Here is a 288,358-nt window from a genome sequence, read left to right as displayed (position 1 = left end):
TTGGGGGAGTGGATTGTTGGGGCGGGGTGGATTGTTGGGGGGAGTGGATTGTTGGGGGGGGAATGGATTGTTTTTTTGGGGGGGGAGTGGATTGTTGGTGGGGGAGTGGATTGTTGGGGGTGGAGTGGATTGTTGGGGGGGGGGAGTGGATTGTTGGAGGGGGAGTGGATTGTTGGGGGGGAGTGGATTGGTGGGGGGAGTGGATTGTTGGGGGGGGAGAGGATTGTTGGGGGGGGAGTGGATTGGTGGGGGGGGGAGAGGATTGTTGGGGGGGAGTGGATTGTTGGGGGGGTGAGTGGATTGTTGGGGGGGTGGATTGTTGCGGGGGAGTGGATTGTTGGGGCGGGGAGTGGATCGGTGGGGTGGGGGGGAGTGGATTGGTGGGGGGGGAGAGGATTGTTGGGGGGGAGTGGATTGTTGGGGGGGTGAGTGGATTGTTGGGGGGGTGGATTGTTGCGGGGGAGTGGATTGTTGGGGGGGGGGAGTGGATTGTTGGGGGGGGTGGATTGTTGGGGGGGAGTGGATTGTTGGGGGGGAGTGGATTGTTGCGGGGGAGTGGATTGTTGGGGCGGGGTGGATTGTTGGGGGGTATTGGTGGGGGTGGGAGGGGATTGTTGGGGGGAGGATTGTTGGGGGGGAGTGGATTGTTGGGGGGGAGTGGATTGTTGGGCGGGGAGGAGTGGATTGTTGGGGGGAGGGAGTGGATTGTTGGGGGGGGATTGGTGGGGGGGAGGGGTTGTTGCGGGGGAGAGAGGACTGTTGGGGGGTGTGGATTGTTGCGGGGGGAGGGAGTGGATTGTTGGGGGGATTGTTGGAGGGGGAGTGGATTGTTGGGGGGTGTGGATTGTTGCGGGGGGAGGGAGTGGATTGTTGGGGGGGTGGGGATTGTTGGGGGAGATTGTTGGTGGGGAGTGGATTGTTGGGGGGGGAGTGGATTGTTGGGGGGGAGTGGATTGTTGGGGGGGGAGTGGATTGTTGGGGGGTGGGGATTGTTGGGGGGGGGAATGGATTGTTGGGGGGGGAGGAGTGGATTGTCCCCCTGCGGGGGACAGAATCGCTCGTCCCCGTGCCCGTTTTGCGCCGTCGCGTTTCACACCCTGGGCGGGATTCTCCGAACCCCCCCGCCGGGTCAGAGAATCGCCGGGGGCTGGCGTGAATCCCGCCCCCGCCGGTTGCCGAATTCTCCGGCACCGGATATTCGGCGGGGGTTGGAATCGCGCCGTGCCGGTTGGCGGGCCCCCACCCCCGGCGATTCTCCGGCCCGCGATGGGCCGAAGTCCCGCTGCTGGAATGCCTGTCCCGCCGGCATGGATTGAACCACCTCTCTTACCGGCGGGACAAGGCGACGCGGGCGGGCTCCGGGGTCCTGAGGGGGGGGGCGCGGGGCGATCTGGCCCCGGGGGGTGCCCCCACGGTGGCCTGGCCCGCGATCGGGGCCCACCGATCCGCGGGCGGGCCTGTGCCGTGGGGGCACTCTTTTCCTTCCGCCTTCGCCACGGTCTCCACTATGGCGGAGGCGGAAGAGACCCCCTCCACAGCGAATACGCGGGGGTGCCGTGAGCGGCCGCTAACGCTCCCGCGCATGCGCCACCCAGAGATGTCATTTCCGCGCTAGCTGGCGGGGCACCAAAGGCCTTTCCCGCCAGCTGGCGGGGCGGAAATCAGTCCGGCGCGGGCCTAGCCCCTCAGGGTTAGGGCTCGTCCGCTCAAGATGCGGAGGATTCTGCACCTTTGGGGCGGCGCGATGCCGGACTGATTTGCGCCGATTTTGGCGCCGGTCGGTGGACATCGTGCCGATATCGGAGAATCCCGCCCACCCTGTCTCCATTTCGGAGAATCGCGCCCCCAGTGTGAACCAGTTTGTGTGGACTTGCCGTGATTCCCTCATCCTTTCCCAATTGGGACAACTGCGCTTAATTATAAATTTAAAACATGTATATTGCAACACAAATTGACAGCATAAAATTAGGGGTAAAATTCTTCAAGGGGTTGAAGATCAGAGGGACCTGGACGTAAATGGGTACAGACCATTGAAGGTGGCAGAACAGCTGGGGAGAGTAATTAATAAAGCAGAGAGTATTCTGGGATTTATTAACAGGGAGTACAAGAGCAAGGAGGTGGCGCTGAACTTATACAAGACACTAGTTAGACCTCGGCTGGAATATTGTGCACAGCTCTGGGCGTCACACTAAGGGAAGGATGTGAACACATTGGAGAGAGGGCAGAAGAGGTTCACAAGAATGTTTCCAGGGATTGGAAACGTCAGTTATGAGGATAGATTGGAGAGGTTGGGACTGGTCTCCTTGAAGAGACGAAGGCTGAGTGGAGATTTGATGGAGATGGTCAAAATCAGGAGGGGCTGGACAGAGTAGACAGGCAGAAACTGTTCCCGCTTGTTAAAGGATCAAGAACGAGAATGACCACAGATTTAAGGTGATTTGCAAAAGAAGCAAATGTGATGTGAGAGAATCATTGTCACCCAGCGAGTGGCTGGGGTCAGGAAGGGGCTGACTGGGAGTGTGGTGGAAGCATGTTCAATGGAGGCATTCGAGAGGGCGTTAATGTGCGGGGTTACAGGGGGAATGTCAGGGGAACGGCACTAAGTCACAATGCAGATTGTTGGGGGGAGGGAGGGCCGGTGCAGCCTACTGCCCCGTAACGAGTCTGTGATTCTGTGAACAGTTAACCAGATGGACACAGATTGCAAGCGATTGCCAAAACATCGAAACATAGAAAATAGGAGCAGGAGCAGGCCATTCGGCCCATCGAGCCTGCTCCGCCATTCATTATGATCATGGCTGATCATCAAGTTCAATACCCTGATCCTGCCCTAACCACAAAGAACAAAGAAAATTGCAGCACAGGAACAGGCCCTTCGGCCCTCTCAGCCTGTGCCAATCCAGATCCTTTATTGGATTGGGTTTGTTTATTGTCACGTGTACCGAGCTACAGTGAAAAGTATTTTTCTGCGAGCAACTCAACAGATCATTAAGTACATGGGAAGAAAAGGGAAGAAAAGAAAATACATAATAGGGCAACACAACATATACAATGTAACTACATAAGCACTGGCATCGGGTGAAGCATACAGGGTGTAGTGTTAATGAAATCAGTCCATAAGAGGGTCATTTAGGAGTCTGGTGACAGTGGGGAAGAAGCTGTTTTTGAGTCTGTTCGTGCGTGTTCTCAGAGTTCTGCATCTCCTGCCCGATGGAAGAAGTTGGAAGAGTGAGTAAGCCGGGTGGGAGGGGTCTTTGATTATGCTGCCCGCTTTCCCCAGGCAGCGGGAGGTGTAGATGGAGTCAATGGGTGGGAGGCAGGTTCGTGTGATGGACTGGGCGGAGTTCACGACTCTCTGAAGTTTCTTGCGGTCCTAGGCCCAGCATCTAAACCTGTTGCCTATTTTCCAAGGATTTACTTCCCTCTGTTCCCCGCCCGTTCATATATCTGTCTGGATACATCTTAAATGACGCTATCGTGCCCGCCTCTACCACCTCCGCTGGCACTGCGTTCCAGCCACCCACCACCCTCTGCATAACGAACTTTCCACGCATGTCTCCTTTAAACTTTCCCCCTCTCACCTTGAACTCGTGACCCCTTGTAATTGACACCCCCACTCTGGGAAAAAGCTTCTTGCTATCCACCCTGTCCATACCTCTCATAATTTTGTAGACCTCAATCAGGTCCCCCCATAACCTCCGTCTTTCCAACGAGAACAATCCTAATCTATTCAACCTTTCTTCATAGCTAGCACCCTCCATACCAGGCAACATCCTGGTGAACCTCCTCTGCGTGGTGATCACTGTAAGTACACAAAGGATTAATGTACATACACTACAGCTAGCTAGACACTAGAGGGAACACCAGAGACCTGACACACAGACAGTCAACCAATAGGCCAGTCAGATAGGACACGACGAATGGGCAGTCACGATACACACAGAGGTGACACTACCACAGGGGGGCATTACACTAACTCATATATAAGGACACAGCACACATGATCTTCCTCTTTCCAGTGGAGACACTCAGTGAGTACAGACACAGGGTTGATTGAACATCACACCCACCACGTGGATTGTAGCAGACTGGTTAGTCAGTCTGAGTCGCTATAGCAGGATTAACAGTAGCGTCAAATCCAAGTAGGAGAATTGTTAATAGTTCAATAAACGTGTTGAAGCTATCTCCAAGTCTGAACCTTCCTTTGTCAGAGCGCACATCAATGACGCAGCTAATGCTACGACAAGAGCTACAACAAAAGACTCTGCACCCTCTCTAAAGCATCCACATCCTTCTGGTAATGTGGCGACCAGAACGGCACAATACCCCGTCTGATGAAGGCAAGCATGCTGTATGCCTTCTTGACCACTCTACCGACCTGCGTTGCCACCTTCAGGGTACAATGGACCTGAACTCCCAGATCTCTCTGTACATCAATTTTCCCCAAGAGCTGTATCGAATTCCTTCTTGAAATTACACAACGTTTTTGCCTCAGCTATTTTGTGTGATAGCGAATTCCACCATCGGGAACATTCTTTCTGAATCTACCCTGTCTAATCAGGGCAGCACGGTAGCACGGTGGTTAGCACTGTGGCTTCACAGCGCCAGGGTCCCAGGTTCGATTCCCTGCTGGGTCACTGTCTGTGCGGAGTCTGCACATCCTCCCCGTGTCTGCGAGGGTTTCCTCCGGGTGCTCCGGTTTCCTCCCACAGTCCAAAGACGTGCAGGTTAGGTGGATTGGCCATGATAAATTGCCCTTAGTGACCAAAAAGGTTAGGAGGGGTTATTGGGCCTCTCACACACATACACACACAGCCCCTCACACACATACACACACAGCCTCTCACACACAAACACACACAGCCTCTCACACACAAACACACACAGCCTCTCACACACATACACACACAGCCTCTCACACACATACATACACAGCCTCTCACACACAAACACACACAGCTTCTCACACACAAACACACACAGCCTCTCACACACAAACACACACAGCCTCTCATGGACATACACACACAGCCTCTCACACACAAACACTCACAGCCTCTCACACACAAACACACACAGCCTCTCACACACAAACATACACAGCCTCTCACACACAAACACACACAGCTTCTCACACACAAACACACACAGCCTCTCACACACAAACACACACAGCCATTCACACACAAACATACACAGCCTCTCACACACAAACACACACAGCTTCTCACACACAAACACACACAGCCTCTCACACACAAACACACACAGCCTCTCATGTACATACACACACAGCCTCTCACACACAAACACACACAGCCTCTCACACACAAACACACACAGCCTCTCACACACAAACACGCACAGCCTCTCACACACAAACACGCACAGCCTCTCACACACAAACACACACAGCCTCTCACACACATAAACACACAGCCTCTCACACGCAAACACACACAGCCTCTCACACACAAACACACACAGCCTCTCACACACAAACACGCACAGCCTCTCACACGCAAGCACACACAGCCTCTCACACACAAACACACACAGCCTCTCACACACAAACACACACAGCCTCTCATGTACATACACACACAGCCTCTCACACACAAACACACACAGCCTCTCACACACAAACACACACAGCCTCTCACACACAAACACACACAGCCTCTCAGGCACAAACACACACAGCCTCTCACACACAAACACACACAGCCTCTCACACACAAACACACACAGCCTCTCATGTACATACACACACTACCTCTCACACACAAACACACACAGCCTCACACACACAAACACACACAGCCTCTCACACACAAACACACACAGCCTCTCACACACAAACACACACAGCCTCTCATGTACATACACACACAGCCTCTCACACACAAACACACACAGCCTCTCACACACACTTACACACAGCCTCTCACACACAAACACACACGGCCTCTCACACGCAAACACACACAGCCTCTCACACACAAACACACACACAGCCTCTCACACACAAACACACACAGCCTCTCATGTACATACACACACAACCTCTCACACACAAACACACACAGCCTCTCACACACACTTACACACAGCCTCTCACACACAAACACACACACGGCCTCTCACACGCAAACACACACAGCCTCTCACACACAAACACACACACAGCCTCTCACACACAAACACACACAGCCTCTCATGTACATACACACACAGCCTCTCACACACAAACACACACAGCCTCTCACACACACTTACACACAGCCTCTCACACACAAACACACACACAGTCTCGCACGCACAAACACACACAGCCTCTCACACACACTTACACACAGCCTCTCACACACAAACACACACACAGCCTCTCACACACACTTACACACAGCCTCTCACACACAAACACACACACAGCCTCGCACGCACAAACACACACAGCCTCTCACACACACTTACACACAGCTTCTCACACACAAACACACACACAGCCTCTCACACGCAAACACACACACAGCCTCTCACACGCAAACACACACACGGCCTCTCACACACAAACACACACAGCCTCTCACACACAAACACACACGGCCTCTCACACGCAAACACACACACAGCCTCTCACACGCAAACACACACACAGCCTCTCACACGCAAACACGCACAGCCTCTCACACGCAAACACACACACAGCCTCTCACACGCAAACACACACACGGCCTCTCACACACAAACACACACAGCCTCTCACACACAAACACACACGGCCTCTCACACACAAATGCACACACGGCCTCTCATGTACATACACACACAGCCTCTCACACACAAACACACACAGCCTCTCATGTACATACACACACAGCCTCTCACACACAAACACTCACAGCCTCTCACACACAAACACACACAGCCTCTCACACACAAACATACACAGCCTCTCACACACAAACACACACAGCTTCTCACACACAAACACACACAGCCTCTCACACACAAACACACACAGCCATTCACACACAAACATACACAGCCTCTCACACACAAACACACACAGCTTCTCACACACAAACACACACAGCCTCTCACACACAAACACACACAGCCTCTCATGTACATACACACACAGCCTCTCACACACAAACACTCACAGCCTCTCACACACAAACACACACAGCCTAGCACACACATACACACACAGCCTCTCACACACATGCACACACAGCCTCTCACACACAAACACACACAGCCTCTCATGTACATACACACACAGCCTCTCACACACAAACACACACAGCCTCTCACACACATACACACACAGCCTCTCACACACAAACACACACAGCCTCTCACACACAAACACACACAGCCTCTCACACACAAACACACACAGCCTCTCAGGCACAAACACACACAGCCTCTCACACACAAACACACAAAGCCTCTCACACACAAACACACACAGCCTCTCACACACAAACACGCACAGCCTCTCAGGCACAAACACACACAGCCTCTCACACACATACGCACCCTGCCTCTCACACACAAACACACACAGCCTCTCACACACATACACACACAGCCTCTCACACACAAACACACACAGCCTCTCACACACAAACACACACAGCCTCTCACACACAAACACGCACAGCCTCTCACACACAAACACGCACAGCCTCTCACACACAAAAACACACAGCCTCTCACACACATACACACACAGCCTCTCACACGCAAACACACACAGCCTCTCACACACAAACACACACAGCCTCTCACACACAAACACGCACAGCCTCTCACACGCAAACACACACAGCCTCTCACACACAAACACACACAGCCTCTCACACACAAACACACACAGCCTCTCATGTACATACACACACAGCCTCTCACACACAAACACACACAGCCTCTCACACACAAACACACACAGCCTCTCACACACAAACACACACAGCCTCTCAGGCACAAATACACACAGCCTCTCACACACAAACACACACAGCCTCTCACACACAAACACACACAGCCTCTCATGTACATACACACACTACATCTCACACACAAACACACACAGCCTCACACACACAAACACACACAGCCTCTCACACACAAACACACACAGCCTCTCACACACAAACACACACAGCCTCTCATGTACATACACACACAGCCTCTCACACACAAACACACACAGCCTCTCACACACACTTACACACAGCCTCTCACACACAAACACACACGGCCTCTCACACGCAAACACACACAGCCTCTCACACACAAACACACACACAGCCTCTCACACACAAACACACACAGCCTCTCATGTACATACACACACAACCTCTCACACACAAACACACACAGCCTCTCACACACACTTACACACAGCCTCTCACACACAAACACACACACTGCCTCTCACACGCAAACACACACAGCCTCTCACACACAAACACACACACAGCCTCTCACACACAAACACACACAGCCTCTCATGTACATACACACACAGCCTCTCACACACAAACACACACAGCCTCTCACACACACTTACACACAGCCTCTCACACACAAACACACACACAGCCTCGCACGCACAAACACACACAGCCTCTCACACACACTTACACACAGCCTCTCACACACAAACACACACACAGCCTCTCACACACACTTACACACAGCCTCTCACACACAAACACACACACAGCCTCGCACGCACAAACACACACAGCCTCTCACACACACTTACACACAGCTTCTCACACACAAACACACACACAGCCTCTCACACGCAAACTCACACACAGCCTCTCACACGCAAACACACACACGTCCTCTCACACACAAACACACACAGCCTCTCACACACAAACACACACGGCCTCTCACACGCAAACACACACAGCCTCTCACACGCAAACACACACACAGCCCTCACACGCAAACACACACACGGCCTCTCACACACAAACACACACAGCCTCTCACACACAAACACATACGGCCTCTCACACACAAATGCACACACGGCCTCTCATGTACATACACACACAGCCTCTCATGTACATACACACACAGCCTCTCACACACACTTACACACACAACCTCTCACACGCAAACACACACTCGGCCTCTCACATGCAAACACACACATGGCCTCTCACACACAAACACACCCAGCATCTCACACACAAACACACACAGCCTCTCATGTACATACACACACAGCCTCTCACACACAAACACACAGAGCCTCTCACACACAAACACACACAGCCTCTCACACACAAACACACACAGCCTCTCACACACAAACACACACAGCCTCTCAGGCACAAACACACACAGCCTCTCACACACAAACACACACAGCCATTCACACACAAACATACACAGCCTCTCACACACAAACACACACAGCTTCTCACACACAAACACACACAGCCTCTCACACACAAACACACACAGCCTCTCATGTACATACACACACAGCCTATCACACACAAACACTCACAGCCTCTCACACACAAACACACACAGCCTCTCACACACATACACACACAGCCTCTCACACACATGCACACACAGCCTCTCAGACACAAACACACACAGCCTCTCATGTACATACACACACAGCCTCTCACACACAAACACACACAGCCTCTCACACACATACACACACAGCCTCTCACACACAAACACACACAGCCTCTCACACACAAACACACACAGCCTCTCACACACAAACACACACAGCCTCTCAGGCACAAACACACACAGCCTCTCACACACAAACACACAAAGCCTCTCACACACAAACACACACAGCCTCTCACACACAAACACACACAGCCTCTCAGGCACAAACACACACAGCCTCTCACACACATACGCACCCTGCCTCTCACACACAAACACACACAGCCTCTCACACACATACACACACAGCCTCTCACACACAAACACACACAGCCTCTCACACACAAACACACACAGCCTCTCACACACAAACACGCACAGCCTCTCACACACAAACACGCACAGCCTCTCACACACAAACACACACAGCCTCTCACACACATACACACACAGCCTCTCACACGCAAACACACAGAGCCTCTCACACACAAACACACACAGCCTCTCACACACAAACACGCACAGCCTCTCACACGCAAACACACACAGCCTCTCACACACAAACACACACAGCCTCTCACACACAAACACACACAGCCTCTCATGTACATACACACACTACCTCTCACACACAAACACACACAGCCTCACACACACAAACACACACAGCCTCTCACACACAAACACACACAGCCTCTCACACACAAACACACACAGCCTCTCATGTACATACACACACAGCCTCTCACACACAAACACACACAGCCTCTCACACACACTTACACACAGCCTCTCACACACAAACACACACGGCCTCTCACACGCAAACACACACAGCCTCTCACACACAAACACACACACAGCCTCTCACACACAAACACACACAGCCTCTCATGTACATACACACACAACCTCTCACACACAAACACACACAGCCTCTCACACACACTTACACACAGCCTCTCACACACAAACACACACACGGCCTCTCACACGCAAACACACACAGCCTCTCACACACAAACACACACACAGCCTCTCACACACAAACACACACAGCCTCTCATGTACATACACACACAGCCTCTCACACACAAACACACACAGCCTCTCACACACACTTACACACAGCCTCTCACACACAAACACACACACAGCCTCGCACGCACAAACACACACAGCCTCTCACACACACTTACACACAGCTTCTCACACACAAACACACACACAGCCTCTCACACGCAAACACACACACAGCCTCTCACACGCAAACACACACACGGCCTCTCACACACAAACACACACAGCCTCTCACACACAAACACACACGGCCTCTCACACGCAAACACACACACAGCCTCTCACACGCAAACACACACACAGCCTCTCACACGCAAACACACACAGCCTCTCACACGCAAACACACACACAGCCTCTCACACGCAAACACACACACGGCCTCTCACACACAAACACACACAGCCTCTCACACACAAACACACACGGCCTCTCACACACAAATGCACACACGGCCTCTCATGTACATACACACACAGCCTCTCACACACAAACACACACAGCCTCTCATGTACATACACACACAGCCTTACACACAAACACTCACAGCCTCTCACACACAAACACACACAGCCTCTCACACACAAACGTACACAGCCTCTCACACACAAACACACACAGCTTCTCACACACAAACACACACAGCCTCTCACACACAAACACACACAGCCATTCACACACAAACATACACAGCCTCTCACACACAAACACACACAGCTTCTCACACACAAACACACACAGCCTCTCACACACAAACACACACAGCCTCTCATGTACATACACACACAGCCTCTCACACACAAACACTCACAGCCTCTCACACACAAACACACACAGCCTCTCACACACATACACACACAGCCTCTCACACACATGCACACACAGCCTCTCACACACAAACACACACAGCCTCTCATGTACATACACACACAGCCTCTCACACACAAACACACACAGCCTCTCACACACATACACACACAGCCTCTCACACACAAACACACACAGCCTCTCACACACAAACACACACAGCCGCTCACACACAAACACACACAGCCTCTCAGGCACAAACACACACAGCCTCTCACACACAAACACACAAAGCCTCTCACACACAAACACACACAGCCTCTCACACACAAACACACACAGCCTCTCAGGCACAAACACACACAGCCTCTCACACACATACGCACCCTGCCTCTCACACACAAACACACACAGCCTCTCACACACATACACACACAGCCTCTCACACACAAACACACACAGCCTCTCACACACAAACACTCACAGCCTCTCACACACAAACACGCACAGCCTCTCACACACAAACACGCACAGCCTCTCACACACAAACACACACAGCCTCTCACACACATACACACACAGCCTCTCACACACATACGCACCCTGCCTCTCACACACAAACACACACAGCCTCTCACACACATACACACACAGACTCTCACACACAAACACACACAGCCTCTCACACACAAACACACACAGCCTCTCACACACAAACACGCACAGCCTCTCACACACAAACACGCACAGCCTCTCACACACAAACACACACAGCCTCTCACACACATACACACACAGCCTCTCACACGCAAACACACACAGCCTCTCACACACAAACACACACAGCCACTCACACACAAACACGCACAGCCTCTCACACGCAAACACACACAGCCTCTCACACACAAACACACACAGCCTCTCACACACAAACACACACAGCCTCTCATGTACATACACACACTACCTCTCACACACAAACACACACAGCCTCACACACACAAACACACACAGCCTCCCACACACAAACACACACAGCCTCTCACACACAAACACACACAGCCTCTCATGTACATACACACACAGCCTCTCACACACAAACACACACAGCCTCTCACACACACTTACACACAGCCTCTCACACACAAACACACACGGCCTCTCACACGCAAACACACACAGCCTCTCACACACAAACACACACACAGCCTCTCACACACAAACACACACAGCCTCTCATGTACATACACACACAACCTCTCACACACAAACACACACAGCCTCTCACACACACTTACACACAGCCTCTCACACACAAACACACACACGGCCTCTCACACGCAAACACACACAGCCTCTCACACACAAACACACACACAGCCTCTCACACACAAACACACACAGCCTCTCATGTACATACACACACAGCCTCTCACACACAAACACACACAGCCTCTCACACACACTTACACACAGCCTCTCACACACAAACACACACACAGCCTCGCACGCACAAACACACACAGCCTCTCACACACACTTACACACAGCTTCTCACACACAAACACACACACAGCCTCTCACACGCAAACACACACACAGCCTCTCACACGCAAACACACACACGGCCTCTCAGACACAAACACACACAGCCTCTCACACACAAACACACACGGCCTCTCACACGCAAACACACACACAGCCTCTCACACGCAAACACACACACAGCCTCTCACACGCAAACACACACAGCCTCTCACACGCAAACACACACACAGCCTCTCACACGCAAACACACACACGGCCTCTCACACACAAACACACACAGCCTCTCACACACAAACACACACGGCCTCTCACACACAAATGCACACACGGCCTCTCATGTACATACACACACAGCCTCTCACACACAAACACACACAGCCTCTCATGTACATACACACACAGCCTCTCACACACAAACACTCACAGCCTCTCACACACAAACACACACAGCCTCTCACACACAAACATACACAGCCTCTCACACACAAACACACACAGCTTCTCACACACAAACACACACAGCCTCTCACACACAAACACACACAGCCATTCACACACAAACATACACAGCCTCTCACACACAAACACACACAGCTTCTCACACACAAACACACACAGCCTCTCACACACAAACACACACAGCCTCTCATGTACATACACACACAGCCTCTCACACACAAACACTCACAGCCTCTCACACACAAACACACACAGCCTCTCACACACATACACACACAGCCTCTCACACACATGCACACACAGCCTCTCACACACAAACACACACAGCCTCTCATGTACATACACACACAGCCTCTCACACACAAACACACACAGCCTCTCACACACATACACACACAGCCTCTCACACACAAACACACACAGCCTCTCACACACAAACACACACAGCCTCTCACACACAAACACACACAGCCTCTCAGGCACAAACACACACAGCCTCTCACACACAAACACACAAAGCCTCTCACACACAAACACACACAGCCTCTCACACACAAACACACACAGCCTCTCAGGCACAAACACACTCAGCCTCTCACACACATACGCACCCTGCCACTCACACACAAACACACACAGCCTCTCACACACATACACACACAGCCTCTCACACACAAACACACACAGCCTCTCACACACAAACACACACAGCCTCTCACACACAAACACGCACAGCCTCTCACACACAAACACGCACAGCCTCTCACACACAAACACACACAGCCTCTCACACACATACACACACAGCCTCTCACACGCAAACACACACAGCCTCTCACACACAAACACACACAGCCTCTCACACACAAACACGCACAGCCTCTCACACGCAAACACACACAGCCACTCACACACAAACACACACAGCCTCTCACACACAAACACACACAGCCTCTCATGTACATACACACACAGCCTCTCACACACAAACACACACAGCCTCTCACACACAAACACACACAGCCTCTCACACACAAACACACACAGCCTCTCACACACAAACACGCACAGCCTCTCACACGCAAACACACACAGCCTCTCACACACAAACACACACAGCCTCTCACACACAAACACAAACAGCCTCTCATGTACATACACACACAGCCTCTCACACACAAACACACACAGCCTCTCACACACAAACACACACGGCCTCTCACACGCAAACACACACAGCCTCTCACACGCAAACACACACACAGCCCTCACACGCAAACACACACACGGCCTCTCACACACAAACACACACAGCCTCTCACACACAAACACACACGGCCTCTCACACACAAATGCACACACGGCCTCTCATGTACATACACACACAGCCTCTCATGTACATACACACACAGCCTCTCACACACACTTACACACACAACCTCTCACACGCAAACACACACTCGGCCTCTCACATGCAAACACACACATGGCCTCTCACACACAAACACACCCAGCATCTCACACACAAACACACACAGCCTCTCATGTACATACACACACAGCCTCTCACACACAAACACACACAGCCTCTCACACACATACACACACAGCATCTCACACACAAACACACACAGCCTGTCACACACAAACACACACAGCCTCTCACACACAAACACACACAGCCTCTCAGGCACAAACACACACAGCCTCTCACACACAAACACACACAGCCATTCACACACAAACATACACAGCCTCTCACACACAAACACACACAGCTTCTCACACACAAACACACACAGCCTCTCACACACAAACACACACAGCCTCTCATGTACATACACACACAGCCTATCACACACAAACACTCACAGCCTCTCACACACAAACACACACAGCCTCTCACACACATACACACACAGCCTCTCACACACATGCACACACAGCCTCTCACACACAAACACACACAGCCTCTCATGTACATACACACACAGCCTCTCACACACAAACACACACAGCCTCTCACACACATACACACACAGCCTCTCACACACAAACACACACAGCCTCTCACACACAAACACACACAGCCTCTCACACACAAACACACACAGCCTCTCAGGCACAAACACACACAGCCTCTCACACACAAACACACAAAGCCTCTCAGGCACAAACACACACAGCCTCTCACACACATACGCACCCTGCCTCTCACACACAAACACAAACAGCCTCTCACACACATACACACACAGCCTCTCACACACAAACACACACAGCCTCTCACACACAAACACACACAGCCTCTCACACACAAACACGCACAGCCTCTCATGTACATACACACACAGCCTATCACACACAAACACACACAGCCTCTCATGTACATACACACACAGCCTCTCACACACAAACACACACAGCCTCTCACACACATACACACACAGCCTCTCACACACAAACACACACAGCCTCTCACACACAAACACACACAGCCTCTCACACACAAACACACACAGCCTCTCAGGCACAAACACACACAGCCTCTCCCACACAAACACACAAAGCCTCTCACACACAAACACACACAGCCTCTCAGGCACAAACACACACAGCCTCTCACACACAAACACACAAAGCCTCTCACACACAAACACACACAGCCTCTCACACACAAACACACAAAGCCTCTCACACACAAACACACACAGCCTCTCACACACAAACACACCCAGCCTCTCAGGCACAAACACACACAGCCTCTCACACACATACGCACCCTGCCTCTCACACACAAACACACACAGCCTCTCACACACATACACACACAGCCTCTCACACACAAACACACACAGCCTCTCACACACAAACACACACAGCCTCTCACACACAAACACACACAGCCTCTCAGGCACAAACACACACAGCCATTCACACACAAACATACACAGCCTCTCACACACAAACACACACAGCTTCTCACACACAAACACACACAGCCTCTCACACACAAACACACACAGCCTCTCATGTACATACACACACAGCCTATCACACACAAACACTCACAGCCTCTCACACACAAACACACACAGCCTCTCACACACATACACACACAGCCTCTCACACACATGCACACACAGCCTCTCACACACAAACACACACAGCCTCTCATGTACATACACACACAGCCTCCAACACACAAACACACACAGCCTCTCACACACATACACACACAGCCTCTCACACACAAACACACACAGCCTCTCACACACAAACACACACAGCCTCTCACACACAAACACACAGAGCCTCTCAGGCACAAACACACACAGCCTCTCACACACAAACACACAAAGCCTCTCACACACAAACACACACAGCCTCTCACACACAAACACACACAGCCTCTCAGGCACAAACACACACAGCCTCTCACACACATACGCACCCTGCCTCTCACACACAAACACACACAGACTCTCACACACATACACACACAGCGTCTCACACACAAACACACACAGCCTCTCACACACAAACACACACAGCCTCTCACACACAAACACGCACAGCCTCTCACACACAAACACGCACAGCCTCTCACACACAAACACACACAGCCTCTCACACACATACACACACTGCCTCTCACACGCAAACACACACAGCCTCTCACACACAAACACACACAGCCTCTCACACACAAACACGCACAGCCTCTCACACGCAAACACACACAGCCTCTCACACACAAACACACACAGCCTCTCACACGCAAACACACACAGCCTCTCATGTACATACACACACTACCTCTCACACACAAACACACACAGCCTCACACGCACAAACACACACAGCCTCTCACACACAAACACACACAGCCTCTCACACACAAACACACACAGCCTCTCATGTACATACACACACAGCCTCTCACACACAAACACACACAGCCTCTCACACACACTTACACACAGCCTCTCACACACAAACACACACGGCCTCTCACACGCAAACACACACAGCCTCTCACACACAAACACACACACAGCCTCTCACACACAAACACACACAGCCTCTCATGTACATACACACACAACCTCTCACACACAAACACACACAGCCTCTCACACACACTTACACACAGCCTCTCACACACAAACACACACACGGCCTCTCACACGCAAACACACACAGCCTCTCACACACAAACACACACACAGCCTCTCACACACAAACACACACAGCCTCTCATGTACATACACACACAGCCTCTCACACACAAACAGACACAGCCTCTCACACACACTTACACACAGCCTCTCACACACAAACACACACACAGCCTCGCACGCACAAACACACACAGCCTCTCACACACACTTACACACAGCTTCTCACACACAAACACACACACAGCCTCTCACACGCAAACACACACACAGCCTCTCACACGCAAACACACACACGGCCTCTCACACACAAACACACACAGCCTCTCACACACAAACACACACGGCCTCTCACACGCAAACACACACAGCCTCTCACACGCAAACACACACACAGCCTCTCACACGCAAACACACACAGCCTCTCACACGCAAACACACACACAGCCTCTCACACGCAAACACACACACGGCCTCTCACACACAAACACACACAGCCTCTCACACACAAACACACACGGCCTCTCACACACAAATGCACACACGGCCTCTCATGTACATACACACACAGCCTCTCACACACAAACACACACAGCCTCTCATGTACATACACACACAGCCTCTCACACACAAACACTCACAGCCCCTCACACACAAACACACACAGCCTCTCACACACAAACATACACAGCCTCTCACACACAAACACACACAGCTTCTCACACACAAACACACACAGCCTCTCACACACAAACACACACAGCCATTCACACACAAACATACACAGCCTCTCACACACAAACACACACAGCTTCTCACACACAAACACACACAGCCTCTCACACACAAACACACACAGCCTCTCATGTACATACACACACAGCCTCTCACACACAAACACTCACAGCCTCTCACACACAAACACACACAGCCTCTCACACACATACACACACAGCCTCTCACACACATGCACACACAGCCTCTCACACACAAACACACACAGCCTCTCATGTACATACACACACAGCCTCTCACACACAAACACACACAGCCTCTCACACACATACACACACAGCCTCTCACACACAAACACACACAGCCTCTCACACACAAACCCACACAGCCTCTCACACACAAACACACACAGCCTCTCAGGCACAAACACACACAGCCTCTCACACACAAACACACAAAGCCTCTCACACACAAACACACACAGCCTCTCATGTACATACACACACAGCCTATCACACACAAACACTCACAGCCTCTCACACACAAACACACACAGCCTCTCACACACATACACACACAGCCTCTCACACACATGCACACACAGCCTCTCACACACAAACACACACAGCCTCTCATGTACATACACACACAGCCTCTCACACACAAACACACACAGCCTCTCACACACATACACACACAGCCTCTCACACACAAACACACACAGCCTCTCACACACAAACACACACAGCCTCTCACACACAAACACACAGAGCCTCTCAGGCACAAACACACACAGCCTCTCACACACAAACACACAAAGCCTCTCACACACAAACACACACAGCCTCTCACACACAAACACACACAGCCTCTCAGGCACAAACACACACAGCCTCTCACACACATACGCACCCTGCCTCTCACACACAAACACACACAGCCTCTCACACACAAACACACACAGCCTCTCACACACATACACACACAGCCTCTCACACACAAACACACACAGCCTCTCACACACAAACACACACAGCCTCTCACACACAAACACGCACAGCCTCTCACACACAAACACGCACAGCCTCTCACACACAAACACACACAGCCTCTCACACACATACACACACAGCCTCTCACACGCAAACACACACAGCCTCTCACACACAAACACACACAGCCTCTCACACACAAACACGCACAGCCTCTCACACGCAAACACACACAGCCTCTCACACACAAACACACACAGCCTCTCACACGCAAACACACACAGCCTCTCATGTACATACACACACTACCTCTCACACACAAACACACACAGCCTCACACACACAAACACACAGAGCCTCTCACACACAAACACACACAGCCTCTCACACACAAACACACACAGCCTCTCATGTACATACACACACAGCCTCTCACACACAAACACACACAGCCTCTCACACACACTTACACACAGCCTCTCACACACAAACACACACGGCCTCTCACACGCAAACACACACAGCCTCTCACACACAAACACACACACAGCCTCTCACACACAAACACACACAGCCTCTCATGTACATACACACACAACCTCTCACACACAAACACACACAGCCTCTCACACACACTTACACACAGCCTCTCACACACAAACACACACACGGCCTCTCACACGCAAACACACACAGCCTCTCACACACAAACACACACACAGCCTCTCACACACAAACACACACAGCCTCTCATGTACATACACACACAGCCTCTCACACACAAACACACACAGCCTCTCACACACACTTACACACAGCCTCTCACACACAAACACACACACAGCCTCGCACGCACAAACACACACAGCCTCTCACACACACTTACACACAGCTTCTCGCACACAAACACACACACAGCCTCTCACACGCAAACACACACACAGCCTCTCACACGCAAACACACACACGGCCTCTCACACACAAACACACACAGCCTCTCACACACAAACACACACGGCCTCTCACACGCAAACACACACAGCCTCTCACACGCAAACACACACACAGCCTCTCACACGCAAACACACACAGCCTCTCACACGCAAACACACACACAGCCTCTCACACGCAAACACACACACGGCCTCTCACACACAAACACACACAGCCTCTCACACACAAACACACACGGCCTCTCACACACAAATGCACACACGGCCTCTCATGTACATACACACACAGCCTCTCACACACAAACACACACAGCCTCTCATGTACATACACACACAGCCTCTCACACACAAACACTCACAGCCTCTCACACACAAACACACACAGCCTCTCACACACAAACATACACAGCCTCTCACACACAAACACACACAGCTTCTCACACACAAACACACACAGCCTCTCACACACAAACACACACAGCCATTCACACACAAACATACACAGCCTCTCACACACAAACACACACAGCTTCTCACACACAAACACACACAGCCTCTCACACACAAACACACACAGCCTCTCATGTACATACACACACAGCCTCTCACACACAAACACTCACAGCCTCTCACACACAAACACACACAGCCTCTCACACACATACACACACAGCCTCTCACACACATGCACACACAGCCTCTCACACACAAACACACACAGCCTCTCATGTACATACACACACAGCCTCTCACACACAAACACACACAGCCTCTCACACACATACACACACAGCCTCTCACACACAAACACACACAGCCTCTCACACACAAACCCACACAGCCTCTCACACACAAACACACACAGCCTCTCAGGCACAAACACACACAGCCTCTCACACACAAACACACAAAGCCTCTCACACACAAACACACACAGCCTCTCACACACAAACACACACAGCCTCTCAGGCACAAACACACACAGCCTCTCACACACATACGCACCCTGCCTCTCACACACAAACACACACAGCCTCTCACACACATACACACACAGCCTCTCACACACAAACACACACAGCCTCTCACACACAAACACACACAGCCTCTCACACACAAACACGCACAGCCTCTCACACACAAACACGCACAGCCTCTCACACACAAACACACACTCGGCCTCTCACATGCAAACACACACATGGCCTCTCACACACAAACACACCCAGCATCTCACACACAAACACACACAGCCTCTCATGTACATACACACACAGCCTCTCACACACAAACACACACAGCCTCTCACACACATACACACACAGCCTCTCACACACAAACACACACAGCCTCTCACACACAAACACACACAGCCTCTCACACACAAACACACACAGCCTCTCAGGCACAAACACACACAGCCTCTCACACACAAACACACACAGCCTCTCAGTCACAAACACACACAGCCTCTCACACACAAACACGCACAGCCTCTCACACACAAACACGCACAGCCTCTCACACACAAACACACACTCGGCCTCTCACATGCAAACACACACATGGCCTCTCACACACAAACACACCCAGCATCTCACACACAAACACACACAGCCTCTCATGTACATACACACACAGCCTCTCACACACAAACACACACAGCCTCTCACACACATACACACACAGCCTCTCACACACAAACACACACAGCCTCTCACACACAAACACACACAGCCTCTCACACACAAACACACACAGCCTCTCACACACATACACACACAGCCTCTCACACACAAACACACACAGCCATTCACACACAAACATACACAGCCTCTCACACACAAACACACACAGCTTCTCACACACAAACACACACAGCCTCTCACACACAAACACACACAGCCTCTCACACACATGCACACACAGCCTCTCACACACAAACACACACAGCCTCTCATGTACATACACACACAGCCTCTCACACACAAACACACACAGCCTCTCACACACATACACACACAGCCTCTCACACACAAACACACACAGCCTCTCACACACAAACACACACAGCCTCTCACACACAAACACACACAGCCTCTCAGGCACAAACACACACAGCCTCTCACACACAAACACACAAAGCCTCTCACACACAAACACACACAGCCTCTCACACACAAACACACACAGCCTCTCAGGCACAAACACACACAGCCTCTCACACACATACGCACCCTGCCTCTCACACACAAACACACACAGCCTCTCACACACATACACACACAGCCTCTCACACACAAACACACACAGCCTCTCACACACAAACACACACAGCCTCTCACACACAAACACGCACAGCCTCTCATGTACATACACACACAGCCTATCACACACAAACACACACAGCCTCTCATGTACATACACACACAGCCTCTCACACACAAACACACACAGCCTCTCACACACACTTACACACAGCCTCTCACACACAAACACACACGGCCTCTCACACGCAAACACACACAGCCTCTCACACACAAACACACACACAGCCTCTCACACACAAACACACACAGCCTCTCATGTACATACACACACAACCTCTCACACACAAACACACACAGCCTCTCACACACACTTACACACAGCCTCTCACACACAAACACACACACGGCCTCTCACACGCAAACACACACAGCCTCTCACACACAAACACACACACAGCCTCTCACACACAAACACACACAGCCTCTCATGTACATACACACACAGCCTCTCACACACAAACACACACAGCCTCTCACACACATACACACACAGCCTCTCACACACAAACACACACAGCCTCTCACACACAAACACACACAGCCTCTCACACACAAACACACACAGCCTCTCAGGCACAAACACACACAGCCTCTCACACACAAACACACACAGCCTCTCAGTCACAAACACACACAGCCTCTCACACACAAACACGCACAGCCTCTCACACACAAACACGCACAGCCTCTCACACACAAACACACACTCGGCCTCTCACATGCAAACACACACATGGCCTCTCACACACAAACACACCCAGCATCTCACACACAAACACACACAGCCTCTCATGTACATACACACACAGCCTCTCACACACAAACACACACAGCCTCTCACACACATACACACACAGCCTCTCACACACAAACACACACAGCCTCTCACACACAAACACACACAGCCTCTCACACACAAACACACACAGCCTCTCACACACATACACACACAGCCTCTCACACACAAACACACACAGCCATTCACACACAAACATACACAGCCTCTCACACACAAACACACACAGCTTCTCACACACAAACACACACAGCCTCTCACACACAAACACACACAGCCTCTCACACACATGCACACACAGCCTCTCACACACAAACACACACAGCCTCTCATGTACATACACACACAGCCTCTCACACACAAACACACACAGCCTCTCACACACATACACACACAGCCTCTCACACACAAACACACACAGCCTCTCACACACAAACACACACAGCCTCTCACACACAAACACACACAGCCTCTCAGGCACAAACACACACAGCCTCTCACACACAAACACACAAAGCCTCTCACACACAAACACACACAGCCTCTCACACACAAACACACACAGCCTCTCAGGCACAAACACACACAGCCTCTCACACACATACGCACCCTGCCTCTCACACACAAACACACACAGCCTCTCACACACATACACACACAGCCTCTCACACACAAACACACACAGCCTCTCACACACAAACACACACAGCCTCTCACACACAAACACGCACAGCCTCTCATGTACATACACACACAGCCTATCACACACAAACACACACAGCCTCTCATGTACATACACACACAGCCTCTCACACACAAACACACACAGCCTCTCACACACATACACACACAGCCTCTCACACACAAACACACACAGCCTCTCACACACAAACACGCACAGCCTCTCACACACAAACACACACAGCCTCTCAGGCACAAACATACACAGCCTCTCACACACAAACACACAAAGCCTCTCACACACAAACACACACAGCCTCTCAGGCACAAACACACACAGCCTCTCACACACATACGCACCCTGCCTCTCACACACAAACACACACAGCCTCTCACACACAAACACACACAGCCTCTCACACACAAACACACACAGCCTCTCACACACAAACACACACAGCCTCTCAGGCACAAACACACACAGCCATTCACACACAAACATACACAGCCTCTCACACACAAACACACACAGCTTCTCACACACAAACACACACAGCCTCTCACACACAAACACACACAGCCTCTCATGTACATACACACACAGCCTATCACACACAAACACTCACAGCCTCTCACACACAAACACACACAGCCTCTCACACATATACACACACAGCCTCTCACACACATGCACACACAGCCTCTCACACACAAACACACACAGCCTCTCATGTACATACACACACAGCCTCTCACACACAAACACACACAGCCTCTCACACACATACACACACAGCCTCTCACACACAAACACACACAGCCTCTCACACACAAACACACACAGCCTCTCACACACAAACACACAGAGCCTCTCAGGCACAAACACACACAGCCTCTCACACACAAACACACAAAGCCTCTCACACACAAACACACACAGCCTCTCACACACATACGCACCCTGCCTCTCACACACAAACACACACAGCCTCTCACACACATACACACACAGCCTCTCACACACAAACACACACAGCCTCTCACACACAAACACACACAGCCTCTCACACACAAACACGCACAGCCTCTCACACACAAACACGCACAGCCTCTCACACACAAACACACACAGCCTCTCACACACATACACACACAGCCTCTCACACGCAAACACACACAGCCTCTCACACACAAACACACACAGCCTCTCACACACAAACACGCACAGCCTCTCACACGCAAACACACACAGCCTCTCACACACAAACACACACAGCCTCTCACACGCAAACACACACAGCCTCTCATGTACATACACACACTACCTCTCACACACAAACACACACAGCCTCACACACACAAACACACACAGCCTCTCACACACAAACACACACAGCCTCTCACACACAAACACACACAGCCTCTCATGTACATACACACACAGCCTCTCACACACAAACACACACAGCCTCTCACACACACTTACACACAGCCTCTCACACACAAACACACACGGCCTCTCACACGCAAACACACACAGCCTCTCACACACAAACACACACACAGCCTCTCACACACAAACACACACAGCCTCTCATGTACATACACACACAACCTCTCACACACAAACACACACAGCCTCTCACACACACTTACACACAGCCTCTCACACACAAACACACACACGGCCTCTCACACGCAAACACACACAGCCTCTCACACACAAACACACACACAGCCTCTCACACACAAACACACACAGCCTCTCATGTACATACACACACAGCCTCTCACACACAAACACACACAGCCTCTCACACACACTTACACACAGCCTCTCACACACAAACACACACACAGCCTCGCACGCACAAACACACACAGCCTCTCACACACACTTACACACAGCTTCTCACACACAAACACACACACAGCCTCTCACACGCAAACACACACACAGCCTCTCACACGCAAACACACACACGGCCTCTCACACACAAACACACACAGCCTCTCACACACAAACACACACGGCCTCTCACACGCAAACACACACAGCCTCTCACACGCAAACACACACACAGCCTCTCACACGCAAACACACACAGCCTCTCACACGCAAACACACACACAGCCTCTCACACGCAAACACACACACGGCCTCTCACACACAAACACACACAGCCTCTCACACACAAACACACACGGCCTCTCACACACAAATGCACACACGGCCTCTCATGTACATACACACACAGCCTCTCACACACAAACACACACAGCCTCTCATGTACATACACACACAGCCTCTCACACACAAACACTCACAGCCTCTCACACACAAACACACACAGCCTCTCACACACAAACATACACAGCCTCTCACACACAAACACACACAGCTTCTCACACACAAACACACACAGCCTCTCACACACAAACACACACAGCCATTCACACACAAACATACACAGCCTCTCACACACAAACACACACAGCTTCTCACACACAAACACACACAGCCTCTCACACACAAACACACACAGCCTCTCATGTACATACACACACAGCCTCTCACACACAAACACTCACAGCCTCTCACACACAAACACACACAGCCTCTCACACACATACACACACAGCCTCTCACACACATGCACACACAGCCTCTCACACACAAACACACACAGCCTCTCATGTACATACACACACAGCCTCTCACACACAAACACACACAGCCTCTCACACACATACACACACAGCCTCTCACACACAAACACACACAGCCTCTCACACACAAACCCACACAGCCTCTCACACACAAACACACACAGCCTCTCAGGCACAAACACACACAGCCTCTCACACACAAACACACAAAGCCTCTCACACACAAACACACACAGCCTCTCACACACAAACACACACAGCCTCTCAGGCACAAACACACACAGCCTCTCACACACATACGCACCCTGCCTCTCACACACAAACACACACAGCCTCTCACACACATACACACACAGCCTCTCACACACAAACACACACAGCCTCTCACACACAAACACACACAGCCTCTCACACACAAACACGCACAGCCTCTCACACACAAACACGCACAGCCTCTCACACACAAACACACACAGCCTCTCACACACATACACACACAGCCTCTCACACACATACGCACCCTGCCTCTCACACACAAACACACACAGCCTCTCACACACATACACACACAGCCTCTCACACACAAACACACACAGCCTCTCACACACAAACACACACAGCCTCTCACACACAAACACGCACAGCCTCTCACACACAAACACGCACAGCCTCTCACACACAAACACACACAGCCTCTCACACACATACACACACAGCCTCTCACACGCAAACACACACAGCCTCTCACACACAAACACACACAGCCTCTCACACACAAACACGCACAGCCTCTCACACGCAAACACACACAGCCTCTCACACACAAACACACACAGCCTCTCACACACAAACACACACAGCCTCTCATGTACATACACACACTACCTCTCACACACAAACACACACAGCCTCACACACACAAACACACACAGCCTCTCACACACAAACACACACAGCCTCTCACACACAAACACACACAGCCTCTCATGTACATACACACACAGCCTCTCACACACAAACACACACAGCCTCTCACACACACTTACACACAGCCTCTCACACACAAACACACACGGCCTCTCACACGCAAACACACACAGCCTCTCACACACAAACACACACACAGCCTCTCACACACAAACACACACAGCCTCTCATGTACATACACACACAACCTCTCACACACAAACACACACAGCCTCTCACACACACTTACACACAGCCTCTCACACACAAACACACACACGGCCTCTCACACGCAAACACACACAGCCTCTCACACACAAACACACACACAGCCTCTCACACACAAACACACACAGCCTCTCATGTACATACACACACAGCCTCTCACACACAAACACACACAGCCTCTCACACACACTTACACACAGCCTCTCACACACAAACACACACACAGCCTCGCACGCACAAACACACGCAGCCTCTCACACACACTTACACACAGCTTCTCACACACAAACACACACACAGCCTCTCACACGCAAACACACACACAGCCTCTCACACGCAAACACACACACGGCCTCTCACACACAAACACACACAGCCTCTCACACACAAACACACACGGCCTCTCACACGCAAACACACACACAGCCTCTCACACGCAAACACACACACAGCCTCTCACACGCAAACACACACAGCCTCTCACACGCAAACACACACACAGCCTGTCACACGCAAACACACACACGGCCTCTCACACACAAACACACACAGCCTCTCACACACAAACACACACGGCCTCTCACACACAAATGCACACACGGCCTCTCATGTACATACACACACAGCCTCTCACACACAAACACACACAGCCTCTCATGTACATACACACACAGCCTCTCACACACAAACACTCACAGCCTCTCACACACAAACACACACAGCCTCTCACACACAAACATACACAGCCTCTCACACACAAACACACACAGCTTCTCACACACAAACACACACAGCCTCTCACACACAAACACACACAGCCATTCACACACAAACATACACAGCCTCTCACACACAAACACACACAGCTTCTCACACACAAACACACACAGCCTCTCACACACAAACACACACAGCCTCTCATGTACATACACACACAGCCTCTGACACACAAACACTCACAGCCTCTCACACACAAACACACACAGCCTCTCACACACATACACACACAGCCTCTCACACACATGCACACACAGCCTCTCACACACAAACACACACAGCCTCTCATGTACATACACACACAGCCTCTCACACACAAACACACACAGCCTCTCACACACATACACACACAGCCTCTCACACACAAACACACACAGCCTCTCACACACAAACACACACAGCCTCTCACACACAAACACACACAACCTCTCAGGCACAAACACACACAGCCTCTCACACACAAACACACAAAGCCTCTCACACACAAACACACACAGCCTCTCACACACAAACACACACAGCCTCTCAGGCACAAACACACACAGCCTCTCACACACATACGCACCCTGCCTCTCACACACAAACACACACAGCCTCTCACACACATACACACACAGCCTCTCACACACAAACACACACAGCCTCTCACACACAAACACACACAGCCTCTCACACACAAACACGCACAGCCTCTCACACACAAACACGCACAGCCTCTCACACACAAACACACACAGCCTCTCACACACATACACACACAGCCTCTCACACGCAAACACACACAGCCTCTCACACACAAACACACACAGCCTCTCACACACAAACACGCACAGCCTCTCACACGCAAACACACACAGCCACTCACACACAAACACACACAGCCTCTCACACACAAACACACACAGCCTCTCATGTACATACACACACAGCCTCTCACATACAAACACACACAGCCTCTCACACACAAACACACACAGCCTCTCACACACAAACACACACAGCCTCTCACACACAAACACGCACAGCCTCTCACACGCAAACACACACAGCCTCTCACACACAAACACACACAGCCTCTCACACACAAACACACACAGCCTCTCATGTACATACACACACAGCCTCTCACACACAAACACACACAGCCTCTCACACACAAACACACACGGCCTCTCACACGCAAACACACACAGCCACTCACACGCAAACACACACACAGCCCTCACACGCAAACACACACACGGCCTCTCACACACAAACACACACAGCCTCTCACACACAAACACACACGGCCTCTCACACACAAATGCACACACGGCCTCTCATGTACATACACACACAGCCTCTCATGTACATACACACACAGCCTCTCACACACACTTACACACACAACCTCTCACACGCAAACACACACTCGTACTCTCACATGCAAACACACACATGGCCTCTCACACACAAACACACCCAGCATCTCACACACAAACACACACAGCCTCTCATGTACATACACACACAGCCTCTCACACACAAACACACACAGCCTCTCACACACATACACACACAGCCTCTCACACACAAACACACACAGCCTCTCACACACAAACACACACAGCCTCTCACACACAAACACACACAGCCTCTCAGGCACAAACACACACAGCCTCTCACACACAAACACACACAGCCATTCACACACAAACATACACAGCCTCTCACACACAAACACACACAGCTTCTCACACACAAACACACACAGCCTCTCACACACAAACACACACAGCCTCTCATGTACATACACACACAGCCTATCACACACAAACACTCACAGCCTCTCACACACAAACACACACAGCCTCTCACACACATACACACACAGCCTCTCACACACATGCACACACAGCCTCTCACACACAAACACACACAGCCTCTCATGTACATACACACACAGCCTCTCACACACAAACACACACAGCCTCTCACACACATACACACACAGCCTCTCACACACAAACACACACAGCCTCTCACACACAAACACACACAGCCTCTCACACACAAACACACACAGCCTCTCAGGCACAAACACACACAGCCTCTCACACACAAACACACAAAGCCTCTCACACACAAACACACACAGCCTCTCACACACAAACACACACAGCCTCTCAGGCACAAACACACACAGCCTCTCACACACATACGCACCCTGCCTCTCACACACAAACACACACAGCCTCTCACACACATACACACACAGCCTCTCACTCACAAACACACACAGCCTCTCACACACAAACACACACAGCCTCTCACACACAAACACGCACAGCCTCTCACACACAAACACGCACAGCCTCTCACACACAAACACACACAGCCTCTCACACACATACACACACAGCCTCTCACACGCAAACACACACAGCCTCTCACACACAAACACACACAGCCTCTCACACACAAACACGCACAGCCTCTCACACGCAAACACACTGCCTCTCACACACAAACACACACAGCCTCTCACACACAAACACACACAGCCTCTCATGTACATACACACACTACCTCTCACACACAAACACACACAGCCTCACACACACAAACACACACAGCCTCTCACACACAAACACACACAGCCTCTCACACACAAACACACACAGCCTCTCATGTACATACACACACAACCTCTCACACACAAACACACACAGCCTCTCACACACACTTACACACAGCCTCTCACACACAAACTCACACACGGCCTCTCACACGCAAACACACACAGCCTCTCACACACAAACACACACACAGCCTCTCACACACAAACACACACAGCCTCTCATGTACTTACACACACAGCCTCTCACACACAAACACACACAGCCTCTCACACACACTTACACACAGCCTCTCACACACAAACACACACACAGCCTCGCACGCACAAACACACACAGCCTCTCACACACACTTACACACAGCCTCTCACACACAAACACACACACAGCCTCGCACGCACAAACACACACAGCCTCTCACACACACTTACACACAGCTTCTCACACACAAACACACACACAGCCTTTCACACGCAAACACACACACAGCCTCTCACACGCAAACACACACACGGCCTCTCACACACAAACACACACAGCCTCTCACACACAAACACACACGGCCTCTCACACGCAAACACACACACAGCCTCTCACACGCAAACACACACACAGCCTCTCACACGCAAACACACACAGCCTCTCACACGCAAACACACACACAGCCTCTCACACGCAAACACACACACGGCCTCTCACACACAAACACACACAGCCTCTCACACACAAACACACACGGCCTCTCACACACAAATGCACACACGGCCTCTCATGTACATACACACACAGCCTCTCACACACAAACACACACAGCCTCTCATGTACATACACACACAGCCTCTCACACACAAACACTCACAGCCTCTCACACACAAACACACACAGCCTCTCACACACAAACATACACAGCCTCTCACACACAAACACACACAGCTTCTCACACACAAACACACACAGCCTCTCACACACAAACACACACAGCCATTCACACACAAACATACACAGCCTCTCACACACAAACACACACAGCTTCTCACACACAAACACACACAGCCTCTCACACACAAACACACACAGCCTCTCATGTACATACACACACAGCCTCTCACACACAAACACTCACAGCCTCTCACACACAAACACACACAGCCTCTCACACACATACACACACAGCCTCTCACACACATGCACACACAGCCTCTCACACACAAACACACACAGCCTCTCACACACACTTACACACAGCCTCTCACACACAAACACACACACAGCCTCGCACGCACAAACACACACAGCCTCTCACACACACTTACACACAGCTTCTCGCACACAAACACACACACAGCCTCTCACACGCAAACACACACACAGCCTCTCACACGCAAACACACACACGGCCTCTCACACACAAACACACACAGCCTCTCACACACAAACACACACGGCCTCTCACACGCAAACACACACAGCCTCTCACACGCAAACACACACACAGCCTCTCACACGCAAACACACACAGCCTCTCACACGCAAACACACACACAGCCTCTCACACGCAAACACACACACGGCCTCTCACACACAAACACACACAGCCTCTCACACACAAACACACACGGCCTCTCACACACAAATGCACACACGGCCTCTCATGTACATACACACACAGCCTCTCACACACAAACACACACAGCCTCTCATGTACATACACACACAGCCTCTCACACACAAACACTCACAGCCTCTCACACACAAACACACACAGCCTCTCACACACAAACATACACAGCCTCTCACACACAAACACACACAGCTTCTCACACACAAACACACACAGCCTCTCACACACAAACACACACAGCCATTCACACACAAACATACACAGCCTCTCACACACAAACACACACAGCTTCTCACACACAAACACACACAGCCTCTCACACACAAACACACACAGCCTCTCATGTACATACACACACAGCCTCTCACACACAAACACTCACAGCCTCTCACACACAAACACACACAGCCTCTCACACACATACACACACAGCCTCTCACACACATGCACACACAGCCTCTCACACACAAACACACACAGCCTCTCATGTACATACACACACAGCCTCTCACACACAAACACACACAGCCTCTCACACACATACACACACAGCCTCTCACACACAAACACACACAGCCTCTCACACACAAACCCACACAGCCTCTCACACACAAACACACACAGCCTCTCAGGCACAAACACACACAGCCTCTCACACACAAACACACAAAGCCTCTCACACACAAACACACACAGCCTCTCACACACAAACACACACAGCCTCTCAGGCACAAACACACACAGCCTCTCACACACATACGCACCCTGCCTCTCACACACAAACACACACAGCCTCTCACACACATACACACACAGCCTCTCACACACAAACACACACAGCCTCTCACACACAAACACACACAGCCTTTCACACACAAACACGCACAGCCTCTCACACACAAACACGCACAGCCTCTCACACACAAACACACACTCGGCCTCTCACATGCAAACACACACATGGCCTCTCACACACAAACACACCCAGCATCTCACACACAAACACACACAGCCTCTCATGTACATACACACACAGCCTCTCACACACAAACACACACAGCCTCTCACACACATACACACACAGCCTCTCACACACAAACACACACAGCCTCTCACACACAAACACACACAGCCTCTCACACACAAACACACACAGCCTCTCAGGCACAAACACACACAGCCTCTCACACACAAACACACACAGCCTCTCAGTCACAAACACACACAGCCTCTCACACACAAACACGCACAGCCTCTCACACACAAACACGCACAGCCTCTCACACACAAACACACACTCGGCCTCTCACATGCAAACACACACATGGCCTCTCACACACAAACACACCCAGCATCTCACACACAAACACACACAGCCTCTCATGTACATACACACACAGCCTCTCACACACAAACACACACAGCCTCTCACACACATACACACACAGCCTCTCACACACAAACACACACAGCCTCTCACACACAAACACACACAGCCTCTCACACACAAACACACACAGCCTCTCACACACATACACACACAGCCTCTCACACACAAACACACACAGCCATTCACACACAAACATACACAGCCTCTCACACACAAACACACACAGCTTCTCACACACAAACACACACAGCCTCTCACACACAAACACACACAGCCTCTCACACACATGCACACACAGCCTCTCACACACAAACACACACAGCCTCTCATGTACATACACACACAGCCTCTCACACACAAACACACACAGCCTCTCACACACATACACACACAGCCTCTCACACACAAACACACACAGCCTCTCACACACAAACACACACAGCCTCTCACACACAAACACACACAGCCTCTCAGGCACAAACACACACAGCCTCTCACACACAAACACACAAAGCCTCTCACACACAAACACACACAGCCTCTCACACACAAACACACACAGCCTCTCAGGCACAAACACACACAGCCTCTCACACACATACGCACCCTGCCTCTCACACACAAACACACACAGCCTCTCACACACATACACACACAGCCTCTCACACACAAACACACACAGCCTCTCACACACAAACACACACAGCCTCTCACACACAAACACGCACAGCCTCTCATGTACATACACACACAGCCTATCACACACAAACACACACAGCCTCTCATGTACATACACACACAGCCTCTCACACACAAACACACACAGCCTCTCACACACACTTACACACAGCCTCTCACACACAAACACACACGGCCTCTCACACGCAAACACACACAGCCTCTCACACACAAACACACACACAGCCTCTCACACACAAACACACACAGCCTCTCATGTACATACACACACAACCTCTCACACACAAACACACACAGCCTCTCACACACACTTACACACAGCCTCTCACACACAAACACACACACGGCCTCTCACACGCAAACACACACAGCCTCTCACACACAAACACACACACAGCCTCTCACACACAAACACACACAGCCTCTCATGTACATACACACACAGCCTCTCACACACAAACACACACAGCCTCTCACACACATACACACACAGCCTCTCACACACAAACACACACAGCCTCTCACACACAAACACACACAGCCTCTCACACACAAACACACACAGCCTCTCAGGCACAAACACACACAGCCTCTCACACACAAACACACACAGCCTCTCAGTCACAAACACACACAGCCTCTCACACACAAACACGCACAGCCTCTCACACACAAACACGCACAGCCTCTCACACACAAACACACACTCGGCCTCTCACATGCAAACACACACATGGCCTCTCACACACAAACACACCCAGCATCTCACACACAAACACACACAGCCTCTCATGTACATACACACACAGCCTCTCACACACAAACACACACAGCCTCTCACACACATACACACACAGCCTCTCACACACAAACACACACAGCCTCTCACACACAAACACACACAGCCTCTCACACACAAACACACACAGCCTCTCACACACATACACACACAGCCTCTCACACACAAACACACACAGCCATTCACACACAAACATACACAGCCTCTCACACACAAACACACACAGCTTCTCACACACAAACACACACAGCCTCTCACACACAAACACACACAGCCTCTCACACACATGCACACACAGCCTCTCACACACAAACACACACAGCCTCTCATGTACATACACACACAGCCTCTCACACACAAACACACACAGCCTCTCACACACATACACACACAGCCTCTCACACACAAACACACACAGCCTCTCACACACAAACACACACAGCCTCTCACACACAAACACACACAGCCTCTCAGGCACAAACACACACAGCCTCTCACACACAAACACACAAAGCCTCTCACACACAAACACACACAGCCTCTCACACACAAACACACACAGCCTCTCAGGCACAAACACACACAGCCTCTCACACACATACGCACCCTGCCTCTCACACACAAACACACACAGCCTCTCACACACATACACACACAGCCTCTCACACACAAACACACACAGCCTCTCACACACAAACACACACAGCCTCTCACACACAAACACGCACAGCCTCTCATGTACATACACACACAGCCTATCACACACAAACACACACAGCCTCTCATGTACATACACACACAGCCTCTCACACACAAACACACACAGCCTCTCACACACATACACACACAGCCTCTCACACACAAACACACACAGCCTCTCACACACAAACACGCACAGCCTCTCACACACAAACACACACAGCCTCTCAGGCACAAATATACACAGCCTCTCACACACAAACACACAAAGCCTCTCACACACAAACACACACAGCCTCTCAGGCACAAACACACACAGCCTCTCACACACATACGCACCCTGCCTCTCACACACAAACACACACAGCCTCTCACACACAAACACACACAGCCTCTCACACACAAACACACACAGCCTCTCACACACAAACACACACAGCCTCTCAGGCACAAACACACACAGCCATTCACACACAAACATACACAGCCTCTCACACACAAACACACACAGCTTCTCACACACAAACACACACAGCCTCTCACACACAAACACACACAGCCTCTCATGTACATACACACACAGCCTATCACACACAAACACTCACAGCCTCTCACACACAAACACACACAGCCTCTCACACATATACACACACAGCCTCTCACACACATGCACACACAGCCTCTCACACACAAACACACACAGCCTCTCATGTACATACACACACAGCCTCTCACACACAAACACACACAGCCTCTCACACACATACACACACAGCATCTCACACACAAACACACACAGCCTCTCACACACAAACACACACAGCCTCTCACACACAAACACACAGAGCCTCTCAGGCACAAACACACACAGCCTCTCACACACAAACACACAAAGCCTCTCACACACAAACACACACAGCCTCTCACACACATACGCACCCTGCCTCTCACACACAAACACACACAGCCTCTCACACACATACACACACAGCCTCTCACACACAAACACACACAGCCTCTCACACACAAACACACACAGCCTCTCACACACAAACACGCACAGCCTCTCACACACAAACACGCACAGCCTCTCACACACAAACACACACAGCCTCTCACACACATACACACACAGCCTCTCACACGCAAACACACACAGCCTCTCACACACAAACACACACAGCCTCTCACACACAAACACGCACAGCCTCTCACACGCAAACACACACAGCCTCTCACACACAAACACACACAGCCTCTCACACGCAAACACACACAGCCTCTCATGTACATACACACACTACCTCTCACACACAAACACACACAGCCTCACACACACAAACACACACAGCCTCTCACACACAAACACACACAGCCTCTCACACACAAACACACACAGCCTCTCATGTACATACACACACAGCCTCTCACACACAAACACACACAGCCTCTCACACACACTTACACACAGCCTCTCACACACAAACACACACGGCCTCTCACACGCAAACACACACAGCCTCTCACACACAAACACACACACAGCCTCTCACACACAAACACACACAGCCTCTCATGTACATACACACACAACCTCTCACACACAAACACACACAGCCTCTCACACACACTTACACACAGCCTCACACACACAAACACACACACGGCCTCTCACACGCAAACACACACAGCCTCTCACACACAAACACACACACAGCCTCTCACACACAAACACACACAGCCTCTCATGTACATACACACACAGCCTCTCACACACAAACACACACAGCCTCTCACACACACTTACACACAGCCTCTCACACACAAACACACACACAGCCTCGCACGCACAAACACACACAGCCTCTCACACACACTTACACACAGCTTCTCACACACAAACACACACACAGCCTCTCACACGCAAACACACACACAGCCTCTCACACGCAAACACACACACGGCCTCTCACACACAAACACACACAGCCTCTCACACACAAACACACACGGCCTCTCACACGCAAACACACACAGCCTCTCACACGCAAACACACACACAGCCTCTCACACGCAAACACACACAGCCTCTCACACGCAAACACACACACAGCCTCTCACACGCAAACACACACATGGCCTCTCACACACAAACACACACAGCCTCTCACACACAAACACACACGGCCTCTCACACACAAATGCACACACGGCCTCTCATGTACATACACACACAGCCTCTCACACACAAACACACACAGCCTCTCATGTACATACACACACAGCCTCTCACACACAAACACTCACAGCCTCTCACACACAAACACACACAGCCTCTCACACACAAACATACACAGCCTCTCACACACAAACACACACAGCTTCTCACACACAAACACACACAGCCTCTCACACACAAACACACACAGCCATTCACACACAAACATACACAGCCTCTCACACACAAACACACACAGCTTCTCACACACAAACACACACAGCCTCTCACACACAAACACACACAGCCTCTCATGTACATACACACACAGCCTCTCACACACAAACACTCACAGCCTCTCACACACAAACACACACAGCCTCTCACACACATACACACACAGCCTCTCACACACATGCACACACAGCCTCTCACACACAAACACACACAGCCTCTCATGTACATACACACACAGCCTCTCACACACAAACACACACAGCCTCTCACACACATACACACACAGCCTCTCACACACAAACACACACAGCCTCTCACACACAAACCCACACAGCCTCTCACACACAAACACACACAGCCTCTCAGGCACAAACACACACAGCCTCTCACACACAAACACACAAAGCCTCTCACACACAAACACACACAGCCTCTCACACACAAACACACACAGCCTCTCAGGCACAAACACACACAGCCTCTCACACACATACGCACCCTGCCTCTCACACACAAACACACACAGCCTCTCACACACATACACACACAGCCTCTCACACACAAACACACACAGCCTCTCACACACAAACACACACAGCCTCTCACACACAAACACGCACAGCCTCTCACACACAAACACGCACAGCCTCTCACACACAAACACACACAGCCTCTCACACACATACACACACAGCCTCTCACACACATACGCACCCTGCCTCTCACACACAAACACACACAGCCTCTCACACACATACACACACAGCCTCTCACACACAAACACACACAGCCTCTCACACACAAACACACACAGCCTCTCACACACAAACACGCACAGCCTCTCACACACAAACACGCACAGCCTCTCACACACAAACACACACAGCCTCTCACACACATACACACACAGCCTCTCACACGCAAACACACACAGCCTCTCACACACAAACACACACAGCCTCTCACACACAAACACGCACAGCCTCTCACACGCAAACACACACAGCCTCTCACACACAAACACACACAGCCTCTCACACACAAACACACACAGCCTCTCATGTACATACACACACTACCTCTCACACACAAACACACACAGCCTCACACACACAAACACACACAGCCTCTCACACACAAACACACACAGCCTCTCACACACAAACACACACAGCCTCTCATGTACATACACACACAGCCTCTCACACACAAACACACACAGCCTCTCACACACACTTACACACAGCCTCTCACACACAAACACACACGGCCTCTCACACGCAAACACACACAGCCTCTCACACACAAACACACACACAGCCTCTCACACACAAACACACACAGCCTCTCATGTACATACACACACAACCTCTCACACACAAACACACACAGCCTCTCACACACACTTACACACAGCCTCTCACACACAAACACACACACGGCCTCTCACACGCAAACACACACAGCCTCTCACACACAAACACACACACAGCCTCTCACACACAAACACACACAGCCTCTCATGTACATACACACACAGCCTCTCACACACAAACACACACAGCCTCTCACACACACTTACACACAGCCTCTCACACACAAACACACACACAGCCTCGCACGCACAAACACACGCAGCCTCTCACACACACTTACACACAGCTTCTCACACACAAACACACACACAGCCTCTCACACGCAAACACACACACAGCCTCTCACACGCAAACACACACACGGCCTCTCACACACAAACACACACAGCCTCTCACACACAAACACACACGGCCTCTCACACGCAAACACACACACAGCCTCTCACACGCAAACACACACACAGCCTCTCACACGCAAACACACACAGCCTCTCACACGCAAACACACACACAGCCTGTCACACGCAAACACACACACGGCCTCTCACACACAAACACACACAGCCTCTCACACACAAACACACACGGCCTCTCACACACAAATGCACACACGGCCTCTCATGTACATACACACACAGCCTCTCACACACAAACACACACAGCCTCTCATGTACATACACACACAGCCTCTCACACACAAACACTCACAGCCTCTCACACACAAACACACACAGCCTCTCACACACAAACATACACAGCCTCTCACACACAAACACACACAGCTTCTCACACACAAACACACACAGCCTCTCACACACAAACACACACAGCCATTCACACACAAACATACACAGCCTCTCACACACAAACACACACAGCTTCTCACACACAAACACACACAGCCTCTCACACACAAACACACACAGCCTCTCATGTACATACACACACAGCCTCTCACACACAAACACTCACAGCCTCTCACACACAAACACACACAGCCTCTCACACACATACACACACAGCCTCTCACACACATGCACACACAGCCTCTCACACACAAACACACACAGCCTCTCATGTACATACACACACAGCCTCTCACACACAAACACACACAGCCTCTCACACACATACACACACAGCCTCTCACACACAAACACACACAGCCTCTCACACACAAACACACACAGCCTCTCACACACAAACACACACAGCCTCTCAGGCACAAACACACACAGCCTCTCACACACAAACACACAAAGCCTCTCACACACAAACACACACAGCCTCTCACACACAAACACACACAGCCTCTCAGGCACAAACACACACAGCCTCTCACACACATACGCACCCTGCCTCTCACACACAAACACACACAGCCTCTCACACACATACACACACAGCCTCTCACACACAAACACACACAGCCTCTCACACACAAACACACACAGCCTCTCACACACAAACACGCACAGCCTCTCACACACAAACACGCACAGCCTCTCACACACAAACACACACAGCCTCTCACACACATACACACACAGCCTCTCACACGCAAACACACACAGCCTCTCACACACAAACACACACAGCCTCTCACACACAAACACGCACAGCCTCTCACACGCAAACACACACAGCCACTCACACACAAACACACACAGCCTCTCACACACAAACACACACAGCCTCTCATGTACATACACACACAGCCTCTCACATACAAACACACACAGCCTCTCACACACAAACACACACAGCCTCTCACACACAAACACACACAGCCTCTCACACACAAACACGCACAGCCTCTCACACGCAAACACACACAGCCTCTCACACACAAACACACACAGCCTCTCACACACAAACACACACAGCCTCTCATGTACATACACACACAGCCTCTCACACACAAACACACACAGCCTCTCACACACAAACACACACGGCCTCTCACACGCAAACACACACAGCCACTCACACGCAAACACACACACAGCCCTCACACGCAAACACACACACGGCCTCTCACACACAAACACACACAGCCTCTCACACACAAACACACACGGCCTCTCACACACAAATGCACACACGGCCTCTCATGTACATACACACACAGCCTCTCATGTACATACACACACAGCCTCTCACACACACTTACACACACAACCTCTCACACGCAAACACACACTCGTACTCTCACATGCAAACACACACATGGCCTCTCACACACAAACACACCCAGCATCTCACACACAAACACACACAGCCTCTCATGTACATACACACACAGCCTCTCACACACAAACACACACAGCCTCTCACACACATACACACACAGCCTCTCACACACAAACACACACAGCCTCTCACACACAAACACACACAGCCTCTCACACACAAACACACACAGCCTCTCAGGCACAAACACACACAGCCTCTCACACACAAACACACACAGCCATTCACACACAAACATACACAGCCTCTCACACACAAACACACACAGCTTCTCACACACAAACACACACAGCCTCTCACACACAAACACACACAGCCTCTCATGTACATACACACACAGCCTATCACACACAAACACTCACAGCCTCTCACACACAAACACACACAGCCTCTCACACACATACACACACAGCCTCTCACACACATGCACACACAGCCTCTCACACACAAACACACACAGCCTCTCATGTACATACACACACAGCCTCTCACACACAAACACACACAGCCTCTCACACACATACACACACAGCCTCTCACACACAAACACACACAGCCTCTCACACACAAACACACACAGCCTCTCACACACAAACACACACAGCCTCTCAGGCACAAACACACACAGCCTCTCACACACAAACACACAAAGCCTCTCACACACAAACACACACAGCCTCTCACACACAAACACACACAGCCTCTCAGGCACAAACACACACAGCCTCTCACACACATACGCACCCTGCCTCTCACACACAAACACACACAGCCTCTCACACACATACACACACAGCCTCTCACTCACAAACACACACAGCCTCTCACACACAAACACACACAGCCTCTCACACACAAACACGCACAGCCTCTCACACACAAACACGCACAGCCTCTCACACACAAACACACACAGCCTCTCACACACATACACACACAGCCTCTCACACGCAAACACACACAGCCTCTCACACACAAACACACACAGCCTCTCACACACAAACACGCACAGCCTCTCACACGCAAACACACTGCCTCTCACACACAAACACACACAGCCTCTCACACACAAACACACACAGCCTCTCATGTACATACACACACTACCTCTCACACACAAACACACACAGCCTCACACACACAAACACACACAGCCTCTCACACACAAACACACACAGCCTCTCACACACAAACACACACAGCCTCTCATGTACATACACACACAACCTCTCACACACAAACACACACAGCCTCTCACACACACTTACACACAGCCTCTCACACACAAACTCACACACGGCCTCTCACACGCAAACACACACAGCCTCTCACACACAAACACACACACAGCCTCTCACACACAAACACACACAGCCTCTCATGTACTTACACACACAGCCTCTCACACACAAACACACACAGCCTCTCACACACACTTACACACAGCCTCTCACACACAAACACACACACAGCCTCGCACGCACAAACACACACAGCCTCTCACACACACTTACACACAGCCTCTCACACACAAACACACACACAGCCTCGCACGCACAAACACACACAGCCTCTCACACACACTTACACACAGCTTCTCACACACAAACACACACACAGCCTTTCACACGCAAACACACACACAGCCTCTCACACGCAAACACACACACGGCCTCTCACACACAAACACACACAGCCTCTCACACACAAACACACACGGCCTCTCACACGCAAACACACACACAGCCTCTCACACGCAAACACACACACAGCCTCTCACACGCAAACACACACAGCCTCTCACACGCAAACACACACACAGCCTCTCACACGCAAACACACACACGGCCTCTCACACACAAACACACACAGCCTCTCACACACAAACACACACGGCCTCTCACACACAAATGCACACACGGCCTCTCATGTACATACACACACAGCCTCTCACACACAAACACACACAGCCTCTCATGTACATACACACACAGCCTCTCACACACAAACACTCACAGCCTCTCACACACAAACACACACAGCCTCTCACACACAAACATACACAGCCTCTCACACACAAACACACACAGCTTCTCACACACAAACACACACAGCCTCTCACACACAAACACACACAGCCATTCACACACAAACATACACAGCCTCTCACACACAAACACACACAGCTTCTCACACACAAACACACACAGCCTCTCACACACAAACACACACAGCCTCTCATGTACATACACACACAGCCTCTCACACACAAACACTCACAGCCTCTCACACACAAACACACACAGCCTCTCACACACATACACACACAGCCTCTCACACACATGCACACACAGCCTCTCACACACAAACACACACAGCCTCTCATGTACATACACACACAGCCTCTCACACACAAACACACACAGCCTCTCACACACATACACACACAGCCTCTCACACACAAACACACACAGCCTCTCACACACAAACACACACAGCCTCTCACACACAAACACACACAGCCTCTCAGGCACAAACACACACAGCCTCTCACACACAAACACACAAAGCCTCTCACACACAAACACACACAGCCTCTCACACACAAACACACACAGCCTCTCAGGCACAAACACACACAGCCTCTCACACACATACGCACCCTGCCTCTCACACACAAACACACACAGCCTCTCACACACATACACACACAGCCTCTCACACACAAACACACACAGCCTCTCACACACAAACACACACAGCCTCTCAGGCACAAACACACACCGCCTCTCACACACAAACACACACAGCCTCTCACACACAAACACACACAGCCTCTCATGTACATACACACACTACCTCTCACACACAAACACACACAGCCTCACACACACAAACACACACAGCCTCTCACACACAAACACACACAGCCTCTCACACACAAACACACACAGCCTGTCATGTACATACACACACAGCCTCTCACACACAAACACACACAGCCTCTCACACACACAGCCTCTCACACACAAACACACACGGCCTCTCACACGCAAACACACACAGCCTCTCACACACAAACACACACACAGCCTCTCACACTCAAACACACACAGCCTCTCATGTACATACACACACAACCTCTCACACACAAACACACACAGCCTCTCACACACACTTACACACAGCCTCTCACACACAAACACACACACGGCCTCTCACACGCAAACACACACAGCCTCTCACACACAAACACACACACAGCCTCTCACACACAAACACACACAGCCTCTCACGTACATACACACACAGCCTCTCACACACAAACACACACAGCCTCTCACACACACTTACACACAGCCTCTCACACACAAACACACACACAGCCTCGCACGCACAAACATACACAGCCTCTCACACACACTTACACACAGCCTCTCACACACAAACACACACACAGCCTCTCACACACACTTACACACAGCCTCTCACACACAAACATGCACACAGCCTCGCACGCACAAACACACACAGCCTCTCACACACACTTACACACAGCTTCTCACACACAAACACACACACAGCCTCTCACACGCAAACACACACACAGCCTCTCACACGCAAACACACACACGGCCTCTCACACACAAACACACACAGCCTCTCACACACAAACACACACGGCCTCTCACACGCAAACACACACACAGCCTCTCACACGCAAACACACACACAGCCTCTCACACGCAAACAAACACAGCCTCTCACACGCAAACACACACACAGCCCTCACACGCAAACACACACACGGCCTCTCACACACAAACACACACAGCCTCTCACACACAAACACACACGGCCTCTCACACACAAATGCACACACGGCCTCTCATGTACATACACACACAGCCTCTCATGTACATACACACACAGCCTCTCACACACACTTACACACACAACCTCTCACACACAAACACACACTCGGCCTCTCACATGCAAACACACACATGGCCTCTCACACACAAACACACCCAGCATCTCACACACAAACACACACAGCCTCTCATGTACATACACACACAGCCTCTCACACACAAACACACACAGCCTCTCACACACATACACACACAGCCTCTCACACACAAACACACACAGCCTCTCACACACAAACACACACAGCCTCTCACACACAAACACACACAGCCTCTCAGGCACAAACACACACAGCCTCTCACACACATACGCACCCTGCCTCTCACACACAAACACACACAGCCTCTCACACACATACACACACAGCCTCTCACACACAAACACACACAGCCTCTCACACACAAACACACACAGCCTCTCACACACAAACACGCACAGCCTCTCACACACAAACACGCACAGCCTCTCACACACAAACACACACAGCCTCTCACACACATACACACACAGCCTCTCACACGCAAACACACACAGCCTCTCACACACAAACACACACAGCCTCTCACACACAAACACGCACAGCCTCTCACACGCAAACACACACAGCCTCTCACACACAAACACGCACAGCCTCTCACACACAAACACACACAGCGTCTCATGTACATACACACACAGCCTCTCACACACAAACACACACAGCCTCTCACACACAAACACACACAGCCTCTCACACACAAACACACACAGCCTCTCAGGCACAAACACACACAGCCTCTCACACACAAACACACACAGCCTCTCACACACAAACACACACAGCCTCTCATGTACATACACACACTACCTCTCACACACAAACACACACAGCCTCACACACACAAACACACACAGCCTCTCACACACAAACACACACAGCCTCTCACACACAAACACACACAGCCTCTCATGTACATACACACACAGCCTCTCACACACAAACACACACAGCCTCTCACACACACTTACACACAGCCTCTCACACACGGCCTCTCACACGCAAACACACACAGCCTCTCACACACAAACACACACACAGCCTCTCACACACAAACACACACAGCCTCTCATGTACATACACACACAACCTCTCACACACAAACACACACAGCCTCTCACACACACTTACACACAGCCTCTCACACACAAACACACACACGGCCTCTCACACGCAAACACACACAGCCTCTCACACACAAACACACACACAGCCTCTCACACACAAACACACATAGCCTCTCATGTACATACACACACAGCCTCTCACACACAAACACACACAGCCTCTCACACACACTTACACACAGCCTCTCACACACAAACACACACAGCCTCTCACACACAAACACACACAGCCTCTCACACACAAACACGCACAGCCTCTCACACACAAACACGCACAGCCTCTCACACACAAACACACACAGCCTCTCACACACATACACACACAGCCTCTCACACGCAAACACACACAGCCTCTCACACACAAACACACACAGCCTCTCACACACAAACACGCACAGCCTCTCACACGCAAACACACACAGCCTCTCACACACAAACACACACAGCCTCTCACACACAAACACACACAGCCTCTCATGTACATACACACACAGCCTCTCACACACAAACACACACAGCCTCTCACACACAAACACACACAGCCTCTCAGGCACAAACACACACAGCCTCTCACACACAAACACACACAGCCTCTCACACACAAACACACACAGCCTCTCATGTACATACACACACTACCTCTCACACACAAACACACACAGCCTCACACACACAAACACACACAGCCTCTCACACACAAACACACACAGCCTCTCACACACAAACACACACAGCCTCTCATGTACATACACACACAGCCTCTCACACACAAACACACACAGCCTCACACACACTTACACACAGCCTCTCACACACAAACACACACGGCCTCTCACACGCAAACACACACAGCCTCTCACACACAAACACACACACAGCCTCTCACACACAAACACACACAGCCTCTCATGTACATACACACACAACCTCTCACACACAAACACACACAGCCTCTCACACACACTTACACACAGCCTCTCACACACAAACACACACACGGCCTCTCACACGCAAACACACACAGCCTCTCACACACAAACACACACACAGCCTCTCACACACAAACACTCACAGCCTCTCATGTACATACACACACAGCCTCTCACACACAAACACACACAGCCTCTCACACACACTTACACACAGCCTCTCACACACAAACACACACACAGCCTCGCACGCACAAACACACACAGCCTCTCACACACACTTACACACAGCCTCTCACACACAAACACACACACAGCCTCTCACACACACTTACACACAGCCTCTCACACACAAACACACACACAGCCTCGCACGCACAAACACACACAGCCTCTCACACACACTTACACACAGCTTCTCACACACAAACACACACACAGCCTCTCACACGCAAACACACACACGGTCTCTCACACGCAACACACACACGGCCTCTCACACACAAACACACACAGCCTCTCACACACAAACACACACGGCCTCTCACACGCAAACACACACACAGCCTCTCACACGCAAACACACACACAGCCTCTCACACGCAAACACACACAGCCTCTCACACGCAAACACACACACAGCCTCTCACACGCAAACACACACACGGCCTCTCACACACAAACACACACAGCTTCTCACACACAAACACACACGGCCTCTCACACACAAATGCACACACGGCCTCTCATGTACATACACACACAGCCTCTCATGTACATACACACACAGCCTCTCACACACACTTACACACACAACCTCTCACACGCAAACACACACTCGGCCTCTCACATGCAAACACACACATGGCCTCTCACACACAAACACACCCAGCATCTCACAGACAAACACACACGGCCTCTCACACACAAACGCACACAGCCTCTCACACACAAACACACACACAGCCTCTCAGGCACAAACACACACAGCCTCTCACACACAAACACACACAGCCTCTCACACACAAACACACACAGCCTCTCATGTACATACACACACAGCCTCTCACACACAAACACACACAGCCTCTCACACACACTTACACACAGCCTCTCACACACAAACACACACGGCCTCTCACACGCAAACACACACAGCCTCTCACACACAAACACACACACAGCCTCTCACACACAAACACACACAGCCTCTCATGTACATACACACACAACCTCTCACACACAAACACACACAGCCTCTCACACACACTTACACACAGCCTCTCACACACAAACACACACACGGCCTCTCACACGCAAACACACACAGCCTCTCACACACAAACACACACACAGCCTCTCACACACAAACACACACAGCCTCTCATGTACATACACACACAGCCTCTCACACACAAACACACACAGCCTCTCACACACACTTACACACAGCCTCTCACACACAAACACACACACAGCCTCGCACGCACAAACACACACAGCCTCTCACACACACTTACACACAGCCTCTCACACACAAACACACACACAGCCTCTCACACACACTTACACACAGCCTCTCACACACAAACACGCACACAGCCTCGCACGCACAAACACACACAGCCTCTCACACACACTTACACACAGCTTCTCACACACAAACACACACACAGCCTCTCACACGCAAACACACACACAGCCTCTCACACGCAAACACACACACGGCCTCTCACACACAAACACACACAGCCTCTCACACACAAACACACACGGCCTCTCACACGCAAACACACACACAGCCTCTCACACGCAAACACACACACAGCCTCTCACACGCAAACACACACAGCCTCTCACACGCAAACACACACACAGCCCTCACACGCAAACACACACACGGCCTCTCACACACAAACACACACAGCCTCTCACACACAAACACACACGGCCTCTCACACACAAATGCACACACGGCCTCTCATGTACATACACACACAGCCTCTCATGTACATACACACACAGCCTCTCACACACACTTACACACACAACCTCTCACACACAAACACACACTCGGCCTCTCACATGCAAACACACACATGGCCTCTCACACACAAACACACCCAGCATCTCACACACAAACACACACAGCCTCTCATGTACATACACACACAGCCTCTCACACACAAACACACACAGCCTCTCACACACATACACACACAGCCTCTCACACACAAACACACACAGCCTCTCACACACAAACACACACAGCCTCTCACACACAAACACACACAGCCTCTCAGGCACAAACACACACAGCCTCTCACACACAAACACACAAAGCCTCTCACACACAAATACACACAGCCTCTCACACACAAACACACACAGCCTCTCAGGCACAAACACACACAGCCTCTCACACACATACGCACCCTGCCTCTCACACACAAACACACACAGCCTCTCACACACATACACACACAGCCTCTCACACACAAACACACACAGCCTCTCACACACAAACACACACAGCCTCTCACGCACAAACACGCACAGCCTCTCACACACGAACACGCACAGCCTCTCACACACAAACACACACAGCCTCTCACACACATACACACACAGCCTCTCACACGCAAACACACACAGCCTCTCACACACATACACACACAGCCTCTCACACACAAACACACACAGCCTCTCACACACAAACACACACAGCCTCTCACACACAAACACACACAGCCTCTCAGGCACAAACACACACAGCCTCTCACACACAAACACACAAAGCCTCTCACACACAAACACACACAGCCTCTCACACACAAACACACACAGCCTCTCAGGCACAAACACACACAGCCTCTCACACACATACGCACCCTGCCTCTCACACACAAACACACACAGCCTCTCACACACATACACACACAGCCTCTCACACACAAACACACACAGCCTCTCACACACAAACACACACAGCCTCTCACACACAAACACGCACAGCCTCTCACACACAAACACGCACAGCCTCTCACACACAAACACACACAGCCTCTCACACACATACACACACAGCCTCTCACACGCAAACACACACAGCCTCTCACACACAAACACACACAGCCTCTCACACACAAACACGCACAGCCTCTCACACGCAAACACACACAGCCTCTCACACACAAACACACACAGCCTCTCACACACAAACACACACAGCGTCTCATGTACATACACACACAGCCTCTCACACACAAACACACACAGCCTCTCACACACAAACACACACAGCCTCTCACACACAAACACACACAGCCTCTCAGGCACAAACACACACAGCCTCTCACACACAAACACACACAGCCTCTCACACACAAACACACACAGCCTCTCATGTACATACACACACTACCTCTCACACACAAACACACACAGCCTCACACACACAAACACACACAGCCTCTCACACACAAACACACACAGCCTCTCACACACAAACACACACAGCCTCTCATGTACATACACACACAGCCTCTCACACACAAACACACACAGCCTCTCACACACACTTACACACAGCCTCTCACACACGGCCTCTCACACGCAAACACACACAGCCTCTGACACACAAACACACACACAGCCTCTCACACACAAACACACACAGCCTCTCATGTACATACACACACAACCTCTCACACACAAACACACACAGCCTCTCACACACACTTACACACAGCCTCTCACACACAAACACACACACGGCCTCTCACACGCAAACACACACAGCCTCTCACACACAAACACACACACAGCCTCTCACACACAAACACACACAGCCTCTCATGTACATACACACACAGCCTCTCACACACAAACACACACAGCCTCTCACACACACTTACACACAGCCTCTCACACACAAACACACACAGCCTCTCACACACAAACACACACAGCCTCTCACACACAAACACGCACAGCCTCTCACACACAAACACGCACAGCCTCTCACACACAAACACACACAGCCTCTCACACACATACACACACAGCCTCTCACACGCAAACACACACAGCCTCTCACACACAAACACACACAGCCTCTCACACACAAACACGCACAGCCTCTCACACGCAAACACACACAGCCTCTCACACACAAACACACACAGCCTCTCACACACAAACACACACAGCCTCTCATGTACATACACACACAGCCTCTCACACACAAACACACACAGCCTCTCACACACAAACACACACAGCCTCTCAGGCACAAACACACACAGCCTCTCACACACAAACACACACAGCCTCTCACACACAAACACACACAGCCTCTCATGTACATACACACACTACCTCTCACACACAAACACACACAGCCTCACACACACAAACACACACAGCCTCTCACACACAAACACACACAGCCTCTCACACACAAACACACACAGCCTCTCATGTACATACACACACAGCCTCTCACACACAAACACACACAGCCTCTCACACACACTTACACACAGCCTCTCACACACAAACACACACGGCCTCTCACACGCAAACACACACAGCCTCTCACACACAAACACACACACAGCCTCTCACACACAAACACACACAGCCTCTCATGTACATACACACACAGCCTCTCACACACAAACACACACAGCCTCTCACACACACTTACACACAGCCTCTCACACACAAACACACACACAGCCTCGCACGCACAAACACACACAGCCTCTCACACACACTTACACACAGCCTCTCACACACAAACACACACACAGCCTCTCACACACACTTACACACAGCCTCTCACACACAAACACACACACAGCCTCGCACGCACAAACACACACAGCCTCTCACACACACTTACACACAGCTTCTCACACACAAACACACACACAGCCTCTCACACGCAAACACACACACGGCCTCTCACACGCAACACACACACGGCCTCTCACACACAAACACACACAGCCTCTCACACACAAACACACACGGCCTCTCACACGCAAACACACACACAGCCTCTCACACGCAAACACACACACAGCCTCTCACACGCAAACACACACAGCCTCTCACACGCAAACACACACACAGCCTCTCACACGCAAACACACACACGGCCTCTCACACACAAACACACACAGCTTCTCACACACAAACACACACGGCCTCTCACACACAAATGCACACACGGCCTCTCATGTACATACACACACAGCCTCTCATGTACATACACACACAGCCTCTCACACACACTTACACACACAACCTCTCACACGCAAACACACACTCGGCCTCTCACATGCAAACACACACATGGCCTCTCACACACAAACACACCCAGCATCTCACAGACAAACACACACGGCCTCTCACACACAAACGCACACAGCCTCTCACACACAAACACACACACAGCCTCTCAGGCACAAACACACACAGCCTCTCACACGCAAACACACACAGCCTCTCACACGCAAGCACACGCACAGCGTCTCACACACAAACGCACACACAGCCTCTCATGTACATACACACACAGCCTCTCACACACACTTACACACACAGCCTCTCACACGCAAACACACACACGGCCTCTCACACACAAACACACACAGCCTCTCACTCACAAACACACACAGCCTCTCACATGCAAACACACACACGGCCTCTCACACACAAACACACACAGCCTCTCACACGCAAACACACACAGCCTCTCACATGCAAACACACACACGGCCGCTCACACACAAACACACACAGCCTCTCATGTACAAACACACACAGACTCTAACACGCAAACCCACTGTTAGTATACCGGACCAGACCTAAATTCTTGTTCGGATAGTTGTTATGGTCCAGGGTTTGGAGAACTCCAAAGTGTATCATGGAGTTCACCTTACCCTTAACTTTGAATTAATTGTGGTTATAGGGAGCCCACGGGCCTGGCTTTCAGGGTTATTCAACAGAAAGTTACAGTACTTTTAAATTAAAACAATGTTTATTTATGAAACCAGTAAACACTTTATAAACCCACAGTAAACATCTTTACAACTATCAACACCAATAAATACCCAAAGAATACAGTACTCTATAGATAACCCTTAATAAATTCCCAAACAACATCCAGAAGACAAAAGACCCTTTTAACACAGAGCTCAGGTTTAAATTCTCCAATGAGAGCAGTTATGAAATCACCCAAATGAACACCCTTTAGCTTGTAGAGCGCTCCATGCACATCTGCCGGCTTTCACTGCAGCTCTTCTCTCTGAAAACAAAACTAAAAACTCACCCTGTAGCAGCCTGCTCAAAAACGGAAGTAAAGCAGACAGAGAGCCCAGCTCCACCCACTCTCTGACATCACTGCAGCTCTCGAATAAACGCCCATTTCTTAAAGACCCATTTCTTAAAGATACTCTCTCATGACATAGTGGACGAGAAACCGAAAATAATTTGCAATGTGAGGAAAGGATGGTTGAGCCCAGGACTGGTGACTCTGACCAATAGGCATCTTTTATGTTCAAACAAACTTTAATTTAAACACAGAATTAATCACATTAATGTTAAAGAAATAGCTTCACAATTAACAGTTAAACAGTCCTTAAATAAAAGGAAAAACTTAAACTTACGGCCTATACCTACTACTAACTCCAATTAAGCAACCTAATACAGTCCAAATGCCACTTATAACTAAAGTTAACAAAACGGGTTTACTCGCTGACCTGTGCAGATCTTTAGTGAAATTGACCCTTTCAGAAACAACCTGAAAGGCCTTCTGTCTTGTCAGACACTTCTGCTCAACCTGGCAACATTCGGCAAAACTGCAAACTACAGATGACCTGGATCCTCCTGTTAATTACATAATCTCTATTCCACTAAGATACCCCATCACCTGCTTAGTTAGGACTAAGTACAATCCATCATAAATTCTCTACTCTCCAGGGAGTCTCAAGCAATCAAAACAATATGTCATTCGCCATCTCTCTGTAGACACGTAAATGGTGAAAATGATCTTTTACGACTCTTTAATTACACTCAAGTAAACGCTGCCTATGTGTATTTTAACAGCAAGGTTTTTAATAACATTACTGCCACAAATATGAAGAATAATATATATCAATTTCTACATCCATCGCGCACATACACAAACAGGGCAGAATTCAACCAAAACATTTCTAAGTGCTGATTGGAATAGAGTGCATCTGAGTTTAGGTGAGCGACTGAGTGCTGATTGGAACAGAGTGCATCTGAGTTTAGGTGAGTGACTGAGTTCGGGTGAGTGGCGAGAGAGGGCTGTGTTTTTGTTGGTGTTCGGGTTTATCCTTGAGGTTCTATAAAAATAAAAATAAAAATTATTTAAATTAATTAACTAGTTGAATATGGCTGGACAGGTGATGTGCTGTTGCTGTATGATGATGGAACTGGTGGATCCCATTGAGACCGTCAGTGACCACATCTGCAGCAAGTGTTGGCTGCTCGAGGAACTTCGGCTCAGAATTGATGAGCTGGAGACCGAGCTGCACACACTGCAGCACATCAGGGAGGGGGAACATTACCTGGACACTTTGTTTCAGGAGGCAGTCACACCCGGTAGAATAAGTGTTGAGGATTGTCAGAAGATACAGCGGGACATAGATAGGTTGGAGACTTGGTCAGAGACATGGCAAATGGAGTTTAATCCAGACAAATGTGAGGTGATGCATTTTGGGGGGTCTAACATAGAGGGGAAATATACCGTAAATGGTAAAACTCTCAGGAATATAGAAAGTCAGAGAGATCTGGGCGTGCAGGTCCACTGATCTTTGAAGGTGGCAACACAAGTGGACAAGGTAGTCAAGAAAGCATACGGAATAGAACATAGAACATAGAACAGTACAGCACAGAACAGGCCCTTCGGCCCTCGATGTTGTGCCGAGCATTGTCCGAAATTAAGCTATCCCACTCCCTGTCATTCTGGTGTGCTCCATGTGCCTATCCAATAACCGCTTGAAAGTTCCTAAAGTGTCCGACTCCACTATCACAGCAGGCAGTCCATTCCATACCCTAATCACTCTCTGAGTAAAGAACCTACCTCGGACATCCCTCCTATATCTCCCACCCCGAACCTTATAGTTATGCCCCCTTGTAACAGCTACATCCACCCGAGGAAATAGTCTCTGAACGTCCACTCTATCTATCCCCCTCATTATCTTATAAACCTCTATTAAGTCGCCTCTCATCCTCCTTCGCTCCAAAGAGAAAAGCCCTAGCTCCCTCAACCTTTCCTCATAAGACCTACCCTCCAAACCAGGCAGCATCCTGGAAAATCTCCTTTGCCCCCTTTCCAATGCTTCCACATCCTTCCTATAATGAGGTGACCAGAACTGCACACAATACTCCAAATGTGGTCTCACCAGGGTCATGTATAGTTGCAGCATAACCTCACAGCTCTTAAACTCAAGCCCCCTGTTAATAAACGCTCAGAATGCTTGCCTTCATTGGACAAGTCACGCTGCAGTTGTGTAGAACCTTGGTAAGGCTGCATTTGGAATATTGCGCACAATTCTGGTCGCCACACTACCAGAAGGATGTGGAGACTTTGGAGAGGGTGCAGAAGAGATTTACCAGGATGTTTCCCGGTCTGGAGGGTGTTAGCTCTGCGGAGAGGCTGAATAGGCTCGGACTGTTTTCATTAGAACGACGGAGGTTGAGGGGTGACCTGATCGAGCTCTACAAGATTATGAGGGGCATGGATAGAGTGGATGGGCAGGCACTCGTTCCCAGGGTGGAGGGGTCAGGCACCAGGGGACATAGGTTTAAAGTCCGTGGGGCAAAGTTTAGAGGAGATGTGCGAGGCAGGTTTTTTACACAGAGGGTGGTGAGTGTCTGGAACGCGTTGCCAGGGGAGGTTGTGGAAGCAGATACATTAACGGCGTTCAAAAGGCATCTCGACAAATACATGGATAGGACGGGTATCGAGGGATACGGTACAAGGAAGTGCTGAGGGTTTTGGCCAAGGGTGGTCTCATGACCGGTACAGGTTTGGAGGGGCCGAAGGGCCTGTTCCTGTGCTGTATTGGTCTTTGTTCACATACACAACACTCATATACCCAGCCCTCATATACCCAGCCCACATTTACCCAGCCCTCATGTACCCAGCCCTCATATACCCAGCCCTCATGTACCCAGCCCTCATGTACCCAGCCCTCATATACCCAGCCCACATATACCCAGCCCTCATATACCCAGCCCTCATGTACCCAGCCCTCATATACCCAGCCCACATATACCCAGCCCTCATATACCCAGCCCTCATATACCCAGCCCACATATACCCAGCCCTCATATACCCAGCCCTCATGTACCCAGCCCTCATATACCCAGCCCACATATACCCAGCCCACATATACCCAGCCCTCATATACCCAGCCCTCATATACCCAGCCCTCATATACCCAGCCCTCATGTACCCAGCCCTCATATACCCAGCCCACATATACCCAGCCCACATATACCCAGCCCTCATATACCCAGCCCTCATATACCCAGCCCTCATATACCCAGCCCTCATATACCCAGCCCACATATACCCAGCCCACATATACCCAGCCCTCATATACCCAGCCCTCATATACCCAGCCCTCATATACCCAGCCCTCATATACCCAGCCCACATATACCCAGCCCTCATATACCCAGCCCTCATATACCCAGCCCACATATACCCAGCCCTCATATACCCAGCCCACATATACCCAGCCCTCATATACCCAGCCCTCATATACCCAGCCCTCATATACCCAGCCCTCATATACCCAGCCCTCATATACCCAGCCCACATATACCCAGCCCTCATATACCCAGCCCTCATATACCCAGCCCACATATACCCAGCCCTCATATACCCAGCCCACATATACCCAGCCCTCATATACCCAGCCCTCATATACCCAGCCCTCATATACCCAGCCCTCATATACCCAGCCCACATATACCCAGCCCTCATATACCCAGCCCTCATATACCCAGCCCACATATACCCAGCCCTCATATACCCAGCCCTCATATACCCAGCCCACATATACCCAGCCCACATATACCCAGCCCTCATATACCCAGCCCACATATACCCAGCCCACATATACCCAGCCCACATATACCCAGCCCTCATATACCCAGCCCACATATACCCAGCCCACATATACCCAGCCCACATATACCCAGCCCACATATACCCAGCCCACATATACCCAGCCCTCATGTACCCAGCCCTCATGTACCCAGCCCTCATGTACCCAGCCCACATTTACCCAGCCCACATTTACCTAGCCCACATTTACCCAGCCCTCATGTACCCAGCCCTCATGTACCCAGCCCTCATGTACCCAGCCCACATTTACCCAGCCCTCATATACCCAGCCCTCATTTACCCAGCCCTCATGTACCCAGCCCACATTTACCCAGCCCACATTTACCCAGCCCACATTTACCCAGCCCACATTTACCCAGCCCTCATGTACCCAGCCCTCATGTACCCAGCCCTCATGTACCCAGCCCACATTTACCCAGCCCTCATGTACCCAGCCCACATTTACCCAGCCCACATTTACCCAGCCCACATTTACCCAGCCCTCAAAAACCCAGCCCACATTTACCCAGCCCTCATATACCCAGCCCATATTTACCCAGTCCTCATGTACCCAGTCCTCATGTACCCAGTCCTCATGTACCCAGCCCTCATATACCCAGCCCACATATACCCAGCCCACATATACCCAGCCCACATTTACCCAGCCCACATTTACCCAGCCCTCATGTACCCAGCCCTCATGTACCCAGCCCTCATGTACCCAGCCCACATTTACCCAGCCCTCATGTACCCAGCCCACATTTACCCAGCCCACATTTACCCAGCCCACATTTACCCAGCCCACATTTACCCAGCCCTCATGTACCCAGCCCTCATGTACCCAGCCCTCATGTACCCAGCCCACATTTACCCAGCCCTCATGTACCCAGCCCACATTTACCCAGCCCACATTTACCCAGCCCACATTTACCCAGCCCTCATATACCCAGCCCACATTTACCCAGCCCTCATATACCCAGCCCATATTTACCCAGTCCTCATGTACCCAGTCCTCATGTACCCAGTCCTCATGTACCCAGCCCTCATATACCCAGCCCACATTTACCCAGTCCTCATGCACCCAGTCCTCATGTACGTAGCCCTCATATACCAAGCCCTCATATCCACACCACTCATGTAGACATCTCAAATGTACACAATAATAATAATCTTTATTCGTGTCACAAGTAGGCTTACATTAACACTGCAATGAAGTTACTGTGAAAATCCCTTAGTCGCCACATTCCGGCGCCTGTTCGGGTACACAGAGGGAGAATTCAGAATGTCCAATTCACCTAACACGCACGTCTTAGGGGACAACACCATACTCATATACCCAGCCCTTATATACACCACACTCATACACACCACACTCATGTACACAGCACTCATGTACAACGCACCCATGTACACAGCACTCATATGCACAGCCTCATTTACACAGAACTCATATACACAGGACTCAAATACACAGCCCTCATATTCACAGCCCTCATATACACAGCCCTCATATACACAGCCCTCATATACACAGCCCTCATATACACAGCACTCATATTCACAGCTCTCATATACACAGAACTCATATACACAGCCCTCATATACACAACACTCATATACACAACACTCATATACACAACACTCATATACACAGCACTCATATTCACAGCACTCATATTCACAGCCCTCATATTCACAGAACTCATATACACAGCCCTCATATACACAGCCCTCATATACACAGCCCTCATATACACAGCACTCATATTCACAGCTCTCATATACACAGAACTCATATACACAGCTCTCATATACACAACACTCATATACACAACACTCATATTCACAGCCCTCATATACACAGCTCTCATATACACAACACTCATATACACAACACTCATATTCACAGCCCTCATATACACAGCACTCATGAGCAGAATCCTGTATACAGCCTTCATGTGCATAGTCCTAAGTTACATAGCCATCATATACACAGCTTTCATGTATACAGCATTCATATAGAGTCCTTACATACACAGTCATCATATACACAGTTCTCATATATACAGTCCTCATATGCACAGCTCATATATATGTACAGCCCTGATAAACACAGCTCTCATATATACAGTCCTCATATACACATGTCTCATATTCACAGCCTTCTTCTATTCAGCCCTTAAATACACAGCTCTCATAGAACATAGAACATTACAGCGCAGTACAGGCCCTTCGGCCCTCGATGTTGCGCCGACCTGTGAAACCACTCTAAAGCCCATCTACACTATTCCCTTATCATCCATATGTCTATCCAATGACCATTTGAATGCCCTTAGTGTTGGCGAGTCCACTACTGTTGCAGGCAGGGCATTCCACACCCTTACTACTCTCTGAGTAAAGAACCTACCTCTGACATCTGACTTATATCTATCTCCCCTCAATTTAAAGCTATGTCCCCTCGTGCTGGACATCACCATCCGAGGAAAAAGGCTCACTGTCCACACTATCCAATCCTCTGATCATCTTGTATGCCTCTATTAAGTCACCTCTTAACCTTCTTCTCTCTAACGAAAACAGCCTCAAGTCCCTCAGCCTTCCCTCATAAGATCTTCCCTCCATACCAGGCATCATTCTGGTAAATTTCCTCTGCACCCTTTCCAATGCTTCCACAGGGCAGCATGGTAGCATTGTGGATAGCACAATTACTTCACAGCTCCAGGGTCTCAGGTTCGATTCCGGCTTGCGTCACTGTCTGTGTGGGGTCTGCACATCCTCCCCGTGTGTGCGTGAGTTTCCTCCGGGTGCTCCGGTTCCTCCGACAGTCCAATGATGTGCAGGTTAGGTGGATTGGCCATGATGAATTGCCCTTAGTGTCCGAAATTGCCCTTAGTGTTGGGTGGGGCTACTGGGTTATGGGGATAGGGTGGAGGTGTTGACCTTGGGTAGGGTGCTCTTTCCAAGAGCCGGTGCAAGCTCGATGGGCCAAATGGCCTCCTTCTGCACTGTAAATTCCATGATCCTTGCTATAATGCGGCGGCCAGAATTGCACGCAATGATAATCTATGATTAATCTAGGACAAAGGTTCGGCACAACATCGTGGGCCGAAGGGCCTGTTCTGTGCTGTATTTTCTATGTACTCTATGTACTATGTACTCTATGTAAATGTGGCCGCACCAGAGTTTTGTACAGCTGCAAAATGACCTCATGGCTCCGAAACTCAATCCCTCTACCAATAAAAGCTAACACACCGTACGCCTTCTTAACAACCCTCTCAACATGGGTGGCAACTTTCAGGGATCTATGTACATGGACACCGAGATCTCTCTGCTCATCCACATTGCCAAGAATCTTACCATTAGCCCAGTACTCTGTCTTCCTGTTATTCCTTCCAAAATGAATCACCTCACACTTTTCTGCATTAAACTCCATTTGCTACCTCTCAGCCCAGCGCTGCAGCTTATCTACGTCCCTCTGTAACTTGTAACATCCTTCCGCACTGTCCACAACTCCACCGACTTTAGTGTCATCTGCAAATTTACTCACCCATCCTTCTACGCCCTCCTCCAGGTCATTTATAAAAATGACAAACAGCAGTGGCCCCAAAACAGATCCTTGTGGTACACCACTAGTAACTGGACTCCAGTCTGAACATTTCCCATCAACCACCATCCTTTGTCTTCTTCCAGCTAGCCAATTTCTGATCCAAACTACTAAATCATCCTGAATCCCATGCCTCCATATTTTCTGCAGTAGCCTACCATGGGGAACCTTATCAAACGCTTTACTGAAATCCATACACACCACATCAACTGCTTTACCCTCATCCACCTGTTTGGTCACCTTCTCAAACAATTCAATAAGGTTTGTGAGGCACGACCTACCCTTCACAAAACCGTGTTGACTATCTCTAATCAAATTATTCCTTTCCAGATGATTATCCATCCTATCTCTTATAAACCTTTCCCAGACCTTTGCCCTCAACAGAAGTAAGGCTCACTGGTCTATAGTTACCGGGGTTGTCTCTACTCCCCTTATTGAACAAGGGGACAACATTTGTTATCCTCCAGCCTTCTGGCACTATTCCTGTAGACAAAGATGACTTAAAGATCAAAGCCAAATGCTCAGCAATCTCCTGCCTAGCTTGCCCGAGAATCCTAGGATAAATCCCATCCGGCCCAGGAGACTTATCTATTTTCACACTTTCCAGAATTGCTAACACCTCCTCCTTATGAACCTCAAGCCCTTCTAGTCTAGTAGCCTGAATCTCAGTATTCTCCTCAACAACATTGTCTTTTTCCTGTGTGAATACTGACGAAAAATATTCATTTAGCATCTCTCCTATCTCCTCGGACTCCACGCACAACTTCCCACTACTGTCCTTGACTGGCCCTACTCTACCCTAGTCATCCTTTTATTCCTGACCTATCTATAGAAAGCTTTAGGGTTATCCTTGATCCTACCTGCCAAAGACTTCTTATGTCCCCTCCTGGCTCTTCTTAACTCTCTCTTTAGGTCCTTCCTGGCTAACTTGTAACTCTCGAGCGCCCTAACTGAACCTTCATGTCTCATCTTTACATAAGCCTCCTTCTTCCTCTTGACAAGTGTTTTGACTGCTTTAGTAAACCACGGTTCCCTCTCTCGACCACTTCCTCCCTGCCTGACAGGTACATACTTATCAAGGACACGCAGTAGCTGTTCCTTGAGCAAGCTCCACATTTTCCTCTCCATCCGATGCATCCTAAGTCTTGCTTCATCGCATCATAATTGCCTTTCCCCCAGATATAACTCTTGCCCTGCGGTATATACCTATCCCTTTCCATCACTAAAGTAAACGTAATCCAATTGTGGTCACTATCACCAAAGTGCTCACCTACCTCCAAATCTAACACCTGTCCTGGTTCATTACCCAGTACCAAATCCAATATGGCCTCGCCTCTCGTTGGCCTATCTACAGACTGTGTCAGGAAACCCTCCTGCACACATTGGACAAAAACGGACCCATCTAAAGTACTCGAACTATAGCGTTTCCAGTCAATATTTGGGAAGTTAAAGTCCCCCATAACAACTACCCTGTTGCTTTCGCTCCGATCCAGAATCATCTTTGCAATCCTTTCCTTTACATCTCTGGAATTTTTCGGAGGCCTATAGAAAACCCCTAACAGGGTGACCTCTCCTTTCCTGTTTCTAACCTCAGCCCATACTCCTCAGTAGACGAGTCCTCATCAAACGTCCTTTCTGCCACCGTAATACTGTCCTTGACTAACAATGCCACCCCTCCCCCCCTTTTACCACCTTCCCTGAGCTTACTGAAATATCTAAACCCCGGCACCTGCAACAACCATTCCTGTCCCTGCTCTATCCATGTCTCTGAAATGGCCACAACATCGAAGTCCCAGGTACCAACCCATGCCGCAAGTTCACCCACCTTATTCCGGATGCTCTTGGCATTGAAGAAGACACACTTTAAACCACCTTCCTGCCTGCCAGTACACTCCTGTAACTTTGAAACCTTACTCATGACCTCACTACTCTCAACCTCCTGTATACTGGAGCTACAATTCATGTTCCCAATCCCCTGCTGAACTAGTTTAAACCCTCCCGAAGAGCATTGAGCAAATTTCTCCCCCAGGATATTGGAACCCCTCTGGTCCAGGTGTAGACCATCCCGTTTGTAGAGGTCCCACCGACCCCAGAATGAGCCCCAATTATCCAGAAATCTGAAACCCTCCCTCCTGCACCATCCCTGTAGCCACGTGTTCAACTCCTCTCTCTCCATATTCATCGTCTCGCTATCACGTGGCACGGGTAACAACCCAGAGATAATAACTCTGTTTGCCTTGATCTAAGTTTCCACCCTAGCTCCCTGAATTCCTGCCTTACATCCCTATCCCTTTTCCAACCTATGTCTTTGGTACCTATGTGGACCACGACTTGGGGCTGCTCCCCCTCCCCCTTAAGGATCCCGAAAACTCGATCCGAGACATCACGCACCCTGGCACCTGGGAGGCAACACACCAACCGCAAGTCTCTCTCGTTCCCACAGAATCTCCTATCTATCCCCCTAACTATGGAGTCTCCAATGACTAATGCTCTACTCCTCTACCCCTTTCCCTTCTGAGCAACAGGGACAGACTCTGTGCCAGAGACCTGTACCCCCCCCAACGGTATCCAAAGCGGTATACTTGTTACTAAGGGGAACGACCACAGGGGATCCCTGTACTGACTGCTTCCTCCCAGCCCCTCTCACCATCACCCATCTATTTTTATTCTTCGGAGTTACTACATCCCTGAAGCTTCTATCTATAACCACCTCTGCCTCCCGAATGATTCGAAATTCATCCAGCTCCAGTTCCCTAACGCGGTTTCTGAGGAGCTGGAGATGGGTGCACTTCCCACAGATGAAATCAGCAAGGACACTGACGGCGTCCCTCACCTCAAACATTCTGCAGGAGGAACATTGCACTGCCTTCCCTGCCATCCCCTCTAGATAAAACAAGAAAAAGAAAGAAAGAGCGTACCTGTTATTCACTCTACCCCTTAGGTTAAAGGAGGTGGAAGGGTGGGGGACAATACAAGTGTAGTGTCTAGGGTTTAGAAACTGCCCAACTTAAATACAGGTAAAAATAAAACACTTGAGTCTGGAGAAGGGTGTGTAGATAGCCTGGGTCACATTGAGATCCAAAAAGACGAGGTGTTGGGTGTCTTAAAAAATATTAATGTAGATAAGTCCCCAGGGCCTGATGGGATCTACCCCAGAATACTGAAGGAGGCTGGAGAGGAAATTGCTGAGGCCTTGACAGAAATCTTTTAATCCTCACTGTCTTCAGGTGATGTCCCAGAGGATTGGAGAATAGCCAATGTTGTTCCTCTGTTTAAGAAGGGTAGCAAGGATAATCCTGGGAACTACAGGCCGGTGAGCCTTACTTCAGCGGTAGGGAAATTACTGGAGAGAATTCTTCGAGACAGGATCTACTCCCATTTGGAAGCAAATGGACGTATTAGTGAGAGGCAGCATTTGTGGAGGTTTTGTGAAGGGGAGGTCGTGTCTCACTAACTTGGCAGAGTTTTTCGAGGAGGTCACAAAGATGATTGATGCAGGTAGGGCAGTGGATGTTGTCTATATGGACTTCAGTAAGGCCTTTGACAAGGTCCCTCATGGTAGACTAGTACAAAAGGTGAAGTCACACGGGATCAGGGGTGAGCTGGCAAGGTGGATACAGAACTGGCTAGGTCATAGAAGGCAGAAAGTAGCAATGGAAATATGCTTTTCTAATTGGAGGGCTGTGACCAGTGGTGTTCCACAGGGATCAGTGCTGGGACCTTTGCTGTTTGTAGTATATATAAATGATTTGGAGGAAAATGTAACTGGTCTGATTAGTAAGTTTGCAGACGACACAAAGGTTGGTGGAATTGCGGATAGCGATGAGGACTGTCAGAGGATACAGCAGGATTTAGATTGTTTGGAGACTTGGGCGGAGAGATGGCAGATGGAGTTTAATCCGGACAAATGTGAGGTCATGCATTTTGGAAGGTCTAATGCAGGTAGGGAATATACAGTGAATGGTAGAAACCTCAAGAGTATTGAAAGTCAGAGAGATCTAGGAGTACAGGTCCACAGGTCACTGAAAGGGGCAACACAGGTGGAGAAGGTAGTCAAGAAGGCATACGGCATACTTGCCTTCATTGGCCAGGGCATTGAGTATAAGAATTGGCAAGTCATGTTGCAACTGTATAGAACCTTCGTTTGGCCACACTTGGAGTATAGTGTTCAATTCTGGTCGCCAGACTACCAGAAGGATGTGGAGGCTTTAGAGAGGGTGCAGAAGAGATTTACCAGAATGTTGCCTGGTATGGAGGGCATTAGCTATGAGGAGCGGTTGAATAAACTCGGTTTGTTCTCACTGGAACGAAGGAGGTTGAGGGGCGACCTGATAGAGGTCTACAAAATTATGAGTGGCATAGACAGAGTGGATAGTCAGAGGCTTTTCCCCGGGGTAGAGGGGTCAATTACTAGGGGGCATAGGTTTAAGGTGAGAGGGGCAAGGTTTAGAGTAGATGTACGAGGCAAGTTTTTAACGCAGAGGGTAGTGGGTGCCTGGAACTCGCTGCCGGAGGAGGTGGTGGAAACAGGGACGATAGTGACATTTAAGGGGCATCTTGACAAATACATGAATAGGATGGGAATAGAGGGATACGGACCCAGGAAGTGTAGAAGATTGTAGTTTAGTCGGGCAGCATGGTCGGCACGGGCTTGGAGGGCCTAAGGGCCTGTTCCTGTGCTGTACATTTCTTTGATGTGGAGATGCCGGCGTTGGACTGGGGTGAGCACAGTACGAAGTCTTACAACACCAGGTTAAAGTCCAACAGGTTTGTTTCGATGTCACTAGCTTTCGGAGCGCTGCTCCTTCCTCAGGTGAATGAAGAGGTCTGTTCCAGAAACACATATATAGACAAATTCAAAGATGCCAAACAATGCTAGGAATGCGAGCATTAGCAGGTGCTAAAATCTTTACAGATCCAGAGATGGGGTAACCCCAGGTTAAAGAGGGGTTAAAGAGGGCTAGGAGTACAGGTCCACAGGTCACTGAAAGGGGCAACACAGGTGGAGAAGGTAGTCAAGAAGGCATATGTGTCACATGACAACAGCTCCTCCACAAACCACCTTCAAGTTACTGTGACCACAATGCACATATGCAGATTTCCCCCGCAACAGCCAATCAGCAGCTCCGCTCTACTGCAATCTGCTGGATGTTTGCCTTCACTTGAACAGCTAGGGTCTCTTGCACAGGTACACCTTCAAGTTACGGTGACCACAATGCACGTATGCAAATTCCCTCCGCAACAGCCAATCAGCAGCTCTGCTCTACTGCCCTCTGCTGGATGGATCTCATATATACAGCCTTCTTCAAACAGCTCTCATATACGCAGCCCTCTTATATACAGCCCTCATATACACAGCTCTCATATATATATAGCTCATGTACACAACTTTTATCTGCAGCTTTACATGCACAGCCTTCATGTACACAGTGCTCATATACACAGACTTCATATACAGTCCTTCTATGCACAGCTCTCATATACAGAGCTCTTATATACACAACAGTCACATACACAGCCAAGTACACAACCTTCATGTACACAGCCTTCATATACACAGCCCTATGGTCCATAGCCCTCAGAAATATGTCTTTCATGTAAAGAGCCCTTAGATGCCTAGTCATCATGTATACTGCTTTCATGTACACAATTTTAATTTACACAGTTGCCATGTGCAATCCTCATGTACACAGTCTTCATATACACAGCACTGATTTACCCAGCCCACATTCACACAGCTCTCATTTACACAGCCCTCATTTACACGGCCCTCATTTACACAGCTCTCATGTACCCAGCTCTCATTTACATAGTTCTCATGTACACAGCTCTCATGTACACAGCTCTCATGTACACAGCTCTCATGTACACAACCCTCATGTACACCACCCTCATTTACACCATCCTCATTTACACCACCCTCATTTACACCACCCTCATTTACACCACCCTCTTTTACATAACATTCATGTACACAGCTCTCATGTACACCACCCTCATTTACACAGCTCTCATGTACACAGCTCTCATGTACACCACCCTCATTTACACAGCTTTCATGTACACCACCCTCATTTACACAGTTCTCATGTACACAGCCCTCATGTACACCACCCTTATTTACACAGTCCTCATTTACACTGCCCTCATTTACACCACCCTCATGTACACATCTCTCATGAACACAGCTCTCATGTACACATCTCTCATGTATACACTGCCCTCATTTACACAGGTGTCCTGTGCACAGCTCTCATATACATAGCTCTTATGTACACCACCCTCATTTACACAGCTCTCATGTACACAGCTCTCATGTACACCACCCTCATTTACACAGCTTTCATGTACACCACCCTCATTTACACAGTTCTCATGTACACAGCCCTCATGTACACCACCCTTATTTACACAGTCCTCATTTACACTGCCCTCATTTACACCACCCTCATGTACACATCTCTCATGAACACAGCTCTCATGTACACATCTCTCATGTATACCACCCTCATTTACACCACTGTCATTTACACAGCTCTCGTGGACACAGTCCTCATGAGCACAGTTCTCATGTACACCACCCTCATTTACACAGCCCTCATTTCCACAGGTCTCATCTGCACAGCTCTCATGTACACAGCTCTTATGTACACCACCCTAATTTACACTGCCCTCATTTATACAACCCTATTTACACTGCCCTCATTTACACGGCTCTCATTTACACAGCCCTCATTTACACAGCTCTCATTTACACAGCTCTCATGTACACAGCTCTCATGTACACAGCTCTCATGTAAACCACTCTCATGTACACAGCACTCAAATACACCACCCTCATTTACACAGTCCTCATTTACACAGCTCTAATTTACACAGCTCTCATGTACACAGCTCTCATGTACACAGTTCTCATGTACGCAGCTCTTATATAAACCACTCTCATGTACACAGCACTCAAATACACCACCCACATTTACACAGCCCTCATTTACACAGCCCTCATTTACACAGCTCTCATTTACACAGCTCTCATGTACACAGCTCTCATGTACACTGCCCTCATGTACACAGCTCTCATGTACACAGCTCTCATGTACACAGCTCTCATGTACACCACCCTCATTTACAATGCCCTCATTTACATTCCTCTCATTTACACATCTCTCAAGAACACTGCTCTCGTGTACATTTATACCGCTCTTATTTACATAGCCCTCATTTACACAGCTCTCATGGACACTGCTCTCATGTAAACCACCCTCATTTATACAGCTCTCATGTACATAGCACTCAAATACACCACCCTAATTTACACAGTCCTCATTTACACCACCCTCATGTACACAGCTCTCATGTACACAGCTCTCATGTACACAGCTCCCATGTACACCACCCTCATTTACACTGCCCTAATTTACACATCTCTCATGAACATTGCTTTTGTGTACACAGCTCTCATGTACACCGTCCTCATATACCCAGCCCTTATTTACACAGCTCTCATGCACACAGCTCTTATGTACACTGCCCTCATTTATACCACTCTTATTTACATAGCCCTCATTTATACAGCTCTCATGTACACAGCCCTGATTTACACACCTCTCTTTTACACAGCTCTCATTTACACGTCTCTGATGTACACAGCTCTCAACACACAATGTACCGATCTCCTATGTTGCCTGAAGGAGGGTTTCAGAGATAAGGAGGAGGGAGATTAATGAGAAATTTCAAACACTTACTACCCAAGACAACTGGTCAAATGCAATTCTTAACCTTTTTTAAAGTAATCTTTTAAACACCTAGTTTAAATTGATTAGGATTTCAGTCTAATTGGTCGTTGATCTTCAGCTAGTTCTATCCAAGATATAACGAATCCTACATTCCCAATTAAATTCGCCGCCCACTCCAAAAGCAATTTTAAGCCTCTCCTGTTTCTAATTATATTTTTATTTCCCAGGCACAGGTTTAAGCAGAGGGGAGCTTTTCTAATGGAGCTCAGAGCGGACGTTAAGGCGGGGGCGAGGTCCAATTCAATGCTCTGTTTTGCAATCTCACCCTTTCGGCCAAATCTGCTGACGTCAGTCAGTTCCCAGCACCACGAACAGGGCAACACAGGTGCCTGTTCCCCGGGCCTGAGCTGCAGGCGTTGAGTGTGACTCGGCTACTTGGGGTTGTCGCAAACACAAGGTTATAGTCATAGAGTCATACAGCACAGACACAGGCCCTTTGGCCCACCATGTCTCTGCTGACCATCAGATACCAATCTGTACTAATCTACACTACAGTGTGCAAGAGTCCAAAATATGAACAGTCACCTGGCAACTTGAATATTGCAGAAAATAGAAGCGCAAATCTGGTGAGTATGTGATATGGGCAACACTTGCTGAACAACCTTGAGTGTGCTAATGGCTGCACTAACAACCAGTTTAAGATAATCAGTCAAACTCATAACATGGCTCATTTGCATTTGCTCAAAGTATCATACATTCATGAGCAGGGGCTGGTTCTTGGCAAACAAAAGGAATATGTCCAAGCCTTGTGACTTTTCTGAATTACCCGGGAGCTTGGGGGGCCGACAGTTTCCCCGTTGCTTTCTCCGTGGCAAAGCCTCTGCCAATCTGAGTGGACAATCTGACCAATCAGCACCCTTTTCTCCTGTAGTATAAAGTGCTTTGAAATTTGGTATTCTTGTGTTTGTCCTGATGTGTGCGCGTCGAAAAGCTTCGACATCTCGTCGCCCTTCTCGTCACGATTCAAGACTGGGTAATTTTTAACTGACTTCATTGTACTTTTGATCACAATTTGCGGTTGAGATTTTCAGAAGCTATTCACCCTAGGGAAGCGTCAGCAGTTTAAATCCAGAGTGTGGTGGGTTCCAACATCTGCAAACGGGGTTTATTTTTCATGATTGACTGATGAAGCCACTGGCAGAGCTCGCCGACACAAAATCTAGAAGAATGGGTTGAAACAAATCGCTAAACACATTTTCAAGGAAATGTTTGATTTCCCACTTGGAGGCCCCCACCCCGCCAGTACTGGTATCCACCCAGCGGAGGGCATTGCAGTCACCGCACGGGGACACCGAAAGCCAAACCCTGTTGTGTTTGTTTACTAATTCCTGGGGAGTGGAGTGAGGGTGAGGGGGGTAGGCTTCCCTCGCTGTCAGGAACTCAGTGCCTTATCGAGTGACTCGACATTGGGCAATGGAGGGGCACAGAGAGCCACGCCTTCCCTTTGTTCTGACCAGTCCCAGGGACCCACCCCCACCCCGTGACCCTCATCCCGCCCTCGCTCACCTATAGCCTGGGGTCCCTCGCTAACCTGGGCATCCCCCTTGATGCGTTACTGGCAGCTACTCCCCTTGGCGCTGATGGCAATGATGAACCGCCGGACTCTGACTGGCTGGTGTCCCTCAGGGGGTGGGATCTTCACCCCAGAAACCTTGAGTCTGGGGAAGACCTGCTTGCTGGGCCCCACTGACACCTGATTCAGAGCTCCTTCTCCAACGGAGGCCATACCCAGCCAGTGGGTGAGACCCCATCACCCACACTAAACCATGTCTCAGAACACAACTGCGGAGGGATCAGCATGTTTTAGAAAATGCCAATTCGCTTGCTCTAAATGGTCTTAGGTGTTCACATTATTTTAAAATTTCCAAACAGAGTTTGTAGAGGTCTGCACCTCAAAAGAGATTTGAATTGTTGTCTTGTCCTCTGTCTTGGAAATAAGTACGAAGTTTTACAACACCAGGTTAAAGTCCAACAGGTTTGTTTCGATGTCACTAGCTTTCGGAGCGCTGCTCCTTCCTCAGGTGAATGAAGAGGTCTGTTCCAGAACCACAGACAGACAAATTCAAAGATGCCAAACAATGCTAGGAATGCGAGCATTAGCAGGTGATTAAATCTTTACAGATCCAGAGATGGGGTAACCCCAGGTTAAAGAGGTGTGAATTGTGTCAAGCCAGGACAGTTGGTAGGATTTCGCAGGCCAGATGGTGGGGGATGAATGTAATGTGACATGAATCCCAGGTCCCGGTTGAGGCCGCACTCATGTGTGCGGAACTTGGCTATAAGTTTCTGCTCGGCGATTCTGCGTTGTCGCGGGTCCTGAAGGCCGCCTTGGAGAACGCTTACCCGGAGATCAGAGGCTGAATGCCCTTGACTGCTGAAGTGTTCCCCGACTGGAAGGGAACATTCCTGCCTGGTGATTGTTGCGCGATGTCCGTTCATTCGTTGTCGCAGCGTCTGCATGGTCTCGCCAATGTACCACGCTTCGGGACATCCTTTCCTGCAGCGTATGAGGTAGACAACGTTGGCCGAGTGGCACGAGTATGTACCGCATACCTGGTGGGTGGTGTTCTCACGTGTAATAGTGGTATCCATGTCGATGATCTGGCACGTCTTGCAGAGATTGCCATGGCAGGGTTGTGTGGTGTCGTGGTCACTGTTTTGAAGACTGGGTAGTTTGCTGCAAACAATGGTTCATTTGAGGTTGCGCGGTTGTTTGAAGGCAAGTTTGAAGGCCTACATGCCTTCAAACAACCGCGCAACCTCAAACGAACCATTGTTTGCAGCAAACTACCCAGTCTTCAGAACAGTGACCATGACACCACACAACCCTGCCATGGCAATCTCTGCAAGACGTGCCAGATCATCGACATGGATACCACTATTACACGTGAGAACACCACCCACCAGGTACGCGGTACATACTCGTGCCACTCGGCCAACGTTGTCTACCTCATACGCTGCAGGAAAGGATGTCCCGAAGCGTGGTACATTGGCGAGACCATGCAGACGCTGCGACAACGAATGAACGGACATCGCGCAACAATCACCAGGCAGGAATGTTCCCTTCCAGTCGGGGAACACTTCAGCAGTCAAGGGCATTCAGCCTCTGATCTCCGGGTAAGCGTTCTCCAAGGCGGCCTTCAGGACCCGCGACAACGCAGAATCGCCGAGCAGAAACTTATAGCCAAGTTCCGCACACATGAGTGCGGCCTCAGTCGGGACCTGGGATTCATGTCACATTACATTCATCCCCCACCATCTAGCCTGCAAACCCTACCAACTGTCCTGGCTTGGTACAATTCACACCTCTTTAACCTGGGGTTACCCCATCTCTGGATCTGTAAAGATTTAATCACCTGCTAATGCTCGCATTCCTAGCATTGTTTGGCATCTTTGAATTTGTCTATATATGTGTTTCTGGAACAGACCTCTTCATTCACCTGAGGAAGGAGCAGCGCTCCGAAAGCTAGTGACATCGAAACAAACCTGTTGGACTTTAACCTGGTGTTGTAAGACTTTGTACTGTGCTCACCCCAGTCCAACGCCGGCATCTCCACATCATGGAAATAAGTGACTGAGTAAGTTCTTGAAAACAATGGACAACAATCAGATGGAATGAAAATTACTGAGGGAGGGGAGTTCATTCAAATTTCGATGTTAGATATTCTTCTGACACCAGCATATGTTCAAAGGATTGAATGCCTTTTTGGAGCTTAAGTTGGATTTTGATAGGACAGTAAAATGTTGCAATGACACATTCTGCCTACCTTGGAGCAAAAGGTATAAAATTGGTCCAAAAGCTTGATTCAGTCCTTTCGCCAAGGAGCTGATGTGCTCCTTGATGTACGGTTCGCAGGGAGATTGACTGTATTTTGATTGTGAGTGTGTGGGGGTGTGTGTGTGAGGGGATGTGAGTGAGGGTGTGTGCGTGAGGGTGAGTGTGTGAGGGGATGTGTGTGAGGGTGTGTGTGTGAGGGGATGTGAGTGAGGGTGTGTGCGTGAGGGTGAGTGTGTGAGGGGATGTGTGTGAGGGTGTGTGTGTGAGGGGATGTGAGTGAGGGTGTGTGCGTGAGGGTGAGTGTGTGAGGGGATGTGTGTGAGGGTGTGTGTGTGAGGGTGTGTGTGTGAGGGTGTGTGTGAGGGTGCGTGTGTGAGGGGATGTGTGTGAGGGGATGTGAGTGAGGTGTGTGTGTGAGGGGATGTGTGTGAGGGTGTGTGAGTGAGGTGTGTGTGTGAGGGTGTGTGTGAGGGTGTGTGTGTGAGGGTGTGTGTGTGAGTATGTGTGTGTGAGGGTGAGTGTGAGGGTGTGTGTGTGAGGGCGTGTGTGTGAGTATGTGTGTGTGAGGGTGTGTGTGTGAGGGTGTGTGTGTGTGAGGGTGTGTGTGTGAGGGTGTGTGTGAGAGTGTATGTGTGAGGGTGTGTGTGAGGGTGTGTGTATGAGGGGATGTGAGTGAGGTGTGTGTGAGGGTGTGTGTGTGAGGGTGTGTGTGTGAGGGCGTGTGTGTGAGTATGTGTGTGTGAGGGTGTGCGTGAGGGTGTGTGTGTGAGGGCGTGTGTGAGGGTGTGTGTGTGAGTGTGTGTGTGAGGGTGTGTGTATGAATGTGTGTGAGGGTGTGTGTGAGAGTGTATGTGTGAGGGTGTGTGTGAGGGTGTGTGTATGAATGTGTGTGAGGGTGTGTGTGTGAGTGTGTGTGAGGGTGTGTGTATGAATGTGTGTGAGGGTGTGTGTGAGTGTGTGTGTGTGAGGGTGTGTGTGTGAGGGTGTGTGTGAGGGTGTGTGTGTGAGGGTGTGTGTGTGTGAGGGTGTGTGTGAGGGTGTGTGTGTGAGGGTGTGTGTGTGTGAGAGTGTATGTGTGAGGGTGTGTGTGAGGGTGTGTGTGAGGGTGTGTGTGAGGGTGTGTGTGTGAGGGTGTGTGTGTGAGGGTGTGTGTGAGGGTGTGTGTGTGAGTGTGTGTGTGAGGGTGTGTGTGTGAGGGTGTGTGTATGAGTGTGTGTGTGAGGGTGTGTGTGAAGGTGTGTGTTTGAGTGTGTGTGTGAGAGTGTATGTGTGAGGGTGTGTGTGAGGGTGTGTGTGAGGGTGTGTGTGAGGGTGTGTGTGTGAGGGTGTGTGTGTGAGTATGTGTGTGTGAGGGTGTGTGTGTGAGGGCGTGTGTGAGAGTGTATGTGTGAGGGTGTGTGTGAGGGTGTGTGTGTGAGGGGATGTGAGTGAGGTGTGTGTGTGAGAGTGTGTGTGAGGGGGTGTGTGTGAGGGTGTGTGTGTGAGGGCGTGTGTGTGAGTATGTGTGTGTGAGGGTGTGTGTGAGGGTGTGTGTGTGAGGGCGTGTGTGAGGGTGTGTGTGTGAGGGTGTGTGTGTGAGTGTGTGTGTGAGGGTGTGTGTATGAATGTGTGTGAGGGTGTTTGTGAGAGTGTATGTGTGAGGGTGTGTGTGAGGGTGTGTGTATGAATGTGTGTGAGGGTGTGTGTGTGAGTGTGTGTGTGAGGGAGTGTGTGAGGGTGTATGTGTGAGGGTGTGTGTGAGGGTGTGTGTGTGAGGGTGTGTGTGTGTGAGGGTGTGTGTGAGGGTGTGTGTGAGGGTGTGTGTGTGAGGGTGTGTGTGTGTGAGGGTGTGTGTGAGAGTGTATGTGTGAGGGTGTGTGTGAGGGTGTGTGTGAGGGTGTACGTGAGGGTGTGTGTGTGAGGGTGTGTGTGAGGGTGTGTGTGTGAGGGTGTGTGTGTGAGTGTGTGTGTGAGGGTGTGTGTGTGAGGGTGTGTGTATGAGTGTGTGTGTGAGGGTGTGTGTGAAGGTGTGTGTTTGAGTGTGTGTGTGAGGGTGTGTGTGTGAGGGTGTGTGTGTGAGTGTGTGTGTGAGGGTGTGTGTGAAGGTGTGTGTGTGAGGGTTTGTGTGAGGGTGTGTGTGAGGGTGTGTGTGAGGGTGGGTGTGAGGGTGTGTGTGTGAGGGTGTGTGTGAGGGTGTGTGTGAGGGTGTGTGTGAGGGTGGGTGTGGGTGTGTGTGTGGGTGTGTGTGAGGGTGTGTGTGAGTGTGTGTGTGAGGGTGTGTGTGAGGGTGGGTGTGAGGGTGTGTGTGGGTGTGTGTGAGGGTGTGTGTGAGAGTGTGTGTGAGTGTGTGTGAGGGTTTGTGTGAGGGTGTGTGTGAGTGTGTCTGTGAGGGTGTGTGTATGAATGTGTGTGAGGGTGTACGTGAGTGTGTGTGTGTGAGGGTGTGTGTGTGAGTGTGTGTGTGAGGGTGTGTGTGAGAGTGTATGTGTGAGGGTGTGTGTGAGGGTGTGTGTGTGAGTGTGTGTGTGTGAGGGTGGGTGTGAGGGTGGGTGTGTGGGTGTGTGAGAGTGTGTGTGAGGGTGTGTGTGTGAGGGTGTGTGTGTGAGGGCGTGTGTGTGAGTATGTGTGTGTGAGGGTGTGTGTGTGAGGGCGTGTGTGAGGGTGTGTGTGTGAGGGTGTGTGTGTGAATGAATGTGTGTGAGGGTGTGTGAATGAATGTGTGTGAGGGTGTGTGTGAGAGTGTATGTGTGAGGGTGTGTGTGAGGGTGTGTGTATGAATGTGTGTGAGGGTGTGTGTATGAATGTGTGTGAGGGTGTGTGTGAGTGTGTGTGTGTGAGGGTGTGTGTGAGGGTATGTGTGTGAGGGTGTGTGTGAGGGTGTGTGTGTGAGGGTGTGTGTGTGTGGGGGTGTGTGTGAGGGTGTGTGTGTGTGAGAGTGTATGTGTGAGGGTGGGTGTGAGGGTGTGTGTGGGTGTGTGTGAGGGTGTGTGTGAGAGTGTGTGTGAGTGTGTGTGAGGGTTTGTGTGAGGGTGTGTGTGAGTGTGTGTGTGAGGGTGTGTGTATGAATGTGTGTGAGGGTGTGCGTGAGTGTGTGTGTGTGAGGGTGTGTGTGTGAGTGTGTGTGTGAGGGTGTGTGTGAGAGTGTATGTGTGAGGGTGTGTGTGAGGGTGTGTGTGTGAGGGTGTGTGTGTGAGGATGGGTGTGAGGGTGGGTGTGTGGGTGTGTGTGAGGGTGTGTGAGTGTGTGTGTGTGAGGGTGTGTGTGTGAGGGTGTGTGTGAGTGTGTGTGTGAGGGTGTGTGTGAGAGTGTATGTGTGAGGGTGTGTGTGAGGGTGTGTGTGTGAGGGTGTGTGTGTGAGGGTGGGTGTGAGGGTGGGTGTGTGGGTGTGTGTGAAGGTGTGTGTGAGGGTGTGTGTGAGGGTGTGTGTGTGAGGGTGTGTGTGTGAGGGTGTGTGTGAGGGTGTGTGTGAGGGTGTGTGTGAGGGTTTGTGTGAGGGTGTGTGTGGTGAATCGATGCCTCCTGTTTACAGACCCATTTCCCTTCACCGAGCTGACTATGGATTCTGTATAATTTTGTCTGTTTCATTCTCTGTTCTTTTCTAATTACATTTCCTGTCGGGGAAATTAATTCCTTCCCAACTCAAGACGCAAATTATTTTCCCATTCGCCCGGGTTCCCATAGGAACTTACTGGACGGATATTGTGATCGGTGATTATTTACAGTAAAGTCCATTTGAAATTGCTCATTGTCATAAATAAGTTATCGGTTAAAATGATGTCAGGCTGTGGGAGATGTGCCAGATACATTGCTGTTCTTCGCTATTTCAGAACAATTTAAATAAATTGACAAGCAGGTGTGAGCAGAACTTCCCGTGATCATTCTGAGTGTGTCACTGGGGCAAGTGTTCAAAGTTACACATCAACATTGCCGGTTTCCGAAATCTGAGCCAGCGTTCCCCCGGGGATGGGTAAGGAGTGTTGACCTTACCAACAACGCCCTTATCCAATCAAAGAACTTTGAAAGTGAGGAACCGGCGGGTTCAATTAGATACACGAGGGGCTGTGTGGATAGGTGACCAAATCTTGGTCAGGGAGGAGGAGGCAGCGGTGGAGGGATGGAAAGGTTCTGCCAGGGAATTCTAGACCTTCGGGTCCAGGCAGCTTCTGGTGTGCCAAAATCCATCCACCTTAAAATTAACATTTGCTTTGGCATCAACTGCTGTTTAATGTGTAAGAGAGAGCCAACCTTTCCATCACCGTTTCCTCATTTCACTGGTTCACGCCAAGCTCTCCATCACCCAGTTTTGGTGATTGTAGTAATTTCACATAGATTGTATTATATATATTGGGTGCAGTAAGGGTTAAACGTCTGGGTTAGTGTAGTGTGTGACCTCGGTATTAGTCTTTTTTAAAAAGTCCTGCTTTAAAAGACAGACTAAGGGACAATCAAAGCATCATAAAAGTTTGGGCTAATGGAATTTTGTTTATATGATACGTTTCCCGGGGAGTAGGTAATTAGAGAAATTGGGCGCGATTTAACTAACTGGGAACTAAGTCCCATAGATAGCGTGTCCAGCCATGAGTGGAGATGAAAGATAGCAGTTAGGAATTATTGTTTTATTGCATTGTTAAGCATTGTTTGACAGGTCGGCCCAGTATTTGTGACATTCACAGGTTATTCAGTTTATTGCTGTCACTTTCCAGCAATACTACTTTCACTGAGAAGTATGGAAGTGCAAAATGGCACAGGATGGATAGTAGAGTATGTTACCGTGCTCAGGGCAAAAATAGTTCTGTCTCAAAACACAAACTCCACCCGGTTAGTGTTCCAAGAGTATTTGGAGTCAGAATGCTGGAATACAATCATCTCAGTTCCAGGACATCACTGCAGGAGTTCCTCAGGGTCGTGTCTTAGGCCCAACCATCTTCAGCTGCTTCATCAATGATCTTCCCATCATTAACATCCTGGGGGTTACCATTGATCAGAAACTGAACTGGACTAGCCATATTTACACTGTGGCTACCAGAGCAGGTCAAAGGTTAGGAATCCTGCGGTGAGTAACTCACCTCCTGACCACCCCCCCCTCCCCCCCCACCCCCAAAACCTGTCCACCATCTACAAGGCACAAGTCAGGGGCGTCATTCTCCGACCCCCCGCCGGGTCGGAGAATCGCCGGGGGCTGGCGTGAATCCCGCCCCCGCCGGTTGCCGAAGTCTCCGGCACCGGATATTCGGCGGGGGCGGGAATCGCGCCGCGCCGGTTGGCGGGCCCCCCCGCTTGATTCTCCGGCCCGGATGGGCTGAAGTCCCGCCGATAAATTGCCTGTCCTGCCGGCGTGGATTAAACCACCTTTTGAACGGCGGGACAAGGCGGCGTGGGCGGGCTCCGGGGTCCGATCTGGCCCCGGGGGGTGCCCCCACGGTGGCCTGGCCCGCGATCGGGGCCCACCGATCCGCGGGCAGGCCTGTGCCATGGGGGCACTCTTTCCCTTCCGCCTCCGCCACTGTGCATGCGCGGGAAACTGACAGCGGCCGCTGACGCTCCCGCGCATGCGCCGCCCGGGGATGTCATTTCCACGCCAGCTGGCGGGGCGGAAATTCCTCCGGCGTCGGCCTAGCCCCTCAATGTTGGGGCTCGGCCCCCAAAGATGCGGAGCATTCGGCACCTTTGGGGCGGCGCGATGCCCGTCTGATTGGCGCCATTTTGGGCGCCAGTCGGCGGACATCGCGCCGTTTTGGGAGAATTTCGCCCCAGGAGTGTGATGGAATACTCTCCACTTCCCTGGATGAGCGCAGCTCCAACAACACTCAAGAAGCTCGACACCATCCAGGACAAAGCAGCCCCGCTTGATTGCTCCCCCTTCCACAAACATTCACTCCCTCCGCCACCGACGCACAGTGGCAGCCGTGTGTACCATCTACAAGATGCACTGCAGTAACTCACCAAGGTTCCTCAGACAACACCTTCCAAACCCACGACCACTACCATCTAGAAGGACAAGAGCAGCAGATACCTGGGAACCCCACCACCTGGAGGTTCCCCTCCAACTCACTCACCACCCCGACTTGGAAATATATCGGCCGTTCCTTCACTGTCACTGGGGCAGAATCCTGGAACTCCCTCCCTAACAGCACAGTGGGTGTACCTACACCACATGGATTGCAGCGGGTTCAAGAAGGCAGTTCACCCAGCACCTTCTGAAGGACAATTAGGGATGGGCAACATTAATAATAATAATCGCTTATTGTCACAAGTAGGCTTCAATGAAGTTACTGTGAAAAGCCCCTAGTCACCACATTCCGGCACCTGTTCGGGGAGGCTGGCAGGGGAATTGAACCCGCGCTGCTGGCATTGTTCTGCATTACAAGCCAGCTGTTTAGCCCACTCAGCTAAGCCAGCCCCAAATGCTGGCCTAGCCAGCGATGCCCTCAGCCTGTAAATTAATTTTTAAAGAAGGATGTGGAGGCTTTGGAGAGGGTGCAGAGGAGGTTTACCAGGATGTTGCCTGGTTTGGAGGGTGTTAGCTCTGCGGAGAGGCTGAATAGACTCAGACTGTTTTCATTAGAACGACGGAGGTTGAGGGGTGACCTGATAGAGGGCTACAAGATTATGAGGGCATGGATAGAGTGATGGGCAGGCACTCGTTCCCAGGGTGGAGGGGTCAGTCACCAGGGGGCATAGGTTTAAGGTTCATGGGGCAAAGTTTAGAGGAGATGTGCGAGGCAGGTGTTTTACACAGAGGGTGGTGAGTGCCTGGAGCGCGTTGCCAGGGGAGGTTGTGGAAGCAGATGCATTAACGGCGTTTAAAAGGCACCTTGACAAACACATGGAGGTCGGGTATAGAGGGATACGGCACTAGGAAGTGCTGAGGGTTTTGGCCCAGGGTTGGTATCATGACCGGTACAGGCTTGGAGGGCCGAAGGGCCTGTTCCTGTGCTATTGTTCTTTGTTCTTTCTATTTCAATGATCCCACAGTGGGGAGGACAGGCCTGAGGCTGCAGGTATCAAACATCAATACCTTCTGTAAAGCTGTGGTCATCCCAAACCCTGCTGCCTGTGTCTGAATTCTCAGAATTCTGATCACCTCCTGGGCTCGCAGGCCTCCATTCGCTCACGGTCAAGTCATGTCAGGATTTTAAAATTCCCATTCTGGTTTTCAAATCCATCCACGGTCTGACCCTCTCCATGGGCGCGATTCTCCACTCCCGCTCCGGTTGGGAGAATCGCCTGGGCCGCCAAAATTTCCGGGGACTCTCCCAAGCGGCGGGAACGGGCCGGTCGAGCTTTGCGGGCCGCAGGCCGGAGAATCGCCGGAGACACCCAAAATGGCGATTCTCCGGCACCCCCGCTATTCTGAGGCCCGGCCAGGCCAAAACGGCGGGTTCCCCCCGGCGCCGTCCACACCTGGTCGCTGCAGTCGTGGGCGGTGCGTGAACGCTGGGGGGGGGGGCGGCCTGCAGGGGGGCGAGGGGGGATCCTGCACCGGGCTTTACCGATCGGCCCACCGATCGTCGGGCCGTCCTTCTGAAGGAGGACCTCCTTCCTTCCGCGGCCCCGCAAGATCCGTCCCCCATCTTCTTGCGGGGCGGATTTAGAGAAGACGACAACCACGCATGCGCGGATGACGCCCGTTATGCGGCGCCGGCCGCGTCATCTACGCGGCGCCCCTCACTACCTCACCGATTGGCGGGCCGGCCTCTCTGAAGGAGGACCTCCTTTCCTCCGCGTAGGCGGCCGCGGGGAGGACGGCAACCGTGCATGTGCGGGTGACGTCATTTATGCGGCGCCGGTCGTGTCATTTACGCGGCGCCAAGGCCGGGAAAGCGGTATTAGATAGTCAGTTACACGTTCTGTCTGTTTAATTATAGAATTGCACATAATAAAAAGTTACTTGGGTTTTCAAGTTACAAACCTGGTGACCGTAGTTTATTGGCTCAACCAAGGACCTCGGGTATTTTAAATAAAATCTAATTTCCCCTGTGTTGTGACTCTGGGTGAAGTGGGGCTGGAATTGACTGCACACCAGCCCAGGGGGTCGTGACAGGCTGAAGGCTGGTGAATTCGGAGAGCCCATGCAGACACGATGGGCTGAATGGCCTCCTTTTCAGCAGCCTAACAATTCCTGAATCTGTGGGTCTCCATTCTCTCCAGCTCTTCCGGGCGTCGAACGTGCTTTTCAGTTGGAACATTGTCCACTGTTTAGGGGCTGTTTAGCACAGGGCTAAATCGCTGGCTTTGAAAGCAGACCAAGGCAGGCCAGCAGCACGGTTCAATTCCCGTAACAGCCTCCCCGAACAGGGGCCGGAATGTGGCGACTAGGGGCTTTTCACAGTAACTTCATTTGAAGCCTACTTGTGACAATAAGCGATTTTAATTTAATTTCATTTCACTGGGAAACCCCTGCCCGAGATAATAACTCAGCTGCTCACTCTCACGTTGCTGTTAGTGGGATCGCACTGTGCACCAACTGGCTGCCGCTTTTCCCGAAGGTACACCAGTGGCTATGTTTCATTGGCTGCAAAGCATTCCGGGGTGGCCTGAGGATGTGAATGGCGCTATGTAAATGTAAAGTCTTCCTCTATATCCTGCATTCTTTGTCGATCTTTATTCCTCCTTCTCCACCAATAGGAACCCTGCTGGTAACTGTGGTCACCAATTAAATTATTATTGAATAATAGAATGGTTACAGTGCAGGTGGAGGCCATTCGCCACGTTGTATCTGTGATGTCCCTCTGAAGGAGAAACTTGCCCAGAACCATTCCCAGCACACTCCTTCTATTCCCATCCAATTACCTCTTCAAAGCCTCAATTGGATCTTCGTCCACCAGCCTCTCAGGCAGCACATTCCCAACCTTAACCACTCTCGGCATGAAGACGTTCCTCCTCATGTCTCCTTACCTTAAATCCCGCCCAATTGTCCTCCTTCCACCAATGGGAAAAGTCTCTCCCTATCTTTTATAAAATAAATTTAGAGTACCCAATTATTTTTTTTCCAATTAAGGGGCGATTTAGCGTGGTCAATTCACCTACCTTGCACATCTTTGGGTTGTGGGGGCGAGACCCACGCAAACACGGGGAGAATGTGCAAACTCCACACGGACAGTGACCCAGAGCCGGGATTGAACCTGGGACCTCGGCGCCGTGAGGCAGCAGTGCTAACCGCTGCGCCACCGTGCTGCCTGTTTCCCCCTGTCTACTCCCTCCAGGCCCCTCATGATTTTGAAATCTCCTCTTAAAAGCATTCTGGCGAATCTTTTCTGCACCCTCTCTCTAACGCCCTCCTGAAGTGCGGTGCCCAGAACTGGACGCAATAATCCAGCTGAGGCCAAACCAGAATTTAATAATTAAGTCAAGAAAGACTTTCCACGGGCGAGACATTGAGGCCCAAAATCAATATTGCCCTCGGCGCAAAACAGCCGCAACAATGACCAACTTGGCGCGGCGGAATCCTGCGACAGAGCGATACGGGTGTTCAGGATATCGCTAACAGGTGGGGGCCTATTCATGAGGCAGGCTTAGTAGTTCCCTCAATTGAACACAGGCCTCAGTTGAATCACGAGGTGATGCGCCCGCGGGCATTGAGGCCCACGTTAAAACAGCAGCAACAGTACAGGAACCACGCAAAACAAAGCCAAATTCTCCAACATTTCTATATTGATGTGTCCCACAGGATTCCCACAGTCCAGAAGGAGACCATTCGGCCCATCAACCCTGCACTGACCCTCCGAAAGAGTACCCAATCCTAGCGCACACCCCCACCCTATCCCCGCAAAACCCCGTAACCTCGCCTGCACATCTTTTGGACACTAAGGGCAATTTAGCACGGCCAATCCACCTAACCTGCACATCTTTGGACTGTGGGAGGTAACCGGAGCATCCCACAGGTCTCTGTGTCCAGTAGGTCATTCGGCCCCTCGAGCCTGCTTTGCTATTCAATGCGATTATGGCTGATACAACTGTGGTCTCCACTCCACTCCCTTCCCTGCCTCCCACAACCCTTGACTCCCTTGTCAATCAAAAACCCAGCCTTGAATATATTCAATGACCCAACCCCCACTGCAAACTGGGGAGGAGAATTGCAAAGAGCAATGATTCTTTGAGAGAAGAACCCCTTTTAATCTCCACCTTAAATAGGAGAGACCCCCCCTATTTTTAAACTCTGTCCCCCGAATTCTAGATTCCCCCACGAGAGGGGACATCCCCTCAGCATCCACCCCCTCAAGCCTACAGGGAATTGTACCTGTTTTGGTACGATCACCTCCAATTTTGCATTGTGCACTGAATCGCTGGCCGTTTGGGGGCACAGCCATTTTCAGGGCCTCCTGCTGAGTGCTGGGGATTTGATTGAGCACCTGAGTGCTGGACTCCGATGTGGTATTATCATAACTATCAGCATTGCAAGGGTTAATGTACTGCCGAGAGTAGCCACTAGAGGGAGCTAGTTGCAACTATAAAAGGCAGTGATTCTCGACCTTAGGGGAGGAGTGTACGCAGGAGCTAGCGAGTGTAGGTCAAAAGAGCAGATAGTGCAAGTGAGAGTAGATAATAGTTCAAACCAGTGTGACCACCATAAGTAGTGAGATTAGCTGTAGATGAGTAGAGTCGATGTTATTAGTCAACTGTGAATTCTTAAGGAGTACATGTTGAATCCAAGTTAGTAGTGTAAATAAATTAGTAGCTTTGTTTAAGTTCAAGCTATTTTGTTGTCTTTGTGAACACTACTCCAACCATCCTGAAACAAGCAACACAAATAGCAACACACTCCCAGTCGCATCTCATTTGTACCCTGGCTGCATCCACTGAAGAATCAAGGTCCCATTATAAAGCTTTACAACCGAGAGGTGTTTGAATTCACTTGCCGTAAGCCAGCCTTTTCTATAATTGAACATTCCACCTTCAGCTGAAGGAAGTTTCAGAGATTTAGTTTTGTCAGTGGCTGGAGAAATGTTATTAGTATTGATAATCAATGTTTCTTTCTTGCATCTTATTGCATGCATTCCTGCATTGTCAATCGCTATTCCAATCAACTCTCAAATTGATCTGTAAATCCTCTGGTGCACATCAATTCTCAAACCTCCAGTTTCCAACCTCTCTCACAAACCTGCAACAATTTTATCACTGTTCCTGCTCTCTGTGCATTCTTTTCTTCTCTTCAAACATTGCCAGCTGACAGTCTTCTAATTTCCTTACACTCTCCTCTAATCCGACACATACTCCATGGGCGCGATTCTCCACTCCCGCGCCGGTTGGGAGAATCGCCTGGGGCCGCCAAAATTTCCGGGGACGCCGGTCCGACGCCCTCCCGCGATTCTCCGAAGCGGCGGGAACGGCCAGGTCGAGTTTTGCGGGCCGCAGGCCGGAGAATCGCCGGAGACACCTAAAATGGCGATTCTCCGGCACCCCCGCGATTCTGAGGCCCGGATGGGCCGAGCGGCCAGGCCAAAACGGCGGGTTCCCCCCGGCGCCATCCACACCTGGTCACTGCAGTTGTGGGCGGTGCGTGAACGCTGGGGGGGGCAGCCTGTGGGGGGGAGCGAGGGGGGATCCTGCACCAGGCTTCACCTGGAATGTGGGGTGGCCCGCAATCGGTGCCCACCGATCGTCGGGCCGTCCTCTCTGAAGGAGGACCCCCTTCCTTCCGTGGCCCCGCAAGATCCGTCCCCTATCTTCTTGCGGGGCGGACTTAGAGATGACGGCAACCACGCATGCGCGGGTTGGCGCCGGCTAACCCGCGCATGCGCGGATGACGTCCGTTATGCAGCGCCGGCCGCGTCATCTATGCGGCGCCGCTTTTACGCGGGCGACAAGGCCTGGTGTGTGTAGATGACGCGGCCCCGATACTGGCCCATTGTCAGGGCCTGAATCGGTCGGGACCGGGGCTGTTCCGCGCCGTTGTGAACCTCGACGGCGTTCACGACGGCGCGGCCACTTCGGCGTGGGAGAGGAAAATTCCGCCCTCTGCCTTCAGTCCTCACTCTTCCCACTCACCGGCAAAATCCAGCCTGACCAAACCTGGATTCTGCTGTGTGAATACAACAACATTGATATTGATGGTGATGAGCGTGAAGATATTGATGATGAATACAACAACATTGATATTGATGGTGATGAGTGGGGAGATATTGATGATGAATACAGCAACATTGATATTGATGGTGATGAGTGGGAAGATATTGATGATGAATACAACAACATTGACATTGATGGTGATCAGTGGGAAGATATTGATGATGAATACAACAACATTAATATTGATGGTGATGAGTGGGAAGATATTGATGATGAATACAACAACATTAATATTGATGGTGATGAGTGGGAAGATATTGATGATGAATACAACAACGTTGATATTGATGGTGATGAGTGGGAAGATATTGATGATGAATACAACAACATTAATATTGATGGTGATGAGTGGGAAGATATTGATGATGAATACAACAACGTTGATATTGATGGTGATGAGTGGGAAGATATTGATGATGAATACAGCAACATTGATATTGATGGTGATGAGTGGGAAGATATTGATGATGAATACAACAACATTAATATTGATGGTGATGAGTGGGAAGATATTGATGATGAATACAACAACGTTGATATTGATGGTGATGAGTGGGAAGATATTGATGATGAATACAACAACATTAATATTGATGGTGATGAGCGGGAAGATATTGATGATGAATACAACAACGTTGATATTGATGGTGATGAGTGGGAAGATATTGATGATGAATACAACAACATTAATATTGATGGTGATGAGCGGGAAGATATTGATGATGAATACAACAACATTAATATTGATGGTGATGAGTGGGAAGATATTGATGATGAATACAACAACATTAATATTGATGGTGATGAGTGGGAAGATATTGATGATGAATACAACAACATTAATATTGATGGTGATGAGTGGGAAGATATTGATGATGAATACAACAACATTAATATTGATGGTGATGAGTGGGAAGATATTGATGATGAATACAACAACGTTGATATTGATGGTGATGAGTGGGAAGATATTGATGATGAATACAACAACGTTGATATTGATGGTGATGAGTGGGAAGATATTGATGATGAATACAACAACATTAATATTGATGGTGATGAGTGGGAAGATATTGATGATGAATACAACAACATTAATATTGATGGTGATGAGTGGGAAGATATTGATGATGAATACAACAACGTTGATATTGATGGTGATGAGTGGGAAGATATTGATGATGAATACAACAACATTAATATTGATGGTGATGAGTGGGAAGATATTGATGATGAATACAACAACGTTGATATTGATGGTGATGAGTGGGAAGATATTGATGATGAATACAGCAACATTGATATTGATGGTGATGAGTGGGAAGATATTGATGATGAATACAACAACATTAATATTGATGGTGATGAGTGGGAAGATATTGATGATGAATACAACAACGTTGATATTGATGGTGATGAGTGGGAAGATATTGATGATGAATACAACAACATTAATATTGATGGTGATGAGCGGGAAGATATTGATGATGAATACAACAACGTTGATATTGATGGTGATGAGTGGGAAGATATTGATGATGAATACAACAACATTAATATTGATGGTGATGAGCGGGAAGATATTGATGATGAATACAGCAACATTGATATTGATGGTGATGAGTGGGAAGATATTGATGATGAATACAACAACATTGACATTGATGGTGCTGAGTGGGAAGATATTGATGATGAATACAACAACATTGATATTGATGGTGATGAGCGGGAAGATATTGATGATGAATACAACACCATTGATATTGATGGTGATGAGCGGGAAGATATTGATGATGAATACAACAACGTTGATATTGATGGTGATGAGCGGGAAGATATTGATGATGAATGCAACAACATTGATATTGATGGTGATGAGCGGGAAGATATTGATGATGAATACAACAACATTGATATTGATGGTGATGAGTGGGAAGATATTGATGATGAATAAAACAACATTGACATTGATGGTGATGAGTGGGAAGATATTGATGATGAATACAACAACATTAATATTGATGGTGATGAGCGGGAAGATATTGATGATGAATACAACAACATTAATATTGATGATGATGAGCGGGAAGATAGTGATGATGAATACAACAACATTGTTATTGATGGTGATGAGTGGGAAGATATTGATGATGAATACGACAACATTGATATTGATGGTGATGAGTGGGAAGATATTGATGATGAATACAACAACATTCTTATTGATGGTGATGAGCGGGAAGATATTGATGATGAATACAACAACATTGATATTGATGGTGATGTGTGGGAAGATATTGATGATGAATACAACAACATTGATATTGATGGTGATGAGCGGGAAGATATTGATGATGAATACAACAATGTTGATATTGATGGTGATGAGTGGGAAGATATTGATGATGAATACAACAACATTAATATTGATGCTGGTGAGCGGGAAGATATTGATGTTGAATACAACAACATTGATATTGATGGTGATGAGCGGGAAGATATTGATGATGAATACAACAACATTGATATTGATGGTGATGAGCGGGAAGATAATGATAATGAATACAACAACATTGATATTGATGGTGATGAGTGGGAAGATATTGATGATGAATACGACAACATTGATATTGATGGTGATGAGTGGGAAGATATTGATGATGAATACAACAACATTCTTATTGATGGTGATGAGCGGGAAGATATTGATGATGAATACAACAACATTGATATTGATGGTGATGAGTGGGAAGATATTGATGATGAATACAACAACGTTGATATTGATGGTGATGAGTGGAAAGATATTGATGATGAATACAACAACATTGATATTGATGGTGAAGAGTGGGAAGATATTGATGATGAATACAACAACGTTGATATTGATTGTGATGAGTGGGAAGATATTGATGATGAATACAACAACATTGATATTGATGGTGGTGAGTGGGAAGATATTGATGATGAATGCAACAACATTGATATTGATGGTGATGAGCGGGAAGATATTGATGATGAATACAACAACATTGATATTGATGGTGATGAGCGGGAAGATATTGATGATGAATACAACAACATTGATATTGATGGTGATGAGTTGGAAGATATTGATGATGAATACAACAACGTTGATATTGATGGTGATGAGTGGGAAGATATTGATGATGAATACAACAACATTGATATTGATGGTGATGTGTGGGAAGATATTGATGATGAATACACCGACATTGATATTGATGGTGATGAGCGGGAAGATATTGATGATGAATACAACAACATTGATATTGATGGTGATGAGCGGGAAGATATTGATGATGAATACAACAACATTGATATTGATGGTGATGAGCGGGAAGATATTGATGATGAATACAACAACGTTGATATTGATGGTGATGAGTGGGAAGATATTGATGATGAATACAACAACATTGATATTGATGGTGATGAGCGGGAAGATATTGATGATGAATACAACAACATTGATATTGATGGTGATGAGCGGGAAGATATTGATGATGAATACAACAACATTGATATTGATGGTGATGAGCGGGAAGATATTGATGATGAATACAACAACATTGATATTGATGGTGATGAGCGGGAAGATATTGATGATGAATACAACAACGTTGATATTGATGGTGATGAGCAGGAAGATATTGATGATGAAAACAACAACATTGATATTGATGGTGATGAGCGGGAAGATATTGATGATGAATACAACAACGTTGATATTGATGGTGATGAGTGGGAAGATATTGATGATGAATACAACAACATTGATATTGATGGTGATGAGTAGGAAGATATTGATGATGAATACAACAACATTGATATTGATGGTGATGAGTGGGATGATATTGATGATGAATACGACAACATTGATATTGATGGTGATGAGTGGGAAGATATTGATGATGAATACAACAGCATTGATATAAATGGTGATGAGTGGGAAGATATTGATGATGAATACAGCAGCATTGATATTGATGGTGATGAGTGGGAAGATATTGATGATGAATACGACAACATTGATATTGATGGTGATGAGTGGGAAGATATTGATGATGAATACAACAACGTTGATATTGATGGTGATGAGCGGGAAGATATTGATGATGAATACAACAACATTGATATTGATGGTGATGAGCGGGAAGATATTGATGATGAAAACAACAACATTAATATTGATGGTGATGAGTGGGAAGATATTGATGATGAATACAACAACGTTGATATTGATGGTGATGAGTGGGAAGATATTGATGATGAATACAACAACATTGATATTGATGGTGATGAGTGGGACGATATTGATGATGAATACAACAACATTGATATTGATGGTGATGAGTGGGAAGATATTGATGATGAACACGACAACATTGATATTGATGGTGATGAGTGGGAAGATATTGATGATGAATACAACAGCATTGATATTGATGGTGATGAGTGGGAAGATATTGATGATGAATACGACAACATTGATATTGATGGTGATGAGTGGGAAGATATTGATGATGAATACAACAACGTTGATATTGATGGTGATTAGCGGGAAGATATTGATGATGAATACAACAACATTGATATTGATGGTGATGAGCGGCAAGATATTGATGATGAATACAACAACGTTGATATTGATGGTGATGAGTGGGAAGATATTGATGATGAATACGACAACATTGATATTGATGGTGATGAGTGGGAAGATATTGATGATGAATACAACAACGTTGATATTGATGGTAATGAGCGGGAATATATTGATGATGAATACAACAACATTAATATTGATGGTGATGAGCGGGAAGATATTGATGATGAATACAACAACGTTGATATTGTTGGTGATGAGTAGGAAGATATTGATGATGAATACAACAACATTGATATTGATGGTGATGAGCGGGAAGATATTGATGATGAATACAACAACATTGATATTGATGGTGATGAGCGGGAAGATATTGATGATGAATACAACAACATTAATATTGATGGTGATGAGTAGGAAGATATTGATGATGAATACAACAACATTGATATTGATGGTGATGAGCGTGAAGATATTGATGATGAATACAACAACATTGATATTGATGGTGATGAGTAGGAAGATATTGATGATGAATACAACAACATTGATATTGATGGTGATGAGCGGGAAGATATTTCCAGGGGTACCTGGTGAATGGTCTCAAGACTCTGAAATTGATATGTTTGTCAAGGTTAGCCCATCGGAAGATGAATGGGAGGAACTGATGACTATCTCGCTGTGTAGCTCAACGGATCACACACATATACTCGAGCAAGACAAGGGTGACCCAACGTCTGGATCGTCATGGCGAGAGAGTGTCTGCATCGTCATTTCCAGTGATGAGGACCCATTGAGAATTGCCTCAGCGAGCGAAGGGGCAGCATCTGTTGTCGTAGATCGAACCACCCCCCAGACGCCCGAAAGCGAGGTGCTCCAACGTCCAGTTGACGGTGCAGAATTGGGTGTTGTCAGTGGGACGCATTGGTACCTCAGGCTCCCCCTGAGCATCCACATACTTTCATACACATGCAGACCAGCACCGAACCAGGGGTTGCCAAGTCCAAACATAAAAAGAAAAGAATTTGCAAGCTAATTGTTAAAACAAGAAGGAGGACGAGGGGAAGAATGGGAGAGCTAGCTCATCCCACTGGCAAAAACAAAAGAGAAACAAGTAACATGATGACCAATAAGCCAGAGACGGAAAAGACAAAAACACACAATGAAGCAGTAAACACCATTGTTGGAACTGTCATGTGACTGTCCCTTTAAGAAAGGTTTGGTCTTACCACCTGGCTTGTAGCACGGCTTCAGTGATGTCATTTGTGGGTGGAGCTGGGCTGTGGCTGTCAGGTGAGGGAGGTTTAGCGTTTGGGTTTCAGTTTCGGTTCGTTGCTTTGGACTGCAGAAGAAAAAGGCAGTGTTTCCCTGTTTTCTCTGTTTTTATTTTAAAGCTGTTTAAGTGTGGGTGTGGCAAACCGCCTTGGGAACTTTAAAGATAGAGTTGCTTTCCCGAAGGAGTTTTGAATCAGCTGGTTGGAGGCTGAATCTCGGGGAAAGGACCAGTCCCATTCCAGTGAGATTACAGTGTGCTGGCCACACCCTTGAAAGGGATTTTGGTTTATTGGATTTTGTATGGATTTGGAACAGTTACTAAGGGGGATTCATTAAGAGTTATAAACATAGATTACTGTAGCTGTTGCGTGATTTTTCATGTTTGTAATTGAGAACAACTGTTTTACATGTATTAACTTCATTCTTATAATAAACTTTGTTTTGATAAAAGTGCCTAGGAAGTTTGATGAATCACACCTGAAGTGAAGTCTCTTGTGCTCATTCAAGCCAAATTCAACATGAAAGTTAGAGGTCAGGTGAACTACATAATTCACTTTGGCGTTTCTAAGCACTGGCCCATAACAGAAAACACGAACAAAGAACAAGCTGGCGACGCACGTGTGGCAATCTCGGATGCATGCCTTCTGAAGGCACAGGGTAAAAAGGGTATGAAGCAAGAGAGCAGCGCGCAAACCTTCAAAAAGGCTGGCACAAGCCCAAGTGATAACAGAGGTGATCCCGTGAGGGAGGCCCAATGACCTATGCGAAAGGGACAGGCACTGACCAGGCATATCATGTTTATGGACACCCTAGTTAAACCTGTTATAATGTTCATGCTTATTACTAATGTATAGAGTAATGATAATAATCATGTTTGTAAAAAAAGTTCAATATCTCCTAAGGAAGGGGGATGTGGTGATATGCCTGTAGATAGTATTGCATGTACTCAGGAGTGTGACCTCCCACTAACAGGTGGCCATGCATGCAGCAGTGTGACCTCCCTCCAGCAGATGGCATCAGATATAAGTCTGATCAAATCGGGTGATCCTTAGAAGGTTGTAAGACGTATATGAGGACAATCGTGCATAAGGGTAATTCTAGGGGATTCTGAAGAAATTCTATGATAACTTGCTCTGTATCTGATTGTAACCTTACCATGTACATTAATAAAAATCCTGGTTTGGACAAGTCACCAGCAGTTCAGTAGATTCCTTGCAAGATAAAGTACACAGAACCCAACAATACTCACACACCAACGAATGTGATCGACAGCTAATTAATTTTGAAGTGTAGTCACTGTTATATAAGCAGTTTTCAGTGAACTCCTACTCACTGCAAAGTGTTAACGATCAGATAATCTGTTTCAATGATTTACGGCGACGATGGATAAAGATTAATTACACTCGCGAGAACATCTTGCTCTTCTTCAGACAGGATCCGAGAGCAGACAGGATGTCCGTTTAAAACATCATCTGAAAGGCAGTAGCTCTGACAGTGCAGCACTCCCTCAGTGTCAGCCTGGACTTGTGCACGAGATATTCCCAATGCCAAAAACACAGGAGCACCAGTCACACAGAGTATGGAGATGGATTTATTTGTACATTTTCACCAGAGTCTAAAACTTTCTTTACAGACGTTACACCATGAAGTCGCCTTTCAAACAGTAGCAATAAAGAGCAGGACTCTTTCCAAGGTGTCAAATTGCTCAGGAAGTCGCAACATTATGGACAACAACCCCAGGGAGTGAATAAGCTTCTGTTCACATTCCAAAGAAAAAAGAAAATGCGAAATCGAGATGAACATTGCCTTGTGCCTGTCGGAACGGAGTAACATTTTGGTAATCAAAAGTTGAAACATCTACTTTTAAAACATTAAAGTGAAATAAATCCAATCCAAAATATGTCTGTTTTCTAAAGCACCACTTCACAACAATACATTGAGCTGCCCGACAGCCAAATCAACTCAGAAGCAGGAGAGAGCGAAGCAGGTTGGAGAATCAGAAAATTCCTATTGTTTCTTGCAGTGATTTACCGAAGCGATGAGCAGTCATAAACAACCAACTAGTTAGTTACTTTGGCATCAACATTACTCACACGCTCATGCACACAAAATACCGTCACAAGTGTCGAATTATTGCCGGGTGAGAAATCTACGAGGCTCTTCAGTTTGGAGGACCCAACGTTGCAACAGTTTCTGAAAACGTCGGGTGTACTTTTTCAGCCATTGTAAACAAACTTTGGTTCTGTCCAAAAAAGAATTACAAGTGACTAACTCTTGCACTGCGCTCGACTTCACCCAGGCGAATCTTCAAATATTTCAGTGACCTGCTCTGAAATACAGTCAGGACCAAAGCCGCCAAGCTCTCTTCGATTCAGGGATAGAGTCGCACCCCCTGCCTCAGAGGAACTCTTGGCTCGTTGCGCTCCCCACTGCTTTCCACCAGGTCTGACCGCCCAAATTTGCAGTTTTCCTCATTTATCTGCGAGGTTTCGGTCGTCGGGGCCTGGAACCCAGTCACAAGGTTGGCCATGTGGACAACGTGGACCTTATTGGCCGCTTGCTTCTTCAGGAGGCAAGTGAAGACCTGTTTGAATCTCTTGCGAAAATGCTTCGATATCAAAGCGTAGACAATGGGGTTGAGGCAGGAGTTGGCATAGGACAAACAGTGAGAGACAAGCCGCAGGGCATAGGTTGCCTTGTTAAAGGGGAAATAACCAAACCAAAAGCACAGGATCACTACGTGGTGGGGTAACCAACAGAGACAAAAGAGCACAGCGACAATGATAATCATTTTGGTCACTTTCCGCTTCGCTTTCTTGGATTCGGAGATGGTTCCGATGGGATTCACCGATGTCCACAGGTGTTTGATTGTTCTGGTGTAGGCAAGACTCAGGATTGTAACTGGGATTAAAAAACCAAAAACGAAAGAAGAAACGTCCATTATTTTCCTCTTTCTGTCCTCCCAGATTGGCACACAGACGGGTATGCCTCTGAAATGAACGATCTGGTAGTAACTCAGGTATGGTCCAGCCAAGATGATCGACAATGCCCAGATGACAGCAATGGCTGCTGTAGCATTTCGAGCTGTGCGGAGATCTCGGGATTTCAAGGGATATCGTATGGCCAGATATCTACAAACAGAAACAAGGGATATGATCATACTCTGTCATCAGCCTTTCATTTCATTACATCAATTAGTTTAAACCTTTACAAGCTTCAGAATCACAGAAATGCAGTGCCGGACAGGCCTTTTAGCCCATCAAGGCGGCACTGACACCTGAAAAACACCTGACCTGCCTACCTAATCCCATTTTCCAGCATTTGGCCCATAGCCTTGATAGTAATGACGTGCCAAGTGTTTACCCAGGTACTTTGTAAAGGGTACGGGTCAACTGCCCAGGAACTGGAACCCACTCCAGGAACTGGAACCCACTCCAGGAACTGGAACCCACTCCAGGAACTGGAACCCAGTCCAGGAACTGGAACCCACTCCAGGAACTGGAACTCACTCCAGGAACTGGAACTCACTCCAGGAACTGGAACTCACTCCAGGAACTGGAACTCACTCCAGGAACTGGAACTCACTCCAGGAACTGGAACCCAGTCCAGGAACTGGAACGCACTCCAGGAACTGGAACCCACTCCAGGAACTGGAACTCACTCCAGGAACTGGAACTCACTCCAGGAACTGGAACCCACTCCAGGAACTGGAACTCACTCCAGGAACTGGAACCCAGTCCAGGAACTGGAACGCACTCCAGGAACTGGAACCCACTCCAGGAACTGGAACTCACTCCAGGAACTGGAACTCACTCCAGGAACTGGAACCCAGTCCAGGAACTGGAACCCACTCCAGGAACTGGAACGCACTCCAGGAACTGGAACCCACTCCAGGAACTGGAACTCACTCCAGGAACTGGAACCCACTCCAGGATCTGGAACTCACTCCAGGAACTGGAACCACTCCAGAAACTGGAACCCACTCCAGGATCTGGAACTCACTCCAGGAACTGGAACCCACTCCAGGAACTGGAACTCACTCCAGGAACTGGAACTCACTCCAGGAACTGGAACCAACTCCAGGAACTGGAACCCACTCCAGCAACTGGAACCCACTCCAGGAACTGGAACCCACTCCAGGAACTGGAACCCACTCCACGAACTGGAACTCACTCCAGGAACTGGAACCCACTCCAGGAACTGGAACTCACTCCAGGAACTGGAACCCACTCCAGGAACTGGAACCCAGTCCAGGAACGGGAACCCACTCCAGGAACTGGAACTCACTCCAGGAACTGGAACTCACTCCAGGAACTGGAACTCACTCCAGGAACTGGAACCCACTCCAGGAACGGGAACTCACTCCAGGAACTGGAATCCACTCCAGGAACTGGAACGCACTCCAGGAACTGGAACCCACTCCAGGAACGGGAACTCACTCCAGGAACTGAAAATCACTCCAGGAACTGGAACCCACTCCAGGAACTGGAACCTACTCCAGAAACGGGAACCCACTCCAGGAACTGGACCCCAGTCCAGGAACTGGAACTCACTCCAGGAATTGGAACCCACTCCAGGACCTGGAACCCACTCCAGGAACGGGAACTCACTCCAGGAACTGGAACTCACTCCAGGAACTGGAACCCACTCCAGGAACGGGAACCCACTCCAGGAACAGGAACTCACTCCAGGATCTGGAACCCACTCCAGGATCTGGAACCCACTCCAGGAACTGGAACCCACTCCATGAACTGGAACTCACTCCAGGAACTGGAACTCACTCCAGGATCTGGAACCCACTCTAGGGACTGGAACACACTCCAGGGACTGGAACACACTCCAGGAACTCGAACTCACTCCAGGAACTGGAACCCACTCCAGGAACTAGAACCCACTCCAAGAACTGGAACCCACTCCAGGAACTGGAACTCACTCCAGGAACTGGAACTCACTCCAGGATCTGGAACCCACTCCAGGACCGGGAACTCACTCCAGGATCTGGAACCCACTCCAGGATCTGGAACCCACTCCAGGATCTGGAACCCACTCCAGGAACTGGAACCCACTCCAGGAACTGGAAGCACCCCAGAAACTGGAACTCACTCCATGAACGGGAACCCAGTCCAGGAACTGGAATCCACTCCAGGAACTGGAACTCACTCCAGGAACTGGAACCCACTCCATGAACGGGAACTCACTCCAGGAACGGGAACCCACTCCAGGAACTGGAACCCACTCCAGGAACTGGAACCCACTCCAGGAAGGGGAACTCACTCCAGGATCTGGAACCCACTCCAGGATCTGGAACCCACTCCAGGAACTGGAACCCACTCCATGAACTGGAACTCACTCCGGGAACGGGAACCCACTCCTAGAACTGGAACTCACTCCAGGAACTGGATGTCACCCCAGGATCTGGAACCCACTCCAGGAACTGGAACCACTCCAGAAACTGGAACTCACTCCAGGAACTGGAACTCACTCCAGGAACTGGAACTCACTCCAGGAACTGAAGCCCACTCCAGGAACCGGAACTCACTCCAGGAACGGGAACTCACTCCAGGAACTGGAACCCACTCCAGGAACTGGAACTCACTCCAGGAACTGGAACCCACTCCAGGAACTGGAACTCACTCCAGGATCTGGAACCCACTCCAGAAACTGGAACTCACTCCAGGAAAGGGAACTCACTCCAGGAACTGGAACTCACTCCAGGAACTGGAACTCACTCCAGGAACTGGAAATCACTCCAGGAACTGAAACTCACTCCAGGAACTGGAAACCACTCCAGGAACTGGAACTCACTCCAGGAACTGGAACTCACTCCAGGAACTGGAACTCACTCCAGGAACTGGAGCCCACTACAGGAACTGGAACCCACTCCAGGAACTGGAACCACTCCAGAAACTGGAACTGACTCCAGGAACTGGAACTCACTCCAGGAACGGGAAACAACTCCAGGATCTGGAACCAACTCCAGGAACTGGAACCACTCCAGAAACTGGAACTCACTCCAGGAACTGGAAACCACTCCAGGATCTGGAACCCACTCCAGAAACTGGAACTCACTCCAGGAACTGGAACTCACTCCAGGAACTGGAACCCACTACAGGAACTGGAACACACTCCAGGAACTGGAACACACTCCAGGAACTGGAACACACTCCAGGGACTGGAACACACTCCAGGGACTGGAACACACTCCAGGAACTGGAACTCACTCCAGGAACTGGAACCCACTCCAGGAACTAGAACCCACTCCAGGAACTGGAACTCACTCCAGGAACTGGAACTCACTCCAGGAACTGGAACCCACTCCAGGAACTGGAACCCACTCCAGGAACGGGAACTCACTCGAGGAACTGGAACTCACTCGAGGAACTGGAACTCACTCCAGGAACTGGAACCCACTCCAGGAACTGGAACCCACTCCAGGAACAGGAACCCACTCCAGGAGCAGGAACCCACTCCAGGAACTGGAACCCACTCCAGGAACTGGAACCCACTCCAGGAACTGGAACTCACTGCAGGAGCTGGAACCCACTCCAGGAACTGGAACCCACTCCAGGAACTGGAACTCACTCCAGGAACTGGAAACCACTCCAGGAACTGGAACCCACTCCAGGAACGGGAACTCACTCCAGAAACTGGAACTCACTCGAGGAACTGGAACTCACTCCAGGATCTGGAACTCACTCCAGGATCTGGAACTCACTCCAGGAACGGGAAACCACTCCAGGATCTGGAACCCGCTCCAGGAACTGGAACTCAATCCAGGAACTGGAACTCACTCCAGGAACTGGAACCACTCCAGGAACTGGAACTCACTCCAGGATCTGGAACTCACTCCAGGAACGGGACACCACTCCAGGATCTGGAACCCGCTCCAGGAACTGGAGCCCACTCCAGGAACTGGAACTCACTCCAGGAACTAGAAACCACTCCAGGAACTGGAAACCACTCCAGGATCTGGAACTCACTCCAGGAACTGGAACTCACTCCAGGAACTGGAACTCACTCCAGGAACTGGAACTCACTCCAGGAACTAGAAACGACTCCAGGAACTGGAAACCACTCCAGGAACTGGAGCCCACTCCAGGAACTGGAACCCACTCCAGGAACTGGAACCCACTCCAGGAACTGGAACTCACTCCAGGAACTGGAACTCACTCCAGGAACTGGAACCCACTCCAGGAACTGGAAACCACTCCAGGAGCTAGAACCAACTCCATGAACTGGAACTCACTCCAGGAACTGGAACTCACTCCAGGAACTGGAACTCACTCGAGGAACTGGAACTCACTCCAGGATCGGGAAACCACTCCAGGAACTGGAACCCACTCCAGGAACTGGAACTCACTCCAGGATCGGGAAACCACTCCAGGAACTGGAAACCACTCCAGGAACTGGAAACCAGTCCAGGAACTGGAACTCACTCCAGGAACTGGAACCCACTCCAGGAACTGGAACTCACTCCAGGATCGGGAAACCACTCCAAGAACTGGAACTCACTCCAGGAACTGGAACCCACTCCAGGAACTGGAAACCACTCCAGGATCTGGAACTCACTCCAGGAACTGGAACTCACTCCAGGAACTGGAACCTACTCTTGGAACTGGAACCCACTCCAGGAACTGGAAACCACTCCAGGAACTGGAACTCACTCCAGGAACTGGAACTCACTCCAGGAACTGGAACTCACTCCAGGAACTGGAGCCCACTTCAGGAACTGGAACCCACTCCAGGAACTGGAACCTCTCCAGAAACTGGAACTCACTCCAGGAACTGGAACTCATTCCAGGAACAGGAAACCACTCCAGGATCTGGAACCCAATCCAGGAACTGGAACCACTCCAGAAACTGGAACTCACTCCAGGAACTGGAAACCCACTCCAGGAACTGGAACCCACTCCAGGAACTGGAACTCACTCCAGGAACTGGACCTCACTCCAGGAACTGGAAACCCACTCCAGGAACTGGAACCCACTCCAGGAACTGGAACTCAAACCAGGAACTGGAACTCAATCCAGGAACTAGAAACCACTCCAGGAACTGGAAACCACTCCAGGAACTGGAACCCACTCCAGGAACTGGAACCCACTCCAGGAACTGTAACTCACTCCAGGAACTGGAACTCACTCCAGGAACTGGAACTCACTCCAGGAACTGGCAATCACTCCAGGAACTGGAACCCACTCCAGGAACTGGAACTCACTCCAGGATCGGGGAACCACTCCAGCAACTGGAAATCACTCCAGGAACTGGAACCCACTCCAGGAACTGGAACTCACTCCAGGACCGGGAAACCACTCCAGGAACTGGAACTGACTCCAGGAACTGGAACCCACTCCAGGAACTGGAAACCACGCCAGGATCTGGAAACCACTCCAGGATCTGGAACTCACTTCAGGAAATGGAACCACTCCAGAAGCAGGAACTCACTCCAGGAACTGGAAACCACTCCAGGATCTGGAACCCACTCCAGGATTTGGAACCCACTCCAGAAACTGGAACTCACTCCAGGAACTGGAACTCACTCCAGGAACTGGAACTCACTCCAGGAACTGGAAATCAATTCAGGAACTGGAACTCACTCCAGGAACTGGAACTCACTCCAGGAACGGGAAACCACTCCAGGATCTGGAACCCACTCCAGGAACAGGAACCACTCCAGAAACTGGAACTCACTCCAGGAACTGGAAACCAATCCAGGATCTGGAACCCACTCCAGAAACTGGAACTCACTCCAGGAACTGGAACTCACTCCAGGAACTAGAAACCACTCCAGGAACTGGAAACCACTCCAGGAACTGGAACCCACTCCAGGAACTGGAACTCATTCCAGGAACTGGAACTCACTCCAGGAACTGGAAATCACTCCAGGAACTGGAGCCCACTCCAGGAACTGGAACCCACTCCAGGAACTGGAACCCACTCCAGGAACTGGAACTCACTCCAGGAACTGGAACCTACTCTTGGAACTGGAAACCCACTCCAGGAACTGGAAACCACTCCAGGAGCTAGAACCCACTCCATGAACTGGAACTCACTCCAGGAACTGGAACTCACTCCTCAACTGGAACTCACTCCAGGAACTGGAACTCACTCCAGGAACTGGAACTCACTCGAGGAATAGAACCCACTCCAGGAACTGGAACCCACTCCAGGAACTGGAACTCACTCCAGGATCGGGAAACCACTCCAGGAACTGGAACCTACTCTTGGAACTGGAAACCCACTCCAGGAACTGGAAACCACTCCAGGATCTAGAACCCACTCCAGGAACTGGAACTCACTCCAGGAACTGGAACTCACTCCAGGAACTGGAACTCACTCCAGGAACTGGAACTCACTCCTGGAACTGGAACTCACTCCAGGAAATGGAACTCACTCCAGGAACTGGAACTCACTCCAGGAACTGGAACTCACTCCAGGAACTGGAACCCACTCCATGAACTGGAACCCACTCCAGGAACTGGAACTCACTCCTGGAACTGGAACTCACTCCAGGAACTGGAACTCACTCCAGGAACTGGAACTCACTCGAGGAATAGAACCCACTCCACGAACTGGAACCCACTCCAGGAACTGGAACTCACTCCTGGAACTGGAACCCACTCCTGGAACTGGAAATCACTCCAGGAATTGGAACTCACTCCAGGAACTGGAACTCACTCCAGGAATAGAACCCACTCCAGGAACTGGAACTCACTCCAGGAACTGGAAACAACTCCAGGATCTGGAACCCACTCCAGGAACTGGAACTCACTCCAAGAACTGGAACTCACTCCAGGAACGGGAAATCACTCCAGGAACTGGAACTCCCTCCAGGAACTGGAACCCACTCCAGGAACGGGAACTCACTCCAGGAACGGGAACCCACTCCAGGAACTGGAACCCACTGCAGGAACTGGAACCCACTCCAGGAACGGGAACTCACTCCAGGATCTGGAACCCACTCCAGGATCTGGAACCCACTCCAGAAACTGGAACTCACTCCAGGAACGGGAAATCACTCCAGGACCTGGAACCCACTCCTGGAACTGGAAATCACTCCAGGAATTGGAACTCACTCCAGGAACTGGAACTCACTCCAGGAATAGAACCCACTCCAGGAACTGGAACTCCCTCCAGGAACTGGAAACAACTCCAGGATCTGGAACCCACTCCAGGAACTGGAACTCACTCAAAGAACTGGAACTCACTCCAGGAACGGGAAATCACTCCAGGAACTGGAATCCACTCCAGGAACTGGAACTCACTCCAGGAGCTAGAACCCACTCCAGGAACGGGAACTCACTCCAGGAACGGGAACCCACTCCAGGAACTGGAACCCACTCCAGGAACTGGAACCCACTCCAGGAACTGGAACCCACTCCAGGAACGGGAACTCACTCCAGGATCTGGAACCCACTCCAGGATCTGGAACCCACTCCAGAAACTGGAACCCACTCCAGAAACTGGAACTCAATCCAGGAACTGGAACTCACTCTAGGAACTAGAAACCACTCCAGGAACTGGAAACCACTCCAGGAACTGGAACCCACTCCAGGAACTGGAACCCACTCCAGGAACTGGAACCCACTCCAGGAACTGGAACCCACTCCAGGAACTGGAACTCACTCCAGGAACTGGAACTCACTCCAGGAACTGGAAATCACTCCAGGAACTGGAACTCACTCCAGGAACTGGAAATCACTCCAGGAACTGGAACCCACTCCAGGAACTGGAACTCACTCCAGGATCTGGAACCCACTCCAGGATCTGGAACCCACTCCAGAAACTGGAACTCACTCCAGGAACTGGAACTCACTCCAGGAACTACAAACCACTCCAGGAACTGGAAACCACTCCAGGAACTGGAACCCACTCCAGGAACTGGAACTCACTCCAGGAACTGGAACTCACTCCAGGAACTGGAAATCACTCCAGGAACTGGAACTCACTCCAGGAACTGGAACTCACTCCAGGAACTGGAACCCACTCCAGGAACTACAAACCACTCCAGGATCTGGAACCCACTCCAGGAACTGGAACTCACTCCAGGAACTGGAACTCACTCCAGGAACTGGAGCCCACTCCAGGAACTGGAACTCACTCCAGGAACTGGTAATCACTCCAGGAACTGGAACCACTCCAGAAACTGGAACTCACTCCAGGAACTGGAAACCACTCCAGGATCTGGAACCCACTACAGAAACTGGAACTCAATCCAGGAACTGGAACTCACTGAAGGAACTAGAAACCACTCCAGGAACTGGAAACCACTCCAGGAACTGGAACCCACTCCAGGAACTGGAACTCACTCCAGGAACTGGAACTCACTCCAGGAACTGGAACTCACTCCAGGAACTGGAACTCACTCCAGGAACTGGAACTCACTCGAGGAATAGAACCCACTCCAGGAACTGGAACCCACTTCAGGAACTGGAACTCACTCCAGGATCGGGAAACCACTCCAGGAATGGGAAACCACTCCAGGAACTGGAACCCACTCCAGGAACTGGAACTCACTCCAGGATCGGGAAACCACTCCAAGAACTGGAACTCACTCCAGGAACTGGAACCCACTCCAGGAACTGGAAACCACTCCAGGAACTGGAAACCACTCCAGGAACTGGAACTCACTCCAGGATCGGGAAACCACTCCAAGAACTGGAACTCATTCCAGGAACTGGAAACCACTCCAGGATCTGGAACTCACTCCAGGAACTGGAACCTACTCTTGGAACTGGAACCCACTCCAGGAACTGGAAACCACTCCAGGAACTGGAACATAGAACATAGAAAATACAGCACAGAACAGGCCCTTCGGCCCACGATGTTGTGCCGAACCTTTGTCCGAGATTAATCATAGATTATCATTGAATCTACAGTGCAGAAGGAGGCCATTCGGCCTCCTGAGTCTGCACCAGCTCTTGGAAAGAGCACCCTACCCAAACTCAACACCTCCACCCAACACCAAGGGCAATTTGGACATTAAGGGCAATTTATCATTGGCCAATTCACCTAACCCGCACATCTTTGGACTGTGGGAGGAAACCGGAGCACCCGGAGGAAACCCACGCAGACACGGGGAGGACGTGCAGACTCCGCACAGACAATGACCCAAGCCGAAATCGAACCTGGGACCATGGATCTGTGAAGCAATTGTGCTATCCACAATGCTACCGTGCTGCCCTTAAGAACAAATAAATCTACACTATATCATTTTCCCGTAATCCATGTACCTATCCAACAGCTGCTTGTAGGTCACTAATGTTTCCGACTCAACTACTTCCACAGGCAGTGCATTCCATGCTCCCACTACTCTCTGGGTAATGAACCTACCTCTGATATCCCTCCTATATCTTCCACCTTTCACCTTAAATTTATGTCCCCTTGTAATGGTGTGTTCCACCTGGGGAAAAAGTCTCTGACTGTCTACTCTATCTATTCCCCTGATCATCTTATAAACCTCTATCAAGTCGCCCCTCATCCTTCTCCGCTCTAATGAGAAAAGGCCTAGCACCCTCAACCTTTCCTCGTAAGACCTACTCTCCATTCCAGGCAACATCCTGGTAAATCTTCTTTGCACCTTTTCCAGAGCTTCCACATCCTTCCTAAAATGAGGCGACCAGAACTGTACACAGTACTCCAAATGTGGCCTTACCAAAGTTTTGTACAGCTGCATCATCACCTCACGGCTCTTAAATTCAATCCCTCTGTTAATGAACGCGAGCACACCATAGGCCTTCTTCACAGCTCTATCCACTTGAGTGGCAACTTTCAAAGATGTATGAACATAGACCCCAAGGTCTCTCTGCTCCTCCACAATGCCAAGAACTCTACCGTTAACCCTGCATTCCGCATTCATATTTGTCCTTCCAAAATGGACAACCTCACACTTTTCAGGGTTAAACTCCATCTGCCACTTCTCAGCCCAGCTCTGCATCCTATCTATGTCTCTTTGCAGCCGACAACAGCCCTCCTTACTATCCACAACTCCACCAATCTTCGTATCGTCTGAAAATTTACTGACCCACCCTTCAACTCCCTCATCCAAGTCATTAATGAAAATCACAAACAGCAGAGGACCCAGAACTGATCCCTGCGGTACACCACTGGTAACTGGGATCCAGGCTGAATATTTGCCATCCACCACCACTCTCTGACTTCTATCGGTTAGCCAGTTCGTTATCCAACTGGCCAAATTTCCCACTATCCCATGCCTCCTTACTTTGTGCAGAAGCCTACCATGGGGAACTTTATCAAATGCCTTACTAAAATCCATGTACACTACATCCACTGCTTTACCTTCATCCACATGCTTGGTCACCTCCTCAAAGAATTCAATAAGATTTGTAAGGCAAGACCTACCCCTCACAAATCCGTGCTGACTATCCCTAATCAAGCAGTGTCTTTCCAGATGCTCAGAAATCCTATCCTTCAGTACCCTTTCCATTACTTTGCCTACCACCGAAGTAAGACTAACTGGCCTGTAATTCCCAGGGTTATCCCTAGTTCCTTTTTTGAAAAGGGGCACGACATTTGCCACTCTCCAATCCCCTGGTACCACCCCTGTTGACAGTGAGGACGAAAAGATAATTGCCAACGGCTCTGCAATTTCATCTCTTGCTTCCCATAGAATCCTTGGATATAACCCGTCAGGCCCGGGGGACTTGTCTATCCTCAAGTTTTTCAAAATGCCCAACACATCTTCCTTCCTAACAAGTATTTCCTCGAGCTTAGCAATCTGTTTCACACTGTCCTCTCCAACAATATCGCCCCTCTCATTTGTAAATACAGAAGAAAAGTACTCATTCAAGACCTCGCCTATCTCTTCAGACTCAATACACAATCTCCCGCTACTGTCCTTGATCGGACCTACCCTCGCTCTAGTCATTCTCATATTTCTCACATATGTGTAAAAGGCCTTGGGGTTTTCCTTGATCCTACCCGCCAAAGATTGTTCATGCCCTCTCTTAGCTCTCCTAATCCCTTTCTTCAGTTCCCTCCTGGCTATCTTGTATCCCTCCAATGCCCTGTCTGAACCTTGTTTCCTCAGCCTTACATAAGTCACCTTTTTCCTCTTAACAAGACATTCAACCTCTCTTGTCAACCATGGTTCCCTCACTCGACCATCTCTTCCCTGCCTGACAGGGACATACATATCAAGGACACGTAGCACCTGTTCCTTGAACAAGTTCCACATTTCACTTGTGTCCTTCCCTGCCAGCCTATGTTCCCAACTTATGCACTTCAATTCTTGTCTGACAACATCGTATTTACCCTTCCCCCAATTGTAAACCTTGCCCTGTTGCACGTACCTATCCCTCTCCATTACTAAAGTGAAAGTCACAGAATTGTGGTCACTATCTCCAAAATGCTCCCCCACTAACAAATCTATCACTTGCCCTGGTTCATTACCCAGTACTAAATCCAATATTGCCCCTCCTCTGGTTGGACAATCTACATACTGTGTTAGAAAAGCTTCCTTGACACACTGCACAAACACCACCCCATCCAAACTATTTGATCTAAAGAGTTTCCACTCAATATTTGGGAAGTTAAAGTCGCCCATGACTACCACCCTATGACTTCTGCACCTTTCCAAAATCTGTTTCCCAATCTGTTCCTCCACATCTCTGCTACTATTGGGGGGCCTATAGAAAACTCCTAACAAGGTGACTGCTCCTTTCCTATTTCTGACTTCAACCCATACTACCTCAATAGGGTGATACTCCTCGAACTGCCTTTCTGCAGCTGTTATACTATCTCTAATTAATAATGCCACCCCCCCCCCACCTCTTTTACCACCCTCCCTAATCTTATTGAAACATCTCTAACCAGGGACCTCCAACAACCATTTCTGCCCCTCTTCTATCCAAGTTTCCGTGATGGCCACCACATCGTAGTCCCAAGTACCGATCCATGCCTTAAGTTCACCCACCTTATTCCTGATGCTTCTTGCGTTGAAGTATACACACTTCAACCCATCTCCGTGCCTGCAAATACTCTCCTTTGTCAGTGTTCCCTTCCCCACTGCCTCATTACATGCTTTGGCGTCCTGAATATCGGCTACCTTAGTTGCTGGACTACAAATCCGGTTCCCATTCCCCTGCCAAATTAGTTTAAACCCTCCCGAAGAGTACTTGCAAACCTCCCTCCCAGGATATTGGTGCCCCTCTGGTTCAGATGCAACCCGTCCTGCTTGTACAGGTCCCACCTTCCCCAGAATGCGCTCCAATTATCCAAATACCTGAAGCCCTCCCTCCTACACCATTCCTGCAGCCACGTGTTCAACTGCACTCTCTCCCTATTCCTAGCCTCGCTATCACGTGGCACCGGCAACAAACCAGAGATGACAACTCTGTCTGTCCTGACTTTCAACTTCCAGCCTAACTCCCTAAACTTGTTTATTACCTCCACACCCCTTTTCCTACCTATGTCGTTGGTACCAATGTGCACCACGACTTCTGGCTGCTCCCCCTCCCCCTTAAGGATCCTGAAGACACGATCCGAGACATCCCTGGCCCTGGCACCCGGGAGGCAACATACCTTCCGGGAGTCTCGCTCGCGACCACAGAATCTCCTATCTATTCCCCTAACCATTGAATCTCCTACAACTATTGCTTTTCTATTCTCCCCCCTTCCCTTCTGAGCCCCAGAGCCAGACTCAGTGCCAGAGACCTGGCCGCTAGGGCCTTCCCCCGGTAGGTCATCCCCCCCAACAGCATCCAAAACGGTATACTTGTTTTGAAGGGGAACGGCCACGAGGGATCCCTGCACTGTCTGCCTGTTTGTTTTTTTCCCCCTGACTGTAACCCAGCTATTCTTGTCCTGTACCTTGGGTGTGGTTACCTCCCTGTAACTCTTCTCAATCACCCCCTCTGCCTCCCGGATGATCCGAAGTTCATCCAGCTTCAGCTCCAGTTCCCTAACACGGTCTTTGAGGAGCTGAAGTTGGGTGCACTTCCCGCAGGTATAGTCAGTGGGGACACCGGTGGTATCACTCACCACCCACATCCTACAGGAGGAGCATGTAACTGGCCTAGCCTCCATCCCCACTTACCTTAAAGAATATAGCTGCTGTGTGGACTAACTAGATCTCCGCCCTCCGACTCTGCTCCCAGTCAGCTACACTTCCTGTAAACACCTGGCTCTCTTTGCACTCTTTGCGGAAATGTCGGAAACAAAATGAAAGGAGCACCTTACTCCCTCCTCACCGAACTCCCTCGGTCACCAAACTCTCACTATCGCACTCAAAAAGCACCAAATTCAGCACTCAGTGCAAACAAAGTCTGCACTGTAGGGGATCACTTTTATACTGTGAATCTAGCCTCTGAAAAACTGGCCTAATCCAATTAACTAATTAACAAGCTCCAGCTGCAAGTGCCTAGAAGTAGAAGCCTGCTTAAAGCTGATTGAAAATTCACCTTCTTCTAAACCAAACAGCAACTTTTAAGTTAATTAACTAAATAAAAGAAAGACTAAACTTTAGATAAAAATGAAGCCTTATACTCCCTCGGTCACCAAACTCTCACTATTGCACTCAAAAAGCACCAAATTCAGCACTCAGTGCAAAACTCACTCGAGGAATAGAACCCACTCCCGGAATTGGAACCCACTCCAGGAACTGGAACCCACTCCAGGAACTGGAACTCACTCCAGGAACTGGAACTCACTCCAGGAACTGGAACTCACTCCAGGAACTGGAACTCACTCCAGGAACTGGAACTCACTCCAGGAACTGGAGCCCATTTCAGGAACTGGAACCCACTCCAGGAACTGGAACCTCTCCAGAAACTGGAACTCACTCCAGGAACTGGAACTCATTCCAGGAACAGGAAACCACTCCAGGATCTGGAACCCACTCCAGGAACTGGAACCACTGCAGAAACTGGAACCCACTCCAGGAACTGGAACTCACTCCAGGCACTGGAACTCACTCCAGGAACTGGAAATCACTCCAGGAACTGGAACTCACTCCAGGAACTGGAACTCACTCCAGGAACTGGAAATCACTCCTGGAACTGGAACCCACTCCAGGAACTGGAACACACTCCAGGATCGGGGAACCACTCCAGCAACTGGAACCCACTCCAGGAACTGGAACCACTCCAGAAACTGGAACTCACTCCAGGAACTGGAAACCACTCCAGGATCTGGAACCCACTCCAGAAACAGGAACTCACTCCAGGAACTGGAACTCACTCCAGGAACTAGAAACCACTCCAGGAACTGGAAACCACTCCAGGAACTGGAACCCACTCCAGGAACTGGAACTCATTCCAGGAACTGGAACTTACTCCAGGAACTGGAAATCACTCCAGGAACTGGAGCCCACTCCAGGAAATGGAACCCACTCCAGGAACTGGAACCCACTCCAGGAACTGGAACTCACTCCATGAACTGGAACCCACTCCAGGAACTGGAAACCACTCCAGGAGCTAGAACCCACTCCATGAACTGGAACTCACTCCAGGAACTGGAACTCACTCCTCAACTGGAACTCACTCCAGGAACTGGAACCCACTCCAAGTTCTGGAACTCACTCCAGGATCTGGAACCCACTCCAAGGTCTGGAACCCACTCCAGAATCTTGAACCGACTCCAGGATCTGAACTGACTCCAGAACCTGGAACCCACTGCAGGCACTTGAACCCACTCCAGGAACTGAACCCACTCCAGGATCTGGAACCCACTCCAGGAACTGGAACCCACTCTAGGATCTGGAACCCACTCCAGGAACTGGAACTCACTCCAGGAACTGGAACTCACTCCAGGAACTGGAAACCACTCCAGGAACTGGAACCCACTCCAGGAACTGGAAACCACTCCAGGAACTGGAACTCACTCCAGGAACTGGAACTCACTTCAGGAACTGGAACTCACTCCAGGAACTGGAACCCACTCCAGGAACTGGAACCACTCCAGAAACTGGAACTCACTCCAGGAACTGGAACTCATTCCAGGAACGGGAAACCACTCCAGGATCTGGAACCCACTCCAGGAACTGGAACCACTCCAGAAACTGGAACTCACTCCAGGAGCTGGAAACCACTCCAGGATCTGGAACCTACTCCAGAAACTGGAACTCAATCCAGGAACTGGAACTCACTCCAGGAACTAGAAACCACCCCAGGAACTGGAACTCACTCCAGGAACTGGAACTCTCTCCAGGAACTGGAACTCACTCCAGGATCGGGGAACCACTCCAGCAACTGGAAATCACTCCAGGAACTGGAAATCACTCCAGGAACTGGAACTCACTCCAGGAACTGGAACTCACTCCAGGAACTGGAAATCACTCCAGGAACTGGAACCCACTCCAGGAACTGGAACTCACTCCAGGATCGGGGAACCACTCCAGCAACTGGAAATCACTCCAGGAACTGGAACTCACTCCAGGAACTGGAACTCACTCCAGGATCGGGAAACCACTCCAGGAACTGGAACTGACTCCAAGAACTGGAACTCACTCCAGGAACTGGAACTCACTCCAGGAACTGGAACTCACTCCAGGAACGGGAACCCACTCCAGGAACTGGAAACCACGCCAGGATCTGGAAACCACTCCAGGATCTGGAACTCACTCCAGGAACTGGAACTCACTCCAGGAACTGGAACTCACTCCAGGAACTGGAACTCACTCCAGGAACGGGAACTCACTCCAGGAACTGGAAACCACTCCAGAATCTGGAACCCACTCCAGAAACTGGAACTCACTCCAGGAACTGGAACTCACTCCAGGAACTGGAACTCACTCCAGGAACGGGATCTCACTCCAGGAACTGGAAATCAATCCAGGAACTGGAACTCACTCCAGGAACTGGAACTCACTCCAGGAACTGGAACTCACTCCAGGAACTAGGAACCACTCCAGGAACTGGAAACCACTCCAGGAACTGGAACCCACTCCAGGAACTGGAACTCATTCCAGGAACTGGAACTCACTCCAGGAACTGGAAATCACTCCAGGAACTGGAACTCACTCCAGGAACTGGAAACCACTCCAGGAACTGGAACCCACTCCAGGAACTGGAACCCACTCCAGGAACTGGAACTCAGTCCAGGAACTGGAACCCACTCCAGGAACTGGAAACCACTCCAGGAGCTCGAACCCACTCCATGAACTGGAACCCACTCCAGGAACTGGAACCCACTCCAAGGTCTGGAACTCACTCCAGGATCTGGAACCCACTCCAAGGTCTGGAACCCACTCCTGAATCTTGAACCGACTCCAGGATCTGAACTGACTCCAGAACCTGGAACCCACTGCAGGCACTTGAACCCACTCCAGGAACTGAACCCACTCCAGGAACTGGAACCCACTTCAGGAACTGGAACCCACTCTAGGATCTGGAACCCACTCCAGGAACTGGAACCCACTCCAGGAACTGGAACTCACTCCAGGATCTGGACCCACTCCATGAACTGGTACCCACTCCAGGATCTGAACCCACTCCAGGAACTGGAACCTACTCTTGGAACTGGAACCCACTCCAAGGTCTGGAACCCGCTCCAGAATCTTGAACCGACTCCAGGATCTGGAACCCACTTCATGAACTGGAACCAACTCCAGGATCTGAACCCACTCCAGGAACTGGAACCCACTCCAGCAACTGGAACCCACTCCAGGAACTGGAACCCACTCCAGGAACTGGAAACCACTCCAGGATCTGAACCCACTTCAGGAACTGGAACCCACTCCAGGATCTGAACCCACTCCAGGAACTGGAACCCATTCCAGCAACTGGAACCCACTCCAGGAACGGAAACCTACTCCAGGATCTGGAACCAACTCTAAGATCTGAACTGTTGCTAACTTTTGGTTGGCTCTTAAATGTTGCCCGTTGTAACTTTACTTAATTTGCTCTGTTTCTATAACGTTTCATAGAATCATAGAATCATAGAATTTACAGTGCAGAAGTAGGCCATTCGGCCCATCGAGTCAGCACCGGCTCTTGGAAAGAGCACCCCACCCAAGGTCCACACCTCCACCCTATCCCCATAACCCAGTAACCCCACCCAACACTCAGGGCAATTTTGGACACTATGGGCAATTTTAGCATGGCCAATCCACCTAACCCACACATCTTTGGAGTGTGGGAGGAAACCGGAGCACCCGGAGGAAACCCACGCATACACGGGGAGGATGTGCAGACTCCGCACAGACAGTGACCCAAGCCGGAATCGAACCTGGGACCCTGGAGCTGTGAAGCATTTGTGTTATCCACAATGCTACCGTGCTGCCCTAGAGTCGCCAGGTATCTTTATGATACCGCCACGAGGTTGAAGTTCAAGTACTGATCAATAACTCAACACACCAATTAGTAAGATTCAAATCAAAACACATTTATTATACACAGTAAATCACTACTCATGCATAAACTCTACTTTCTAGACTATTCTCTATCACTAAAAGGCCTATACTTAGCTTCGGAACTGGCCCACCAGGTCAGGGGAACAAATGGCCTTTCGTTCAGGTCCTGAGTCTGCAGGATTCAAAAGCTGGTATGGACTGGTAGTTAGGAGCGCCTATCTCGTAGCAAGCGTTGACTGGAGACTTACTTGGTTGGTGCGGCAGCTGGGCAGGTCACTGTCAAGGGTTGATTCGCTGCTGAGTGACCCTGCCAAGAAGGACAATTTGAACTTGGGGGCTTTACTTTATAGTCCCCAGGGGCTTCCCGCCCTTCGGGGCGGACCCCGTACCTGGTTCCAAGTGATTGGACTAAGTTCTGATCACTTGGATCGATTTCTCCAATACTGGAGCTGTTCCCTGATCGGTGGTCCCTGAGTGTCCGTCGGTCTTCCTTTGTCTTGGCTCCTGCTGGCGCCGAGGAGTCTGGCTTGGCCTTATTCACCTTAAATGTTTCGATTGTTCCCGGGGATCGCTCATTAATATGCAGATGGCTGCTGGTTTCAGTGCTGTCTGGTTTTTGCAAGTTCTAATACACAGGATTTCTGCACTTGCTAGTTTTTGCCTGTGTTGGCTGAATTTCCCTGTAGTCTTTGCGGTTCTCCATTTTCAGTCGGGAAGTGGCCAACCCAGGTGGCTACAGAACCCACTCCAGAATCTGAACCCACTCCATGAACTGGAACCCACTCCATGAACTGGAACCCACTCCAGGAACTGGAACCCACTCCAGGAACTGGAACTCACTCCAGGATCTGAACCCACTCCATGAACTGGAACCCACTCCAGGATCTGGACCCACTCCATGAACTGGAACCCACTCCAGGAACTGGAACCCACTCCAGGAACTGGAACCCACTCCAGGATCTGAACCCACTCCATGAACTGGAACCCACTCCAGGATCTGAACCCACTCCATGAACTGGAACCCACTCCAGGAACTGGAACCCACTCCAGGAACTGGAACCCACTCCAGGATCTGAACCCACTCCATGAACTGGAACCCACTCCAGGATCTGAACCCACTCCATGAACTGGAACCCACTCCATGAACTGGAACCCACTCCAAGGTCTGGAACTCACTCCAGGATCTGGAACCCACTTCATGAACTGGAACCCACTCCAGGATCTGAACCCACTCCAGGAACTGGAACCCACTCCAGCAACTGGAACCCACTCCAGGAACTGGAACCCACTCCAGGAACTGGAACTCACTCCAGGAACTGGAAACCACTCCAGGATCTGAACCCACTCCAGGAACTGGAACCCACTCCAGGATCTGAACCCACTCCAGGAACTGGAACCCATTCCAGCAACTGGAACCCACTCCAGGAACGGAAACCTACTCCAGGATCTGGAACCAACTCTAAGATCTGAACTGTTGCTAACTTTTGGTTGGCTCTTAAATGTTGCCCGTTGTAACTTTACTTAATTTGCTCTGTTTCTATAACGTTTCATAGAATCATAGAATCATAGAATTTACAGTGCAGAAGTAGGCCATTCGGCCCATCGAGTTAGCACCGGCTCTTGGAAAGAGCACCCCACCCAAGGTCCACACCTCCACCCTATCCCCATAACCCAGTAACCCCACCCAACACTAAGGGCAATTTTGGACACTATGGGCAATTTTAGCATGGCCAATCCACCTAACCCACACATCTTTGGAGTGTGGGAGGAAACCGGAGCACCCGGAGGAAACCCACGCATACACGGGGAGGATGTGCAGACTCCGCACAGACAGTGACCCAAGCCGGAATCGAACCTGGGACCCTGGAGCTGTGAAGCATTTGTGCTATCCACAATGCTACCGTGCTGCCCTAGAGTCGCCAGGTATCTTTATGATACCGCCACGAGGTTGACGTTCAAGTACTGATCAATAACTCAACACACCAATTAGTAAGATTCAAATCAAAACACATTTATTATACACAGTAAATCACTACTCATGCATAAACTCTACTTTCTAGACTATTCTCTATCACTAAAAGGCCTATACTTAGCTTCGGACTGGCCCGCCAGGTCAGGGGAACAAATGGCCTTTCGTTCAGGTCCTGAGTCTGCAGGATTCAAAAGCTGGTATGGACTGGTAGTTAGGAGCGCCTATCTCGTAGCGAGCGTTGACTGGAGACTTACTTGGTTGGTGCGGCAGCTAGGCAGGTCACTGTCAAGGGTTGATTCGCTGCTGAGTGACCCTGCCAAGAAGGACGATTTGAACTTGGGGGCTTTACGTTATAGTCCCCAGGGGCTTCCCGCCCTTCAGGACAGACCCCGTACCTGGTTCCAAGTGATTGGACTACTTTCCGATCACTTGGATCGATTTCTCCAATACTGGAGCTGTTCCCTGATCGGTGGTCCCTGAGTGTCCGTCGGTCTTCCTTTGTCTTGGCTCCTGCTGGCGCCGAGGAGTCTGGCTTGGCCTTATTCACCTTAAATGTTTCGATTGTTCCCGGGGATCGCTCATTAATATGCAGATGGCTGCTGGTTTCAGTGCTGTCTGGTTTTTGCAAGTTCTAATACACAGGATTTCTGCACTTGCTAGCTTTTGCCTGTGTTGGCTGAATTTCCCTGTAGTCTTTGCGGTTCTCCATTTTCAGTCGGAAAGTGGCCAACCCAGGTGGCTACAGAACCCACTCCAGAATCTGAACCCACTCCATGAACTGGAACCCACTCCATGAACTGGAACCCACTCCAGGAACTGGAACCCACTCCAGGAACTGGAACTCACTCCAGAATCTGAACCCACTCCATGAACTGGAACCCACTCCAGGAACTGGAACCCACTCCAGGAACTGGAACTCACTCCAGGATCTGAACCCACTCCATGAACTGGAACCCGCTCCAGGAACTGGAACCCACTCCAGGAACTGGAACCCACTCCAGGATCTGAACCCACTCCATGAACTGGAACCCACTCCAGGATCTGGACCCACTCCATGAACTGGAACCCACTCCAGGAACTGGAACCCACTCCAGGAACTGGAACCCACTCCAGGATCTGAACCCACTCCATGAACTGGAACCCACTCCAGGATCTGAACCCACTCCATGAACTGGAACCCACTCCAGGAACTGGAACCCACTCCATGAACTGGAACCCACTCCAGGAACTGGAACCCACTCCAAGGTCTGGAATTCACTCCAGGATCTGGAACCCACTTCATGAACTGGAACCCACTCCAGGATCTGAACCCACTCCAGGAACTGGAACCCACTCCAGGAACTGGAACACACTCCATGAACTGGAACCCACTCCAGGAACTGGAACCCACTCCAAGGTCTGGAACTCACTCCAGGATCTGGAACCCACTTCATGAACTGGAACCCACTCCAGAATCTGAACCCACTCCATGAACTGGAACCCACTCCAGGAACTGGAACCCACTCCAGGAACTGGAACTCACTCCAGGATCTGAACCCACTCCATGAACTGGAACCCACTCCAGGAACTGGAACCCACTCCAGGAACTGGAACCCACTCCAGGAACTGGAACTCACTCCAGGATCTGAACCCACTCCATGAACTGGAACCCACTCCAGGAACTGGAACCCACTCCAGGAACTGGAACCCACTCCAGGATCTGAACCCACTCCATGAACTGGAACCCACTCCAGGATCTGGACCCACTCCATGAACTGGAACCCACTCCAGGAACTGGAACCCACTCCAGGAACTGGAACCCACTCCAGGATCTGAACCCACTCCATGAACTGGAACCCACTCCAGGATCTGAACCCACTCCATGAACTGGAACCCACTCCAGGAACTGGAACCCACTCCAGGATCTGAACCCACTCCAGGAACTGGAACCCACTCCAGGAACTGGAACTCACTACAGGATCTGGAACCCACTCCATGAACTGGAACCCACTCCAGGAACTGGAACCCACTCCAGGATCTGAACCCACTCCAGGAACTGGAACCCACTCCATGAACTGGAACCCACTCCAGGAACTGGAACCCACTCCAGGAACTGGAACCCACTCCAAGGTCTGGAACTCACTACAGGATCTGGAACCCACTCCAGGAACTGGAACCACTCCAGGAACTGGAACCCACTCCATGAACTGGAAATCACTCCAGGAACTGGAACCCACTCCAGGATCTGAACCCACTCCAGGAACTGGAACCCACTCCATGAACTGGAACCCACTCCAGGAACTGGAACCCACTCCAAGGTCTGGAACTCACTCCAGGATCTGGAACCCACTCTAAGGTCTGGAACTCACTACAGGATCTGGAACCCACTCCAGGAACTGGAACCACTCCAGGAACTGGAACCTACTCTTGGAACTGGAACCCACTCCAGAATCTGAAACCGACTCCAGGATCTGAACCTACTCCAGGATCAGGAAAATGACTCTGGGATCTGGAACCCACTCCAGGATCTGAACCCACTCCATGAACTGGAACCCACTCCTGGATCTGAACCCACTCCAGGAACTTGAACCCACTCCAGGATCTGGACCCACTCCATGAACTGGAACCCACTCCTGGATCTGAACCCACTCCAGGATCTGGACCCACTCCATGAACTGGAACCCACTCCAGGATCTGGACCCACTCCATGAACTGGAACCCACTCCAGGATCTGGACCCACTCCACTTCGTACCTGTACATAAGTTGGGCGGTTGCTAAACCCGAGACACTACACTTGTAGTCTCCCCCACCCTTCCACCTCCTCTAACCTAAGGGGTTGAGTGAATATCAGGGAAGCTCTTCCTTTCTTTTTCTTGTTTTCTCTAGACGGGATGACAGGGAAGGCAGTGCAATGTTCCTCCTGCAGAATGTTTGAGGTGAGGGACGCCGTCAGTGTCTCTGCTGATTTCACCTGTGGGAAGTGCACCTATCTTCAGCTCGAAGCCACAGAGGGAATTGGAGCTGGAGCTGGATGAACTTCGGATCATTCGGGAGGCAAATGTGGTCATAGATAGTAGCTTCTGGGATGTAGTTACTCCGAAGAATAAAGATAGATGGGTGATGGTGAGAGGGGCTGGGAGGAAGCAGTCAGTACAGGGATCCCCTGTGGTCGTTCCCCTTAGTAACAAGTATACCGCTTTGGATACTGTTTGGGGGGATGACTTACCAGGGGTAAGACATGGGGTACAGGTATCTGGCACAGACTCTGTCCCTGTTGCTCAGAGGGGAAGGGGGAGAGGAGTAGAGCATTAGTCATTGGAGACTCCATAGTTAGGGGGATAGATAGGAGATTCTATGGGAACGAGAGAGACTCGCGGTTGGTGTGTTGCCTCCCAGGTGCCAGGGTCCGTGATGTCTCGGACCGTGTTTTCGGGATCCTTAAGGGGGAGGGGGAGCAGCCCCAAGTCGTGGTCCACATAGGCACCAACAGGGGCTTGGGAACCTGAATTGTAGCTCCAGTATACAGGAGGTTGAGAGTAGTGAGGTCATGAGTAAGATTTCAAAGTTGCAGGAGTGTACCGGCAGGCAGGAAGGTGGTTTAAAGTGTGTCTTCTTCAATGCCAGGAGCATCCGGAATAAGGTGGGTGAACTTGCGGCATGAGTTGGCACCTGGGACTTCGATGTTGTGGCCATTTCGGAGACATGGATAGAGCAGGGACAGGAATGGTTGTTGCAGGTTCCAGGGTTTAGATATTTCAGTAAGCTCAGGGAAGGTGGTAAAAGAGGGGGAGGGGTGGCATTGTTAGTCAAGGACAGTATTACGGTGGCAGAAAGGACGTTTGATGAGGACTCATCTACTGAGGTAGTATGGGCTGAGGTTAGAAACAGGGAAGGAGAGGTCACCCTGTTAGGAGTTTTCTATAGGCCTCTGAAAAGTTCCAGAGATGTAGAGGAAAGGATTGCAAAGATGATTCTGGATAGGAGCGAAAGCAACAGGGTAGTTGTTATGGGGGACTTTAACTTTCCAAATATTAACTGGAAGCGCTATAGTTCGAGTACATTAGAAGGGTCCATTTTTGTCCAATGTGTGCAGGAGGGTTTCCTGACACAGTATGTAGATAGGCCAATGGGAGGCAAGGCCACATTGGATTTGGTACTGGGTAATGAACCAGGACAGGTGTTAGATTTGGAGGTAGGTGAGCACTTTGGTGATAGTGACCGCAATTCGATTACGTTTACTTTAGTGATGGAAAGGGATAGGTATATACCGCAGGGCAAGAGTTATAGCTGGGGGAAAGGCAATTATGATGCGATGAGGCAAGACCTAGGATACATCGGATGGAGAGGAAAACTGCAGGGGATGGGCACAATGGAAATGTGGAGCTTGTTCAAGGAACAGCTACTGCGTGTCCTTGATAAGTATGTACCTGTCAGGCAGGGAGGAAGTGGTCGAGAGAGGGAACCGTGGTTTACTAAAGCAGTCAAAACACTTGTCAAGAGGAAGAAGGAGACTTATGTAAAGATGAGACGTGAAGGTTCAGTTAGGGCGCTCGAGAGTTACATGTTAGCTAGGAAAGACCTAAAGAGAGAGCTAAGAAGAGTCAGGAGGGGACATGAGAAGTCTTTTGCAGGTAGGATCAAGGATAACCCTAAAGCTTTCTATCGATATGTCAGGAATAAAAGAATGACTAGGGTAAGAGTAGGGCCAGTCAAGGACAGTAGCGGGAAGTTGTGCGTGGAGTCCGAGGAGATAAGAGAGGTGCTAAATGCATATTTTTCGTCAGTATTCACACAATTGTCGAGGAGAATACTGAGATTCAGGCTTCTAGACTAGAAGGGCTAGAGGTTCATAAGGAAGAAGTGTTAGCAATTCTGGAAAGTGTGAAAAAAGATAAGTCCCCTGGGCCGGATGGGATTTATCCTAGGATTTTCTGGGAAGCTAGGGAGGAGATTGCTGAGCCTTTGGCTTTGATCTTTATGTCATCATTGTCTACAGGACTAGTGCCAGAAGACTGGAAGATAGCAAATGTTGTTCCCTTGTTCAAGAAGGGGAGTAGAGACAACCCCGGTAACTATAGATCAGTGAGCCTTACTTCTGTTGTGGGCAAATCTTGGAAAGGTTTATAAGAGATAGGATGTATAATCATCTGGAAAGGAATCATTTGATTGGAGATAGTCAACACGGTTTTGTGAAGGGTAGGTCGTGCCTCACAAATCTTATTGAGTTCTTTGAGAAGGTGACCAAACAGGTGGACGAGGGTAAAGCAGTTGATGTGGTGTATATGGATTTCAGTAAAGCATTTGATAAGGTTCCCCATGGTAGGTTATTGCAGAAAATACGGAGGCATGGGATTCAGGGTGACCTCGCAGTTTGTATCAGAAATTGGCTAGCTGTAAGAAGACAGAGAGTGGTGGTTGATGGGAAATGTTCAGCCTGGAGTCCAGTTACTAGTGGTGTACCACAAGGATCTGTTTTGGGGCCACTGCTGTTGGGCTAATGGTAAGATTCTTGGTAGTGTGGATGAGCAGAGAGATCTCGGTGTCCATGTACATAGATCCCTGAAAGTTGCCACTCAGGTTGAGAGGGTTGTTAAGAAGGCGTACGGTGTGTTAGCTTTTATTGGTAGAGGGATTGAGTTTCGGAGCCATGAGGTCATGTTGCAGCTGTACAAAACTCTGGTGCGGCCGCATTTGGAGTATTGCGTGCAATTCTGGTCGCCGGATTATAGGAAGGATGTGGAAGCATTGGAAAGGGTGCAGAGAAGATTTATCAGGATGTTGCCTGGTATGGAGGGAAGATCTTATGAGGGAAGGCTGAGGGACTTGAGGCTGTTTTCGTTAGAGAGAAGAAGTTGAAGAGGTGACTGAAATGAGACATACACGATGATCAGAGGATTGGATAGGGTGGACAGTGAGAGCCTTTTTCCTCGGATGGTGAGGTCTAGCACGAGGTGACATAGCTTTAAATTGAGGGGAGATAGAAAAAAGACAGATGTCAGAGGTAGGTTCTTTACTCAGAGAGTAGTAAGGGCGTGGAATGCCCTGCCTGCAACAGTAGTGGACTCGCCAACACTAAGGGTATTCAAATGGTCATTGGATAGACGTATGGACGATAAGGGAATAGTGTAGATGGGCTTTAGAGTGGTTTCACAGGTCGGCGCAACATCGAGGGCCGAAGGGCCTGTACTGCGCTGTAATGTTCTATGTTCTAGGAACCCACTCCAGGATCTGAACCCACTCCACGATCTGGAACCCACTCCAGGATCTGAACCCCACTCCAGGATCTGGAACCCACTCCAGAAACTGGAACCCACTCCAGGATCTGAACCCACTCCAGGATCTGAACCCACTCCAGGATCTGAACCCACTCCAGGAACGGGAACTCACTCCAGGATCTGGAACCCACTCCAGAAACTGGAACCCACTCCAGGATCTGGAACCCACTCCAGGATCTGAACCCACTCCAGGATCTGGAACCCTCTCCAGAAACTGGAACCCACTCCAGGAACTGAAACCCCGGGGTGTACTGTAGTGGGCAAGACGTGCACGAGGTGGCTCCTGCTTGAGAACGGAACATTTTGAGTGTGTGTTTGAGTAAATGTGTGTGTGAGTAAGGGTGTGTGTGTGTGAGGGTGTGTGTACGAGGGTGTGTGTGTGTGTGAGTAAGGGTGTGTGTGTGTGAGGGTGTGTGTGAGGGTGTGTGTGTGAGGGTGTGTGTGTGTGAGGGTGTGTGAGTAAGGGTGTGTGTGTGTGAGGGTGTGTGTGAGGGTGTGTGTGTGAGGGTGTGTGTGTGTGAGGGTGTGTTTGAGGGTGTGTGTTTGTGAGGGTGTGTATGAGGGTGTGTGTGTATGAGGGTGTGTGTGTATGAGGGTGTGTGAGTAAGGGTGTTTGTGTGTGAGGGTGTGTGTGAGGGTGTGTGTGTGAGGGTGTGTGTGTGATGGTGTGTGTGTATGAGGGTGTTTGTGTAAGGGTGTGTGTGAGGGTGTGTGTGTGTGAGGGTGTGTGTGTGAGGGTGTGTGTGTGTGAGTGAGGGTGTGTGTATGAGGGTGTGTGAGTGAGGGTGTGTGTGTATGAGAGTGTGTGTGTGAGGCTGTGTGTGTATGAGGCTGTGTGTGTGAGGGTGTGTGTGTGAGGGTATGTGTGTATGAGGGTGTGTGAGTAAGGGTGTGTGTGTGTGAGGGTGTGTGTGAGGCTGTGTGTGTGAGGGTGTGTGTGTGTGAGGGTGTGTGAGTAAGGGTGTGTGTGTGTGAGGGTGTGTGTGAGGGTGTGTGTGTGAGGGTGTGTGTGTGTGAGGGTGTGTGAGTAAAGGTGTGTGTGTGTGAGGGTGTGTGTGAGGGTGTGTGTGTATGAGGGTGTGTGTGTGAGGGTGTGTGTGTGAGGGTGTGTGTGTGTGTGTGAGTGAGGGTGTGTGTATGAGGGTGTGTGTGTGAGGGTGTGTGTGTATGAGGCTGTGTGTGTGAGGGTGTGTGTTAGGGTGTGTGTGTGAGGGTATGTGTGTATGAGGGTGTGTGTGTGAGGGTGTGTGTGTGTGAGGGTGTGTGTGTGTGAGGGTGTGTGTGTGAGGGTGTGTGTGTGAGTGAGGGTGTGTGTGTATGAGAGTGTGTGTGTATGAGGCTGTGTGTGTGAGGGTGTGTGTTAGGGTGTGTGTGTGAGGGTGTGTGAGTGTGAGGGTGTGTGTGAGGGTGTGTGTGTGTGTGTATGTGTATGAGGGTGAAATGAAAATCGCTTATTGTCACAATTAGGCTTCAAATGAAGTTACTGTGAAAAGACCCTAGTCGCCACATTCCGGCACCTGTTCGGGGAGGCTGGTACGGGAATTGAACCGTGCTGCTGGCCTGCCTTGGTCTGCTTTCAAAACCTGCGATTTAGCCCTGTGCTAAACAGCCCCTTTTTACATTTGAGTGAATGTGTATTTGTGAGTGAGGGTGTGTTTGAGTGAATGTTTGTGTGTGAGGGTGTGTATGAAGTTGTGTGTGAGTGAGTGTGTATTTGTGAGTGAGAGTGTGTTTGAGTGAATGTGTGTGTGCGCGTAGGTGAGTGTGAGGTTAGTGTGAGGATGTGTTTACGTGAATGGGTGTGTATGAGTGTGTGTTTGGGTGAATGCATGTGTGCAAAGGTGTGTGTTTGAGTGAAAGTGAATGTGCGTGTGTGTGTGAGGGTGTGTGCGTGACTGAGGGTGTGTTTGAGTGAATGTGTGTGAGGGTGTATGTGAGGGTGTGTGTGAGGGAGGATGTGTGTGAGTGAATTGTCATGGGAGTGTCCCTTTAGGAGTTTTGTCTTATCACATGACTTCAGTGATGTCATTGTGTGGGTGGAGCTGGGCTGTGGCTCTGGGAGCTGTTTTTGGTTTCACTTTCACATTTGGCTGCTGTGGACTCAGACAGAGAACAGAAGCGTTTCGGCCTGTCTATCTATTTTCATTTAAAATATCTGTTCCAGTAAAAATCACCTTGGTGGTGGTTTTAAATATAGTTTGCTTTCCGGAAGGGTTTAAACCTGCTGGTGAGACAGGGTCAGAATCTCAGGAAAAGCCAGTGAGAATACAGAGTGCTGGGCCACACCCTTAAAAAGGGGTTTTGGTTTATGGGATTTTGTTTTTGAATTGGAACAGTTAAGGGGGAATTCATTAAGCGTTACACATAGATTAGTGTAGCTGTGGGGTATCTTTATGTTTGTAATTGATAAAACTTCTTGCTCTCTGGTTATTTTGAAATGTTAACTAAGTTCTTAGAATAAAGCTTATTTTGATTAAAGTGTCTAGGAAGACTGTTGAATCACACCTCAAGGTAAGGCTCCTGTGCTCATCCTAGCCAAATTCAACAAAACATTATAGGTCAGGTGAACTCCATAATACACTATGGAGTTTTTAAAGCCTGGCCCATAACAGAATGTGAGGGTGTGTGTGAGGATGTGTGTGTGAGGGTGTGTGTGTGTGAGGATGTGTGTGTGAGGGTGTGTGAGTGAGGGTGTATGAGGGTGTGTATGTGAGGGTGTGTGTGAGGGTGTGTGTGTGTGAGGGTGTGTGTGTGAGGGTGTGGGTATGAGGGTGTGTGTGTGAAGCTGTGTGTGTGAGGGTGTGTGTGTGAGAGTGTGTGTGTGAGGGTGTGTAGGTGTGAGGGTGTGTGTGAGGGTGTGTGTGTGAGGGTGTGTGTGTGAGAGTGTGTGTGTGAGGGTGTGTAGGTGTGAGGGTGTGTGTGAGGGTGTGTAGGTGTGAGGGTGTGTGTGAGGGTGTGTGTATGAGGGTGTGTGTATGAGGGTGTGTGTGAGGGTGTGTGTATGAGGCTGTGTGTGTGAGGGCGTGTGTATGAAGGTGTGTGTATGAGGGTGTGTGTTGAGGGTGTGTGTGTGAGGGTGTGTGTGTATGAGGGTGTGTGTGTGAGGGTGTGTGTGAGGGTGTGGGTATGAGGGTGTGTGTGTGAAGCTGTGTGTGTGTGAGGGTGTGTGTGTGAGTGTGTGTGTGTGTATGAGGGTGTGTGTGTGAGGGTGTGTGTGTATGAGGGTGTGTGTGAGAGGGTGTGTGTGAGGGTGTGTGTGTGAGGGTGTCTGTATGAGAGTGGGAGTGTGATGGTGTGTGTGTGAGGGTGTGTGTATGAGGGTGTGTGTGAGTGTGTGTGTGAGGGTGTGTGTGTGTGAGGTTGTGTGTATGAGGGGGTGTGCGTATGAGGCTGCCTGTATGAGGGTGTGTGTGAGGGTGTGTGTGAGGGTGTGCGTGTGTGGGTGTGTGTGTGAGGGTGTGTGTGGGAGGGTGAGTGTGTGTGAGGGTGTGCGTGTGTGGGTGTGTGTGTGAGGGTGTGTGTGGGTGGGTGTGTGTGAGGGTGTGTGTGTGAGGGTGTGTGCGTCAGGTTGTGTGTGAGGGTATATATGTGAAGGTGTATGTGTGAGGGTGTGTGTGAAGGTGTGTGTGTGGGTGTGTGTGTGTGTGCGTGAGGGTGTGTGTGAGTGTGTGTGTGTGAGTGTGTGCGTGTGTGAGGGTGTGTGTGTGTGTGAGTGTGTGTGTGTGAGGGTGTGTGTGTGTGTGTGAGGGTGTGTGTGTGAGAGTGTGTGTGAGGGTGTGTGTGTGTGTGAGGGTGTGTGTGAAGGTGTGTGTGAGGGTGTGTGTGTGAGGGTGTGTGTGAAGGTGTGTGTGTGGGTGTGTGTGAGGGTGTGTGTGTGAGAGTGTGTGGGTGTGTGTGAGTGTGTGTGTGTGTGAGTGTGTGGGTGTGTGTGAGGGTGTGTGTGTGAGAGTGTGTGGGTGTGTGTGAGGGTGTGTGTGTGAGGGTGTGTATGTGAGTGTTTATATGAGGATGTGTGTGTGAGGGTTTGTGTGTGACTGTTAGTGTGATGGTGTGTATGAGGGTGTGTGTGTGAGGGTGTGTGTGAGGGTGTGTGTGAGGGTGTGTGTGTGAGGGTGTGTGTGTGAGGGTGTGTGTGAGGGTGTGTAGGTGTGAGGGTGTGTGTGAGGGTGTGTGTATGAGGGTGTGTGTATGAGGGTGTGTGTGAGGGTGTGTGTATGAGGCTGTGTGTGTGAGGGCGTGTGTATGAAGGTGTGTGTATGAGGGTGTGTGTTGAGGGTGTGTGTGTGAGGGTGTGTGTGTATGAGGGTGTGTGTGTGAGGGTGTGTGTGAGGGTGTGGGTATGAGGGTGTGTGTGTGAAGCTGTGTGTGTGTGAGGGTGTGTGTGTGAGTGTGTGTGTGTGTATGAGGGTGTGTGTGTGAGGGTGTGTGTGTATGAGGGTGTGTGTGAGAGGGTGTGTGTGAGGGTGTGTGTGTGAGGGTGTCTGTATGAGAGTGGGAGTGTGATGGTGTGTGTGTGAGGGTGTGTGTATGAGGGTGTGTGTGAGTGTGTGTGTGAGGGTGTGTGTGTGTGAGGTTGTGTGTATGAGGGGGTGTGCGTATGAGGCTGCCTGTATGAGGGTGTGTGTGAGGGTGTGTGTGAGGGTGTGCGTGTGTGGGTGTGTGTGTGAGGGTGTGTGTGGGAGGGTGAGTGTGTGTGAGGGTGTGCGTGTGTGGGTGTGTGTGTGAGGGTGTGTGTGGGTGGGTGTGTGTGAGGGTGTGTGTGTGAGGGTGTGTGCGTCAGGTTGTGTGTGAGGGTATATATGTGAAGGTGTATGTGTGAGGGTGTGTGTGAAGGTGTGTGTGTGGGTGTGTGTGTGTGTGCGTGAGGGTGTGTGTGAGTGTGTGTGTGTGAGTGTGTGCGTGTGTGAGGGTGTGTGTGTGTGTGAGTGTGTGTGTGTGAGGGTGTGTGTGTGTGTGAGGGTGTGTGTGTGAGAGTGTGTGTGAGGGTGTGTGTGTGTGTGAGGGTGTGTGTGAAGGTGTGTGTGAGGGTGTGTGTGTGAGGGTGTGTGTGAAGGTGTGTGTGTGGGTGTGTGTGAGGGTGTGTGTGTGAGAGTGTGTGGGTGTGTGTGAGTGTGTGTGTGTGTGAGTGTGTGGGTGTGTGTGAGGGTGTGTGTGTGAGAGTGTGTGGGTGTGTGTGAGGGTGTGTGTGTGAGGGTGTGTATGTGAGTGTTTATATGAGGATGTGTGTGTGAGGGTTTGTGTGTGACTGTTAGTGTGATGGTGTGTATGAGGGTGTGTGTGTGAGGGTGTGTGTGAGGGTGTGTGTGAGGGTGTGTGTGTGAGGGTGTGTGTGTGAGGGTGTGTGTGAGGGTGTGTGTGTGAGGGTGTGTGTGAGGGTGTGTGTGAGGGTGTGTGTGTGAGGGTGTGTGTGACGATGGGCGAAATTCTCCTCCCCGCCCCGCCACATTTCTGCCCCGACCGGCCAGCGGGAGTCTCCGTAACACCGGCCGGTCAATGGGGTTTCCCGTTGTGGGGCAGCCCCACACCGTCGGGAAACCCCCCGGTGCCGGCAGAACGGAGACTCCCGCCGGCGGAGAATGACGCCCGGTGTGTGAGAGGATGTGTGTGTGAGGCTGTGTATGTGAGTGTTTGTATGAGGATGTGTGTGTGAGGGTTTGTGTGTGAGGGTTAGTGTGATGGTGTGTGTGAGGGTCTGTGTGTTAGGGTGTGTGTGAGGGTATTTGTGAGGGGATGTGTATGTGAGAGTGTATGAGGGTGTATGTGAGGGTGTGTGTGTGAGGGTGTGTGTGAGAGTGTCAATGAGGGTACGTGTGTGAGGGTGAGTGTGAGGGTGTGTGTTAGGGTGTGTGTGAGGGTGTGTGTGTGAGGGTGTGTGTGTGAGGTTGACTGTGAGGGTGTATGTGAGGGTGTGTGTGTGAGGATGTGTGTGTGTGAGGGTTTGTGTGTGAGGGTTAGTGTGATGGTGTGTGTGAGGGTCTGTGTGTTAGGGTGTGTGTGAGGGTATTTGTGAGGGGATGTGTATGTGAGAGTGTATGAGGGTGTATGTGAGGGTGTGTGTGTGAGGGTGTGTGTGAGAGTGTCAATGAGGGTACGTGTGTGAGGGTGAGTGTGAGGGTGTGTGTTAGGGTGTGTGTGAGGGTGTGTGTGTGAGGGTGTGTGTGTGAGGTTGACTGTGAGGGTGTATGTGAGGGTGTGTGTGTGAGGGTGTGTGTGTGAGGGTGTGTGTGAGAGTGTCAATGAGGGTGCGTGTGTGAGGGTGAGTGTGAGGGTATGTGTGCGGGTGTGTGTGAGGGTGTGTGTGTGAGGGTGTGTGTGAGGGTGTGTGTGAGAGTGTGTGTGAGGGTGTGTATGTGAGTGTTTGTATGAGGATGTGTGTGTGAGGGTGTGTTTGTGAGGGATTGTGTGTGAGGGTGCGTGTGATGGTGTGTGTGAGGGTCTGTGTGTGAAGGTGTGTGTGAGGGTTTGTGTATGTGAGTGTGTATGAGGGTGTGTGTGAGGGTGTGTGTGTGAGGGTGTGAGTGAGAGTGTGAGTGAGGGTGCGTGTGTGAGGTTGAGTGTGAGGGTGTGTGTGAGGGTGTGTGTGAGCGTGTGCGTGAGGGTGTGTGTGCGAGCGTGTGTGTGAGGAGTGTGTGTGTGAATGAGTGTGTGAGGGTGTGTGTGAGGGTGTGTGTGGGTGTGTGTGTGTGAGGGTGTATGTGTGAGGGTGTGTGTGTGGGTGTGTGTGTGAGGGTGTATGTGTGAGGGTGCGTGTGTGAGGTTGAGTGTGAGGGAGTGTGTGAGGGTGTGTGTGTGAGCGTGTGTGTGAGGAGTATGTGTGTGTCTGAGGGTGTGTGTGATGGTGTGAGTGAGGGTGTGTGTGAGTGTGTGTGAGACTGTGTGTGTGAGGGTGTGTGTGTGTGAATGTGTGTGTGACGGTGTGTTTGAGGGTGAGTGTGTGTGAGGGTGTGTGTGTGAGGGTGTGTGTGAGGGTCTGTGTGTGAGGGTTTGTGTATGTGAGTGTGTATGAGGGTGTGTGTGAGGGTGTGTGTGTGAGGGTGTGAGTGAGAGTGTGAATGAGGGTGCGTGTGTGAGGTTGAGTGTGAGGGTGTGTGTGAGGGTGTGTGTGAGCGTGTGCGTGAGGATGTGTGTGCGAGCGTGTGTGTGAGGAGTGGGTGTGAGGGTGTGTGGGTGTGTGTGTGAGGGTGTATGTGTGAGGGTGTGTGTGTGGGTGTGTGTGTGAGGGTGAATGTGTGAGGGTGCGTGTGTGAGTTTGAGTGTGAGGGTGTGTGTGAGGGTGTGTGTGAGCGTGTTTGTGAGGGTGTGTGTGTGAGCGTGTGTGTGAGGAGTGTGTGTGTGCCTGAGGGTGTGTGTGACGGTGTGAGTGAGGGTGTGTGTGTGAGTGTGTGTGAGACTGTGTGTGTGAGGGTGTGTGTGTGTGAATGTGTGTGTGAGGGTGTGTTTGAGGGTGAGGGTGAGTGAGGGTGTGTGTGAGGGCGTGTGTGTGAGGGTCTGTGTGAGGGTGTGTGTGTGAGTGTTTGTGTGATGTTGTGTGTGAGCGTTTGTGCGTGAGGGTGTGTCTGATGGTGTGTGTGAGGGTCTGTGTGTGAGGGTGTGTGTGAGGGTGTGTTTCAGGTTGTGTGTGAGGGTGTGTGTGTGAGGGTGTGTGGGTGAGGGTGTGAGTGTGAGGGTGTCCATGTGAGGGTTTGTGTGTAAGGGTGTGTGTGTGAGTGTGTGTGTGAATGTGTGTGTGAGGGTGTGTGTGTGAGGGTGTGTGTGTGTGTGTGTGTGTGAGGGTGTGTGTGAGGGTGTGTGTGAGGGTGTGTGTGAGGGTGAGTGTGTGTGTGAGTGTGTGAGGCTGTGTGTGTGAGGGTGTGTGTGTGAATGAGTGTGTGAGGGTGTGTGTGAGGCTGTGTGTGGGTGTATGTGTGAGGGTGTATGTGTGAGTGTGCGTGTGTGAGGTTGAGTGTGAGGGTGTGTGTGAGGGTGTATTTGAGTGTTTGTATGAGGATGTGTGTGTGAGGGTGTGTTTGTGAGGGATTGTGTGTGAGGGTGCGTGTGATGGTGTGTGTGAGGGTCTGTGTGTCAGGGTGTGTGTGAGGGTTTGTGTATGTGAGTGTGTATGAGGGTGTGTGTGAGGGTGTGTGTGTGTGAGCGAGTGTGTGAGGAGTGCGTGTGTGTCTGAGGGTGTCTGTGACGGTGTGATTGAGGGCGTGTGTGTGAGGCTGTGTGTGTGAGGCTGTGTGTGAGAGGGTGTGTGTGAGAGTGTTAATGAGGGTGCGTGTGTGAGGTTGAGTGTGAGGGTGTGTGTGAGGGTGTGTGTGAGGGTGTGTATGTGAGTGTGTATGAGGGTGTGTGTGAGGGTGTGTGTGAGGGTGTGTGTGAGGGTGCATGTGATGGTGTGTGTGAGGGTCTGTGTGTGAGGGTGTGTGTGAGGGTTTGTGTATGTGAGTGTGTATGAGGGTGTGTGTGAGGGTGTGTGTGTGAGGGTGTGTGTGAGAGTGTGAATGAGGGTGCGTGTGTGAGGTTGAGTGTGAGGGTGTGTGTGAGGGTGTGTGTGAGCGTGTGCGTGAGGGTGTGTGTGTGGGCATGTGTGTGAGGAGTGTGTGTGTGTCTGAGGGTGTGTGTGACGGTGTGAGTGATGGTGTGTGTGAGTGTGTGAGGCTGTGTGTGTGAGTGTGTGTGTGTGTGAATGAGTGTGTGAGGGTGTGTGTGAAAGTGTGGGTGTGGGTGTGTGTGTGAGGGTGTATGTGTGAGGGTGCGTGTGTGAGGTTGAGTGTGAGGGTGTGTGTGAGGGTGTGTGTGAGCGTGTGTGTGAGGGTGTGTGTGTCAGCGTGTGTGTGAGGAGTGTGTGTCTGAGGGTGTGTGTGACGGTGTGAGTGAAGGTGTGTGTGTGAGTGTGTGTGAGACTGTGTGTGAGGGTGTGTGTGTGTGAATGTGTGTGTGAGGGTGTGTGTGAGGGTGTGTGAGAGGGTGTGTGTGTGAGGGTGAGTGTGTGAAGGTGTGTGTGAGCGTGTGTGTGAGGGTGTGTGAGGGTGTGTTTGAGGGCGTGTGTGTGAGGGTCTGTGTGAGGGTGTGTGTGTGAGTGTTTGTGTGACGTTGTGTGTGAGCGTTTGTGTGTGAGGGTGTGTGTGATGGTGTGTGTGAGGGTGTGTTTGAGGGTGTGTGTGAGGGTGTGTGTGAGGGTGTGTGTGAGGATGTGTTTGAGGGTGAGTGTGTGTGAGGGTGTGTGTGAGGGTGTGTGTGAGGGTGTGTGTGTGAGGGTGTGTTTGAGAGTGTCAATGAGGGTGCGTGTGTGAGGGTGTGTGTGAGGGTGTGTGTGAGGGTATGTGTGTGGGGGTGTGTGTGAGGGTGTGTGTGCAGTTGTGCGTCAGAGTGTGAGTGAGAGTGTGTGTGTGAGGGTGTGTGTGAGGGTGTGTGTGTGAGGATGTGTGTGAGCAGTGTGTGTATGTGAAGGTGTATGAGGGTGTGTGTGAAGGTGTGCGTGTGAGAGTGTGAATGAGGGTGCATGTGTGAGGTTGAGTGTGAGGGTGTGTGTGAGGGTACGTGTGAGGGTGTGTGTGAGGGTGTGTGTGTGAGGGTGTGTGGGAGTAGTGTGTGTATGTACAGGTGTATGAGGGTGTGTGTGAAGGTGTGTGTGTGAGAGTGGGAATGAGGGTGCGTGTGTGAGGCTAAGTGTGAGGGTGTGTGTGAGGGTGTGTGTGAGGGTGTGTGTGATGAGTGTGTGTGAGGGTGTGTGTGTGTGAGGGTGTGTGTGAGGGCGTGTGTGGGTGTTTGTGTGAGGGTGTGTGTGAGTTTGTGTGAGGGTGTGTGTGAGGGTGTGTGTGTGAGGGGTTGTGTGAGTGTGTGTGTGAGGGTGTGTGTGAGGGTGTGTGTGTGAGGGTGTTTGTGTGTAAGGGTGTGTATGCGAGGGTGTGTGTGAGTGTGTGTGTGAGGGTGTGTGTGAGGGTGTGTGTGTGAGGGTGTGTGTGTGAGTGTGAGGGTGTCCATGTGAGGGTGTGTTTGTGAGGGTGTGTATGTGAGTGTGTGTGTGAGTGAGTGTGTGAGGGTGTGTGTGAGGAGTGTGTGTCTGAGGGTGTGTGTGACGGTGTGAGTGAAGGTGTGTGTGTGAGTGTGTGTGAGACTGTGTGTGAGGGTGTGTGTGTGTGAATGTGTGTGTGAGGGTGTGTGTGAGGGTGTGTGAGAGGGTGTGTGTGTGAGGGTGAGTGTGTGAAGGTGTGTGTGAGGTTGAGTGTGAGGGTGTGTGTGAGGGTGTGTGTGAGCGTGTGTGTGAGGGTGTGTGTGTCAGCGTGTGTGTGAGGAGTGTGTGTCTGAGGGTGTGTGTGACGGTGTGAGTGAAGGTGTGTGTGTGAGTGTGTGTGAGACTGTGTGTGAGGGTGTGTGTGTGTGAATGTGTGTGTGAGGGTGTGTGTGAGGGTGTGTGAGAGGGTGTGTGTGTGAGGGTGAGTGTGTGAAGGTGTGTGTGAGCGTGTGTGTGAGGGTGTGTGAGGGTGTGTTTGAGGGCGTGTGTGTGAGGGTCTGTGTGAGGGTGTGTGTGTGAGTGTTTGTGTGACGTTGTGTGTGAGCGTTTGTGTGTGAGGGTGTGTGTGATGGTGTGTGTGAGGGTGTGTTTGAGGGTGTGTGTGAGGGTGTGTGTGAGGGTGTGTGTGAGGATGTGTTTGAGGGTGAGTGTGTGTGAGGGTGTGTGTGAGGGTGTGTGTGAGGGTGTGTGTGTGAGGGTGTGTTTGAGAGTGTCAATGAGGGTGCGTGTGTGAGGGTGTGTATGAGGGTGTGTGTGAGGGTATGTGTGTGGGGGTGTGTGTGAGGGTGTGTGTGCAGTTGTGCGTCAGAGTGTGAGTGAGAGTGTGTGTGTGAGGGTGTGTGTGAGGGTGTGTGTGTGAGGATGTGTGTGAGCAGTGTGTGTATGTGAAGGTGTATGAGGGTGTGTGTGAAGGTGTGCGTGTGAGAGTGTGAATGAGGGTGCATGTGTGAGGTTGAGTGTGAGGGTGTGTGTGAGGGTACGTGTGAGGGTGTGTGTGAGGGTGTGTGTGTGAGGGTGTGTGGGAGTAGTGTGTGTATGTACAGGTGTATGAGGGTATGTGTGAAGGTGTGTGTGAGAGAGTGGGAATGAGGGTGCGTGTGTGAGGCTAAGTGTGAGGGTGTGTGTGAGGGTGTGTGTGAGGGTGTGTGTGATGAGTGTGTGTGAGGGTGTGTGTGTGTGAGGGTGTGTGTGAGGGCGTGTGTGGGTGTTTGTGTGAGGGTGTGTGTGAGTTTGTGTGAGGGTGTGTGTGAGGGTGTGTGTGTGAGGGGGTGTGTGAGTGTGTGTGTGAGGGTGTGTGTGAGGGTGTGTGTGTGAGGGTGTTTGTGTGTAAGGGTGTGTATGCGAGGGTGTGTGTGAGTGTGTGTGTGAGGGTGTGTGTGAGGGTGTGTGTGTGAGGGTGTGTGTGTGAGTGTGAGGGTGTCCATGTGAGGGTGTGTTTGTGAGGGTGTGTATGTGAGTGTGTGTGTGAGTGAGTGTGTGAGGGTGTGTGTGAGGGTGTGTGTGTGAGGGTGTGTGTGAGGGTGTGTGTGTGAGGGTGTGTGTGAGGGTGTGTGTGTGAGGGTGTGTGTGAGGGTGTGTGAGAGGGTGTGTGTGTGAGGGTGAGTGTGTGAAGGTGTGTGTGAGCGTGTGTGTGAGGGTGTGTGAGGGTGTGTTTGAGGGCGTGTATGTGAGGGTCTGTGTGAGGGTGTGTGTGTGAGTGTTTGTGTGACGTTGTGTGTGAGCGTTTGTGTGTGAGGGTGTGTGTGATGGTGTGTGTGAGGGTGTGTTTGAGGGTGTGTGTGAGGGTGTGTGTGAGGGTGTGTGTGAGGATGTGTTTGAGGGTGAGTGTGTGTGAGGGTGTGTGTGAGGGTGTGTGTGTGAGGGTGTGTTTGAGAGTGTCAATGAGGGTGCGTGTGTGAGGGTGTGTGTGAGGGTGTGTGTGAGGGTATGTGTGTGGGGGTGTGTGTGAGGGTGTGTGTGCAGTTGTGCGTCAGAGTGTGAGTGAGAGTGTGTGTGTGAGGGTGTGTGTGAGGGTGTGTGTGTGAGGATGTGTGTGAGCAGTGTGTGTATGTGAAGGTGTATGAGGGTGTGTGTGAAGGTGTGCGTGTGAGAGTGTGAATGAGGGTGCATGTGTGAGGTTGAGTGTGAGGGTGTGTGTGAGGGTACGTGTGAGGGTGTGTGTGAGGGTGTGTGTGTGAGGGTGTGTGGGAGTAGTGTGTGTATGTACAGGTGTATGAGGGTGTGTGTGAAGGTGTGTGTGTGAGAGTGGGAATGAGGGTGCGTGTGTGAGGCTAAGTGTGAGGGTGTGTGTGAGGGTGTGTGTGAGGGTGTGTGTGATGAGTGTGTGTGAGGGTGTGTGTGTGTGAGGGTGTGTGTGAGGGCGTGTGTGGGTGTTTGTGTGAGGGTGTGTGTGAGTTTGTGTGAGGGTGTGTGTGAGGGTGTGTGTGTGAGGGTGTGTGTGAGTGTGTGTGTGAGGGTGTGTGTGAGGGTGTGTGTGTGAGGGTGTTTGTGTGTAAGGGTGTGTATGCGAGGGTGTGTGTGAATGTGTGTGTGAGGGTGTGTGTGAGGGTGTGTGTGTGAGGGTGTGTGTGTGAGTGTGAGGGTGTCCATGTGAGGGTGTGTTTGTGAGGGTGTGTATGTGAGTGTGTGTGTGAGTGAGTGTGTGAGGGTGTGTGTGAGGGTGTGTGTGTGAGGGTGTGTGTGAGGGTGTGTGTGTGAGGGTGTGTGTGAGGGTGTGTGTGAGTCTGTGTGTGAGGGTGTGTGTGTGAGTGTGTGTGTGAGGGTTGTGTGTGGGTGTGTGTGAGGGTTTGTGTGAGGGTGTGCGTGTGAGGGTGTGTTTGAGGGTGTGTGTGAGGGTGTGTGTCTATGTGTGAGGGTGTGTGTGTGAGGGTGTGAGTGTGAGGGTGTCCATGTGAGGGTGTGTATGTGAGGGTGTGTATGTGAGGGTGTGTGTGAGTGTGTGTGTGAGGGTATGTGTGAGGGTGTGTGTGAGGGTGTGTGTGTGAGGGTGTGTGTGTGAGGGTGTGTATGTGAGGGTGTGTGTGAGGGTGTGTGTGATGGTGTGTGTGAGTCTTTGTGTGAGGGTGTGTGTGAGGGTGTGTGTGTGAGGGTGTGTGTGAGGATGTGTGTGAGGGTGTGTGTGAAAGTGTGTGTGAGTCTGTGTGTGAGGGTGTGTGTGTGAGGGTGTGTGTTTTTGAGGGTGTGTGTGTGAGGGTGTGAGTGTGAGGGTGTCCATGTGAGGGTGTGTTTGTGAGGGTGTGTATGTGAGGGTGTGTGTGTGAGTGTGAGGGTGTGTATGTGAGGGTGTGTGTGAGTGAGTGTGTTAGGGTGTGTGTGAGGGTGTGTGTGAGTGTGTGTGTGTGAGGGTGTGTGTGTGAGGGTGTGTGTGAGGGTGTGTGTGTGAGAATGTGTGTGTGAGGGTGTGTGTGTGAGGGTGTGTGAGAGGGTGTGTTTGAGGGTGTGAGTGCGAGGGTGTGTGTGAGGTTGTGTGTGAGTGTGTGTGTGTGTGAGGGTGTGTGTGTGAGGGTGTGTGTGTGAGGGTGTGTGTGAGTGTGTGTGTGAGGGTGCGTGTGTGAGGGTGTGTGTGAGTGTGTGTGTGTGTGAGGGTGTGTGTGTGAGGGTGTGTGTGTGAGGGTGTGTGTGAGGGTGTGTGTGTGAGGATGTGTGTGAGGGTGTGTGTGAGGGTGTGTGTGTGTGAGGGTGTGTGTGTGAGGGTGTGTGTGTGAGGATGTGGGTGAGGGTGTGTGTGTGAGGGTGTGTGTGTGAGGGTGTGTGTGTGAGGATGTGGGTGAGGGTGTGTGTGTGAGGGTGTGTTTGAGGGTGTGAGTGTGAGGGTGTGTGTGAGTGTGTTTGTGAGGGTGTGTGTGTGAGTGTGTGTGAGTGTGTTTGTGAGGGTGTGTGTGTGTGAGTGTGTGTGTGTGAGGGTGTGTGTGAGTGTGTTTGTGAGGGTGTGTGTGTGTGAGTGTGTGTGAGTGTGTGTGAGTGTGTTTGTGAGGGTGTGTGAGTGTGAGGGTGTGTGTGTGAGGGTGTGTGTGAGTGTGAGGGTGTGTGTGTGAGGGTGTGTGTGAGTGTGTTTGTGAGGGTGTGTGTGTGAGTGTGTGTGAGTGTGTTTGTGAGGGTGTGTGTGTGTGAGTGTGTGTGAGTGTGTGTGTGAGGGTTTGTGTGAGGGTGTGTGTGAGGGTTTGTGTGAGGGTGTGTGTGAGGGTGTGTGTGAGGGTGTGTGTGTGAGGGTTTGTGTGAGGGTGTGTGTGAGGGTTTGTGTGAGGGTGTGTGTGTGTGAGGGTGTGTGTGTGTGAGGGTGTGTGTGTGAGGGTGTGTGTGTGTGAGGGTGTGTGTGTGTGAGGGTGTGTGTGTGAGGGTTTGTGTGAGGGTGTGTGTGAGGGTTTGTGTGAGGGTGTGTGTGAGTGTGAGGGTGTGTGTGTGAGGGTGTGTGTGTGTGAGGGTGTGTGTGTGTGAGGGTGTGTGTGTGAGGGTGTGTGTGAGGGTGTGTGTGTGAGTGTGAGGGTGTGTGTGTGAGGGTGTGTGTGAGTGTGTTTGTGAGGGTGTGTGTGAGGGTGTGTGTGAGGGTGTGTGTGAGGGTGTGTGTGAGGGTTTGTGTGAGGGTGTGTGTGAGGGTTTGTGTGAGGGTGTGTGTGGTGAATCGATGCCTCCTGTTTACAGACCCATTTCCCTTCACCGAGCTGACTATGGATTCTGTATAATTTTGTCTGTTTCATTCTCTGTTCTTTTCTAATTTAATTTCCTGTCGGGGAAATTAATTCCTTCCCAACTCAAGACGCAAATTATTCCCCCATTCGCCCGGGTTCTTAGTGGACAGACACTTTGATTGACGGTTAGGAACAGCAAACTGCCTTCTCGAACCGCTGCAGTCCCTGAGGTGTAGGTACACCCACTGTGCTGTTAGGGAGGGTGTTCCAGGATTCTGCCCCAGTGACAGTGAAGGAACGGCCGATATATTTCCAAGTCGGGGGGGGGGGGAGGTGAGTGACGTGGAGGGGAACCTCCAGGTGGTGGGGTTCCCAGGTATCTGCTGCTCTTGTCCTTCTAGATGGTGGTGGTCGTGGGTTTGGAAGGTGTTGTCTGGGGAACCTTGGTGAGTTGCTGCAGTGCATCTTGTAGATGGTACACACGGCTGCCACTGTGCGTCGGTGGTGAAGGGAGTGAATGTTTGTGGATGGGGTGCCAATCAAGCGGGGCTGCTTTGTCCTGGATGGTGTTGAGCTTCTTGAGTGTTGTTGGAGCTGCGCTCATCCAGGCAAGTGGAGAGTATTCCATCACACTCCTGACTTGTGCCTTGGAGATGGTGGACAAGCTTTGGGGAGTCAGGAGTAGAGTTACTCGCCGTACGATTCCCAGTCCCTGACCGCTCTTGTAGCCTCAGTATTTCTGGCTGTTTTAGTAACTAATAAGCTTGATATTAATACGCACAGGAAGATTTCAAATTGAGCTTACAGCAAATTGTTTAGTGACTTTTCTTCTACTCGCTCTATCCAGAGCAGAGTGTCGACGGGGCAGAGTGTCGAGGGACAGAGTGTCGAGGGACAGAGTGTCGAGGGACAGAGTGTCGAGGGGGCAGAGTGTCGAGGGGGCAGAGTGTCGAGGGACAGAGTGTCGAGGGACAGAGTGTCGAGGGACAGAGTGTCGAGGGACAGAGTGTCGAGGGGGCAGAGTGTCGAGGGACAGAGTGTCGAGGGACAGAGTGTCGAGGGGGCAGAGTGTCGAGGGACAGAGTGTCGAGGGACAGAGTGTCGAGGGACAGAGTGTCGAGGGGGAAGAGTGTCGAGGGGGCAGAGTGTCGAGGGACAGAGTGTCGAGGGACAGAGTGTCGAGGGACAGAGAGTCGAGGGGGCAGAATGTCGAGGGGACAGAGTGTCGAGGGACAGAGTGTCGAGGGGGCAGAGTGTCAAGGCGGACTGTGGGAGGAAACCGGAGCACCCGGAGGAAACCCACACGGGGAGAACGAGCAAACTCCACACAGTTAGTGACTCAAGGCCGGAATTGAACCCGGGTCCCTGGCGCTGTGAGGTAGCAGTGCTAACCACTGTGCCGCCTTGCCACCCCTGTTGGGTAAATAATCTAGAATCATAGGCAGTGCCCCATTCTCCAGTCACACTGACGAATAAGCTCTGCATTTACTGTTCAACTCCAAAAATGATCACTGAATGGAAGATTGAGTAAATCTCTCTCTGTTTTAAGCCACTCATTTGAGAATCATCAAAAGTTAAATTGCCACAATTCACATCACTCAGCTTGTGGTGGTATGTATTAGGGGTAATACGGTACACCATGATGCCGAGGGGCTATTGGTGGACAGATACTGGGTCCTGATTGGATCTGCCGTCTACTGGGCTCCACCCAGAAAGGCGGGGTATAGGAACCCAGGTTCTCCCAGCAGCCGCATTCTGTAACTGAAAATGAAATGAAAATCGCTTATTGTCACAAGTAGGCTTCAAATGAAGTTACTGTGAAAAGCCCCTAGTCACCACATTCCGGCGCCTGCTCGGGGAGGCTGTTACGGGAACTGAGCTGCTGGGGAACAAGTCTGCTCAATAAGCCTCGATTAAGTTCTCTACGTCTCGCCTCGTGTGTTATCGATGGTGCCACAATTTATTGAGCAGACTTAAAAAGGAACATGGAGCTCCGGATCGCCCCGGAGTGCCTGCGAATCGGCCCCTAAGCAGCGTTTAAACACTGGCTGGCGTGCTTTGAGGGGTACCTCCGAACGGCCCCCGGCAGACCAACAGAAGACCAGAAGATGCAGGTCCTACATTCCAGGGTGAGTCCCGAAATCTACTCACTCATCGAGGACGCGGAAGATTTCCCAGCGGCGATCACCTTGCTGAGAGAGACCGACATTCGGCCCGTCAACCAGGTCTATGCACGCTATCAGCTCGCGACGAGACGACAAATTCCCGGGGAATCGCTAGACGAATTCTACAATGCTCTACTGATCCTGGGAAGAAGCTGCAACTGCCCAGCTGTAACGGCGAATGAGCACATGGAGCTTATGTAGCATGTTTGGCATCATCTCAAATTCGCCAGCGACTTTGAGAAAAAGACTCTCTCGGACTCACAGAGGTACGGGCCCTTGCGGCCTCCCTCGACGTGGCCTCCCAAAACACCCGCGCCTACGCCCCTGACCGCACTACAGCCCCTTGGGCTCCGTGGACCCCCGCCGCGATCGTCCCCCCGCCACCCCCCACTCCTCCGCAAGCTTGCGCGGCCAGAACCGCAGACCACCCGGGGGGGCCCGCTGCTATTTTTGCGGGCAGCCGAAACACCCCCGGCAGCGCTGCCCGGCCCGCTCGCCGACCTGTAAAAGCTGCGGCAAAAAGGGGCACTACGCAGCGGTGTGCCAGTCCCGGGGGGGTCACCGCTATCTCCAGGGAAGAAACGGAACCACGGACTCACCCCCCCCCCCCCCAGCGACCCATGTGCGGCCAACAGGCGCCGCCATTTTGGACCCCGGACGCCACGAGGGGGGGATGGGCGCCGCCATCTTGTTACCCGCGGGCCGCGTGCGATCCATGGGAGCGGCCATTTTGTCCACCCCCGACCGTGTGCGATCCATGGGAGCGGCCATTTTGTCCACCCCCGACCGCGTGCGATCCATGGGAGCGGCCATTTTGTCCACCCCTGACCGTGTTCGATCCATGGGAGCGGCCATTTTGTCCACCCCCGACCGCGTGTGATCCATGGACGCCGCCATCTTGGCTGACAGGCAAGGACCCCAGCATGGACGGCTCCACGCTGCCTGAAGACAATGACCAGATGCAGCAACCACGATTGGCATCGGTGACCCTGGACCAGTCGCGGCCCCGGACGCTCCAGACAACAACGACGAAGGTGCTGGTGAACGGGCACGAGACGCCGTGTTTGATCGACTCGGGGAGCACGGAGAGTTTTATTCATCCGGACACGGTAAGACGCTGTTCCCTTGTAATTCGTCCAAGCACCCAAAAAGTTTTCCTGCCGGCGGGGCCCACTCCGTTGAACAAGAACAACAAAGAACAAAGAACAAAGAAATGTACAGCACAGGAACAGGCCCTTCGGCCCTCCAAGCCCGTGCCGACCATGCTGCCCGACTAAACTAAAATCTTCTACACTTCCGGGGTCCGTATCCCTCTATTCCCATCCTATTCATGTATTTGTCAAGATGCCCCTTAAATGTCACTATCGTCCCTGCTTCCACCACCTCCTCCGGTAGCGAGTTCCAGGCACCCACTACCCTCTGCGTAAAAAACTTGCCTCGTACATCTACTCTAAACCTTGCCCCTCGCACCTTAAACCTATGCCCCCTAGTAATTTACCCCTCTACCCTGGGGAAAAGCCTCTGACTATCCACTCGGTCTATGCCCCTCATAATTTTGTAGACCTCTATCAGGTCGCCCCTCAACCTCCTTCGTTCCAGTGAGAACAAACCGAGTTTATTCAATCGCTCCTCATAGCTAATGCCCTCCAAACCAGGCAACATTCTGGTAAATCTCTTCTGCACCCTCTCTAAAGCCTCCACATCCTTCTGGTAGTGTGGCGACCAGAATTGAACACTATACTCCAAGTGTGGCCTAACTAAGGTTCTATACAGCTGCAACATGACTTGCCAATTCTTATACTCAATGCCCCGGCCAATGAAGGCAAGCATGCCGTATGCCTTCTTGACTACCTTCTCCACCTGTGTTGCCCCTTTCAATGACCTGTGGACCTGTACTCCTAGATCTCTTTGACTTTCAATACTCTTGAGGGTTCTACCATTCACTGTATATTCCCTACCTGCATTAGACCTTCCAAGGGTTCTGCATCGCAAACCTAACGGTGCAGGGGAGAGAGTTCAAAAATTACCGGCTGTATGTCCTCCCCCACCTCTGCGCTCCCACCCTCCTGGGGTTGGATTTCCAATGCAACCTCCAGAGCTTAACATTCAAATTTGGCGGCCCTATACCCCCACTGACTATCTGCGGCCTCGCGACCCTCAAGGTTGAACCGCCGTCCTTGTTTGCGAACCTCACCCCGGATTGCAAGCCCGTCGCCACTAGGAGCAGACGATACAGCACCCAGGACTGGACGTTTATCCGGTCCGAAGTCTAGCGGCTGCTGAAGGAAGGCATCATCCAGGCCAGCAATAGTCCCTGGAGATCCCAGGTGGTAGTTGTGAAGACCGGGGAGAAGCAGAGGATGGTCGTAGACTACAGTCAGACCATCAACAGGTACACACAACTAGACGCGTACCCTCTCCCCCGCATATCCGACATGGTCAATTGGATTGCACAGTACAAGGTTTTCTCCACCGTGGACCTTAAGTCCACCTACCACCAGCTCCCCATTCGCCCCGGTGACCGCAAGTACACAGCCTTCGAGGCAGACGGGCGGCTATACCACTTTTTAAGGGTTCCATTCGGCGTCACGAACGGAGTCTCGGTCTTCCAACGGGAGATGGACCAAATGGTTGACCAGCACGGTTTACGGGCCACGTTCCCGTATCTCGACAACGTCACCATCTGCGGCCACGACCAGCAGGACCACGACGCCAACCTCCGCAAATTCCTCCAAACCGCTAACGCCCTCAACCTCACCTACGAGGGCAGCACGGTAGCATTGTGGATAGCACAATTGCTTCACAGCGCCAGGGTCCCAGGTTCGATTCCGGCTTGGGTCACTGTCTGCACGTTCTCCCCGTGTGTGCGTGGGTTTCCTCCGGGTGCTCCGGTTTCCTCCCACAGTCCAAAGATGTGTAGGTTAGGTGGATTGGCCATGATAAATTGCCCTTAGTGTCCAAAATTGCCCTTAGTGTTGGGTGGGGTTACTGGGTCATGGGGATAGGGTGGAGGTGCTGACCTTGGGTAGGGTGCTCTTTCCAAGAGCCGGTGCAGACTCGATGGGCCGAATGGCCTCCTTCTGCACTATAAATTCTATAATTCTATAATAATAATAATAATTCTATAATTCTATAATACAACGAGGAAAAATGCGTGTTTAGCACCGACCGTCTCGCCATCTTGGGCTACGTAGTGCGTAATGGAGTGATAGGCCCCGATCCTGAACGTATGCGCCCCCTCATGGAGTTCCCTCTCCCCCACTGTGCCAAAGCCCTGAAACGCTGCCTGGGCTTCTTTTCTTATTACGCCCAGTGGGTTCCCCAATACGCAGACAAGGCCCGCCCACTAATCCAGTCCACTACCTTTCCCCTGTCGACAGAGGCTTGCCAGGCCTTCAGCCGCATCAAAGCGGATATTGCAAAGGCCACGATGCGCGCCATCGACGAGTCCCTCCCCTTCCAAGTCGAGAGCGACGCATCTGACGTAGCTCTGGCGGCCACGCTCAACCAAGCGGGCAGACCCGTGGCCTTTTTCTCCCGGACCCTCCACGCCTCAGAAATCCGCCACTCCTCAGTGGAAAAGGAAGCCCAAGCCATAGTAGAAGCTGTGCGACATTGGAGGCATTACCTGGCCGGTAGGAGATTCACTCTCCTCACTGACCAATGGTCGGTGGCCTTCATGTTCGATAATGCACAGCGGGGCAAGATCAAAAACGACAAGATCTTGCGGTGGAGGATCGAACTCTCCACCTACAATTATGAGATCTTGTACCGTCCGGGGAAGCTGAACGAGTCGTCCGATGCCCTATCCCGCGGCACATGTACCAACGCACAAGTGGACCGTCTCCAAGCCCTCCACGAGGACCTCTGCCACCCGGGAGTCACTCGTTTCTATCACTTCATAAAGGCCCGCAACCTCCCGTACTCCGTCGAGGAGGTCAGAACAGTCACCAGGAACTGCCAAATCTGCGCAGAATACAAACCGCATTTTTTCAGGCCAGATAGAGCACACCTGATAAAGGCTTCCCGTCCCTTTGAACGCCTCAGTTTGGATTTCAAAGGCCCCCTCCCCTCCACCGATCGCAACACGTACTTTCTTAACGTCATTGACAAATACTCCCATTTCCCCTTCGCCATCCCCTGCCCCGACATGACCGCGGCCACGGTCATTAAAGCCCTCTGCAGCATCTTTACTCTGTTCGGTTTCCCCGCCTACATCCACAGCGATAGGGGGTCCTCCTTTATGAGCGACGAACTGCGTCAATTCCTGCTCAGCAAGGGCATAGCCTCGAGCAGGACGACCAGCTACAACCCCCGGGGGAACGGGCAGGTGGAGAGGGAGAATGGCACGGTCTGGAAGACCGTCCTACTGGCCCTATGGTCTAGGAGTCTCCCGACTTCCCGCTGGCAGGAAGTCCTCCCGGATGCCCTTCACTCTATCCAGTCCCTGCTGTGTACCACCACTAACCAAACGCCGCACGAGCGCCTCCTTGTCTTCCTTAGGAAGTCCGCTTCTGGAACGTCACTTCCGACCTGGCTGGCAGCCCCGGACCCATCCTGCTCCGGAAACATGTGCGGGCGCACAAATCAGACCCGCTGGTGGAAAAGGTACACCTCCTCCACGCAAACCCGCAGTACGCCTACGTGGCGTAGCCCGACGGCCGACAGGACACGGTCTCCCTGCGGGACCTGCCGCCCGCCGGAGCTCCCCACACCCCCCCAACACCAATCACCACCCCCTCACTCCCGCCGGTGCACCCCACAGCCACCCCCTTCCCGGGGGGATCGGTTCTCCTCCCAGGCCCGCCCAGGAGTAAGGAAACAGGGATGGACAGCCCGATGCTCCCAGAGTCGACCAGACCCAAGCCTGCACCACCACCACCCGGGCTGAGACGATCGGAAAGGGCGACCAGAGCACCATCTCGGCTCATCGAATCGGTTTAAGTAATGTAAATAATTCTGTGGCCCAGTAAAAGCGGCATGGTTGTACATAGTTAATGGTTAAGGCACAATACCTACCCTGTAAACCCCTACCACCATACCACCCACCAGCCCACCAGGTTCCTTTTTAACAAGGGGTGAATGTGGTGGTATGTATTAGGGGTAATACGGTACACCATGATGCCGAGGGGCTATTGGTGGACAGATACTGGGTGCTGATTGGATCTGCCGCCTACTGGGCTCCACCCAGATAGGCGGGGTATAAGAAACCAGGTTCTCCCAGCAGCCGCATTCTGTAACTGAGCTGCTGGGGAACAAGTCTGCTCAATAAAGCCTCGATTGAGTTCTCTACGTCTCGCCTCGTGTGTTATCGATGGCGCCACACAGCTGTAGCTTGAAACTACCAGCAAGGGACAAATAAAGTGATGTCAATACCACTTTCTGGGCCAGTGGCAGTTTCTGCTTCTAAAGGTATCTGGGACAGGTGACAGAACACAAGAGAGCCTCCACCACAGGTAAGCTTATTAACCATTGTACACTGTGTGCTAATGTCTGCACAGGGCATGGTGGGCTGAATTGCCTCTGTCTGTGCACTATGATTATATGAAACCAAACCTGGATATCAGCCTCGCTCCAGAGTCTAAGGAGTGATACACAATGAATTACTCTCGAGACAAGGAGAGTCAGACTAATCGGCTTTAATCAGCTAGAACTGTTCCCAGCAGCTTCGATACAGAAAGTGAAGGCTGCTGGGACGGCATGGGTTCTTATACCCCGCCTCTCAGGGCGGAGCTACGTACGTTGGCCAATGGTAGACTCCTAGGTCTGGCCAATGGGCATCCACCTCTCCGGTACTGCAATACCTGGTATTACCACAAGGAGCGATGTATTTTTCCCTCTTTTTGACAAAGTGTTTCTCTCCTTCAGGGCTCACTGCCCTGTGCCTCCGATGGGGAAGATTCTTCAATGCGGCTGGAGCTGATGTCTGCTTATCTTATTCCTTCTCCTGGTGCCTGGACACTCGCCACCCCCCACCCGGGACAGAGTCACAGCGAACCCACACGGCCACTTGCTCCAAACAAATCCTCATACTCCAGCCTGCTGTCACTCTCCATAAGAGGCTGAATTCTCCGTCCTCTCCCGCCCCACGGCCTCGAGCTGCTCGGCGGGGCGCCAGTCGCTGTCAGCGGGATTAAATACTCCTGCCGCTTATCAATGGGATTTCCCATTGAAGCCCCCCCCCCCACGCCTTGGGGCAGGGGTGCGCTGCCGGCGGGAAAGAAGAATTCCGAGAGGTCGGGGAATGAAACGAGAAGAGGATTAAGCCATTTAACTCCACCTTCCCGCCTGATTCACCCAAACCCCTTGATTCCCTTCTCTCTTTCTACTCCAGCTTCTCTCTCGTGTGTTTATCCCGCTACCTGTAAAAACATCTCTGGCTATTGACCTCAATTACTCTACTCTAACTTCTAACCGCATCCTTCCAACCATTCTTTCCCGAGGAAGTGCCTCGTGAACGCTTCATTGGATTTATTGGTGACTGTTCTGTCTCCCCAGTTGCACAATTTGAAACACAGAACACTCTCAGCATCGTGGAGAGGCAGTGGTATTGTCACTGGACTAGCAATCCAGGGACCCAGATTAGTGCACCAGGGACTGCAGCAGGTGGTGAAATTTGAATTCAATTTTTTAAAATCTGGAATTAGTGGTTAGCACTGCTGCCTCACAGCACCAGGGACCCGGGTTCGATTCCGGCCTTGGGTCACTGTCCATGTGGAGTTTGCACGTTCTCCCCGTGTGTGTGTGGGTTTCCTCCGGGTGCTCCGGTTTCCTCCCACAGTCCAAAGATGTGCAGGGTAGGCGGATTGGCCGTGTTAACATTGTCCTTTAATGTCTAAAGATATGGGCTGGATTCTCCGCCGGCGGGAGTCTCCGTTTTGCTGGCAGCCCGGGGGTTTCCCGACGGCGTGGGGCTGCCCCACAATGGGAAACCCCACTGACCAGCCGGCGTGACGGAGACTCCCGCCGCCGGGGTGAAGCGGAAATGCAGCGGGGCGGAGAATCCAGCCATGGAGGCTAGCAGGCGGGGTTCAGTGCCCTTTCGGAGGCTCGGTGCAGATTCAATGGGCCGAATGGCCTCCTTCTGCACTGTAGGCATTCTATGATTGAGTCAGCGAAACAATTGTCATGAAAACTAGTCTGCTTCACTCATGCCCCCTTCGGGAAGGGATGCGGTTGCCTCTAATAAATGGCCAAGCATCCACTGGGGGCGGGAGTTCCAGGAACACTTGATGCGGACAGCTGACTTCCCAAAAATTATAAAACACATGACACGGACAACATGGGGTGTGGACTCACCTGTCGACAGACACAGAAGCCAACGTGAAGCTACTAGCATACATGGTGAGGTAGATGACAAAGTGGACCACTTTGCAAATGAATGTGCCAAAGAGCCACCCGTCCAGGGTGTAGATGGTCGCTTGAAAGGGGACACAGAAGATAATGAAGAACAGATCGGCTATGCTTAGGTTTAAGATAAAGAGATTGGTTGTATTGTAACTCATCCGCCCATTCCTCAGCAACACTGCCAGCACTAGCCCATTCCCTACAATTCCAAGAAGGAAGATGAGCGAAAAGATGACTGGAACTATGATGCTCGCAGGCAGAAAATCAGGATTTTCGGAGATTTCCCAGTCGTCTGCCATGTTGGACAGCTGGTTATCTGGTGGGAGGCTTCAACAAGAAGGACGTTGACGAAATTCTGCAAAAAAAAGACATTGAACAATGAAATTAAAATAAACATGGGGCTCAACCTGTGATATCTTTCCAGTTTGCTAATTACAAAATGACCTTCAATGGTTCAGTGAATAGATTCACTCTTTCATGTGAGATATTCAGCTAATGCCGAGCATTCATTCCCAATCCATGTTCAGTTAGTTGAGTCCAAGTGGGGATACCTCTCTTCCTCCTAAAACTAGAGAGACGGTGGGGGGAAATTCCCAGCTGGAAAGGGTTGTGCGTGTGAGGATGAGATTAGGCTCAGCCGTGGTGCCTCCCCCAGTCAAACAGCCTTCTCTGAAACGCAATGCCCAGGCTGGCTCAGAGAGCACAGCCAGTGTGGCGAATTGCTGGAAACCAGACATTGCCTGTGGAATCGTAATCCAAGAAGAACTCACCCCCCCACCCCCACGCTGCATGTCTGTGCCTGTCTGTATATCATCTGCATGTCTGCATATCATGACATCCGCATTTATTACTTCCACAGGATTTTAAACTCGAAAGGCTTGAACACCAGTGACTTAGAAAGTCACAACACAGTCACGATGGACTGAACACTCGCCTCCTTCTGTGTCGAAAGGAGACCAGCTGGTCACACAGTCCCTGCTGGTCCCACAGACCCTGCTGGTCCCACAGCCCCTGCTGGTCATACAGCCTTTGCCGGTCCTACAGTCCCTGCTTGTCCCACAGCCCCTGCTGGTCCCACAGACCCTGCTGGTCCCACAGCCCCGCTGGTCCCACAGAACCTGCTGGTCCCACAGCCCCTGCTGGTCCTACAGCCCCTGTTGGTCCCACAGCCCCGCTGGTCCCACAGCCCCTGCTGGTCCCACAGCCCCGCTGGTCCCACACCTCTGCTGGTCCCACAGACTCTGCTGGTCCCAAAGCCACTGCTGGTCCCACAGCGCCTGCTGGTACAGCCCCTGCTGGTCCCACAGCCCCTGCTGCTCCCACAGCCCCTGCTGGTCATACAGCACTGCTGGTCCCACAGCCCCTGCTGGTCCCTCAGCCCTGCTGATCATACAGCCCCTGCTGGTCCCACAGCCCCGCCGGTCCCACAGCCCCGCCGGTCCCACGGCCCCACTGGCCTCACAGCCCCTGCTGGTCCCACACGCCTGCTGGTCCCACAGCCCCTGCTGGTCCCACAGCCCCTGCTGGTCCCACAACCCCTGCTGGTCCCACAGCCCCTGCTGGTCCCACAGCCTCTGCTGGTCCCACAGCCCCTGCTGGTCCCACAGCCCCTGCTGGACCCACAGCCCCTGCAGTCCCAAAAGCCCTGCTGGTCCCACAGCCCCTGCTGGTCCCACAGCCCCTGCTGGTCCCACAGACACTGCTGGTGCCACAGTGCCTGCTGGTCCCACAGCCTCTGCTGGTCCCACAGCCCCTGCTGGTCCCACAGCCTCTGCTGGTCCCACAGCCCCTGCTGGTCCCACAGCCCCTGCTGGACCCACAGCCCCTGCAGTCCCAAAAGCCCTGCTGGTCCCACAGCCCCTGCTGGTCCCACAGCCCCTGCTGGTCCCACAGACACTGCTGGTGCCACAGTGCCTGCTGGTCCCACAGCCCCTGCTGGTCCCACAGCCCCTGCTGGTCCCACAGACACTGCTGGTGCCACAGTGCCTGCTGGTCCCACAGCCTCTGCTGGTCCCACAGCCCCTGCTGGTCCCACAGCCCCTGCAGTCCCACAGCCCCTGCTGGGCCCACAGCGCCTGCTGGTCCCACAGCCCCTGCTGGTCCCACAGCCCGTGCTGGTCCCACAACTCCTGCTGGTCCCACAACCCCTGCTGGTCCCACAGGCCCTGCTGGTCCCACAGGCCCTACTGGTCCCACAGTCTCTGCTGGTCCCACAGCCCCTTCTTGTCCCACAGACCCTGCTGGTCCCACAGCCCCTTCTGGCCCCACAGCCCTTGCTGGTCAAACAGCACTGCTGGTCCTACAGCCCATGCTGGCCCCACAGCTCCTGCTGGTCCCATAGCCCCACCGGCCTCACAGCCCCTGCTGGTCCCGCAGCCCCGCCGTTCCTGCAGCCCCGCTGGTCCCACAGCCCTGCTGGTCCAACAGCCCCGCTGGTCTCACAGCCCCTGCTGGTCCCTCAGTGCCTGCTGGTCCCACAACCCCTGCTGGTCCCACAACCCCTGCTGGTCCCACAACCCCTGCTGGTCCCACAGCCCCTGCTGGTCCCACAGACCCTGCTGGTCCCACAGCCCCTTCTGGCCCCACAGCCCCTGCTGTTCCCACAGCCCCAGCAGCCTCACAGCTCCTGCTGGACCCAGAGCCCCTGCTGGTCCAACAGCCCTGCTGGTCCCGCAGCCCCGCCGGTCCCACAGCCCTGCTGGTCCAACAGCACCGCTGGCCTCACAGCCCCTGCTGGTCCCACAGACCTGCTGGTCCAACAGCACCGCTGGCCTCACAGCCCCTGCTGGTCCCACAGCACCTGCTGGTCCCACAACCCCTGCTGGTCTCACAACGCCTGCTGGTCCCACAACCTCTGCTAGTCCCGCAGCCCCTGCTGGACCCACAGCCCCTGCAGTCCCAAAACCCCTGCTGGTCCCACAGCCCCTGCTGGTCCCACATCCCCTGCTGGTGCCACAGTGCCTGCTGGTCCCACAGCCCCTGCAGTCCCACAGCCCCTGCTGGTCCCACAGCCACTGCTGGTCCCACAGCTCCTGCTGGTCCCACAGCCCCTGCTGGTCCTACAGCCCCGCTGGTCCTACACCTCTGCTGGTCCTACAGACTCTGCTAGTCCCACAGCCACTGCTGGTCCCACAGCGCCTGCTGGTCCCACAGCCCCGCTGGCCTCACAGCCCCTGCTGGTCCAACAGCCCTGCTGGTCCCACAGCCCCTGCTGGTCCCACAGCACCTGCTGGTCCCACAGCGCCTGCTGGTCCCACAGCCCCGCCGGCCTCACAGCCCCTGCTGGTCCCACAGCCCCTGCTGGTCCCACAGCCCCTGCTGGCCCCACAGCACCTGCTGGACCCACAGCCCCTGCAGTCCCAAAACCCCTGCTGGTCCCACAGCCCCTGCTGGTCCCACAGCCCCTGCTGGTGCCACAGCTCCTGCTGGACCCACAGCCCCTGCAGTCCCAAAACCCCTGCTGGTCCCACAGCCCCTGCTGGTCCCACAGCCCCTGCTGGTGCCACAGTGCCTGCTGGTCCCACAGCGCCTGCAGTCCCACAGCCCCTGCTGGTCCCACAGCCACTGCTGGTCCCACAGCTCCTGCTGGACCCACAGCCCCTGCAGTCCCAAAACCCCTGCTGGTCCCACAGCCCCTGCTGGTCCCACAGCCCCTGCTGGTGCCACAGTGCCTGCTGGTCCCACAGCCCCTGCAGTCCCACAGCCCCTGCTGGTCCCACAGCCCCTGCTGGTCCCACAGCCCCTGCTGGCCCCACAGCACCTGCTGGTCCCACAGCCTTGCTGGCCTCACAGCCCCTGCTGATCCCACAGCCCCGCTGGTCCCACAGTCCCTGCTGGTCCCACAGCCTCTGCTGGTCCTACAGCCCCGCTGGCCGCACAGCCCCTGCTGGTCCAACAGCCTCTGCTGGTCCCACAGCCCCGCTGGCCGCACAGCCCCTGCTGGTCTCACAGCCCCTGATGCTCCCACAGCGCCTGCTGGTCCCACAGCCCCGCCGGCCTCACAGCCCCTGCTGGTCCCACAGCCCCTGCTGGTCCCACAGCCCCTGCTGGCCCCACAGCACCTGCTGGTCCCACAGCCTTGCTGGCCTCACAGCCCCTGCTGATCCCACAGCCCGCTGGTCCCACAGTCCCTGCTGGTCTCACAGCCCCGCCGGCCTCACAGCCCCTGCTGGTCCCACAGCCCCTGCTGGTCCCACAGTTTCTGCTGGTCCCACAGCCCCTGCTGGTCTCACAGCCCCTGCTGGTCATACAGCACTGCTGGTCCCACAGCCCCTGCTGGTCCCACAGCCCTGCTGGTCCCACAGCCCCGCCGGCCTCACAGCCCCTGCTGGTCCCACAGCCCCTGCTGGTCATACAGCACTACTGGTCCCAGAGCTCCGCTGGTACTACAGCCCCTCCGGCCTCACAGCCTGGTTGAGGCTGAGAGGAGATAAGCTATGATCGCATTGATTGGCTCGAGGGGCTGAATTGCCGATTCCGGCTCCTAGTTCTTATGTTGTGCTCTTATCATTAATCTTAAAAGAAATGTTAAGGCTCTGTGTATTTGTCAAGAACTATTTTACGACATTCTGTATCAGGCAGCTGATGCAAAAGCACAATGTACGTAAAGTCTGCAGTGAGCTTTTAAACGGCAACAAATTAAATTGTTAGTTGGTCTGATAAAGAAACCCTTTGATTTGCGAATACCTTTCCTGACTTACTGTTGTGCCAGACAATTTTCCTCTCATTCCTGCCCCTTCCCCATTTTAATACTGTTAATCTGCAAAACAATTTATAATAATGAAACCAGCAGAAATTACAAATAACAATGAACCAATCAACGGAGATTAATTTTTAAAGCCAAAGAGAATAGCTACTAAATGTTTCATTATTAAGTAAGTGTAACACCTCACTGTCATAGAATCATATGGGATCAGGGGTGAGCTGGCAAGGTGGATGCACAACTGGCTAGGTCATCGAAGGCAGAGAGTAGCAATGGAAGGATGCTTTTCTAATTGGAGGGCTGTGACTCGCACCGCAGGGATCAGTGCTGGGACCTTTGCTGTTCGTAGTATATATAAATGATTTGGAGGAAAATGTAACTGGTCTGATTAGTAAGTTTGCAGACGACACAAAGGTTGGTGGAATTGCGGATAGCGATGAGGACTGTCGGAGGATACAGCAGGATTTAGATCAAAGAACAAAGAACAAAGAAAATTACAGCACAGGAACAGGCCCTTCGGCCCTCCCAGCCTGCGCCGATCCAGATCCTTTATCTAAACCTGTCGCCTATTTTCCAAGGATCTACTTCCCTCTGTTCCCCGCCCGTTCATATATCTGTCTAGATGCATCTTGAATGACGCTATCGTGCCCGCCTCTACCACCTCCGCTGGCAAAGCCTTCCAGGCACCCACCACCCTCTGCTTAAAAAACTTTCCACGCACATCTCCCTTAAACTTTCCCCCTCTCACCTTGAAATCGTGACCCCTTGTAATTGACACCCCCACTCTTGGAAAAAGCTTGTTGCTATCCACCCTGTCCATACCTCTCATAATTTTGGAGACCTCAATCAGGTCCCCCCTCAACCTCCGTCTTTCCAACGAAAACAATCCTAATCTACTCAACCTTTCTTCATAGCTAGCACCCTCCATACCAGGCAACATCCTGGTGAACCTCCTCTGCACCCTCTCTAAAGCATCCACATCCCTCTGGTAATGTGGCGACCAGAACTGCACGCAGTATTCCAAATGTGGCCCAACCAAAGTCCTAGACAACTGTAACATGACCTGCCGACTCTTGTACTCAATACCCTGTCCGATGAAGTCAAGCATGCTGTATGCCTTCTTGACCACTCTATCGACCTGCGTTGCCACCTTCAGGGTACATTGGACCTGAACTCCCAGATCTTTCTGTACATCAATTTTCCCCAGGACTCTTCCATTGGCCGTATAGTCCGCTCTTGAATTAGATCTTCCAAAATGCATCACCTCGCATTTGCCTGGATTGAATTCCATCTGCCATTTCTCTGCCCAACTCTCCAATCTATTTATATTTTGCTGTATTCTCTGACAGTCCTCCTCGCTATCTGCAACTCCACCAATCTTAGTATCATCTGCAAACTTGCTAATCAGACCACCTATACCTTCGTCCAGATCATTTATGTATATCACAAACAACAGTGGTCCGAGCACGGATCCCTGTGGAACACCACTAGTCACCTTTCTCCATTTTGAATCACTCCCTTCCACCACTACTCTCTGTCCCCTGTTGCCCAGCCAGTTCTTTATCCATCTAGCTAGTACACCCTGAACCCCATACGACTTCACTTTTTCCATCAACCTGCCAAGGGAAACTTTATCAAATGCCTTACTGAAGTCCATGTATATGACATCGACAGCCCTTCCCTCATCAATTAACTTTGTCACTTCCTCAAAGAATTCTATTAGGTTTGTAAGTCATGACCTTCCCTGCACAAAACCATGCTGCCTATCACTGATAAGTCTATTTACTTCCAAATGTGAATAGATCCTATCCCTCAGTATCTTCTCCAACAGTTTGCCTACCACTGACGTCAAGCTCACAGGTCTATAATTCCCTGGATTATCCCTGCTACCCTTCTTAAACAAAGGGACAACATTAGCAATTCTCCAGTCCTCCGGGACCTCACCCGTGCTCAAGGATGCTGCAAAGATATCTGTTAAGGCCCAGCTATTTCGTCCCTCGCTTCCCTCAGAAATCTGGGATAGATCCCATCCAGGCCTGGGGACTTGTCCACCTTAATGCCTTTTAGAATACCCAAAACTTCCCCCTTCCTTATGCCGACTTGACCTAGAGTATTTAAACATCCATCCCTAGTCTCAACATCCGTCATGTCCCTCTCCTTGGTGAATACCGATGCAAAGTACTCATTAAGAATCTCACCCACTTCCTCTGACTGCATGCATAAATTCCCTCTTTTGTCTTTGAGTGGGCCAATCCTTTCTCTAGTTACCCTCTTGCTCCTTATATACGCATAAAAGGCTTTGGGATTTTCCTTAACCCTGTTAGCCAAAGATATTTCATGACCCCTTTTAGCCCTCTTTAGTGCGCGTTTGAGATTTGTCCTACTTTCCCGATATTCCTCCAAAGCTTCATCAGTTTGAAGTCGCCTAGATCTTATGTATGCTTCCTTTTTCATCTTAGCTAGTCTCACAATTCCACCCGTCATCCATGGTTCCCTAATCTTGCCATTTCTATCCCTCATTTTCACAGGGACATGTCTGTCCTGCACTCTAATCAACCTTTCCTTAAAAGACTCCCACATTTCAAATGTGGATTTACGCTTAAACAGCTGCTCCCAATCCACATTCCCTAGCTCCTGCCGAGTTTTGTTATACTTGGCCTTTCCCCAATTTAGCACTCTTCCTTTAGGACCACTCTCGTCTTTGTCCATGAGTATTCTAAAACTTACGGAATTGTGATCGCTATTCCCAAAGTAATCACCGACTGAAGCTTCCACCACCTGACCGGGATCATTCCCCAATACCAGGTCCAGTATGGCCCCTTCCCGAGTTGGACTATTTACATACTGCTCTAAAAACTCTCCTGGATGCTCCTTACAAATTCTGCTCCATCTACGCCTCCAACTCTACATGAGTCCCATTCAATGTTGGGGAAGTTAAAATCTCCCATCACGACCACTCTATTGCTCCTACATTTTTCTGTAATCTGTCTACATATTTGTACCTCTACTTCACGCTCGCTTTTGGGAGGCCTGTAGTAAAGTCCCAACAATGTTACTGTACCCTTCCTATTTCTTAGCTCTACCCATATTGCCTCAGTGCTCGAATCCTCCATCGTGCCCTCCTTAATCACAGCTGTGATACCATCTCTGACCAGTAATCCAACTCCTCCACCCCTTTTACCTCCCTCTCTATCCCTCCTGAAGCATCTATACCACACTTGGAGTATAGTGTTCAATTCTGGTCGCCACACTACCAGAAGGATGTGAAGGATGAGAGGGTGCAGAAGAGATTTACCAGGATGTTGCCTGGTATGGAGGGTATTAGTTATGAGGAGCAGTTGAATAAACTCGGTTTGTTCTCACTGGAAGGACGGAGGTTGAGGGGCGACCTGATAGAGGTCTACAAAATTATGAGGGGCATAGTCAGAGTGGATAGTCAGAGGCTTTTCCCCAGGGTAGAGGGGTCAATTACTAGGGGGCATAGGTTTAAGGTGCGAGGGGCAAGGTTTAGAGGAGATGTACGAGGCAAGTTTTTTACACTGAGGGTAGTGGGTGCCTGGAACTCGCTACCGGAGGAGGTGGTGGAAGCAGGGACGATAGTGACATTTAAGTGGCATCTTGACAAATACATGAATAGGATGGGAATAGAGGGATACGGACCCAGGAAGTGTAGAAGATTGTAGTTTAGTCGGGCAGCAGGGTCGGCAAGGGCTTGGAGGGCCGAAGGGCCTGTTCCTGTGCTGTACTTTTCTTTGTTCTTTGTTCATAGAATTTACAAAGAAGGAGGCCATTCAGTTTACCAAGTCTGCACCAGCCCTTGGAAAGAGCACCCTACTTAAGCCCACACCTCCACCCTATCCCCGTAACCCCACCCAACCTTTTTGGACACCAAGGGCAATTCACCATGGCCAATTCACCTAACCTGCACATCTTTGGACTGTGGGAGGATCCGGAGCACCCGGGGGAAATTCACGCAGACACGGGGAGAACGGCAGACTCCGCCCAGACAGTGACCCAAGCCGGGAATCGAACCTGGGGACCTGGAGCTGTGAAGCAACAGTGCTAACCACTGTGCTACCGTGCCGCCCCCACTGTGCTACCATGCCAGACAGAGGACAGTTAACCCAGGACGTGTTAGACCATCGTGTCCTGCACCCAGCGATGAGTTGACCATGTTGGCTAACGGAGAACTTCTAAACAGGGTTGTGTGCCGGTAGCTGGTCAGGGTGAGCTGTCAGCCTCCAGACAAACACTCGTCCAGCGATTCAGGTGAGTGGCAATCTCACCATCCTGAAGAACAAGTCTCCCCCGGAACACCCGGACTCCAACAACTCACTTCCGCTTCCCCGTCACACGTATAACACTAGATGCCCCTACCAGCAATCTTAAATGTGGAAGTTGCAGTGAGAAATATTGACGTGTTCAATTAAATAAGAGCAAATTTACTTTTCAATCCCTCGTTTTATTTTTCCACCTCACCACAATTTTATCTCCATCTGTTAATGTGATTTACATTCAGCTACTGATCTTGATCTAATTATTGGGTAACATTACATTGGCTGTCTCTGTGCTGTCAGTGCTTTCACATACCTGTACATTTTTTATAACTAGGCACCTCTACTGGTTCTAGACATGTATTCTTAATCTATTTTCTCTATTAATTATTCAGCTGAATTTGTTTCCAGATCCCTCTCCAAATCCAGTTCCACAAACGCATGTTTTGCCATTATAGCCACACACAAATAGATAGCTACAGTTTAAACCTCGCACATCCACATAGATACATCCACAAAGATGGATTTAGCCAGCACACAAACATATTCTTACATATGCACTTAGAGAATATATACACTGAAACATACAGCATAGTATACACATATACATGCATATGTATATACATATAATGTATATATACATTGAAACATACAGAATGATACACACATGCATATATATATATATACACACATATACACGGTGCCTATGAAATTCAAACTATGTTTTTTTACAAAAAAACCCAATTTAAATTGTAAATAAAAACCCAAAGTGGATCTTTGCTGAATAAAACTATATATATTTCAGTTTAATAATCACAATTGGAGCCCTAGCAGTGGAATCTAACTTACATTCAGACTTGTCCGTCAGTGAATTAGACTTCAATCAATCGATATTCTGCAAGTTGTATTCAAACCATGCGGAACAGCCCTTGAGAACCACAATGTTGCATTTCACTCAGATAGCCAACATTCTCCTTTATTGAAGACTGCTTGCTGTTCCGTTCAATGGTCACATTTTCATTCCAGCATATTGCTGGGGGCTGAGGTGCCTGGTCGTTCTCAGTGGGGCTCAATGTTAACCACAGAAAGGACGCACCTTTCCCAATCGCCTTGTGCTGTGAAGAGGGAGTGCTGAATCAGAGCACTGATGAAATGGAAAGCAAATCAGAGTTAACTCCTTCACTGGCGCACTGCATCACACATCCTGTCTATAAGGATCAGTCAGCATCTTATTTTATTGATGGCCACGTCTGCCATGCCAATGGGCTCACAGGACAGAATTCTTCCTTTTTGAGACTAAGTGCAGTGGCAGGTGGGTCCGGTGGCAGGCGCCAGCTGTCCCACCAACCAGAATTTCAGGATCACCTGCTTGGAACCTCATTCTTTCTGCTCAAGCACGTTCCTCTCTGAGTTACCTGCTGGGCCGGAAGCTGATTCGCCCACCCGTCGTCAACTAGCAGGCTCGAAGGTTGCGGTGCCATATTTAAATACCAGTCCAGCCCATCCATCTTTGCCAGACCACGCAGGATGTCAGCAACCCTGGGGCAAAAAGAATAGGTGCCTCAAGCTGAAGGTTGGTCCTTGACTCAACAACCTCCCTCCCCCAAACCACCCCCCCCCCCCCACCCCATCACTCGCAAGGCCCAAATGTCTCACTTGCAACTGGAGTCTTCGTGCATCCCCCCATAGTAAGCAATGTGGTATCTCTTTGACCCCCTTGTTTGTGCGCCTCTCTCCCCTCGGTCATCCCTCTTCCTTCCGTTGTTCAACTTCTTCATCTGCCTCCCTGCCCCTCTGCCTGCCATCGTGAGCCCTCGACCACCCTCCACATTGCCTTCCCTTGTCTTTGCCCGGCCACACCAACATTCGGATCTTTGTTGCAGTGGCTCCACGAGTCGCACAGCACAGAGCTGTGTAGATAGATACTGGTGTGTGGTACCGGGGGAGGGGAGGTGACTCCAGTACTCCTTAACCCGATATTACTGATCCAATGTGGTGAGGCGGGGAGGGAAGGAGTGGAGGGGGGGTTCATGAGGCCAGCAGCACGGAGACGGAGGGCAGGAGCCAGTCTGCCCTGGCAGCACAATCGCAGAATGTTGTGGAACTCACCCCAAAATCTCCGGTGCACCGAGGGCCCGCGTTGTGCACACCACTCATTAGTAATTGGTTTGATGCCAATGAAATTTCCCACTGGCCTGCTGCAAGATTTGACAGGATTCTGGAGGGCAGCTGTTTTAATGAGCATTCATGAGATGCAAATGACATTTGCGTCACTTTCCAGCGGCAAGAGCCGCAATCCACCATTGGAGAGTTGCAAAGTGATTTTACGACTTTTTGCCTCGCGCCAAATTCACTGCTCCCTCCTGCCCACTATTCATTGTTTACTTCACCTTAAAATTGCATTTTTCTTCAAACCAGGTTATACATGATTCCCAGCTGAGAGGATAAAGCAGGCAACTTTCTCTCAGCCTTTTTATAAAGCTGGCTTTAGCTTAACTTCGAGATTGTGAGAGAATCTGTGTAGGTGAAGTCTTCTGATCTACTTCTTTTATCTGGAGTAATGTGCCCTCTCATTAATACAATGCCACACCCTCCTGATCTGTGGCTCAAGTCAGAAATTACTCGTGTGCGAAATGTCCCATTGTGAAATTCTGTCGAAGGAGCATTAACAAACTGGATTTGCTGCTAAGGAATAGTAAGAGCAGAGTCCATTTCACCCTTATCAGTATTGCAGTCAGGTGTTGATGCATAGAATTTCTTACTAAATAAATTCTCACTAATGTTGATTGCTTTCAGGCAGTGCATTCCAGATCATAACAGCTCACTGTGTAAAAACAATCCTCCTCACCTTACTTTTGCCAATGATCTTAAATCTGTATTCTCTAATGCTGGCCTAGCCAATAATGTCCACATCCCACGAATGAATAAAAAAGAAAAATTGCCAACATGTATGCTAATGGAAGTTTCTCTTCATTACTCTATCAAAACCCCTCATTATTTTGGCTTCCTCTGTTAAGTCTCCCCATAAACTTCTCTAAGAACTTACCAGTTTCTCTAAGCGGGAGTCTCTCATCCCTGGCATCATTTAGGTAAATGTCTCCTGCATCCTTTCGAAGGCCTTTGCATCCCTCTGAAAGAGTGGTCCGGCTTACTGGCCTAACCAGCGACTAATAAAGATTTGGAATAACCTTTTCTATCCTATCATAGAATCCCTACGGTGCAGAAGGAAGCCATTCAGCCCATTGAGACTGCGTCGACTCTCGGAAAGAGCACCCTACCCATGCCCCCTCCATGAACTCCCAGTTTCTGCACCTCATTTCACATTGTACCATTTAATTAATGCTGGCTCTCTGTATTTTTCCAAAATTCATCACTTCCAGTTTCTCTGCGTTAATTCAATTTGCTGTAAGTCTACCCTCCTGAAGCCTGTTGCCGTTAATATTTACTGTTGTGTCTCATCTGCAAAGCTTTAAATTATGTTGTTTATACCCAAGTCCAGGTCATTATATGTAGTAATGTCATAGGCAATATTTCGTAACGTGTCATCGATTTGGTACTTCAATCCATAGGGCGCGATTCTCCCAAAAGGGAACAACGTGACTCATGTTGATTAAGGGGCCTGGACGGAGAACGCGGCCGAGGCTGCACATAGCCCCATTTTGTACAGTACGAGCTCCACTAGCCGGAACTCCCAGTGTAGCGAAAATGGCATCCTGATCTCCGAGGACCCCCAAACTGCCCCCCGACCTCCCCCAGTTCAAATGCACTATGGGAGGGTCCCTGCCCTCCCCCCCAAAAAAAACATCCACAACGGGTAACCCCGGCATCAATCGCAGACATGCCCAACCAATGCCAACAGGCAGTTCCACCTTGGCCATGCCAGGCTGGCACCCAGGTTGGCACTGCCAGGGTGTCCAGGTGGCATCAGCAGAGCCAGGGCACCACCCAGCCTAAAGGGTATGCAGTTGTGGGCCTCCGACCCCCTGGGAGACCCATTTGTGGGGACCAGTGCTGAACGGTGCTCGCCCGAAGTCTCTGAGGCAAAGGGATTGATTCCCAAAGCCTCAGGTACCTTGGGAATCTGCACATTAGAGTGAAACTAGCTGTCTCTTGCGCTAATATGCAGATTTGCCCAAAAGTGAACCCGCCCATTGTCGGCATTTTACGAGATCGCGTTGGATATCGCGAGGCGTGGCGAGCCAGGTAGATCCCGGGAGCTGGATCTCCTGGCTTTCAACAGCCACACTGCGGCTTGGTGAGCTGCTTTTCAGGGTCAGATTGGGTGTTGGATCATGCCCAAAGGAGAAGTGCAGAAGGAGGCCATTCAGCCCATCGAGTCTGCAACGACTCTCTGAAAGAGCACTCTACTGAGGCCCACTCCCGTCCTATCCCTGTAACCCCTAATCCCACTTAACCTGCACATAGAACATAGAACAGTACAACACAGAACAGACCCTTCGGCCCTCGATGTTGTGCCGAGCATTGCCCGAAACCAAGATCAAGCTATCCCACTCCCTGTCATTCTGGTGTGCTCCATGTGCCTATCCCATAACTGCTTTAAAGTTCCTAAAGTGTCCGACTCCACTATCACAGCAGGCAGTCCATTCCACACCCTAACCACTCTCTGAGTAAAGAACCTACCTCGGACATCCCTCCTATATCTCACACCCTGAATCTTATAGTTATGCCCCCTTGTAACAGCTACATCCACCCGAGGAAATAGTCTCTGAACGTCCACTCTATCTATCCTCTTCATTATCTTATAAACTTCTATTAAGTCACCTCTCATCCTCCTCCGCTCCAAAGAGAAAAGCCCTAGCTCCCTCAACCTTTCCTCATAAGACCTATCTTGCAAACCAGGCAGCATCCTGGAAAATCTCCTTTGCACCCTTTCCAATGCTTCCACATCCTTCCTATAATGAGGTGACCAGAACTGCACACAATACTCCAAATGTGGTCTCACCAGGGTCATGTATAGTTGGGATTTGGGAGGAAACTGGAACACTTGGTGGAAACGTACACAGGCACGGGAGAAAATGCAAACTCCACACAGTCATCCAAGACCGGAATCGAAGCCGGGCTCCTGGCGCTGTGAGGCAGCAATGCTAACCACTGTGCCATCATGGCATCTACTTACTACAAAGTATTTCCTGTCCTTTGCAAATTTCTGGTGGTTTATTTTCCTTTTATTTGTTCCAAGGTCATATAAGTTACTGTAGCAGTGTTGCCCTCTTGGCTGCCATCTCCTAGCAGGTGCACTTATATTCTCTGAAGATTATGTGCTGGAGTGTCAAACATTGGAACACAAAGGCCATTCAGCTCTTTGAGCCTTTCCCCCATTCGATGAGGTCACAGCTAATTTGTAACTCATCCTGCCATGTCTCCATACCTTTCCTGCCAGCTTCTGGGCACGTGCCGTGGATGAAGTTACAGGAATGCTTTGTGGGAGAGGGAAGAGGACAGCATTGGAGCGGGAAGACCACGACTTTGCTCCAAAGGTTGGACGAGCACTTCTGCTTCTCCTGGACCCACAGCAGAAATGTTTTGCCTAACCTGGAGGGTCTGTTCATCTTAAGATGACCAGTAATGGACTTGAAAATGATTAAACGGTTAGGTATTGGGATATGGCAAAAGTGGTTTCCATCATTAGATGGCTTTATACAAAGCATTTTATTGAAATTTGTGAACCATCACAAAGAGAGTAAATCGGTCAATGAAAATTTGATCAGATGTGGGGCAGGAAACCTTTCGCAGGCTATTTGAACCAATCCATGAACCAATCCATGTATAAACTTTTTCTCCTGCCTTGCTTTAGCTCCAGATGAGTATTCCTGCCCTGGATGATGAAGTTGAACTCTTGCAGTATCTGAGTAACTGATAATTATCCCTGATGACTTCTGACAAGGAATTTTAAAATTCTTCATAAAGGCAGCACGCTGGCGCAGTGTATAGCACTACTGCCTCATGGCGCTGAGGTTCGATCCCGGCCCCAGGTCACTGTCCATGGGGAGTTGGCACATTCTCCCCGAGTCTGCGTGGGTCTCACACCCACAACACAAAGATGTGCAAGGTAGGTGGATTGGCCACGCTAAACTGCTCCTTAATTGGAAAAAAAGAATTGGGTACTCTAAATTTTTTTTTTTTAATTCCCCAGAGGTCAAAATCAAGTGGAATGTAATACAGATGCAATTTACTATTGTTCATTTGCACTTCTACCCAAGATCAATTTGACCCCTTTCCTATTAATAATTTCATGTCCCTAACTGCCTTCTTGTTAAAAATGCGTTAATATCTGCCATTGGAGCCGTTATGGCCACGTACATTGGCAGATTTCAGTCCCTTCGATCCGCAGTAGCCTCTGAACCTGAAAACACCAGTGGCCGTTCTGTTGAAACACCAGGGAATGAACTGGAAGGCTCTAGAAAACCATGCAGGACTGTAATACAACTGGTCCACTGACTGTGAAACGTTGCAGAAGTCCCTTGTATTTGCTTGGAAGGATCAGAAGATGCGGGCGGTCAGCATCACTTCGGCCCAAAATTCCGTGGTCAGTTATGGCAAATGTGGACCACAAACATGAGCTGTACCCACTGACAGTATCAAGAGCTGTTTGTCCCCCCAGAATTGGGTACATTTATTTACTGCAACATTTACCAGAGAGGTCATTGGTGTTAATTCCAAATGTTACAGTGATGTGCGAGGGGTGGTTAGAAATTAGTTTAGTGTTTATGAAATTAGTTCTGGCTGGAGATTGTAGCAGCTGGTGCTGAGCCAGCTGGTGCTTAGCTCATCCAGTCACTGTTGAGTGGTTTGAATGGTTTACCACAGAATATGCTGCCTGAATAGGGATGAGGACATTGTGACATTATCATGAATGTAAGAACTGCAAGGGTTAATGAAATGTCTAGATCCACCACTAGAGGGAGCTAGATTTACAAGTACATAAGCCATTGATGCTAAGCCTTGTGGGGAGATAGAGAAGTCCAGCAGACGGCAGTAGAGCAGAGATGCTGATTGACTGTTGCGGGGCAAATTTGCATACATCCGTTGTGCTCACCCTAACTTGAAGGTGGTTTGTGGAGGAGCTGTTGTCAAGTGACACTTAAACCCAAAACACTTCATCAGTGTTTCCCTCCCTACCCCCTCCTCTAACCAAAAAAAACAACCGCTGTAAAGATCAAGAGAAAGGCTCGAGGGCAGGTAGAAGTAGAAAGAAGTTGAACCGTGATGTCACAGCCTGCGGGTAAGGGATTGGCTGGTGACTGGGAGTAGTTTTTCTTTAATTTTCCCTCAGGTGCTATAGTGTGAGGCACAGGGGTTGCTGAGTGAGTGCTTGCTGAGAAGGGGAGTGAATAACAGGTAAGCTCTTTCTTTCTTTTTATTTTTTTATCTAGAGGGGGTGGCAGGGAAGGTAGTGCAATGTTCCTCCTGCAGAATGTTTGAGGTGAGAGACGCCGTCAGTGTCCCTGCTGATTTCATCTGTGGGAAGTGCGCCCGTCTCCAGCTCCTCAGAAACCGCGTTAGGGAACTGGAGCTGGCTGAACATCGGATCATTCGGGAGGCAGAGGTGGTCATAGATAGAAGCTTCAGGGATGTAGTTACTCCGAAGAATAAAGATAGATGGGTGACGGTGAGAGGGGCTGGGAGGAAGCAGTCAGTACAGGGATCCCCTCTGGTCGTTCCCCTTAGTAAAAGTATACCGCTTTGGATACTGTTGGGGAGGACGACTTACCAGGGGTAAGCCATGGGGTACAGGTCTCTAGCACAGAGTCTGTCCCTGTTGCTCAGAAGGGAAGGGGGAGAGGAGTAGAGCATTAGTCATTGGAGACTCCATAGTTAGGGGAATAGATAGGAGATTCTGTGGGAACGAGAGAGACTCGCGGTTGGTGTGTTGCCTCCCAGGTGCAAGGGTGCGTGATGTCTCGGATCGTGTTTTCGGGATCCTTAAGGGGGAGGGGGAGCAGCCCAAGTCGTGGTCCACATAGGTACCAACGACATAGGTAGGAAAAGGGATAGGGATGTAAGTCAGGAATTCAGGAAGCAAGGGTGGAAACTTAGATCTAGGACAGAGTCATTATCTCTGGGTTGTTACCCGTGCCACGTGATAGCGAGACGAGGAATAGGGAGAGAGAGGAGTTGAACACGTGGCTACAGGGATGGTGCAGGAGGGAGGGTTTCAGATTTCTGGATAATTGGGGCTCATTCTGGGGTCGGTGGGACCTCTTCAAACGGGATGGTCTACACCTGAACCAGAGGGGTACCAATATCCTGGGTGGGAAATTTGCTAATGCTCTTCGGGAGGGTTTAAACTAGTTCAGCAGGGGCTTGGGAACCTGAATTGTAGCTCCAGTATACAGGAGGTTGAGAGTAGTGAGGTCATGAGTAAGGTTTCAAAGTTGCAGGAGTGTACTGGCAGGCAGGAACGTGGTTTAAAATGTGTCTTCTTCAATGCCAGGAGCTTCCGGAATAAGGTGGGTGAACTTGTGGCATGGGTTGGTACCTGGGTCTTCGATGTTGTGGCCATTTCGGAGACATGGATCGAGCAGGGACAGGAATGGTTGTTGCAGGTGCCGGGGTTTAGATATTTCAGTAAGCTCAGGGAAGGTGGTAAAAGAGGGGGAGGGGTGTCATTGTTAGTCAAGGACAGTATTACGGTGGCAGAAAGGACGTTTGATGAGGACTCGTCTAATGAGGTAGTATGGGCTGAGGTTAGAAACAGGAAAGGAGAGGTCACCCTGTTAGGGGTTTTCTATAGGCCTCCGAAAAGTTCCAGAGATGTAGAGGAAAGAATTGCAAAGATTCTGGATAGGAACGAAAGCAACAGGGTAGTTGTTATGGGGGACTTTTACTTTCCAAATATTGACTGGAAACGCTATAGTTCGAGATGGGTCTGTTTTTGTCCAATGTGTGCAGGAGGGTTTCCTGACACAGTATGTAGATAGGCCAATGAGAGGTGAGGCCATATTGGATTTGGTACTGGGTAATGAACCAGGACAGGTGTTAGATTTGGAGGTAGGTGAGCACTTTGGTGATAGTGACCACAATTCGATTATGTTTACTTTAGTGATGGAAAGGGATAGGTATATACCGCAGCGCAGGAGTTATATCTGGGGGAAAGGCAATTATGATGCGATGAGGCAAGACTTAGGATGCATCTGATGGAGAGGAAAACTGCAGGGGATGGGCACAATGGAAATGTGGAACTTGTTCAAGGAACAGCTACTGCGTGTCCTTGATAAGTATGTACCTGTCAGGCAGGGAGGAAGTGGTCAAGCAAGGGAACCATGGTTTATTAAAGCAGTCGAAACACTTGTCAAGAGGAAGAAGGAGGCTTATGTAAAGATGAGACATGAAGTTTCAGTTAGGGCGCTCGAGAGTTACAAGTTAGCTAGGAAGGACTAAAGAAGAGCCAGGACGGGAAATGAGAAGTCTTTGGTAGGTCGGATCGAGGATAACCCTAAAGCTTTCTATAGGTATGTCAGGAATAAACGAATGACTAGGGTAAGAGTAGGGCCAGTCAAGGACAGTAGTGGGAAGTTGTGCTTGGAGTCCGAGGAGATAGGAGAGGTTTTTCATCAGTCTTCACACAGGAAAAAGACAATGCTGTCGAGGAGAATACTGAGATTCAGGCTACTAGACTAGAAGGGCTTGAGATTCATAAGGAGGAGGAGTTAGCAATTCTGGAAAGTGTGAAAATAGATAAGTCCCCTGGGCCGGATGGGATTTATCCTAGGATTTTCTGGGAAGCTAGGGAGGAGATTGCTGAGCCTTTGGCTTTGATCTTTAAGTCATCTTTGTCTACAGGAATAGTGCCAGAAGACTGGAGGATAGCAAATGTTGTCCCCTTGTTCAATAAGGGTAGTAGAGACAACCCCGGTAACTATAGACCAGTGAGCCTTACTTCTGTTGTGGGCAAAATCTTGGAAAGGTTTATAAGAGATCAGATGTATAATCATCTGGAAAGGAATAATTTGATTAGAGATAGTCAACACGATTTTGTGAATGGTAGGTCGTGCCTCTATTGAGTTATTTGAGAAGGTGACCAAACAGGTGGATGAGGGTAAAGCAGTTGATGTGATGTATATGGATTTCAGTAAAGCGTTTAATAAGGTTCCCCACGGTAGACTACTGCAGAAAATACGGAGGCATGGGATTCAGGGTGATTTAGCAGTTTGGATCAGAAATTGGCTAGCTGGAAGAAGACAAAGGGTGGTGGTTGATGGGAAATGTTCAGACTGGAGTCCAGTTACTAGTGGTGTCCCACATGGTTCTGGTTTGGGGCCACTGCTGTTTGTCACTTTTATAAATGACCTGGAGGAGGGCGTAGAAGGATACATGAGTAAATTTGCAGATGACACTAAAGTCGGTGGAGTTGTGGACAGTGCGGAAGGATGTTACAAGTTACAGAGGGACATAGGTAAGCTGCAGCGCTGGGCAGAGAGGTGGCAAATGGCGTTTCATGCAGAAAAGTGTGAGGTGATTCATTTTGGAAGGAATAACAGGAAGACAGAGTACTGGGCTAATGGTAAGATTCTTGACAGTGTGGATGAACAGGGAGATCTCGGTGTCCATATACATAGATCCCTGAAAGTTGTCACCCAGGTTGAGAGGGTTGTTAAAAAGGCGTACGGTGTGTTAGCTTTTATTGGTAGAGGGATTGAGTTTCGGAGACATGAGGTCATGTTACAGCTGTACAAAACTCTGGTGCGGCCGCATTTGGAGTATTGCGTGCAATTCTGGTCGCCGCATTATAGGAAGGATGTGGAAGCATTGGAAAGGGTGCAATTTACCAGAATGTTGCCTGGTATGGAGGGAAGATCTTATGAGGAAAGGCTGAGAGACTTGAGGCTGTTTTCGTTAGAGAGAAGAAGGTTAAGAGGTGACTTAATTGAGGCATACAAGATGATCAGAGGATTGGATAGGGTGAACAGTGAGAGCCTTTTTCCTCGGATGGTGATGTCCAGCACGAGGAGACATAGCTTTAAATTGAGGGGAGATAGATATAAGACAGATGTCAGAGGTAGGTTCTTTACTTAGAGAGTAGTAAGGGCGTGGAATGCCCTGCCTGCAACAGTAGTGGACTCGCCAACACTAAAGGCATTCAAATGGTCATTGGATAGACATATGGATGATAAGGAAATAGTGTAGATGGGCTTTAGAGTGGTTTCACAGGTCGGCGCAACATCGAGGGCCGAAGGGCCTGTACTGCGCTGTAATGTTCTATGTTCTATGAAGTACAGAAGTGAAGCTTAAGTACAGACTGAAGGAAAGATGGTGTGGGTGAGAGCAGATCATAGTTTATAATAGTGCAGAAATTAGTAGTAGATAAGTGTGGATTATATGTTAATTATCAACGGTGTATTATACAGAAGTAAGTGTCAAATCCAATTAAGTAGTGTTCATAAATTTATAGCTTTGTTCAAGTTAAAGCTATTTTGTGGTCTTTGTGACCACTACGCCAACCACCCTGAATTTAGCAACACAAAGAACACCACAGACATGAGATAGAGGAACCCAACTTTTAAAGAATTGGAACGAAATACCCTTCTTGATCAAAGGATGCACAGAAGACGCATTTTGTGCTATGTAGAGAGGGGTGACAAGAGTGTCAACTCACCCTCACGACTGCACGTCCATGCTACAAAAACTGATCTCAACATTGTACTATCACTTTTCTCCCTTGGATAATAGTATACCCTTCACACTAAAGTTAAAAACTGCATTATTTGGTACACACACCTGAATTGCTAGCATTCACCTAATTCACTCACCCTGTTCAGGGGAAATGGTGCACAATGCTTGAGAGACTAAGTGCTAAAGGAGATATTTCCAGCATGAGCTGCTGGCCATGGACTGCCACTGTTCTCTTGCCAAAGGAAATCGGGAAGTTGGGGGTACAATGACAGACCAGCGATGCAGCCGAGAATCACTCAGCCACAGGCTTCCATCTCCATCTGCTTCCCATTCTTAGGTTGCAACTTCATTTCCGGCAGATCCACCAGGACAATGAAGGCCGCAGACATAGATGAGGCGGATGAACAGGGACACAACTCTCCTTGTGTGAAGAAAATTCAATTGATAGCTATAGGATTCTGCAATTAAAGGAAATGGGTAATATCTGTTGCACTCTAGACCTCGGGAAACCCAGCATTAATGTTACCAAATGACCTTAGGTGAAAACAAGTGACTTGAAGTATGGGACTGAAAAAACAGGTGACACATCCGGGCATGATTCAAGGGTCAAAAAATAGAGTCCCGTTTTGTGCGGGTTTAGCAGGGTCTTTCTCGGCGCTGCTGAGCCGAGAATGAATCCTCTATCAAACGGAGCTTTGGCCTCGACGGGCTGCACTTACCTCAGTCAGTGCAGGAAGAGAATGGGGCACCAGTCACCCCAATCTCTTGACGCCCCCCCTCCAAACACCCCACCACGATATCCTGAACCCCCACTTAGTGGTCCTTGATGCCCCCACCCTTAACCCCACCTCTTAAGGGCCAGCCCCTCCTGGACTCTATCCCTGGCATGGGCAACCTGGCAACTTGGTACTGCAAGTGCCCCTACCAGTCTGGCAGTGCCAAGGTGCCTGGGTCCCAGTGGGAGTGCCAGGGTACCACCCTACCACTTGGTGGCCTCCGATAGCCTAGGAGATACTCCCTCCCCAGCTGCCATTATACGTGGTCTACGTTTGTGTGGGCCAGTACCAAATGGTGCCATGGCGAGGTCTCCCAGGCATTAGTTCCTGGGCCTCGGGAGAATCGGCCTAGACATATTTAAATAAGCCTAATGGCGATGTTGCAGGAGGTCTCAGTGGAACTTGTGAGGCGTTTCAAGCATTGCAAATCTCGCGAGAGGCCTTGGCGAGATCTAACAGCCTTGTTGCGTCACCGAGTCAAACGCGACGAGGCCATTCGATCACACCCAGATAGAGCTCAAGGGTGTTGCGGATTTGACTATAGGAATAGGGATCTGTTTCTGCAATTATATAGGGCATTGATGAGGCCACACCTGGAGTATTGTGTGCAGTTCTGGTGTCCTTTTCAGAGGAAGCATGCCCTTGCTATGAAGGGAGTGCAGCGAAGGTTTACCAGGTTAATTCCTTGGATGGTTGGACTGTCATATGAGGAGAGACTAAGTCAGTTCGGATTATATTCATTGTGTAGAAGAACGAAAGGGGATCTCATAGAAATATATTAAATTCTAACATGATGAGACAGGGTAGATTCAAAAAGGATGTTCCCGATGGTGGGGTAGTCCAGAACTAAGGGTCACCGTTTAAGGATAAGTAAACCTCTTAGGACTGAGGTGAGGAGACATTTCTTCACCTAGAGTGGTGAATTTGTGGAAATCGCTGCCACACAAAGTAGTTGAGGCCAAAACGTTGTGTAATTTCAAGAAGGAATTAGATATAGTCCTTTGGGCTAAAGGGATATGAAGGGAAGGCAGGGTCAGGGTATTGAACTTTATGATCAGCTATGATCATAATGAATGGCAGAGCAGGTTCGAAGGCCTGAATGGCCTCCTCCTGCTTCTATTTTCTGTGTATGTAAACAACTCCCTGCAAGTACTCAGCAGAGGGTTTGAGTCTGTTAACTTCTTCAGTCTTGTCTTTTTCATTAGCCTAGTCCACAAGTAAAAAATGCTCTCACCAAATTCTCTGATGAGGATGGAAGCCAGTAACTGTGGTTCTCTATCGGGATGTCACAGCAACTGTGTACATGTCAATAACATGGCACCAGAATCATAGCCATTGCAAGAAAGCAGAATCTTTCATGAGCTTGTTGGCCATGAGGTAATTCAAGTTGAAGATGCCCCATCCAATGCATTGACTATCACAAGCATTTTGTGCTATTTTCTCTTGCAAAAATATTGAGTAAATTCTGTGAAGACTAGTCATTTTGAGTTTGTATCAAATGGAATATAATCATTAAAGAATTGTGAGGATATCATTTATTTAAAGTGGAGGGTTGGTCAAGCAAATCATTGCTGTTAGGAGAGTTGGGGAGGTGGAGGCTTTGTGATAATGACACCAGATTAATAATCCAGAGGGCAAGGCTAATGCACTGGGGATATGGGTTCCAAACCCACCACAGTAGCTAGTGACATTTAAATTCAGTTAACAAATTTGGAATTTTAAAAAAACCAAATCTTGGTATGGTGACCATGAAACCATTGCCGATTGTCGTAAAAATCCATCTTGTTCACTAATGTCCTTTAGGGAAGGAAATCTACCAGTTACCCGGTCTGGCCGACATGTAACTCCAGACACACGGTAATGTGGTCGACTCTTAACTGCCCCTCGGAAGATGGCCGAGCAAGTCACTCAGTTGTATCGAATTACTACAAAGCCTCCAGAAAGGAATGAAACTGGATGGACCACCCGGCATCGGCCTAGGCACCCGAAACGACAGCAGCACACCCAGCCCTGGAGACCCTGCAAAGTCCTCCTCAACATTTGGGGGCTTGTGCCAAATTTGTGAGAGCAGCCCCACACACTTGTCAAACAGCCTGATGTAGCAGCACTCATATGTATGACACAGTCATACAAATGCAAAATATTGAGGATGCTGGCAGTCTGAAGTAAAAACAGAAATTGCTAACAGGAATACTCATCAGGTCAGGCAGACAGCAGTTTTGGAAAGAGAAGCAACGTCAATGACCAATAGAGAAAATGCTGGAAAATCTCAGCAGGTCTGGCAGCATTTGTAGGGAGAGAAAAAAGCTAATGTTTCGAGTCCAGATGACCCTTTGCTTTTTAGCTTTGCAAAAGGGTCATCAGGACTCGAAACGTTAGCTCTTTTCTCTCCCTACAGATGCTGCCAGACCTGCTGAGATTTTCCAGCATTTTCTCTTTTGGTTTCAGATTCCAGCAGCCGCAGTAATTTGCTTTTACCTTGTGTTTTTTTCTGGTCAATGATCTTTCATCAGAACCAGCTATGTTGGTTGACGGGCGGCTCACTGGGCCAAGCATTGTGCTCACCCTGCTGAAATCTTCAGTGAGAAATGTATTTTTGAAGACTGCATTTATATATGGCTTTACACAGGCTTTATGGCAACGACTGCTCCAATGGGTATGAAAATGAGCTGGTAAAGGCCATTGGCATAAATGCAGCACAGCTCAACGCGTGAAATTTCAGGGTCAATATATGTAAGTGGATGTTATTTGTAGTTCTTTTTCCTGTGGAGAAATGCCTCGCCTCTACTTAGAAACTGCTTACAGTGGCATGTGTCACAGCGTAATTCAGCATTTCTCAGAGGTGCCGTTTAACATTAGGTGGAATTGGGACCTTGCCGAAAGGCTAATGGGTAAAATTGCTCTAGCGAGTAAATCCCAATTAAGAATTCACAAACAAAACCAAAGCTAACAAAAAATTGAAAATAGAAGTGCTTCATTCAAAATGAAAGATACGACTGAACAGTTAAACTATCAAATTCAAAATGTCTTAAGGTGAGATTTAAAAAATACATTGAAAAGCCCTTCGGACTGAATCACAGACTACATAGATATAAAAAAAAATGAAATTTCTCACTGCAGTACAGCTTAAAGCAACAGCATTAACATTTTTTTTAACACATACATCTCTGAGATGGCCATAAATATTGTCTAACAGACAGGAAAGATTAAATTTTGCCCACAAGCAACCAAACTTACATGCTTACCTCAAAGTGAATCTGTGTTTTGCAATGTCACAATAGCGGAAGCACCCTGGGCCTACACTGTATTCCCAAGTCAATTTAGCTTCCCTTCACTGTCAGAAATACAAGCTCTTCTAAATCATCAGCTTTTTACCACCACTTAGTATTTCGCAAAAATATTTGAACAATGACAGATAAGAAATTTCTATTAACTAATTCATTTTCAAAAAGTAGCCCATCCTAACATTCCCCCCCACCGTCCCCCGGCCCCGTAGTCATCTTCTCCGGGTTGAAAGAGCTGGCCTGCGGCATTCCCATGCTTCCTACATCAAACTTGGTTCAGGGTTCCGGAAGTATATTCCAGCACTTCCATTGCTGAGACCAGCACAGACTCGGGATTAAAGGCAAGGAGCGGGATTCTCCGAAATCCCGGCCAAGTGTTGACGCCAGCGTAAATACTGGAGTGGTGCACGCCGGCGTGAACGGGCCTCCTGGCCCAGCGATTCAGCGGCCCTCAGGGGGCCAGCATGGCGCCGGTGTGCTGTGTGCTGCTCCGTCACTGAAAGGTGGCCCTGTACTACCAGCACGGGTCCGCGCATGTGCGCAACGGCCGTCTCCGCGCCGGCGCATGCGCGTGGTGGCCGTTTCAGCGCCGGTGCCGAGCAACATGGCGGAGCCCTACAGCGGGCCCACGCGGAAAGAGGTAGGCACCCTCCAGACCGCTGGCGCCCGCCGATTGGTAGCCCCGATTGAGGGCCTGGACGCTGTGGAGGCCCCCCCGGAGTCTGATCCCCCCGCCCCTCCCCACCAGGATGGCCACCGCGGCCGCGGGTCCGAGCTCCCATTGGTTGGAACCAGGTTGCAACCACGCCGGCGGGACTCGGCAGAACTCGGTGGGAATTCGGCCGGTTGACCGCGGAGAATCGCAAGCGGCCCCCGACTGGCGCCATGTCGACCGCGCGGACACGATTGCTGCTGATTCTCCGGTCGCCGGAGAATCGCGTCCCGGCGTGGCGGGAATTTACCGCGTCACCGGCGATTCTCCGACCTGGGCCCGGAGAATCCCGGCCAAGGTCTTTCTCATCCGTGTATCTATGTAATGCATCAAGACTGTGTATTTACTCAATGAACCAACAAGGAGTCCTGCAAGACTGGTTTTATAAATTTCACAAAGTGACAAAGCTAATGCCATTTTTGAACATGAGAAAGTGTCTAAAAGCCATGAGAGCTCCTGTGCATGCTGTGAAGCACCACCTAGCCTTTACTTAGTAAACTACTCAATGAATCATTCTTGCTAGCAAGCAGAATCATGCTCAATAGAAATAATAACAAGCAGCAGAATTTTCATTTCTTCGTAATATGCATATTGTCTAATTGTATTTAAATTGGGTTTATTTGTACAAATTCCGTGATCCAAATGTTTTTGGAGGGAGATTCAAACTACTGAAAAACAAAAATGAAATGACGTCCATGATCTAGTTACTCCATATCTTGTTACAGCTGAAGACATCAGACAGACAGATTGCAAGCCTGCCAAGAAATCTATGAAGCTTGGTTAAAGAAAATGCTCAACTATAAAAATAAAGGTCAGTTCAAACCAGTGATGCAGAGCTTGTTAGCGATGTTGTTCATTTTCACTTGTTTCATCTCCTCCTCTTGATTCTGCTGGGTCATAGTTTCATAGTTTATGGGACATCATGTGTCCCCCCCAAATCACCTCAAATCATTCCACCCAGAACTTTAAATCCCCTGTATACTGAACTCTCAGCTAACTTACTATCCCTTCCCTCAATGTTGTACACTTCAAGATGGTGGGGATCAGGAGTTCACAGCCTGAAAGAGTAAGAGAGGCAGGATCCTTTATTATGTTTAAAAAATAATCGGTCATGAACTTGAGAAACTGTAACGTACAGATCAAGAACTACTGGAATGTGGGAATAGACTGGATAACATCCCTTCAGCTGCCCCAAAGACAGAAGGCTCTCCTTCTGTGCTATAAATGTTTCTATGCTTTGTTGGTAACTCTACACCGATTAGGGACCTCAGTCATCTCATCCGGCGCTAGAATTTCCAGGTGAGGTAAGCATGTAAACCCAATAATCCATCAGAGCTCTCAACAGATTTATAAAGTACAGAAGCTCCAAATATTGTTTATAATGCCCTGCGAATCCTTAGCCTCAGAATATAATTAAAATGAATGCACAGCACATTACCAAGACATTCATTAGGTCCAATTTGTCTATGCTGGTGTTGATGTTACAGATTCGCCTCCTCCCACCGCTCTTCATCTAACCCTATCAGCACAACTTTCTATTCCATTATCCTTCAAGTGTTTATCTAGCCTTCGCTAAATACATCTATATTATTTGCCTCAATCACTCGTGGCAATGAGTCTGCACTGGGTAAAAATGTTTATCCTGAAATCCCTACAGAATTTACTAGTGACTACCTCATATTTATGGCCCCCCTGACATATTGATAGGTTGTTAAGAGATGGAATTAAGAAATATTTAGAATTCTATCTTCAATGATACTGTTCAGAACAGGAGGGGATTAATTGAAGCAGTCCTGATTTCTCCTCTCACCTGGTAAACAGAAGGGTGTTTCTGATTTCCCCCTTGATAAGAGGTGGCCTATTTTCATCAATTCTTCAGTTTTGGAGTGATCGAATCCTTTATTAATGGGAATCTCATGATAGGGTAAAATAAGAGGGTTTGTTTATTTTACACACACTCGAAATGCATGTCCCCACCTTTTTCCATTCGTACAATAAAAGAAGGATAAGGGAAAGAAAGAGGTATAGAGCTATGACCGCGGACATGTTTCCCATGAGTCCAGAAAATCAATTTCCAATGAAGGTTCTTTCAGGTGGCTTTGTCTGGCACAATTCCTGGTCCTGGTCCGAGGAACTCGGATGCAGGTTGGGGATGTGGGAAAAGTATTCTTGTATTCTGGGAATTAGTTCACTCAAAATACAGGATTCTCTCTGGGGATCCAACTTTGAGAGCCAAGGTAAGAGAGGCAGGCTGCAGGCCTACACTCCAGTTTTCTCTTCTGAGGTTAAACTGCAACTGAAAACAGAACTTCACCCAGACAGGTGACAGGTTGGTTTCAGGTTGAGCCATTCAGCTAAGGAGGCGTCATGTTTGTGGTAAACCACTGTTGCACCTGTATTAGGTGATGTTCGGCAGGACCTGTACTACAGGTTTGCTGGTAGTTCCTGACTGCTGTTGCGCCCAGGAGGTGGGGTATAAATATGCGTGTCCTCCAGCCAGCAGCCATTTTGCCAGTTGCTGTGGGAGGCCACACATCTAATAGCAATAAAGCCTCAGTTGGATTCAGCTATCGTCCTTGTCCAATTGATCGTGCCTCAATTTATTGCTATCAGTTTCTAAGGATGGACCTCCGTATCAAATTGGGTTGCCTGCAGCTGGATCCGCACTCAAGCGACGCCAGAAAGGACTTCCAGCATTGGATAGCTTGCTTCGAGGCGTATATCAAAGCGGCACCAACCCATGTTCCGGAGGCTCAGAAGATTCAGATTTTATATTCTGGGTTGAGCTCCAAAGTCTTTCCGTTAATCCAGGACGCGCCGAACTACGCGGAAGCCATGACTCTACTCAAGGACAACTACGCACAGAAAACGAACACGCTCTTCGCTAGGAACGCACTTGCAACTCGTCCTCAACTCCCTGGTGAGTCCATGGAAGACTTATGGCGGGCCCTAATCCCACTAGTCCGGGACTGTGACTGTCAGGCCGTTACGGACACGGAACACTCAGACCTCCTTATGCGGGACGCTTTTGTGACTGGAATTGGGTCAGATCTCATACGCCAGCGACTCCTAGAAGGGGCCACGCATGACCTTGCAGAGACTAAAACGCTAGCGCTCTCCATGACGGTCGCCCTGCGCAACGTCCAGTCCTACACCCCCAGCCGCGCGGCCCACCCCTCCTACGCTTCGTGGACCCCACAGACAGCCGCTCCAGCAGGGCTGCTGCCCACCCAATACGCCTGCGCTGCACGCCAGCCAACGAACCCCTGGGGCCCCGATGCTATTTTTGTTGCCAACAGAAGCACCCCCGCCAACGCTGCCCGGCCCGTGCTGCCCTTTGTAAAGCCTGCGGGAAGAAGGGCCACTTCGCCGCGGTGTGCCAGGCCCGCTCAGTAGCCGCAATCGCCCCCACCCCTCTCGATCACGGGCAATGGTTGCCGCCATTCCCCCCCCTCGGACCATGTGTGGCCAGTGGGCACCGCCATCTTCCCCTCCATGCAACACGTGCGTTCCATGGGCGCCGCCATCTTGCTCCACCCCCGCAATGTGTGTCCTATGGGCGCCGTCATTTTGTAACCCTCAAGATCTTCGGGTGCCGCCATCTTGTCTACCCCTCAGCACGTGGCACCACCAGCATTCCAGGACCCGGGCTCACCAGCCGCCCTATTATCCAACGACCAACCAAGACTCGCCTCCATGTCAATCGACCAGTCTCGTCCGCATAACCTGACCAACGCATCCACCAGCATGAAAGTCGACGGACACGTAACCTCCTGCCTGCTGGACTCCGGGAGCACCAAAAGCTTCATAAGCCCGGATACGGTAAGGCGCTGCTCCCTCACGATACACCCCGCCAACCAAAAAATCTCCCTGGCCTCCGGATCCCATTGCGTAGCGATCCGGGGGTATTGTACAGTCACGCTCACGGTCCAGGGCGTAGAATTCAGCGCTTCCGCCTCTACGTCCTCCCTAACCTCTGCGCTGCACTAATCCTCGGCTTGGACTTCCAGTGCAACCTCCAGAGCCTAACTCTGAAATTCGGCGGGCCCTTACCACCCCTTACTGTGTGCGGCCTCGCGACCCTAAAGGTCGACCCACCTTCCCTCTTTGCCAATCTAACTCCAGATTGTAAACCCGTCGCCACCAGGAGCAGACGGTACAGCACCCAGGACAAGACATTCATCAGGTCCGAAGTCCAGTGGCTGCTTCGGGAAGGCATCATCGAGGCCAGCAACAGCCCCTGGAGAGCTCAAGTGGTAGTAGTTAAAATTAGGGAGAAATACCGAATGGACGTGGACTACAGCCAGACCATCACCCGGTACATGCAGCTCGACGCGTACCCCCTCCCACGCATATCTGACATGGTTAACCAGATTGCGCAGTACCGGGTCTTTTCAACGGTAGACCTGAAAAGGGTTCCAAGTGTGGTAGCAAACAGAGAACTGCCGCGAGCTTCCTGGCGCTCAGCCTGGTGAAGCCGGCAACGCTATTCAATGTTAATTGGTCCACTTAAGGAGGCCCTACGGGCTTCACGCTGCACACCAAGGCTCGCCAGCCAATTCGCCGGGATTGTCAGCCCCCCGCTAACAAGGTTGAGCAGCACATAAACTGCTCTTGCACAGCCAACCCCACCGCACCGAGACGACCGGCCCACAATTTGGTGATACAGGCCTGGGGAGGCCTAGAGGCGGTCGGGGCAGGGGGGATGTCTTGTTTAGCCGAGGGTCCTGTGGGGTAAGCCACAGGGCAGCCAGTGCCGCCTGGCAGGAAGTGGCTTTCAGCTCGGGCAGCATCACCAGGAGAACCGGAACCCAGTTCTGCAAGAAGGTCAACAACCTACACTGGGGCCCTGGTAGTTAAGGTGTGGCTGAGGACAGAGCGGTCACCAATGCGGAGGTCGGTGCACAGTGCAGAGGTGAAGATCTATCGGGCTCCACCAGATGGACTGTCAAACGTGAGTTGTTAATGCTATTCAGACTGACCCATCCCTCCCACTGGCCATATGTCGATTCACCCGCAGGACCTCCAGCCCACGGCGCTGGCCCATCCAGGGTGGTCCGCCCCCAGACTCCCATGAGAACACCTCACAGGATGCCACCATAGATGCATCACAGACGTCACCCCACCCTCCATCAGCGCAGAAACACGGACATCGGCAAACGTAGTAGTCATTCTTCTGGGGCACATCCTGGTGAGCACCACACAGTTGCAGGTGCACATCAGGTGGAGACAGAAATTACCAGGCGAGATAGCAGTCAGTGGTCTGCTAGCTCCCAGGACCCAACTGGATCCCTGTCAGGTGCTGAACCTCTGGAACAAGTTTACCCGGAGCTGATGCAGGCATTTGGGTGTGGCTGTGATATTCAAAGAGGGATGTCAGTGACACTCCACCATGTCCAGAGCCAATTGAAGAGTCCCAGAGGCTACAGGCACAGGAGATGGCGGTGACAATGCATGGCACTATGGCCAACACTGTTAGGGTGGCAACTGCAGTGGAGAGCCTGGTGCACAGCGTCAGTAGCATGAGTGGAGGTGTCCAAGACGTAGTCTGTGACGGCCATGGCTGAGGGCCTCGTTCGACTATCCGACTCACTGGGGGATGTGACCAGTACCAGGCGGACCTTGATCAGGCGCTGCGGGACATGTCCCTGTCTCAGGTGGGAAAAGCCGAGGCGCTGCAGAGCTTGTCCTAGTCACAGGTGGGCATTGCCGAGAGCATGTCCCAATCACCGAGCAGCATCAACGAGGGCATCAACATCATGGTGCAGACATTGGGGAGTCACCAGGGCTGGCAGGACCAGATGACGAAGGGGCAGGCAGGGCTCAATCCAGCTGCCCTTCTGACTCGAGGTGAACCCCAGGACCCAATGGACACTGATCAGGAGGTGGGAGCGCTGGGTGCCAACACGGCCCCGCCCAATGGAGTGGCGACAGTGGCCACCAGCTCCCCCAAGTTCCACCCCTCTGAGGACAACGTGTCTTGCAGTCAGCATCCAATACAGTGCGGCACGGCTGCGCAGGTGCTGCCGGCAAGTGCGTGGGGCCCTCCATCCCCAGAGGCACCGCCAGGGGCATCGAAGGCCACAAGACGCTATAAGCAGCCTCCATCTCTGATATGCATCCTGGGGCAACACCTAGACACACCGATAGAGCACAGAAGGCTGAACTCGCCGAGGATCACTGAGAAGGCACTGGGGAAGGGTGTATTGGGGGGAGGGGTTGAGGTTGGGTGAGGGAGTGGTGGGGAGAGTGGGATGGCACCATCGGCACAGTGGTGGACATTTCTGTGTGATACATTAAAAAACCTTCACCACAACCAGTATGATGCCTCTGACACTTTCCTCCGCAATGTGGTCTGATCACCAAACCCTTGCCCCATCTCCCCAGACATGGGATCCTGGACCTCCCCGCTCACCAATCCCCCCTCCCCCCCACCACACCGCGTGCAGGTGATGGGTCTGAGTGAGCAATCAGCAGACAGGCAGGGGTCAGACTACGAGATAGATTGAGGAGCACCAGTGTTCAGCTCTCTGTGGGTTATCATCAGCCCCCCGTGCTTGACAGTTACCCGCTGACATTGCTGACACAGTACCAGCACCCTGGATTGATGTAACACAGACCCTGGGAGGGTGGAAAATGGGGGAGGGACTAGGCCACATCCTGCGTGAAGCGGGAGATGATGAGGGCCTCCCTGGTCCTCCGGGCTTGCCGGATCCTCGCTGCTGCCGCCTGTCCTCTAGCTTCCGGCTGGTCCTCCGGTTCCTCCCCAGGATTGTCCTCCAGCCCCTGCTGGTCCGGTGCCTCCTCCTGGCCCTTGTCCTCCACTCCAGGAGGTGACCACATGTTCCTCCTCCTCCACCTCCTGGGTGGTCGCATGGGCCTCATTGTACTGGATCTCCGCACCGTCCTCCATACTGGTGTCATGAGCTAGGTCCTAAGCAGGTACCCCTTTTCCTCTAAGAGCTGACATGCCATCCTGGGGTGGTCTTTGACGAGGTTGAGGATGTCCGACTTCCCCTGGATGTAGCTGTCTTGCACACTCTCTGGGAAGCGTGCAGACACATGCATGATCTTCAGGTGGTATTTGCACATGAGTCGGATGTTCAGGCAGTGGAACCCTTCCTCTTGACGGAGGGCACTCCCTGATGGCCCGGCGCGCACAAGGTGACATGCCTCGGGACCAGGGCATCCCAGCGATGGCTGAGACCCCGGCTGCCCGGCATCTTGTTGGGCTTTGTCCATGTCAAAGTTTATATAGTTTTCGGCCCGGGCAACAGGGCATCCATGACCTGTCGGGTGCACCTGTAGGCTGTAGCTTATGAGATGCCACACAAGTCCCTGCTCGAGCCCTGGAATGATCCTGTGGCATAGAAGTTCAGGGCCGTGAGCGGGTGTCCTCCTTCTCCACGTGCTGCCAAGTCCATGAGGTCATGGCATAGGTGCCGCACAGTCTCCTTATTGAGGCGGAATCTCCTGCGGCCGCCCCGAAAGACCAGCGGCACTTGTACACCTTTGCCGTTGTGGGCCTCCCACTGTGGGTCTCACCCTGGCCTGATAGGAGGCCAGGTCCCACATGAGCCACCGCCTCGAGTCTTTGTCAGTGCTGCTGTCACCATCGCCTTCTCCGGCACCTGGCCACCCAGCCTGCCAGCAGCACCACTAAGGCAAGTTCCATGGAGTCCAAAATATCGTCCATACCATTCAATACCTGTAAGGAATTGGGGGAGGATGTGAGACTGACAAACAGCAATGTCTTTCATCCCGGGACCCTCCATTCCCCCATTGCTTCTCCAACAACCTGGCATGCCCTGGCCTGTAGGGCAGTCAGGACCCACATGGGCCACCGCCTCGTGTCTCTGTCAATGCTGCACCTGGCCACAGCGGGGGCTCCTGATCACAGGACCACATACCCTGCACCCCAGACAGCTGTGCATCACGTTACCTGGACCGGGTGCAGGTCCCCTCCCCATTTCACTCACTCATCTTCCAGCAGCAGACATGTCCCTGGGGCTCAGGCCCATTCCCTGCGTGTTCGGATGTTGATTGCTGCGTCTGTGCTGTTGCCTCCCACAGTGTTCAGGAACAGTGTCCAGGCAGCACAGTCTGATTGGGATGCCAAGCAATAAGGCCCACGTGCTACATGGCATGCCCACCCATGTGAATCCACTTGGGATGAGTGAAGTGCTCACTTAGTGACGGTTTGCTATTACCACTTCCCTATTAGCAATAGCCTTCAGCCGCACGGCCAGAGGTCTCCACGGTCAGTGGGAGTTATGGGTTGTCAGTGGGGCAAACAGGCAGGGGCTGGGGTTGCCCCTGAATCAGATACACACGATCCAGAGGTTGGCATGGAGTACCCATGTGCGGTTGCCCCCCCAGCAGAGACTACCCCCCCCCCCCCAAAGCTCTGATACTCCACACATCCCATGGCGGCCCACCTCAACTGAGGCTGGAGCCACCCCACCCCCCTCTGAGAACAGGGGCAACAGCCCCATTCCCCGGGCTCTTTGCCTGTGAGCGAAAATGGCTACTCACCTTCTCGGGTCCCCGCAGCAGCCCATCCAGCAGGTTCACGTTTTTAAAAAGGAGTACTAATCGGCGCCCAAATAATCACTTTCTGGGGTGGTGGTTGGATCACGGGAGGCTGTTGAATACGCGATTGCTCCTCTTATTTGTATGGAAATTCAAGTGGTCATTATTGGTTTCTCGCCACGCTATGGTGGGATCCAATTTCCACGAGAGCGGGCCGGTTGCATTGCGAAAGGTTTGGTGGCCGGCATGGTTCTCGTTTTTGGCATCTCCCGCTATTTACCGGCCTCGTCGCACTCTCGCTTGAGCGCAACGAGGCCACTGAATCTCGCCCATATTAATTGTTCCATAGACCCACCCAAAGCTGGTGCAATGACACAGTGCTTGGAGCACCAGCATACTGCACCTAGGAGTGTGGGATGTAATTTCCTTCTAAAATGGTTAGATTTTTAAAAATCATGCGATGTGGGCGTCTTCATCTAATGTTCTAGATGGCCTTGAGAAGGAGGTGGTGAGCTGCGTTTTTGAACTGCTGCAGTCTGTGTGACAAAAGTACTCCCACAGTGTACCTCTGGTAGGGATTCCAGGGTTTTTAACCAAGTGACGATGAAACAAAATATGCTCAAGTCAGGGTGGTGAGTAGCTTGGAGGGGATGATGCTTCTATGTGAATGATGTCATTGATGTTCTAGGTATTAGAGAGGAAGGTTCAGGAGGAACTTTGGCAGTTTTATGGACACGTGGCGTGTTAGCAGAATGTTTCCCTTACGGGAATGGAGGAAAGGATTGGAGAGCAAGTAACCTTTAACTTCATAACACCTAGTTACCGAGTGACATTGGCACATGAGCTGCCCATTCTTTTGGCTTCAGGGTACAAGACAAATGGCCTAAGATTTAATACAGTGAAAAAAAAACATATAGAAGTGAAGATTTATTTTAATGTGTAATATTATTTCCAAACTTCAGTCGGCTTTCTATTTGATAAGTGAATGTATAGATGAGAAAAGGATACATAATTTTCCTGTTATCTGGCTGAGATGGGGTTTTACTCTGTAGACTTTTCAACAAGGACTGAATAATATCCATGTCCTTTTGACCCATATTGAACAATCTGCTGCTTTGTAGATCAATCTGAAGAATGTAAGAGATTTTTTACGTTCACCATGCTGCCCAAAACAATGTAGTTCCAAAACAATGCAGCAGAGTGGTAAATGTAGATTCTAAACCATGACAGTAGCATAGCTGTAGACATAGCATCGCTGAATTTAACACAAGACTACTTTGTATCTTTTATATGTCCAGCCTGAGAAATTATTTTGTCATTTAAATGTTAATAGCAAATAATCAGCTTGCCAATTATTATTTTTACAACAATCTATTACATTTTACATCATGGAGAGCAAAATCCTTTTCCACCTCAATAATTTTTAATTGAAGTAATGTGTTTGCAGATATTGTGTCCACAGAGGAGTCCACATGAGGTGCCAAGTGAAACTGTTTGTTTATTGAACAGGAAACTATTTACATGTTGAACACAGGAGCCAGTGGGGACTTCTCTACCCGACTCCCATTCGGGCTCAGCTTTTGTTTTAAATTTAGAATACCCAATTATTTTTTCCAATTAAGGGGCAATTTAGCATGGCCAATCAACCTCCCCTGCACATCTTTGGGTTGTCGGTGTGTAACCCACGCAGACAGGGGGAGAACGTGCAAACTCCACACGGACAGTGACCCAGGGCCGGGATTCAAACCCGGATCCTCAGCGCCGTGAGGCAGCAGTGCTACCCACTGTGCCACCGAGCTGCCCTGGGCTGAGCTTTTAAACATAGTGTCCACGGTCCCGTTGTTGGGGCCCATGCTCCTCAGCGGGGAAGTTCGTACTCCATGAGACTCATGGGGAGACTAATTGGTCCGATCCCGGAGGCCTCATGCGCGTTATAACATCCCTCTACCCCCCCAAAGTCCGAAGACTCCTCTGATGAAGGTGAAGTGGAAGGGTGCTTGCTTCTTTTCGCCTGTGGCTGGGCTGCGTGCGTTTGTGGAACTGGATCCGGTAGCGTATTATATAGACAGCAAACGTTGCCTTCTCGCTGATCGTCGTGGTTGGAAAACCGCTGGTGGTTGCTGTCGGTATGTTCACTGTCAGAAACGTCCGATGCCTGGGTCTTCTTGTCGGATTTGAGATCCTTTACCTCTTTCATTTCTACAACGAGTCCTCCTTGGGCAACGCCCTGGAAGCTATTGGGACCAGAGTTATCTGAGCCAAAGCTGGCTCCACTTGACACATTGCTGGTCTCCTGGCTCTGGGATAATCTGCGTGCCTCTTCCTATCGCAGTCCTGTACCCGAACCTGGTATGATAATGCTTCTGTTTGTCGAACTGCTATGCCATTTGCACCATCGCCAAAGTTCCTAATGTAGACTGCGTCACCTGGTACGAATTGTTGGTCTGTTTACGCTTATCTGGGCAACGTTCCTGTTGCTCTTGACCGCAGCGAATTTTCCCGTCAATCTCTGGAAAAGCAAGGCTGAGGCGGGTCCAATGTCTACGGTGCATCAGAAGTTCTTCCAGTGCGACGTCGGTCACGGCATATGGAGTTGTTCGATAACAAAATAAGAATCTGGCGAGGAGTGTGTCGAGGGAGCCCAAGGCAGCGTTTTCAATCCTCCCTTGAACGTTTGCACCGCTTGTTCGTCTAGCCTATTTGAAGCAGGGTGATACAGAGCCGTACGGATGTGTCGCACCCCGTTAGTTTTCGTGAAACCCCCGAACTCCTCTCTCATAAATGGCCTGCCATTGTTGGTGACTAGCACGTCTGGGATTCCGTGTGTGCTAAACCAGGGGCGCAGTTTTATAGTCGCTCTCAAAAGTTGTGGACGACATCCTGTGAATCTCCAGCCGTTTTGAATGCGTGTCGATTATGATCAGGTACATAGAGCCTTGAAAGGGGCTGGCAAAGTCAGTGTGGAGCTGCCCCGATCACTCCCAGGGATGAAGAGGTGCAGCGGGCGGAAGCTTCTGCAGTTCCTGGCACACACTACATTGTTGGGCCAGTCGCTCTATCCCTGTGTCCAGGCCCATCCACCAAACATTGATGCAGGTGAGTATTTTCATTTTGGACACTCACGGATGTCCATTATGAAGGTCCCTCAGTATGGTGTCCTGAGCCTTGTAGAGACCACAAGCCCCCCAGAGGAGGATGCTGTCTTCCACACTGAATTCCGCTATTTTGGTGGTGAAAGCCTTCAGCTCACTGGGTAATTTACGATGCTGACTCCCATCGAGTATTATATGGTGAACGTTGGACAATAGGGGGTCCATTTGTGTCCACTCACATATTTGGGCTGCCGTAACCGGTAAAGTATCCATGAAGTGCAGCGCAGCTATGACTTCATTGGCTCTGGGTGGCATTGGAGTTCTCGTTGGCAGCAGGAGTCAACTCAACACATCCGCGTTTGGAATCTGCATCCCTGGCCGATGCTCCAACATGTATTCGTTTGCTGCCAATAGGAGGGGCCACTGCTGGACTCTGGCTGACGTTATGGATGGACTGATTCCAGGGATGGCGGGACTGTCATATGAGGAGAGATTAACTAGATTAGGATTGTTCTTGCTGGAGTTCAGAAGAATGAGGGGGGATCTCATAAAGAGGTATAAAATTCTCATAGGACTAGACAGGGTAGATGCAGAGAAGATGTTCCCAATGATAGGTGTGTCCAGAACCAGGGGTCACAGTCTGAGGATTCAGGGTAAACCATTTAGGACAGAGGAGGAGACATTTCTTCACGCAAAGAGTGGTGAGCATCTGGAATTCATTACCACAGGAAATAGGTGATGCTAAAACATTGAATATATTAAAGAGGCGGCTGGATGTAGCACTTGGGGCGAATGGGATTAAAGGCTATGGGGAGAAAGCAGGATTAGGCTATTGAGTTGGATGATCAGCCATGATCGTGATAAATGGCGGAGCAGACTCGAAGGCCAAAAGGCTTCCTCCTGCTCCTATCTTTTATCTATCTATGTATGAATGGCCTTATCTTCTTTTAAGAGTCCCAACAGCAGCTTGTGGTCCGTTAACACTGTGAAACAATGCCCATACATGTACTCATGGAACTTCTTTACTGCAAAGACCACGACTAAATCTTCTGTCTCGAGTTGTGTACAAATGTGCTCAGTCACAGTTCTTGAGGAGAATGCAATCGATCACTTCCTACCATCATCAATCTGATGTGAGAGAACAATGTCAATACCGTATGGCGAGGTATCGCATGTGACCAGGAGTTGTTTGGCGGGATCACAATGCGTCAGCAGGCCAGAGGAGGTCAGTTGCCCTTTCATGTTAACAAACGCTTTATCCTGAAGCGCTCTCCACGCCCACTCCTGATTTTATTGTAGCAGGGTGTGCAGGGGAGTCCAAAATGGTTGCGCCACCCGGGATGAATTTGACACAGTAGTTTACGAGTCCCAGAAATGATCGCAGCTCGGTTATATTGTCCAGTGTGGTGGTTTGTTTGATAGCACGTACATTTTGCTCCAGTGGGTGTAGACCCTCTCGGTCTACTCAATACCTCAGACTGATGACTTCTTTGGCATGAAAAGCACACTACTCTCTCATGGCACACACTTGTCTCCAGAAAGCGGCGGAGTACCTCATCTAGATCGCTCAGGTGCTCCCGTTCTGTCATGCCTGCGACCAAAACATTGTCCAGATAGACCGCCACGTGGCCAACCCCGCAGAATATTTGCCTTTCCTCTCTGGAAAATGGCACAAGACGATGATACCTTGAAGGGCGGTCTTGTGTACTTGTACAGTCCTTGTGAAAATATAACGTCAAGTACCACCGTGACTCAGGTTCCAATTCCAACTGGAGGTATGCTTGGCTCATATCGAGCTTTGCGAATTAGTGACCTCCAGCCAGTTTTGCATTAAGTCCTTGATCTGCGACATTGGTTATCGGTCTAATCTGGAGGCCCTATTCACAGTTAATTTATAATCGCCACAATGGCGAACAGAGTTTTCCGGCTTCAGGCCGGGGACTACCAGCGCTACCCAGTGTGCAAATTTAACTGGCCTGATGATCCCCAGGTCTTCCAGTCATTTGAGTTCTGCCTCAACCTTTGGTAGTAGCGCATAGGGAACCGGGCATACCCGAAAATATTTTTGTTGTGCATCAATGTGTACATGGATTTTCACCATGGCCTCTTTTATTTTCCCCAAATAAAACCTCAGGGACGTCCCCAATATCTCACAGAGGCCTCCAGAGTCCATTTGGAAACCTCGGTGTCAATCAAGGCGGAGATGCTTATGCCAATCGTGTCCTAGCAAACTGAGGCCATGTCCCTTTACTATAATCAGTGGTAACCACACGGACTGCTGTTCATATACTACTGGGGTCATCGTAGTCCCTGCTATGGCCAGTGGTTCTCTCGTACACATGGCCAATCTTTCCTCAGTATCCCATAACTGAAGGCATTACACACCTGATTTAATTTTCTCAAATTATTGCCTGCCAATGACTGAGACGACTACTCCCGTGACCAATCACATGTCCAAGGAATGGCCATTTACTTGAACAGTGATTTTAATGGGGGCAACTTGGGTGGCGCGATGCAATTCAGTTGCATACACTCGTCTTCTGGCTGCTCTAAGAGAAAGGTATGGGAGCAGAGTTGATGCCTACCTCTTTTGGAGTGGCGAGCTGACTATCTGCCCTGTGACTTCCATTCCCTGCGGCTTCTCTGGCTGCAGGCCCCACATCGCCTATGGTCTTCCTCTTCGGTTTCGGGGACTGTCTGGTCAACTGATCTCGGCAGCTTTCCGTCCAGGGTGGGGTTCCGGGGGTTCCCATTATAGGGGGCACTGGATGCCGGGAGGGTGCCTGCCCCACACTACTGACTTCCATTCCCTGCAACTCTTGCACTCCCTTCTCTGCACTCGCTCTGGACAGAGAGATGCCCACGGCCTTCTTTAAGTCTAGCAGTGGTTCGGCGAGCAAAGTCCGTTGAGTCGCCCTATTATTCACCCCACAGACTAATCTGTCCCATAGCATTTTGGACAAACTCAAAACTCAGCCCGTTCCTCAGATGCATGAAAAATTCAGTTCCGGACACCCTCGGGGCTGTTTCAGCTGTGTTGAAACAATGGCCGCAATCTACCGACCACACTGCACCCGTAAAGTACCGCACCGTGGTGCAACGTGGCCAGTAAATGACAGGAGATCCTGATCCTGACATCTACCCGGCTCTCCATGCCTCGCAAGATCTAACACAATCACGCGAGACGTCATGATGTAAAGCCCGCCCAGACCACTTCTTGGCAAATCTGCTTATTAGAGCGCGGCAGCTAGTCTCACTTTAATATGCAGTTCCCTGAGGTAACCAAGGAGTTGGGATTGATCCCCTTTACCTTGGAGACCTCGAGCGAGGGCTGTTCAGTACTGGTCTCCACAAATAGGGACCAGATGGAATGGCACTCGTGGAGGTCTCCCGGTGCATGCACTTCTGGGCAGGATGGTACCCTGGCATAGCTGGTGCTACCCAGGCACCTTGGCACTGCCAGAAGTCCCAGCCTGGCACTGCCAAGCTGGCATTTTTTGCATGACAGTGATCGGGCGGGGGTGCCCTGTGCTGGCGTGGAGGGTCCGGGAATCTACTTACAGTGAGTTTGGGGGGGGGGTTGAGGGGTTCAGGGGTAGCATCGGGGGCTCGAGAGATTGGGACAACATTTAAAAGTGTCTCGGCCTCTCCCTGTACTCAGCGGTTTCGGCGAGCGGGGCCCCTCAGTACAAGACTCGCGACGTGTTCTCCACTGAGAGCCTGTATCTAACCGGTGTCACGGTGGATAGCGTTGCGTTTCTTGGCACTGTGAGGTGATGGCTTTCTTGTTGAACTTCAGTAGTCCTGTGATGAAGGCTCCCTACAGTATTAAGAATGGAGTTCCAATATTTTGACTCAACAACAAAATAGTGGAATGGGCAAGATAGGTCTGATTGGTTCAGTTGAGTTCTGATCAGTGGCAACCGGGAGGCTGCTGATAGTGCATATTTAGTGTTGGTAATGTTACGGAAGGTCATGGGGAATGGTTAGAGTCTTCCTTCTTGGAAATGGTTATATTATATGTTCCTTGCCATTCATCAGCCAAAGCCTGAAAGTTGACCTGGTCTTGCTACATGCAAGAATGGACTGCTTTGTTATCTGAGGAATTGAGATTAACATTGAACGCTGCAATAATCAGGGCACAGTCCCACTTTTGACATCATGATGGTGGAAAGATCACTAATGAAGTAGCTGAGCTTGTTGTGTCATGTACTCTGGGATAACACAGGCTGCAACTCGATGCAGCTTTGACCAAAAGATTCTCCAGACTTTGAATGTGATTTATTGAACCATTAGCACAGTTCTCTATGAGTTCGACTCTCCTGCTAATCTTGCTATAGTACCTCAGTCTAACTAACCAGTCTGCTCTAAGCCATGTGGTGAGTATGATGCTTCTGATCTGCCCTTGTCCTACTCTCTAAGTGTCGCCTGAGAAAGAGACAGAGCATGTGTGCCCTGTCCTTATATATGGGTCGTGTAATTCCCCCTTGTGGTAGTGTCACCTCTGGGTGTTTTGACTGCCCATTGGTCGTGTCCTATTCTATGTGTTCATTAGCTGTATGTCTGCATGTCATGACGTCTCTGGTGCTCCCTCTAATGTTTACTTAGTCGTAGTGTATTTACATTAACCCCTTGTGTATTTAGTGATGCATATCACCACATCCCCCCTTTTTTCGTGTTACATATTTTCTGTACAGTGTTAAAGAAAAATTGAACAAAAACAGGTAAATAAGTGATGACGTACAAGTTATGATGACTGTGATGACTATACAAGATCAAAGAATAGTTATGATGACATTGAGGATTATACAATACCAAATAATAGTTATGATGATGTTGAGAATTATACAATACCAAATAATAGTTATGAGTCCAAAGTTCATGAATTTACACGGTTGAGTGGCTTTCTTGTGCTGTTATTGAAGTGTCGATGTTGATGTTGTCATTCCCTTGTGAATGCCGTCAGTGTCCTGGTGTTTACGTAACCAAGAAGTCATCAGGTGTTCAAATGGTCAAATCACTTCATTGGCTGAGGTGGACTCTTTTTTTTTGAATGATTGTGGTAGCAATTCTTGATGACATTGTTCCTAAAAGCTGGTTTGCTTGTCCATAGTGTAGCAAACGTGAATTGGTAAGATGCGTTGACATGCCATGGTATGTTTGCACTCTCGCCATTGTTCTGAGCTGAGCAGTAACATTGTCCTTCATGGGCAGAGTTGTACCATGTCGTACCAGTTGTTGTTCTATTATCGTTGTCATTGATGTTATTGGCGTGCTTGTTGTTGTATTTGTTGCCTCTGGTACGCTTCTTGTTGTTGTCTTTGTTGTTGTTTTTGTAGGGTTGTTGTTGTGTTTATTGCGCTCAATGACCACACCGAGTGGAGAATTCGAGTTCTTCACAAAGTTACTTGTGTCAGTGTCCTTTGTGGCATCTGCTGTTTCATTGAACGTGCCGTCTCTGATTCCTCGGCGCTCCCTGTCTGGAGTCATGTCCGGTTCACTTGAATCATCTTTGACTTGTCGATGCTCCCCGTCTGGGGCCCTTTCTGGTTCACCTGAATCACCTTTGGTTTCTTGATGCTCCCGTCTGGAGTCATTTCAGGTTCTTGTGGAGAGGCTCAAATAGATGAGGTTTGAATTAATATGGTGTCACTGGAGTCACTAATAGCCTCACTTTGATTGTCGAGTGCCTCTGTACATACTAGCTGAGACCTGTCAGTCTAGCTGAGATGTCACACATCTTGTATGGGAATTGTGAAGCCTTTGTCACTTGTCGCACATACAGTGGGTAGACCTTCAGTGTCTTCTTGTCGGTTAGATGAGCTGGGTAGACTGTCAGAGCCTTCTTCTGGTGGCTCAACTAATCTGGGTAGACTGTCATAGTCTTTTTGTTGTTCACGTGAGCGTGGTAGACTGTCATAGTCGTCTTACTGTGTACTTGAGCGTGGCAGACTTGCATCATCTGCTGCTGGTTGCTCAGATAAGGTTGCTAGACCTTCATGGTCTTGTTCATGCAAGGACTGCGCTCTGGAGTCTTCCGTTGCTTCCATCGTGGAGTCTGTCAACAAGTTTGCTGTGGAGGCTTGTATCGCTCTCTCTGTGGAATCTGGCAGCGTTCCCTGTGTGGAGTCATGTAGTGGTCTCGCTGTGGAGTCGATTTGTGCGCTCTCAACGGAGTCGTGCAGTGGTCTCGCTGTGGAGTCTGTCATCGCTTTCTGTGCGAGTCGGGGACTCTTCGTGGTGCGTGGACCACTCTCTGTGTGGAGTCGGGGACTCTTCGTGGTGCGTGGACCACTCACTTGGAGTCAGGCCGCAGCAGAATCCTGTACTCATGGGCCAGGATGTCGTCTATGCTGGGCTGAGGATCCTCAAATCCGAAGAACTTGTCCATGTCTGTGTCGGATGCTTCAATGTACAACACATCTCGTTGCAGTTCGGATTTGGTACTGAGGTCGCCACGTCCAATGATGAAATCATCATCTGAGTCATAGACTTCAAGAACTAAATCATCTCTTAGGGCGGTGCTAACTGCTTGTTGCAGGGTTCTGCGGAGGTTACTTTCAGCTACTGGTCGAAGTTCAGGCATTGTGCTGTCGTTCCAGGTGAAAGAATTGTGTTTTTTGGCTTCAAAATTTCTTTTCACTATTTTCAGACATTTCTCCTTTAAGTGGCCGTTGTCCGGGGCCTCTGACGGCATGACGCTTGTGACGTAGAGCGTAGGAATGGATTGCGCATGCGCAGATCGCTTTTCCTTCACTGTGCGCTCTTTTCGCAACTGCGTATGCGCGGCTTCTCGCGATTCGCAAAACACTGTTTTGCCGGCGCGCGTTTTATCGGGAACTGCACATGTGTGGCTCCTTGCGCAAGATGGCTGCCAATCAAAATTGCCGTTTGCTTTTGTTGCAAGCCTACCTTTGCCTCGTGGTGAGTATAGGCGCTAGTTTTACCGATTTCTGTTGTGTTCACCTTGTAGTTTTCAAACTTGTCCAGGACTGTCTGGAAGTCTCTCTTGTCCTGCCCTTTGGAGTACTTGAAGGAGTTGAAGATTTCTGTTGCACATTCACTCAGAATGGTGAGTAGAAGATCTATCTTCTCAACATCGGCCACGCCACGGTCGGATGCTACCATGTAAATCTCAAATCTCTGCTTGAATGCACGCCAGTTGGCACTGAGATTGCCGTGGTACCTGAGCTGCTGAGGAACCGGAATCTCGATCGTCTTGCCTGGGTACTGTTGCTGGTAGTCATGGATCTTGCTGAGTTGAACTATATAGATTCAACAGGAACGCCTGGTACCATGTTGTGTTATGTACTCTGGGACAACACAGGCTGCAACTCGATGCAGCTTTGACCAAAAGATACTCCAGACTTTGAAGTAAGTTTAATGTGATTTATTGAACCATTAGCACAGTTCTCTATGAGTTCGACTCTTTTATCAATCTTGCTATAGTAACTCAGTCTAACTAACCAGTCTGCTCTAAGCCACGTGGTGAGTATGATGCTTCTGATCTACCCCTGTCCTACTCTCTAAGTGTCGCCTGTGGAAAGAGACAGAGTTCTCTGTGTGGAGACGTGCAGTGGTCTCGCTGTGGAGTCTGACAGAGACAGAGAAAGCGTTCTCCCAGTGAGCCAGAGAAGACACAGCCAGAGTGAGACACAGCTAAGAGTGAGTTTGGGAATTTGAAGCTAGGTGGGAATTCGAAGCTTTAGGGGAAGAGGTGCTTTTTATCCCTGGTAAGTGACTGGTAAGTAGTTTTACTTTTTTCGTTTCATTGGTATATTTATTTATTTTTTCTTCATTTTTTGTTTTTCGGAACTGTAGTTGTATAAGTTAACCGAAAGTTTAAGACATGGCAGGAGATTCCAGACCCGTATCATGCTCCTCGTGTGCGATGTGGGAGCTCAGGGACACGTCCACTGTCCCTGGCTCCTTCACGTGCAAAAAGTGTGTCCAGTTGCAGCTCCTGTTAGACCGCTTGGCGGCTCTGGAGCTGCGGATGGACTCACTTTGGAGCATCCGCAATGCTGAGGACGTCGTGGATAGCACGTTTAGTGAGTTGGTCACACTGCAGGTGAAAGTTACTGAGGAAGATAGAAAATGGGTGACCAAAAGACAGAGCAAGAGTAGGAAGGCAGTGCAGGTGTCCCCTATGGTCATCTCCCTGCAAAACAGATATACCGCTTTGGATACTGTTGAGGGAGATGGCTCACCAGGGGAAGGCAGCAGCAGCCAGGTTCATGGCACCGTGGCTGGCTCTGCTGCGTAGCAGGGCAGGAAGAAGAATGGCAGGGCTGTAGTGATAGGGGACTCAATCGTAAGGGGAATAGACAGGCGGGTCTGCGGACGCAATCGAGAATCCAGGATGGTATGTTGCCTCCCTGGTGCAAGGGTCAAGGATGTCTCGGAGCGGCTGCAGGACATTTTGGGGGGGGGAGGGTGAACAGCCAGCTGTCGTGGTGCACATAGGCACCAACGATATAGGTATAAAACGGGTTGAGGTCCTACAAGCTGAATTCAGGGAGTTAGGAGTTAAACTAAAATGTAGGATCTCAAAGGTAGTAATCTCAGGATTGCTACCTGTACCACGAGCTAGTCAGAGTGGGAATGTCAGGATAGATAGGATGAATGCGTGGCTCGAGAGGTGGTGCAAGAGGGAGGGATTCAAATTCCTGGGGCATTGGAACCGGTTCTTGGGGAGGTGGGACCAATACAAACCGGACGGTCTGCACCTGGGCAGGACTGGAACTGATGCCCTAGGAGGGGTGTTTGCTAGAGCTGTTAGGGAGAGTTTAAACTAATGTGGCAGGGGAATGGGAACCAATGCAGGAGGTTGGAAGGTAGTAAAACAGGGACAGAAACAAAAGGCAGCAAGGGGGAAAGTGTAAGGCAGAGAAGCCATAGTCAAAAATCAAAAAGGGCAACAGTACAAGGTACAGTGACTGAGGGGAGCTCAGTGAATAGGCCAAATAATACTAAAAGGAATAAAACGGGAAGTAAAAACATAAATAGAAAGCAATGTGGCAGGTTGTTACATGAAGATAAGGGTTCAACGACAAGGAAAATTAGGAGAAAAGTTAAGAGGAAATATAACTTAGGAGAGGTTACTGATCGAGGTGTTAAGATTCAAAACAGAGGTATAAAAGCCAACACAAGTGTACTCTACCTGAATGCTCATAGTATTCGGAATAAGGTAAATGAGTTGATGGCGCAAATCATCGTGAATGACTATGATTTAGTGGCCATTACTGAAAAATGGTTAAAGGATGGTCACGACTGGGAGTTAAATATCCGAGGGTGTCAAACTATTCGGAAGGACAGAGTGGATGGTAAGGGAGGTGGTGTAGCTCTGTTATTTAAGGATGACATCCAGGCAATAGTAAGGGATGACATCGGTGCTATTGAGGATAAGGTTGAATCCGTTTGGGTGGAAATCAGGAATAGTAAGGTGAAAAAGTCACTGATAGGAGTTGTCTATAGGCCACCAAATAGTAACATTATGGTGGGGCAGGCAATAAACAAAGAAATAACTGATGCATGTAGAAATGGTACAACAGTTATCATGGGGGATTTTAATCTACATGTCGATTGGTTTAACCAGGTCAGACAAGGCAGCCTTGAGGAGGAGTTTATAGAATGTATCCGCGATAGTTTCCTAGAACAGTATGTAATGGAATCTACGAGGGAACAAGCTGTCCTAGATCTGGTCCTGTGCAATGAGACAGGATTGATTCAGGATCAATTTTTTTTTTTTTTTTTTTTTTTTTGCACTGAGTGCTGAAATTGGTGCTTTTTGAGTGCGATAGTGAGAGTTTGGTGACCGAGGGAGTTAGGTGAGGAGGGAGTAAGGTGCTCCTTTCATTTTGTTTCCGACATTTCCGCAAAGAGTGCGAAGAGAGCCAGGAGTTTACAGGAAGTGTAGCTGACTGGGAGCAGAGTCGGAGGGCGGAGATCTAGTTAGTCCACACAGCAGCTATATTCTGTAAGGTAAGAGGGGATGGAGGCTAGGCCAGTTACATGCTCCTCCTGTAGGATGTGGGTGGTGAGGGATACCACCGGTGTCCCCACTGACTATACCTGCGGGAAGTGCACCCAACTTCAGCTCCTCAAAGACCGTGTTAGGGAACTGGAGCTGAAGCTGGATGAACTTCGGATCATCCGGGAGGCAGAGGGGGTGATTGAGAAGAGTTACAGGGAGGTAACCACACCCAAGGTACAGGACAAGAATAGCTGGGTTACAGTCAGGGGGAAAAAAACAAACAGGCAGACAGTGCAGGGATCCCTCGTGGCCGTTCCCCTTCAAAACAAGTATACCGTTTTGGATGCTGTTGGGGGGGATGACCTACCGGGGGAAGGCCCTAGCGGCCAGGTCTCTGGCACTGAGTCTGGCTCTGGGGCTCAGAAGGGAAGGGGGGAGAATAGAAAAGCAATAGTTGTAGGAGATTCAATGGTTAGGGGAATAGATAGGAGATTCTGTGGTCGCGAGCGAGACTCCCGGAAGGTATGTTGCCTCCCGGGTGCCAGGGCCAGGGATGTCTCGGATCGTGTCTTCAGGATCCTTAAGGGGGAGGGGGAGCAGCCAGAAGTCGTGGTGCACATTGGTACCAACGACATAGGTAGGAAAAGGGGTGTGGAGGTAATAAACAAGTTTAGGGAGTTAGGCTGGAAGTTGAAAGCCAGGACAGACAGAGTTGTCATCTCTGGTTTGTTGCCGGTGCCACGTGATAGCGAGGCTAGGAATAGGGAGAGAGTGCAGTTGAACACGTGGCTGCAGGAATGGTGTAGGAGGGAGGGCTTCAGGTATTTGGATAATTGGAGCGCATTCTGGGGAAGGTGGGACCTGTACAAGCAGGACGGGTTGCATCTGAACCAGAGGGGCACCAATATCCTGGGAGGGAGGTTTGCTAGTACTCTTCGGGAGGGTTTAAACTAATTTGGCAGGGGAATGGGAACCGGATTTGTAGTCCAGCAACTAAGGTAGCCGATATTCAGGACGCCAAAGCATGTAATGAGGCAGTGGGGAAGGGAACACTGACAAAGGAGAGTATTTGCAGGCACGGAGATGGGTTGAAGTGTGTATACTTCAACGCAAGAAGCATCAGGAATAAGGTGGGTGAACTTAAGGCATGGATCGGTACTTGGGACTATGATGTGGTGGCCATCACGGAAACGTGGATAGAAGAGGGGCAGAAATGGTTGTTGGAGGTCCCTGGTTATAGATGTTTCAATAAGATTAGGGAGGGTGGTAAAAGAGGTGGGGGGTGGCATTATTAATTAGAGATAGTATAACAGCTGCAGAAAGGCAGTTCGAGGAGTATCACCCTATTGAGGTAGTATGGGTTGAAGTCAGAAATAGGAAAGGAGCAGTCACCTTGTTAGGAGTTTTCTATAGGCCCCCCAATAGTAGCAGAGATGTGGAGGAACAGATTGGGAAACAGATTTTGGAAAGGTGCAGAAGTCATAGGGTAGTAGTCATGGGCGACTTTAACTTCCCAAATATTGAGTGGAAACTCTTTAGATCAAATAGTTTGGATGGGGTGGTGTTTGTGCAGTGTGTCCAGGAAGCTTTTCTAACACAGTATGTAGATTGTCCGACCAGAGGAGGGGCAATATTGGATTTAGTACTGGGTAATGAACCAGGGCAAGTGGTAGATTTGTTAGTGGGGGAGCATTTTGGAGATAGTGACCATAATTCTGTGACTTTCACTTTAGTAATGGAGAGGGATAGGTACGTGCAACAGGGCAAGGTTTACAATTGGGGGAAGGGTAAATACGATGTTGTCAGACAAGAATTGAAGTGCATAAGTTGGGAACATAGGCTGGCAGGGAAGGACACAAGTGAAATGTGGAACTTGTTCAAGGAACAGGTGCTACGTGTCCTTGATATGTATGTCCCTGTCAGGCAGGGAAGAGATGGTCGAGTGAGGGAACCATGGTTGACAAGAGAGGTTGAATGTCTTGTTAAGAGGAAAAAGGTGACTTATGTAAGGCTGAGGAAACAAGGTTCAGACAGGGCATTGGAGGGATACAAGATAGCCAGGAGGGAACTGAAGAAAGGGATTAGGAGAGCTAAGAGAGGGCATGAACAATCTTTGGCAGGTAGGATCAAGGAAAACCCCAAGGCCTTTTACACATATGTGAGAAATATGAGAATGACTAGAGCGAGGGTAGGTCCGATCAAGGACAGTAGCGGGAGATTGAGTATTGAGTCTGAAGAGATAGGAGAGGTCTTGAATGAGTACTTTTCTTCTGTATTTACAAATGAGAGGGGCGATATTGTTGGAGAGGACAGTGTGAAACAGATTGGTAAGCTCGAGGAAATACTTGTTAGGAAGGAAGATGTGTTGGGCATTTTGAAAAACTTGAGGATAGACAAGTCCCCCGGGCCTGACGGGATATATCCAAGGATTCTATGGGAAGCAAGAGATGAAATTGCAGAGCCGTTGGCAATTATCTTTTCGTCCTCACTGTCAACAGGGGTGGTACCAGGGGATTGGAGAGTGGCGAATGTCGTGCCCCTGTTCAAAAAAGGAACTAGGGATAACCCTGGGAATTACAGGCCAGTTAGTCTTACTTCGGTGGTAGGCAAAGTAATGGAAAGGGTACTGAAGGATAGGATTTCTGAGCATCTGGAAAGACACTGCTTGATTAGGGATAGTCAGCACGGATTTGTGAGGGGTAGGTCTTGCCTTACAAATCTTATTGAATTCTTTGAGGAGGTGACCAAGCATGTGGATGAAGGTAAAGCAGTGGATGTAGTGTACATGGATTTTAGTAAGGCATTTGATAAAGTTCCCCATGGTAGGCTTCTGCACAAAGTAAGGAGGCATGGGATAGTGGGAAATTTGGCCAGTTGGATAACGAACTGGCTAACCGATAGAAGTCAGAGAGTGGTGGTGGATGGCAAATATTCAGCCTGGATCCCAGTTACCAGTGGTGTACCGCAGGGATCAGTTCTGGGTCCTCTGCTGTTTGTGATTTTCATTAATGACTTGGATGAGGGAGTTGAAGGGTGGGTCAGTAAATTTGCAGACGATACGAAGATTGGTGGAGTTGTGGATAGTAAGGAGGGCTGTTGTCGGCTGCAAAGAGACATAGATAGGATGCAGAGCTGGGCTGAGAAGTGGCAGATGGAGTTTAACCCTGAAAAGTGTGAGGTTGTCCATTTTGGAAGGACAAATATGAATGCGGAATACAGGGTTAACGGTAGAGTTCTTGGCATTGTGGAGGAGCAGAGAGACCTTGGGGTCTATGTTCATACATCTTTGAAAGTTGCCACTCAAGTGGATAGAGCTGTGAAGAAGGCCTATGGTGTGCTCGCGTTCATTAACAGAGGGATTGAATTTAAGAGCCGTGAGGTGATGATGCAGCTGTACAAAACTTTGGTAAGGCCACATTTGGAGTACTGTGTACAGTTCTGGTCGCCTCATTTTAGGAAGGATGTGGAAGCTCTGGAAAAGGTGCAAAGAAGATTTACCAGGATGTTGCCTGGAATGGAGAGTAGGTCTTACGAGGAAAGGTTGAGGGTGCTAGGCCTTTTCTCATTAGAGCGGAGAAGGATGAGGGGCGACTTGATAGAGGTTTATAAGATGATCAGGGGAATAGATAGAGTAGACAGTCAGAGACTTTTTCCCCAGGTGGAACACACCATTACAAGGGGACATAAATTTAAGGTGAAAGGTGGAAGATATAGGAGGGATATCAGAGGTAGGTTCTTTACCCAGAGAGTAGTGGGGGCATGGAATGCACTGCCTGTGGAAGTAGTTGAGTCGGAAACATTAGGGACCTTCAAGCAGCTGTTGGATAGGTACATGGATTACGGGAAAATGATATAGTGTAGATTTATTTGTTCTTAAGGGCAGCACGGTAGCATTGTGGATAGCACAATTGCTTCACAGATCCATGGTCCCAGGTTCGATTCCGGCTTGGGTCATTGTCTGTGCGGACTCTGCACGTCCTCTCCGTGTCTGCGTGGGTTTCCTCCGGGTGCTCCGGTTTCCTCCCACAGTCCAAAGATGTGCGGGTTAGGTGAATTGGCTAATGATAAATTGCCCTTAATGTCCAAATTGCCCTTGGTGTTGGGTGGAGGTGTTGAGTTTGGGTAGGGTGCTCTTTCCAAGAGCTGGTGCAGACTCAAAGGGCCGAATGGCCTCCTTCTGCACTGTAAATTCAATGATAATCTATGATTAATCTAGGACAAAGGTTCGGCACAACATCGTGGGCCGAAGGGCCTGTTCTGTGCTGTATTTTCTATGTTCTATGTTCTATGTTCTATCTCATAGTTAGGGATCCTCTCGGAGGGAGCGATCACAATATGGTGGAATTTAATATACAGATGGAGGGTGAGAAGGTAAAATCAAACACGAGTGTTTTGTGCTTAAACAAAGGAGATTACAATGGGATGAGAGAAGAGTGAGCTAATGTAGACTGGGAGCAAAAACTTTATGGTGAAACAGTTGAGGAACAGTGGAGAACCTTCCAAGTGATTTTTCACAGTGCTCAGCAAAGGTTTATACCAACAAAAAGGAAGGACGGTAGAAAGAGGGAAAATCGACCGTGGATATCTAAGGAAATAAGAGAGAGTATCAAATTGAAGGAAAAAGCACACAAAGTGGCAAAGGTTAGTGGGAGACTAGAGGACTGGGAAATCTTTAGGGGGCAACAGAAAGCTACTAAAAAAGCTATAAAGAAGAGTAAGATAGGTTATGAGAGTAAACTTGCTCAGTATATAAAAACAGATAGTAAATGTTTCTACAAATATATAAAACAAAAAAGAGTGGCTAAGGTAAATATTGGTCCTTTGGAGGATGAGAAGGGAGATTTAATAATGGGAGATGAGGAAATGGCTGAGGAACTGAACAGGTTTTTTGGGTCGGTCTTCACAGTGGAAGTCACAAATAACATGCCAGTGACTGATAGAAATGAGGCTATGACAGGTGAGGACCTTGAGATGATTGTTATCACTGAGGACGTAGTGATGGGCAAGTTAATGGGGCTCAAGGTAGACAAGTCTCCTGGCCCTGATGGAATGCATCCCAGAGTGCTAAAAGAGATGGCTAGGGAACTTGCAAATGCACTAGTGATAATTTACAAAAATTCACTAGACTCTGGGATGGTCCCAGCGGATTGGAAATTAGCAAACGTGACACCACTGTTTAAAAAAGGAGGTAGGCAGAAAACGGGTAATTATAGGCCAGTGAGCGCAACGTCGGTAGTAGGGAAGATGCTGGAGTCTATCATCAAGGAAGAAATAGCGAGGCATCTGGATGGAAATTGTCCCATTGGGCAGACACAGCATGGATTCACATGGATTCACCAAAGGACCAAAGGATTCATAAAGGGCAGGTTGTGCCTAACTAATTTAGTGGAATTATTTGAGGACATTACCAGTGCGGTAGGTAACGGGGAGCCAATGGATGTGGTATATCTGGATTTCCAGAAAGCCTTTGACAAGGTGCCACACAAAAGGTTGCTGCATAAGATAAAGATGCATGGCATTAAGGGTAAAGTAGTAGCATGGATAGAGGATTGGTTAATTAAAATAAAGCAAAGAGTGGGGATTAATGGGTGTTTCTCTGGTTGGCAATCAGTAGCTAGTGGTGTCCCTCAGGGATCAGTGTTGGGCCCACAATTGTACACAATTTACATAGATGATTTGGAGTGGGGGACTAAGGGCAATGTGTACAAGTTTGCAGATGACACTAAGGTGAATGGTAAAGCAAAAAGTGCAGAGGATACCGGAAGTCTGCAGGGGGGGTTTGGATAGATTAAGTGAATGGGCAGATGGAATACAATGTTGACAAATGTGAGGTTATCCTTTTTGGTAGGAATAACATCAAAAGGGATTATTATTTAAATGATAAAATGTTAAAACATGCTGCTGTGCAGAGAGACCTGGGTGTGCTAGCGCATGAGTCGCAAAAAGTTGGTTTACAGGTGCAACAGGTGATTAAGAAGACAAATGGAATTTTGTCCTTCATTGCTAGAGGGGTGGAGTTTAAGACTAGGGAGGTTATGCTGCAATTGTATAAGGTGTTAGTGAGGCCACACCTGGAGTATTGTGTTCAGTTTTGGTCTCCTTACCTGAGAAAGGACGTACTGGCACTGGAGGGTGTGAGGAGAGGTTCACTAGGTTAATCCCAGAGCTGAAGGGGTTGGATTACGAGGAGAAGTTGAGTAGACTGGGACTGTACTCGTTGGAATTTAGAAGGATGAGGGGGGATCTTATAGAAACATATAAAATTCTGAAGGGAATAGATAGGATGGAGACGGGCGGGTGAAAGCAGAACTCAGGGGCATAGCCTCAAAATAAGGGGAAGTAGATTTAGGACTGAGTGTAGGAGGAACTTCTTCACCCAAAGGGTTGTGAATCTATGGAATTCCTTGCCTGGTGAAGCATAGAACATAGAACATAGAACAATACAGCGCAGTACAGGCCCTTCGGCCCACGATGTTGCACCGAAACAAAAGCCATCTAACCTACACTATGCCATTATCATCCATATGTTTATCCAATAAACTTTTAAATGCCCTCAATGTTGGCGAGTTCACTACTGTAGCAGGTAGGGCATTCCACGGCCTCACTACTCGTTGCGTAATGAACCTACCTCTGACCTCTGTCCTATATCTATTACCCCTCAGTTTAAAGTTATGTCCCCTCGTGCCAGCCATATCCATCCGCGGGAGAAGGCTCTCACTGTCCACCCTATCCAACCCCCTGATCATTTTGTATGCCTCTATTAAGTCTCCTCTTAACCTTCTTCTCTCCAACGAAAACAACCTCAAGTCCATCAGCCTTTCCTCATAAGATTTTCCCTCCATACCAGGCAACATCCTGGTAAATCTCCTCTGCACCCGCTCCAAAGCCTCCACGTCCTTCCTATAATGCGGTGACCAGAACTGTACGCAATACTCCAAATGCAGCCGTACCAGAGTTCTGTACAGCTGCAACATGACCTCCCGACTCCGGAACTCAATCCCTCTACCAATAAAGGCCAACACTCCATAGGCCTTCTTCACAACCCTATCAACCTGGGTGGCAACTTTCAGGGATCTATGTACATGGACACCTAGATCCCTCTGCTCATCCACACTTTCAAGAACTTTACCATTAGCCAAATATTCTGCATTCCTGTTATTCCTTCCAAAGTGAATCACCTCACACTTCTCTACATTAAACTCCATTTGCCACCTCTCAGCCCAGCTCTGCAGCTTATCTATATCCCTCTGTAACCTGCTACATCCTTCCACACTATCGACAACACCACCGACTTTAGTATCGTCTGCAAATTTACTCACCCACCCTTCTGCGCCTTCCTCTAGGTCATTGATAAAAATGACAAACAGCAACGGCCCCAGAACAGATCCTTGTGGTACTCCACTTGTGACTGTACTCCATTCTGAACATATCCCATCAACCACCACCCTCTGTCTTCTTTCAGCTAGCCAATTTCTGATCCACATCTCTAAATCACCCTCAATCCCCAGCCTCCGTATTTTTTGCAATAGCCTACCGTGGGGAACCTTATCAAACGCTTTGCTGAAATCCATATACACCACATCAACTGCTCTACCCTCGTCTACCTGTTCAGTCACCTTCTCAAAGAACTCAATAAGGTTTTTGAGGCATGACCTACCCTTCACAAAGCCATGCTGACTATCCCTGATCATATTATTCCTATCTAGATGATTATAAATCTTGTCTCTTATAATCCCCTCCAAGACTTTACCCACTACAGACGTGAGGCTCACCGGTCTATAGTTGCCGGGGTTGTCTCTGCTCCCCTTTTTGAACAAAGGGACCACATTTGCTGTCCTCCAGTCCTCTGGCACTATTCCTTTAGCCAACGATGACATAAAAATCAAAGCCAAAGGTCCAGCAATCTCTTCCCTGGCCTCCCAGAGAATCCTAGGATAAATCCCATCAGGTCCCGGGGACTTATCTATTTTAAGCCTGTCCAGAATTGCCAACACCTCTTCCCTACGTACCTCAATGCCATCTATTCTATTAGCCTGGGGCTCAGCATTCTCCTCCACAACATTATCTTTTTCCTGAGTGAATACTGACGAAAAATATTCATTTAGTATCTCGCCTATCTCTTCAGACTCCACACACAATTTCCCATCCCTGTCCTTGACTGGTCCTACTCGTTCCCTAGTCATTCGCTTATTCCTGACATACCTATAGAAAGCTTTTGGGTTTTCCTTGATCCTTCCTGCCAAATACTTCTCATGTCCCCTCCTTGCTCGTCTTAGCTCTCTCTTTAGATCCTTCCTCGCTACCTTGTAACTATCCATCGCCCCAACCGAACTTCACACTTCATCTTCACATAGGCCTCCTTCTTCCTCTTAACAAGAGATTCCACTTCCTTGGTAAACCACGGTTCCCTCGCTCGACGCCTTCCTCCCTGTCTGACCGGTACATACTTATCAAGAACACGCAGTAGCTGATCCTTGAACAAGCCCCACTTATCCAGTGTGCCCAACACTTGCAGCCTACTTCTCCACCTTATCCCCCCCAAGTCACGTCTAATGGCATCATAATTGCCCTTCCCCCAGCTATAACTCTTGCCCTGCGGTGTATACTTATCCCTTTCCATCATTAACGTAAACGTCACCGAATTGTGGTCACTGTCCCCAAAGTGCTCTCCTACCTCCAAATCCAACACCTGGCCTGGTTCATTACCCAAAACCAAATCCAACGTGGCCTCGCCTCTTGTTGGCCTGTCAACATATTGTTTCAGGAAACCCTCCTGCACACACTGTACAAAAAACGACCCATCTATTGTACTCGAACTATATCTTTTCCAGTCAATATTTGGAAAGTTAAAGTCTCCCATAATAACTACCCTGTTACTATCACTCATATCCAGAATCATCTTCGCCATCCTTTCCTCTACATCCGTAGAACTATTTGGAGGCCTATAAAAAACTCCCAACAGGGTGACCTCTCCTTTCCTGTTTCTAACTTCAGCCCATACTACCTCGGAAGAAGAGTCCCCATCTAGCATCCTCTCCGCCACCGTAATACTGCTCTTGACTAGCAGCGCCACACCTCCCCCTCTTTTGCCTCCTTCTCTGAGCTTACTAAAACACCTAAACCCCGGAACCTGCAACATCCATTCCTGTCCCTGCTCTATCCATGTCTCCGAAATGGCCACAACATCGAAGTCCCAGGTACCAACCCATGCTGCCAGTTCCCCTACCTTGTTTCGTATACAAGCAGTTGAGGCTCCTTCATTAAATGCTTTTAAGATAAAGATAGATAGTTTTTTGAAGAATAAAGGGATTCAGGACAATGGTGTTCGGGCCGGAAAGTGGAGCTGAGCCCACAAAAGATCAGCCATGATCTCATTGAATGGCGGAGCAGGCTCGAGGGACCAGATGGCCTACTCCTGCTCCTAGTTCTTATGTTCTTGTGTGTGCCCTGTCCTTATATACCCCCTTGTGGTAGTGTCACCTCTGGGTGTCTTGACTGCCCATTGGTCGTGTCCTATTCTATGTGTTCATTAGCTGTATGTCTGCATGTCATGACGTCTCTGGTGCTCCCTCTAGTGTTTACTTAGTCGTAGTGTATTTACATTAACCCCTTGTGTATTTACAGTGATGCATATCACCACAGAGGTTAGCTGGACACTGTCCTGAGGATCTCCTGTGATGTTCTGAGGCTGAGATGACTGGATTCTACCAATCTTAATCATTCTACTTTGAGCTAGATGTGACTCCAACCACTGGTGAGTTCATCTCCGGATCCCCATTGACTTTGGTTTTTACCAGGCTTCCTCGGTCAAAGCTGCCTCGATGTCAAGGGGAGGCACTCTCACCTCACGTCTGGAATTCAGCTCTTTTATTCACGTTTGGACCAAGACTGTAATGAGGTCTGGATGTGAACCCAAGCTGAGTACGGATGAGCAGATCATAAGTAAGTGCCAACCAGGAGCACTGTTGACAATTCCTTCCTTCACTTTAATGATTGAGGGTAGGCTGGTAGTGTGATGATGACGAGGTAGTGAAGAATCAGCTAACTTGGATTTAATAGGTTTGTCAATTAGTCTTCAAATTACAGAGCATTTCAAACTAAAAGCAATAAAATACAAAAGTGTGATTATTGACAAAATTGGGGAATTATGTTGATATGTTAGAGGCTAATATAAAAAATTCATGTGAAATTTGTGATTTGGAAAAATGACCCATTATTGATTTTTAAAATAGGTAAGCATTGATTCTGTTCATGTGGATTACCAATTTTTCTTTGTCCTAGATTTTGACAGGTATGAGCTTTATCTACGCAGTAGCTGTCATGTCCATTTAAGGTCACTGTCCTGAAATTTGTCATGTTAATTCGCTGCAGATTATACAGCCAGCTCTCATTTGTCCACTGTATTTAGATGAGGTTGAAATGTAGCTAACACAGCATTGTTGGCGGAATCTGCCATTTCAGTACGTTACATAGAAACATAGAAAATAGGAGCAGGTGGAGGCCATTCGGCCCTTCGAGCCTGCTCCGCCATTCATTATGGTCATGGCTGATCATCCAACCCAATAGTCTAATCCCGCTGTCTCCCAGTGCCCTTTGATCCCCTAAGTGCTATATCTACCTGCTTCTTGAAAACATACAATTAATCCCTTGTATCGTACACCTCAATATACTCCACCTGTTTCAGAAAAAGAATCAAAGCCTCAGCTGTGTCATTGCTCAATTCGTCCAATTTCAGCTCTGCTGCCACCTGCAGGAACCGTTTCACATCAACCTCAGAAACAATATTCTTACTGCGATATTTCAGAAACTGTCAAAACATAAAACATCAATGGCTGATTAAACACTACTATGACCCATAAAGTTGCAACCCTGTCAAAATAATTATCCTTAAGTGTTATCATGATTGAAGCTAATGGCAAGGTCACTAAGAGAATTTTGAAATCTGCATGAATTTCTGGTCCTTCATATATCAGAATCATAGGATAGTTAATAATAATCTTTATTATAATAATGTTTATTATTGTCACAAGTAGGCTTACATAAACACTGTAAGAAGTTTTACAACACCAGGTTAAAGTCCAACAGGTTTGTTTGGAGTCACTAGCTTTCGGAGCGCTGCTCCTTCCTCAGGTAAGTGAAGAGGTGGGTTCCACAAACTCATAGATAGACAAAGTCAATGATGCAACATGATACTTTGAATGCAAACCTTAGCAGGTAATTAAGTCGGTGCTGTTAAGGAATGGGTTAAGAAACATTCCAATTAGATGTCTCATTGATGTTAAGTATCCAATAATTGACACGTATATGTAAAGAGGCTGCAGGTGGCCTTTGAGGCATGTGATGTGGTGATAGAGTTTTGGTACAGAGTGCGTTCAAGGAAAAATAAAGGTGTTTGGGAAAAGGAGTAGAACTCTTGACTCTTTACTCAACAGCAGCCAAAGGCTAACAGGTATGACTGGAGAGAGGGATAATCATTGGTAGACGAGTACAGACCCAGAGTCCTCAACTGTTCCTCATACGACAAGCTCTTCATTCCAGGGATCATTCTTGTGAGCCTCCTCTGGACCCTTTCCAAGGCCAGCACATCCTTCCTTAGACATGGGGCCCAAAACTGCTCACAATACTCCAAATGGGGTCTGACCAGAGGCTTATACAGCCTCAGAAGTACATCCCTGCTCTTGTTTCTAGCCCTTTTGACATGAATGCTAACATTGCATTTGCCTTCCTAACTGCTGCCTGAGCCTGCACGTTAACCTTACGAGAATCGTGAATAAGGATTCCCAAGTCCCTTTGTGCATCTGATTTCCAAATCATTTTTAATTTAGAAAATAGTCTATGCCTAGATTCCTCCTTCCAAAGTGCATAACCTCACACTTTTCCACATTGTATTCCATCTCCCACTTCTTTGCCCACTCTTCTAGCCTGTCCAAGTCCTTCTGCAGCCCCCTTGCTTCCTCAATACTACCTTTCCCTCTACAGATCTTTGTACCATCTGCAAACTTAGCAACATTTCCTTCAGTACCTCCTTCTAGATCATTAATGTATATTGTGAAAAGTTGTGGTCCCAGCACAGACCCCTGAGGCACACCACTAGTCACCGGCTGCCATCCTCTAAAAGACCCCTTTATCCCCACTCTCTGCCTTCTGCCAGTCAGCCAATCTCTATCCATGCCAGGATCCTACCCTTAACACCATGGGCTCTTAACTTATTTAACAGTCTCCTATGCGGCACCTTGTCAAAGACCTTCTGGAAATCTAAATAAATCATGTCCACTGGTTCTCCTTTGAATAACTTCCTTGTTACCTCCTCAAAGAATTCTAGCAAATTTGTCAGACATGACCTCCCCTTGATGAAGCTGTGCTGATTCAGTCCTATTTTATCATGCACATCCAAGTACTCCGCAATCTCATCTTTAATAATGAACTCTAAAATCTTACCAATGACCAAAGTCAGGCTAACCGGCCTATAATTTCCCATCTTCTGCCTCCCTTCCTTCTTAAACAGCGGTATTACATTCACCACTTTCCAGTCCTCTGGGACCCTTCCTGCGTCTAGTGATTCCTGAAAGATCACCACCAATGCCTCCACAATCTCCTCAGCTATCTCTTTTAGAACCTTGGGGTGTAGTCCATCCGGTCCAGGTGATTTATCCACATTCAGACCATTCAGTTTCCCCAGAACCTTCTCCTTAGTGATGGCCACTGCACTCACCTCTGCTCCCTGATTCTCCTGGAGCTCTGGCATCCCACTGGTGTCTTCCACCATGAAGGCTGATGCAAAGTAACTATTCAGTTCTTCTGCCATTGCTGTTTCCCATTATTACTTCTCCAGCCACATTTTCCAGTGGTCCAATGTTTATTTTTGCCTCTCTTTTATCTTTTATATATTGAAAAAAAACTCTTCCTATCTTATTTTATAATACCAGCTAGCTTGCACACATATTTCATCTTCTCCCCCCTTATTGCTTTTTTAGTTGCCCTCTGCTCACTTTTAAAGGCTTCCCAATCCTCTGGCTTCCCACTAATTCTTGCCACTTTGTCAGCTTTTTCTTTTGCTTTTATGCTGTCCTAGCCATTCAGATAATAATCTTCTTTCATGATTTTGCTACCAAAGTGGATAATCTCACATTTATCCAAATTATACTGCATCTGCCATACACGTGCCTACTCGCTCAACATGTCCAATAACACTGAAGCATCTCTGCAAACTCCTCACAGCTCACCATCCGACCCAGCTTTGTGTCATCTGCAAATTTGGAGATATTGGGCGAACTTCTCTGTGTCGGAGGCTAAGAATTAACGTTGGGACTGAATTGCATGCAGTTCGTGTTCCTGGTTGGGGCAATATTTGTGGAGCAGTTCAAGACATACTGTAGCCATCTGGGATGGCCACTTACAAAGGGAAACATGGCCACTTACAAAGGGAAGTATGGCCACTTGCAAAGAATCATGGGAAATATGGCCAATGCAGGATCCAGACGAACTCAGAGCTTAAGTGTATATTTGCCACTAGATAACCAGACACTATCGAAACCCCCAGCCGATTTGCATTCTAATGGCCCATTTCCCCAGGACAAAAGACTTGTACTCAGGTATCAGATACAGATCCAGACGCATCGGCGCCACTCCCTTCACCCAGGAAGCCCAAAAAGCCAAGGTCAATGACTGCTCAGGATTCGCCCAGCCATCAAGGCACCCGCCCCTTTATTGGCTAAAATTGAAGGCAGTAATCGAAGCCTGCTGAATTATTGGGTCCAAAGCTAAGGACCGCCCAAAAGAGCGCGAAATCCCCAAAGGATAAAAAGGAACACTGCCATGTGTTCAGTCTCTTTTGGCCCCGGCACACCGGCGCTCTCTTGGCCTGGCCTACGCCTGATACCAATTGCAACACCACGACCAGAAGCAAGTTCAAGATCAACGACCGCCACCAGACGGATGAGCCCAGCAGAAACAAAGTCACTTCTTCAGACCCAGCCACACCAGATCCGAACAAAGGCCTTGTTCCTCTGCATAAAGCCGGGTGCCTGAAGTTAAGTACAGGTTGTTGTAGTGTTAGGTGTATTTTAGCTCGTAGTGTTTTGTTGCATGTCGGAGTAATTCTTGTGTGTAAATAAACTATCATTGAACTGGAACTAACTAACTGGTTGTTGGGTCTTTGATCGATATCCGGTTAAACCTTGTGGTGGTATCATCTGATACCTGGCAACTCTGAAAGCAATATCCTCATTAATAACTGTCAGATTAATATCTGAATAAAGTAGATACCCCAAACTTGGCAACATTATTGGTGACGCTGGTGGGATAGTATTCCACTCATTAAAAAGAGCAACATTATTGGCGTCTCCAGTGTCGATTGGCAACAATGCCAATGGACTAGCACTCTGCTGGCGCATATTCCGAACAACATCTAGCCCAGCTAGCATTCTAACCAGAGTTAACGGCCAAGAGCCTGGCAGCTGAATCTGTTTTTAAGAGCTCCACTTACCACACACTCATTGCAGCCACCAAGATGGCTCAGAGAAGACCTGCACCCTGATGTTGGAAGTCCCAAGTGGATTCAGAGCTCCATGCCCATGAGGAGTGGAGGAACATACTCTTACTTAGTGTGGGCCGCATGCTCAAGCCTGCCCTCCTGAACACTGCCTGGGAGTGGTGGCAGCGGCAATCAGCACTGCCAGTCTCACCAGAAAGAGACAGCTGGTAATCCAGAGGGGTGGGGGTCACTGGTGAGTCTGGCAGAGAACCAGGGAGGGTTCCAAGGGAAGATGGAGAGCTTTGACAAAGAGTCATGCAGACTCAAAACGTTAGCTCCCTTCTCTCTCCACAGATGCTGTCAGACCTGCTGAAATTGTCCAGTATTTTCTGTTTTTAATTTGTTTTGATTTTTGGTTTGATTTATTGTCACATTTACCGAAGTACAGTGAAAAGTATTTTTTTGCGGCCGAGAGAACGTACACAGTAGGTACATAGTAGACAAAAAGAATAATCAACAGAGTACAACTGGGGCTGAATTAGCACAGGGCTAAATGGCTGGCTTTGAAAGCAGACCAAGGCAGGCCAGCAGCACGGTTCAATTCCCGTACCATCCTCCCCGAACAGGCGCCGCAATGTGGCGACTAGGGGCTTTTCACAGTAACTTCATTTGAAGCCTGCTTGTGACAATAAGCGATTTTCATTTTCATTCATTTCATTTCATTGACACATGGTACATCGACAAATTGTGATTGGTTACAGTGCGGAACAAGGGACCAAACAAAGCAAATACATGAGCAAAAGCAGGATAGGGCGTCGTGAACAGTGTTCTTACAGGGAACAGATCAGTCCAAAGGGGAGTCATTGAGCAGTCTTGTAGCTGTGGGGAAGAAGCTGTTTCTATGTCTGGATGCGCGGGTCTTCAGACTTCTGTACCTTCTGCCTGATGGACGGGTCTGGAAGAAGGCAATGCCTGGGTGGGAAGGGTCTCTGAAAATGCTGTCTGCCTTAGTGAGGCAGCGGGAGGTGTAGACAGAATCAATGTGAGGGTGGCAAGCTTGTGGGATGCCAGTTTTTATCTAGAGTTCCAAAGGCTGCGGTGAAGGTGTCCTCTGGTTGGGGTGAGCTCTGCTGAATATTCTGAGGTCTTCAAGAGTTCAGTAGGTGTCCTGGGATACTGCAAGCACAAGCTTCAAGGCTGGTGTGATGAGAATGATGAAAGCATCTCCCATATTTTCAAACAGAAACAGTTTGCACATAAAAGTCTTCTAGTAGGTCCCACAGGCACAACCAAGCATCAATCCCGTAAAAATGCAGAAAAACAAATTTCAGCGTGTTGGAATGCATTACGACTGGTGGAATGCAAACGCTGATAAGCTGCAACATCTAGCTAACAGGCATGACCCATGTTTTTGCAATGAACTGAAGACTATATATGGCCCACCCACCATATCCTTTGCTACTATCCTAACAGCTGACAGAAATGCCTAATCACTGGTGAGGCATCAGTCATAGAAAAGTGGGTTGAGCACTTTGCCAAGCTCCTCAACAGAGACTTACAAATCCTGAAAATTCTCTGTATCAAATTGAAAGAAAGCCTATCTTTTCCCCCTTCCACTGAAGAGGTGGCAAATACAATCCAATCAACCAAGCAAGGCAATGGAAGTGTAATGGTACCGAGCTTGTTAACAAACCTACAGCCATCTACAAGAACAGCTGGGATCAGGAAAAAGGTTCACGCGACCTCGAAGAATGCCAACATGGCATCTGGAGGCAGAAAGAATCAAAAATTTTACACAGCAAACATTGAAGAATAAGTCTTCTGTCAATCCCAAGAAAGATCCTCATAAGGGCCCGATTAAATAGTCCAGGAGAAAACCTCACAGATGATGCCCTCCCAGTGTGTTTTAGGGCTAACTGCGAGAAAGCCAATATACTAATATGGAGCTGGATTCTCTGATTTCGAGGCTATGTCCAGAGGATGTGTCTGGTTTTACGCCAAAAAAGTTGGTGCCGCCCCGGCACCGATCCTCTGACCGGTGAAGGACTAGCGGCCGTGTCACATACGATGCACGGTCTTCCCGATATAAACGCCTGGAGAATTGCCGGGTCTGTGGACGCACATCGCACATGCGCACGGTGCCGACCTGCAGCGGTCGCGCCGTACAACATGGCGTCGGCCGTGCACGGACCCGACCTGCCAGATAGTGCCTCCCTGGACACCCCCAGGCCACCCCCCACCAGTCCCCCAGGCCTCGGCGCAGCCAGCAGCACGCCCCCCCCCCCCCCCCCCCACTGTGGCGCCGCTGGACACAGTCCGCAGCCGCCACGTCGGGTTCATGAAAACTGAGACACACGTGGCCCGCGCCGTCGGGAACTCGGCCCATCGGGGGCAGAGCATCGGGAGAGGGCCTTCAGTTAACGTCCTGAGGCCATCCCAACGGCGTGTGGCGTACTCCTTGATGATGCCGTTTTGGAGGGGGCGGAGCATCCGAAAACAGGCACCGCCCCCAATTTGGCCATGAACAGGGATTCTCCACCTTATCGCCGATTACGATATCGCCGTTGGGCAACGGAGAATCCCGCCCATGGTGTTTGTAACAAGAAAACTTAAGAGACTAACATCTGTTCACAGACCAAATTAAAGCTTTGACAGTGAAAGTTGATCTGATCTATGGCACTTGCTCTCAAGCTAGGATGTCCAAACAAATTTGTCAAAACTCTGCACCTACTGCATAATGACATGGTTGAAAGTGTTTGTGCCTGTGACTTCCGGTGGCAACTATGAGGGAGTAAGTCGCATGTTTGGGGGCTCCCGCTCTGGCCGGACTTTTGGGCCTTTTTCCCCGACTTTTTCGTGGTTTTGAGCTTTGGTTTTGAAGGCGCAGACAATTAGGCTCTGGATCCAGATAATGGTGCATGGAACGGAGAACCCCAAGGGACCGAAAAGGAAGAAATAAAAGTATAAGCAAGGGCTGGGTGGAGGTGGCAGCTGAAGACGACATGGCTGATGTTCGGACCCCTGCTGCGACGGCCCAGCCATCGATGGAGGAGCAGGTCATCCAAGAAGGCTTTGCCAGACAGAAACGGGACTGTTTTGATCCGATAAAGGAGTCGATCAATTGGTTAGATGCCCAGGATCGGACGATTCAGAAGCTGGAGAAAGCACTGGCGGACCAGGAGCACCACCAAATGGTTGTCGAGCTAGAGGTGGGGATGCTGAAGGATCAACAAAAGAGGCTGCTGGAGAAGGTGGAAGATCTGGAGAACAGAGCTCGCTGGCAGAACTTAAGAATTGTCGGTCTCCCTGAAGGGGCTGAGGGGGCTGATGCTGGCACATTTGTGGTGAGTATGTTTCAGAAGCTCCTGGGGGAGGGGGCTTTTCCCCGACCGTTGGAGGTGGACACGGCGTACAGGGTGATGGCAAGGAGCTGTGGCCGGGGGACCCCCCAAGGGCGATGGTGGTCCGGTTCCACAGAGTTTGGGATAAGGAGTGTGTTCTCCAGTGGGCTAAGCGTACGCGGAGCTGCAAATGGGACAATAGCATATTGCGTGTCTACCAGGACCTGAGTGTGGAGGTGGCCAGAAGGAGTGCAGGCTTCAGGCAAGTGAAGGCGATCCTGTTTAAGAAGAAGGTGACATTTGGGCTGCTTTACGCGGCGTGTCTGTGGGTTACGCACGAGGACCAGCGCCATTATTTTGAGTCGCCCAAAGACGCGATGGACTTTGCCACGAAGAAAGGGCTGGTGCTGAACTGAGATCTTTTGGTTTTAAGTTGTAACTTTTCTGAGTGATGTTTATACGTTTTGATTGTCGTTTTTCTTCTGCTTTTAAGTTTGGGTGAAGATGGGGAAGTAAAAGTTATTCGGTTTCTATGGGTTTTCGGTGTTTTGGTGGGGATGGCTGGTGGGGGGCTTTTTACTTTTTATTACTTTGATTTGCACCATTGGGGGGGTTCTTTGTAGGTTTTTCGTTTTGTGTTTGTCTCCTATGGTAATTGGGAGATTGTTCTGTCTCGGTTTGATGAGGGAAGTGGTTTCGATGGGCGGGGGGTGGGGGGAGTAGGGAACAATAGGTGAGAGACTTCTTGGCGCCGGAGGCGAGGGTCACCAGGCTAGCTGAGTGAGCTAGTGTATGGAAGCACAGTGGAGGGGGTGCATATGTTCAATATATGGCAGGGGTTAGGTTACAAGGTGATGTTGCTGGGGGGGGGGGGGGGGGGAAGAGTTCCTCTGCTGACGAGGGAGGGACTTAGGTTTTGGGACAGAGAGGAGGTCGGGGGTGGGGGCTGCCAAGAGGCAGGCCGATGGAGTCGCGGCGCATGGGCCCAGGATAGGGGATGGCTGATTGGTGGAGGCGGGGGGGGGGGGTCGCGGTGCCCCCCAACCAGGCTGATCATCTGGAATGTTAGGGGCTGAATGGGCCAGTCAAGAGGGCACGTGTGTTCGCGCATCTGAGGGCTCTGAGGGCGGACGTGGTGATGTTGCAGGAGACACACCTGAAAGTAGCGGATCAAGTGAGGCTAAGGAAGGGTTGGGTCAGTCAGATCTTTCATTCGGGGCTGGGCACCAAGACTAGAGGGGTGGCGATCTTAATCAATAAGCGGGTGCAATTCCATGTGGGCAGTATAGTCTCGATGGGGGGTGCGTTATGTCATGGTGAGTAGTAAGCTGGAGGGGAGGAAGGTAGTCTTGGTTAATGTGTACGCGCCAAACTGGGACGATGTAGAATTCATAAAGAGGGTACTGGGGAAGATACCTGACCTGGACTCGCACAAGTTGGTGATGGGAGCGGATTTTAATACGGTCATCGACCCCGACCTGGACCGGTTGTGTTTGAAAACGGGGAGGGTGCCAGCAATGGCAAAGGAACTGATAGGGTTCATGGAGCAGATGGGGGGGGGGGTCGACCCATGGAGGTTTAGGTAGCCGACGGGGAGAGAATTTTCTTTTTATTCGCATGTGCATAAGGGATTTTGAGCAGGGATTTGCTGGCGGGGGTGGTGGACACGGGGTACTCGGTCATCACTATTTCGGATCATGCCTCACATTGGGTGGAACTGCAGGTTAGTGAGGAGAACTTCCAGCGCCCGCAATGGAGATTGGACGTGGGCTTGTTGGCGGACGAGGTGGTGTGCGAGAGGGTGAGGAAGTGCATGCAGAACTACCTGCAGGTCAACGGCACGGGGGAAGTCTCAGCAGCGGTGGTCTGGGAGGCGCTGAAGGCAGTGGTGAGAGGGTAGCTGATTTTGATCCCGGCTCATAGGGACAGGACGGATAGGGCAGAGACGGACCGACTGGTAGAGGAGATCCTACAGATAGATAGGAGGTATGCGGCGACCCCGGGGGTGGAGCTGTTAAGGGAACATCGGAGGCTGCAGGCTGGGTTCGGGGTGTTGTCCACAGGCAAGGCTGTGGAGCAGCTTAAAAAGGCGAGGGGGGCATTTTATGAACATGGGGAGAAGGCCAGCAGAATGCTGGCACAACAGCTTAGGAAGAGGGGGGCGGCCAGGGAAATAGAAAAAGTGGTTGATGGGAATGGGAATCTGGTAGGGGACTCGGCTGGGCTAAACAGGGCGTTCAGGAACTTTTACGGCAGATTCTATCGCTCGGAACCCCCCCACTGGGCCCGAGAGGATGAGACGCTTTTTGGATGGACTGACCTTCCCAAGGCTGGGCAGGGAGTTGGTGGATGGGCTGGGGGCCCCTATCAGGGCTGAAGAAATAGCCGAGAGCTTGAAGGCAATGCAGTCGGGTAAGGCCCCAGGGCCGGACGGGTGTCCGGTGGAATTCTACAAGAAATTCTCGGGGATATTAGGGCCGTTGTTGGTCAAGGTTTTTAATGAGGCAAGGGATAGAGAGGTGTTGCCCCCGACGATGTCACAGGCCACTATTTCGTTAATATTGAAGCGGGACAAGAGCCCGGAGCTATGCGGGTCATATAAGCCGATCTCGCTGCTTAATGTAGACGCCAAGCTGCTGGCCAAAGTTTTGGCCTCCAGAATTGAAGATTGTGTGCTGGATGTGATTATGGAGGATCAAACCTAGTTTGTCAAGGGCAGGCAGTTGGTGGCCAATATAAGAAGGCTGCTCAACGTGATTAAGATGCCCTGGAGAGTAGGGAGGTTGAGATAGTGGTGGCCATGGATGGGGAGAAGGCTTTCGACCGGGTGGAGTGGGACTATCTGTAGGAGGTGTTGGGATGATTTGGGTTCGGTAGGGGCTTCATCGACTGGGTTAGGCTGTTGTACCAGGCCCCGGATGCTAGTGTAAGGACGAATAGGATGACCTCGGACTATTTTAGACTGCACCGGGGGACAAGACAGGAATGCCCCCTCTGCACCGGGGGACAAGACAGGAATGCCCTGCCAAACTTCAGTAATTACTACTGGGTGGCCAATATTGCTATGATAAGGAAGTGGGTCTGTTTGGGAGCGGATGGAGGCAGCTTCATGTAGGGGCACCAGCTTGGGGGCGTTGATAACGGCACCTCTGCCGTTCCCGCCGGCGAGATATTCCACCCGTCCCGAGGTGGTGGCGGCCTTGAGGATCTGGGGTCAGTGGAGGAGGTACATTGGAGCAGGGGGAGCATTGGTTTGGTACCCGATATGCGACAACCACCGGTTTGCCCCAGGGAGCCTGGATGGGGGGCTTTGAGCATGGCGAAGGGCAGGAATTGAGAGGATGGGGGACCTATTCCTGGAAAGGAGCTTCCCTAGCTTGAGGGCATTGGAGGAGATGTTTGGGTTGGCAAGGGGGAACAAATTTAGATATTTACAGGTGCGGGACTTTCTGCGCAGGCAGGTATCATCCTTCCCACTCCTGCCACTAAGGGGGATCCAGAATAGGGTAGTGTCTAGAGAATGGGTGGGGGAGGGGAGTGTCTTTGGACACCTACAAAGAACTGATGGGGGTGGAGGAGGCGCAGACCGAAGGGCAGAAACGTAAGTGGGGGAGGAGCTTGGGGGAGAGATGGAGGATGGCTTATGGGCGGACACGTTGAACAGAGTCAACGTGATCGCTACATGCGCCAGGCTCAGCTTGATCCAATTCAAGGTGGTACGCCGGGCCCATATGACAGTGGCCCGGATGAGTAGATTCTTTGGGGTGGAGGACAGGTGTGTGAAATGTGCGGGTGGACCAGCGAAGCATGTCCACATGTTCTGGGCGTGTCCAAAACTTCAGGGATATTGGCAGGGGTTTGTGGACGTCATGTCCAGAGTATTGAAAACAAGGGTGGCAATGAGTTCAGGGGTGGCGATTTTTGGGGTGTCATAAGATCCGGGAGTCCAGGAGGAGAGAGAGGCAGATGTTCTGGCCTTTGCCTCCCTGGTAGCCCGGAGACGGATATTACTGGCTTAGAGGGAGTCTAGGCTCCGAAGTCAGAGGCCTGGTTAACCGACATGGCGAGCTTTCTCAGCCTGGAAAAGATCAAGTTCGCCTTGAGAGGTTCGGTGTCAGGGTTCGCCCGGAGGTGGCAACCGTTCGCCGACTTCTTTGCGGAGAATTAATCGTCAGCGGGGGGGGGGGGGGGGGGGGCTAGGGTAGCGTAGAATAGGGGGTTAAATAGGCAGGTTTTGGAGGGACGGGTGTCGGTGTTTGCACTATGTTTACTGTTCTTTGTACACTGGTTTTATACTGTTGTTTGTAATGGCAGAACATACCTCATTAAAATTGCCTGTGGTGAATACATGAACAGGATGGGAATAGAGGGATACGGACCCCGGAAGTGTAGAAGATTGTAGATTAGTCGGGCAGCATGGTCGGCACGGGCTTGGAGGGCCGAAGGGCCTGTTCCTGTGCTGTACATTTCTTTGTTTTTTGTTCTTTTGTTATCTCAGATGCCTTTGCGTAACTCATGGCGTAAATCAAGGATGCATCATAGCTCCCAACCTTCAATAATTTCTTTGCTGCAATGCTTAAGGGAACCACCAAAGACATGCCTGCAGGCATCAGCATTATGTTCTGCTCAGGGAAGCTTTTATTTCTCCCGACTACGTGCCCCCAAAGTCACAGAGATAGGAAAGTGGATGACTGCGCCATAGCTGGCCACAACAACAAAGACATCCAGGCTACGGCAAACAAATTCTCAAATGCTGCCAAAAAACTTTGGTCTCCAAGAATCAGGTTATGTTTCAGTCAGTACCAGATATAGGCAATGAAGCACCAGACTAAAGCAAGTGACTGATGTCTAATTTGAAAGAAAAAGCAAGTATGTTATTTTCACCCAGACAATAGAGAGCAACAGGTGAAAGTCCTCCTTGCATTAGTTTCAGTGATAGAGATAGAGCCATTACAGCACAGGAGGCCATTTGGCCCATTGTGTTCAGGCCAGACTGCTCCACACAGTGGGTTTCAAATCAATAATCTTTGATCAACCATTATCACTGATCACACATTAAAGTTGTCAGTATTGATAAAGTATTCAGTAAAACAAATTCACAAGATGCATTTAACACAATTTTATTAATTGAGTATATACTGAAGTAGAATCTGTTGCAATTTATGTTAATGTTCCTTACCAAAACAAAAAGTCTGAGAAATCCAGAATTGAAAAGGCAGTTCTGTGCAGAATGCACCAATGTGAAAAGCAGGAATCGACTCCAGGGCTGTGACACCACATGGCAAACTAAACAAAGAGCATATAGTTCAATGTACTCAGAGTGGTTCATTAACATAACACTCTCTTTCACATAGTATACATGACATTAGCATTGAACATAGTTCAGTCAGATATTAGGCCGGTTTATCTTCGTGCAGTGGCTGGACCTCTGTATGAATTCCCCTTTATACACTGCATGTTGGTAAACATTGATTTACTAACTCTTTGCTGAAGACCTGAATGCCAACCAATGGGCTGCTCTAATATCAGGTCCCAAATTTTCAGGTTTTTGACGTACTTTTACCATAGAGTTGTGTCATTACCACTGTGGCACAGTGGTTAGCACTGCTGCCTCACAGCATCAGTGACCTGGGTTCAATTCCGGCCTTGAATGAGTGTCTGTGTTGAGTTTGCATGTTCTCCCAGTGTCTGCGTGGGTTTTCTCCGGGTGCTCCGGTTTCCTCCCACAGTCCAAAGATGTGCAGGTTAGGTGGATTGGTCACGCTAAATTGCCCCTTAGTGTCCAAAAGTTGTGCCTATTAGGTGGTGTTATGGGATGTGGTTTTATAGTGGACTGTGATTGACAGCTTCCATAAACCAGCTGCAGCCTTGATCCATTCATCTCCCTTCATGGATCAGAGACTCTAAGTGGTGAAACCCTAATGTTTACAAACATTGACCACATCTAAAAGAGGTAAGTGTATTCCAAGCACTAACTTCATTTCAATCACTCTCCCTATTCACGAAGTCCCTTGGGGTCTCCCTATTCATGGGGTTCTGGAGGGGAGGCTCTCTATTCATGGGGTCCCATGGGGGATCCTCCTATTGCAGGTGTCCCTATGGAAAGTTCTCCCTATTCAGGTCTCCCTAAGTTTGTGAACAGGTTGGCTTAATCACAGACTGTTGTCAGGGAGAGGAATAGAGTTTGGAGTTCAAAAGCAATGGCTACAGAAAAGCAATCTGATAGTTTAGCAACAGTACAGGAGTTGAGAGAGGTTGTGGTGAGAGCTTGGTGTGGTCAGTGTACAAGTCAGAACTAACACTGCTTTAGGATGATGTCACTAAGAAAAAGCATTGAGATGGGAAATTGAATGGGCCAAGGACCGATCCTTGGGGGGACACCCAGTGTGGGACTAGGAAGAGAAGCCATTGCCAGTGGTTCTTTGACTACAATTAGATAGATAAAAATGCAACCAGGTAAGCTGGACAACAATTGGGAAGCATTGGAGGAGAATGATGTGGTCAACAATGTCAAAGGCTGCAGACAGGTTGAGCAGGACAAGTAGGGTAAGTTCTGCTTTCTCCCAGGCACATAGGATGTATTTTGTGATTATGCTAAGAATTGTTTTGGTACTGTGGCAGGGAGGAAACTAGACTATGGCACACAGCTTCTCTATACCAGGCATTTTCTGAAGCAGACCCACTGAGGGCTAACCTTATCAAATGTTCCTGTCTGTTTCAATCACAACATCCACAACTGCCCCCTTAGATTCTGCTAGCGAGCCTGCCTTCACCATATTTCTCCCCAAAATAACCAATTACTCACAACTAAAAAGCTTGCTCTCTACCATCTCATTGTGCACTGACATCCGGAATTTGGCTGAAACCTGGCTCGTGGATGGAATACTGTGGGATGAAGCCTCCTCTCCTGACTATACTTTTTTAACCACCTGACCCAACCCGACTGCTATGATGGAGGACGGTTCTTATCCCCAAATCACACCTTGGGCTTCCTATTCCTTGTTTCGTAGTGTGGTCAGGGAGCTTTGGGGAATGTCTATTCTCCCAAAGTATGCTGCTTGAGTCTGCAATTTCTCATAACCATTACTCTTTAATTGCAGGAAGTATTTGTACATTTTGACCAATGCATGAGCTTCTCTTCCTTCCAGGTCTCTCTCACTTCTCAGTCAGGTGATCTGACATCATTATTGTTAGTGTAAACTTTCTGCTTTTATAACATGCATGGATATGAATTAATGTTTGCCTTTAAGTTGCTACATGGTGTTTTCCTGCTGAGACAGTGAACTTTAGACTAAGAGTGACTCTAACAGATGTATCCTCCAAAAACAATGGGTCAGTAGTGGCCAGTGCTCCATGGACTGCAGGAGCTGTTATTCTAAGCTGTCAAAACAGCTGCGACCACATCCAGGACTGGCAACTCATGATCTTATGACTGGCAACTCATGGCCTTATGACCTTATGTAATCACGCGCACAACATATGGATTGGACAAATGTAAACTACTGTGTAAAGAATTGATAACTATATATGGAATGAACTGTGATACTAAGAGAATTGATTGGCTGTATGTAAATGAGAATGCAAACTAATTCTGCTTTGAAAGGGTATATTAACACAGTTTAAGTCACAGTTCTGGGAGATAGTGTGCTGGCAGGACCGAGAGGTCCAGGCCCTTTCTCCCAGAGCTCTGCGACAATAAATTGCTTCTTTTGCTCACTTGTGAAAATATTCACCCAACAATTATTATATCAGCACCATGATGTTAACACTTTACAGCTCACCCAGTCTTTATCCCTACCGATTACATTTTCCTGTAATTAGCTCAAAAGTCTCAGCCTTCACATGGTTAGCCTCTGAGGTAAAAACATAAAATACTGGACAATCTCAGAAGGTCTGACAGCTAGCCCTAGCCTTGACAAAGAGTCATTCAGACTTGAAAGGTTAGGTCCCTTCTCTCCACAGATGCTGTCAGACCTGCTAAGATTGTCCAGTATTTCAGCTTTTGTTTCAGATTCCAGCAACTGCAGTAATTTGCTTTTATCTTATTCTCTGAAGTGCCTTGACTAGTCTCCTTAATCTCATTTTGATTTCCTTTTGAAGTTAAAGATAATCTGTACTCTCCCTTCTGTCGGTATGAGTGTTCTTCTCCTGGGTGACTGTAGAGCTCAGTCTTTCTTTTCCTTCATCAGTATCGAGGCAGTAAGCCTGAGTTGGCTTTCTCTCTAAGGATACTAACATGCTACTGTTTCTGCTATGATAAGACCATAAGACATAGGAGCAGAATTAGGCCACTTGGCCCATCGAGTCTGCTCCGCCATTGAATCATGGCTGATATTTGTCTCATCCCCATTCTCTTGCCTTCTCCCCATAACCCTGATCCCCTTATTGATCAAGAACCTATCTATCTCTGTCTTAAAGACACTCAGTGAATTGGCCTCCACAGTCTTCTGCGGTTTGTTCTCACTGGAACGAAGGAGGTTGAGGGGCGACCTGATAGAGGTCTACAAAATCATGAGGGGCATAGACAGAGTGGATAGTCAGGGGCTTTTCCCTGGGGTAGAGGGGTCAATTACTAGGGGGCATAGGTTTAAGGTGAGAGGGGCAAGGTTTAGAGTAGATGTACGAGGCAAGTTTTTTCCACAGAGGGTAGTGGGTGCCTGGAACTCGCTACCGGAGGAGGTGGTGGAAGCAGGGACAATAGTGACATTTAAGGGGCATCTTGACAAATACATGAATAGGATGAGAATAGAGGGATACGGACCCAGGAAGTGTAGAAGATTGTAGTTTAGTTGGGCAGCATGGTCGGCATGGGCTTGGAGGGCCGAAGGGCCTGTTCCTGTGCTGTACATTTCTTTGTTCTTTGTTTGTTCAAAGAGTTCCACAGAATCACCACCCTCTGGCAGAAGAAATTCCTCCTCATCTCTGTTTTAAAGGATCGTCCCATTAGTCTGAGATTGTATCCTCTGCTTCTAGTTTTTTCTACAAGTGGAAACATCCTTTCCACGTCCACTCCAGGTCCACTCTATCCATTCCTCGTAGTATCCTATAAGTTTCAATAAGATCCCCCCTCATCCTTCTAAACTCCAACGAGTACAGAGCCAGAGTCCTCAATCGTTTCTCATACGAAAAGCCCTTCATTCCAGGGATCATTCTTGTGAACCTCCTCAGCACATCCTTCCTGAGATACAGGGCCCAGAACTGCTCACAATCTCCAAATGGTGTCTGACCAAAGCCTTACTCAGCCTCAGATAACCTGGCTTATCTTAACCTGTTTGATCTTGGTGAAATAATTTTTCAAGGATCGTGCCTTCTTTCTGTTGGTCTCAGGCTCACATTCTTTCCCCAGGCTTCAGCACTGATAACCCATGTGCTCTGTGACTGTAATTAAAGATCCCGGCCTGGTTGCTTCTCTGTTCTTCCAATGCTGTTTTATCCTCTTGTGGCCATTGATGATGATTTTGTGTTGGAGATGGAAACCGTTCTCAATCTCTTACCCATTAGTAACTTTGATGGTGAAAGATCATGTTATAGTGACAAGGTTTTATAACTCAAAAGAGCTAGACTAAGTACCCCTTTCTCAGCTTCCTCATTCACTTGAGGATAGCAAGCTGAACTGGTTACATGAACAATGTAATATTCACAGTAAGAAGTCTTACACCAGATTAAAGTCCAATAGGTTTGTTGCGATCACTAGCTTTCGGAGCACAGCTCCTTCCTCAGGTGAATGAAGAGGTGGGTTCCACAGACACACATATAGACAAATTCTATGATGCAAGGTGATACTTTGAATGCGGGTTTTTGCAGGTAATTGAGTCTTTACAGGTCCAGACAGTGCGACTGGAGAGATAGATAATCACTGGTTAAAGAAATGTGAATTGTCTCAAGCCAGGACAGTTGGTAGGATTTTGCAAGCCCAAGTCAGATGGTTGGTGTGGGGGGGGGGGGGGGGGGGGGGGTGAATGTAATGCAACATGAATCCAAGGTCCCGGTTGAGGCCGTACTCATACATGTGGGACTTGGCAAGCAGTTTCTGCTCGCCGATTCTGTGTTGTTGCATGGCTTGAAGGCCGCCTTGGAGAATGCTTACCTAAAGATCAGGGCTGAATGCCCTTGACTGCTGAAATGTTCCCCGACTGTGGAACCCACCTCTTCATTCACCTGAGGAAGGAGCTGCGCTCCGAACGCTAGTGATTCGAAACAAACCTGTTGGACTTTAATCTGGTGTTGTAAGACTTCTTACTGTGCCTATCCCAGTCCAGTGCCGGCATCTCCACATCAATGTCATATTCATTTGCAGAATTGTGGAATAGCTCATTTGCAAATTGCAGCCCATTGTCGTAATATGATGTTCAGGATGCTATGTGGTGACATAAATTCTTTTGAGGGATCATATGACTGCTTCTGCTATAATACTATGAACTCTGTTTACTTCAATCCACCATAATGACAAGAAGGAAGCCATTCCCCCAAAATTCAATAAGTCCATTCCCAGATCCTCCCATGACCTTGATGAAAAACATAAAAGGTAACAGCGGTTCTTTTTTATTCTTGGCTGTTTATGGCACAAGTAAGGCAGTTAGAAATCATTTATTGTATTGAATAATGCCTGGACTACAGACTGACTGCAGTGCTCTCGCACAACATTTTGTTCCTCCTAGATAACCTTGGTAAAGTCTTTGAAGAATATCAGCCCAAGTGTTCTCTGTACGACTAATCCCGCGTTGAAAACTACTAAATTATCAATAACTGTGAGATGCTTGTGCTGTTCAAGATTAGTGGAAATTTGGGGCAGGATTTACTGACCAACCCAGTGCGTTTTTTTGGCGGCGGAGGCAGCCCGCCAGGGGGATTTTCTGCTCCTGCCGTTATCAATGGGATTTTCCGTTGACTGCACCCCTCGTCGGCGGGAAACCTGTGGGCCGTCAGTGGAAGCGGAATATCCCACCGACGTGAAAAGCCGGTAAATTCCGCCCATAATCTAGCTATTCTTTCAGATAATATTCTTTTTTAAAAAAAATATATTTATTTAAGTTTTTTAACACAATTTTTCTCCCTTACAAACAATAACCCCCCCCCCCCCACCCCCGTAACAAAAAAAAATGAGAAATCGCGCAGAGCAAGTATATACAGGGCAAAATGATATATTTACACAGCTTTGTACACTGGCCCTCACCCGTACGTGCCAGTTTCCCCAACCCTTCATGTTATCTCTTTCTCATCCACCCTCTCAGGCAGTCCCCCCCCCCCCCCAGGACGTCCCCTCCACCCTCCCCCCCCCCCCCCCCCCCCCCCAAGGTTGCTGCTGCTGCTGACCGACCTTCCTCTAACGCTCCGCGAGGTAGTCTAGGAACGGTTGCCACCACCTGTAGAACCCCTGCGCAGACCCTCTCAATGTGAACTTAATCCTCTCCAACTTTATGAACCCAGCCATATAATTTATCCAGGCCTCCAGGCTGGGGGGCTTCGCCTCCTTCCACATTAGCAAGATCCTTCGCCGGGCTACTAGGGACGCAAAGGCCAGAATGCCGGCCTCTTTCGCCTCCTGCATTCCCGGTTCGTCCACTACTCCAAATATTGCTAGCCCCCAGCTTGGCTTGACCCGGACTTTCACCACCTGAGATATTGCTCCCGCCACTCCTCTCCAGAACCCCTCCAGTGCCGGGCATGACCAAAACATATGGACATGGTTCGCCGGGCTCCCTGAGCACCTTCCATATCTGTCCTCTACCCCAAAGAACCTACTCAACTTCGCCCCCGTCAAGTGCGCTCTGTGGACCACCTTAAATTGTATCAGGCTGAGCCTGGCACACGAGGAGGAGGAATTAACCCTACCTAGGGCATCAGCCCACAGACCTTCCTCGATCTCCTCCCCCAGCTCCTCCTCCCATTTACCCTTCAACTCTTCTACCAGCGCTTCCCCCTCTTCTTTCAACTCCTGGTGTATTTCCGACACCTTGCCCTCCCCGACCCATACACCCGAGACCACCCTATCTTGAACTTCTTGTGCCGGGAGCAACGGGAATTCCCTCACCTGTCGCCTCACAAAAGCCCTCACCTGCATATATCTAAAGGCATTTCCCGGGGTAATTGGAACTTCTCCTCCAGTGCCCCTAGGCTCGCAAACGTCCCGTCGATGAACAGATCCCCCATTCTTCCAATCCCCGCCCGATGCCAAGCTCTGGAACCCCCCGTCCATCTTCCCCGGGACAAACCGGTGGTTACCCCTGATCGGGGACCACACCGATGCTCCCATTGCCGTCTCCACTGGCCCCAGATCCTTAGCGTTGCCGCCACCACCGGGCTCGTGGTATACTTTGTCGGCGAGAGCGGCAGCGGTGCCGTCACAACGCCCCCAGGCTCATTCCTTTACAGGACGCCATCTCCATCCTCTTCCATGCCGCCCCTCTCCCTCCATAACCCACTTGCGGATCATCGCCACATTTGCTGCCCAGTAGTAGCTCCCCAAGTTTGGCAGCGCCAACCCTCCTCGGTCCCTACTGCGTCCCAGGAACCCTCTCCTTACTCTCGGGGTCTTATTCGCCCACACAAACCCCATAATACTCCTCTGCCTACTCTCTTAAAAAAGGCCTTAGTGATCACGATGGGAAGGCACTGAAACACAAACAGAAACCTCGGAAGGACCACCATTTTGACCGACTGCACTCTACCCGCCAGCGAGAGCGGTAACATGTCCATCTTTTGAAATCCTCCTCCATTTGCTCCACCAACCTCGTCAGATTCAGTTTATGTAGGGTCCCCCAACTCCTGGCTATCTGGATCCCCAGATACCGAAAGCTCTCCACCGCCCTCCTCAGCGGTAGGTCCCCTATCCCTCTTTCTTGTTCCCCCGCCTGTAATACAAAGAGCTCACTCTTCCCTACATTGAGCTTATAGCCCGAAAACTCCTCAAACTCCCTTAGAGTCTGCATGACCTCCACCATCCCCTCCATTGGATCCGCCACGTACAGCAACAGGTCATCTGCATATAGCGACACCCGATGCTCTTCTCCCCTCGGACCACCCCCCTCCATTTATTAGACTCCCTCAATGACATGGCCAATGGTTCGATCGCCAATGCGAACAACAGGGGGGACAGGGGGCACCCCTGTCTCGTCCCTCGGTACAGTCGAAAGTACTCCGACCTCCGCCGGTTCGTCACTACACTCGCCATCGGGGCTCTGTAAAGGAGCTTAGCCCAATTGATAAACCCTACCCCGAACCCAAACCTACGCAGCACCTCCCAGAGGTACTCCCACTGTACTCGGTCAAAGGCCTTCTCCGCGTCCATAGCTGCCACTATCTCCGCCTCTCCCTCCTCCGATGGCATCATTATCACGTTTAAGAGCCTCCGCACATTGGTGTTTAGTTGCCTGCCCTTTACAAATCCCATCTGGTCCTCGTGGATTATCCCCGGGACACAGTCCTCGATCCTCGTGGCCAGCACTTTTGCCAGCAACTTTGCATCCACATTGAGGAGCGCGATCGGCCTGTACGATCCACATTGCAGTGGGTCCTTGTCCCGCTTTAGGAACAAAGAAATTGTCGTTTCCGACATTGTCGGGGCAGGGTCCCTTCCTCTCTTGCCTCATTAAAGGTCCTCACCAGTGGCGGGGCCAACAGGTCTGCGTACTTCCTATAGAACTCCACCGGGAATCCGTCCGGTCCTGGGGCCTTCCCCGCCTGCATGCTCCCCAAACCCTTGCTCAGCTCCTCCAACCCAATTGGTGCCCCCAAACCAGCCACCTCTTGCTCCTCCACCCTCAGGAATCTCAGCTGATCTAGGAATCGTCTCATCCCCTCTTCCCCCGCTGGGGCTGGGATCTGTACAGCTCTTCATAAAAGGCCTTGAATACCTCGTTTATTTTCATTGCACTCCGAACCATGGCTCCCCTTCCATCTTTGACTCCCCCTATTTCCCTCGCTGCCATCCTCTTACGGAGCTGGTGTGCCAGCATCTGACTAGCCTTTTCCCCATACTCGTAGGTCGCCCCTGCGCTTTCCTCCACTGTGCCTCCGCCTTCCCTGTGGTCAACAGGTCAAACTCTGTCTGGAGCCGTCGTCTTTCCCCAAGTAATCTTTCCTCCGGGGCCTCTGCGTATCTCCTGTCCACTCTCAAAATCTCCCTCACTAACTCTCTCCCTTTCCATACGATATATTCAAGATTCGGCCAATGCTAGCTAGTGCACTTGCCCAATTGCGTGGACCTTTGTACAAGCCGAAAAATTGGACTTAGTTAGGCCACACTTGGAGTACAGTGTTCAATTCTGGTCGCCACACTACCATCACAGCCTTCAACAGAGGAGGTGAAGAAATCCATCTTAAGTGCATATGAGCTAGTGCCTGAAGCTTACAGACAAAGATTTAGAAATTTAAGGAATTTGGTCAAACATACATGGAGTTTGAAAGGCTCAAACAGAGTAATTTTGATAGGTGGATAAGGGCTTTGAAAATAGACCAAACGTATGAAGCTCTCGAGAGAAATTATACTTTTGGAGGAGTTTAAAAATTCAATTCCTGATGTAGTGAGAACTCATGTGGAAGAACAGAGGGTTAAAACTGCGGGATTGGCAGCGGAAATGGCAGATGATTATGAATTAGTTCATAAATCAAAGATTGGTTTCCGACATTAGTTTCAGCCGGTGAGGGATAGAAACTGGGGACATGAGAAATACTCAAGTGGTAAAGGTAAAGGTGATCTGATGGAAGACAATAAAGAGAGTGTACCTCAGATTAAAAAAGAAATCCAGGAGGGTGGAAAAGAAATGAAAAATTTCAACTGTTTTCACTGTAATAAACTAGGCCATGTGAAGTCACAGTGTTGGTGGTTGAAGAAAGGCACTGGAAGGCTGATGTGGTAAAACAGGATAAGACAGTGGGGTTTGTTAAGAGTGGTAAAGGAAAGCCCAAGGGAAGCGAAGGAGGTGCAGATTGTACAGCCTGTTCAAGAAGTAATTGTTAAGAAGGTGCCAGATGTATTAAAAGAATTTACTTGTGTGGGTAAAGTTTACTCATGTGTATCAGGAGGAGCAGGTAAAGAAGTTACAATTTTAAGAGATACAGGGGCTAGTCAATCTTTAATGGTAAGAGATGAGGAATTATGTAGTTTGGGAAGAATGTTGCCAGAAAAGGTGGTGATATGTGGAATTCAGGGTGAGAGGAGTACCATTCCATTATATAAGGTAAGGTTGGAAAGTCCAGTGAAGAGTGGTGAAGTGGTAGTAGGAGTAACAGATAAACTATCTTGTCCAGGAATACAGTTTATCTTGGGTAATGATATATATCGCAGGTGGAGTGATGCCTACTGTGGTTGATAAGCCATTGGAAAATCAGTCAACTGAAGTGTTGAAGGACAAGAGGAGAAATCAAAGAGTGAAGATGAAGCTGAAGTGCAATTATCAGAAATGATTTTTGTTCAGATGGTTGAAAAAGAACAAGAACAGGTGGAGGATGAGGTGGATATTTTTAGTTCAGGAAAATTGGCGGAGTTACAACAGAAAGATGTAGAAATAAAATGGATATATCAGAAAGCATATACGGAAGAGGAATCTGAGAGTATACCAGAGTGTTATTACCGTAAAAATGATGTCTTGATGAGAAAATGGAGGCCTGTACATATGCAGGTGGATGAAAAGTGGGCAGAAGTTCATCAAGTAGTATTGCCGGTAGGGTATAGAAAGGAGGTGTTGCGACTGGCACATGATGTACCAGTGGGAGGTCATTTGGGGATAAGGAAAACTCAAGCTAAAACCCAAAAACAATTTTATTGGCCTGGACTACATAAAGATGTAGTTACATTTTGTCAATCATGTCACACATGTCAAGTGATAGGGAAACCTCAAGCAGTGATAAAACCAGCGCCCTTAATACCCATTCCAGAATTTGAGGAACCTTTTACAAGGGTCCTAATCGATTGTGTCGGACCGCTTCGTAAAACAAAAAGTGGGAATCAATATCTTTTGACTGTAATGGATGTGTCGACTAGGTTTCCAGAGGCCATTCCAGTATGTAATATTACAGCTAAAAGGATTGTGGAGGAGTGACTTAAATTCTTTACTAGATATGGACTACCCACAGAAATTCAATCGGATCAAGGAACAAATTTTACTTCAAAGTTATTCAAAGAAGTTATGGATAGCTTAGGAATAAAACAATTTAAATCAACTGCGTACCATCCAGAATCGCAGGGAGCGTTAGAAAGGTGGCATCAGACATTAAAGACAATGTTGAGGGTGTATTGTCAAGATTATCCAGAGGATTGGAATAAAGGAATCCCATTCGTATTGTTTGCAATTAGGGATGCACCTAATGAGTCTACCAAATTTAGTCCTTTTGAACTAATTTTTGGTCATGAGGTAAGGCTCAGTAAACCAAGGTCCACCACACTAAGAAAACAAAAAGGGACGGTCAATAGAGAATTAAAGGTGCTATATTTAAATGCGCGCAGTGTACGGAACAAGGTAGATGAGCTTGTGGCCCAGATTGTGACTGGCAGGTATGATGTGGTAGGCATCACAGAGACATGGTTGCAGGGGGTCCAGGACTGGCATTTAAACATCCAGGGATTCACAACCTATCGAAAAGACAGGGAGGTGGGCAGAGGAGGCGGGGTTGCCTTGTTAATTAGGAATGAAATTAAATCAATAGCACTAAATGACATAGGGTCAGATGATGTGGAGTCTGTGTGGGTAGAGTTGAGGAACCACAAAGGCAAAAAAACCATAATGGGAGTTATGTACAGGTCTCCTAACAGTGGTCAGGACCGGGGGCACAAAATGCACCACGAAATAGAAAGTGCATGTCAGAAAGGCAAGGTCACAGTGATCATGGGGGACTTCAATATGCAGGTGGACTGGGTAAATAATGCTGCCAGTGGACCCAATAATGCTGTCAGCGGGAGCATTGAGGAAGTGGCTGCTGGGAGGTAAGTCAACCTTTAAAAGCACTTGTCTTTGCAGGGGCAGGCCAGTCGATTTCGGCGTGAGTGGAGCTGGCTGGTTAGTCAATTTCAGCAGGAGCTGAGAATTTTTCTTTCTTTTTTTAAAATTAGTTTTTTAGGCGGGAACAGGAAGTCGACCCGCGGACGTCTGGGAAGACCCTCACCAATAAATTCTGGTGGAGAGGAAACCCATTGGTCTGAGGTAAGTACCATATTTTATTATATTATTATTATTTTTTATAAAAATTTAATTTAGTTGTTAGCCAGATCTTGGCAGAAAGTTAGAGGAATGGCAGGGAAGGGAGTGCAATGTTCCTCCTGCAGGATGATTGAGGTGAGGGATGCAGTTAGTGTCCCTGCTGATTTTACCTGCAGGAAGTGCTGCCATCTCCAGCTCCTCCAAGACCGAGTTAGGGAACTGGAGCTGGAGTTGGAAGAACTTCGGATCATTCGGGAGGCAGAAGGGGTCATAGATAGCAGCTTCAGGGAATTAGTTACACCAAAGATTGGAGATAGGTGGGTAACTGTAAGAGGGACTGGGAAAAAGCAGTCAGTGCAGGGATCCCCTGCGGTCGTTCCCCTGGGAAACAAGTATACCGCTTTGGATACTTGTGGGGGGGACGACTTACCAGGGGTAAGCCATGGGGTACAGGCCTCTGGCACGGAGTCTGTCCCTGTTGCTCAGAAGGGAAGGGGGGAGAGGAGCAGAGCATTAGTAATTGGGGACTCTATAGTCAGGGGCACAGATAGGAGATTTTGTGGGAGCGTGAGAGACTCACGTTTGGTATGTTGCCTCCCAGGTGCAAGGGTACGTGATGTCTCGGATCGTGTTTTCCGGGTCCTTAGGGGGGAGGGGGAGCAGCCCCAAGTCGTGGTCCACATTGGCACGAACGACATAGGTAGGAAAGGGGACAAGGATGTCAGGCAGGCTTTCAGGGAGCTAGGATGGAAGCTCAGAACTAGAACAAACAGAGTTGTTATCTCTGGGTTGTTGCCCGTGCCACGTGATAGTGAGATGAGGAATAGGGAGAGAGAGCATTTAAACACGTGGCTACAGGGATGGTGCAGGCGGGAGGGATTCAGATTTCTGGATAACTGGGGCTCTTTCTGGGGAAGGTGGGACCTCTACAGACAGGATGGTCTACATCTGAACCTGAGGGGCACAAATATCCTGGGGGGGAGATTTGTTAGTGCTCTTTGGGGGGGGTTTAAACTAATGCAGCAGGGGCATGGGAACCTGGATTGTAGTTTTAGGGTAAGGGAGAATGAGAGTATAGAGGTCAGGAGCACAGATTTGACGTCGCAGGAGGGGGCCAGTGTTCAGGTAGGTGGTTTGAAGTGTGTCTACTTCAATGCCAGGAGTATACGAAACAAGGTAGGGGAACTGGCAGCATGGGTTGGTACCTGGGACTTCGATGTTGTGGCCATTTCGGAGACATGGATAGAGCAGGGACAGGAATGGATGTTGCAGGTTCCGGGGTTTAGGTGTTTTAGTAAGCTCAGAGAAGGAGGCAAAAGAGGGGGAGGTGTGGCGCTGCTAGTCAAGAGCAGTATTACGGTGGCGGAGAGGATGCTAGATGGGGACTCTTCTTCCGAGGTAGTATGGGCTGAAGTTAGAAACAGGAAAGGAGAGGTCACCCTGTTGGGAGTTTTTTATAGGCCTCCTAATAGTTCTAGGGATGTAGAGGAAAGGATGGCGAAGATGATTCTGGATATGAGCGAAAGTAACAGGGTAGTTATTATTGGAGACTTTAACTTTCCAAATATTGACTGGAAAAGATATAGTTTGAGTACAATAGATGGGTCATTTTTTGTACAGTGTGTGCAGGAGGGTTTCCTGAAACAATATGTTGACAGGCCAACAAGAGGCGAGGCCACGTTGGATTTGGTTTTGGGTAATGAACCAGGCCAGGTGTTGGATTTGGAGGTCGGAGAGCACTTTGGGGACAGTGACCACAATTCGGTGACGTTTACGTTAATGATGGAAAGGGATAAGTATACACCGCAGGGCAAGAGTTATAGCTGGGGGAAGGGCAATTATGATGCCATTAGACGTGACTTGGGGGGGATAAGGTGGAGAAGTAGGCTGCAAGTGTTGGGCACACTGGATAAGTGGGGCTTGTTCAAGGATCAGCTACTGCGTGTTCTTGATAAGTATGTACCGGTCAGACAGGGAGGAAGGCGTCGAGCGAGGGAACCGTGGTTTACCAAGGAAGTGGAATCTCTTGTTAAGAGGAAGAAGGAGGCCTATGTGAAGATGAAGTGTGAAGTTTTGGTTGGGGCGATGGATAGTTACAAGGTAGCGAGGAAGGATCTAAAGAGAGAGCTAAGACGAGCAAACAGGGGACATGAGAAGTATTTGGCAGGAAGGATCAAGGAAAACCCAAAAGCTTTCTATAGGTATGTCAGGAATAAGCGAATGACTAGGGAAAGAGTAGGACCAGTCAAGGACAGGGATGGGAAATTGTGTGTGGAGTCTGAAGAGATAGGCGAGATACTAAATGAATATTTTTCGTCAGTATTCACTCAGGGAAAAGATAATGTTGTGGAGGAGAATGCTGAGCCCCAGGCTAATAGAATAGATGGCATTGAGGTACGTAGGGAAGAGGTGTTGGCAATTCTGGACAGGCTGAAAATAGATAAGCCCCCGGGACCAGATGGGATTTATCCTAGGATTCTCTGGGAGGCCAGGGAAGAGATTGCTGGACCTTTGGCTTTGATTTTTATGTCATCATTGGCTACAGGAATAGTGCCAGAGGACTGGAGGACAGCAAATGTGGTCCCTTTGTTCAAAAAGGGGAGCAGAGACAACCCCGGCAACTATAGACCGGTGAGCCTCACGTCTGTAGTGGGTAAAGTCTTGGAGGGGATTATAAGAGACAAGATTTATAATCATCGAGATAGGAATAATATGATCAGGGATAGTCAGCATGGCTTTGTGAAGGGTAGGTCATGCCTCACAAACCTTATTGAGTTCTTTGAGAAGGTGACTGAACAGGTAGACGAGGGTAGAGCAGTTGATGTGGTGTATATGGATTTCAGCAAAGCGTTTGATAAGGTTCCCCACGGTAGGCTATTGCAAAAAATATGGAGGCTGGGGATTGAGGGTGATTTAGAGATGTGGATCAGAAATTGGCTAGCTGAAAGAAGACAGAGGGTGGTGGTTGATGGGAAATGTTCAGAATGGAGTACAGTCACAAGTGGAGTACCACAAGGATCTGTTCTGGGGCCGTTGCTGTTTGTCATTTTTATCAATGACCTAGAGGAAGGCGCAGAAGGGTGGGTGAGTAAATTTGCAGACGATACTAAAGTCGGTGGTGTTGTCGATAGTGTGGAAGGATGTAGCAGGTTACAGAGGGATATAGATAAGCTGCAGAGCTGGGCTGAGAGGTGGCAAATGGAGTTTAATGTAGAGAAGTGTGAGGTGATTCACTTTGGAAGGAATAACAGGAATGCGGAATATTTGGCTAATGGTAAAGTTCTTGAAAGTGTGGATGAGCAGAGGGATCTAGGTGTCCATGTACATAGATCCCTGAAAGTTGCTACCCAGGTTGATAGGGTTGTGAAGAAGGCCTATGGAGTGTTGGCCTTTATTGGTAGAGGGATTGAGTTCCGGAGTCGGGAGGTCATGTTGCAGCTGTACAGAACTCTGGTACGGCCGCATTTGGAGTATTGCGTACAGTTCTGGTCACCACATTATAGGAAGGACGTGGAGGCTTTGGAGCGGGTGCAGAGGAGATTTACCAGGATGTTGCCTGGTATGGAGGGAAAATCTTATGAGGAAAGGCTGATGGACTTGAGGTTGTTTTCGTTGGAGAGAAGAAGGTTAAGAGGAGACTTAATAGAGGCATACAAAATGATCAGGGGGTTGGATAGGGTGGACAGTGAGAGCCTTCTCCCGCGGATGGATATGGCTGGCACGAGGGGACATAACTTTAAACTGAGGGGTAATAGATATAGGACAGAGGTCAGAGGTAGGTTCTTTACGCAAAGAGTAGTGAGGCCGTGGAATGCCCTACCTGCTACAGTAGTGAACTCACCAACATTGAGGGCATTTAAAAGTTTATTGGATAAACATATGGATGATAATGGCATAGTGTAGGTTAGATGGCTTTTGTTTCGGTGCAACATCGTGGGCCGAAGGGCCTGTACTGCGCTGTATTGTTCTATGTTCTATGTTCTATGAAAGGGAATTCATTGAATGTTTACAGGAGGACTTTTTGGAACAGCTTGTGATGGAGCCCACGAGGGAACAGGTCATTCTGGACTTAGTGTTATGTAATGAGCCAGACTTGATTAAAGATCTTAAAGTAAGGGAGCACTTAGGAGGCAGTGATCATAATATGGTAGAATTCAATCTCCAATTTGAAAGAAAGAAGGTAGAATCAGATGTAAAGGTGTTACAGTTAAATAAAGGTAACTACAGGGGCATGAGGGAGGAAGTGACGAAAATCGATTGGGAGCAGAGCCTAGTGGGAAAGACAGTAGAACAGCAATGGCAGGAGTTTCTGGGAGTAATTGAGGACACAGTGCAGAGGTTCATCCCAAAGAAAAGAAAGGTTATCAGAGGGGGGATTAGGCAGCCATGGCTGACAAAGGAAGTTAGGGAATGCATCAAAGCAAAAGAGAAAGCCTATAATGTGGCAAAGAGTAGTGGGAAGTCAGAAGATTGGGAAGGCTACAAAAACAAACAGAGGATAACAAAGAGAGAAATAAGGAAAGAGAGGATCAAATATGAAGGTAGGCTAGCCAGTAACATTAGGAATGATAGTAAAAGTTTCTTTAAATACATTAAAAACAAACGGGAGGCAAAAGTTGACATTGGGCCGGTCCAAAATGACGCTGGTAATTTTGTGATGGGAGACAAGGAAATAGCTGAGGAACTAAATAAGTACTTTGCGTCAGTCTTCACAGTAGAAGACATGAGTAATATCCCACCAATTCCGGAGAGTCAGGGGACAGAGTTGAATATGGTAGCCATCACAAAGGAGAAAGTGCTAGAGAAACTAAGAGGTCTAAAAATTGATAAATCTCCGGGCCCAGATGGGCTACATCCTAGAGTTCTAAAGGAGATAGCTGAAGAAATAGTGGAGGCGTTAGTTATGATCTTTCAAAAGTCACTGGAGTCAGGGAAAGTCCCAGAGGATTGGAAAATCACTGTTGTAACCACCCTGTTCAAGAAGGGAACAAGGAAAAAGATGGAAAATTATAGGCCAATTAGCCTAACCTCGGTTGTTGGCAAGATTCTAGAATCCATTGTTAAGGATGAGATTTCTAAATTCTTGGAAGTGCAGGGTCGGATTAGGACAAGTCAGCATGGATTTAGTAAGGGGAGGTCGTGCCTGACAAACCTGTTGGAGTTCTTTGAAGAGATAACAAATAGGTTAGACCAAGGAGAGCCAATGGATGTTATCTATCTTGACTTCCAAAAGGCCTTTGATAAGGTGCCTCACGGGAGACTGCTGAGTAAAATAAGGGCCCATGGTATTCGAGGCAAGGTACTAACATGGATTGACGATTGGCTGTCAGGCAGAAGGCAGAGAGTTGGGATAAAAGGTTCTTTTTCGGAATGGCAACCGGTGACGAGTGGTGTCCCGCAGGGTTCAGTGTTGGGGCCACAGCTGTTCTCTTTATATATTAACGATCTAGATGACGGGACTGGGGGCATTCTGGCTAAGTTTGCCGATGATACAAAGATAGGTGGAGGGGCAGGTAGTATGGAGGAGGTGGGGAGGCTGCAGAAAGATTTAGACAGTTTAGGAGAATGGTCCAAGAAATGGCTGATGAAATTCAACGTGGGCAAGTGCGAGGTCTTGCACTTTGGAAAAAAGAATAGAGGCATGGACTATTTTCTAAACGGTGACAAAATTCATAATGCTGAAGTGCAAAGGGACTTGGGAGTCCTAGTCCAGGATTCTCTAAAGGTAAACTTGCAGGTTGAGTCCGTAATCAAGAAAGCAAATGCAATGTTGTCATTCATCTCAAGAGGCTTGGAATATAAAAGCAGGGATGTACTTCTGAAGCTTTATAAAGCATTAGTTAGGCCCCATTTAGAATACTGTGAGCAATTTTGGGCCCCACACCTCAGGAAGGACATACTGGCACTGGAGCGGGTCCAGCGGAGATTCACACGGATGATCCCAGGAATGGTAGGCCTAACATACGATGAACGTCTGAGGATCCTGGGATTATATTCATTGGAGTTTAGGAGGTTGAGGGGAGATCTAATAGAAACTTACAAGATAATGAATGTCTTAGATAGGGTGGATGTAGGGAAGTTGTTTCCATTAGCAGGGGAGACTAGGACCCGGGGGCACAGCCTTAGAATAAAAGGGAGTCACTTTAGAACAGAGATGAGGAGAAATTTCTTCAGCCAGAGAGTGGTGGGTCTGTGGAATTCATTGCCACAGAGGGCGGTGGGGGCCGGGACGTTGAGTGTCTTTAAGACAGAAGTTGATAAATTCTTGATTTCTCGAGGAATTAAGGGCTATGGAGAGAGAGCGGGTAAATGGAGTTGAAATCAGCCATGATTGAATGGTGGAGTGGACTCGATGGGCCGAATGGCCTTACTTCCGCTCCTATGTCTTATGGTTTTAGGACCACTTAAATTGATTGAGGAAAAATTGGTGGGTGAGAAATCGGAAATTACACTATTGGATTACGTGTCAAATTTTAGGGAACGATTAAATAGAGCAGGTGAATTGGCTAGACAACATTTAAAAGTTGCACAAACTGTGATGAAACGGGTAGTGGACAAGAAATCCAACGTTTGCAGTTTTGCCAGTGGGGATAAAGTTTTAGTGTTGTTACCAGTGGTAGGGGAGCCTTTAAAAGCTAGGTTTTGTGGACCGTATCAGATTGAAAGTAAATTAAGTGAGGTGAATTACGTAGTAAAAACACCAGATAGAAGGAAGACTCACCAAGTGTATCATGTGAATATGCTTAAAAGGTACTTTGAAAGGGAAGGAGAGAAAAAGGAGGTTTTAATAATTCTAACTCAAAGTGACGAACCAAATCCAGATGACTGTGAAGTTGACATACCTCAAATTAAATTAGAAAATGAGGATGTTCTTAAAAATTGGGATGAATTGTTAAGTTACCTTCCAGAGGAAGAACAAACTGACCTGAAAGAGTTATTGATATCACATGGGCAAGTTTGTAGAGATATATTGGGAAGTACTAAAATTGCTATACATGATGTAGATGTAGGAAATGCTGTTCCTATCAAACAACATCCATATAGACTTAATCCTTTAAAATTGGCACAGGTTATCAGAGAGATTTAGAGAATGCTGAAGAATGGCACAATTGAAGTGGGTTGCAGCCAATGGAGCTCACCCATAGAGATGCTACCTAAACCAGACGGTACCCAACGGTTCTGTGTGGACTTTAGAAAGGTGAACGCAGTTACAAGAACGGACTCTTATCCTGTCCCACCATTGAAGGATTGCATGGAGAAAGTGGGGCAACCTGCTTTTATTTCCAACTTCTAGACGTGGAAAGAACATTTAAAACATCGTATGGAGTTCTTCGATCAACTTCAGGTGGCGGGTTTGGTGATGAACTTAGCCAAAAGTAAATTTGGAGAAGCCCGAATCACTTTCCTTGAGGAGTTTCCGATACCCTCAAGACGTAGGGAAATAATGCGATTTCTTAACATGAATGAATTTGATCGAACCTTTGTGCAAAAGATTTGTGACGTGTTTACTCCACTGCTGGAATTGCTGAAAAAACATAAGAAATTCCAATGGACAGCGGACTTTCAACAGGCATTTGACTGCCCGAAAGCTGTGATCACCAATGCTCCTGTATTGGAGGATTGCAAGGGGCTCTGTGGTCAGATTGAACTAGAGTATCTGATTCTAAAGAGAATTGCCGAGGAGTAGAGGAATGTTGGATCGTGCAGAGACTTTGTTCAAAGAGACTGTCAATCGAGAAGGATTTCGGTCGGAGGAAGAAGAGAAAAGAAAAATGGACTATACTATTATGCCTGTTTGTGTGTGTTTGTTTTTTGTGAAACATTAAAGTATTTTTACTGTGTGCATTTCTTAGTGGATGGTGCAAAAGTGAAAAATGAAATCATCTTGAAATGAAATGAAATGAAAATCGATTATTGTCACAAGTAAGCTACAAATGAAGTTACTGTGAAAAGCCCCTAGTCGCCACATTCCAGCGCCTGTTCAGGGAGGCTGGTACGGGAAGGCGCCGGAATGTGGTGACTAGGGCCTTTTCACAGTAACTTCATTTGAAGCTTACTTGTGACAATAATTGATTTTCATTTAATTGAAGATGATGGTTTATTTTTTTTTCTTGGGGGGAGGTGTCATGTGAGAGTACCTTTAAGACATAGATGTATAAGCAATGTACCTTTAAGAAAACAGTGATGTCAGAGAGTGGGTGGAGCTGGGCTTTAGGTCAGCCATTTTACAGGTTTTTAGTTTCAGTTTAAAAAGCAGCTTGTGTGTGTCTGAATGTTTCCAGGGAGCTGCAAGTTTTGAAAAGAGTTGGGGAGTGTCTGTGTTTTGCAGTGAGCTGGATCTCTGCCATGAAAGACCATCTCTGGATCATTTGGGTGATTTAAACTTATAATAGTGAAGCCTTTAACCTGATGTGATTTTGTTTAAAGGTGTTAAGTCTCTTGGAAGTTTGAAGGAACATTTTTATGAATTATTTACTGTTGCAATATTTTCTGAGTTATCTTTGAAGTAAGGGGCGTTAAGAGACCCAATGTTTATTTAAGATGTTAAGTTGAGTTCATGGAATAAACAGTGTTTTGTGTTTAAAAACCCACGTGTCCATAATTGTAATCCCACACCTAGGGAAAAAGCCGTGTGCTAGGAAAAGCAACAAATCCATTAAAGGGAGAGGTTGGTTGAACTCCATGATACATTTTGGGGTTCTGAAAACACCTCGCCCATAACACAATGAAGTTACTGTGAAAATCCCCTAGTCGCCACATTCCTGCGCCTGTTCGGGTACACAGAGGCAGAATTTAGAATGTCCATTTCACCTAACAAGCATGTCTTTAGGACTTGTGGTAGGAAACCGGAGCACCCGAAGGAAAGTGTAGCCACCTGGGTTGGCCACTTCCCGACTTAAAATGGAGATCCGCAAAGGCTGCAGGGAAATTCAGCCAACACAGGCAAAAACTAGCAAGTGCAGAAATCCTGTGTATTAGAACTTTCAAAAGCCCAGACAGCACTGAAACCAGCAGCCATCTGCATATTAATGAGCGATCCCCGGGCACAATTTAAACACTTAAGGTGAATAAGGCCAAGCCAGACTCCTCGGCGCCAGCAGGAGCCAAGACAAAGGCAGGCCAACGGACACTCAAGGACCGCCCAGCGATCAGGGAACAACTCCAGTATTGGAGAAATTGATCCAAGTGATCGGAACGCAGTCCAATCACTTGGAACCAGGTACGGGGTCCGCCCCGAATGGCAGGAAGCCCCTGGGGACTATAAAGTAGAGTCGCCAAGTTCAAATCGTCCTTCTTGGCAGGGTCACTCAGCAGCGAATCAACCCTTGAGAGTGAACTGCCGAAGCTGCCGCACCACCAAGTAAGTCTCCAGTCAACGCTCGCTACGAGATAGGCGCTCCTAGCTACCAGTCCATACCAGCTTTTGAATCCTGCAGACTCAGGACCTGAACGAAAGGCCATTTGTTCCCCTGACCTGATGGGCCAATTCCGAACTAAGTATAGGCCTTTTAGTGATAGAGAATAGTCTAGAAAGTAGAGTTATATGCATAAGTAGTGACTTACTGTATATAATAAATGTGTTTTGATTTGAATCTTACTAATTGGTTTGTTGAGTTATTGATCAGTACTTGAACTTGAACCTCGTGGCGGTATCCTGGCAACTCTAGAGCAAAGGTTAAACAAACAGAGCAAATTACGAATTAAGAGCCAACCAAAAGTTAGCAACATATTACTGGCGACATCCTGACGGGACCCGATTTAGAAGTGGCCTAACCACTCCGGGAGAACCCAAAATTTGAATTAGAATCCAATTGGGAACTGAAAAACCACAAGTGTTCAAGCAGTTCTGATCAATCCTCATAATTCGGAAGTGTGTTAATGCATGCGTAACTAACAGGGCTATAAGGTAAAACTGATAGATTTTTGTTGCGAAAAACTGTCGGGAGTTTGTATTCCAGAAAATAGCGAAAGCTGTACCCGTAATTACAGCATCGCCTTAGTACCCCTCGTTCCACATTTTAAAAGAGCATTCAGATAGAGCAAATGGCAATGAAGGCAATGGAACGCCTTATGAACCCTGAGGAATTTGTGGTTGCAGCGAGCAGCAGCAGAGAAGGACAGTGTCCCGTTTGGGAAGAGGAAATCAGGAAATATCTCAAAGGGAAGGAACGGCCCCTTTGGAGTGAATTTTGTGACAATGAGGAAACAGGACCCGGGAGTATAGGACATACTTGGTGGGAGAATCTGTCAGAGATTCATAAGAAAAGCTTGGGAAAAGCTTGCAAGCCGATTGCAATCGTGTCCTGTCTGGCACAATTGCGAGGCACAGAGGAGGTTGTTCGGATGCTCCGTAAAGAGATAGAACGAATATATTGAGCAAGGTCGATGTAAGTGAGGTTGGGAAAGAGAACATAGAGTTGGGAAGGAACTTAGCAGCAAAGGACGGAGAGGTGGATGATGCCAAGTGGGCACACCAGTCTTGTCTGGCGCACCTCAGCAGCTTCCAGACACAGTACGAAAAGGCCTATCAGGACACGCAACATGCAGTCCTGGTAAGAGAGGAAACAGAGAAACAGGTAGAGGCATTGCAAAGGCAGTGTAGCGACCTGAAAGCAGCATTACGATCACTCCATGTTGCCACCACGGAGCAGAGACAAAGGTCATTAGATCACGCAAAGTGCCGGAAGCAGATTGCGAACTGCAGTCTTTGCTTTCAGTTCAGAATGGATTCCACAGCACCTTTGGATACCAGTTAGATACAGAAGACGGCCCGGATTGGGAAGAATTAAATGAGACCGCGCATAGATATGTTCAGGGAACCTGTGCGCAAGAAAAGCCCCAGAAGAGAAAAGTGCCCCAACCCCCACATTGCAGATAGTTCAGGCACCAATGAAAAAAAAATGTGTTTTATTTACGACGGAAAGATTGTACAACCCTGTGCTTGACTGCCAAGCCAGAAAAAATGTGAATGCTTGTTTTATTTTTGTATTGTTAGGAAGTTAGTATGATTGAATGTTTGAGTGAGTGTAGTTTATGAGAGATAGTTAGAGGTACCGTTTTTTAAATGTTATAATGCATGTCCCTGTTTTGACATAGCGCCACTTAGAACGTGAGTTAAAAAATTTTCATTGCCTAGTTCCGGTATGTGTAGAGGCCACGGAAGAATGCTCACTGGGTCAGGAAGAGAAGACAACGCAGTTATGTGATCCTTCACGCTTCGCGTTAGGGATCATAAGGAGGGAGTGTAGCCACCTGGGTGGGCCATTTCCCGACTTAAAATGGAGAACCGCAAAGACTAAAGCGAAATTCAGCCGACACAGGCAAAAACGAGCAAGTGTAGAAATCCTGTGTATTGGAACTTGCAAAAACCAGACAGCCCTGAAACCAGCAGCCATCTGCACAGTAATGAGCGATTCCCAGGCACAATTGATACACTTCAGGTGAATAAGGCCATTCCAGACTCCTCGGCGCCAGCAGGAGCCAAGCCAAAGGAAGGCCAGCGGACACTCAGGGACCGCCCAGCGATCAGGGAACAACTCCAGTATTGGAGAAATTGATCCAAGTGATCGGAACGCAGTCCAATCACTTGGAACCAGGTACGGGGTCCGCCCCGAACGGCGGGATGCCCCTGGGGACTATAAAGTAGAGTCCCCAAGTTCAAATCGTCCTTCTTGGCAGTGTCACTCAGCAGCGAATCAACCCTTGAGAGTGAACTGCCGAAGCTGCCGCACCAACCAAGTAAGTCTCCAGTCGACGCTCGCTACGAGATAGGCGCTCCTAGCTACCAGTCCATACCAGCTTTTGAATCCTGCAGTTTCAGAACCCGAACGAAAGGCCATTTGTTCCCCTGACCTGGTGGGCCAGTCCAAAGCTAAGTATAGGCCTGTTAGTTACAGAGATAGTTTATTAAGTAGAATTTATGCATGAGTGGCGATTGACTGTGTATAATAAATGTGTTTTGATTTGAATCTTACTAACTGGTGTGTTGAGTTATTGATCAGTACTTGAACTTGAACCTCGTGGTGGTATCTGGCGACTCTAGAGCAAAGGTTATAAAACAGAGCAAATTGAACCAACCAAAAGTTAGCAACAAAACCCATGCAGACACGGCGAGAGTGTGCAGACTCCTCACAGACAGTGACCCAAGCCGGGAATCGAACCCGGGACCCTGGCGCTGTGAAGCAACAATGCTAACCACAATGCTACCGTGCCACCTTGATTTGCCGCCATCCCTGAGATCTTAGGTGAATGCTAAGCCCTGTGCCTGGCATCCATCTAGACATGGTGTCCCCACTCCATCATTTAATGATGAAGAACATTTTGGCAGACCAGAGATGAATGTTCCTCCCATTCATACCTCAATGTGCATGGAGACATTGCACATTGACTGGGGTAATGACAGCCATTTGCGAGGAACCTCCCACAGACACTAGTCAGCTTGCCTCCATTACGCTTGATATTCTATAGGGAGACTATTGCCTTGGGATCACTGAAAGACTTGCCACAAAAGTCAGCGTCAACCGTGACGATTTACCAAGAAGGATAGAAGTTTGGAGTTGGGACTTTGCTATCGTCCACGCCCCCGCTCCGCCCACAAATCCCCGACAGGGGCAGATGCCAATCAGCACACAATGTGCAGCAGCTCCAGACTTGATGGATTCTTGCTGGAATGTGATCCCTTAGTCATGGAACTATGCTGGTTGTGAGCTTTGAAACCTTGAGAGATTCTCTCAAGTGGATTAACAATTTCTACGGTGGCCCTTTACCTGGTCCAAAAAACAAAGCATTAATTTCCCCCACCCAAAAAGACATCCCTCTCACGTGAATGCTTGAGGTTTTACAGACTGGGCATTTTACTAACTTCCACAGCTTCAGCATGGTGTGAGATTTGCCAGGGCATCAAGCACCTTCTACTCTCCTCTTGTTATTTACCAAGATCCCCCAGTCATCCTACACAATCACAGCCTTGTCATTTTGCTTCCTCCTGTAACCCTTCAACCTCCCAACCTCCCCTGGACCCTACTGTTATCAACATTCCTGATCTTCCTCCCCCCACAAGCCCTTAACCAACGATGTGCCCACGCTACCCCTGACCCATCTCATTCTCGAGGGTAGCTATCCCCTAACTTCCTTTCCCGCAAGAGACCATCCACTACCTGCCCATAAACCATTACGTCCACATTACCTGATTAAACCCAACGTCCCCACTGTCACTGTACACTCTGCTTCTCAGTACTCTCATTTAAACCCTAGGACCAGCCTCTTGACATCACGGACCCCTCTCTTTAGACACATTTCTCTATGATGCTCCTGCTCAAAAAGCCCATCCACTGCCCTACAACGGGACCAAGGCGCACATGGTGTGCACACCCTCCAAAACAGCCCAGACCATCTGGCCTCCTTACCTGGACACCTTCTTAAATACGCCCTGCAGTCTGGACTCCTTCACTGGATGCCCTCCCATCCTTCCCCGCTGACCCTGCCTCCCTTGCTCCGTCTCTGCGCTGTTTGGACTACCAGCACCCCATCTCGCTCAGTAGGTTGACATTTCCAAGCGGCTCACAAGAAGAACAAAGCAATGGCTACTCATTCAGAAGTTCAGGGGGACGTCTACCTCTCCGAGTGCACACCACCTGTATATGAAACTGTGAATCTGAATGCACACATTTCTTGCTTCTGGAGAACTTAACTTGGAGGGAGCACTTTTGGCAAGCTGCCCTTTTAATTAGCATCCATGATATGCAGATGTATGCAACAGGACCAGGAAGCTCCACTCACCTTTAAGGTTCTGAGAACTTAATTGCAGAAATTCATATCGCCGTTGCGAAACTGATTTTTGCCTCCCATCAAACTTCCCACTCGAGGCAGGCCTGGAAGATTCCACTCTAAGACACACAGACTTGAGCTTATATGGTGGATAATTGACTTGACAACCTCAAGTGCTATCAGGCCTCACTTTCTGCCAAAACAGCACTTTATTCCAGGATCATCCTGGATAAATAACCCTTGCTGCTTTCTCTCTATACCAGCAGTCTCCTTATAACATACTCCACATACCACCCTGTGGTAGTCTGTGTTAGGAGGATTACGGTACCTGGTAATGCCGGAATACCATTGGTGGAGAATGTACTTGTTCCCATTGGTTAAGCTTGTATGTTAGCTCCGCCCTGCAAGGCGGGGTATAAGAGCCCGTGCCGCCCCCGCAGCTTTTTTCTGTACCTGCGCTGCTGGGGGAAACATCTAGTGTATTAAAGCCTTCAATTGTCTCCAATCTCGTTTCTGGAGTTATTGATCGTGCATCAATTTAATACTCTAGATTTAAAGAATGGAGCTCTGAATGAAGCCGGAGTGTCTGCAACTCAGCCCCCACGCGGCAAACTCAGCGGCAACCTTCAAGCACTGGCTGGTGTTCTTCAACGGATATCTCAGAATGGCCGAAAACACACCCGCGGGAGAACAGAAACTACAAGTTCTGCACTCGAGGGTGAGCCCAGAAATCTACACCCTCCTCGAGGACGCGGACAATTTCGATGCAGCAATGGAGCTGCTGAAAAGACATTATGTTCGCTCTGTGAACCAGGTCAACGCCCGACATCTACTAGCGACGAGGCGACAAATCCCTGGGGAATCACTGGAAGAATTCTACCGTGCGTTCCTGGTGTAGGGGAGAAATTGCAACTGTCCGCAAGTTTCGGCGAGTGACCACACAGAAGCTTTGATCCGGGATACTTTTGTTGCAGGTATGCTGTCCTCCCAAATCCGCCAGCTATTGCTGGAGCAAGAGACACTAGGCCTCAAGGAGGCACGGACCCTTGCCGGCTCCCTGGATGTGGCCTCCCGAAACACCCGTGCTTACGTCCCCGACCGCGCGGCAGCCCCCTGGACAGCGTGGAACCCCCCCGCGGCCGACCCCGAGGCATCTTCCACCCCCCCACAAGCTTGTGCTGCGAAACGGCCTGGCAACCCCAGGGGGCCCCGCTGCTATTTTTGGGGGCAAGCCAAGCACCCCCGACAGCGCTGTCCGGCCCGCTCATCCACCTGCAAGGGATGCGGTAAAAAGGGCCACTTCGTGGCGGTATGCCAGGCCCGGGCAGTCGCTGCGGTCTCCGGAGGCGAATACGGACTGCCACCACAACTCTCTCCACGGTCCCCGTGCAGCCAGCGGGCACCGCCATCTTCCTTCTCCTCCAGGGCCACGTGCGGCCTCTGGGCGCCGCCATCTTGTCCCGCGGTGGATGGGCGCCGCCATTTTGTGCACCTCCAGCCATGTGCGACCAATGGGCACCGCCATCTTGTATGGAATCCCAGGACCCCAGTTCAGCTGACAACACACCGCCCGAAGAAAACATTCAACTGCTGCCACGAGTAGCCTCGGTGACCCTGGACCAGTCTTGGCCCCGAACACTCTCGACTGCTACGACGACGGTGCTTATCAATGGGCATGAAACGTCCTGCCTAATCGACTCTGGGAGCACGGAGAGCTTCATACACCCAGACATGGAAGTCCTCCTCTGGGACCTCGCTCCCGACCTGGCTGGCAGCTCCCGGACCCGTCCTGCTCCGAAAACACGTGCGGGCACACAAATCGGACCCATTGGTCGAGAGGGTCCATCTCCTCCACGCTAACGCTCAGTACGCCAACGTGGCATACCCCGACGGCCGACAGGATATGGTCTCCCTACGGGACCTGGCACCCACTGGATCCCCACACACACCCCCGCCACCAGTCCCACCCTCCCTCCCAACGGCGCACCCCACAGCCACCCCCTTCCCAGGTCAGTCGGCCCTTCCACCGGCCCCGTCTGGGGGTGATGAAGCTGCCACAGAAGCCGAAACCACGTTCCCGGAGTCACAGACACTCGAACCTCCACTGGCATCACCATCAAAGCTACGACGATCGCAGAGGACGACCAGGGCCCCCGATCGACTAATTGCTTCATTTTGAAATGCACATTACTGTTGTAAATAGTTAAGATGTAATGAGGCAAAACGCAGTACGGAGGCATTACGGTACCTTCATAACTGTAACTTCTACCACTTTTACCACGTTGTAATACGAAGGCACCACCCCCGCCGGACTCTTTTTTAACAGGGGGTGAATGTGGTAATCTGTGTTAGAAGGATTACGGTACCTGGTAATGCCGGAATACCATTGGTGGAGAATGTACTTGTTCCCATGGGTTAAGCTTGTATGTTAGCTCCGCCCTGCAAGGCGGGGTATAAGAGCCCGAGCCACCCCAGCAGCTTTTTTCTGTACCTGCGCTGCTGGGGGAAACATCTAGCGTATTAAAGCCTTCAATTGTCTCCAATCTCGTTTCTGGGGTTATTGATCGTGCCTCACACCCCACCTTCAATAACAAGTGAGAGGAATTATTGGAATTCTGTATCAAAAAGATTGAGATCATTTGTTCTGCTGCTTCCTCCTTTTTCCATTGTCATTAAACTTTCCTAAGCTCCCCACTGTCATGCTCCCAAAATTATATTTCCCATTTTTCTCTCCGGTTTCATCTTGTCCACAAAACCTAACTCTTGCTTCCTTGGTTTTATTCTGACAAAACTGTTGATCCCCATTTTATTCCACATCTATCCAGCTGCACATGCCAGATGTGTGCTCATAATCTAACCTGTATATGTTTTTACTCAGGAGGGTTGTGAATCTTTGGAATTTTCTCACCCAGAGGGTTGTGTAAGCTTTCATTTTGCTTGGAAAAATAGCGGTACAACTCTAAAGGATGCTGAGCAGGGGGGATTGGGTGCACTTGTGCATAAATCATTAAAGGTGGCAGGACAGGTAAAGAGAGTAATTAATAAAGCAGACAGTATCCTTGGCTTTATTAATGGTGGCATAGAGTACAAGAGAACCTGTATAAGGCACTAGTTAGACCTCAGAGACTATTGTGTACAGTTCTGGACGCCACATTGAATTCTCCCTCTGTGTACCCGAACAGACGTCGGAATGGGTCTTTTCACAGTAACTTCATTGCCGTGTTAATGTAAGCCTACTGTGGCAATAAAGATTATTATTATACTATCGGAAGGATGTGAACGCATTGGAGACAATGCAAAAGACATTTACAAGAATGGTCCCAGGGATGAGAAACTTCAGTTATGAAGACAAAACTGTGTAGGTTCTCCATGAAGGTAAAGGCTAAGAGGCGATTTGAGAGGCGTTCAAAATCATTAGGAGACTGGACAGAGTAGATTGGGAGAAATTGTTCTCACTCGTAAAAGGATCTAAAATGAGAGGGCACAATCTCAAATGATTTGCAAAAGAAACAAATGCGATGTCATCAAAAACCTTTCTACACAGTGAGTGGTTTGGGTTTGGAATGCACTGATTGGGAGTGTGGTGAGGGCAGATTCGATCGAGGCATCCAAGAGGGCATTATAAGGTTATTTCAATAGAAACAACATGCAGGGTTACTGGAAAAAGGCTGGGGAATAGCACTAAGTTATAATGCTCATTTGGAAAGGCAGTGCAGACACAATGGGCTGAATGGCCTCCTTCTGCACTGTAACAATTCTGTGATCCAATGTTTAAAGCAAAGATTGACAGATATCTAAATACCAATGGCATAAAGGGATATAGGGATTCTGTGGGATAAAGGCATTGAAGTGGATAATCAGCCATGATCATACTGAATACAGAGCTGATCTACTCCTGCTCCAATGTTCCTATGAGGCTGAATATCACCTTTCACCAGGGTACCACATACTAACTATGGAATTTACTTTCCCATCCCGATTTAATTCTCAAAAGTATACAAAAAAAACATCATGAATAAAAATATCAAAACAGCAGTTATGAAAGTGTAATTGAATTTCAAATAGCAGCCCTCATCTAAGTCTCAGAGGGAATAACTACAGGAAGGGACCCCCAATTGCAGACTGCCAATGAAATTCAGACACTCATGCTCCTCCTGGTTCTACATTTAACTATGGGAAAAATGCTAACTTCTTGCTGGCAGATGCTTGCCAGGCCATACTCATGTCAAGAAAACCAGAGAGGAGCCACTACCTTCTGTTGTCGGGTGTTGGATGCAGTTCACTCCGTCTGAAGAGGTCTTTGCAGTCACACGCACGTTAACTGTAAGATATTTTGACTCTTGGAACTGTTTACAAATATACAGTAAAGGATACAAGCTGGGAACTGTCTCTGTGCTTACTGGTACACACAGCTCTGTCCAACTCTAGACTGACATGTGTCCTCCTACATCATGGTGTGGGTGGTACTGTATTCAGTCCCCACATCAGCCCTTTTTGTGCTGGACCCTTGTACTACACCTGCCCAACCAGGGATCCATTTCAGCACAAACATCCTAATGCTGGTTTTAGGTAACCACTGGGAATAGCTGAAAAAAAAAAAAAAAAAAAAAAAATCGCTCCACTAATATGGGTTGGACACACTTCAGCATCCTCCGAATGGAGAACACACCCTTTCAAAAATTAAACTTTTTGTCTCCGATTTCCACCACACAAACAGGCACACATCACACAACTTCAACTTTAGAAAGTTCTGGAAATGCACATATAATTTGTGTCAACATCTAAAAGGGAAAAGACAAGTTAATTTAGGTTCAGACTCTGTCAGAAAGCATAATCCATCTATTTCGCTGGTTGCTGACATACTTGGTGTGTATTTCCAAGACTTTCTGCTCTAATTTTACATTTTTAGCTTTCATTTTTTCTTTATATTTTAACGTTACGTGTGGCTTGGTCTTTAATGTGTAAGTATTCCATTAGTGCTTCAAGACAAGCAGTTGCAGCACAGACAAGGAGGTCATCTCCCTGCAATTAAAGTTACAGGATTTTAAAAAACAGCAAAATGCACCCATCCACCCATTAGTGTAAATACAAGTTACATTTCAGTTGTTGCATCTTCCAGACAAGAGGTTGCGATTTAAATTATGTTGTTGGAGCTGCCGCACCACGTCATCCCTCCATTCCCCCCGCTGCCCGAAGACAATTTCTGGAGCCCTGAACTATTAAAGAGTTCCAGGCTTCATTATCATAATCTGGATGAATTGCAAGCTCCTTAACCAAGCCAAACCAGAAGCGAAGGAAAGAGAGGCCAGTAAGAATGTCCCTGCATTTTCTGCCCCCACCCGCCCAAAAACAAAGCCTACTCCTTTTCTGGATAGTCCAGCAGATGGTTATGCTGCTCACCATCTGATACAAACGGGAAAACTCCATTGTACAGACTACTGAGAACCCGGTATGGTGGACAAGAGCGCATACACATTTTCCAGGCTAAAGTGTGCAGGTCAACAAGATGCATTCCTTATCCACACCTAATTACTTTTGTGCTGATTTTTTTTTTTTGTCCTTTCAAGGGTTGTGGGCTTCGTTGGCTAGGCCAGCATTTATTGCCCTTGAGAAGGTAGTGGTGGGCCGTCTTCTTGAGCCGCTGTAGTCCATGTGGTGTAGGTACACCCACAGTTGTGTTAGGAAGGGAGTTCTAGGATTTTGACCCAGCGACAGTGAAGGAACAGTGATACATTTCTAAATCAGGATGGTGAGTGGCTGGAAAGAGAACTTCCAGGTGGTGGTGTTCCCATGTATCTGCTGCCCTTGTCTTTCTAGATGCTGTGGGTTTGGAAGGTGCTGCCTAAGGAGCCTTGGTAAGTTCCTGCAGCACATCTTGTAGATGGTACATACTTCTGCCTCTATGCATCAGTGGTGGAGGGAGTGAATGCTTGTGGACACAGATAGGTGACAAAGAGGATACACAGCATTTGTGTGGCAATATCATACCTGAACTAGACAGTTCTGCAAATGGAAGAAGAACAATAAGACCTGTTGATAACAGAGTGGATACAGTGCAGCATCTTGATCTTGTAGTGGATGATTCCTGGTGTTAGGAATGCTTATGGCAAGCAGTGGAGATGTGAACTTGTGTCTCAGGACAGTCTGTAAAAACTGAAGAATACATACTGGGGAAAAAGTCAAATTATCATTGTTTTCAATCTCTAGGAAAGTTTGTAATCTTTAGTCAGCTTGGCATGGTAACAATATCAAAGCCAAATCCAATTCTGTTCTCGCCCATCATCCACGCATGCTCGTGCCAGCACGAATCAATGGATAATTATATAAAGAAACTATTCCATCGCTTAGCCCAGAGGTGCTAAATCTATATGTATCACCCAAATACCAACAGGGGGCTGTAATTTCACCAAGTTGGGATGACGTTAGAAATGGTGGGCAGGTCCTTATTCCGGGATTACCGACCCTATTCCTACGCTATCTGATTTTCGGGAGTGCCCCTGAAGGATGCAGGCTGGTACCTGTCAAAGAATTGCATCCAGCACTCCTGCACTGGCTGACTTCATTGTGGAAATAGGCTTGTCCTACTCCTCAGCAATTTCCAATGAAGTCAGACCAGGTTTCTTTAAAGGATTGTGGTTCGAGGCCCCTCGGAGGAGACATGAAACATTATGCATGAGAGGACCTTTTAAAAAGTGAGTTCAAAAGATTCTTCTCATACCACCAATGCCAAGCTATGCTTCACACCAAAACCTCTTGGCCCCTCATACCCCATGGCAAGCTATGCCTCTCCATCACCGGCCATGGCCCCTCATAGCCCCTATGTCAAGTTATGGCACTTCCATGTCCATTGATCCAGAAATCCATTCCTTTGATAAAACACCTGCGTCCCAGGGAAAACAATGCTTGAGTAACAATTCTGGCTCCCTGATTTATGCTGTCAGTTTCACAATGTTTATTTACACGCGAGAAATATGTTTCAAGTGCTTGCAGTTTCTGCTATTGATACTTTAAATGTTCACTTATAGTGAAATGACAATTTTAACACAGTGGAAAGTAATGAATGAATCATTTTTTAAAGCTTTTTGAAAAAACACACCCTAATGTCACAGAAGGGTTCATTGATTCTAAACAGTGTGCAGGTGGGTCAAAGGGTATGGAGGAGTCATAGCTTGGCAGGAGGATCCATGGGGGTTGGGTGGAGGGGCATATCTTGGAACAGAGAGCATGAAGGGTTATAGGCATGGGTGGACGGGCATAGCTTGACTTGGAGGAAATGAAGGACCTTGGGGATGTGGGTGGAGAAGCACAGCTTTGCATAGGGGATCTGAGTCATGGGGTGGATGAAGGGAATGGAGAGTGTATGTGGGTGAGGGGAGTGAGGGCTGGAGGATCTTTGTGTTTTTACATTAACTGGGACGAGGTCCCACAATTTTCCTTACATCCGCTACCCACCATAAAAATTCAGGACATTGTCTGGTTCATTGTCAGAAATGTCCAAACTCTTTTATTCCTGAACTACAATACTTTCCCAATATTTAAACCTCCAGAAAAGTTTTCCCCTCTGCAACCGACCAGCGGAGCCATCATGAGTCTGATCTTCTAACAGCTGTTCCTTGTGTGTGCAGCAAACAGCTGTGTTAGTAGGAGGTGGGAGCAAGAAGAAGTGGCATCCAGATAGAGATGGTGGGATGTATGAAACATTATGCCATGAGGAGGCCAGAGCAGTAGGAAGCACAGCTGAATAACAAGAACACAATGAAAAATTGAGCATACATCATTTTCATTGCTAATAATTTGAAGAATCATTGAAATGTGACACTGAACTAAGGAAGAATGAGATGAATCTCCAGGACACTGTGGAGCGCAAACTCAGAAGAAAAACCATAAAGGGCACTAAACATTGGAAGAGTAATTGGCTAAGCATGGAAAATAGGCACAGTTATCGTGATAGATTTGTCCCCACTTAGCGCATTGCCGGCAGCATGGTAAATTTGTGCTGCCTGCTGTTTGATTGCAGCGTAGAGCTAGCACTGCCAAAGTTGGTGTCACAGTCCAGACATGAAAGAAAATATATCTTCGTCAGCTGGACTACTTTATTTTATGCTTTTCAAAATGGGCAATTAGTGAGCTGGCAAGATTGCTCCAGCTGACAACATGCTGGCTTCCAGAAATTTCTGAACAATTTCAAAGTTAGCAAAGGCTAACATCTCAAATGTCTGGAATGTAACACTCCTTGCACAGCATAAACATTCCAGCCAAGTCAACGCAACAGCCCGGCAGAAGGGCAGTCTGGTCCAGTCAAATTCAAACAAAGACAGTTGTTCATTTTTTAATAAACATTTTATTGAGGTACTTTTTGGTTTGACAACAACAACAAAATAAACAATGTACATGAAGCTATAAACAGAGTGCAAAAGCCGTCTTCCTCCCTTACAGGTCCCACCTTTATTAACCCCCTACTCTAATCTAAACTAACCCCCCCCCCCTTTCTGCTGACGATTAATTTTCTGCAAAGAAGTCGACGAACGGTTGCCACCTCCAGGCGAACCCTAACAGTGACCCTCCCAAGGCGAACTTGATTTTCTCCAAACAGAGAAAGCTAGCCATGTCCGATAGCCAGGTCTCCGACTTCGAGGGCTTTGAGTCCCTCCAAGCTAATAATATCCGTCTCCGGGCTACCAGGGAAGCAAAGGCCAGAACGTCTGCCTCTTTCTCCTCCTGGATTCCCGGATCTTCCGACATCCCGAAAATCGCCACCTCTGGACTCGGTGCCACCCTTGTTTTTAACACCGTGGACATGACATCCGTAAACCCCTGCCAAAATCCCCTAATCTGGACATGTCCAGAACAGTTCTCTGGCCCTCCCGCACACTTTGCATACCTATCTTCTACCCTAAAGAACCTGATCATCCGGGTCACTGTCATGTGAGCCCAGTGAACGACCTTAAATTGTATCAGACTGAGCCTGGCACATGTTGCCGACGCGTTGACTCTACTCAATGCGTCCACCCATAGACTCTCCTCTATCTCTCCTCCCAACTCCTCTTCCCACATGCGCTTCAGCTCCTCAGCCTGCATCTCCTCTGACCCCATAAGTTCCTTGTTAATGTCAGAGATCCTCCCTTCTCCCACCACCCTCTGGAAACTACCCTGTCCTGTATCCCCTTGGTGGTAGGAGCGGGAAGGTTGAAACCTGCCTACGTAGGAATTCCCGCACCTGCAGGTACCTGAATGTTTTCCCTCGCCAATTCAAATCAAGCTAGGAAAACTCCCCTCTATAAACATATTCCCCATCCTCTCAATCCCTGCCCTCTGCCATCTCCGAAACCCCCTGTTCATTTTTCCCGGAGCAAGCCGGTGATTATTACCGATGCTCCCTCTGCTCCCACATGTCTCCTCCATTGCCCTCAGATTCTCAGGGCTGCCACCACCATGGGGCTGATGGAGTACCGTGCAGGCGGGAATGGCAGAGACGCTGTTATCAACGCCCCTAACCCTTACATGAAAAGGCACCTCCACACGCTCCCATGCCGACCCTCCCCACCACCCATTTCCTGATCATGACTATATTCGCCACCCAATAGTAGTTACTGAAGTTTGGCAGCGCCAGCCCACCCTCCCCCGGCTCCCCTCAAGCATCCCCTTCTTTATTCGCGGGGTCTTGCCCGCCCATACAAAGCCAGTGATCACTTTGTTGTCCCGTTTAAAAAAGGACCGCGGAATAAAGATGGGGAGACACTGAAACACAAACAGGAATCTCGGCAGGACCGTCATCTTCACCGTCTGCACCCTCCCAGCTAGTGAAAACGGGAGAGCGTCCACCTCCGAAAATCGTCCTTAATTTGGCCCACGAGTCGGGCCAGATTTAGTTTGTGCAGCCGTTCCCATTCCCGCGTCACTTGGATGCCTAGGTACCTAAAGCTTCCCTCTACGACTCTAAACAACAGCTCCCCCAGTCGCCTCTCCTGTCCCTTCGGCTGGACCGCAAACATCTCACTTTTCCCCTTATTTAGTTTATACCCCGAAAACCGGCCAAATTCCCCCTGAACCCTCATGATTCTTCCATCCCCTCTGCTGGGTCCGATACATACAGGAGCAGGTCGTCTGCGTAAAGTGAGACTCTGTGTTCCACTCCTCCCCGGACCAGCCCCTTCCAGCTCTCAGTGCAATTGCCAGCGCCTCTATGGCTAACGCAAATAACAGTGGGGAGAGGGGGCATCCCTGTCTCGTCCCCTGATGCAGCCTAAAATAGTCCGATGTTGTCCTATTCGTCTGTACGCTTGCCACAGGCGCCTATACAGCAACCTGACCCAGTCAATAAAGCCCCGCCCAAATCCGAACCGTCCCAGTACCTCCGACAGATATTCCCATTCTACTCGATCAAAGGCCTTCTCTGCGTCCATTGCGACCACTACCTCCACCTCCATAACTTCCGGGGGCATCATGATCACGTTTAATAACCTTCTTACATTGGCCGCCAACTGCCTTCCCGTCTGGTCCTCCCCAATAACGTCCGGAACACAATTCCCAATCCTAGAGGACAAATTTTGGCCAGCAGTTTGACATCCATATTCAATAGGGATATCGGCCTGTAGGACCCACACAACTCCAGGTTCTTGTCTCGCTTCAGGATCAGCGAAATCGTGGCCTGTGACATAGCCGGGGGAAGCATCCCTCTCTCCCTTGCCTCATTGAATGTCCCCATCAACAATGTCTCCAATATCCAGAGAACTTTTTATAGAACTCCACTGGGTACCCGTCCGGCCCCGGGGCTTTACCCGACTGCATGGCCTTCAGACCTTCCACTATCTCTTTCATCCCGATCGGGGGCCCCAGCCCTTCTACCAGCTCCCCGTCCACCTTCAGGAAATTCAGCCCCCCTAGGAAGTGCCTCATCCCCTCCGGCCCCGTTGGGAGTTCCAACTCATACAACCTACTATAAAACTCCTTAAACGCTTTATTCACCCCTGCTGAGTCTCCAACCAAGTGCCCATCTCCATCCTTTACTTTCCCTATCTCCCTGGCTGCCTCCCTCTTTCTAAGCCTCTGTGCAAGCATTCTGCTGACCGTCTCTCTATGCTCATAAATCACCCCCCCCCTCGCCTTTCTTAGCTGCTCCACCGCCCTCCCTGTGGTTAACAAGCCGAACTCCGCCTGTAGCCTCCGCCGTTCCCTTAAAAGCCCTGCCTCTGGGAGCTCCGCATGCCTCCTGTCGATCTGTAGTATCTCCTTTACCAGTCGGTCCGACTCTGCCCTGTCTACCTTCTTACTGTGGGCCCGTATCGAGATCAGATCTCATCTAACCACCGCCTTCAATGCTTCCCAGACCACTGCTGCCGAAATTCCCCCGTGTTGTTGACTTCCAGGTAGTTCTGAATACATCTCCTCAGCTGCCTGCACACCTCACCGTCAGCTAAAAGACCCACGTCTAGCCTCCAGTGTGGGCACTGGCTACTCTCCTTGCTCACCTGTAGGTCAACCCAGTGCGGGGCATGGTCTGAGATTGTGATCGCCGAGTACCCCGTGTCCACCACCCCTGTCAGTAAAGCCCTGCTCAGAATAAAGAAATCAATCCGAGAGTACACTTTATGCAATTGTGAGTAGAAGGAGAACTCCTTCACCCTTGGCTGCCCAAATCTCCATGAGTCCACCCCCCCCCCCCCCCCCCCCCCCCCCCCACCCCCCCATCTGCTCCATGAACCCTTTTAGTTCCTTTGCCATTGCTGGCACCCTGCCCGCTTTTGAGCTTGACCGGTCTAAATCAGGATCAATAACTGTGTTGAAGTCCTTTCCCATGACCAACTTATGCGAATCCAGGTCTGGTATCTTCCCCAGCATCCTCTTGAAAACTCCACATCATTCCAATTTGGCGCATACACATTTACTAATACCACCTGCACTCCCTCCAATTTCCCACTGACCATAATGTACCAACCTCCCAAATCCGAAACTATTCTTCCCGCCTCAAACACCACCCGCTTGTTGATTAGGATCACGACCCCTCTAGTCTTCCAGTCCAGTCCCGAGTGAAAAACCTGTCCGACCCAACCTTTCCTTAATCTAATCTGGTCAGCTACTCTAAGGTGTGTCTCCTGGAGCATTACCACGTCCGCCTTCAGTCCTCTCAAATGCGCGAACATGTGCGCCGTCTTGACCGGCCCATTTAGCCCTCGTACATTCCAGGTGATCAGCCTAGTTGGAGGGCTCATCGCCCCCCCCCCCCCCCCCCCCTTCGCCGATCAGCCATCACCTTTCTTGGGCCAGTCTCCAGCCTGCGCGTCCACCGGCCCGCCCCCAGGCAGCCTCCGCTCCCGACCTCCTCTCTGTCTCTCAGCAACAGTCCCTCCCTCGTCAGCAGAACATCCCCCCCCCCCCCCACGAGTAACAGCACAACGTTAATCAACCCCTTTGATAAGCCTAACATCTGCTCACCCCCACTACGCTTCCGTAAGCTAGCCCGCCCAGCTAGCTTGGTGGCCCCCACCCCTGGCGCCAATCTCCCACCTATTGTTCCCTCCCCACCCTCCCTCCCGCTCATACACACATATTCAGATGACAAACAATCCCAACACAATTGTCCGACAGAAAAAAAACGCTAAACAAAGAAAAGATCAAGCAAAAGATCCAGCATTTGAACAAACACACCTCCATCCCCCAACAGTTCAAATGTAAACTTTAACTCACTCAGATCTGCAACTGGCCCCAAATCAATACAGAAGGCATTACAAATAACGTCCACAAAACGAAAAACGAGAAACTTTTTAAAACATGAACATTGCAGCAAAGTTCAAAAGTTCTCAGGCCGCCACCAGCTCTTTCCTTTTCGCGAAGTCCAGCGCTTCCTCAGGCGACTCAAAATAAAAATGTTGCTCCTCGTACGTGACCCAGAGACGGACTGAACTTCACCTTTTTCTTAAAAAGGGTCGACCTGATCTGGTTAAACCCCGCTCTTCTCCTGGCCACCTCCGCACTCAGGTCCTGATAGATCCGCAGGATACTGTTCTCCAATTTACAGCTCCGTGTCTGCTTGGCCCACTGTAAAATATGCTCCTTGTCCAAGTACCTGTGGCCATCATTGCCCTCGGGGGGTCTCCCATTCGCAGCTTCCTCGCGAGCGCTCTGTGAGCCCTGTCCACCTCCAAGGGTCGGGAGAATGCCCCATCCCCCAGCAGCTTCTCGAACATGTCCGCTATGTATGCCCCAGCGTCCGCTCCTTCGGACTCCTCCGGGAGCCCAACGATTCTCAAGTTCTGCCGGCGGGACCTATTCTCTAGGTCCTCCACCTTCTCCAGGAGCCTTTTCTGCTGGTCTCTCAGCATCCCCACCTCCAACTCCACTGCAGTTTGATGTTCCTCCTGGTCAGCCAGCGCCTTCTCTACTTACTGGATCGCCCGATCTTGGGCATCCAATCTATGCTCTAGCCGCGCAATTGCCTCTTTAATCGGGTCCAAGCAGTCCCGCTTCTGCTTGGCGATGCCCTCCTGGATAACTTGCATCAACTACTCCATTGACCGCTGGGGCGACAAGCCAGTGGTCCGGTCATCCGCCATGCTTTCTCCCTCTGCAGCTTCAGCCCAAGCCTTCTCTGTCCGTCTGTTTCTGCCTTTGCGAGCACTTCTAGTCCTCCTCTCCATGCAACGATGTGGGAATCCAGTACACAATTGCCTCTATCATCGATTTTTCCAGTAAAAAATCGAGGGAAAAGGTCCAAATGTCCGACCCGAGCAGGATCCACCAAATGTGAACTTACTCCTTCATAGCCACCACCGGAAGTTGCGAGTATTAACTGTTCTAACACAATGGTTTCAACAAGAGGGCCTCATTTTAACAACCCAAAACTAGTATCACATGACCAAGACTTGGGCTGGCTGATTTCCTTAAATTATACAGTCCTGGGACCTTATAATTAGTTACTGTTTGATCGACAATGAGAGCAGAACTCCAGGCAACAGCTGTCTACCATCAAGACAGTGGCAGCATAAAGAGTTCTGGCCATCTTCATCAAAACTGCCAACTTCTGGAGCCCTGGGACTCACCTCCAAGCCTAATTCACTCCACGTGCCTTGTCCAATTGTGGAAGTCTCCCTCAGGAAAGACAAGGGACACCCAAATCAGTAAGAAGAAATGTTATAGTTATATAAAGAGAAAGCAGGTGGTCAAGAGCAATGTAGGCACACTAAAAAGCTGAAAATTGAGATATTGTCAGTCATAAAGGTTCGGCACACCATCGTGGGCCGAAGGGCCTGTTTTGTGCTGTATTTTTCTATGTTCTATTAAGAGGAAATGGCAGACATGTTGAATAATTACTTTGCCTCAATATTCACAGTTGAAAAGGAGGATAACTTGCCTGAAGTCCTGAAAAAATTAATAGTCGACAGAGGACAGGGACTTAATACAATTTACTTAAGTACAGCATCAATAACTAGGAAATTAATGGAACTGAAGCGTGACAAATCCCCAGGACCTGAGTGTTTCCATTGAGAGTGTTAAAGGAAGTCGGGGAGCACATTGTAGATGCCTTAACTATAATCTTTCAGTGTTGCCTAGATTCAGGACTAGTCCCTCTGGATTGGGAAATTGCACATATCACTCCATAGAACATAGAACATACAGTGCAGAAGGAGGCCATTCGGCCCATCGAGTCTGCATCAACCCACTTAAGCTCTCACTTCCACCCTATCCCCGTAACCCAATGACCCCTCCTAACCTTTTTGGACAGTAAGGGTAATTTAGCATGGCCAATCCACCTAACCTGCATATCTTTGGAATGTGGGAAGAAACCTCCGGAGCACCCGGAGGAAACTCACGCAGACACGGGAAGAATGTGCAGACTCCGCACAGACAGTGACCCAGCGGGAATCGAACCTGGGACCCCGGCGCTGTGAAGCCACAGTGCTAGCCACTTATGTTACCGTGCTGTCTACTTCTTAAGAAGGGAGAAAGGGGGAAACCAGGGAATTACAGACCGGTTAACTTAACATCTGTTGTGGGGACATTTCTGTCGACTATAATCAGGGATAGGGTAACTGAACACCTGGAAAGATTTCAGTCGTTCAGGAAGAATCAACATGGATTCGTGAAGGGAAGGTCATGCCTGAAAAATGTCACTGAATTTTTTTAGGTGACTAAAGTAATGGACAGGGGACTGTCTATGGATGTAATTTATATGGACTTCCAAAAGGCATCTGGTAAAATCCCACATAACAGATTGTTAAATCCCACATAACAGATTGTTAACTAAGGCGGAGGCCCATGGATGGAGTAGAGAGCAAATTATTGACATGGTTAGGAAATTAGTTGAATTGCAGGCGAAAGGGTGGGGATACGGTAAGTACTCTAATTGGCAGAATGTGACTAGTGGTGTACCACAGAGATTTGTGTTAGGGCCACAGTTATTCACATTATTCATTAACGACTTAGGTGATGACATAGAAAATCATGGGCGAGATTCTCCGCAATCGGCGCGATGTCCGCCAACCGGCGCCAAAAACGGCGCGAATCAGTCCGGCATCGCACCGCCCCAAAGGTGCGGAATCCTCCGCACCTTGAGGGGCCGAGCCCTAACCTTGAGGGGCTAGGCCCGCGCTGGACTGATTTCCGCCCCGCCAGCTGGCGGGAAAGGCCTTTGGTGCCCCGCCAGCTGGCGCGAAACTGACTTTGCCGTGCGGCGCATGCGCGGGAGCGTCAGCGGCCGCTCACGGCATCCCTGCGCATGCGCAATGGAGGGGGTCTCTTCCGCCTCCGCCATAGTGGAGACCATGGCGAAGGCGGAAGGAAAAGAGTGCCGTCATGGCACAGGCCCGCCCGCGGATCGGTGGGTCCCGATCGCGGGCCAGGCCACCGTGGGGGCACCCCCTGGGGCCAGATCGCCCCGCGCCCCCTCAGGACCCCGGGGCCCGCCCACGCCACCTTGGCCTGCCAGTAAGAGAGGTGGTTTGATTCTCGCCGGCATTCCAGCAGCGGGACTTCGGCCCATCGCGGGCCAGAGAATCGCCGGGGGGGGGGGGCGCCAACCGGCACGGCGCGATTCCCACCCCCGCCGAATATCCGGTGCCGGAGAATTCGGCAACAGGCAGGGGCGGTATTCACACCAGCCCCCGGCGATTCTCCGACCCGGCGGGGGGGCGGAGAATCCCGCCCCTGATTCTGGACTCTGGACACATGTTAAACCTTGGGGGCGATACTCCGATCGCAGGGCTAAGTTTCACGACGGCGCAAACAGGCCCCCGCCACAACCGACTCACAGCCAGAAAAGGGGCCAGCAGCGAGTGGCGCCGCGAGAAACGTGGTGGCCTTTGCGCAGGACCAGCGGCGGCATCGCGCGACGCCAGGATGATGGCGCGCTCTGTGTAAGGAAGTGCGCGGATCGGCACACACACATTGGGACCCGACATGGATGAGCCCCATCGCGCCGCTCCCCGCTGCCGGGACAGCAACCTGGAGACACTTCTGGTGGCAGTGGAGGAGCGCCGGGCCATTCTCTTCCCCAGACATGGATACCGGCAGCCATGCAGCACCGTGAGGCGTGAGCAGAGAGGTGGGGCACATTCCCCGCATGAGACACCAGTGCAGGAAGAAATGCCCGTGCCTATGCCACCGACCGCAGGAAGAAACTGCACGACCTCACGAGAGCAGCGAGTATCCTGACACTTCCCCTGGGCAACGGCACCCCCCCCCCCCCATCCCGTTGGAAGACCGAGACCCCGTTCGTGACGCCAAATGGGATCCTTAGGAAGTGGTATAGCCGCCCGTCTGCCTCGAAGGCGGTGTACTTGCGGTCACCTGGGCGGATGGGGAGCTGGGGAGCTGGTGGTAGGCGGACTTGAGGTCCACGGTGGAAAAGACCTTATACGAGCAATCCGATTGACCATGTCGTATATGCGGGGGAGAGGGTACGCATCGAGCTGCGTGTACCTGTTGATGGTCTGACTATAGTCTACGACCATCCTTTGCTTCTCCCCGGTCTTTACGACTACCACCTGGGCTCTCCAGGGACTATTGCTGGCCTGGATTATGCCTTCCTTCAGCAACCGCTGGACTTCAGACCGAATAAATGTCCGGTCCTGGGCGCTGTACCGTCTGCTCCTAGTGGCGACGGGTTTGCAATCCGAGGTGAGGTTTGCAAACAAGGACAAACTTGAGAGTTGCGAGGCCGCAGATAGTGAGTGGGGGTATTGGGCTGCCGAATTGGAATGTTAGGCTCTGAAGGTTACATTGGAAGTCTAATCCCAGTAATGCGGGCGCGCAGAGTTGGGGCAGGACGTAGAGCCTGTAGTTCTTAAACTCCCTCCCTTGCACCGTTAGGTTTGCGATGCAGAACCCTTTGATCTCCACTGAGTGGGATCCTGCAGCTAGGGAAATGTTTTGCGTGCTTGGATGGATGGTCAGAAAACAGCGTCTTACCGTGTCTGGGTGAATAAAACTTTCAGTGCTCCCGGAGTCGATCAGGCATGGCGTCTCGTGTCCGTTGACCAGCATCGTTGTTGTCGTCGTCTGGAGAGTCCGGGGCCGCGATTGATCCAGTGTCACCGAAGCCTGTCGTGGTAGTAGTGTCGCGGCGTCTCCTTCGGACCCCATGGAGCCGTCGATGCTGGGGTCCTTTGTTGTCAACCAAGATGGTGGCGTCCATGAATCGCACGCGGCCGGGGGTGGACAAAATGGTCACCCCCCCATGGGTCGCACGTGGTCGGGGGTGGACAAAATGGCCAGCCCCATGAATTGCACGTGGCTGGGGGGTCACAAGATGGCGGCGCCCATCCTCCCCTCGTGGCGTCCGGGACCCAAAATGCTGGCGCCCGCGGGTCGCACATGGGGCGCTGGGGGGGGTTGGGGGGTGCTTGGGATGTGCTGTCCTTGTTCTTCTCCGGGGATTGCAGCGACCCCCCGGGACCGGCACACTGCCGCGAAATGGCCCTTTTTGCCGCAGCTTTTACAAGTAGCTGTGCGGGCCGGGCAGCGCTGCCGGGGGTGTTTCACTTGTCCGCAAAAATAGCAGCGGGCCCCCCCCGGGATGGTCTGGCGCTTTAACCGCGCAAGCTTGCGGGGGGGGTGCCGGGGAGTTGGTCGCGACGGGGGTCCACGGGGCCCAAGGGGCTGCCGCGCGGTCGGGGCCGTAGGCGCGGGCGTTTTGGGAGGCCACATCAAGGGAGGCTGCAAGGGCCCGTGCCTCTGAGAGTCCTAGCGACTCTCTTTCTAAAAGTCTTTGACGAATTTGGGGAGAGTTCATACCTGCCACGATTGCATCACGAATTAGCAGGTCCGTGTGTTCGATCGCGTTCACCGGCGGGCAGTTGCAGCCTCGTCCCAAAATTAGCAGCGCGCCGTAGAATTCCTCGAGCGATTCTCCGGGAATTTGCCGTCTCGTCGCGAGTTGGTGGCGCGCGTAGACCTGGTTTACGGGCCGAACGTAGATGCCCTTCAGCCATGCGAGCGCCGTCGGGAAATCCTCTGCGTCTTCTATTAGTGAGTAAATTTCCGGGCTTACCCTCGAATGCAGGACCTGCATTTTCTGCTCTTCCGTGATCCGGCCGGGGGCCGTTCGGAGGTAGCCTTCAAAGCATGCTTGCCAGTGTTTGAATACGGCCGTCGAGTTCGCTGCGTGGGGGCTGATCCGCAGGCACTCCGGGGCGATCCGGAGCTCCATAGTCTTTTAAGCTCGCTTAATAAATTGTAGCTCACAATGACTTACGCGAGACGAGAAGCGATGAAGTCGATCTAGGCTTTATTAAGCAAGACTCGTCCCCAGCAGCTCAGCAACAGAATGAGGCTGCGGGGAGAAGCTCGAGCTCTTATACTCCGCCTTCAGGGCGGAGCCAGAAGTCGGCAGATTCCAACCAGGACCTGGGACCTGTCAGCCAATAGCCTCTCGGCTTCACAGGTACCACATTACCCCTAATACATACCACCACACTCACCTACAACGAGGAAAAATGCGTGTTTAGCACCGACCGTCTAGCCATCTTGGGCTACGTAGTGCGTAATGGAGTGATAGACCCCGATCCTGAACGCATGCGCCCCCTCATGGAGTTCCCTCTTCCCCACTGCGCCAAAGCCCTGAAACGCTGCCTGGGCTTCTTTTCGTATTACGCCCAGTGGGTTCCCCAATACGCAGACAAGGCCCGCCCACTAATCCAGTCCACCACTTTTCCCCTGTCGACAGAGGCCCGCCAGGCATTCAGCCGCATCAAAGCGGATTTCGCAAAGGCCACGATGTGCGCCATCGACGAGTCCCTCCCCTTCCAGGTCGAGAGCGACGCATCCGACGTAGCTCTGGCGGCCACTCTCAACCAAGCGGGCAGACCCAGGGCCTTTTTCTCCCGGACCCTCCACGCTTCAGAAATTCGCCACTCCTCAGTAGAGAAGGAGGCCCAAGCCATAGTGGAAGCTGTGCGACATTGGAGGCATTACCTGGCCGGTAGGAGATTCACTCTCCTCACTGACCAACGGTCGGTAGCCTTCATGTTCGATAATGCACAGCGGGGCAAGATAAAAAACAACAAGATCCTGCGGTGGAGGATTGAACTCTCCACCTACAATTATGAGATTTTGTACCGTCCCGGAAAGCTGAACGAGTCGTCCGATGCCCTATCTCGCGGCACATGTGCCAACGCACAAGTGGACCGTCTCCAAGCCCTCCACGAGGACCTCTGCCACTCGGGGGTCACTCGTTTCTATCACTTCATAAAGGCCCGCAACCTCCCGTACTCCGTCGAGCAGGTCAGAACAGTCACCAGGAACTGCCAAATCTGCGCAGAATGCAAACCGCATTTTTTCAGGCCAGATAGAGCGCACCTGATAAAGGCTTCCCGTCCCTTTTAACGCCTCAGTTTGGATTTCAAAGGCCCCCTTCCCTCCACCGATCGCAACACGTACTTTCTTAACGTCATTGACGAATACTTCCGTTTCCCCTTCGCCATCCCCTGCCCCGACATGACTGCGGCCACGGTCATTAAAGCCCTCTGCACCATCTTTACCCTGTTCGGTTTCCCCGCCTACATCCACAGCGATAGGGGGTCCACCTTCATGAGTGACGAACTGTGTCAATTCCTGCTCAGCAAGGGCATAGCCTCGAGCAGGACGATCAGCTACAACCCCCGGGGGAACAGGTAGAGAGGGAGAACAGAACGGTCTGGAAGACCGTCCTACTGGCCCTACGGTCTAGGAGTCTCCCAACTTTCCGCTGGCAGGAAGTCCTCCCGGATGCCCTTCACTCTATCCAGTCCCTGCTGTGCACCACCACGAACCAAACGCCTCACAAGCGCCTCCTTGTCTTCCCTAGGAAGTCCACCTCTGGAACGTCACTTCTGACCTGGCTGGCTGCCCCGGGACCCATCCTGCTCCGGAAACATGTGCGGGCGCACAAATCAGACCCACTGGTGGAAAAGGTACACCTCCTCCACGCAAACCCGCAGTACGCCTACGTGGCGTACCCAGACGGCCGACAGGACAAGGTCTCTCTGCGGGACCTGGCGCCCGCCAGAGCTCCCCACACCCCCCCAACACCAATCACCACCCCCTCACTCCCGCCGGTGCACCCCATAGTCACCCCCTTCCCGGGGGGATCGGTTCTCCTCCCAGGCCCGTCCAGGAGTAAGGAAACAGGGATGGACAGCGCAATGCTCCCAGAGTCGACCGGACCTGAGCCTGCATCACCACCACCCGGGCTGAGACGATCGGAAAGGGCGACCAGGGCACCATCTCGACTCATCGAATCGGTTTAAGATGTAAATAATTCAGTGACCCATAAAGCGGCATTGTTGTAGATAGTTAATGCTGCGAATCGGGTTAAGATGTAAATAATTCAGTGGCCCAGTAAAAGCGGCATGGTTGTATATAGTTAAATGGTTAAGGCACCATACCGACCCTGTAAACCCCTACCACCATACCATCCACCACCCCGCCGGGTTCTTTTTTAACAAGGGGGGAATGTGGTGGTATGTATTAGGGGTAATACGGTACACCATGATGCTGAGGAGCTATTGGTGGACAGATGCTGGGTCCTGATTGGATCTGCCGCCTACTGGGCTCCACCCAGATAGGCGGGGTATAAGAACCCGGTTTCTCCCAGCAGCTGCATTCTGTAACTGAGCTGCTGGGGAACAAGTCTGCTCAATAAAGCCTCGATTGAAGTTCTCTACGCCTCGCCTCGTGTGTTATCGATGGTGCTACAGTGCGTCCTGCCAATGTACACCTAACCCTGAGGTTCATCTCCTCCACCCCCCCCCCCCCTGCCCCCCCCCAAGGGCAAGACAGCTCACATTTACAGGGAGTGTGCAAGAACCGGAGGGGGATCACCTGAGCTGCACCCCCTGACCGTCTATGAGCAAAGGACATTGGACCTTGCTGGAGAGCTGACAGCCGGGAGGTAGCGCCGTGCCAGGTCGGAGGCAAAGCTCCAAGTGAGAATCCACTGTATGCATGCAGTGCTTCAGCCCATCAGTACCCCCACCCCCCCTCACACCCTACCGCCTGACACTGCACCACCCCCACAGTCCACACCCTCACACCCCACTGCCTGACACTGCACCACCCCCCACAGTCCTCACCCTCAGACCCCACTGCCTGACACTGCACCACCCCCACAGTCCTCACCCTCAGACCCCACTGCCTGACACTGCACCACCCCCACAGTCCACATCCTCACACCCCACCGCCTAACACTGCACCACCCCCACAGTCCACACCCTCAAACCCCACCGTCTGACACTGCACCACCCCCACAGTCCGCACCCTCACACCCCACCGCCTGACACTGCACCACCCCACAGTCCACACCCTCACACCCCACTGCCTGACACTGCACCACCCCCACAGTCCACACCCTCACGCCCCACCACCTGACACTGCACCACCCCCACAGTCCACCCCCTCACACCCCACCGCCTGACATTGCACCACCCCACAGTCCACACCCTCACAACGCCCCCTCCACCCCCTCACATACGACCCCGCGTGTCTAATGAAATGTGCCTTACTGTGTTCTTCAGGGCCACACGAGCACCGCCGTGGAACTGCCCGTTCAACCCGCCGCTGTACAGCTCCAACCTCTTCTGGCCACAGGGACACAAGGGATAGAGGGGAACGATCACGGGCAGGAGGGCCACTTCTGAGGCCGGGCCATTGAGGCGTGACGCACAGAGGACAGACATAGACGTCAGGACGGACAGTAATGACTCTTATGATAGTGAGACGGACGAGGAGGGGACAGCGAGCCCAGACAGTGACGCACAGAGGACGTCGCGACATTCGAGGCACAGTGGCACGGCACCTGGCATCGGCTGTGGTCTCAATGCACCGGGCCAATGTTCCACACAGGAGACACCAGAGCTGGGGACAGACGAGGACCTAGCGGCCGCGGCACTGCTGTCACCCACACCCTCCAACATCACAGATACACTCACCTCGGTTGGGCAAGTAAGTGATGAGGCTTCTGGTTCACAGACTGGTGCGCACCACACAGCCGAACCGGTACAGCAGGTGGAGGTAGGAGCAGCCGAGGGGCTGGACAGTCGGAGGGCAGGCCAGGCCCAGCACCCAGCTACTGCCCAGATGGCTCCCGGGTCCCTGGGCATTCCAGGCCCACCCACAGACCAGATGCATTTGCTACCCCAGGGACCAGACGACGGGATGACGGCTGTCTTCCGGTAGCTGCAGATACAGCTGGAGGAGTCCATCTGCGTCCATGAGCAGGGAGTGGTGCCGGTCATGCCTGCAACCCAGGCTGACATCGCACGGGTGGCGTCCGCGATGGAGGCAATGGGGGAAACGGTTTTGGCCATGTGTCAGGTTCTTCAGGGCATGGGGCTTAGTGTGCACGTGTCATCTGTGGCCCATGACAGGGCTGCTCTCGCACAGGCAGCCATGCGCCAGAGCCACATGGACATTGCCGCCGCGCTTCGGGGTCTGGCCCAGTCTCAGCAGGCCATCGCTGAGAGAATCGGCGGCCTTGTCCATGTGATGGATGGTGTCGCCCAGACCCAGCGGGAGGTAGCACTATCCCTGACAGGGATGTCGCACTCCCTCAGCTCCATCGCCGGGAACATTCAGACCCTGGTCGATTCCACAGCGGGCCTCCAGGACTGGCAGCGCCAGGTGTCGGTGGGGCAACGGGGCTTGCCTCCACACGCATCATCGTCCCTTAGCGAGGCCGGGGGCCAACGGGCATCCCGAGGGAGGAGGTGGCCCCGGTGCCTGTCCCGGTAACCACAGCAAGGGAGGGACCGGAACACACTCACTCCCCCTGACCTGTCCCTGGTGCATCTGGTGGGCAGCGGGCAGAGGAGGGTGGCATCATGCCATCCAGCACTCCCGCCGAGCAGCCTGGCCCATCCAGGCCGGGCCACCCCAGGAAGCGCACGCCGACAGGGAGCCACATCGAAGGGCAGGATTCTCAGCAGTCCGCCTCCACTCTTGATGCACGTCTGGGGAAACACCTAGACGTAGTGGTAGGGCCCGTAAGGCCAAAACGTTAGACACGTAGTAGGTTGGCACGGGTGCAGGGCACAGATTAGTTATAGGGGCTAGGGCACGTGTCTTTCAATGTCACAATTAAAGTTGTTACACCAAACCTTCATGCGTCTGTCCTATTTCCGGTGCCGGGGGGGGGGGGGGGGGGGAGGACACACACGTGAGGGTGCCCGGTGACAGTGGTGTTCGAGGATCATTGCAAGGGTGAGGCCGGGAGTGCCCCCCCGCCCCCCAACACCAAACACGCCGTCGTCCTCAGTGCTCCGACGCCCGCTGCCCCACATGGACATGTGATGGAGTGTCCGTGACGCATAGAGGGGACACCCAGGTGAGGGTGTTCAGATATGGCCATGAGTCAGACATTCAGTAGCGATCTGTAGCTCACAGCTCATCGCAGAGCGGGTTGTCATCATCCACCATGGCACTGTTCATACCCGCTTATGGAAGTCAAAGTCTACCGACAGTAACGAGGTGCCACAGGTGTAGTGTTGCTTGAGGCTGATGCCGTGTGTGGTAGGGTTGTGCGATGGTGCTGGAGGTGGGTGAGGGGGTGCTGGTGGTGACAGTGCGCGCGGTCAATGGAGCAAATGCCCTGAACAATGATGCCCTCCCCCTAGTGTGTGAATCGTGCGGCAATCAACGCATCGCGTGCCCGCTGTCCCAAATGGTGGCGTCGTGCGGCCTCCTGGCCATATCCCGCGCCCCGATGGTGTCTGTGCCCCGCCGCCTTCCCATCCTCCCCCTCCTCCTCCTTATCCTCCTGTTCAGAGTCGCTGGCCTCTTCGGGCTCACCTGATTTATCCTCCTCCATCACATCGCCCCTCTGTTGGGCGATGTTGTGCAAGACGCAACAGGCGACGACGATCCTTCCGACCCTGTCGGGGTCATACTGCAGAGCGCCTCCTGAGCGGTCCAGGTACTGGAACCCATTTTAAGGAGGCCAAAGCACCTCTCCACTACACCCCTGGTTGCTGCATGGGCCTCATTGTACTGGCTCTCCACGTTGGTCTGTGGCCTCCGTATGGGCGTCATCAGCCACGGCCGCAACGGATAACCCCTGTCGCCCAGCAACCAGCCCCTCATCTGGGGTGGGTGACCCTCGAAAATTGCGGGGTGTAGGACTGCGGCAATACAAAGGCGTCATGCACGCTTCCCAGGTACTGGGCGCACACGTGCATTATTCTCATTCCCTGGTCGCACACCACCTGGACGTTCATCGAATATGTTCCCTTCCTGTTTAGGAAGACGTTTCTGTCCCGCGTTGGTGCACGCAGGTTGATGTGCACACCATCCACGACGCCCTGTACCATCGGGATGCTGGCCACTGAGGCGAATTGCGATGTCCTGGCAGCCTGGTGCGCGTGGACCTCCGGGAAATTGATGTATCGTGCCGCGACTGCATAAAGGCTGTCGGTGACTGCCCGATTCACCGAGGCCTGACTGATACCGCAAAGGTCCCCGCTCGACGACTGGAAGGGGCCGGTCGCGAAGAAATTCAGGGCGACCGTCACCTTCACCCTCACTGGGATGGCATGTCCTCCCCTAGTTCCATGTGGTTCCAGGTGCGCCATTAGGTGGCATTTTTGGCCGACTGTCTCACGGCTCAATCGGAGTCTCCTCCTGCATGCCGACTCCGTAAGGTCCTCGAAGGAAATGCGGTCCCTGTACACACGGTGACGCATTGGACGCCTCCACCGCCTTAGCACGACCACCTGCTCGTGCTCATCCCCAGGAGGATCAGGTTCGGTGTCGTCGCCCTCTTCCAGGCTGACGACGTGGAGGTGATCCGCACCCACCGCCTCCTCTTGGACTTGTCGGGTGTGATGGCCTGCAGCAGCAGCGGCTGGCACGGGGCCCTCCGCAGCCACTCCCTCTGCTGCACCGCCTCTGCAGCACCCTCCCTGAGCCGCTGTGCTCGCCCGTGACGGATGCCCATCTGCATGGCTGCCGCTGCCGCCACGGCGACGAACATCGATGGCTGCTGCGAATACATCATGAACTTGAAGGGGGGGGTAGGTTTGGGAGGGAGAGGCAACAAGATTTGTTAGGAGGGCGCTTTGGCACGTTGGCAGCCAGGGCCCTTTAGATGAATGGGTGCCCTGGCTGCCTGGTCACTGTTCATTCAGGCACGCACCGTGCCACCTGCCCACAGTATCCGTATCCCGCACAGTTCAAACCGTCCCTCCTCATCGCAGCGTCAGCGGACACAGCACAGCACAGTGAAATTTCATTTCATTTCACTTCACCATGCCCTCGAATTGGAAGGGTGTCTTCGCCATCTTCCTGCCACGGCACTCCAGCTGGGGGTCTCAGTCCCGCGGGAAACCGTGGAGGCCCCCCCCTCCAACCCGGCAGGTGGTGGCATAATTTGCCCCGCCCCCTCCTCCTTTCCCCTTCTCAATCCACCACCCCCGCCCCCTTCTCCTACCCCATCCCCCCTTCCCTGTACTCCTTTACACAACCCATCCTCCTTAGCCCTGTCGTTGCCCATCCCAAACCCCCCTCCCCCACCCCCCCAAACCCCTCCCCCCCACCACCCCCCGGCCTCCTCCCCACCCCAACCACATCCACCTTTCCCCACTCCCCCCCCACCCTTCCCCCCTCCGCCTCAACCACATCCACCCTTCCCCACTCCCCCCCCCCCCAACCACATCCCCCACCCCCCTCACCCCTCTCTTCTGGCACGACTGGCTGACAAATTTATTTAGCAGGGGTGAACGGCGACGGCGTGACCTGCGGGACTTCAGCCCATCTGGGCCGGAGAATAGCGGGGGGCTGGGAGAATTGGCTCTACTGCCTGCTCGGCAGATTTTCCGGCATGCGCGGTGCCGAACTCGATGAAGCCGTTCTCGCCGGTTGGGAGAATGGCGGAACAGCGTCGGACCAGCGTCGTGCGAAGAACTGGCGTGAACAGCGATTCTCCAAGACGGCGCGGCATGGGAGAATCGTCCCCCCTAACTTGTGTGTTGCTGTGGCCGTGACCTGACCCTCTTCCCTTTTCCTCATCCCCCATTTACCGTTTGAGTGACGTTGTGAAACCCCTCTCACGTGTGTGTACGTGTAAAAACAAACCGACTCTTTTTATTTCATCTTACCTTGAGTTTGCTGTGCAAGTTATTCATACAGGATTGGAACACTTCAAATTTAAGGGTTGAAAAAAAATGCCAGCATTTACAAAGAGGGAAATCAGAATATAAAACACCTTTACATTTACAGACAGGTAGTTAGCGGGGAAGTCAGGGCAGTTTATATTGAACCCCCCACCCCCGTCCATAACATTAATCATTAGGTGTGTGCATTGGCAGGGTGCCACAGACCTTAATGCTATCTACTGCGCCTTAAACAGAAGCTGTAATGGTGGCAACCATTTGAAAATTGTATTTGTGCTGATACTTTCAACAATGGCTGAGCACATTGGAGAGTGTTTACTGAAGATTTTCAGAGATTGGAGGTCTTCATGGAGGTGGAGGAAAAATAGAGACTTGTCCTATATCCACAGCGAAGGAAAGGAGACCCTCCACACACATGCACAGTGGGAGGTAGTTGTGGAAGTCAACGTTAAGAGTGTTGTTCCAAGAAATGGGTGCAATTTCTCCGCATTGTGTGTTTAAAATAATCTTTTTAAAACATTTTGTTCAGTACTTTGGAGGTGGCAAAAGAAGGCTGCTTGACTAACAGTCACCAACCACCCAAGCAGGTAACAAAGCAGGAAGAGAGTGCACTGTGAGCATAGACATGTTGGACGATAATTACGAGAGAAGCACGAGGTCATTTGATGAAACCTCCAGGATCATGTTGCATCAGAATTTCCAACTGTGATGTAAAAGAAAGAGGAAGAGCCCACCTTGTAGCACTGAGCTGTCCTTTTTGAAGCTGATGCAGTGGAAGAGCTTATTCAAATTCACGCCAATAGTCCTGTGAACCTGTAAAATGTATTGACAACAGTATAAATTACAATAAAAGCAAAATGCTGCGGATGCTGTATATCTGAAATAATATAAATTACAATGTTCATAAAACGAAGAAATAATTACATTAACAATATCAAATGAAAAGCCAAGATAGGTCTCTCAAAATACTCTTGTGAGAATCACACCAGTATTTTCTAGGCATGTTGCTGGACTTGCTTTCAAACAGGTAACATGCTTGAAATTACAAGGTATAATGTTACATTGGAGGTCAGGTACATACCCCCACAAATTCAGAACTTCACTGAAGCAAGGTTTTATTTTATTTATCTCTCAGCAGACAATCATGTTACATTTTCCATCTCATGAAAGGAGACATATGCAGAAAGCCAATGCTTTGAAAACAAGAATAAAAACACGGTGCAAGAATTGCTTGTTGCAAGCTCAAGGTTGGAGAGCTTGAGGGTGAGCAATTCTGAGTATTACTGAGGTAGTTTTTCGAATTATCAAATTTCTTATATAGTACATCAATTAATGGTGTAAAATAATTGGCAATTATGAGCATTCGGGAGGTGCAGAGAAGAAAAAGATATTGGCTTCAGACCTCATTAGTATGAATGAGAAACCCTCCAGCAAAGACTGAAGGATAATTGGCAAAGTGAAGATCAGGGGGTGGGGGGGGGGGGGGGAGGGGGGCAGGATGAAAGAGAACAAAGGCCAGAAAAGGAATTGGACTGTGCAGAGGTGGGGTGGCAGGAACACCATATACAAATGGTCTGCAGAATCGGGCCTGGCTTGGGGGTGCTCTAGCACATCAGGATGGGCGGACTTCTGGGAGTGAGAGATCAGAGGGGAGGGCAATCAAGCAATCTGGGGCGAGGAAGGGAGGGAGCCGGACTGGTCCCAGCACCACATTCCAGTAAATGTGTTTGCTTGTTTCATGGGGAAATATTGGAAGGAATAGAAGATTGATTATCAACCTGTTGAATTGGGCCATTAACCCTCCTTCCACCGCCAACAAGTCTTGGCGTGGACTTTTCTTCTATTCTTTTGTGGAATGGGTGTCACTGATAAAGCCAACATATGTTGCCCATCCCTAGTTGCCCTGGAGAAGATGGTGGTGAGCTGCCTTCTTGAACCGCTGCAGTCCACCTAGTGCTGTTCGGGAGGGGAATCCAGGATTTTGATGATGTGAAGGAGTGGAGATATAGTTCCAAGTCAGGATGGTGTGTTGTTTGGAGGGGGAACCTGCAGGTGCTGGTGTTCTCATGCATCTGTTGCCCTTGTCCTTCCAGGTGATAAAGATTGCGGGTTTGGAAGATGCTGTTGAAGGAGCATTGGTGAGTTCTCGCAGTGCATCTTGTAGATGGTACACACTGCTACCACTGTGTTGATGTGAAGGAAGCGAAAGTTGAGGGTATTGCATGGGGTGCTGATCAAGTAGGCCGCTACGTCCTGAATGGTGTTGAGCTTCGAGTGTTACTGGACCTGCAAGCATCCAGGCAACTGGAGAGTATTCCATCACAATTCTGATTTGCAATTTATAGATGGTGGACAGGCTTTGGGGCGTTAGAGGTGAGTTATTCGTCACAGAACCCTCAGCCTCTAACCTGTTCTTTTGCCAGAGCATTTATATGGCTGATGCAGTTCAGTTTCTGGTCTATGGTAAATTAGGATTTTGATAGTGGGGGATTTTGCGATGGTAATGCCATTGAAGGTCAAGTTGGAATGGTTAGATTGTCTCTTGTTGGCGATGGTCATTGTCTGGTACTTGTGTGGCGCGAATGTTAATTGTCACTTGTCAGCCCAAGCCTGAACATTGTCCATATCTTTCTAGACATAGAATGATTCAGTATCTGAGGAGTTGTTAATGGTGCTGAACAGTTATCAGCAAACATCCCCACACGAGCATGCAGGTGCAGCAGATAATAAGGAAAGCAGATGGAATGTTGGCACCTAGATAACAAAGACACCTATGTCAGGCTCCTATTTATTGACTACAGCTCAGCCTTCAACACCATTATTCCTACGAAACTCATCTCCAAACTCCGTGGCCTGGACCTTGGCTCCTCCCTCTGTGACTGGATCCTGAACTTCCTAACCACAGACCACAATCAGTAAGGGATAGGCAACATCACCTCCTCCACGATCATCCTCAACACTGGTGTGCCACAAGGCTGTGTCCTCAGCCCCATACTATACTCCTTATACAACTATGAATGTATGGCTAAATTCCCCTCCAACTCGATTTTCAAATTTGCTGATGAACCACCGTGGTGGGTCGGATTTCAAACAATAACGAGACTGAGTACAGGAATGAGTTAGAGAATCTGGTGAACTGGTGCAACAACAAAAATCTCTCCCTGAATGTCAACAAAACGAAGGAGATTGTCATCAACTTCGGGAAGCGTAGATGAGAACATGCCCCTGTCTACATCAATGGGAATGAAGTAGAAAGTGTCGAGAGCTTCAAGTTTTTAGGTGTCCAGATTGCCAACAACCTGTCCAGGTCCCCCCATGCTGACACTATAGTTAAGAAAGCCCACCATTGACTCTACTTTCTCAGAAGACTAAGGTAATTTGGCATGTCAGCTACGACTCTCACCAACCTTTACAGATGCACCATAGAAAGCATTCTTTCTGGTTGTATCACAGCTTGGTATGGTTCCTACTCTGCCCAAGGCCGCAGGAAACTACAAAAGTTCGTGAATGTAGCCCAGTCCATCATGCAAACCAGCCTCCCATCCATTGACTCTGTCTACAATTCCCGCTACCTCGGAAAGGCAACCAGCATAATTAAGGACCCCACGCACCCCGGACATACTCTCTTCCACCTTCTTCTGTCAGGAAAAAGATACAAAAGTTTGGGGTCACGTACCAACCGACTCAAGAACAGCTTCTCCCCTGCTGCCATCAGACTTTTGAATGGACCTACCTCGTATTAAGTTGATCTTTTATCTACACCCTAGCATGACTGTAACATTACATTCTGTAGTCTCTCCTTCCTTCCCTATGTGCATAGTTTTGGTCCCCTTATTTGAGGAAAGATATTTCAGAGGAGGTTCACTAGATTGATTCCATTGATGAGGGATTTGTCGTATGAGGAGATATTGAACAGTTTAGGCCTATACTCTCTCGAGTTTAGAAGAATAAGGGGAGATCTAATTGAGGTATACAAGAAGCTAAAAAGTTTGGATAAAGTAGACGGGGAGCTGATGTTTCCTCTTGTGGGGCATTCTAGAACGAGAGGTCATAATCTTACAATAAAAGGAGCAAATTTAAAACAGATTTGAGGGAAAACTACTTCTCCCAAAGGGTTGTGAATCTGTGGAATTCACTACCCCAGAGTGCAGTGGATGTTGGGACAGTGAGTAAATTTAAGGAGGAGTTATACAAATTTTTAATTGATAATGGGTTGAAGGATTATGGAGAATGGGCAGGACGGTGGAGTTAAGGTCAGGATGAGATCATAGAATCATAGAATTTACAGTGCAGAAGGAGGCCATTCAGCCCATCGAGTCTGCACCGGCCCTTGGAAAGAGCACCCCACAAGCCCCACACCTCTACCCCATCCCCTTTATCCCCGTAACCCAGTAACCCCACCTAACCTTTTTGGACACTAAGGACAATTTAGAATGGCCAATTCACCTAACCTGCAAACTGTAGCACCCGGAGGAAACCCACGCACACACGGGGAGAACGTGCAGACTCCACACAGACAGTGACTCAAGCCGGGAATAAAACCTGGGACCCTGGAGCTGTGAAGCAACTGTGTTAACCACTATACATACCGATCAGTCATGCTCACATTGAGGGTGTTAGGCTCGGGAGGCTAAATTACCTATTCCCGCTCCTAGGTCATGTGTTCTAGGGAGGAGATGCTCTGGCTGATTTCGCAATCCAGCTCTTGGTCTGTAGCATTGTAGGTAGCAGATGAGGAACATATCAGCTATGATAGAATGGCGGAGCACTTCAGTAGGTCTGCTTCCAAGAATGTAGTGTGTGATATCGCTGTCTGCCTCGAACATAATGGGCGTCATTCTCCGACCCCCCAGAGGGTCGGAGAATGGCCGTTGGCCGCCGTGAATCCCGCCCCCGCCGAAGTCTCCGAAGGGAGAAAAGTCGGCGGGGTGTTAATGTCGCCGCTGCCGCGGAGAATGTCACGGGTCTGCGCAAGGCAGCCGATTTTCGGCCTGCCGATATTCTCCCTTCCGGATGGGCCGAAGTCCCGTCGACGTGATGACCGTTCACGTCGACGTGAATCAAACCTCCTTTTCATCGGCGTGACCCGGTGCTCCAGGCTCACGCCGACCAGCGTGGAGGTGAGTGACGGCCTGGGGGGTTGGCTCTGGGCAGGAAATGGCGTGTCCGCAGTCTGATTGCGTGAGGAGAGGTGTGTCTCGGGTTGTGTATGTGTGTGTGCGGCGGGGGGGGGGGGTGGTTAGAGTAGGCTGGGCTCCGGGGGAGTGCCGGGAGGGGGGTCCGTGCCAGGGAGGGGGATGGGGGGGGGGGTCCGTGCTGGGGTGGAGGTTGGGGGTTGGGGGGGGGTCCGTGCTGGGGTGGAGGTTGGGGGGGGTCCGTGCCGGGGTGGAGGTTGGGGGTTGGGGGGGGGTCCGTGCTGGGGTGGAGGTTGGGGGGGTCCGTGCCGGGGTGGAGGTTGGGGGTTGGGGGGGGTCCGTGCTGGGGTGGAGGTTGGGGGGGGTCCGTGCTGGGGTGGAGGTTGGGGGTTGGGTCCGTGCTGGGGTGGAGGTTGGGGGTTGGGGGGGGTCCGTGGTGGGGTGGAGGTTGGGGGGGGTCCGTGCCGGGGTGGAGGTTGGGGGTTGGGGGGGGGGTCCGTGCTGGGGTGGAGGTTGGGGGGGGTCCGTGCTGGGGTGGAGGTTGGGGGTTGGGGGGGGGTCCGTGCTGGGGTGGAGGTTGGGGGGGTCCGTGCCGGGGTGGAGGTTGGGGGTTGGGGGGGGGGTCCGTGCTGGGGTGGAGGTTGGGGGGGTCCGTGCTGGGGTGGAGGTTGGGGGGGGTCCGTGCTGGGGTGGAGGTTGGGGGGGGTCCGTACCGGGGTGGAGGTTGGGGGGTCCGTGCTGGGGTGGAGGTTGGTGGGGGTCCGTGCCGAGGAGGGGGATGGGAGGGCAAGTGAGTTGGTCCACCTGGTCAGGTGCCAGCCTCCAACAGTTGGACCCATGCGGTCCATGCCACCTGGCTGGGGGGAGGAGGGGATATGGGCAATGATGGCATGTCGTCGTTCCCCTCCCCCCCACCAGGCCATCATGTTTTCAGATCATCCAGCGATGGGGGGGGTGGTTAGAGTAGGCTGGGCTCCGGGGGAGTGCCGGGAGGGGGGTCCGTGCCAGGGAGGGGGATGGGGGGGGGTCCGTGCTGGGGTGGAGGTTGGGGGTTGGGGGGGGGGGGTCCGTGCTGGGGTGGAGGTTGGGGGGGGTCCGTGCCGGGGTGGAGGTTGGGGGTTGGGGGGGGGTCCGTGCTGGGGTGGAGGTTGGGGGGGTCCGTGCCGGGGTGGAGGTTGGGGGTTGGGGGGGGGTCCGTGCTGGGGTGGAGGTTGGGGGGGGTCCGTGCTGGAGTGGAGGTTAGGGGTTGAGGGGGGGGTCCATGCTGGGTTGGAGGTTGGGGGTTGGGGGGGGGTCCGTGGTGGGGTGGAGGTTGGGGGGGGTCCGTGCCGGGGTGGAGGTTGGGGGTTGGGGGGGGTCCGTGCTGGGGTGGAGGTTGGGGGGGTCCGTGCTGGGGTGGAGGTTGGGGGTTGGGGGGGGGGTCCGTGCTGGGGTGGAGGTTGGGGGGGGTCCGTGCCGGGGTGGAGGTTGGGGGTTGGGGGGGGGGTCCGTGCTGGGGTGGAGGTTGGGGGGGTCCGTGCTGGGGTGGAGGTTGGGGGGGGTCCGTGCTGGGGTGGAGGTTGGGGGGGGTCCGTGCCGGGTTGGAGGTTGGGGGTTGGGGGGTCCATGCTGGGGTGGAGGTTGGTGGGGGTCCGTGCCGAGGAGGGGGATGGGAGGGGAAGTGAGTTGGTACACCTGGCCAGGTGCCAGCCTCCAACAGTTGGACCCATGCGGTCCATGCCGCCTGGCTGGGGGGAGGAGGGGATATGGGCAATGATGGCATGTCGTCGTTCCCCTCCCCCCCACCAGGCCATCATGTTTTCAAATCATCCAGCGATGTTGGCCGCCGTGGTGGCAGCAGCTCATGTCTATGTTGCCCTGGATGAGGAGGAGGAGGAAGAGGAGGAGGAGTAGGAGTGTGCCAGAGAGGCGGCGCAGGCTGCCGCAGAGGGGCAGGCGGCAGCCGCCCAGGCTGGAGGGACACCTGACCGACAGGACGAGGAGGGGGAGGGGGACGTCGCGGCCCCACGGCAACGGAGGCACCCGAGGGCGCCCCGTGTGTACCGGCCCCGGCAGTCATACCAGGACCTCACGGACCGGGAATGCAGGAGGAGACTCCGGATGAGCCGGGAAACCGTGGCACACATCTGCCACCTGCTGGCACACCTGTCACCGCGTGGCACTGGCGGGGGACACCCTCTCCCCGTGTCCGTCAAGGTTACGGTGGCCCTGAACTTTTATGCAACGGGGTCATTCCAGGCACCGAGTGGGGACCTGTCCGGCATATCGCAGACATCGGTGCACCGGTGCATCCGGGCAGTGACAGATGCCCTATATGCCATGGTGCACCGCTACATCCGCTTCCCCGTGGACCGGGCCAGCCAAGATGCCCGGGCCGTGGGCTTCTCTGCCGTGGCCGGGTTCCCCATGGTCCAGGGCGCGATTGATGGGATGCACGTCACCGTGCGGCCACCTGCAGATAACAGGGCCGTGTTCACTAATAGGAAGGGGACCTATTCGATGAACGTACAGGTGGTCTGCGACCACCGCATGATGATCCTGCACGTCTGCGCCCGTCACCCAGGCAGTGTACACGACTCATTCGTGTTGTCGCGGTCATCCATCCCCGGCATGTACGAGCGACGCCATCCCCGGCTGAGGGGCTGGTTGCTGGGTGACAGGGGCTACCCATTGCGATCGTGGCTGATGACGCCTATACGGAGGCCACGCAATGAGGCAGAGAACCGCTACAATGATGCCCATGTAGCGACAAGGGGAGTGATCGAGAGGTGCTTTGGCGTGCTGAAGATGCGTTTCAGGTGCCTGGACCTCTCTGGGGGCGCCCTCCAGTATCGGTCAGATAGGGTCGGCCGCATCTTTGTGGTGTGCTGCGTCCTGCACAACATAGCCCAGCAGAGGGGCGATGTGCCGCAGGCAGAGGAGGGCGGAGTGGAGGAGCAGCAGGAAGAGGCGCAGTCCTCCCCAGATGAGGGGGATGGGGGCAATGGTCAGGGCAGACGGGGTAGACACAGGCGGGTGGCTGTCCACCGTTACCGGCTGGCCCAGCGGGCACGGGACAGACTGATAGACACCCGCTTCACTGACTAGATGGGCGTGGGAATCGGGTAGTATGGCCACAGACCGCACACCATGGCAACAGCCGACCACCCACACCCCCCACCCATCCACCCACCCAGCACCCTCACCCCCCTCCCCAACCCCACCCACCCCACCCGCATGCACACCACCCCCCCCCCCCATTGCAGATCCACCTGCGGCACAACGGGCCGGGCTCACACAGTTGCGGGTGGACGCGTGTCTATCGCAGGCCATGGAGGATGATGACAACCCGCCCTGCGATGAGCTCCTGGCTCTACATCGTTGGACTATGTCTGACCCATGGCCACAGTACCACCATCCACCCGGACCATCCCTGCATGCGGCTGTGACACTGCAGCGCACGGTCCCGTCCTCTGCCCGGGGGATGTTGATGGCGGCACAGGGGGAAGGGGGCAGACTCACCTGGGGCTGAGGTAAGACCACCCCTCACACACACACTTGCGCTCAATGTACATGACACCCCCGCACACATTGGACAGAGCACAAAGGCAGCTTCGGTAGGTGTAACATTGACTTTAATAACAAAAGGAGTTCATGCACGTGCCCTAGCCCCTAAAACTCATTTGTGCCCTGCACCCGTGCCAACTTACTCAGTGTCTAATTGTTTGGCCTTACGGGCCCTTTGACTACGTCTACGTGGTTCCCCAGACGGTACAGCAGAACTGGAGGTGGACTCCTGTGATTCCTGCCCTCTGACACTGGATCCCTTTGGCGGCCATTTCCTGGGGCGTCCTGGCCTAGATGGGCCAGGCTGCGGCCCGGGCGACTGGGATGGCGAGCTGCCAGCCTGTCCTGCCCGTTGCCCACCCGATGCACCTGGGACGGAAGGGGGGGGAGTCCGAGGTGTCGCGGTGTACCGGGACCTCCCCTACAGAGGGAGCCGGGACGGACCACACCACCTCCTCCTCCCTCGGGGTGCCCGATGGCCCCCAGGCCTCTACATGGGTGGGGGATGCGAACGGACTGGCCATCCGACGCCCCCCCGACATCTGGCGCTGCCAGTCCTGGAGGCCCGTGCTGGTATCAACAGGGGTCTGCAGGTTTGCAGCCATGGAGCCCAGGGGGTTGGCAAACCCTGTCTGTGACAGTGCGACGCCGGCTCGCACATGGCCACTGGCGCCAATGCCCTCAGCGATGGCCTGCAGAGACTGGGCCATGGCCTGCTGAGACTGGGCCATGGCCTGCTGAGACTGGGCCATGGCCTGCTGAGACTGGGCCATGGCCTGCAGAGACTGGGCTATGGCGTTGAGCGCCTCTGCCATCTGGCGCTGGCACTGGCTCATGGCCTCCTGTGAGAGGGCAGCCATTTCCTGGGCCACAGACGCTGCCTGCACGGAAGGCCCCAGGCCTCGCAAACCGTTCCCCATGTCTGACACCGTCGCAACCATTGCCTCCACCGCGGACGCCACCCATGCGGTGTCAGCCTGGGTGGCACGCATGACCGGCACCACTCCCAGCTCCTGGACGCGGGTGGACTCCTCCACCTGCGACCGCAGCCGCCGCAAGCCGCCCGTCACCCTCTTCGCTCGTCTCCGGGTCGGTGGTTGCATCGGATCTATGTGTGGGTGTGGTAACTGCAGGAACCCGGGATCCATCTGGGCGGCAGATGTTCGCTTGGGCTGGGCTGCCCTCCGACCGCCCGGCTCCTCTGCTGCTCCTACCTCCACCTGCTGTACTGGGACGGCTGTGTTGTGCGCACCAGTGAGTGTACCAGACGCCTCACTAAAGTGCCCAACCGTGGTGAGTGTTTCTGCGATGGTGGAGGGTGTTGGTGACAGCAGTGGCGTTGTGTCGTGCTCTTCGTCCCACTCTGAGTCCATGGCACTTTGGGGTGGGGGTTCGTCTCCACCCATCCACTCTGAGTCACTGTCCGGTATTTCGTCTTCCCGGGTAGGGGTGTCCTGGGTAGTGCTGTCCCGGGTAGGGGTGTCCTGGGTAGTGCTATCCCGGGTAGGGGTGTCCTGGGTAGTGCTGTCCCGGGTAGGGGTGTCCTGGGTAGTGGTGTCCTGGCTCGAATGTGACGGGGGCCTGTGGCTGCCCCCCTCATCGCTGGGTGGTCGCTCCCGCACGTGACGGGGGTGTCGTCTCCCTGTTGCTCCAGGTCTCTCCGTCTCCTGTGGTCTCCGAGGGGCATCCTGCGGGCGTCGCATGCTGGAGGGTCCGGGTCTCTCCGTCTCCCGTGTTCTCCGAGGGGCATCCTGCGGGCGTCGCATGCTGGAGGGTCCGGGTCTCTCCGTCTCCCGTGGTCTCCGAGGGGCATCCTGCGGGCGTCGCATGCTGGAGGGTCCAGGTCTCTCCGTCTCCTGTGGTCTCCGAGGGGCATCCTGCGGGCGTCGCATGCTGGAGGGTGCGGGTCTCTCCGTCTCCTGTGGTCTCCGAGGGGCATCCTGCGGGCGGTCTGCATCTGCGGGGATGGGTGCCTGGACGTTTGGTCCTGAGATACACAATGAAGCATGCATGGTTAGACATCAGGCAGTGATCAGGTGATACGGGGAGGGGGATATAGGGGAGGGGGGATATGGGGATGGGCTGTCGGTGGCTCACTTGCTACTACGCCCCCGACCTCTGCATCAGCAACCTCCCGGTCCTCAGGTCCACCAGCCAGTTCCAGGGCCCTTTCCTCGTGTACGGTCAGTGGCCTCTCATCAGCGGGGCCTCCTCCAGTCCTCACATGCTCCCTATTGTTGTGTGCGCGCTTCTCCTGTGGGTGGGGGGGGGGTGGCAGGGGTAAAAGGCAACACTGTTAGGCAGGTATATGAATGCACGCCATCGGTTGCGCGTGCATTGCAGAGGTTAAGGTTAGGGCGATATTCACTTGTGGATATGGGGGAGGGGGGATATGGGGAGGGGGGATATGGGGGATATGGGGGAGGCGGGGATATGGGGGATTTGGGGGAGGGGGGGATATGGGGGATATGGGGGAGGGGGGATATGGGGAGGGGGGATATGGGGGATATGGGGGAAGGGGGGATATGGGGGAAGGGGGGATATGGGGGAGGGGGGATATGGGGAGGGGGGGATATGGGGGATATGGGGAGGGGGGATATGGGGGAGGGGGGATATGGGGGATATGGGGGAGGGGGGATATGGGGAGGGGGGATATGGGGGAGGGGGGATATGGGGGAGGGGGGATATGGGGGATATGGAGGAGGGGGGATATGGGGGAGGGGGGATATGGGGGATATGGAGGAGGGGGGATATGGGGGAGGGGGGAAATGGGGGATATGGGGGAGCGGGATATGGGGGATATGGGGGAGGGGGGATATGGGGGATATGGGGGAGGGGGATATGGGGGAGGGGGATATGGGGGAGGGGGATATGGGGGAGGGAGGATATGGGGATATGGGGGAGGGGGGATATGGGGGATATGGGGGAGGGGGGATATGGGGGAGGGGGATATGGGGGATATGGGGGATATGGGGGAGGGGGGATATGGGGGAGGGGGGATATGGGGGATATGGGGGAGGGGGGATATGGGGGATATGGGGGAAGGGGGGATATGGGGGATATGGGGGAGGGGGGATATGGGAGATATGGGGAAGGGGGGATATGGGGGAGGGGGATATGGGGGAGGGGGGATATGGGGGAGGGGGGAGATGGGGGAGGGGGGATATGGGGGAGGGGGGATATGGGGCCTATGGGGGAGGGGGGATATGGGGGATATGGGGAGGGGGGATATGGGGGAGGGGGGATATGGGGAGGGGGGATATGGGGGATATGGGGAGGGGGGATATGGGGGCTATGGGGGAGGGGGGATATGGGGGATATGGGGGAGGGGGGATATGGGGGAGGGGGGATATGGGGGATATGGGGGAGGGGGTATATGGGGGAGGGGGGGATATGGGGGAGGGGGGATATGGGGGAGGGGGATATGGGGGGGCTCACCCTGCCTGCTCTGACGAGGTCGTTCACCTTCTTGTGGCACTGGGTGCCTGTCCGTGGTGTCAGGGCCACAGCGGTGACGGCTTCTGCCACTTCCCTCCACAGACGCCGGCTGTGGCGTGGGGCAACTCTGCGGCCGTGCCCGGGATACAGGGCGTCCCTCCTCTGCTCCACCGCGTCCAGGAGCGCCTCCACATCGCGTGACTCGAACCCCGGGGCTCAGCGACGGCCAGCCATCCAGTCGGGTGTTGCGGTCAGGTGTTCCGGTCGGGTGGGGGGGAGCAGCGCGGCCTTATGAGCCGTCACGCCGTGCAGCACTTATGACGCTGCACGGTGCGAACCACTGCGCAAGCGCGGATCCCGTTACGTCGCTGCTAGCCCATTTCGGGCCGGAGACTATCGACCCATTTTTCCGACGTGACGTAAGTCGGATTTGTGCCGTTTTTTGCGCCGATCGGCGGACTTTCCGCCGATAACGGAGAATTTCGCCCAATATGTGAAAAAGGACCTCAAGCAGATGTTGGGTCCTTTAATTTGCATAAATGAAAAGACTAACACCTTTTTCAGGTGCCGTGTGGGATGTCTGTTGTTTGCCCTTGCTCAATATTGCTGCCAGTACATGTTCAGTTGGAAGTGTGCCTCGGTTTCTTCATTAACATTTTGGTCTTACCAGCTGTGCAGCTCCTTAAAAATGGATGGTAAGCAACCCAATTTCTAGTCAAACTATAGCCACTACAGCTAGAAGGGAAATGTAGATTAACCAAACTTCAACTATGTAATCTGCCAGAAATAAATAAAACTTAGTTCAAAGCAGGTTTCTCCTCCAGCATCGTTCAGCCATAATGCTCTCCAGGGAGTTTACTGTTCCATTTCAAAACAGATGGGCAGCAATTGTAGAATCTGTTTCACTGCTGGTGTCACCTCAGCACTTCGCTTTACCGCAAACCCACGGATAACCACACGATGCTCCACTTCTCCAGCTTCCACCCTAAACACATTAAAGAAGCCATCCCCTATGGACAAGCTCTCCGTATACACAGGATCTGCTCAGACGAGGAGCGTAACAGACATCTACAGACGTTGAAAGATGCCCTCATACGAACGGGATATGGTGCTCGACTCATCGATCGACAGTTCCAACGCGCCACAGCAAAATAACGCACCGACCTCCTCAGAAGACAAACATGGGACACAGCCGACAGAATACCCTTCGTCGTCCAGTACTTTCCCAGAGCGGAGAAACTACGACATCTTCTTCACAGCCTTCAACACGTCATCGATGAAGATGAACATCTTGCCAAGGTCATCCCCACACCCCCACTACTTGCCTTCAAACAACCGCGCAACCTCAAACAATCCATTATTTGTAGCAAACTACCCAGCCTTCAGAACAGTGACCACGACACCACACAACCCTGCCATGGCAATCTCTGCAAGACGTGCCAGATCATCGACATGGATACCACCATTACACGTGAGAACACCACCCACCAGGTACGCGGTACATACTTGTACGACTCGGCCAACGCTGTCTACCTCATACGCTGCAGGAAAGGATGTCCCGAAGTGTGGTACATTGGCGAGACCATGCAGACGCTGCGACAACGAATGAACGGACATCGCGCGACAATCACCAGCCAGGAATGTTCCCTTCCAGTCGGGGAACACTTTAGCAGTCAAGGGCATTCAGCCTCTGATCTCCGGGTAAGCGTTCTCCAAGGCGGCCTTCAGGACGCGCGACAATGCAGAATCGCCAAGCAGAAGCTTATAGCCAAGTTCCGCACACATGAGTGCGGCCTCAACCGGGACCTGGGATTCATGTCGCATTACATTCATCCCCCACCATCTGGCCTGCGAAATCCTACCAACGAAAAATATTCATTTAGCACCTCTCCTATCTCCTCGGACTCCACGCACAACTTCCCACTACTGTCCTTGACTGGCCCTACTTCTTTAGGGACATATCTATAGAAAGCTTCAGGGTTATCCTTGACCATACCTGCCAAAGACATCTCATGTCCCCTCCTGGCTCTTCTTCGCTCTCTCTTTAGGTCCTTCCTAGCTAACTAGTAACTTTCGAGCGCCCTAACTGAACCTTCATGTCTCATCTTTCCATAAGCCTCCTTCTTCCTCTTGACAAGTGTTTCGACTGCTTTAGTAAACACGGTTCCCTCCCTGCCTGACAGGTACACTCTTATCAAGGACATGCAGTAGCTGTTCCTTGAACAAGCTCCACATTTCCATTGTGCACATCCCCTGCAGTTTTCCTCTCCATCTGATGCATCCTAAGTCTTGCCTCATCGCATCATAATTGCCTTTCCCCCAGATATAACTCTTGCCCTGCGGTATATACCTATCCCTTTCCATCATTAAAGTAAACGTAATCGAATTGTGGTCACTATCACCAAAGTGCTCACCTACCTCCAAATCTAACACCTGTCCCGGTTCATTGCCCAGTACCAAATCCAATATGGCCTCGCCTCTCGTTGGCCTATACTGTGTCAGGAAACCCTCCTGCACACATTGGACAAAAACAGACCCATCTAAAGTACTCGAACTATCGGCACCTAGGTCCCAGGTTCGATCCTGGCTCTGGATCACTGTCCATGTGTAGTTTGCACGTTCTCCCCGTGTTTGCGTGGGTTTCGCCCCCACAGCCCAAAAATGTGCAAGCTAGGTGGATTGGCCATGCTAAATTGCCCCTTAATTGGAAAAAATGAATTGGGTACTCTAAATTTTTTTTTTTTAAAGTACTCGAACTATAGCGTTTCCAGTCAATACTTGGAAAGTTAAAGTCCCCCATAACAACTACCCTGTTCCTTTCGCTCCTGTCCAGAATCATCTTTGCAATCCATTCCTCTACATCTCTGGAACTTTTCGGAGGCCTATAGAACACCCCGAACAGGGTGACCTCTTCTTTCCTGTTTCTAACCTCAGCCCATACTACTCAGTAGACGAGTCCTCATCAAACGTCCTTTCTGCCACTGTAATACTGTCCTTGACGAACAATGCCACCCCTCCCCCTCTTTTACCACCTTCCCTGAGCTTACTGAAATATCTAAACCCCGGAACCTGCAACAACCATTCCTGTCCCTGCTCTATCCATGTCTCTGAAATGGCCACAACATCGAAGTCCCAGGTACCAACCCATGCCGCAAGTTCACCTTACTTATTCCGGATGCTCCTGGCATTGAAGAAGACACACTTTAAACCACCTTCCTGCCTGCCGGTACACCCTGCAACTTTGAAACCTTACTCATGACCTCACTACTCTCAACCTCCTGTGTACTGGAGCTACAATTCAGGTTCCCAATCCCCTGCTGAACTAGTTTAAACCCTCCCGAAGAGCATTCGCAAATTTCCCCCCCAGGATATTGGTACCCCTCTGGTCCAGGTGTAGACAATACCGTTTGTAGAGGTCCCACCTACCCCAGAATGAGCCCGAATTATCCAAGAATCTGAAACCCTCCCTTCTGCACCATCCCTGTAGCCACGTGTTCAACTCCTCTCTCTCCAGGGGCGGGATTCTCTGACCCCACGGCGGGTCGGAGAATCGCCGGGGGCTGGCATGAATCCCGCCCCCGCTGCCCGCCGAAATCTCCGAAGGATGAAAAGTCGGCGGGGCGTCAATCGCGCCGCCCACCTCGGAGAATGGCAGGGGCGGGCGGGAGACAATGGACTCCGGGGCTGCCCATATTCTTCCGGCCGGATGGGCCGAAGTCTGCCGCAGAGGAGCATGCCGCAGAGGGGCAGGCGGCAGCCGCCCAGGCTGGAGGGACACCCACCCACCAGGACGAGGAGGAGGAGCAGGGGGAGCACGTAGTGGAGGAGGAACACAAGGAGGGGGAGGAGGACATCGCGGCGCCACGGCAACGGAGGCACCCGAGGAGGCCCCGTGTGTACCGGCCCCGGCTGTCGTGCCAGGACCTCATGGACCAGAATGCAGGAGGAGACCCCGGATGAGCCGGGAAACCATGGCACACATCAGCCACATGCTGGCACACCTGGCACCGCGTGGCACTGGGGGGGGGCACCCTCTCCCCGTGTCCGTCAAGGTTACGGTGGCCCTGAACTTTTATGCCACGGGGTCATTCCAGACGCCAGGTGGGGACCTGTCCGGCATCACGCAGACATCGGTGCACCGGGGAATCCGGGCAATGACGGACGCCCTCTATGCCATTGCGGACCGCTACATCCGCTTCCCTGTGGACCGGGACAGCCAGGATGCCCGGGTCGTGGGCTTCTCTGCCGCGGCCGTGTTTCCCATGGTCCAGGACGCGATCGATGGGATGCACGTCGCCGTGCGGCCACCTGCGGATAACAGGACCGTGTTCACCAACAGGAAGGGGACCTATTCCATGAACATCCAGGTGGTCTGCGATCACCGCATGATTATCCTGCACGTCTGCGCCCGGTACCTGGGAAGTGTGCATGACTCATACGTGTTGTCGCGGTCTTACATCCCCGACATGTACGAGGGACGCCACCCCCGACTGAGGGGCTGGTTGCTGGGCGACAGGGGTTACCCGTTGCGGTCGTGGCTGATGTCGCCTATATGGAGGCCACAGAATGACACGGAGAACAGCCACAATGATGCCCATGCAGCGACAAGGGGTGTGATAGAGAGGTTCTTTGGCGTGCTCAAAATGAGTTTCAGGTGCCTGGACCTCTCTGGGGGCGCCCTCCAGTATCCGTCAGATGGGGTCGGCCGCATCATTGTGGTGTGCTGTGTCCTGCACAACATAGCCCAGCAGAGGGGCGATGTTCCTCAGGCAGAGGAGGGCGGAGTGGGGGAGCAGCAGGAAGAGGCGCAGTCCTCCCCAGATGAGGGGGATGGGGGCAATGGTCAGGGCAGACGAGCTAGACATGGGCGGGTGGCTGTCCACCATTACCGGCTGGGCCAGCGGGCACGGGACAGGCTGATAGCCACCCGCTTCACTGACTAGGGGCCGTGGGAATTGGCGAGTATGGCCACATACCGCACACCATGGCAACACCCGAACACCCTCTCTCCCCCTCCACCACCCAGCCACCCACCCAGCACCCTCACCCCCACCCCCAACCACACCCACCCCACCCGCATGCACACCACCCCTCCATTGCAGATCCACCTGCGGCACGACGGCCGGGCTCTCATGGGGGCCGGTGGAAGCGTGTCTATTGCAGGCCATGGAGGATGATGACAACCCGCTCTGCAATGAGCTCCTGGCTCCACATCGTTGGACGATGTCTGACCCATGGCCACAGTACCACCATCCACCTGGACCATCCCTGCATGCGGCTGTGACACTGCAGCGCACGGTCCCGTCCTCTGCCCGGGGGGATGGTGAGGGCGGCCCAGGGGGAAGGGGGCAGACTCACCTGAGGCCGACGTAAGACCACCCCTCACACACACACTGGCGCTCAACGTACATGACACCCCCGCACGCTTCGGACAGAGCACAAAGGCAGCTTCTGTAGGTGTTAAAGTGATTTTAATAACAAACAGTGCATACACGTGCCCTAGCCCCTATAACTAATCTGTGCCCTGCACCCGTGCCAACTTACTCAGTGTCTAATTGTTTGGCCTTACGGGCCCTTTGACTACGTCTACGTGGTTCCCCAGACGGTACAGCAGAACTGGAGGTGGATTCCTGCGATTCCTGCCCTCTGACTCGGGATCCCTTTGGCGGCCGTTTCCTGGGGGGCCTTGGCCTAGATGGGCCAGGCTGCGGCCCGGGCGACTGGGATGGCGAGCTGCCAGCCTGTCCTGCCCGTTGCCCACCCGATGCACCTGGGACGGAAGGGGGGGGGAGTCCGAGGTGCTGCAGTGTTCCTGGACCTCCCCTACAGGGGGACCAGGGACGGGCGCCAGCAACTCCTCCTCCCTCGGGGTGCCCAATGGCACCCAGGCCTCTACATGGGTCGGGGGTGCGAACGGACCGGCCATCCGACGCCCCTCCGACACCTGGCACTGCCAGTCCTGGAGGCCCGTGCTGGTATCGACAAGGGTCTGCAGGTTTGCAGCCATGGAGCTCAGGGAGTTGGCCATCCCTGTCTGTGACTGTGCGACGCCGGCTAGCACATGGGCAATGGCGCCGATGCCCTCAGCGATGGCCTGCTGAGACTGGGCCATGGCCTGCTGAGACAGGGCCACGGCGTTGAGCGCATCTGACATCTGCCGCTGGATCATGGCCTCCTGTGAGAGGGTAGCCATGTCCTGGGCCATAGACGCCGCCTGCACGGTGTGATGAACGGTTACTGCCTTATCATCATGTAAGGTGATGTCCCCTTTAAGACCGGGCTTGGAACCCTGGGGACTCCGCCTCTGGCTCCGCCCATCTGGGAGCCACACATAAAGGCCTGCCTCATGGTCTGTGTAGCAGTCAGCTCTCGTCCCTAGCTGTAGCATAGTTATTAGTCTAATAAAGCCTTCTTTACAGTTTAATCTCTAAGCATCATTATTGAGGGTACCTCAATTTATTAGGCTAAACTAGATTCAGGATGGGCGCAGGCCTAAAACCAGAGAAGCTCAATCTGGAAGCACGAACGCCGGAGGCAAAGGAAATTTTTAAATACTGGCTGCAGTGCTTCGAAGCCTACCAGGACTCCGCAGAGATTCCCATCCTAGGGCCACGCAAGCTGCGATACTCCACGCCCGGGTGAGTCACAGAATCTCCGCCACGCTCAAAAAGGCGATGACTTATGATGCGGCGATTGAGTTGCTCCGCAAGCGGTTTGTCAAACCCGTCAATGAGGTGCACGCCCGGCATCTGCTCTCTACCTGCCGGCAGCGCTCGGGGGAATCGCTCGACGAGTTTGTTGAAAAACTCACCGCGCTTGCCAGGGACTGTGACCATAAGGATGTGACAGGGGAAGTCCATATGAACCTGCACATCAGAGATGCTTTTGTGTCCGGCATCCGCTCGACCTACATCCGGCAGCGGCTGCTCGAAAACGGAGCAAAAGACCTCCAGGAGACGCTAACGCTCACCTCCTCGCTGGAGGTGGCCCGACATAACTTGGGTACGTACCCCGCGGACTCTGCCAGCCCCCCCGGACTTCCTCAGACTCAACCGTATTACACGCCTGCGCCACGCGGCGACCCGCTCACCATGAGGGCACACCATGCTACTTCTGCGGGCAGGGCCAGCACCCACGCCCACGCTGCCCAGCCCGCTCCGCGATCTGCAGCGACTGCGGGAAGAAAGGGCACTTTGCGAGGGTCTGCCTGGCCAGACCCAGGGGCCAGAAAAACAAAGAACAGCCGGCCCGAAAATCAGGCTCTCAGGCCCGCAGGCCTGGCAATGCTGCTGCGCACCGACCCGACACACCCTCTTCTGACGGGTCATCAGCCTCGTGCGAATCATGGGAGCGGCCATCTGGTCGGCGGCAATCTTCTCGACCCGACACGTGCGACCGACGGCAGCGGCCATTTTACGAGTCCGATTCAGTTGACGCCTCCGACTACCCACGACTGGGTGCGATCACCCTCGATCAAACTCGGCCAAAACACCTGCAGAACTCCATGATGCAGGTCCAGGTCAACGGGCACGACACTGCATGCCTCTTCGACTCCGGGAGCACGGAGAGCTTTATCCACCCTGAAACGGCAAGGCACTGCTCCCTATGTACCCATCCCGCATCCCAAACCATAGCCCTCGCATCTGGGTCCCACTCGGTACAAATCACGGGGTACTGTATTGCGGATCTCTCGATCCAGGGTGCCAAATACACCCGTTTCAAATTTTATATCCTCCCTCACCTCTGTGCCCCCCTGCTGCTCGGACTGGATTTCCAGTGCAGCCACCGAAGCCTGACACTGAAGTTCGGCGGACCCTTGCCCCCCCTCACGGTGTGCTGCCTTGCGACACTGAAAGTCGCACCCCCCTCGTTATTCGCTAACCTCACTCCTGACTGTAAGCCCGTCGCCACCAGGAGCCGGCGCTACAGTGCCCAAGATATGGCTTTTATCAAGTCAGAGGTCCAGCGTTTACTGGGAGAGGGGGTCATTGAGGCTAGCAACAGCCCTTGGAGAGCGCTGTTAGTAGACTACTGGTGGTAGTCCAGTCCGGGGAGAAGAAACGGATGGTCGTGGATTATAGCCAGATCATAAACCGATTCACGCAGCTTGATGCGTACCCCCTTCCTCGCATCGCGGAAATGGTAAATCGGATCGCCCAAGACCGAGTCTTTTCCACGGTCGACCTCAAATCTGCCTACCACCAGCTCCCCATCCGACCAAAAGACCGCCCCTATACTGCCTTCGAAGCAGCCGGCCGGCTCTTCCACTTCCTCAGGGTCCCCTTTGGTGTCGCAAATGGGGTCTCCGTCTTTCAAAGGGCGATGGACCAAATGGTGGACCAGTACGGTTTGCGGGCTACATACCCGTACTTGGACAATGTCACCATCTGCGGCCATGATCAGCAGGACCATGACGCTAACCTCAAAAAGTTCCTCCAGACCGCCCGAGCCCTTAACCTGACCTATAACGAGGGCAAATGCGCTTTCCACACCACCCGGCTGGCCATCCTCGGCTATGTCGTGGAAGACGGGGTCCTAGGTCCTGACCCTGACCGCATGCGCCCCCTTAAGGAACTCCCTCTCCCCCGCAGCCTCAAGGCCCTCAAACGGTGCTTGGGGCTTTTCTCCTATTACGCCCAGTGGGTCCCCAAGTATGCGGACAAAGCCCGCCCACTCCTAAAGACCACCACTTTTCCCCTCTCGGCTGAGGCTCAATTGGCCTTCAACCGCATCAAGGCCGACATCATCAAGGCCGCCATGCATGCAGTGGACAAAACCATCCCTTTCCAGGTAGAGAGCGATGCATCAGACATCGCCCTGGCTGCTACCCTCAATCAAGGAGGCAGACCAGTAGCGTTCTTCTCCCGAACCCTCACCGCCTCCGAGGTTCGACACTCTGCAGTCGAAAAGGAGGCACAAGCCAATGTGGAGGCTGTGCGGCGCTGGAGACACTACCTCGCCGGTAGGAGGTTTACCCTCGTCACCGACCAACGGTCGGTCACCTATATGTTCGATAACACGCAACGGGGCAAAATAAAAAACGATAAAATTTTGAGGTGGAGGATCGAACTCTCCACCTACTCGTACGATATCAAGTATCGTCCAGGGCAGCTCAACAAGCCCCCAGATGCCCTGACCCGCGGCACATGCACCAACGCGCAGGAGGACCGCCTGCAAGCCATCCACAATGACCTCTG

At 50.5% G+C, this 288,358-nt stretch overlaps 1 protein-coding gene and 1 long non-coding RNA gene across 3 annotated transcripts; one reads left to right on the top strand and one right to left on the bottom strand.

Annotated features, from left to right (window-relative positions):
* Positions 1-70,674: 70,674 nt before the first annotated feature.
* Positions 70,675-234,479, top strand: LOC140403725 (uncharacterized). 2 transcript variants are annotated; one of them, XR_011938403.1, is made up of 4 exons: positions 70,675-70,937; positions 170,876-170,961; positions 201,375-201,504; positions 233,769-234,479. It is a non-coding gene; the product is annotated as an uncharacterized lncRNA (long non-coding RNA). The 2 variants fall into 2 exon arrangements; XR_011938402.1 differs by lacking the exon at positions 233,769-234,479 and having other exon boundaries at positions 201,375-202,558.
* On the bottom strand, positions 93,693-154,860 carry LOC140403840 (galanin receptor 2b-like). Its single transcript, XM_072492023.1, has 3 exons — positions 154,594-154,860; positions 144,721-145,123; positions 93,693-95,230 (listed from the first exon to the last, which is right to left on the bottom strand). The coding sequence occupies exons 2-3, from the start codon at positions 145,065-145,067 to the stop codon at positions 94,471-94,473; spliced, it is 1,107 nt and encodes a 368-aa protein (XP_072348124.1). The 5' UTR covers positions 145,068-145,123; positions 154,594-154,860; the 3' UTR covers positions 93,693-94,470.
* Positions 234,480-288,358: the final 53,879 nt, after the last annotated feature.

Source organism: Scyliorhinus torazame, chromosome 29 (genome assembly GCF_047496885.1).
Source record: "Scyliorhinus torazame isolate Kashiwa2021f chromosome 29, sScyTor2.1, whole genome shotgun sequence".
Classification (NCBI taxonomy): Eukaryota; Metazoa; Chordata; class Chondrichthyes; order Carcharhiniformes; family Scyliorhinidae; genus Scyliorhinus; species Scyliorhinus torazame.
Note: the sequence above shows the minus strand (reverse complement) of the source record. Positions and strands in the feature narration are given on the sequence as shown.

Coding starts and splice junctions, on each gene's coding strand:
- LOC140403840 (XM_072492023.1), bottom strand. CDS start 145,067: ATGGCAGACGACTGGGAAATCTCCGAAAATCCTGATTTTCTGCCTGCG. Junction 95,231..144,720: donor GCTTCTGTGTCTGTCGACAG/GTGAGTCCACAC, acceptor TTCTGTTTGTAG/ATATCTGGCCATACGATATC.